Genomic DNA, 285,952 nt, shown 5'->3' with positions numbered 1-285,952 from the left:
TAATCCAGTCCCTGACTGGAGTAACACTACCAGTGACGTGCATGCCAGTGAGAAGATTCACCTAATTCATTAAGTGCCGCTTGCATCTTAATGAATTGAGCTCTTCTTTCTCCTGCACGCCCGTCATTAAAACTGGCTTATGAAATGCCAGTTTTAATGAATCGGACCCTTTTTGTGTTTTTTTTGCTTTTTTTTTTTTAAATCACACAAACCTGCTCATCCCTGGTGTATGGTGTGATTGGTTGCGCTCCACATCATGGATCACCAGCTCTAGATTCAGATTTTTAGGTTTTGATTGTGCTCTCAAAGTTTCTGACTCTCTCACTTTGCGTCGTTGCAGCACTGATTTTCCTACAGAAGGGCTAGTCTTGTTGCTAGATAACTGAACACTTTCTCCTCCTCTGCTCATGCGCCCTGTCTTCACCATGCCTTTGCTGGCCTGAGCCAAGGCTGAGCACTCTGGATCTGCTCTGTCATCTGGTGGCTAAGGGTATGTACACACCTCTTTTTGAGATGGATTCCACCTGAAAAAGTTCTTTAAAGGGGTTATCCAGGGCTATGTTTATTTTTTACTGTGGGCCTAAGAACTAACAGGCAGGAAGTTGGTAACTACTCGAATGTTCTGCCCAGCGCAGATTTCCGCAGGTCACTGACTGCTCCTAGCGCCAAATCTGCAGCTTCCGGTGACGTCAGGTCCACAGAGCATCATCTTCTCTTCTGCTCTACTCTGTTGAGGTGTGACTGCCGATGTCATGCTGACGGCTGCATCCCCTCTGAACAACTGTGGAAGCCGGCTGTCAATCAGCATGACGTCGGCAGTCACGCCCCATCGACAGAGCAGCCCGGAAGAGGAGAGCTAATCTGTTGACTAGCAGCTGAATCGCCAATAGGAGCGTTCAGTGACCACTCTGATCCAGCTCCTAATAGAACAGGCAGGTAGTTGCTAACTACTTAGCAATTATCTGACTGTTCATTTTTTTTTTTTTTTTTTTTTACTATGGGCCAAAAGACGTAATCCTGGGTAACCCCTTTAAACCCTTTACCCCTGAAAGTTGTTTGCACGTCAATGACCAGGCCAATTTTTGCAATTCTGACCAGTGACACTTTATGAGGTGGTAACTCTAAAACGCTTCAATGGATCCCACTGATTCTGAGATTTTTTTTTCGTGATCTATTGTACATCATGATAGTGGTAAAATTTATTCGATATGACTTGCGTTTTTTTGTGAAAAAATCAGAAATTTGCCGAAAATTTTGAAAATTGCGCAATTTTCAAACTTTGAATTTTTATGCCCTTAAATCAGAGAGATATGTCACACAAAACAGTTAATAAATAACATTTCTCACACTTGTCTACTTTTTTTTTTTTTGTTAGGAAGTTATAGTTAAAAGTTGACCAGGGATTTCTCATTTTTCCAACAAAATTTACAAAACCATTTTTTTTAGGGACCCCATCACATTTGAATTGACTTTGAGGGGTCTATATGACAGAAAATACCCAAAAGTAACACCATTCTAAAAACTGCACCCCTCAAGTTGATCAAAACCACATTCAATAAGTTTATTAACCCTTCATATACTTTACAGAAATTTTTGGAATGTGGAAGAAAAAAATGAACATTTAACTTTTTTTCACAAAAATGTTACTTTAGACCCAAAAATGGACCTCAAAATTTGTAGTTCAATTTCTCCTGAGCACGTGGATACCCCATATGTTGGGGAAAACCACTGTTTGGATGCACGGCAGGGCTCGAAAGGGAAGGAGCGCCTCAGGGATATTATCTAGATGTGTGGTGAGCACCTTGAACCCCTAGGTGCTTCACAGAAGTTCATAACATTGAGCCGTAAAAATAAAATTTTCACATTTTTTCCCGCAAAAAATGTTTTTCATAAGGGTAACAGGAGAAATTGCACCTTACCATTTGTTGTGCAATTTTTCCTGAGTAAGCCGATACCCCATATATGGGGGAAAATCAGTGTTTGGGTGCACAGCAGGGCTCGGAAGGGAAGGAGCGCCATTTGACTTTTTGAATGTAAAATTTACTTGAATAATTATCGGATGCCATGTCTTTGGAGAACCCCTGATGTGCCTAAACAGTGGAAACCCCCCACAAGTGACCCCATTTTGGAAACTAGACCCCTTAAGGAACTTATCTAGATGTATGGTGAGCACTTTGAACCTCCAAGTGTTTCACAAAAGTATATAACGTAGAGAAGTGAAAATGAAAAAATCACTTTTTTTTCCACAAAAATTATAGCCCCAATTTTTTTTATTTTCACAAGGGTAACAGGAAAAATTGGACCTCCAAAAGTTGTTGTGCAATTTCTCCTGAGTACGCTGAAGGGAAGGAGTGACTTTTTGGAATGCAGACTTTGATGGAATGGTCTACAGGCGTCATGTCGCTTTTGCAGAGCCCCTAATGTGCCTAAACAGTGGAAATGCCCAACAAGTGCCCCCTTTTTGGAAACTAGACTCCCCAATGAATTTAGATGTGTGGTGAGCACCTTGAGCCCAGGTGCTTCACGGAAAATTATAACGTGGACTTGTGAAAATAAAAAAAGAAATCACTTTTTTTCCACAAAAATGTTATATTAGCCAAAAAAAAGATTATTTTCACAAGGGTAACAGGAGAAAGTGGACCCCAAAATTTGTTGTGCAATTTCTCCTAAGCACACAGATACCCCATATGTGGTTGAAAACTACTTTTGAGGCACAGTGCAAAGCTCAGAAGGGAAGAAGCGCCATATTGGAGTTCATATTTTGCTAGGCTGGTTTGACGGTGCCATGTCACATTGGTAGAGCCCCTAAGGTGCCAGAACCGCAGAACCCCTCCTCCCCCCATAAGAGACCCCATTTTTCAAGCTACACCTCTCAATGAATTCATCTAGGGGCATGTTGATACCACATGTGCGTCAGAGAATTTTACACCATTGGGCGGTGAAGAAAGAATAATTACATTTTTACCACCAAAGTTTTGTTTTAGCCCTGGATTTTACATTTTCACATTCGGAAATGGGTAAAAATGGCACCAAAATTTGTTACACAATTTTTGCTGAATGTAGAAATACCCCATATGTGGCTGAACAGTACTGCTTAGCCACACGGTGAGACTCGGTGCTTTCTGCCTCCTGGAGCACAGATTTTCCTAGAAGAGTATGCAGACTCCATATACATAGCTCCTACGTAATTCGGATGAACCCCAGAGGGATCCATTCACTGTAATAAGGCAGCAGAGTTGGGCCTCTTTCATACGTTAGTGTGTCCAGTACGTGTGGTGACAGTTTCAACACGTACCGGAGACACAGACAAACGTAGACCCATTCAAGTGAATGGGTCTGTGCACATGTCAGTGTGTTTCCACGGATCATGTGTCCATGGGCAAAACACATTAACATGTCCGTTCATTCGCGCTGCACAAGCCGCAAAATGTCCCACATGGATGACATCCATGTGTCATCAGTGTGAAACGTACCGGTGCCTGGGAATCAGTGTACAGTTAGCGCTGTTGCCAAGCGCTGGGTGCTGTATGCTGCCCTCATCATTGTACCCTGCTTGCTCTGCGTGTAAGAGTAGTATTCTCCCGCTGTGTCCTGGTGTAAAAAATAATAAAAAAACCTTATACTCACCTGTCCGAAGATGTCCCCCCGCTATAATCCTCTGACCGCTGACGCCGAGGAGCTGGGGAGAATGAGCCACTCCAGCGAGCGGGGTCCTGCACTGAGCAGAGCTCACTGAGTGACATGACACTGCTCCTGAGCTCAGGGCAGTTCTGGGGCTCCAGCGAGCGAGCCCCAGAGCTGTACTGAGCTCAGTGAGTGAAAGCACACCACTCGCTGCGTGGTCAGATGGGTTACAGCGGAGGACATCTTTGGACAGGTAAGTAGAAGGATTTTTTTATTTTTATACCAGGACACAGCGGGACCAGAATACGACGCTCAACATTGTCCTCTGATCGCAGAGTCGGCAGGGGACAATGATGAGGGAAGCGATCAGCACCCGGCACTTGGGAACAGCGCTAACTGTACTGCTGATTCCCAGGCGCCAGTACGTGTGCTCCTGATGCGGCACACTGCTACCACACAGGTGCACATGGACACACATCTCTGTTACTGGTTTTTGCGGTACTGGAAATATCAGGACGTGGGAAGCCGGCCTTACTCTGGACTCCGTCTGGCCTCTGTTTAGTGGTGTCCTTTTTTTCAGAGGTTCACAAAACTGTGACTGATTGCACTTTTATGCAAGCCTAATAAAAAGGTGGACACCATGGGATAACAGGTCAGAGATTTACATGGAATCCCCGATGTAAGCGCTCAGCGCAGAGCGCAGGATAAGTGTGAGCCGAGCCTTACTGCAATCTTTGGGAGGCAGAATGAACAAATCAGCAGCAAGTGCAGAATTGAATTTATTTATTTTTTATGCAAATTTCCTCTTCAGAGAAAAAGAGGACTTGAACTCTATAGCACCACATATTGGAAGCAAGAAACCTACAAGTCACAATCGACCCTTTAACGAGTCATGCAATATGACTTAAGTTAGAATAATTGCCAAATCAAATCCTATTTTGCACCATTCGTTAAAGGGTCGATTGTGACTTGTAGGATTGCTGCTACCAATAGGTGGCGCTATAAAGTTCAATTCCTCTTTTTCTCTGAAGAGACAATTTGCATATTCAATTTCCCAGAGGAGCATTGTACGGCGAATAAGCCTCCTTAACTTGGCATGCCAGAGCCGGTGTGTCACTCTCCACATGGCGAAACGTCATCTCTTTATTTTTTACGCCGTTCCCCGTGTGGTATAAGTGATGAGATTACTTTATTCTTCGGGTTGGTGCGATTACAGAGATACCAGATTCATATCGGGTTTTTATGATTGACAGCTGTCACACACTAAAAAACGCTTATTTTTGCAAAGACTAGTTTTTGCATCGCCATATTTTGAGAGCTATTTTTCCATATTTTTGCTGACAGTCATGTGATGGCTTGTTTTTTGCAGGACAAGTTGACGTTTTTATTGGTACCATTTTAAGGCAAATTAAATTTTTTGATCGCTTTTTATTACGATTTTTGGGAGGCAGAAAAAACAAAAAACAACAATTCAGGAATCGTTTTTAGTTTTTTTTTATGCCATTCCGCGTGTGGTAAAATTGATAAGACAGCTTTACTCTTCAGGTCAGTAAGTTTACAGCGGTACCACATTTATGTAGTTGTTTTATGTTTTGGCTCTTACACAATAAAAATTATTTTATAGAACAAATTATTTTTTTGCATCGCTTTATTCTGAGAGCTATAACTTTATTATTTTTCGGCTGATGGAGCTGTTTGGCGGCTTGTTTTTTGTGGGACAAGATGCCGTTTTCAGCGGTACCATTTTTATTTACATTTGTCTTTTTGATGGCGTTTTATTCCACTTTTTGTTCAGCGGTATGATAAAGCACCGTATTTTGCTCCGTTTTTTATTTATTTTTTTTTTTACAGTGTTCGCTAAGGGGGTTAACTTGTGGGACAGTTCTTTAGGTCAGGTCGTTCGGGATGCGGTGATACCAAATATGTGTACTTTTATTGTTTATTTTTAATTTATTTTTCATAATATGTATTTATGGGTAAAAAATATATATATTTATTATTTTTTTTCATTTTTAAATAAATAGTTTTACAACTTTTTTTTTTCTTCTTAGTCCCACTATGGGACTTTCACTTTTTGCAGAATGATTGCAGTTATAAGGTATAGCAGTGCAGGATCACTGCTATACATTATAACCTGTCAGCCCTGCAGACACAAGTTAGTTTGACCATGCATTGCGCATGATTAAACTAACTTGGATATTAAACTTAATATGGATGGTCACTATCACTAATGTTCTACCTTTCCAGGTGCCAAGCCAGGGCTCATCTGGACTGGGTACTTGAAAGGAAACCTGTCATTTTCTCTGACATCCCATAGCGGCCTGGACATGCTGGGAGTTTTAGTTTGCTCCTTTTTAAACAGGGAGGTGGGGTGTAGCTTGGGGAGGGGGCAGCCGGGTGGGCTCCGCTAAGATTTTCTTGCCCTAGGACCACAACGATATATATCCCATTAACCCCTCACAATCATACATCGCTGTGGCCGTGCACATTAACCCTTTCTCTGCTACATACCACCATTTTTATTAATCCCTTCTCTTAGACCAGCAGGAATGTGGCCATTAACCCTGTCACTACCCATTTAAGGTATGTCAACACGTAAAATCCAGCAGCAATTCTGCAGCAGAAAACGTGCAGCAAAATCCGCACCATTTGACTCAGATTTATTGGGGGGTTTTGGTGCAGAAATCACCCCCTCATTAGAAGAGATTAACTTTCCACTTATATCTGCAGCATAAAAATGACATGTAGAGAATTTGGGGTCCACTCCTGAATTTTATTCTGCTGCGGATTTCAAACAGAAACTCCACACAGATAAAAAAATGAATAAAAAATTTGGTATCACTGCATCTGTAAAAGTCCACTCTAGTAAAAAAAACATTATCTAGCCATAAAAAAAAAAAATTTACAAAATGCCAAAATTGCTTTTTGGAGTGGGTAAATTTTTCTGCAAGAAAAAGTGTCTGCAATACAGTTCTAGAACTGAATATGATGCTTCAAAATCTGTCTTCAATTTGCAGTTTTTTCCACGTGTCTGGACTCAGAACCAGGGAACTGTGCCTGATAGCTAAGGAGAATAATGTTGATTTAGTCAGTCTTCCTGAAATGTTCGAGGTTCGCTGTGCTCACTCTGTCTGCAACAAATTTTCCTACATCCTCCTTCCTCGGCATCACAGAAACCTGGCTCACCCCCTCTGACACAGCTTCTCCAGCTGCACTTTCCTATGGTGGCTTCCATCTTTCCCACAAACCCCGCTCCAGCAGCAAGCATGGCAGAGGAGGTGGTATCCTCCTGTCAGATAACTGCTCCTTCTCCCCAATTCCACTGCTGCCCTCTGTTACTTTCCTCTCTTTTGAGGCACACTGTGTGCGCATCTACTCCCCCTCCAACTGGCTGTCATTTACCGCCCCTCAGGGCCAGCCACCACTTTCTTCGACCACTTCACCATCTGGCTGCTTCACTTCCTTTCCGCTGACATCCCCACTATCATCATGGGCGACTTCAACATCCCCATTCACACTTTCCACTCATCTGTCTCTAAGCTTCTATCCCTCACTTCCTCCTTCAGCCTTGCTCAATGGTCTTCTGCAGCCAATCACAAAGATGGCCACACACTGGACCTCATCTTCACCCACCTCTGTTCCCTATCTAACCTCTCCAACTCACCTCTCCCGCCATCTGACCACAGCCTACTCACATTCTCTTCCCTCTCCTTCCCAGGTCCCCAAGTGCACAATCCCCACTCCACAAACTTGCATACCCTTGCAGAAATCTCAAACACCTCAACCTACACTCACTCTCTGAATTCCTTTTCCCTCTTACAGACATAAGACATAAGCATCTTACAGATGTTGCTGCCGCTTTATATAACACCACAACAGCTGCAGCCCTCAATTCGGTCGCCCCCCTCATACATACCAAAGCTTTTACAGCCAACAGACAACCCTGGCACACCAGCCTGACTAAAGAACTGAGACGGACCTCAAGGGTTGCTGATCGGAGATGGAAAAAGTCCCACTCCAACGAGCATTTCAGCGCATTTGTGGCGCTCCTGAGGGTTCGACCGCCACAGGGATGCTGCACTTCTCTAGTGTTCCTCCTCTGAGGTAAGACCAGTGTGATAGTCGTGACCCAGCCTTTGCATCCAACACCACACTTCTCCACCAGAGGGAGCTAATATGCACTAGGTGCTGCCCTCCTGGTTACAGGGAGACTGGGGAACCAAGAGTTAGGGGAACCAGTTAGTGGGTGAGGGTGGAGGACTTCAAATTACTGTGTGTTACTGTGGTCTCCCACCCTGAGTGTGGATCCTGTGTGGACCTGCAGGGGAGGGAGGCGCGGCCCTCGTACCCCGGCCTTGGGACGAGAGGCAGGTTGTAGATGAAGAATGTCTCAACCCGGCCAATGACCAGGATCAAGAAGGCCCGGAGCTAAAGAGTGTGGCTCCACAGCAAATGGATCCCAGGCAGGATGCAGACGGAGCGGTGTACGCCACCTGTCCTCGCCAACCTGATATATTCAGAGGGACTCCGGCTGCAAGAGGGTTACCGGCCCCCGACACCCGACCTTGCTACTTTACGTCCTGGATGTAAGGCCCAGAGTATCGGACGGAGCGGAGCTGCCCCCGTGCCCTTGTTCTGAGTGGAGTTCAGAGGGAGACCCGGCCTATTTGCACACATACGGACAGGAAAGGAATCGGTCTGTAGTTCAGGAACACTCTGGTGTAAGGTCCCGACTGAATGCTAGACTTACTCAGAGGTTGTCGGACCCCCGTCCCGGGTGACCGCAGGACTCCGCAGGGAGTCGCCTTCCTTTGCCAGCTAAGTGAGTAAAGCCTTGGAAGTTCACCCCTATGGCCTCCGGACTGTTATTTCTGCGCCACACCGCGAGACCCGGAGCCCGAACTCCTCGACTACTACCCCTCCATCCTGTCCCTCTGCCCTGAGGCCTCGCTCCGCCTGTGGGGAGTAGTAAGAACTTTGGCCGCAGTACCACCAGGCCTCAGCGGACTGCAGCGGCGCTGGTGACCCTTCACCAGGCACCACAGGTGGCGAAGTCGTTAATCAGCCACTCAACCCGGACAAGCCCATACCATCTCTTTCTAATGTGATGGCCCAGAGCATGGGTCGGACCGGGCCACGGCTGCATCCCATCTCTCCATCACAGGGCCCGACACCGAGTCCCCCAACACCCAGGGTGAATAAACTAAAAGGGCTTATACCGGACGTACTGAGGCGTCACAACTTGGCGTAGTCGGCAGGATCTCGTGCCCGCAGCAACGGAGAAGAGTGCCCATTGCTACCGGGTACTGCGCGCCTTTCTAAACAGACTGTCGTTTTTACACTTAAAATGGCGCCCGCCCAAGAAGAACAGGCGCCATGGTACTGTGAAAAGACTGTCTTTAAACACCTCCCATCGTGGGCTGGGCTCCCGTATGGCGCCAAAAATGTGGACTGCCCCTTCCATCAGAGACTGTCCGCGGGGTAATGCCCGTCAAACCGGATGGGCTGAACGAAGGCGGGCCTGTTAGCATTCAGCCCTGGAGCCGCCCCAAAAGGAGATGGAGACGAAGAGGTGCAGCCATATTCTTGAGTTCCAGCATCATCATGACCAGCAGCGACTATGGATGCCGGTGGAGACAGAACCAGATCCCGTCCCCACCTGGAAGCCCCTGCGGTCCCCAGCTACGGATCGGGCAACCTGGCCCGGGAGCTCATGGAGGCGGCTATGCGGAAGCGAGAGGAGCGGCGGAGGAGTGAGGCGTTTACCGAGGGAGCTGCTGCCCCAGAAGGAGAGTCCCTGGAGGGCGCCTGCGGCCTAGCATCGGGTGAGTCGGAATCCCTTACCCCGGCCGCGGAACAGGCCGAGCCCCTCCTGAACCTGTGGTCCGAGTGCCAGTTCCCAGGTGCGGTATCCTGGGAGGAAGCCTTCTCCGCGGAGCTCCAAAAAGCTGCCGTCGCCGGAGACCTCCGAGGTCTCTTACCTTCCGGCCCAGTAGAACCCGGATCTGCATGGGGGTCCACGGGCCCCAACCCGGACTGGTCCGCATACTCGGGCCTGCTGCAGCAACCCATAATGCCGCTTCCGGCCCCCACCGTTATCTGCCCGGCGGCAGAAGAGTGGGCCTGGGAAAACCAGGGGGGGGGACCCAATGGGCTTCCCCGGGGAGACCCGAGCTGAAGCTCAGAGGAGGAGCGAGTATTGCTCCCAGCAAATCCAGCAGCTGAGTCGGGAGCAGCAGGAAAGGGAGCTTCGCTGTGAGCAGCTTCAAGTGCTGGCCAAAGCTGCCAAGTCCAGGGCCCGCCTGCGGGAGGCATCCAACCCAGGCCCCCGTGAAGAAGGGCAGGTGGTCCGCTTCCACCGGGAGGCAGGATGGGGCTTCATAAGGAGTCCCGGGCTGGAGCGGGACGTCTTCTTTAATCGGCGTGACGTCGAGCCCCAGCTCAAGAAGGGACACCCTGGCCGGAGTCTCGCCGTGGACGACATTGTGACTTACACCCGCCACAATGGAGAGCGAGGGTGGTACGCCCTGGATATCCATAAAGTGTCCAGGAGCGAGGCCCCCGCGCACTGTGGAGGGCCGGCTAACCTCTGACGGGAGGAATGAGCCCCTTCCCCAGTGGGAACACATGGACTGAGCAGCCCCCGGCTGCTGTTATAGTTAAGTTATACTGGTTGCATTACTGCATTATGTTTATTTTGACTTTCTAGAGACACGTGTCCCTGCGGACTGGCAGCAGACAGACTCTTTACATTGTATATAGTTTGTGTAGCACCCTGAGGATTCGGCTGCTACAGGGGTATTGCACCTCAACCCAGAGGTGTGATATTCCACTCCCGGGTAAGGAAGGAGTGTGGAACTGAGCTCAGATAGACTGCATGCACTACATACATCCCATTCCAGAGGAGCAGGCCGACGGTACTCCCACTTAGAAATGTGCAGGTACAACCGAGCCTGTTCCTGGCTGGAGTGGGAGGGGGGTGGTACATCCCATGTAGTGTAGGGGCAGATAGGGGGAGCAGTCTGGGTAGTGATAGGAGCTCATTGGGTGCTGGTCACCTGAGCTCACACATAGAGGGATATATAAGGAGGGCACCAGCTTAGATCAGGGTCAGACGCTGAGAACAAGTCAGTTGGAGAGAGAAAAGGAAACAGCAGCCCTGGAGAGAGAGAGAGGAGAAAGAAAGAGAAAGACCCAGAGGGGGAAGACTGAAGGGACCCAAGAACCCAAATTAGAGCACCGGGTGAGGAGTCAGCACAAGGGTACCGGAACCCAAGCTGGTGGGGGCAAAAACATCCCTAGCCAGAGACCGGAGGCTGTGGGCAGCATCTGCCACGGCCACCCACTACATCCACCCTGAAGGCATACCACATGGAGGGTCAGGGAACCTAAGGCCAAGGGTTGCCCAACAGAAGGCCCGAGGGAGCTGGACCTAGGTGGATCACTGGTGGGGACGGCTGAAGAAAGGACAGAGGGAGAGCTCAGGGCCACGCTCCGGACTTGTTTGGGGGTTGGCCGGATCCAGGACCTGGTGGACGCAGCACGGCTCGGGTGGTCACTAACAGCTGGAGTGACCGAAACATCCGCAGTAAGTAAACTCCCTTAACTGCACAACCCGAGTCTGTCTTCATTGCCGGCTGCACCGCACCACCACAACCCCCATCCTCTGCGCCTGTCCCCTCTGAGGCTATACCCCTCCCGTTGGGGGTTATCCCACCAAGCTGCACATCCACCATCAGCCTCAGCGGACCCTGCTGCAGCGGCGGCCACAGTGACCGCATTACAACGGGTGGCGTAGTCGACACAAAAGAACTCTTATAACATCAGTAAGGACTGCCACATAACACTTAGCTTGACGCCCTGGGCACGGGACCGGGTCACAGCCGCTCGGAGACTACAACCCCCCATCTGATCCGGTGCCGGGTATTCCCCTCAAAAAGGAATATGTCCCAGGGGGCGCGTCAACTTTGGCGTAGTCGGCAGGATTACGTGCCCGCAACACCCGGGTACTGCGTGCCTGAAGAAAAGTGCAAGTTTACCTCAGAAAGAAGTCTCCCGCCGGTTCCGGAGGGTCCACGCCATCGGACTCCATCACCAGTCGTTTCCCGCCGATTGTCCGCCATTTCCAGCTTGTTCCCGCCATCTGCAGAGTTTCCCGCCACTGGGCGACGCTTCCCGCCAAAACCGCAGATTTCCCGCCTTGGAAGAGCAGCGGACGCCATTATGGGCGTGCCAAAGGAGGGCAAGAGGCCACATCCCATCGTGGGCCGGGACAGAAAATGGCGCCAAAAGTGGAAACCGCCCCCACCAACAGAGACTGTGATGCTGGAGGTGTCTGTCAGCGTGAAAGAACTCCCCCTGGAGCTGACAGTCACCGAGTTGCCCCGGGACCGCCCTCGAAGTGGGAGGAGACGAAAGAGAAGAGAAAAGATGGGTGTCGCTTGGAGCAGTCTAGAACGAGCGCACCCGGAGGCAGGAAGCCTGGAAAGGAGCAGCAGAAAAGCTCACCCGGAGATGGAAAGAGAGCAGAACAGCACCGGCCCGCTGGCCAGGAGTCTGCTAGAGACCGAGGAAGGAGGGCAGAGCAGCACCGGCCCGCTGGCCAGGAGCCTGCCGGAAGCAGAGCAGAGCAGCACCGACCCGATGGTCAGGAGCCTGCTAGAGTCCACAACCCCGCTAGGTCTAGCGGAGATCCTAGCGCAGCTCCCCCGAGACCGGGAGTGTGCACAAACAGCCCTGGAGGGCCTCGCACGGAGGATGGCCCGGGTACAGCGGGAGATACTGGCGGAGTGGAGCCGGGAGATGGCTCAGCACGCAGAGACCAGTCAGCGGAGCACGCTACCCTGGAAGAGGAAGCAGACCGCCTCTGAGGATGGCGCGGGAGGACTGAAGGCCGGAGACGGCGCCGAGAAGGGAGCCGAACGAGTGGAGGCAGGTAAAGGGGACGTCTATACCCCAGACCGGGAAACCGCGTACCTGCCCCAGCTCCCCGTCGCAGAGCCCGAAGTCTATCCTGCCGTGCCCGTCGCTGCAACGTCACCGCCGCAGACTAGGCCTCAAACGGGAGCCGCGACCCCTGTGACGTCACACGCCTCGACCCCGAGCGTGACCAAGCAGGAAGTACCACCAGCCTGGTCGCAAGGCCTAGTACCCCCGGGCGCCGCAATACCAACAGCGCCCCCTACCTCCGCGGAGCCTCCGGCCTGGCCGCAAGGCCAGGTAGCCCAGGGCGCCGCCGTCCTAACGGTGCCCTTCACCTTCCAGGTGCCCCAGGCCTGGCCGCAAGGCCTGGGCAACCCGGGCGCCACCACCACCGCGCCCGCGCCCGTAAAACCAAGGGTGCCACACCTGGGGGAGGACTTGTTCAGCCAGCTCACATGGCCGGACGGGTCTGAAGTAACAACCAGCTGTAAGCAAAGAGCAGGAGGAAGACGCCGTTGAGTGCGGCAGAGCAGGAGTTGTAAATAGTTACCCAATCGGGGTATAAAGGAACTGAAACTGGAACTGTTGCTGCTGCTAAAATAGTCCCCGTTGGGACCAGTGAACTGTTTTACCGTTAACCCCTTCATCCTACAGGCTGAGGACTGTGAGCAGCCATTCCCTTTCCTCTAACTGGCCGAGGACTGAGAGCGGCCAACTTCCAACTTCCCTGTATATAGTTGCGCGTCCTAAAGCGCCCCCTACCGGTTTTATAAGAAAACCAGTTTTTCTAAGAGACTGTCGCACTTTTCCCGGACACACGTTGCACAGTGTCCGGAGGAGGAACCAGAGACAAGAGAAGTCTACGAGAATGTTTATATAAAAAGTTTTATAAATATATAATGTTTATATGTTTTATATGTTTATATGAAAATTTTGTATGTTTTGGTGTTTTATGTCTTACAGCCCGAGGACGTGCTGTGATTTACCAGGGGGGAATGTAGCACCCTGAGGATTCGGCTGCTACAGGGGTATTGCACCTCAACCCAGAGGTGTGATATTCCACTCCCGGGTAAGGAAGGAGTGTGGAACTGAGCTCAGATAGACTGCATGCACTACATACATCCCATTCCAGAGGAGCAGGCCGACGGTACTCCCACTTAGAAATGTGCAGGTACAACCGAGCCTGTTCCTGGCTGGAGTGGGAGGGGGGTGGTACATCCCATGTAGTGTAGGGGCAGATAGGGGGAGCAGTCTGGGTAGTGATAGGAGCTCATTGGGTGCTGGTCACCTGAGCTCACACATAGAGGGATATATAAGGAGGGCACCAGCTTAGATCAGGGTCAGACGCTGAGAACAAGTCAGTTGGAGAGAGAAAAGGAAACAGCAGCCCTGGAGAGAGAGAGAGGAGAAAGAAAGAGAAAGACCCAGAGGGGGAAGACTGAAGGGACCCAAGAACCCAAATTAGAGCACCGGGTGAGGAGTCAGCACAAGGGTACCGGAACCCAAGCTGGTGGGGGCAAAAACATCCCTAGCCAGAGACCGGAGGCTGTGGGCAGCATCTGCCACGGCCACCCACTACATCCACCCTGAAGGCATACCACATGGAGGGTCAGGGAACCTAAGGCCAAGGGTTGCCCAACAGAAGGCCCGAGGGAGCTGGACCTAGGTGGATCACTGGTGGGGACGGCTGAAGAAAGGACAGAGGGAGAGCTCAGGGCCACGCTCCGGACTTGTTTGGGGGTTGGCCGGATCCAGGACCTGGTGGACGCAGCACGGCTCGGGTGGTCACTAACAGCTGGAGTGACCGAAACATCCGCAGTAAGTAAACTCCCTTAACTGCACAACCCGAGTCTGTCTTCATTGCCGGCTGCACCGCACCACCACAACCCCCATCCTCTGCGCCTGTCCCCTCTGAGGCTATACCCCTCCCGTTGGGGGTTATCCCACCAAGCTGCACATCCACCATCAGCCTCAGCGGACCCTGCTGCAGCGGCGGCCACAGTGACCGCATTACAACGGGTGGCGTAGTCGACACAAAAGAACTCTTATAACATCAGTAAGGACTGCCACATAACACTTAGCTTGACGCCCTGGGCACGGGACCGGGTCACAGCCGCTCGGAGACTACAACCCCCCATCTGATCCGGTGCCGGGTATTCCCCTCAAAAAGGAATATGTCCCAGGGGGCGCGTCATTTGCATCTCTTAAGGTGCTCCATATTGGTTTTATGTGAAACCGTGCCTTTCTTCTACCTCAAGTCCCCAGAAGAAAAACCTGTCAGGGTGGCTCTATGGGAGGTCCATCTCGGGATCTTCCTGCCTTGAAGCCACCCCAGGGCCCACGTGGAGGGTTCAGGACAGGTTCCTTGCACTTCTGAAATGACTCTGCGTCCTTGCACTTTTATCTGTCTGTTTGCACTAATGTCTCTGGAAAAATGCTAGCACTTTTGTAATTTTATACTTTTGTACTTTTATACTGTATACCCTGTTATGCAACATTTAAGAAATGGTGCCTCCCATAAAGGGATGATAGTTTTCTTGTTATCATAAAAAGAAATTTCCTGGGTGTTACTTCTTTTGCAGCCCGCGGACGTGCTGTGTTTTACCAGGGGGGATTGTGGCGCTCCTGAGGGTTCGACCGCCACAGGGATGCTGCACTTCTCTAATGGAGTGTAGTGTTCCTCCTCTGAGGTAAGACCAGTGTGCTAGTCGTGACCCAGCCTTTGCATCCAACACCACACTTCTCCATCAGAGGGAGCTAATATGCACTAGGTGCTGCCCTCCTGGTTACAGGGAGACTGGGGAACCAAGAGTTAGGGGAACCAGTTAGTGGGTGAGGGTGGAGGACTTACAAGTTAGTTACACTTTAGATTTCATATTTAATTCAAAGCCATCTTTGATCTTGGTCTTTTGTGCTGTCAAATTACTGTGTGTTACTGTGGTCTCCCACCCTGAGCGTGGATCCAGTGTGGACCTGCAGGGGAGGGAGGCGCGGCCCTCGTACCCCGGCCTTGGGACGAGAGGCAGGTTGTAGATGAAGAATGTCTCAACCCGGCCAATGACCAGGATCAAGAAGGCCCTGAGCTAAAGAGTGTGGCTCCACAGCAAATGGATCCCAGGCAGGATGCAGACGGAGCGGTGTACGCCACCTGTCCTCGCCAACCTGATATATTCAGAGGGACTCCAGCTGCAAGAGGGGTACCGGCCCCCAACACCCGACCTTGCTACTTTACGTCCTGGACGCAAGGCCCAGAGGATCCCACCGGGTATCGGACGGAGCGGAGCTGCCCCCGTGCCCTTGTTCTGAGAGGAGTTCAGAGGGAGACCCGTCCTATTTGCACACATACGGACAGGAAAGGAATCTGTCTGTAGTTCAGGAACACTCTGGTGTAAGGTCCCGACTGAATGCTGGACTTACTCGGAGGTTGTCGGACCCCCGTCCCTGGTGACCGCAGGACTCCGCGGGGAGCAGGGAGTCGCCTTCCTTTGCCAGCTAAGTGAGTAAAGCCTTGGAAGTTCACCCCTATGGCCTCCGGACTGTTATTTCTGCGCCACACCGTGAGACGCGGAGCCCGTACTCCTCGACTACTACCCCCTCCATCCTGTCCCTCTGCCCTGAGGCCTCGCTCCGCCTGTGGGGAGTAGTAAGAACTTTGGCCGCAGTACCACCAGGCCTCAGCGGACTGCAGCGGCGCTGGTGACCCTTCACCAGGCACCACAGGTGGCGTAGTCGTTAATCAGCCACTCAACCTGGACAAGCCCATACCATCTCTTTCTAATGTGATGGCCCTGAGCATGGGTCGGGTCCGGGCCACGGCTGCACCCCATCTCTCCATCACAGGACCCGACACCGAGTCCCCCAACACCCAGGGTAAAACACGGGCTTTACGAGTAGAGGCGTCACAAACTCAAACTGTCCCTCACTACTTTCAAGTCCACACTCAATGCAGCAAAACAAACCTACTTCTCAAACTTATAGCCTCCCTGTCACACAACCCTAAACAGCTATCCAACACTTTCAATTCTCTCCTCCGTCCTCCAGCGCCTCCTCCCTCTCCTCTCATCTCAGCCGAGGACTCTGCCTCATTCTTAAGCAGAAGATTGACACCATCAGACAAAGCTTTTACCTAAAGTCTCCACAGCCCCTTCTCATATCTACTCAATTCTCCTCCTCCAAAACCAGCTTTTCCGCCATTACGGAAGATCAACTTTCCTTCTTACTCTCCAAGTTACACCTCACCACCTATCCCGTCCCACTTCATCCCTAACCTTACTACAGTCTTCATCCCAACCCTAACCCATCTCTTCAACCTGTCACTAACAACTGGCGTCTTCCACTCATGCTTCAAACATGCCTCAATCACACCCATCCTCAAAAAACCCTCCCTTGACCCATCCTCTCTGACTAACTATCGCACCATATCACTTCTCCCCTATGCCTCAAAACTACTCGAACAACACGTCCATTTTGAACTATCCTCCCACCTCTCCTTCTGCTCCCTCTTTGACCGCTTACAATCTGACTTCCAACCGCACCATTCTACTGGATCTGCCCTGACTAAAGTCACCAATGACCTACTAACCGCCAAATCCAAGAGACACTATTCTGTCCTTCTCCTCCTCGACCTGTCATCTGCCTTCGACACAGTGGACCATTCCCTCTCACTATGGATTCTCTCATCTCTTGGCAACAAAAACTTGGCCCTATCTTGGATCTCCTCATACTTAACAGACAGGACCTTCAGTGTTTCTCACTCACACACCACCTCCTCATCTCGCCCCTTATCTGTCGGTGTCCCCCAAGGTTCAGTCCTAGGACCTCTGCTCTTCTCAATCTACACCCTCGGCCTGGGACAGCTCATAGAGTCCCACGGCTTTCAATGTTATCTCTATGCTGACGACACACAGATTTACCTCTCTGGACCTGATATCACCTCCTTTCTAACTAGAATCCCACAATGTCTGTCCGCTATCTCATCCTTCTCTGCTAGATTTCTAAAACTTAACTTGGGTAAAACTGAATTCATCATCTTTCCCTCATCTCACTCAGCCCCCCCATCTGACCTATCCATCAAAATCAATGACTGTCCACTTTCCCCAGTCCCACAAGCTCACTGCCTCGGGGTAACCCTGGACTCTAACCTCTCCTTCAAACCACATATCCAAGCCCTTTCCACTTCCTGCCGATTCCAACTCAAAAATATCTCCTGGATGTGCACGTTCCTCAACCACGAATCTGCAAAAACACTAGTGCACACCCTCATCATCTCCCGCCTCGACTACTGCAACCTCACGCACTGTGGCCTCCTTTCTAACACTCTCGCACCCCTCCAATCTATCCTAAACTCTGCTGCCCGACTAATCCATCTGTCCCCCCACTATTCCCCCACCTCTCCTCTCTGTCAAACGCTTCACTGGCTCCCCATTGCCCAGAGACTCCAGTTCAAAACCCTAACCTTGGCATACAAAGCCATCCACAACCTGTCTCCTCCATACATCTGTTACCCAGTCTTGCGGTACATACCTACACGCAACCTATGATTCTCACAAGGTCTCCTTCTCTACTCCCCTCTTATCTCCTCTTCCCACAATCGCATTCAAGATTTCTTCCATGCATGCCCCCTACTCTTGAACTCTCTACCCCAAAGCATCAGAGACTCGCCTACAGTGGAAACCTTCAAAAGGAACCTGAAGACCCACCTCTTTCAACAAGCCTACACCCTGCAGTAACCATCGCTCCACCATACCGCTGCACGACCAGCTCTACCCTCACCTACTGTATCCCCACCCATCCCTTGTAGACTGTGAGCCCTTGTAGACTGTGAGCCCTTGCGGGCAGGCTCCTCTATCCTCCTGTACCAGCTTGCCGTTGCGTTTTTGTTCAAGATTTTTGTAATCGTTTCTGCTATATATACCCCATTTTTCACATGTAAAGTGCCATGGAATAAATAGTGCTATAATAATAAATAATAATAAGTACTGAATACGTATTCACTGGTGGAGGCTGTGCTACGGTCTTGGCAGACTTTTGTTTTGTATTTCACAAAAAACCGTGCCGATAGCTCTTGCTATGGTCACCTGAAATTTCTCTGCGCGGATGATAACTTGAGATTCTTAGCATTTCTGGTCCATGTATTATCAGTCTTCAGCAGGTATCTGAAAGCACTTCAGTCAAATTCTACCAATATTGTTGACATGGCTAGATTGACTGAATCTATGAAGTTAAAATTATCATCTTTGCTTGAAGATCCCATCTTGGGAGGTTGAACATCGACACTCGCAGAAAGCATTACTGTACTCCCATGTGGTTTGAGACAGCTGAAGGGCGTTGATTTGACTTCCGGATCTGGTTGCTGCTCCAGATCATCACAGCCAAAAAGAGGTAAGGGACACAATGTCTATGTTACTGATAAGTAAACACCATATTTGTGGAGGTGAAGGAGGCCTCATAATTTTCTTAAGCAACCGTTTCAATCTAGATGAAAAGATGATTGAGATTGTAAAGCCATTTTACGATCTGTCAAAGGATGCAGATATAAAGGCTGTATTTAATACCATTGCCAGTGATTTAGATCTATCCGAAATAGACCTTGAATATCAATATCTTAAAGGTTTGCAAAATATAGACATTCTCCTTGGCAACACACTTGTAGAAAAAGAGAAATATTGTGCCTTTTTAACGAACTACAAAAATCTAGCAACTCTTTTTGGTTGTATACTTGTGGCTAAGCCTCAATGCTGATGTGGAGCGGCTTGTGAGCTCAGATACCTCTTTGAAGAGCACAAAATGTGCCAGATTGAGTATGGGAACGGAGAACCTTTATTTCTTTGTTCACTATAATATGCCACCTCTGGATGAATGGAATCCTTGGGAAGCGGTACTGTTCTGGCTCCGGAACGACGTGCCCCCGATCGTCCGAAGCTGTTACAACAAGGGTACTTCACTGGCATATTCAGCCATGCTGAGAAACGTCAAGGAGAAAGCCCACAGAAGTATAACACCATAAAAACATAGAAAAAGACATTCTAAGATACTGTTGGCTGCTACGAGTTTAATTTTGCATAATTATGCTACAATTGTTTACATTACTTGTACTTGTTTTCTGTAATTGTAGCTGTAACTTATTTAATGCACGTTTCCATGAATACAAGGCTATTGCTTTCAACTTGGTATCTGTAGTTGTCTTTTAATACTGCACAAAATTTGTTTTCCTTTCGCCCAAGTTGTGTATTACTGCACACTAAAAAATACTCTGCCAGAGAGGACGCTTCAGGAAAAACACCGCTGGTGTTTCCCTGAAGTATCTTTTGTTTCAAAATTTCAGTGGATACACCGGTATCTAAAATACGTCGTGTACATATACCCTAAGGGAGTAGACAGTCAAAAATGAAGCCAGGCCTAATGGCCTTTTTTAATGGTTAAGGGTCCAGCCATGCCTTTCCTGGTGGCTGAGGTTTATTCTGTCCTAAATCTTGTTCTCCTGCATTTATACCTTTGATTGATCCTGATCCCAGCCTCCACCTTGTTCCTAGCCTTGCTCCTGCGTTTTTCCTTCAAATTGTATAGTACCCGTTGCTCTACACCTTTGACCCTTCCTGACCACATTCTTACAACGTTCCGCTGATGACACCACCCCTGGCTCATTTCTTGACTACCGCTCGTATTGCATTAGCGCTTGTGCCAACAATTCATGACCTTTCTGAGAACTGCGATCTTCTTTCTACAACGTTCAGGCTTTTTTTTTTTTAATGAGGGTGTATGGGCAAAGGGCAAAATACATGAAAACATGTTTGAGAATTGGGAATTTGAGTGCCCGTCTAATGCTCTCAGTTTCAGAAATGAAGCCAAGCTCCAATTGGCTGCTGTGGGCATCGAGGTTATTCTTACTAAGAGCCAGCTTTGATAAATGAGGTTCAGGCAGTTTGCTTCTTCTCAAGATGTTTGTGAAAATCTCTGGGGAAAAGATTGTGGCTCCATCTCTTGCTGTTTCCATTATGTCCTGGAAACATCTATGTACTTAAAAAAAGTCTCCCTTCTTTTCATTGTTGTTTCATACCATTGTTGTGGTATTCATTGCTGTTTTTTTTGCACCTAATTCTTCAAAATGGCACGTATGGTTCATAAATTTTGGGCAAAGTTAAAAATAATCTTTATTGTTGCCTTTAACAAATTTATCTTGATCATAGAATCATGGAATGTTATAGTTGGAGGGGACCTCCAGGGTCATCGTGTCCAACCCCCCGCTCAAAGCAGGATTCACTAAACCATCTCAGACAGATGTCTGTCCAGCTTCTTTTTGTCTCTTGTGAATTTTCAGTGCAAAAATTGCAAAAAAAATTCTGGCATACAGAAAATCAATTCAAGTAGGGACTGAAGTACATTTTTGCAAAAATTTTGCAACTTTTCAAAAAGTCACAAATCGGGTGAAAAACAGCTGGAAACTCCAAATTTCGTCCATAATGGCAAAATAAAGAGAAAAAAAAACGACAAACACTTTAAAAAAGACACAAACTAAAAGAAGATTTAGGCACAAATGAAAAAGAGGCATAAAACACCAAAAACTTGACAAAAAGTGCAAATGTAACAATGGATCAAGGCCACAGAGTATCTTCAGCCTTAGGTCTCATTTACACCTTAGTATCTAGTAAGTATTATTCATCAGTGTTTGTAGGTCAAAACCAGGTGTAGAACTTACAGAGAAAAACTATAATTGAAAGATTGACGCCTGTTCTGTGTTTTGGAGACATTCCTGGTTTTGGCATATAAATACAGATGCAAAAATACTAACGTGTGAGTGAGGCCTAAATCTGACAAATAGTGTCTGAATTTTATTCACTTTGGACCTGTGATTACTGTTGCATCCAAAAATTGTAAAAATAGTAACATTCATACCAATGACTATTACTAGTAATTAAATGGTGGAAAAAAAATCCTGAAGAAAATAGAGAAAGTGAAAATACAGAAATTGCTAACACTGTATTATCCATAAATGGCCACAAGGGGGCAGCAGTGCAGAGGAGAACACTGGTCCTGATGACTTATAAATCCAGTATATAAGTGCTGAGTGGTGCTAATATAGTTGACAAATCCATATATTTCTTATTAATATAGTTGACTGATACATCTTTTTCTTATTTTTTTTTTTTATGCCAAACTTATTTAAAATATATACAGTAGCTAGCAGAATTATACCAACTTGTAATAACTCCAGTCTGCCAGGCTTACTTTAGATATCGCTCATGTAATGTAAGAAGTGAAATCTTTGGCATTGTACTATATATATATATATTTCTCTGCGGTATCTGTGTATCATGAATTGTGGTATGTGTTAAAGGGGCCCACAGAGACTCTTTCGCCCCGGGGCCCACAAAAACCTGGAGCCGGCCCTGTACAGTAGGGTCATTATACTGTGCATGTGGAGGAATTCACTGTGGAGGTATCATACTGTGCTTGGGGACAGTTTTGTTTGCTCATACTTTATTATCTGTATTATTCAAAATTTTTATACTTTGCTATTATATATTTAAATTGGGCTATATGCTTTTTACTGCTTTTACATAACATTATATTATTCCACTATAATTCCAAAAGTTAATTGTTTTATTTGGAAAAATCTCATCAATTGTATACATTTTTTTTTAACAAATATCAAGGTTGGCCAGTGACTTGGTCCAAGCTTTTAACTTTGGCCCTCTGTGTGTTTCAGTTTGACATCCCTGACTTAACGGGTTATTCTCATCATGATAAATGGTTACAATTGAAAAGAGATTGTAAAAACAAACAACTTTGCAATTTTACTTTTGATTAAAAATCCTCTGCAATTGGTGGCTGGTATCTTAGGCTTGGAGTGCAGTGCTTACAAGCTCTTTGCTATAGACTCTATAGCGCGCTAATGTACGAGTTGTTTTTCTAAACTAAAACCTCAGTATTCAGGTTAAATTACCATGTTGGCACTTTGTGATAAATAAATGGGTTTTGGCTTGCAGTTTGGGCACTCGGTCTCCAAAAGGTTCGCCATCACTGTCCTAGGTGCTTGTTGCTGACTGATGTAGCTGACCCAGCGATCTTTCTGGGCCCCCAGGTCCAGCAGTGAGAAGCGATAGTTGCCCTCCTTGTTGTCCTCCTCCATCTGCTTCCTGATCAAAGCCTTTTTGGCTTTGCCCTTCTTGGTGCCCAGCACCTGCACTGCGGGTTTAGACGCCTCCAGTAAAGCCACAGCTGCCGCCGCAGTCCTGGTGTGCCAATCTGGGGTTGCGCCATGTCATCAAGGGAGCAACGTGAGATGTTGCAGGAGTGTACAGGTGAAGGGACTGGGACTAGTGATAAGCGAGTATGTTTCATTCATTGTCGCTGCGCCTGCAAGTGTCACGGCTGTTTGACAGCTGTGACACATGCGGAGATAGCCTGGCAAACAGCCGTGACACTTGCAGGCGCAGCGACAATGAATGATACCACGAGCACGTCAAAATACTCGGCGAGCCGGAAAGGGTTAATGATGCATAGTTGCTCATCACTAGATGGGATGGGTGCTCCCGTCATTGGTGTGGGCGTGGTGACAAATTGTGATAGAGTAGGAGGACATGGGGTATGGATTTGTAGGATTAGCAGACCAGCTCTTGTAGCCTTTAGGCATTTCCTCACGGGCCAAATATAATTACATTGCTGGCCAAATTTGGCCCGCGGGTTTGAGTTTGACGTGTATGCCAGAAGGGATTGATAAAATACTGGTTGTTTTCTATTTATACATGAGTGCTAGCATTATCAGTGACTTTCGTAGTAAAACGTGTTGCCTAAACCCATTATGTAATCAGCATATGTATTACCCTGTGACCAGGTAGTAATGGTGGAGTTTGATCACTGAGCTTCATGAAGTCGTCTGCTGAATAAAAGTTCTATTCATGAAACCTGTTGCACATTATAGCAGAATAACAGCACTCAGACATTGTGGGAGAATGAATTGTTTTACTTGGAACATACAGCAACCATTATCTGCAGCATCACAACATGGAAAATTATAGTTAAGAATGAACAAAAGCAACCCTGAGAGGTCACACAGTGCAGTATTGACAAATGCTATCAGCTCACTCAGCGCTACCGGCTGTCCCTCCAGCATAGCTGCAGCTGCTGCTATAACTCCAACAAGGCAGACACTTCTATGTCTTATCTTCACTTTCAGGTTCGAATTTACAGTCTGTGCATGATGGAAATACAAAGTCTGGAGGCTTTACAGTTCCTTGACCATCAAACCAATGTTTGTTGTAAGACCATTCTGTGTTCTTTTATCAACCACCATGGAAAGTGTGAGCCGGTTTAGTTTTCTTCCTTTTTGTACCACTAATAGTCTATATTTTCTTTAGCAAGAACTGATATGAGTTAATTTACCGGCAGGAAATCGATATTCTGTGTTGTGGTCGTGGCAGGTGGGTTTTATTTGGCTGATGTGCTTAGACCATCATTTCTACACGACACATCTTAAAAATTCCCCCCTCTCCTGCAATGACTTTTTCACACATTTAGGCTACATTCCCATGATGAGCTTCTGAGCTTCTGATGAGTTTTTGATGTTTCAGATTTTCTGCATCTATTTAGTAAATTAGGTTACTTGCATTTTTTCATTGTGTTTTTGAGCTAGTTTTTTTTACATGTGTTTTTATCGCTGCAGTTTTTTGTCTCTTTGGTATGTTCTGTTTAAACACAACTATTTTTTTTTTGATAATTCCTGGTATTTGGCTTTGACAAACTTTATTGTTACAGTCATGTGCAAATTACATGCTTTTTTTGTGCGTTTCAACCATGGAAACACCCGCATGTGCATTCTTTACCTGCGGATTTTCCACATTTAATGTAAGTCTATGGGAAACATCTGTACATAAAACTCAGTGTACCCGCAAGAGAAATTGATAAGTTGTGGACTTGAAACGCGCACCGCAGGTCAGTTTACACTGAGTAAAAAAGAAGCACGATGGGCAGGAGATTTCTAGAAATCCCATCCACTTTGCTGGAACTGTGAGATTCTGCATTTTTGACGCAGCGAAAATACACTCATCGTGGATACACAGCCTTATGTAACCTACAACAAGGATTTTTCTGACTTTTGCAACATTTTTTAAATGACAGTCTATTGTAGACCTGTATCAATTCCAATGTCACAGAGTAGACATTGAGGGATAGACTTGGGTGAGGACTGGAAATGGGCTCATTCACTCTGGGGAAAAATGATGGCACGGATACCAGGCAAATAGCCTTATAATGCAGATCAAATAAATGATGGCAGGATTGAAATCAAATTAAGAACGGCCCAATCAGTCTATAAAAGTAACACTGCACGTTTTTCATCTTGATAGTGGTCGGAGTTCCATTGTCAGATACAAAGCTCTAAGGTTCTTGCATAGCAAATAGATCTAAATTGTCACCGTCCTTTAAAAAAACAGGCTCAAATGATGGCCAATGCTATGACTAACAAAATTGCAAAGTACCAAAGATGTTGTTCTGAGGTCGAAAAAATCACTTCGAAGCACCGACCACTAGGTGTCTCCCATCTGAGTAACTTTCTGTCTGCTGCTTGTTGTAAGGTGTAATCCCTCTTTATCAACGGGAGCACCAAAACGGATTATAGCATGTGGGAGGGAAGACATTTGTCTCCCTTCTTCTGCTCTGCTGTCTGTCAAACAGGGAGGTGGATATTCAGGGCAGACAAGCCACTGGAACAATGGAAAAATGGAAGACCTAAAGTATCCTAGGAACTGAGGAAAATGTAATTCTAGCTCCTATAGAGGTGGTAAAATGCATGAGATCCGGGACATAATAGACTGGTATGTGCGCCAAAAACAGGTTTAACTCAATGTGGGTATGATGTAAGAGCAACAAGACCATGCATTCACTTTGATTTTAGGCAAAATGAAAAATACGTTTTAAATTATAACATTCTGGAGGACCACAGACACCACTAGGGGAAGCTTACTGAATATTTTATTATTGTATATCTATAGAAATGTATAAAGGGTAATCTTACACAATTTATCATTGCAGTCATCCCTTCACATAATATGAGTAGTATGGATAATACTTTTTATATGTAAGTGGATATCCTAAACTGAATATACAATTAGGTCCATATATATTTGGACAGAGACAACATTTTTCTAATTTTGGTTCTAGACATTACCATAATGAATTTTAAACAAAACAATTCAGATGCAGTTGAAGTTCAGACTTTCAGCTTTCATTTGAGGGTATCCACTTTAAAATTGGATGAAGGGTTTAGGAGTTTCAGCTCCTTAACATGTGCCCCCCTGTTTTTAAAAGGGACCAAAAGTAATTAGACAGATTAAATAATTTTAAATAAAATGTTAATTTCTAGTACTTGGTAGAAAACCCTTTGTTGGCAATGACTGCCTGAAGTCTTGAACTCATGGACATCACCAGACGCTGTTTCTCCTTTTTGATGCTCTGCCAGGCCTTCACTGCGGTGGTTTTCAGTTGCTGTTTGTTTGTGGGCCTTTCTGTCTGAAGTTTAGTCTTTAACAAGTGAAATGCATGCTCAATTGGGTTGAGATCAGGTGACTGACTTGGCCATTCAAGAATATTCCACTTCTTTGCTTTAATAAACTCCTGGGTTGCTTTGGCTTTATGTTTTGGGTCATTGTCCATCTGTAGTATGAAACGACGACCAATCAGTTTGGCTGCATTTGGTTAGATCTGAGCACACAGTATGGCTCTGAATACATCAGAATTCATTCGGCTGCTTCTGTCCTGTGTCTCATCATCAATAAACACTAGTGACCCAGTGCCACTGGCAGCCATGCATGCCCAAGCCATCACACTGCCTCCGCCGTGTTTTACAGATGATGTGGTATGCTTTGGATCATGAGTTGAACCACGCCTTCGCCATACTTTTCTCTTTCTATCATTCTGGTAGAGGTTGATCTTGGTTTCATCTGTCCAAATAATGTTCTTCCAGAACTGTGCTGGCTTTTTTAGATGTTTTTTTTAGCAAAGTCCAGTCTAGTCTTTTTATTCTTGATGCTTATGAGTGGCTTGCACCATGCAGTGAATCCTCTGTATTTACTTTCATGCAGTCTTCTCTTTATGGTAGATTTGGATATTGATACGCCTAACTCCTGGAGAGTGGTGGTCACTTGGTTGGCTGTTGTGAAGGGATTTCTCTTCACCATGAAGATTATTCTGCGATCATCCACCACTGTTGTCTTCCGTGGGCGCCCAGGTCTTTTTGCATTGATGAGTTCACCAGTGCTTTCTGTCTTTCTCAGGATGTATCAAACTGTAGATTTTGCCACTCCTAATATTGTAGCAATTTCTCGGATGTTTTTTTTCTGTTTTTGCAGCTTAAGGATGGCTTGTTTCACCTGCATGGAGAGCTCCTTTGACCGCATGTTTACTTCACAGCAAAACCTTCCAAATGCAAGCACCACACCTCAAATCAACTCCTGGCCTTTTATCTGCTTAATTGAGAATGACATAACGAAGGGATTGCCCACACCTGTCCATGAAATAGCCTTGGAGTCAATTGTCCAATTACTTTTGGTCCCTTTAAAAACAGGGTGGCACATGTTAAGGAGCTGAAACTCCTAAACCCTTCATCCAATTTTAATGTGGACACCCTCAAATGAAAGCTGAAAGTCTGAACTTCAACTGCATCTGACATGTTTTGTTTAAAATTCATTGTGGTAATGTCTAGAACCAAAATTAGAAAAATGTTGTCTCTGTCCAAATATATATGGACCTAACTGTACACTACTCAAAAAAATAAAGGGAACACTTAAGCAACAGAATATAACTCCAAGTAGATCAAACTTCTGTGAAATCAAACTGTCCACTTAGGAAGCAACACTGATTGACAATCAATTTCACATGCTGTTCTGCAAGTGGAATAGACAATAGATGGAAATTGTTGCCAATTATTAAGACACACTCAATAAAGGAGTGTTTCTGCAGGTGGGGACCACAGACCACATCTCAGTACCAATGCTTTCTGGCTGATGTTTTGGTCACTTTTGAATGTTGGTTGTGCTTTCACACTCGTGGTAGCATGAGACGGACTCTACAACCCACAGAAGTTGCTCAGGTAATGCAGCTCATCCAGAATGGCACATCAATGCGAGCTGTGGCAAGAAGGTTTGCTGTGTCTGTCAGCGTAGTGTCCAGAGGCTGGAGGCTCTACCAGGAGACAGGCCAGTACACCAGGAGACGTGGAGGGGGCCGTAGGAAGGCAACAACCCAGCAGCAGGACCGCTACCTCCGCCTTTGTGCAAGGAGGAACAGGAGGAGCACTGCCAGAGCCCTGCAAAATGACCTCCAGCAGGCCACAAATGTGCATGTGTCTGCACAAACGGTTAGAAACCAACTCCATGAGGGCCCGACGTCCACAGATGGGGGTTGTGCTCACAGCCCAACACCGTGCAGGATGCTTTGCATTTGCCACAGAACACCAGGATTGGCGAAGTCGCAACTGGCGCCCTTTGCTCTTCACAGATGAAAGCAGGTTCACACTGAGGACATGTGACAGATGTGGAAAGCGATCTGCTGCCTGCAACATCTTTCAGCATGACCGGTTTGGCAGTGGGTCAGTAATGGTGTGGGGTGGCATTTTTTTGGAGGGCCGCACAGCCTTCCATGTGCTCGCCAGAGGTAGCCTGACTGCCATTAGGTACATAGATGAGATCCTCAGACCCCTTGTGAGACCATATGCTGGTGCGGTTGGCCCTGGGTTCCTCCTAATGCAGGACAATGCCAGACCTCATGTGGCTGGAGTGTGTCAGCAGTTCCTGCAAGATGAAGGCATTGAAGTTATGGACTGGCCCGCCCGTTCCCCAGACCTGAATCCGATTGAGCACATCTGGGACATCATGTCTCGCTCCATCCACCAACATCACGTTGCACCACAGACTGTCCAGGAGTTGGCGGATGCTTTAGTCCAGGTCTGGGAGGAGATCCCACAGGAGATCATCCACAACCTCATCAGGAGCATGTCCAGGTGTTGTAGGGAGGTCATACAGACATGTGGAGGCCACATACAATACTGAGCCTCATTTTGACTTGTTTTAAGGACATTACATCAAAGTTGGATCGGCCTGTAGTGCGTTTTTCCACTTTAATTTTGGGGATGACTCCAAATCCAGGCCTCCATTGGTTAATAAATTTGATTTCCATTGATGATTTTTGTGTAATTTTGTTGTCAGCACATTCAACTTTGTACAGAACAAAGTATTCAATGAGAACATTTCATTCATTCAGATCTAGGATGTGTTATTTGAGTGTTCCCTTTATTTTTTTGAGCAGTGTATATAAACCTACAAAATTAGTGAATAACCGCAAAGGAAAATATCTATGATACAAAAAGCCTTAAATGAAACCAACACAATAATCAAGACTCCAGGATTCTGATATACGTTTCGCCTTTGGCTTAATTGTTTTTGCATCATTTAACTATTTGTTATTCTTAATCCACTTGGTAGATATATATATATATATATATATATATATATATATATATATATATATATATATATATATATATATATATATAGTGATGGCCGAAAGTGTTGGCACCCTTGAAAGTGTTCCAGAAAATTAAGTATTTCTCCCAGAAAATTATTGCAATTACACTTGTTTTTTTATGCATGTTTATTTCCTTTGTGTGTATTGAAAAAACCCAAGAAAAAAACAGAGAAAAAATGGCAAATTGGACATCATTTCATACAAAACCCCCAATATGGCCCGGACAAAATTGTTGGCACCCTCAACTTAATATTTGGTTGCACACTCTTTGAAATAAATAACTACAATCAATCGCTTCCTATAACCATTAACAAGCTTCTTACACCCTTCAACTGGAATTTTGGACCACTCTGCAAACTGCTCCAGATCTCTCATATTTGAAGGACTCCTTCTCTGAAGAGATTTTAAAGATTAAAGATTTTAAAATCTCTGCACAGCTGTTCAATGGGATTTAGATCCGGACTCAATGCTGGCCACTCCAGCTCTTTGTTTCCATCCATTTCTGGGTGCTTCTTGGAGTATGTTTGGGCTCATTATCCTGCTGAAAGACCCATGACCTAGGATGCAAATCCTGCTTTCTGATACTGGCCATGATGTCTTGCACACATTTAAGGCACCCAGTGCCAGAGGCAGCAAAACAACCCCAAAACATCTTTGAATCTCCACCATATTTGACTGTAGGTACTATGCTCTTTTCTTTGTAGGCCTCATTCTGTTTTCGGTAAACAAAACAAAGATGTGCTTACCAAAAAGCTCTATCTTGGTCTCATCTGTCCATAAGACGCTTTCCCAGAAGGATGTTGGCTTACTCACGAACATTTTTGAAAGCTGCAGTTTAGCTTTTTTATGTCTCTGTGTCAGCAGTGAGGTCCTCCTAGGTCTCCTGCCATAGCATTTCATTTCATGTCGACGGATAGTTCATGCTGACACTGAGCCTGCAAGACAGCTTGAATTTCTTTGGAACTTGATTGAGGCTACTTATCCACCATCCGTGGATTAGCTACCGTGCCATGGGTTATAAACTTCTTGATTATGTTGCGCACCGTGGACAAAGGAATATCAAGATCTCTGGAGATGAGATTGTTGATATTTTTCAACAATTTTGGTTCTCAAGTCCTCAGACAGTTTTCTTCTCCTCTTTCTGTTCTTCATGCTTAGTGTGGCATACACAGATGTGGTGCCCCTGAGGGTTCAGTCGCCACAGAGGTACTGCACCTCACCCAGAGGTGTGGTGTCTCCTTCTCTCAAGTAAGGAGGGAATGCTGCCCGGAACCCCAAACACCTGCATCCAACACTACACTGCTCCAGGCCAGCTGGAAGCGCAAGATGCAATGTGTTTTCCTGCTGAGACCTGACCCTGGCTGGAGTGGGGGGAACCCAGAGGTAGGGGGAACCAGTAGTGGGTGTGGGTGATGGAAGTAGTTTAAGGGAGCTCTATGGAGTGAGGTATATAAAGGGAAGCCATTTTAGGGTGGCAGTTCAGTTCAGAAGAACAGTTCAGGAAGACAGTCTGGGAGCAGAGTCTCTTTAGGAGCTCTGCTCCACAAGTGGGGCCCAGGTGGGGAGCAGAGGAGTAGGCTCCGTTCTAAGAAGGGATTCTAGGGGGTACGGCGAGTGCAGGAAGGCACCCGTACGCCCCGCATCTGTCAGAAGACAGAGGCATCATAGGCCTCAAGAAGGGGACCGGCCCCTGGTCCAGCCATGTTACTCCAGGTCTCCGCTGGGAAAACCGGAGGCTTCTGGCTTATATGGTCAGTTGCCGAAACCTCATTCTAATCCCCGTGAGGGTCAAGCAGGTCCGGGAACTCCGACGCACAGGAGGGACTTCAAAGCACCCGAGCGGGATTGAGAGTGGGAAGCGCAGGGCAGGAGGGAGAAAGACCCAGCATGAAGACGGTCTAGCTAGGAACACAAGAAAGTGGGGTTCTGTCAGGTGCTCCTAATCTACCTGAGGAAGTGCTGAACCCCTGCCTGGTGAACGCAGCGCGACGTGGGAGTCCAACAACTGTACAGTGCACCAGTGGAACTAACATAAGAACTGTGAGTAAAAACTCGGATGACTGCACCGCACTGCCTCCGTCCATTACTTTATCTGCACCATCTCTTCCTTCCCTGCACTACAACGCCCAGCGCAACTCTCTCACTTTCTACACTCCCCTGGAGCTAGCTCTACCTGTGGAGAGCCACACCATCCCGGCTGCCTTAACACCAGCTCCAGAGGACTGCTCCGCAGCGGCGGCTCCCTCTAGCCGCATTCCACAGGTGGCGTCACAAACACTATTCCAAAACCCCATATAAATAATAATCCCGCTTTTTATTGACCGCCCTGGATAACGGGCCGGGCCAGCCACCGTGACATCTCCCACACCAGCAGTCAGAGGCCCAGCTGCCGAGTACCCCACGGCCCAGGGGGCGCGTCGCAGAAACACAATGTAAACCTTCTCCCCTTTTTATCTGGTTTCAGGTGCGATTTTCATATTGCTCACACCTGTTATTTGCCACAGGAGAGTTTGAACGAGCATCACATGCTTGAAACAAAATAGTTTACCCACAATTTCAGAAAGGTGCCAACAATTTTGTTCCTCCCATTTTTGTGTGAAATTATGTCCAATTTGCCTTTTTTCCTTATCTTTCTGTGATCTTCCAATACACACAAAGGAATTAAACGTGTATAACAAAACATGTAATTGCAATAATTTTCTTGGAGAAATACTTCATTTCTGGAACAATTTCGAGGGTGCCAACACTTTCGGCCACAACTTTATATATATCTATATTTATATGTAGATATATATATATATGCACATATATACCGGATTTTTCAGACCATAAGACACACTTTTTTTCCCCAAAATTTGGAAGGAAAATGGGGGGTGCGTCTTATGGTCCAAACGTTACTTTACCGATGGTGGTGGATCGGGGATCGCAGGGTCCTACGGCGGCGGCAGAGGTGAGATGCAGCTGGAGCCGGGGCCTGTACCTGTGCTGGTGTCGGGTGGTGAAGCAGAGGAGCCGGGGCCTGTGCCGGGCTGTGAGTGGCGTCCGGTAGTGGGGCAGAGGAGCCGGGGCCTCTGCCGGGCTGTGAGCGGTGCGGCAGAGCAGCGTGTGCGGCTTCCGGTGGCCACGGCCATCTTCCCGAGGCTGTGATCCACAGGAAAATGACCCCTGGAGCCGGCGCATGCGCCGACCCGAAGCTCCGGCAGCCATTTTCCTGTAGATCACAGCCTCAGGAAGATGGCTGCGGCCACCGGAAGCCGCACCGCCAGACACCGCTCACAGCCCGGCAGAGGCCCTGGCTCCTCTGCCTCACCGCCGGATGCCACTCACAGGTCCAGGCCCCAGGCAAGTCCACAGGCCCCAGGCCAGCTCACAGGCCCCAGGCAAGTCCACAGGCCCCAGGCCAGTCCTCGGGCCCCAGGCCAGTCCACAGGCCCCAACCAGACACCGGCATCTCATCTCTTCTCTTGAGGCAGGGAACGGAGGGACCTGCAACCCTGCTCCACCATCACCGCAACTCACAGCTCCTGGAGCACCGGCTTCATGTATCCAGGGTCCGCAGCATTCCTCCACTTCCGCCGGGCCGGTTTCCTGAAGGACCCTGCCTCCTGCTCCACCCCCCCCCCCCCAGGTAAGATACCTAATCAGACTATAAGACGGACCCCATCTTATAAAACATTTTTTTTTTCCTATTTTCCACCCCAAAATTTGGAGTGCAACCTATGGTCCGGTGCATCTTATAGTCCGAAAAATATGGTATATATATATATACAGTACAGACCAAAAGTTTGGACACACCTTCTCATTTATAGATTTTTCTGTATTTTCATGACTATGAAAATTGTACATTCACACTGAAGGCATCAAAACTATGAATTAACACATGTGGAATTATATACTTAACAAAAAAGTGTGAAACAACTGAAAATATGTCTTATATTCTAGGTTCTTTAAAGTAGCCACCTTTTGCTTTGATGACTGCTTTGCACACTCTTGATATTCTCTTGATGAGCTTCAAGTCGATCGCAGCATTGCGGGGGCAATGGGAGGAGATTTCTATACTCACCTCTCCTGCCTGTGTCCAGCGATGTCTGAGGCGGCTTCCAGATGTTGTCATGACGACCCGATGTCGTCATGACAACATACGGGGCACCAGGAGGCAGGACGCTACTTTGGTCATGCGCAGTGCATGACCAAAGTCATGTCTCCCCTGTGTGCAGCGCTGACAGGCTGCATGACATAGGGAGCTGCTGTTCTCTATGTCATGCAGCCGATCAGGCTGCAAAAAGTGAAAGTCCCATAGTGGGACAATGTGTAAGAGCAAAAAAAAAGTAAAAAAGTGAAAAATTTGTAAAAATATAAAAAAAAAATGAAAAAAATAATCCCCAAAAAATAAAAATATATTGAACCCATAATATTTATTTATTATGAAAAAAAAAATAAACCAATAAAAGTACACATATTTGGTATCGCCGCATCCAGAACGACCTGACCTATTAAACTGTCCCACTAGTTAACCCCTTTAGTGAACACGGTAAAAAATAAAAAACAAAGCAAAAAACAATGCTTTATCATCATACCGCCAAACAAAAACTGGAACAACACACGATCAAAAACACGAATGTAAAAAAAATGATACCGCTGAAAACATCATCTTGTCCCGCAAAAAACAAGCCGCCACACAGCTCCATCATCTGAAAAATATAAAAGTTACAGGTCTCAGAATAAAGCGATACAAAAAAATTATTTTTTCTAGAAAATTGTTTTTATTGTCTAAAAGCGCCAAAACATAAAAAAAAGATATAAATGCGGTACTGCTGTAAGGGTATGTGCACACGATGCAGAAATGCTCAGGATTTTTTCCTGAGCATTTCTGCATCTCCCTGGCAGGAAAAAACGCATGCGGATTGTACATGCGGTTTCCTGCCAGGGCCATGCGGAAATGAAGCGGTCTTCACTTTCATTTCCGCATGCGGGTTGACAAGCGCTTCCCAAGCGATTTTAGCATCACTTGGAAAGTGCTTGTCAACTTCACACTATATAAATCCATGCAACCGGCATAGATTTATATAGTGTGTGAATGTCAAAAAATAAAAAATAAATCTATACTTTACCCTCTGATGGCCCCCGGTGTCCTGCTTCATCGGTTCCGGCTGCCGGCAGTGAAGACTGAAGGACCTGCCGACGTCAGCGTCACGTGACCCGTCACATGACTCTGACGTCAGCGAAGGTCCTACTTCATTCAACCGCGAAGTGCCGGGAACCAAGCAGGAGCGCTGCGCGGGCCGTCAGGAGGTGAGAATATATATATTTTTTATTTTATTCTTTTTTTTTTATGGTACCTGGGTCTGGATGAGAGTCCTCTCATCCACACCCGGGTACCATCCGCACATTAGACCGCATGAAAAGCGCATCAACATATACAGTGATGCGGATTCCATGCGGTCTAATGCAAGTTAATGGCGCCAAAAAAGCAGCGTTTCCGCAAAATTAATTGACATGCTGCGGATTTTTGAGCGCAGCGTTTACGCTGCGGAAAAATCCGCATCATGGGCACAGCACATGCGGATTTCAATTGGGGAACATTGCTGCCCTTCTACCATGCGTTTTTTTTACGCAACTGCAAAAACGCTGCGGAAACGCATGAAAAACGCATCGTGTGAACTCAGCCTAAACGTACTGACCCGAAGAATAACGCTGCATTATCAATTTTTTTTTGAATTGCTAGTTTTTGTTTATTCTGACTCCCAAAAATTGCAATAGAAAGCGATAAAAAAATGTCACATGCCCGAAAATGGTACCAATAAAAACGTCAACTTGTCCCACAAAAAACAAGCCATCACATGACTCTGTCGGCCAAAATATGGAAAAATTATAGGTCTCAAAATATGGCAATGCAAAAACTAGTCTTTGCAATAAAAGCGTCTTTTAGTATGTGACAGCTGTCAATCATAAAAACCCGATATGAATCTGGTATTGCTGTAATCGCACCGACCCGAAGAATAAAGTCATCTAATCACTTATACCACACGAGGAACGGTGTAAAAAAATAAACTCTAGGGTTAGGGTTGTGCTAGGGTTAGGGTTGTATTAGGGTTGGGGTTAGGGTGGGGCTAGGGTTGGAGTTAGGGTTTGGCTAGGGTTAGGGTTGGGCTAGGGTTAGGATTAGGCTAGGGTTGGGGTTAGGGTTGGGATTTTTTCAAAAGCAAAGAAAAAAAAATGATTACAATATGGCGACCAGTGTTGAGTGCAATTGCTCGCTACTTGAGTTTGCATCGGGTGTTCGAGTAACATGTTCGAGTCTCTGCTTCATATGCTTTGCGGTCAAAAAAAACATTGCTGGGATCTCCTGCCATGCACGAGCGATCCCTGCATGTTTTTTTTTAGCGTCTAACAACCATGAAACATGTGGGGCAGGGACTCGAACATGTCACTCGAGCACCCGTGATACATGATGCATACCCGATATACTTATCCAATATGATGACCTAATGTTATCAAATTCTGTGTCATACCTCTGGATTCAAAATGTACACTATACCCCTTGATAAAATCCTTGAGGTGTCTAGTTTCCAAAATGGAGTCAATTGTGTGGGGTTTCCACTATTTAGGCACATCAGGGGCTCCCAAAATGTGACATGGCGTCCGCTCTTGATTCCAGCCAATTTTGCGATCAAAAAGTCACAAAGTGTTCCTTCCTGAACCCTGACATGCTCCCAAACAGTGTATTTTCCCCACATATGGGGTATTGGCGTACTCAGGAGAAATTGCACAACAGTTTTTAGGTTCCATTTTCTCCTCTTACCCTTGTGAAACTAAAAAATTTGGGGCTAAAAGATCCTTTTTGTGGAAAAAGTTAGATTTTTTTTATTTTCACGGCTTCATGTTCTAAACTTCTGTGAAGCACCTGGGGGTTAAGGTTGCTCACCACACATCTAGATAAGTTCCCTCAGGGGTCTAGTTTCCAAAATGGTGTCAGTTATGGGGGTTTTCCACTGTTTAGGTACATCCGCTAATTATTCAAGCAAATTTTACATTCAAAAAGTCAAATTGCACTCCTTCCCTTTCGATCCCTGCCATATGCCCACGCAGTGGTTTTCCCCCCACATATGGGGTATCGGCTTACTCAGGAGAGATTGCACAACAAGTTGCATGGTGCAATTTCTCCTGTTACCCTTATGAAAATGCAAAACTGGGGGCTGAAAAACATTTTTGTGGGAAAAATGTGAAAATTTCATTTTCACGGCTCCATGTTATAAACTTCTGTGAAGCACCTGGGAGTTCAAGGTGCTCACCATACATCTAGATAAGTTCCCTGAGGGGTCTAGTTTCCAAAATGGTGTCACTTGTGGGGAGTTTCCACTGTTTAGGCACATCAGGGGATCTCCAAACGCAACATGGCGTCTGCTAATTATTCAAGCAAATTTTACATTCAAAAAGTCAAATGGCGCTCCTTCCCTTCTGAGCCCTGTCGTGCGCCCAAACAGTGTTTTTTCCCAAAAGAGCCAAAAATGAAGACATCTATAGTAAGAAATCTAATTTTTCTGTCAATTCAAAGAAATTACAGTCACGCCTGCACATTTTGGCTCTATAGTCTGTCTGTATAGAGTATGTGCAGAATATGTAGCCAGTAGCCCTCTATAGAGGGGGTCACATTTGTATTTTATACAGAGATCTATGTGATGCCATATAGCATTTTCCCAGTAAAGCAGCGTTTTCAATGTTTCTAGGATGAAATACAATGCATTATGTAGGCCTTGTAAAGAAGAACGCTGAATGTAATAACTGCACAATACCATTCTGTATAATGTACCTAAATTCACATGCTACATTTTATTTATATCGTTATTAAACAATTCACAGTGATTGTCCAAAAATATCCTGGTCATTAAAGCCTGTCAGTGACACCTCCTTGTTATTATGTTGTAGGGCATGGCTGCCAGGTGTATAACTAGCAGGTGTGGTCATTGCCTTTATTATCTATACTGTATGTACAGTACTTTGCTCATTATGCTTTATCACAGTTCTACTCCTAGATCGAGATGTGATTTAAATATTAAAATGTTATATAATACTAGCAGCCCGAGTTCCAAAACAAATAAGTTTTGGAAGCTAGAAAGGTGTGCTCTACATAATAAAAACTAACTAAAATTACCCATGTTTATTCACTTTCAGACTTTTTACACGATAAACAACAAAGTTGTCATAATTATGCCCAGGGCAGATTGCGTGGAAATCTCTCTGTATGCCTTATCACCTTCAGCTGATCCTGTTAAAATCTCTACCTCAAGAACATTTCTATTCAATGATGTTACAACTAGAAAATTCTTGGAGAACAGGAGAAGTCCCAGAAGACTGGAGAAGAGCAAATGTTGTTCCTATCTTCAAAAAGGGGAAGAAGGTGGACCCAGGGAACTATAGGCCGGTGAGTCTGACTTCTATACCAGGAAAGATCTTTGAACAAATTATTAAACAACATGTATGTAAGTACATGGATAAGAATGAAGTGATTAACCAGAGTCAGCATGGGTTTGTAACTAACAAGTCATGTCAGACTAACTTAATTTCCTTCTATGACAGAATCACTGACTGGGTGGATCAGGGAAATGCTGTAGATATAGTATATCTTGACTTCAGCAAAGCATTTGACAAAGTATCTCACACCATCCTTATTGAAAAAATGACCAAGTATGCAATGGACCAGGCAACTGTTAGGTGGATTCATAACTGGCTTAGTGATCGGACTCAAAGGGTGGTTGTAAATGGCTTCACATCCAGCTGGATGAATGTCTCAAGTGGGGTACCACAGGGCTCCGTCCTGGGACCTGTATTGTTCAACATCTTTATCAATGATTTAGATGAAGGAATTGAGGGTAAGCTGATTAAATTTGCTGATGACACAAAGCTAGGAGGGATAGCTAATACTAGAGAAGAGAGAGAGAGGATTCTAAAAGACCTAAATAAACTGGAGCAGTGGGCAGCAACCAACAGAATGGTTTTTAACAGGGAAAAATGCAAAGTACTACATCTGGGCAATAAAAATGAAAAAAGCATATACAGAATGGGAGGAATAGAGCTAAGCAACAGTACATGTGAAAAAGACTTAGGTATACTAATAGATCATAGACTGAACATGAGTCAACAGTGTGATGCAGCAGCAAAAAAGGCAAATACAATTCTGGGATGTATTAACAGAAGCATACAGTCTAGATCACGTGAAGTCATTATCGGTCTTTACTCCTCTTTGGTCAGACCTCATCTGGAATACTGTGTACAGTTTTGGGCACCACATTTTAAAAAAGACATAGACAAACTGGAGCAAGTTCAGAGAAGAGCGACCAGAATGGTGACTGGTCTGCAAACCATGTCCTATGAGGAACGGTTGCAGGATTTGGGAAAGTTTAGCTTGCAAAAAAGAAGACTGAGAGGAGACTTAATAGCTGTCTACAAATATGTCAAGGGCTGTCACATTGTAGAAGGATCATCTTTATTCTCATTTGCACAAGGAAAGACTAGAAGCAATGGGATGAAACGAAATGGGAGGAGACACAGATTAGATATTAGAAAAAACTTTTTGACAGTTAGGGTGATTAATGAGTGGAACAGGCTGCCACGAGAGGTGGTGAGTTCCCCTTCAATGGACGTCTTCAAACAGAGGCTGGACAGACATCTGTCTGAGATGATCTAGTGAATCCTGCTTTGAGCAGGGGGTTGGACCAGATGACCCAGGAGGTCCCTTCCAACTCTACCATTCTATGATTCTATGATTTCTATGATTCTAGTCGTGTACCATTGCAGAGTCCTCGTTTTGTATTCAAATTTCTCAACAACATAATAATGCTGCCCACCTTAAGTCTAAGGCAATGACTTGCATTGCCTGATGGGGTTAAGCTTTTAAAAATTCAATAGGAAAATGTTCCCTTTCATCATCGTCATCTGCAACAGAGTCATCGCTGCAACGTCAGCTGATGTTTTTCTCGGACTCACCTCAACATTAAGCTCTTTATGTAGTAAGATAAGGTAGAAGCAGAGGCATAACTAGGGGCTCAACACAAAACACATCTAACCATGTTTATAAATATTAAGGTGCACCATAATCATCAGGGACGGGCTGGACTTAGGGACAGGGAGGCAAATGCCCCCCGGGCCGGTTGCTCAGCAGCTCTTTAGGGCCGCCCGGCCATCTGCTGCTTCAGCAGGTGCTGGGCGGCACTGTACCTTTAAATGTTCTAACTGACCGCCTCTGAGGTGCCTACGCAGCACGCTATGTGTGGCCATGTCCTGTCGCAGAGCAGCTGCTTGAAGGGGATTCCCTGGCTGTCTTCTCTGCAATCCAGGACCTATATGGAGCAGGACTGCTGGCTCCACCTTCCTCGTTCTTTGGCAAGCTCAAGTCAGGAACCTATGAGCTCTTGTCTGCGCCGCTGATGTTTATAAATGTGGATACTACATATACACCATATGTGACACATATTGTAACGCCCGCAGGTGGCGCACGCGGTTCGTGGACCCACTGTGCCACAGGGCGGGGCCTGCCCAGGAAGGGGTGTAGCTAAGCAGCTACCTGGTGTTCACTGGAGCTCCTGATGGTGGAGACAGGCGGGGCTGCAGGTAGCCGCCAGGTACCACTCCTAAGCAGTCCCCGGTACTGCTGACCACAGGGATCAGGTTCGCTGACATGGACTAGGGCTACATTCAGACTGGGCTGATTCAGAGACTGGTTTTAGCAGTCCAGATACAAGGGTTACCCGGATAGGCACATGTTCTGACAAACAGATCTCTGATATTGATTCAGTGATTGGTCGCACACGGACAAGGGACGAGGTTCAGGCATGGCCGCACTAGGACCAGAAACTTTGGGTTGAGGACTGTCCACACCAGGACCTTCAGATTCAGGACTGGTCGCACAATGACCAGGAGTTTGAGTTCAGGACTGGCCACAAAAGGACCAGGAGTTCGGGTTCAGGACACTAGCCACGCAAGGACCAAGGGACCCAACAACTTAATAGTAGGAGAAACTACACAATAATGAATACTGTTGCTTTGGCAACTCCCTGTATGGGTTGGAACCTTAAATACAAGATGCCTCTTGCAGATGTAATCAGATACTAAATGCCTCCCAGCTATTGGCTGATGGCATTTTACTGTGTGTGCACGCTGCCCCTTTAAGAACGGGGGAGCGCACGTGTGCACATTAGGTGCGCTGCCAGAAAGTGCGGCGTGCACAAGCAGGAGGCATGTCAGCAGATGGAGAAGTGACTGCGTGGCTGTATGTCGGCGTTCCTGCATCGAGGAAGGAGGAGAGCCATGCAGTGACGCTGGTATTAATATTACAGTACCCCCCTTTACACACCCTCTTCTTCAAGCCTGCAAGGACTTTTTTCAGAGAAGATGGAACCAGATTCCTTTTCTTGAACTCCCATGACCTGTCATCAGGACCACGTTCTCTCCTGTACAATAGAAGAAAGGATACATCTCTCACCATCTTCACAATGCTTGTCTCCATCAATCCATCCTCCGAATAGGACGAAGCGATTATGGAAACCGGAACCTTGAATTGCTGAGTTCCTCTTAGCCTGGAAAGTCTGACTATCCCCTTGGAGGAAATGTAGATGGAATGGGATTCGTCCACCTGGATGGTAGATAGTTGAGACTTGGTAGGTGCCTCTGCCTTGACATTATCATCCGACCACCTGGAAACAGAAGATACCTTCCCAAGGTCACTCTTCAGACTGGTCTCCATGAAGACACATCCTTGAGGTGGAGAGGTTCCTGAAACTAGCAGGCCTGGCGGAGAAGATGGTGACACTGGCGGCTGAGCAGGACATACAGGGACCAGACACCTTTTGTGACACGACTGTCCCCAATGAAGCACCACTTAAGGTCTCCAGACTAGAATGGGCACTTGAATTCTCAGCTCTGGATGGCTTATGGGAAAACCAGACAGCTCTTGGAAGGCAATCTTCTCTGTATGCACTGCTCCAATCTGGAGCTCAAGTTGTTCAGACATGACTTGACTGTTTGAGTAGGCTCGTCCTTCACCTGACAACGCCCTCACCAGATTCTGGAGCTGTTGGACGGGAATCTGACACAGACTCCCCACGGCTTGCAGTAAGAGCTTTCCTGCCGGACCGAAATCTCCACTTGCATAGATACAGTCAAAGTCATAGGTGGAGAGAGAATACTCTCGCCAAGGGTTGCCTCTCCTACAGAACCAGGGCTTTGGAATTCTTCAAACTTCTCAGAGCTAAGACAGATGAGATGTTCCATACCACCGCATCAATAACATGATCCCTTATCACAACAGAATTACAGCTGCTGTTCAACCAGCCTAACACGGTCAACTAGCTTGGGTTCAATGCGAGAAACTGCTTGAATAGGTTGGGAACCGAGAGGCCTCTGAAAGGACGGAGCTAGACGTGACGGTTTCCTCACACACGTCACCTCTATGGTCTGCTCCTGGAAACTGAGAAGGGAATATGTGGCACAAGATTCGAGATTTGGATGGCTCCACTTTTGGAGAGTAAGTTGCAAGTTGGATAGGCACACACACATATGTATACACATGCATAGTACACACGCATGTATACAGAGAGCACATACACACATACACATACATATGTATGTACAGTCAACACAGAGCACATACATCCTTGATCCATTGATCTTCTGAAGCCGGGTGTACGCATCCCGGCTTCAGTGAGACGCACTGCGTATGATCGGAAGTCTTCTTCACTTCCGATCATGCGCAGTGCACCGCTCTGAAGCCGGGACGCATTCACACGTCTTCAGAGGATCAACGCAGTAAGGAAAAGAAGCTGTGAGCATGCGCAAGGTATGTATAGCGCTAGCGATAACGATGGCTCTTGTAAGTAATGTTATTACTCCCACAGGGGCGTCATAACATGCTAAGTGGGCCGACTAGTCTGGGGAGACTAACTCCCCATCGACTTGTCAAAGGCCTTATTTACATATCATAAACAGACTTTACAAATACTTTTTCTAAAGATAAGTTTATGTGTGTAATATAATAAAGGGACTGTTAGGCAGGGTATTTAGCTATGTAGACACAACTGGTTGTTCTGGGAGCATGGGGGACCTGACAGTTTCCCTTTAAACATATTCAGGCATAAAAATATTATAGAGGGAGGTCCCAGATATGGTGCTAGACAGCGGGGAGCTACCAACATTCAGCAGTTCCTCTGTAGCAGGTGCTGATGAAACCATGTAAGAGATGATCTGTGCTGCTTTGTTCTGGCGTAATTACATGTGCAAGCTCCATCTTCTCCAGATATGTTCACAGGAGGGGTTCAGCCACTGGACTTGTGACAATCAGCGGATCAAGGGGTGAACCCTAAAGAGGTTATGATTATGGGATAACCTCTTTATTTGAATTTAAAGTGTAAGGAGCATCAAGTTATCACAAAAAGCCAAATTTTCTTTGTATAATTTAATGGAGATTTTTAGCAAGTGAAGAAACAAAAAATGATCTGATTCCTAATAGTTGAGGGACGCTAAAATGTTACCATTCAAAGAATTGTTAACCTCATCAGAATGTGTTCTGATTTAGTATTTTTGCTTTATATGTAGCTCTATGTAGTAGGTGGAGCAGACTTTTTATTTTTAGGTCATTTATGTGTGTTACGATACTGGTGTAGTACTGCTGGAGACCAGTGGCCTAAGGAGCAAAAGCAGGAATAGCAAGCAGCAGTAGAAGTTCTTGGATATAGCAAGGAGTTGTAGGAAACAATCCGTAGAGGAATAAAACAGTCTGGGTAAGAATGTTCAAGAGCTAGAGACTGAAACTAGGCCAACAGCTGGACACAATAATAGCAATGAGTGAGAGATCCATGCGGCTTTAAATAGGCCCAAACAGGAAACAAGATGGATTCCATAGATTCAGAATCTGCGATATTGGTAAAGGGCAATTGCAGAACACAACAGCAGCCTCCAGTGGTAAGGAGTGAAACTGCAGCACAATATTAAAGTAAACAATAGCGGCCACTATTGGTCAAACTGTAGAAGGGCAACAGAAATCCTGACAATGTGTTTCCTCATCCATTAGAAACCCTCCTTGTTGAAGCAGTTCTTCTTATCATACTAAAGCACTTTGGTAAGTGCATGTGTGGCGCCCCTGAGGGTTTGGTCGCCACAGAGGTACTGCACCTCACCCAGAGGTGTGGTGTCTCCCTTTCTCTCAGGTAAGGAGGGTGCTGCACAGAACCCCAACACCTGCATCCAACACTACACTACCCCAGGCCAGCAGGAGGGGCAAGACGCAATGTAGTTTTCTGCTGAGCCCTGACCCTGGCTGGGGTGGGGGGAACCCAAAGTTAGGAGGAACCAGTAGTGGGTGTGGGTGGAGGAAGAAGTTCATGGGAGCACTCGTACAGTAAAGGTATAAAATAGAGAAGCCATCTTAGAGCAGAGGAGAACAGAAGTCAATTAGTTGGAGAGCAGTTCGGGAGCAGAGTCTGTCTAGGAGCTCTGCTCCACTACAAGGGCCCAGGACTGAGGCCCAGGAGAGGAGCAGGGAGTAGGCTCCGATCTTCAGAAGGGATCCTAGGGGGTACGGCGAGTGCCGGTAGCACCCGTACACTCCGAACCTGCCAGGTGTCAGGAGGATCTAGGCCCCATAAGGGGACCTGGCCCAGTCGTGCCGCTTCAAGCCTCGGCTGGAAAATACCGGAGGCTTCTGTCTTCTATAGCAGGAGCCAAACTCTCGCTACAATCCAAGAGTAAGGTCGAGCCGGTCTGAGCAACTCCAACAGACAGGGGTGACCTCGCAGCACCCGACTAGGATTCACAGTGAGAAGCGCAGGGCAGAAGGGAGTAAAGACCCAGCGTGAAGTCGGTCTAGGAAGGTACATATGAAAGTGGGGTTCTGCCAGGTACACCCGGGCTGCCTGAGGAAGGACTGAACCCCTGCCCGGTGAACGCGGTGCGACGTGGGAGGATAGCACCAGTACTGTGCACCTGAGGAACTTTAACGGAACTGTGAGTAAACTTGGATGACTGCACTTAACTGCCTCCGCTCCTTCATTTCGCCAGTGCCATTTCCCTCCCTGCACTACAACGCCCAGCGCACCTCCTCCATCTTCCCCTACACTGCCCTGAGGCCTGCTCCACCTGTGGGGAGCCGCTCCATCACAAGCTGCCCTACCACCTGCCTCAGAGGACTGTTGCAGCGCTGGTGATCCTCACCAGACACCACAGGTGGCGTCACGATAAATCCCCTATACATATTCCCCCCCTTCTTTTAGTGACAGCCCTGGACCATGGACCGGGCCAGCCACCGTGATATCCCCCGGCTACCGGAGGCCCGGCTGCCTAGTACCCCACGGCCCTGGGGTCGAGTCATCTTCTGGCGTCACGAACAGGATGCGTGACCAGCCCGTACTGTCGGGTGAAGTGTGCCTAAAGAACTGTGTTATATTACTGAATGTGGCGCCCGCCCAAGAAGAACGGGCGCCAATATGTGCGTGATCAAAGACAACAATATGTTACCTCCCATCGTGGGCTGGGTCCCAGAATGGCGCCAAAAACATACCCTGCCCCTTGCAACAGTGACTGTCCGCATGGGTGTGTCTGTCAAGGCAGGAAGGCCGTCACAGGGAGTGACCGACAGCAAATCGCCATGGGACCGCCCCCAAAAGAGGAGAGGAGGAGGAGAAAAGGAATGGAGACAGGGTGTGGTCTCAACCCGTCTAGCCAGACCGCACCCGGCAGCCGAGATGGAAGGGAGCAAAAACTAAGCCTCTGCCTCCGGCCTGCAGCTGTACCAAGCCACCCCCTCCACCATGGAGGAAGATATAGAGAAGTTATCCCCGGAGGATGTGGAGTTCCTCGAGAGCGAGGTCCTCGAGCTAGGCCTGCAGGTCGAGCGAGCCCAGCAGGCAGCGGTCGCCCAGTGGAAAAGTGAGCTGCTGGAGAAACTAGCCGCCCACCGGAAAGTGAGACCAGATGCCAGCAGCCGCACACCAGCCCCGGCGGAGCTCGCAGGAAACCAGGAGGCCGTGTGGTACATAGGATCAGGTAGGAGAGAATCCCCTGCCCCGGGCTCTGCCAGCGCCAGCCTGCTCCTGAGCCTCCTGCCCCAGCCCCCGCCATATGCTGCCGCACTCTGGCCGGAACCGATAAGCAGCCCGGAACTTCCACCCCGGGCGCGGAACCCGAAAATTCCGCACCAAGGGCTTTCCCGGAACCCCCGCCTCTGAGCGCTGCACCGGAGGGTCCCCCATACGGCGCCCTTCCGGAACCTCAAATCCCGGGCGCTGAAGCCGCGGGCCTGTTACTGGGAGCCCTCCCGCCACCTCCGCCTCCGACGCTGGAATGGATTTATGGCGCGCCGGTCTTTGACTGGTTCGCCCGCTTTGAGGATCAGCAGCCGTGCCCGCTCATCCCAATGCCAGCACCCCCGGTTGCCGGCCCCGGCGGAGAAGAGTTAAGCCAGGACAGCCGGGGGGGGAGATCTGATGGGGCTCACCTATGAAACAGAGTCCGCCACCCAGCAGAGGAAGGAATTCTGCTGGCGGGAGCTCTGGCAACTAGTGAGGGAGCGACGCGCGCGGCAGGCGCGTAGTGAACGCTTGGAGGCCCGTGACAAGGCCGCCAAGGCACAAGTCCGCCAGGCGGAGACAGCCAACCCCAGCCCCCGTGAGGAAGGCCTCATAGTCAAGTTTAACCTCAAGGTTGGGTGGGGCTTCATCCGTAGTTCCGAGTTTAACAGGGACATTTTCGTCAACCGGCGGGATGTGGAGCCTGAGCTGGAGGAAGGCCATCCCGACCGGAACCTGTATCCGGGAGACCGAGTCACGTTCACCCGGCACCATGGTGAGCGTGGCTGGTATGCCCTGCAAGTGTACCATGCCACCAAGGACGCACCACTGCAGGAAGTCCCTCGTGACCCGGCTGGGTCAGTGAAAAACGAAGAATACCCCAGGAGGGGTCCCCAGTACTAGGCTTAGTACTGGAATAGCATCATCTAACTGTGTTAGCTGAGTTTATTATGCCGTTTTATAATCTGTTTCCTTAGGTACCCGTAAGGGTATAGAGACAATAGGGAAGAGGACAGTGATCTCCCTACAAACTTTCCCTTGTAAATAAGTTCAGCACTTCTTAAAGTGCACCCTATTGGTTTTATAAGTGCAATCCTTACCTCAGAACAAAAACCCGTTTGGCGTGGCGGAAGCCGAGGTCCAGTACCTGGATCATCTAGGCCCTGCAGCCACGCCCAAAAATGTTTTATATGAAAAATGCTCTTATAATGTTTTACAAATGTATTACGTTTAAAAATGATGTGCCTCCAATAAAGGGAAGAATGTTTTACAGTCTTCTATGCGAATGCATTCTAAAATTTTGCATGTCAGATATCCCTGTTTTTGCTTTGTTCCAGCCCGCGGACGTGCTGTGTTTTACCGGGGGGGAATGTGGCGCCTCTGAGGGTTCGGTCGCCAGAGAGGTACTGCACCTCACCCAGAGGTGTGGTGTCTCCCTTTCTCTTAGGTAAGGAGGGTGTGCTGCACGGAACCCCAACACCTGCATCCAACACTACACTACCCCAGGCCAGCAGGAGGGGCAAGACGCAATGTAGTTTTCTGCTGAGCCCTGACCCTGGCTGGGGTGGGGGGAACCCAAAGTTAGGGGGAACTAGTAGTGGGTGTGGGTGGAGGAAGAAGTTCATGGGAGCACTCGTACAGTAAAGGTATAAAATAGAGAAGCCATCTTAGAGCAGAGGAGAACAGAAGTCAATTAGTTGGAGAGCAGTTCGGGAGCAGAGTCTCTCTAGGAGCTCGGTTCCACTACAAGGGCCCAGAACTGAGGCCCAGGAGGGGAGCAGGGAGTAGGCTCCGATCTTCAGAAGGGATCCTAGGGGGTACGGCGATTGCCGGTAGCACCCGTACACCCCGAACCTGCCAATTGTCAGGAGGATCTAGGCTGCAAGAAGGGGACCGGCCCCTGGCCCAGTCGTGCCGCTTCAAGCCTCGGCTGGAAAATACCAGAGGCTTCTGTCTTCTATAGCAGGAGCCAAACTCTCGCTACAATCCAAGAGTAAGGTCGAGCAGGTCTGAGCAGCTCCGACGGACAGGGGGGACCTCGCAGCACCTGAATAGGATTCACAGTGAGAAGCGCCAGGCAGGAGGGAGTAAAGAACCAGCGTGAAGTCGGTCTAGGAAGGTACTTATGAAAGTGGGGTTCTGCCAGGTACACCCGAGCTGCCTGAGGAAGGACTGAACCCCTGCCCGGTGAACGCGGTGTGACGCAGGAGGATAGCACCAGTACTGTGCACCTGAGGAACTTTAACGGAACTGTGAGTAAACTCGGATGACTGCACTTAACTGCCTCCGCTCCTTCATTTCGCCAGTGCCATTTCCCTCCCTGCACTACAACGCCCAGCGCACCTCCTCCATCTTCCCCTACACTGCCCTGAGGGCTGCTCCACCTGTGGGGAACTGCTCCATCACAAGCTGCCCTACCACCTGCCTCAGAGGACTGTTGCAGCGCTGGTGATCCTCACCAGACACCACAGGTGGCGTTACAATAAATCCCCTATACATATTCCCCCCCCTTCTTTTAGAGACCGCCCTGGGCCACGGACCGGGCCAGCCAGCGTGATATCCCCCGGCTACCGGAGGCCCGGCTGCCGAGTACCCCACGGCCCTGGGGGCGCATCACATAAGCATACTTGACTTGGTCAGACATGTTTTGATCCCTTATCTGTATTTGTAGATTTTTAAGTTCCTTACATAATTTTTGTTTCCTTTGTTATTTTGGATACTTATCTGCATAGATTATGTTACAAGTTCATGAGGATGTGGGAGAAGACAGGAGAAGAGATATCAGAAGGACATTTTTACAAAAGACAATAAGATGCGACTAGGGAAATGTTACATCACTGAAAATATGCTTTTAGTAATTACCATAAATCATTTAACATGCAAGGATTTTTTTGCTTTGTTTTCTAAAACACAGAAATACACATCACATTTCCCTAATGTGCAAGATTTAAATGGATGTCTGTGTTAGGCTGTGTTCACATATACCTGTTGCATCAGGATTAGTTTTTTTTTAGCCTGATGCAACTCAAGGGATCAGAACTGAAGGCAAAAATGATGCATAGATACATACATCAGGTGCCATCAGACATTTTTAACATCTACCCCCAGCCATTGGTCCAGTAATGGATTCCACGGTTACATGAAACATGATTAGGCCATGAGACCAGCACCTGCAACAATCCTGTGGAAAAACTGATGGGTGGGAACGATCCATCAGCGGCCATCCGGCGTTTTTATTAACTGCTGGTTAGAAAGTGATGATGCTGCACCTGCCATATGTGAACCCAGCCTCAGACATTTTGCCTTTGTTAAAATGGTACTCTGCTACCACAAAAAAGATAGTATCACATAATGCCCAATGAAACCAGTGGCCTGTCTGTGTAATGTATGGACATATTGGGTATTGATATATTTTCTATATGAAATGTAAAGTATTCCATAGACACAGTACAACAAAATATTTTTTCATGGCAATCTTTTTTTTTTACTGTCACTTGCTTACGTAACTCACAGACTCCTGGCAGACCATAAAATCTGTGGGAAAATAGAGACCTATGGGCAGTCTTGAGGCTTTTTTAGCTTGGCACCTCCTTTCTGCCTGCCAGCATTCCTGTACTAGTCCCACGAGAGCCGTCATCCACAGAACATGAAATATCTAGAAAATCTGTTGTGTATTTTAGATTTTGGTTATTGTACTTACATAAGAATATACATCAAATAAAATGCACTAGAAAATAAAGTATGGGATTTTTTTTATTCTGCTTTCCATTATGGCGGCCTATATAAATGCAATCATAATATCTGTAAAGGCCACTGCTTTCTGCTCTCATGCCAAGCTTGCTATCATTAGGTGTCCACCATTAATCATATGTATACTTTGGAGTGTAGAGTGCACAAGGTCAGCACTTTCCCTGGGAATCCTATTATTGACCTCACCAGTCTAAAGATAGAGAATAATGTATCACATGCTTTGGTGTGAAATGTTTATACATTATATCATGTTGTAGGGATGTCCAATAATTAGCAAGATGGCTGACAATAAATATTCCTTAATGGAGCGCAGGCCACACACTTGAGATAGCTGTCAGACAAAGAACTTTCTCTCCCTACTTCTCTTCAGTGGGTGGAGAGGAGAAGGACGCTATCAGACAACACTGACAGCAACTTATCTTCCCAGAAAACAAATACTGTAGATTGGGCATTGAAATTCCTACTGTCCCATCATTCTATCCCCCAACATCATCTGTAAGGGTGGGCTGATCTGACCAACATTCATCTAAGGTCTGTAGGAAAGCTAGGTAGAACTGGGTTAAATGTTAGCATTGTGGGTCTTAATTAGATTCACCTGACTAGCTTTGACCAAGAACCAGGGCATGTGTTCACTTAAATAGAACCTGTCAGCAGGATTTTGCGAAGTAAAATGCAGACATGGTCATATCAAAACAAAATCTGTGGTGAAGTTTTCTTGTAATGATATATTCATGCTTTGGGGTGGGACTGTGGGCAGGGTGTTATCTTGGAACTCTGGCCCTTCATCTGCCTTCTGTTTGAATGACGGATCACAAATTAGAACAGAGATTACTAGCCAACCTGTCTTGTCCATCATCATTATCTGACCTCACAAATACTCTTCTACATAAAAATTCTACAGAATCTTGTAGGAAACCTTCTTAGAAGAGTTGAAGCTATTTTAGTTGCAGAGACCAATTCCATATTAATGGATTTAGAGTGGGATGTAATAAAATTTCCTGTCAGTTTAAAGCGCCCCTGTCAGCAGTATTGTGCTCAGTAAACTACATACACTGTCAGGTGGGCAACATTACATTGATTAAAATAATACTTTGGTTGATGAAATCTGTCCTGTGGTTCTTATGTAATCTTTCAGTTTGGAGATAATGATATGCTCGTGCTTCGGGGCGGCCTGTGGGGGTCACTCTATCTGGTGCTCTGCTTACCTATTCGCTGTGCGTTCACTGACCTGCCTCCTATTTGATATAATGCATCAAGTAGTGTGGGGCTAGGTAAAATAGGAGGCCGGTCAGTGAAGGCACAGTAAGCTGTCATAAGAGCATACAGATAATTAAGTAAGCAGAGCACCAGATAGAGCGCCCCTGACAGGCCGCCCTGGAGCACGAGCATATCATTATCTCCAAACTGAAAGTAAAGATTACACAAGAACCACAGGACGGATTTAATCAACCAATGTATCATTTTAATCAATGTAATTTCACCCACCTAACAGTGTATGTAGTTTACTGAGCACAATCCTGCTGACAGGTGCGCTTTAATGTATGAGTGACTCAATACTTTTGTCCTTATACTGTATCTTATGTGTATGGGGGCCTCCTAACTCCTACCTGACAGATGATGTTGGATAAATACAGTAAGGAGAGGATGTTATACTTATACACTCAATTCTTTTGTTTCCCATTTCCCCACTGAAAAACATACATGCTCAGCCGAACCGAGTGTGTATGTGTAAAGTCAATTGGCCAACAGCTAAATAAAGTGTATGGGCATTAACTTCAATGAGTACAGTCTCACAAATGAATGAAAAGTGTCATGTCAAGATCAAGAACATAAAACCCACATTATGGAACATCGTAAGCATATTGCTACCATTATATGCAATGTGCTCCTGATCTACCAGCAAATCATTAGGGTGAAATAATGGTGAGAATAGAGGTAATGTACTGTACAAACAGTACATTGGTTGTTGTTCCAGGAGGGGCACTCTGTGTACGCGTGTCATGTTACAGACTGTGCAGTGATGTCAGCGTTCTGTTCTTGCTACTTCTTTGCTGTATCTCCTGAAGAATACAGATCTTTTATCTTTGCCAAAGACTCCACACTGTTAATCCTACTGCACACATTCACAATCCCGACACCTGTTTGCTTTACAGTAGAAAAATAAACTATGCTGTGAGCAAAAAAAACTGCACAAGGCTTCATAATACAATGCTGTCTTCTCAGAAATCGTCATGCAGGTGCAAGGAAAGGGTTTTCATCCATAACACAAATATACTAGTGTTGAGCGAACATGCTCGACACTGCTCGGTACTCGCCCGAGCATCACGCTACTCGGGATGTTCGGCGAGCACCGAGCATTTCCGGGTTACTCGGGCGGGAGCTCGGGTCTCCGCCTTGCATGTTTGGCGCTCTTTACAGAGCCAATGAACATGCAGGGATTGCCAGCCAGTCACTGTAATGCCGCAGCCATGTTGGTTGTGGGCATTACAGTGATTGGCTGGCCGCACAGCGTCACCTCGAGTATTTAAAACCGGGCGCCGCCATCTTGGACACAGACGCACAGGATCAGACAGTGTAGGGACAGCGCTGCTGAGCTAGGGAGAGATTTATAGTGCAAAATAGTTAGTGTAGGGTCTCCAAAGGCTGCCAGATCAAACAAACAGTCCTTCTCAGGACTAATATCTATCCCAGATAGGCAGGCAGGCAGGCTGTATAGGAGAAGCAGTGGGGTTATACCAGCAAACGCTGAATTACAGTCCTGTGTGCTGCTCCTGTTGCTGAAATTTCTGGACTTAGCTCCAGGTCTCGGGAGGAAGGAAAAATCCTTTTTTTTTCATCTAAATCCTCTTTTTTTTTTCCTCCTTCACACTGTACAAATACCCGTCTTATTAACCTTTTGGTGTCCCCTCCCCCCCCCAAAAAAAAAAAACAGTGTGTCTCTGATTTTTCAGACACAAATATATCTGTTGAAAATAGTCTGGTGTAGGCCAAAGAAACAGAAGTGTGGTTTTGCAGTTCCACGGTGCAAACCTCCGTATTATCCACTTTTGGGCCATTTGTATATAAAAAAAACAGTTTGAGTGTGTCGCTCACTGTTCTGCCGCAAATATATATATTTAAAAAAGCCTGGTATACCCCAGTAAATTATAACTGTGGTTTTGCTGTTCCACGGTAAAAAATCTCTATTATCCTGCTTTTGGCATTTTTTGCCGTAAAAAAAAAAAATAATAGAGTCTCCCTGATTTTTAAGACACAAATATATCTGTTGAAAATAGTCTGTTGTAGGCCCGACAAATGCCAGTGTGGTTTTGCAGTTCCATGGGTCAAATCGCTGTAGTATCCAGTTTTGGGCCTTTTGTATGTAAAAAAAAAACAGTTTGAGTGTGTCTCTCACTGTTCAGCCGCAAATATATATATTTAAAAAAGTCTGGTATACCCCAGTAAACAATAACTGTGGTTTTGCCATTCCACGGTAAAAAATCTCCATTATTCAGGTTTTGGTATTTTTTCCGTAAAGAAAAACAGTAATAGTTTCTCCCTGATTGTTCTGATTGTTTAAAAGAGTCGAGTGTAGGCCAGAGAAATAGAACTGTGGTTTTCCTCTTCCACGGTTGTAATCTACTTTTTATTACCCTTTTTCCATTGATAGTGCGAGTGTAAGCTATTTTACTTCCTTTACAATGGGCAAGGCGCGTGGCAAGGGACGTGGAAGTGGACGTTCTGGTGATGGTGCGTGCAGAGGACGGGGCCGTGGCCAAGGTGAAAATGTGCCACAACCAACAGCCACATCTTCTCGCTCCCACTTCTTGACTGAATTACTAGGGAATCACAGAACAACACCAGTATTGCGAACTGATCAGTGTGAACAGGTTATTAATTGGATAGCTGATAATACTTCCAGTTACCTGAGCACCACCACCTCCGGTCTGTCTTCCACACGGTCAACTCTTTGTAGACATCAGTCTCGACCGCATACTCCTCCTCACCCTGATGCTCCTTACTCCCACCATGCCAAGTGTCGTCAGACAGCAACTGATCCCACACTTGGACACTCTGAAGAGCTGTTCACTGGTCCATTTCCATATTTGTGCCCCTCGCCTGCTCCGCTTGAAGTGGTGGAAGAGGAGATCCCATGTAGCGATGCACAAATATTTGAACAGCCACGGCCACAGGAAGTCGACACTGGCAATTTGTCACAGGAGGTGGACGATGACGAGACACAATTGCCACGAAGTGAGGAGGAGGATCGTGGTGCGCAAGTGGAAGAGGAGGAGGTGGTGGATGATCTAGTAACTGACCCAACGTGGCAGGAGGACATGCAGAGTGAGGCCAGCAGCACACAGGGGGAGGGAGGCAGAGTACCCCAACAGGCAGGAAGAAGCAGTGTGGTGGCCGCAGACAGAAGGCGGGCAACCGTTCCCCGTAACACCAACACGAGGGATGTTGCCAGTACAAGCGGTAGGTCTTCCAGAGTATGGAATTTTTTTAAAGACTCTGCTGATAACCCCAAAAAGGCCATTTGTTCCACCTGCCATGCCAGCATCAGCAGGGGTGACAAAACTACCAGCCTGACCACCACCAGCATGATCAGGCACATGGCAGCAAAGCACCCGACTTTGTGGGGCGAACCCCAGGGTCCACGACCAGTGTCAGCGGGTGTCACCACAGCTTCTTCCGCTGTTGTGCGTGCAATAGAACCCCCTGTTGTGTGTGCAAGGCAATCCCCTGTCCATACTGCATGTAAAGATGCCCCCTCCTCTCAGTCTTCACTTGTTATGGCAGTTTCTCAAGAAACAGCATCAACGTCCACGTCCACGTCCCACCGCAGCGTTCAATTGTCCATATCCCAGACCTTTGAACGAAACGGTAAATTCGCAGCTAATGCCCCACAGGCCACAGTCCTAAATTCGCACATTTCACGACTGCTTGCGTTGGAAATGCTGCCTTTTAGGCTGGTGGAGACGGAATCCTTCCGCAACCTTATGGCGGTAGCCGTCCCTCGGTACTCGGTCCCCAGCCGACACTATTTTGCCCGGTGTGCCATCCCCGCACTACACAAGCATGTGTCCCAAAATATCTGCCGTGCCCTCAACAACGCAGTTACTGGGAGAGTCCACCTGACAACGGACACGTGGACAAGTGCTTGTGGCCAGGGACGGTACATCTCCCTGATGGCACACTGGGTAAACATAGTGGAAGCCTAGACCCAGTCGGACCTTGGGACGGAACACATCCTCCCCACACCGAGGATTGTGGGCCCTATGTCAGTCAGAGTTGCCCCCACAGTGTACAGCTGCTGCGTATCATCCTCCTCCTCCTCCTCATGTTCAGCCTCCATCTCAGATATCACCACATCAGTTACAAGCTGGAAGCACTGCAGTACTGCCTCCGTCAAGCAGCAACAGGCTGTGCTGAAACTCATAAGCTTAGGTGAGAAACCTCACACTGCTTGTGAGTTGTGGACAGCTGTAAAAGAGCAGGCAGATCTGTGGCTGAGACCGCTGAACCTACATCCAGGCATGGTCGTGTGTGACAATGGCCATAACCTGGTAGCGGCTCTGAGGCGAGGCGAGATCACACACGTACCATGTCTGGCTCATGTGCTTAACCTCGTGGTTCAGCGGTTTCTTAAATTGTACCCCGAGTTGCCAGATCTGCTCGTGAAAGTACGCCGCCTGTCAGCTTATTTTCGGAAGTCGGCTACAGCTTCCGCCGCCCTTGCTGTGCTGCAGCAGCGTTTGCAGCTTCCGGCACACCGACTGGTGTGTGATGTCCCCACACGTTGTAACTCTACCCTCCACATGTTGCTAAGGATTTGTGAGCAGAAGAGAGCAGTTGTGGAGTACCAGCTGCAACAAGGCCGTCGATATTCAGGTCAGACTCCACACATTAGACCTCAGGAGTGGACCTGGATGTCTGACATATGTACCATCCTGACAAACTTTGAGGAGGCCACCAAGATGGTGAGTGGCGATGACGCCATCATTAGTGTCAGCATCCTACTTGTCTGTCTTTTGCAACGCTCTCTGCAGAGAATTAAAGAGGAGGCATTGCAGCCAGAGTATGATGAGATGGATCAAGAAGCCGTAGCGGGTGATTACACATGGCCCAGCCTCATCTCATCCCAACGTGCATTGGGGGACAATGAGGGAGAGGAGGAGGAGGAAGAACAGGAGCTGGTATCATGCGCTGTAGACGGTAGTACCTCTACAACTGTCATACCGTCGGCTCATCGTGGGTGGCCTGAGGACAGGGGGGAGGAGGAGGAGGAGGAGGAGAGCATGGCCAGTCGTCATCTTGGTGAGGACACAGAAATCTTGCCCGTTACCAGTCTGGCACGCATGGCTGACTTTATGTTACGCTGCCTTAACCGTGACCCTCGCGTTGTCAAAATGTTGGGTGACAGTCATTACTGGTTGGTGACACTTGTAGACCCCCGCTACAAGGAGAACTTTCACTCTCTTATTCCTGAGGTGGAGAGGTCTACAAAAATGGGGCAGTACCAGAAGGTCCTTGCTGCAGAACTCTTAAAAAAATTACCATCTGATCACGCTAGCCCCAGAGGTCACAGTTCGTTGTTGCCCAACCAAGGCGTACATGCGAGAGAGACGCAACTCCAATCCAGCAGAGGCAGGGGAACACTGTCAATGTTCTGGAACAGTTTTCTCAGACCCTCCCTTCGGACAGACCCTGAGGCGCGAGGTACTCTCACAAGGAGTGGAAAGTTTCAAAAGATGGTGAGGGAGTACCTTGCCGACCGTACCAGCGTCCTCTGTGATTCCTCTGTGCCTTTTAATTATTGGATATCCAAGCTGGACACTTGGAATGAACTCGCTCTGTACGCCTTGGAGGTCCTGGCCTGCCCTGCCGCTAGCGTGTTATCGGAGCGTGTTTTTAGTGCCGCTGGAGGAATTATAACTGATAAGCGCACTCGCCTGTCAACTGACAATGCTGACAAGCTGACCCTTATCAAAATGACAGCAGAGTAACATAAAGTCAAATCCACTGCGTTATTTCGGGAGGTGTATTCACATGCACCGCTTCACACCTACACATGGGTATATGCTTCCTCATTTCGGCTGTTTTATGCTCTTCTCCTTATCCTCAGCCTCCACCACCACTATACCACCAGGGTGACCGTGGTCCGTGTTGCTATTATTGAAAGTTCCTCCATCCTGTTTTTTGTCAGCTTTTGCTTGGAAGGCATAAGTAAAGACTGTGGGAGACCCACTCCCCAATAATGGGAATAATATTTTTAAAATGCTGTAATGTATGACTCTTCCAAGGGGCATTAAAAGCGTCTTGTTATACCACTCTGACCTCCACGTCTCTTCTGAGGGGCATTAAAAGCGTCTTGTTATACCACTGTGACCTCCACGTCTCTTCTGAGGGGCATTAAAACCATCTTGTTATACCACTCTGACCTCCACATCTCTTCTGAGGGGCATTAAAAGCGTCTTGTTATACCACTCTGACCTCCACATCTCTTCTGAGGGACATTAAAAGCGTCTTGCTATACCACTCTGACCTCCACGTCTCTTCTGAGGGGCATTAAAAGCGTCTTGTTAAGCTACTGGGACCTCCACCACTTTTCCGAGGGGCATTAAAAGTGTCTTGTTAAGCTACTGGGACCTCCATCATTCTTTCAAGGGGCATTAAAAGCGTCTTGTTATACCACTCTGACCTCCACGTCTCTTCTGAGGGGCATTAAAACCATCTTGTTATACCACTCTGACCTCCACATCTCTTCTGAGGGGCATTAAAAGCATCTTGTTATACCACTCTGACCTCCACATCTCTTCTGAGGGACATTAAAAGCGTCTTGTTATACCACTCTGACCTCCACGTCTCTTCTGAGGGGCATTAAAAGCGTCTTGTTAAGCTACTGGGACCTCCACCACTTTTCCGAGGGGCATTAAAAGTGTCTTGTTAAGCTACTGGGACCTCCATCATTCTTTCAAGGGGCATTAAAAGCGTCTTGTTATACCACTCTGACCTCCACGTCTCTTCTGAGGGGCATTAAAAGCATCTTGTTATACCACTCTGACCTCCACGTCTCTTCTGAGGGGCATTAAAAAGCGTCTTGTTAAGCTACTGGGACCTCCACCACTTTTCTGAGGGGCATTAAAAGCATCTTGTTAAGCTACTGGGACCTCCATCATTCTTTCAAGGGGCATTAAAAGCGTCTTGTTATACCACTCTGACCTCCACGTCTCTTCTGAGGGGTATTAAAAGCGTCTTGTTATACCACTCTGACCTCCACGTCTCTTCTGAGGGGCATTAAAAGCGTCTTGTTATACCACTTTGACCTCCACATCTCTTCTGAGGGGCATTAAAAGCGTCTTGTTATACCACTTGACCTCCACGTCTCTTCTGAGGGGCATTAAAAGCGTCTTGTTATACCACTCTGACCTCCACGTCTCTTCTGAGGGGCATTAAAAGCGTCTTGTTATACCACTCTGACCTCCACATCTCTTCTGAGGGGCATTAAAAGCATCTTGTTAAGCTACTGGGACCTCCACCACTTTTCCAAGGGGCATTCAAAGCGTCTTGTTAAGCTACTGGGACCTCCATCATTCTTTCAAGGGGCATTAAAAGCGTCTTGTTTTACCACTCTGACCTCCACGTCTCTTCTGAGGGGCATTAAAAGCGTCTTGTTATACCACTCTGACCTCCCCATCTCTTCTGAGGGGCATTAAAAGCATCTTGTTAAGCTACTGGGACCTCCACCACTTTTCTGAGGGGCATTAAAAGCGTCTTGTTAAGCTACTGGGACCTCCATCATTCTTTCAAGGGGCATTTAAAGCGTCTTGTTAAGCTACTGGGACCTCCATGTCTCTTCTGAGGGGCATTAAAAGCGTCTTGTTAAGCTACTGGGACCTCCACCACTTTTCCGAGGGGCATTAAAAGCGTCTTGTTAAGCTACTGGGACCTCCATCATTCTTTCAAGGGGCATTAAAAGCGTCTTGTTTTACCACTCTGACCTCCACGTCTCTTCTGAGGGGCATTAAAAGTGTCTTGTTATACCACTCTGACCTCCCCGTCTCTTCTGAGGGGCATTAAAAGCGTCTTGTTAAGCTACTGGGACGACTCTTCGAACGGGCAATGCATTTCCTCATAATTTTTGGAAGCTTTTGCTTGGAAGGCTTAAGCAAATACTATGGGAGACCCACTCCCCAATAATGAGACTTATGTTTGTAATATGCTGTACTGCATGGCTCTTGTAAGAGGCATTGCAAGTTACTCCGTCCTAATTTTTTGGAAGCTTTTGCTGGGAAGGCATAAGCAAATACTATGGGAGACCTACTCCCCAATAATGGGACTTATGTTTGTAATATGCTGTACTGCATGGCTCTTGTAAGGGGCATTGCAAGTTACTCCATCCTAATTTTTGGAAGCTTTTGCTTGGAAGGCATAGGCAAATACTATGGGAGACCCACTCCCCAATAATGGGACTTATGTTTGTAATATGCTGTACTGCATGGCTCTTGTAAGAGGCATTGCAAATTACTCCATCCTAATTTTTGGAAGCTTTTGCTTGGAAGGCATAAGCAAATACTATGGGAGACCCACTCCCCAATAATGGGACTTATGTTTGTAATATGCTGTACTGCATGGCTCTTGTAAGAGGCATTGCAAGTTACTCCGTCCTAATTTTTGGAAGCTTTTGCTTGGAAGGCATAAGCAAATACTATGGGAGAACTACTCCCCAATAATGGGACTTATGTTTGTAATATGCTGTACTGCATGGCTCTTGTAAGGGGCATTGCAAGTTGCTCCGTCCAAATTTTTGGAAGCTTTTGCTTGAAAGGCATAAGCAAATACTATGGGAGACCCACTCCCCAATAATGGGAATAATGTTTTTAAGATGCTGTACTGTATGGCTCTTGTAAGGGGCATTAAAACCGTCTTGTTAAGCTACTGGGACCTCCACGTCTCTTCAAAGGGGCATTAAAAGCGTCTTCTTAAACCACTCTGAACTCCACAGCTCTTCCAAGGGGCATTGAAACGTTGTTTTTAATTACCTCTAACCTCCACGACTCTTCCAACAGGCATTGCATTTCCTCCTAATTTTAGTCAGCTTTTTCTTTTCAATGCAAAGGTGAAAACTAAGGGAGACACATTCCCCAATAATGGGTAGAAGGCTTTTAGTACGCTGTAATCCACGTCTGTTTCAAGGGGCATTGCAGTTCCTCATAATTTTTGGAAGCCTTCCATTAACTGCTTAGGCCAACAGTGCACAGGAGACCCAGTTGCTATAAATGGAAAAAAAGGTTTAGTTAAGGCCCTCTGACCTCCATGTCATTTCCAAGGGGCATTGGTGTGCCTCAAAATTTTTGGTAGGCATTGCACTCACTGTATGCTCTATAACTGTGTAGTCGAACCGCTCCTTTTGTTACAGAAACATATCCTACAAGACATATGTGGTTGACTGGCCTGATATTGATGTGAATGGTCCCTGTTCCTCCTGCTCTTTCTCCTTTGCCACTACCTCATCCATCATTTATCACCTGAAGCTTTGTTTTAACGGGAGTCATAGAACTTGGATAGTAGCAGGAAAACATCTAGCAATCCTCGGAGGAGGTAGGATATGCGCCAAAATGCTGACCACCTCAGGCCTAGCCACTACTACATACATGCGCTTGCATTCCTTGAAAACAAAGCAGATGCTAACTTCTATCATCCTCATCATGCTCCTCACCTTGGCACTCTCAACTCCCCTGATGGAGAAGTCAGGGCCCACCGGAGGAGTCGGGTTCTCTGGTGGGCTCGTCCAATGCTGCCCTAAAGCAGGCCAGTATAAGAAAAGTGTGTGGGGATGTTCCGCAGAGAAATCGGGGCGGCTGGGGACTGTTTATCGACACCCTGCCGCGGGGCGGCTGGGGACCGAGTGTGGACACCCGGCTGCCCCCTGGCAGCTGGGGACCGAGCGTGGACACCCGGCCGCCGGGCGGCTGGGGACAGAGTATAGATAAAAGGGCCGCCGACGCAGCCATGACATGGTGGCCGGTGTCTGCCTCCACATGCCTAAAACGCCCAATTTCAAGTGCAAGCAAGCTAGCAGTATGGTATTGCAGCCTGGGGGTGGGTGGGTGGCAGGTTGCACACTTGCGCTTGCATTCCAAGAAAACAAAGCAGATGCTAACTTCTATCATCATCATGCTCCTCACCTTGGCACAAACAACTCCCCTGATGGAGAAGCCAGGGTCCACCGGAGGAGTCGGGTTCTCTGGTGGGCTTGTCCAATGCTGCCCTAAAGCAGGCCAGTCTAAGAAAAGTCTGTGTGGATGTTCCGCGGAGAAATCGGGGCGGCTGGGGACCGTTTATGGACACCCGGCCGCCCCCAGGCGGCTGGGGAGCGTGTGTGGACACCCGGCCGCTGGGCGGCTGGGGACCGAGTGTGGACACCCGGCCGCCCCCTGGGGGCTGGGGACCGTGTGTGGACACCCGGCCGCGGGGTGGCTGGGGACCGAGTGTGGACACCCAGCCGCCCCCTGGCAGCTGGGGACCGAGCGTGGACACCCGGCCGCCGGGCGGCTGGGGACTGAGTATGGATACCTCGCTGCCGAAGCAGCCATGAGGTAGTGGCCAGCTTCGGCCTCCTCAAAACTAAAAGGCCCCATTTCAAGTGCAACCTAGCAGTATGGTATTGCAGCCTGGGGGTGGGTGGGTGGTTGGCTGCATATTTGCGCTTGCATTGCAAGGAATGGGGGAGGTACAATTGAACACTGCCCTGGGACAAGGACTTGCACGGGGATAGTTGCAAGTCTGCATCTTCTGATGCGGCAAGGATCACTTCTGATGGGCACACTTTTAGGCAGTGACCTGGCAGTCAGAGATGCTTCCAGGGGTCTTCCCCATGCTGTCCCCATGTCTTTTCAGCACTGTATGCATGTGTCACACAGCACATGGCCAGATAAGGTTGTAAAATGTTAAAATGACATTTCTGGGTGAATGCATTTGTCACAGTTGAAAGCAATACAAAAGTGCAAAAACGCATAAAAAATGCTACTTGTGAACAAAGCCCAAGGTGTGGAGGAGTATTTTTGTTTTTGGTCATTTATTTTACCTTATACACAAGTCTTTACCCTGGAAAAAAATTCCTTCACATATTTCACAGGAAAAAAGTTTCACTTTCGTTTTTGAACGTTTTATTATGAGCCTGTAAAAGTGGCTTAATACCTCTGACCACGTTGTTGACAACAGTGACCTGGGGGTCGGAAATGCTTCCTGGGGCGATCCCCATGCTGTCCCCATGTCATTTAAGCACTGTCACTATCGTTTTGGGCACTTTTTATGCTTTCTACAGACTGCCGGGGGTGCCGCCGCAAAAATGCTCCCATAGACTAACATTGGGCTCGTTGCTTGGGTTGAGCACCCGAGTATCACGGCGAGCTCGGGCCGAGCTTCGAGCACCCGAGCATTTTAGTGCTCGCTCAACACTAAAATATACGTGAAAGAATCATTTATTATCTACAGTTATTGTAACTATATCGGCAAAAGAATTGTTATGTAGAAACGAGTAGAATACTTTTCTATCTTTAAAGAGAGCCTGTCAGCAGGATCTGGCAATATAAAGTAAAGTCATGGCCTAATGGCGCTGTTATACTAATTAAATTTATACCGTTGGTGAAGCAATCCAATCTGCGGATCTTGTTTAATCAGGATTGAAGTTTTCTTCAGTGCACAAGGGCGGGACTGTGGGTAGGGTCTCCTTCTGCTCCGGACCCTCTGCCTGCCTCCTGTGTTTCTATGACAAGCCACTGATTCTTCACTGACCTGCCACCTATTTGAGATATCGTGCCACCACTGTCATTGGCATAGGTGGCGCATTCGCAGAGTGATTCCACGCTCGGTCTTCTGGTCTCCAATAAAATGGCGCCAGAGCTCGTGCATGTGCATTGTAATTCCATGGCCAGTCTTTAGGCCTTCAATAAAATGGTCCAGAAGACTGGCAGTGGATTCATACTGCTCCACTATTTGTCAGATGTCAACTTATTAATGGCCATCCAAAGTCTACATTATGCTACTGCTTATGATCATTAATACAGGTATCGGTATTTTGCACCAGTGAATCCTTTATATAGTCTACACCCAACAGGGATCTTTTTCTTCAACCCATTTCTTTTTCTACTACTTCTCATTTCTTACCTTTCCATGAGCAAAAAAAATGGTGGCCATGTGGGGAATTGGAGGCACAAAGAGGTACAGAATGATCCTACAGAAGACTATGTTGTATAAAAGCCATATGTAATGGGGCTTAGAATGGGTTGTTGCAGGAGGGATGATGAGCCCTGACAGCAACAAAGTTGAGTACAAAGAGATCCTTCAAAGAGCTATAGCAACAAGAGTTCACCTGCTCTTTTAGAGAGTTATGCCCATCAAACAGAATTCACACCAGAAGTTCCATTGGGAACAGATTACTTCCAACATAAAAGATGTTGTTTTCACCAGGAATGTGTGGTCCCCCCTAGTCACGGCCACTAACTCGGTTTCTACAAGTTCTTCTGGTGACATACAAGCGCTATTACACACCACTCAAGCTTGGGAGGTATAGCTGGTGGCTCTTAACCCTCTGGTAGAGGGTATCTCACTTGGAAAGAAGTTTTCTCAATGCCTGCACTGGATCCAAGGAAGGGTTCAAAATGCAATAACATTTGCTACTGCTTTTTTTTTTTGCACAGCTCTTTTGCTCCACACAGATTAGTTGTGAGTTTTTCACCTCTGCAAATATTTCAGTTCAACTTGGCAACACCTTTTCTCTGACTGCCTCTCTTCTGACAAGCCTGAGCTTCCGGCTTCATCTGTCTGGCGCATACACACTTTTTGTGTCACACCCAGGGGATCCAACAAAAAGGGGGATTTGCGTTCAGATACAGTTGTATGCTCAATCAAAGCAGTGGTGGCAACTAGTTTCTATATATGCATCTGTGGCACCCCAGGGGTCTGGTTTCCACAGTAACAAGCAATGTTATGTCTGAGAGCAGGTGGGAGGTCTCTTGGCCAGGGATCCTGTGCATGCCACACCTCCTGCCCAGTCTTGGGAGGGGAAGAACTTCCCCTATATAAACCCGGGGCTGAAGCAGGGTTAGTCAGTCAAGGAGAGTAGAGACAAGGAACAGCAGAAGCTCAGTGGGAGCAATACTACTACAAGTCAGGGGCTGGCAGCTGCAGAGCTCGCCCTGACTGAGAAGCTTTCTTACCGGACCCGGCGTCCGAGGCTGTGGGGACTAACTCTTACCCAGCAGCAGAAGCCGACCGGCAGGGGATTTCAGGTCCTCAGGCCCAGAAACCCGAAGGCACGGTCACACGCGTGGGACCAGCACCACCATCGTGGAGCGGAAGCCATTAGAAGGCCCCGAGTCACCGGCCATACGGGTGAGCACCACACGGTACACTCAGGGACGTGGGCTACTTATATCCGCTTCTAGCAAGGTAGCCAGAAGAGTACAGCCAGTTTGGGAGGCCTACAACTCCGCCTGGCCAGGGGAGATCCCATCTGCTCAAGGACTGACCAGGCCCCGTTCGCTAGCAAGTACTCCGGGAGGGTCTATCGTTGTTACCAGTAAAGACCCTGAATTACACCGCACCGTCTCTGAGTGGTTCCTGCTACCCTCATTTTCCACGTCGGCTGCCCTGAGGCCATACCCCTCCCGTTGGGGGTTATACTATCACGCTGCACAATTCTACACCGGCCTCAGCGGTCTGCCCTGCAGCGGCAGCTCCATAGCTGCAAATCAACGGGTGGCGTAGTCGACACTCAAATAACATCTATCAAGACTGCCACACACTGAGTTTGACTCCCTGGGCACGGACCGGGTCCCCGCCACTCGGAGACTACAACCCTCGTCTGATCCGGTTCCGGGTAAGCCCCCGTGCGCGGGACAGGAGCGCGACACAGCAGGCCCAGGGGCGCGTCAACTTTTGGCGCAGTCGGCAGGATTTCGTGCCCGCAACCACCGGGTACTGCGTGCCTGAAAAAGAGACTTTTCAAACTTACCTGTGGTGAAGATTCCCGCCATCCGGCGCCATCTTCAGCCTTCTTCCCGCCATCGGTGAAGTTTCCCGCCATCCGGCGCCATCTTCTGCCTTCTTCCCGCCATCCGTGGAGTTTTCCCGCCATTGGACGCCGCGCGGGAAGAAGAGGGGCGTGGACTCCGAAAGCGCGCGAGAACTGAAGCCCCGCCTCACGTCCGGACGTTGCATAAGGTCCTGGAAGGAGCCCAGCAGACGCCGACGTCACAGGAGCGCGACGGAAGGTCCTCAACCCTGACGATCCACTGCGGAGCCGCGGCCTACGGAAGAGGATCATCGCAAGGTAGGCCACGGTCCACTAGGGGGGAGGAAGATGTCGGATACGGAGGAGAGCTTCACTGCCTCAACCCCCGCCAGCGCTACCGCTGCTGCAGTTATGCCCTTCACCATGCCCTATATCCCGGGAGCAGCTTGGCTACCCCAGTACTCAGGGGAGTCACATACCCTGCATGACTTTAGAGAAAAGCTGGATAGCCTCTTCCAGGTGTACCCCCTCACAGAAGAGCAAAAGGTGAACATCCTGGTGGCCCAACTAACCGGGGCAGCCAAAAGGGAAGTAAAATCCTGGCCACCTGGGAGGAAGACTGTCGCAGGGATACTAACCCGGCTGAAGGACACCTTTGATACCCGCACCTCAGCCGAGATTAAGCTTAGATTCTACGGGTGCAAGCAGCGAGCGCATGAGAGTATAAGGGACTATGCACTAAACCTACAAGAGGCCCTGAGGGCCATTAAGCAGACCGACCCTGATGGAGTGGGAAACGAGGACAGGCTGTTGACCGAACAGTTTATAGAGGGACTATATTGTAATACCCACCGAACCCAGTTGCGGGCAATGGCCTTACAGGATCCCCATCTGGGCTTTGCACAGTTCAAGGACAGAGCCATCCGGGTGCTCCGAGAACCGGCACCGGGTGGCGTTGTGACCCACAGGCGCCCTGCTATCACTTACCCCCAGGAGGCGGCGCCTTTGTCGGCAGGGCCTGTGGGAGCTGATGCGCAGGCTTTGGACAATGACCCGGCTCCAGACCTACACCATCAGGTCCAAGAGCTAGCTAAGAGCGTTGCTGCGCTAACCCGAACTGTGCAGTCTTTACAGGCTTCCACCCCAGGGAAGATCCAGCTGGCATCCGGACCGGAGGACATCCCGTGGCGTCGACCAAGGAGGACCCCACCGGCCAGAGGAAGACCCAGTGACCGATACAGCGAGGACGGACGACCCATCTGCCGCTGCTGCAATCAACCCGGACATATGGCAAGGTACTGTTCTTTAAACGGGCACAACCTGGGGTAGAGGGCCAACCCCCAGGAAAAAGATCACCAGGCCCATCGAACTGGCGCGACAGATATGTGGGAGGACGTCCAGTTTTGCCTGTGGTACTGGATGGCATTCCCATGAGTGCCCTACTGGACACCGGGTCACAGGTCACCACCATCCCGTACGTGCTCTTTAAGCAGTACTGGAATGACTCGGATATTACCCGCTACCCTGACGACGACTTGAGTATCATCGCCAGCAATGGCCAGCCCGTGCCGCAGATCGGATTTAAAGAAGTGACCATCAAAATCGGTAGAGTCGAACTGGCAGCACAGGGACTGATCATTGTAGATATTGACAAACATGAGAGTCACCCAAAAATAACTCTAGGAACTAATGTAATTGAAAATTGTCTTGCAGAGGTGATTTTCCTTTTACAGCAGGTTGCCAAGAACACCAGCTCCGGCGAGCAGCGGGTGCTCCAGAAAGAGATCCGGGCACTGATGCGACGGCAACAGGTGAAACTCTCCGGCGGTGAGATTGGTAGCGTAAGAATGTGTGACCCTTTTCCTATTGCCATGCCCCCAAAAAGTGAAATGATGATTTGGTGCCGGGCAGCTATTGGTCTGAGAGGTAGGGATTACCAGGCAATGGTAGAACCAGTTTACTCAGACAGTAGGCCCACCATTTTGACAGCACGGGGGGTGGTTGATGTACGCCATGGGAGGGTGCCCGTTCGCATAATAAATATCGGGGAGAGGGAAGTGTACCTGCCCCGGTATGCCACGCTAGCCAAATTATATACCATTAACCAAAATTCTATACAATCTGTGGAACCCTTGCCTCCATCTCACCCGGAGGAAGGTAACGGCTCTAAGAAAAACATGGAGGACTGGTGTCAGCAACTACATCTGGGTACTGACTCCACTCCCGCACACCAGAAACAAGGAGTCTATCGGGTGGTTCAAGAGTACGAGAGAGTGTTCAGTAAACACCCGTTAGACTTCGGGCGAGTCAAGGGGGTAGAACACCACATCCCCACGGGAGACCATCCTCCTATAAAAGAGAGGTATCGACCCGTACCCCCTGCCCACTACCAACACGCCAAGGGGATGCTTAGAGACATGAAGGAGGCTGGGGTGATCAGGGATAGCTGTAGCCCCTGGGCAGCTCCACTAGTCTTAGTCAGAAAAAAAGACAACACCATGAGGATGTGTGTAGATTACTGGAAAATCAACCGTATCACACACAAGGATGCGTACCCCTTACCAAGGATAGAGGAGTCATTGGCTGCTTTAAGATCTGCTAACTTCTTCTCTACCTTGGATCTCACTAGCGGGTACTGGCAGGTTCCTGTAGCAGAGGCGGACCGGGAGAAGACCGCATTCACCACCCCGATGGGACTTAGCGAGTTCACCTGCATGCCGTTCGGACTCTGCAACGCACCATGAACCTTCCAACGACTAATGGAGTGTTGTCTGGGCCACAGAAACTTCGAGACGGTCCTGTTGTACCTGGACGATGTCATCGTATATTCCAAGACGTATGAGGACCACCTGAAACACCTGGCGGAAGTGTTCGAGGCTCTGGCGAGTTACGGCCTAAAGGTGAAACCCTCCAAGTGTCACCTCCTGAAACCAAAGGTGCAGTACCTGGGACACGTGGTGAGCGCTGACGGAGTGGCTCCCGACCCTGATAAGATCACCGCAATTAAGGAATGGCCAAGCCCCTCCAGCGTAAAAGAAGTGCGGCAGTTCCTCGGGTTGGTAGGCTACTACCGAAGGTTTATTCCCGGTTTCACCAAAAAGGCAGCACCTATGCAGGACCTCCTGATAGGCCAGTCCCGGAAGGCCAAGAACCAGAAGCCGCCCTTCAAATGGGAGGAGCTGGAAGAAGAGTCTTTCCGCCAGCTGAAGATGGCCCTCACGGGGGACGAAATCCTGGCGTACCCGGATTATAGCCAGCCCTTTATCCTCTACACCGACGCCAGTAACATCGGGCTAGGAGCCGTACTGTCCCAGATTCAGCAAGGGAAAGAACGAGTAATCGCCTACGCCAGCCGAAAACTGCGACCCACCGAAAGGAACCCTGAGAATTACAGCTCATTTAAGCTAGAGTTCCTGGCCGTGGTATGGGCAGTCACCGAGCGCTTTAAGCATTACCTCGCTTCTTCCCGGTTCACCGTGTACACGGATAACAACCCGTTGACACACCTGGACACGGCAAGACTCGGTGCCCTGGAGCAGAGGTGGATGGCCCGTCTGTCCAACTACGAGTTCACAATCAAATACCGGGCAGGACGCTCCAATACCAACGCGGACGCCCTGTCCAGGATGCCCAACCTGCCGGACGGAGGAGAAGATCCGGAGGGACTGGAAGAAGTTGAACTCCCTGCGTTCCACCGTCATGGGACTATCCAGTATTCCCACCGGGTAAGGAGTAAGCAGGCTGCTACGTTGAACCCCTTACCCCACTACAACTGGGCGGAAACGCAAGACAGCGACCCTGCCGTCCGACTGGTGAAGGAGATGCTGACTCGGCCGGAGGCTCGCCTTGAACCAGATGCTCCGGAGGAAGCCAAACAACTATGGGCAGAGAAGAGTCGACTGTTCCTTTACAAAGGGAAGTTGTGCCGCAGAATGATTAACTCCCGGACGCATGAATTACTCTGGCAAGTAGTGGTGCCACGAAGGGACGCAGCCATGGTGATGGAGGCATACCACGACGGAGCTGGACACTTCGGGTGGAAGAAGCTGGAGTTCCTGCTGCGCGAGCGGTTCCACTGGGTAGGCATGAGGGGAACCATCGAGAAGTGGTGCAGAGACTGTGGCCCGTGCAACCTGAGAAGGAAGGACCGTGCCAGCCAGAAGACTCCCCTGCAGTCCATCGTCACCCGGCAACCGTTGGAACTGGTAGCCTTGGATCATGTAAAACTGACCCCAAGCAGAAGTGGCTACGTCTACGCGTTAACCATCGTGGATCATTACTCCCGGTTCTTGGTTGTCGTCCCCGTCAAGGACTTAACGGCTCAAACGGCAGCTAGAGCCTTCCAGCAGCACTTCTGCCGTCCACACGGGTACCCGGACCAAGTGCTGACGGACCAGGGACCTGCCTTTGAAGCGGAGGTCTTCCAGGAATTTTGCAATCTGTATGGCTGCCGGAAGATAAGGACGACACCCTACCATCCGCAAACTAATGGACTTTGTGAAAAAATGAACCAGGTGGTAATGGATCTTCTAAAAACGTTGCCCCTGGAAGAACGCAGTCTGTGGCCTGAGAAGTTGCCCGATCTGGTGGACCTATACAACCACATCCCGGTAGGTTCCACCAACTGTACCCCGGCTTACCTAATGAGGGCAAGACCTGGTAAGTTACCTGTTGACCTGGAAATGGGAGTCCTGACACCCGAGGACACTTCACCAGAAACAGACTGGGACACAGAGAGGCAGCAGCAGTACCGGAGAGTACAGGAGAGCGTGGAGCGAAGTCTCTGTCAGGCTAGGGAAAGACAAGAGAAAACTTACAACCAGTATGCTCCCGCTGTTCCCCTGGTACCCGGAGAGCAGGTCTTGAAGAGGAAGAGACGGCTCCACAAGTTGGACGACCAGTGGGAGAAGGACCCGTACACCGTACTGCCCTCAAGCCACGAAAACCCGAAGGTTTGTACCATCAGTAAAGACGGAGGGGAAACCACAGCCATTGTATCCCGGGACCACCTGAAGAAGTGTCCCGAACAACTGAGGAACCCTGAGGAGGAACAAGAAGACCATCGACCCGTAGAGGAAAGGGAAGATATGGTTAGTACTGTGCTCGGGGACTTCCCTCGGTCTTGGACTCAAGTCAATGGTGCAGTTGTGGTACCCGTACTCACCTTCCTCCAACCAGCATCCCAAGCACCTATGGAGCAACAGGTAGAGCTGGAAGAACAGCCGGTCCAGGAGGCAGAAGACCCCACACCCGCAAACCAGGAGGATCAACCCTCTGCTTGCAGTGAGCCTGCCATATCCCTAGTGAGCCAAAGAGCCGGTAGACAGCTGCCCAGTTTACCCTTGACAGATCCTATACCCTGTAGTTCAGGGCTAGGCAGTCAGCTCCGTAGGTCCACTAGGGCCACTAGAGGCCAGTTACCCGCACGCTGGAGGATTTAAAGTGTATAAATTGTTTTATTAATGTTTACCTGTGTATTGTTGCTTGTGTATAATTTTGTGTTTCTAGTTATTTTTAGGAATCCTTGGTGGATCTACCGGGAATCCTTGTACATAGTTGGAGCGTAACCCAGGACGGACTAAAGACTGTTAAGGACTCGGGGTAGGACAGACCCCTACCTGGTTATGTCTCCCTGTTTTGGTGAAATGGACACCTTTGTTTCGTCAAAGACTGCACCCGGTTACGGACATGCCGTGACCACCTTTATGTATTTCTTTATTGTATTGTTATTGTTATATCTTGTTTTGTTTTTCTAAAATATGTTTAGTCCCGGAGTACTAAATTTCACTAGGGGGGAATGTGGCACCCCAGGGGTCTGGTTTCCACAGTAACAAGCAATGTTATGTCTGAGAGCAGGTGGGAGGTCTCTTGGCCAGGGATCCTGTGCATGCCACACCTCCTGCCCAGTCTTGGGAGGGGAAGAACTTCCCCTATATAAACCCGGGGCTGAAGCAGGGTTAGTCAGTCAAGGAGAGTAGAGACAAGGAACAGCAGAAGCTCAGTGGGAGCAATACTACTACAAGTCAGGGGCTGGCAGCTGCAGAGCTCGCCCTGACTGAGAAGCTTTCTTACCGGACCCGGCGTCCGAGGCTGTGGGGACTAACTCTTACCCAGCAGCAGAAGCCGACCGGCAGGGGATTTCAGGTCCTCAGGCCCAGAAACCCGAAGGCACGGTCACACGCGTGGGACCAGCACCGCCATCGTGGAGCGGAAGCCATTAGAAGGCCCCGAGTCACCGGCCATACGGGTGAGCACCACACGGTACACTCAGGGACGTGGGCTACTTATATCCGCTTCTAGCAAGGTAGCCAGAAGAGTACAGCCAGTTTGGGAGGCCTACAACTCCGCCTGGCCAGGGGAGATCCCATCTGCTCAAGGACTGACCAGGCCCCGTTCGCTAGCAAGTACTCCGGGAGGGTCTATCGTTGTTACCAGTAAAGACCCTGAATTACACCGCACCGTCTCTGAGTGGTTCCTGCTACCCTCATTTTCCACGTCGGCTGCCCTGAGGCCATACCCCTCCCGTTGGGGGTTATACTATCACGCTGCACAATTCTACACCGGCCTCAGCGGTCTGCCCTGCAGCGGCAGCTCCATAGCTGCAAATCAACGGGTGGCGTAGTCGACACTCAAATAACATCTATCAAGACTGCCACACACTGAGTTTGACTCCCTGGGCACGGACCGGGTCCCCGCCACTCGGAGACTACAACCCTCGTCTGATCCGGTTCCGGGTAAGCCCCCGTGCGCGGGACAGGAGCGCGACACAGCAGGCCCAGGGGCGCGTCACATCCTACTTTCATCAACATCATCCTAGAGTAGCTGGATGCGTAGCAGTAGCGTCTTATAATCCGAAGTGAGTTTACAGAGGGGCGGCTGTGGTGCAACGTGGTCACAGGAGGCAGGGTTGCTGCTTCAGGAGGCCAGCGGTGGCGGCAGGAGCGGGGAGGTGCTGCGGGCCCTGGGCTCTCATAAGATGACGGGCGCCGGTGAGCGAAGTCCCCTTTCCCAATGATTTCCCTGTGGTGGGCTTTGGGAAAATGGCTGCCGGAGGTGGCGCATGCGCAGATTGAGATCTCGGAAGATCTCTTGAGATCTCGGAAGATCTCAATCTGCGCATGAGCTGCCTCCAGCGACCATTTTCCCGAAGTCCACTGCAGGAAAGCTACGAGAAAGACGACTCCGCTCACTGGCGCCAACATGTTATGAGAGCTCAGGGCCCGCTGCACCTCCCCGCTCGTGCCGCCACCGCTGGCCTCCTGAAGCAGCAACCCTGCCTCCTGTGACCCCGCTCCAACGCAGCCGTCCCCCGGTAAACTCACTTCGGATTAAAAGACGCACCTCCATTTTCCTCCCAAATTTGGAGGTAAAAAAGTGCGTCTTATAATCTGAAAAATATGGTATATAGGTGATATACACCAAGAAATGAGGGTGGAGTGTTTGTTGGGGGGGGGCCGAAGTTAATGGTGTTGGGATTTTAGTTGTATGAACAGTGGTCATGTACGACAACAATGTATTTGTTGACAAGGTATATTTTGCAGTTGTAACTGTTGGACTGGCCCACAGGAGAACAGGAGAATCCTCTGGTGGGCCCCTGTGCAACAGTGGGTCACTATCCTCTTATATGAGCAATACTTGGCACAATATACTGTATTTAAATCACTAAATACAGACAAAGGCAGCATCTTATTCATTTAACTATTGACCCAGTTCATTGTTATAAAAATTTGTGATTGAGGATAATGTCACATTTGCATGTAGCTGAAAAGTGGGACCCTGGAGTTGGTTACTGGTGGGTCCTTGGCCCTGTAGGGTTAAAACTAGAAGATTAGTTAGGCTAAGAACCCAAAATGTAATAGTAAGAGGCCTGCAGGTTATTCTATGGTTTCCCATAACATTGACTGATGAGGGCTATTACTAATAATGTGTAGGAAAGTTTGAATAAAGATCTCGATATGTTTGACCTTTTTTAACTATTAGGCAAAATAGTCTTAAAGGCGAATTTACCTATTTTACACAACAGTTAATTCTAGAATATTTCTTAAGCCTGTGCCTTACATCACCTTATATAAACTTTCATTCTTGTAAAAGTAGCTTTTAAATGACACATTTTACAGGAATAAGGTGCACACCTAGTATTACTTTGCCGTTACTGACCATCCTTTGAAAGAGCACATGTTGTTCAGAAGAGCAGGTATAATGAGCCGTGTAACAGATGTCTATAGTCACTAAAGCATACAAACCTTGGTCAAAGTGCATTATAGCAAAACATTACTCAGGTCTATTACCAGACATTACTCTCCAGGGTATTTAACTAGGTATTACTGAAGGTTCTTTCATCTGACTGATGACAAATAATTACTTTTTAAGGTAAGATTCTCCCTTATTGTCTTTTAATGTAATGTTCTAAAATTAAAAATCTTTAATCCCAAATTATCAAAATTTTAAATTACAGGTCACCCGTGAGAAAGGCTTTGCATTCCCACATTGAGCAGTGTTGGAGTCATCAAGCAAGATACAGAATAAGGAGTGGGGCAAGGTTTAAGGAAGAGAGCCTTATGTGATTAGGACCACCCACTGAGCACTTGCTGCCTAATTTCCATATCAGATAAAACTAATTTTAGTGTAACTAATTCTTGTTCCACATCCTTAAAGCTATGTTTGCAGATCTGACTCCCAACCCTACTTGGTGCTGTCATTAGTTTCATAGTAAGAAGGTGCTGACTGAAGGTATGTAAAAGTTAGTTTCCAAAACCAGCCCAACACCTCTAACCCCATGTCATAGGTATTAATATACTAAGGAAAGTAATCAAGGTTCACATTGGCACAGTTTGACTTTTTGGGTGGTAGCAACTTTCTTGCTTCCCTTGTACAAAATGTTCCACCCTCTTTCAGTCCTGATATTTTCTTTCTTATTGTCTACTGTCCTCATATAGTCTGAAGAGTGCGGGAAATGTCTTGTAACATATGCGATCCAACATACTTCCTGTAACAAGCTCCAGGAGGACAAATACAAGTGATGGAGGAGGCAGCTCATGGAAAATCACTTTAACACACTCCTAAACATTGTTTGTTACCTGCAGACAGATCCCATTGTTGTACTTAGCAGGAACAAAGCAAGTTTAAATCTTTCCAAAAACACATGGAGTTTTTAATCATTAAATATAGAATAAACATAAAAAAGAATATGTACTGTACATCTCTGCAATTATTATTTTGTATTCTTCCAATACATGTAAAATAAAAAGCAAAGCAACTATACAAATAGTCTAGGTTAAAAATCTGTTGCTTTGATTCTACAACTCCTATGCAGATCTATATGTCTGCAGACGATGAGTAAAGGCGACTTTGTTGTGTCAGAAACCTGTCAGTCTATCAAGGCTATCATGAATCTTACTTACTGAAAAGATTTTTTATTCATCTTTTGCAATGAATGAAGAAGATTCTGTTATTCCTTGGATGTACTGCTCTTTTTCTTTATATCAGAACTAATAGCATTCTTTTCCTGCCGTATTGTCACGGGTATGTCAGATTTGACAGAGAGTCATACTGGATCTAACTTTAGAAGGTCGCTGCGTTTGGCCTTGCAAAAACCTTCTTGATCCTTTCATGATCCCTCTCCCTTTAGGACCCATTGTGATCTCCACCTTCTGCTGCTAATTAACACAACCTTGCTGGATCCTTAAATACACTCAGTTTCTCCAGAGTGGTGCTGGTGATTGAGTTAATTCATCTGTTCAGGTCTGAATTCTAGCAGTTGGCTAGATTCTCCTTGGAGTTCCTTTGTGAATTGTAGTCGTAATCTCTCGGGTGTCTTTTCAAAGCTAAGTGTATCCCCTTGTCTGTTTCCCTTGTTTGTTCAGTTGCAGTGGTGCTGACTAGTGCTCACCCCTCCCTACTTAGGGCCTAGCTTTAGGATCAGCCGGGGCTAAGATATCCTGCTAGGTGATAAGTGCAGAATCTATTTAGGGATGATAGGGGTGTCAGGTTGTCATTAGATCTGCTTAGGGGTCTCCACTCTCCCTTTCCCTAGTTGCAGGGCTTTCCCCCTTTTCCCGTCATTGTACGCTGGGTTCTTCCTATACCTAGCATGACGTTATCCCCAGCCCTTTAAGAAAAAAACACAACTGACTTTTGTTTGTTTTTGTGTGTTTTTTTTTTCTTTCTTTCCGGGTTATTATGGATCCCGTTTTGGTACTGGCAGAGCAGCTTCGGAGATTATCACTGGAGGTCACTGACCTTCGTTTAGTGGTTCGACATCAACTGCAGCGGCCGCAGACTCCTAATGTTGGGGACTCTGCGGGTACGGCAGTCCGGCTTGAACCCAAGGTGCCCTTCCGGACAGGTTTTTAGGAGGTAAAGACAAGTTTTTTGTATTTAAAGAAGCTTGTAAATTATACTTTAAGCTTCGACCTTGCTTCTCTGAGATTCTCAATCCTGGCCTTTCTCGTTGCCACAGGGTTCCATTTGTCTCTAATCGGTTGAAGGAATTTTTGGGGCTTTGGCCCTCATCTATGATGATCCAGACCGAATCTCCTTGGCTGAATCCAGGCTGCATCGCCTGCAGCATGGGAATCTGTCAGTGGAGACTTATAGTTCCGAATTCCGTAGATGGCCAACTGATACCAAGTGGAATGACCCGGCTCTTAGAAGCCAATTTTGTCAGGGCCATTCAGAAAGGTTGAAGGATGACTTGACAGTTTACAAAACCCTTGGGTTCTTGGAGGCTGCCATGTCATTGGCTATACGCGTGGATAGACGCCTTCGGGAAAGGAGAGTGAGACCACCTTCTCCTGAGCCCCCTTTTGGGGGTCAACGCCCCATTGCCGGGGGGGCAGTCTGGGGGTGAACCTGTACCCATGGATTTGGGGGAACCCTTGCAGTTAGGGGGAGTTTCTGCATCGCATATTTCCTCTGAAATCCACAAGAGAAAGGAGATGTGTTTTTTTTTTTGTGGTCAAAAGAGACATTTTATTGGGGTCTGTCCCTCAGTTCCTAAGCAAAAAGGAACATCCAGAACTCAATTGACCCTTGGAAGTGTGGGGTTGGATAATCAGGGTGTGTGTTTGTCTTCAACATAGAGTTCTCGGTTTGCCCTGACGGCAGAGGTGGTGCTAGAGAGCAGGACCGAGAAACTTTCTGTGTTTTTAGACAGTGGAGCTGGAGTCAGCATGGTTGATGCTGGGTTTGTGAGAACTCATGGGCTTACTTGCTGTACGTTAACTGAGACCATCCCTATTTATGCCATCGACTCAGCGCCACTTGCACAGAGATGCCTGACTCAGATTGTACATAATATAAGACTAAGGATGGGGTCTTTACATGATGAAGTAATTCCTTGCTATGTCCTGGAGGGCCTTCCCACTCCGGTGATACTGGGTCTATCCTGGTTGGTGAAACATAATCCGGTAGTGGTTTGGCAATTCAGGGAAATTGTGGAATGGGGAGATTCCTGTCATGAGAACTGTTTAAACATTTCTGTTTCTGCGGTCTCTACAGAGACCTTACCTGCGTTTTTGTCTGGTTTTGAGGATGTATTTTCTTAGTAGGGGTGTCAGGATTTGCCTCCTCATCATGCTTATGACTGTCCTATTAACCTAATTCGCGGAGCTAAACTACCCAAGTCCAGACTATATAATCTTTCTGGCCCTGAGAGACAAGCCATGAAGGATTTCATTGCTGAGAGTCTGGAGAAGGGATATATCAGACCCTAATCTTTTCCTATGACAGCAGGGTTCTTCTTCGTTAAGAAGAAAGATGGGGATCTACGTCCCTGTTTAGATTTCCGGGAATTTAATCAAATTACCGTCTGAGATCCTTATCCTCTTCCTCTGATTCCGGATTTATTCAACCAGGTTGTGAGAGCTAAGGTGTTATCCAAGTAGGATTTAAGGGGAGCCTACAATCTGGTTAGAATCAGAGAGGGGGATGAATGGAAAACGGCGTTCAATACCCCTGAGGGGCATTTCGAGAGTCTGGTTATGGCTTATGGTTTGACCAATGTACCTGTGGTGTTCCAGCATTTCATAAACAATATTTTCCATCATTGAGTGGGCAGGTTTGTGGTGGTCTATCTGGATGATATTTTGGTTTACGCACCAGATTTTGAGACCCATCAGGTTCATGTTAAACAGGTATTACAGATTTTAAGAGATAACAAACTGTATACCAAACTAGAAAAATGTGTTTTCGCTGTCCATAAGGTGCAATTTTTGGGGTACCTGTTGTCATAATCGGGTTTTCGGATGGATCCGGAGAAGATCCGTGCTGTACTTGATTGGGACTGTTCCGAGAACCTGAAGGCATTACAGCGCTTTCTGGGCTTTACTAATTTTTACCAGAAATTTATTCAAAATTATTTGGTAATTGTGAAACCCCTCACTGACATGACAAGAAAGGGGTCAGAGTTTTCTAAATGGTCGAATGCCACCCAGCAAGCTTTCTCCTCTTTAAAGAGATGTTTTGCCACTACACCTATACCCAGTCAACCTGATGTTTCTCAATATTTCACCATAGAAGGTGGTGTGTCGGAGGTGGGGGTTGGGGCTGTGTTGTCTAAGGATCTGTCACCGGGTAAATAATGTCCTTGCGCTTTCTTTTCCAAAAATTGTCTTCAGCTGAGAGAAATTATGACGTGGGTAACAGAGATCTTTTGGCGATTAAATTGGCTTTCAAAGAATGGAGACATTGGTTGGAGGGGGCAGTCCATCCTATTACTGTTATCACGGACCATAAGAACCTGTCATACAGTTAGGTCCATATATATTTGGACAGAGACAACATTTTTCTAATTTTGGTTCTAGACATTACTACAATGAATTTTAAACAAAACAATTCAGATGCAGTTGAGGTTAAGACTTTCAGCTTTCATTTGAGGGTATCCACATTAAAATTGGATGAAGGGTTTAGGAGTTTCAGCTCCTTAACATGTGCCACCCTGTTTTTAAAGGGACCAAAAGTAATTGGACAATTGACTCCAAGGCTATTTCATGGACAGGTGTGGGCAATCCCTTCGTTATGTCATTCTCAATTAAGCAGATAAAAGGCCTGGAGTTGATTTGAGGTGTGGTGCTTGCATTTGGAAGATTTTGCTGTGAAGTAAACATGCAGTCAAAGGAGCTCTCCATGCAGGTGAAACAAGCCATCCTTAAGCTGCAAAAACAGAAAAAACCCATCCGAGAAATTGCTACAATATTAGGAGTGGCAAAATCTACAGTTTGATACATCCTGAGAAAGAATGAAAGCACTGGTGAACTCATCAATGCAAAAAGACCTGGGCGCCCACGGAAGACAACAGTGGTGGATGATCGCAGAATAATCTCCATGGTGAAGAAAAACCCCTTCACAACAGCCAACCAAGTGAACAACACTCTCCAGGAGTTAGGCGTATCAATATCCAAATCTACTATAAAGAGAAGACTGCATGAAAGTAAATACAGAGGGTTCACTGCACGGTGCAAGCCACTCATAAGCATCAAGAATAAAAAGGCTAGACTGAACTTTGCTAAAAAACATCTAAAAAAGCCAGCACAGTTCTGGAAGAACATTCTTTGGACAGATGAAACCAAGATCAACCTCTACCAGAATGATGGAAAGAGAAAAGTATGGCGAAGGCATGGTACAGCTCATGATCCAAAGCATACCACATTATCTGTAAAACACGGCGGAGGCAGTGTGATGGCTTGGGCATGCATGGCTGCCAGTGGCACTGGGTCACTAGTGTTTATTGATGATGTGACTCAGGACAGAAGCAGCCGAATGAATTCTGATGTATTCAGAGCCATACTGTGTGCTCAGATCCAGCCAAATGCAGCCAAACTGATTGGTCGTCATTTCATACTACAGATGGACAATGACCCAAAACATAAAACCAAAGCAACCCAGGAGTTTATTAAAGCAAAGAAGTGGAATATTCTTGAATGGCCAAGTCAGTCACCTGATCTCACCCCAATTGAGCATGCATTTCACTTGTTAAAGACTAAACTTCAGACAGAAAATCCCACAAACAAACAGCAACTGAAAACGACGGCGGTGAAGGCCTGGCAGAGCATCAAAAAGGAGGAAACACAGCATCTGGTGATGTCCATGAGTTCAAGACTTCAGGCAGTCATTGCCAACAAAGGGTTTTCAACCAAGTACTAGAAATGAACATTTTATTTACAATTATTTAATCTGTCCAATTAATTTTGGTCCCTTTAAAAACAGGGTGGCACATGTTAAGGAGCTGAAACTCCTAAACCCTTCATCCAATTTTAATGTGGATACCCTCAAATGAAAGCTGAAAGTCTGAACTTCAACTGCATCTGAATTGTTTTGTTTAAAATTCATTGTGGTAATGTCTAGAACCAAAATTTGAAAAATGTTGTCTCTGTCCAAATATATATGGACCTAACTGTATCTTCAGTCTGCTGAGCGTCTTAACCCTAGGCAGGCTAGATGGTCTCTGTTTTCTACTAGGTTAAATTTTGTTGTCACTTTCCGTCCAGGGGTTAAAAACATCAAAGCTGATGCGTTATGCCGGAGCTTCCTTGGTGGTAGTGACCATGAGAACCCTGCCCCTACTTTGCAGAAGGGGGTAGTTATTTCGGCCTTGTACCTTGACCTGGAGGGAGAGGTGTTGGAGGCTCAGGGGGACGCCCCTGCCTCCTGCCCTTCGGGGAGGTTATTTGTACAATCTAATCTGCACCATAAAGTAATTAGGGAACATCACAAGTCTGTGCTTGCTGGTCATCCAGGTGGTAAGGCAACTGCAGACCTCCTTTCTCGTTGTTTTTGGTGGCCACAGTTGCATCAGGATGTGGTTGAACATGTGTCTGCTTGCAGTATTTGTGCGCATTCTAAAGTATCGCATACCCGTTCGTCTGGTTCTCTTCTGCCTATTCCTAGCAGACCATGGACACACTTGTCCTTGGATTTTATTACTGACCTAACGGTATCTGCAGGCAAGACTGTGATCCTGGTGGTTGTAGATAGGTTCAGTAAGATGGTTCATTTCATCGCATTACCGGCACTTCCAAACGCGAAGACACTGGCTCAGGTATTCATTAATGAGATTGTGAAGCTTCACAGGGTTCCTTCTGATGTGCTGTCAGATCGGGGGACCCATTTTGTTTCTAAATTTTTGAAAGCATTCTGTTCTCGACCAGGGGTGCAGTTGTCTTTTTCTTCTGCCTTCCATCCTCAGTCGAATGGACAGCGAGCGCATTAATCAGAATTTCAAGACTTACCTCAGGTGTTTTGTCTCTGAGAACCAAGAGGATTGGGCATCTTACTTACCGTTGGCCGAGTTTGCTATAAATAATCATCGCCAAGAGTCCACTGGCAGGTCACCTTTCTTTGGTGTATACGGTTTTCATCCACAGTTTGGTACCTTTAGTGGGGGAAGGGTTTCGGAATTCTTATGGAGGAACATTTTGCTTGGTTGCTCTCTTTTGTGTGGGGAAGGGGGGTTCAGAGTAATTAAAAAATTTAAAATTCTGACACGTGATTCTGACAAGTGATCCTGACAAATGATCTTGACAAGTGATCCTGACAAGTGATTTTGACAAGTGACTTTTACAACTGTAATAATAATAATAAAAAAAAAAATTCACTTTTTGCTGATGGGACTTGAACCCAAAACTATACATCTAGATGCCAGTGCACTAACCATTGAGCTATAAACTCAGTTGAGAAAAGCTAAGCGTTCTATTTGGCTTTATGATTTTCAGTGCAAACCTTGTCTGAAACTGATTGGGACTTTGAGAAATACCTCCCCCAAGCCAAATTCAAATGATGTTTGATTTTGATGTGTGAGTCTGATGTGTGACTTTCTTCAAACATCAGAATCAGAATCACAATAACTTTTAGTCACCCTGAGTATTTTCATGGTTGATCTCATAAGACCAGGAAAGCTCCCAGTCAGTATCACTTGACTGGATAGCTCAATTGTAAGGCATCAGCCTCTGAAACTGCAATGGCTTGGTTCAAATCCCAATAGTAATGTGGTTTTTTTTGTAATTATGCCTATTTAGCACACAATCTACAGGGGTGTTTTACTTTTTAATATCTGACACTCTGATTGTCATCCTGATGCATTAAGAGTTTCAGACACACTGTCTATTTACATGGTAAATTACATAGCCAAAGTAAATTGGGAGGCACTAATTTACTACATATCTATTTCCAAGTGACTGTACATTTGCATAATTTCTTAAAGGGACTAATGGTAAAATTTCTTTATTGTAATTTTTTCTTTCCATCTACCCAAGAACTAGCTGCACACTCCCAATTTACTTTGGCTATGTAATTTACCATGCAAATAGACAGCATGTCTGAAACTCTTAACACTCTTAACACGTTAGGATGACAATCAGAATGTTAGATATAGATATTAAAAGTAAAACACATCTGTAGTTTGTGTGCTAAATAGGCATAATTACAAAAATATATATATATATCATTCCCAATGGGATTTGAACTGAGACACTGTAGTTTCAGAGGCTGATGCCTTACCATTAATCTATCCAGTCAAGTGATACTGTCTGGTAGCTTTTCTTGTCTTATGAGATCAACCATGAAAATACTGAGGGTAACTAAAAGTCATTGTGATTCTGTTGTTTGAAGAAAGTCACACATCAGACTCACATATCAAAATCAAACATTATTTGAATTTGGCTTGGGGGAGGTATTTCTGAAAATCCCAATCAGTTTCAGACAAGGTTTGCACTGAAAATCATATAACCAAATAGAACACTTAGCTTTTCTCATCTGAGTTTATATCTTGGTGGTTAGTGCGCTGGCTTCTAGATATAGAGTTTTGGGTTCAAGTCCCATCAGCAAACAGTGAATTTTTTTTATTATTATTACAGTTGTAAAAGTCACTTATTAAAATCACTTGTCAGAATCACTTGTCAGGGTATTTAGCCTCAAACTGACATCATTCTGATGTTTGATTTTGATATCTGATCATGTCCTAAAATGGACACTGTAACACTGTTTTTGATAGAAGCAGCTATGTTTTCTAATACTGTACAGCCCCTTTAAATGACACCATATTTGTCATAATTACTTTTAGCCATTAGAATCACATTATGTTTTTTCTATGCTTCTCCAGCAACCAAGGTGTTAATATGTGTATATTATACATTCCTTTGTATGCACTACTGGCATGCTAATCCCAGCTTTATTTACTCAACGTGCATTGTCTCTTCCAGTAGAGTTTGGAAAGGTTAATGGATGATGGTGACGCTGTTATTTGAATAAGGAGAAGCTGCAGGCACAGGTGGAGACGATTTATTCCTATTGATGTGTTGTTCTTAGATTTTTTAATAACTAACCTTAACTTTTTAAGGTTCTTAACTGTTCATGTTGGGTATGATATAATAATCCACACAACTCTCTAAAAAGTAGATGAACCACAACTGAGCTATAAAGTGTGAATCAAGTGTAAGTTTTCATAAAATGTAAACAATACATTTATTCCCACTCCAAAGAATAGTGATTTATCTGGGGTACTTCAAGGTATAGATCCTGGAGCCCAGTTTGGCTGACTTTAGTAAATTATAGTATCATCAACTCCTGCAAATACACAGAACGTGCTGTTAGGTACAAATAAATGTTCGCTCTGCCAAATCCTGTGATATTTATAAGGTAGCGTGTTTCTTCAATCAGGTATTGGAGTGATTCAATACAGTGAAGATGCTGATGAGGGTCTTAATCTTCCAGAGATAAAGATCATATCAGTAAGATTGAACATGAAATGTCTCTGCCAAGAACGGTCATTCTAATTTCTGGAAGATAGAGCATAACCAGGTAGAGAACTTGTGTCTTATGTATGATACAAAGTGCATCATACATATATTATTACACTGACCTTCCTTTATCGTTCATCAATGGATGCACAGGCGTAACATCTGTAACCCAACTCTGAATAATGGTAATTTCCAATGTGTGATTAAACAGTTTGCCTTTAAGACTATAATTGATTCTGTTAAGTTGACTGTGTGGTGAAACTTACAAAATTCATCTTCACCCACAACTACTTTGAATTTGATAACAACATATATTTACAGGAGACTGGTACAGGGAAGTAAAATGGCCCAACAATATGCAAATCTTTTCATGGCCAAGCTTGAAAGTGACTTTATGTCCTCTAGTCCCATCAGGCGTTTAGCCTATCACCGTTACACTGATGATATTCTAATCATCTGGATGGAGTCTGAGCAACAGCTGAAGATTTTTCATGAACTCTAATCGGTTTCATTCCACCATCAATTTAACAATCAATTCCTACTGTACTGAAATTAACTTTTTGGACACTATCATCAGGATACATCAGGATTCCTTAAATGGGACAGTTTTCATCCAAAACACATAAAAAACTCTATTGTCAACAGCCAACCTATCAGATGCAATCGGATATGTTCCAACCATATGGATAGATACAAACACCTTGGTGGCCTCAGAAAGACTTTTTTGAATCTGGGCTACCATCCAAGAACAATTGAAAACAAGATTGCAAGAGCCATCACATATCAAAGAATCTTCTCTTACATAACAAAACTAAAGAAGAAAGCAATCCGGTCCCTCTAGCAGTCATCTACAATCCAAATCTGGAGGTGTTAAAGAGAATATTTCACCCCCTGGGACTTATCTGACCTACTAATATGGGCATGCAGGTGATAGAAATGTAAATCTATTCATACCTGTATGCCTCATATTAAAGGTTTAGTTGCTGTGAAATTTATTTTTATTCATTTAAGGTTTCTGATGCCTTGCAGGCCAAGGGCCTGGGCGAAATCCCCGCCTCCTGTGGTAATTCCTCCCGTCTGTGTTCATTGTACTGCAGGGATATTGTGCACAGGTGCTGGGAAGTCACAGTGACTAGCCGTCACCTGCGCACAAGATCCCTGCAGTACTATGACCAAAGACGGGAGGAAGAAGTGTGCCTTCTGTAAAAAGTGAAGTGCGCAGGCGCGGGATTTGGCCGCCACAAATGGTCATCACAGGGCACTGTGGGGGGAAACATTATAATTCACACAGGAGGCGGGGATTTCTACCGGTCCCAGGGCCCACAAGGCATCAGAAACCTGAATAAATAAAAAGAAATTTCACAGCAACAAGGCCTCTAATATGAGGCATACAGGTAGGTATTGATTAACATTTCTATCACCTGTATGCCCATATTAGTACATCAGATAAGTCCCAGGGAATGACAGATTCCCTTTAAGGGAAGCTGCATGGAAACTACAACCTTTGTTACAAAAAGATGCCCTATTAAAATTTTTATTTGCAGACCCCCCACATCTGCGTTTTAAGCAGCACTCAAATCTAAGAAACTTAATTATTTCAAGCTTCCTGTCCTCTCCAATAACAGCAGGAAAATTTCCATGCGACCAGAAAAAATGTAAAACCTGTCCATTTATAATGACAACTGATAAGATAAAGATCTCCAGCTCACATCACCACTGTAAGATCCCAGGTACTTTCAATTGCACCACAACTAATGTAGTGTACTTAATTATATGTACCAAATGTTCAACTGGGGGTCTGTATGTTGGGGAGACAGAGCAAAAACTTAGAATAAGGATGAATTCTCATCTCCACACAATAAAAGAAAAAATAATAGATCTACCTGTAGCCAAACATTTTTGTATCCCTGATCACAGCATCATGGACATGAAATTGCAGGTATTGAAAAATAACTTCAGATCCCACAGAAACAGAAGATTGTGGGAGCACAAACTTATGATGAACTTTGACACATTGAGAGCAGGAATGAATGTGTTGCATGGATTTATATCTTTTTACATCACTTAAGGAAAGTGTCCCTCAGACCTTCGGGGGCAACACAAGCCCGGACCAGACCTCAGTCACAGGACAATAAAACTTTTACCCTACTTATCTATGAACTGCTCCAATATTTACTGGAATGACTGTCTCTCCTCTTCCCACATTGATAGTTCTGCTTCACTTCACTTGTCTTATTTACTGCCTTTTGCCTATGTTGTGTATAAATATGTGACTCTTCAGATGTTATTCTATGCCTGATGATGAGACCTGAGTAGTCTTGAAAGCTTGCAATTTGTTACCATCTTTTCAGTTAGCCAATTAAAAGGTATCAACCACTGAGGACTCTCACATTTTAATATTCTTCTGGCTAAAACTACACAAAAATATATTTTTCCTGTAGTTCTCTCGAACATTTACTGTCTGCTTTTTCTCACTGTTCAATGCCACTGTAAGCCATTGGACACACTATTCCTATCCTCTGCAAAACCCGATTCTTGGTAATCAGACCCTCGTTTTCAGGGCTCTTTAGTGATCAGTAAGTTAAAGGATACCTTTAAATTCTATGAAAAACCTTTCAACCCCTTCCCAACTAAGTTTTTTGTCATTTTTGAGCTTTCGTCTTTTCCTCCCCTTCTGACGTGGACAGTAACTTTGTTTTAATTTTCCAGCAACATAGACGTATGAGGGCTTTTTTTTTGCCAGAAGAGCCATAGTTGAATGACACTATGCATTTTACTATACAATGTATTGGAAAATTGGGAAAAAATTGTGGTGAAATTGCGAGAAAAAAACCCTGAAATTCTGCAATTGTACTTTTGGGTTTTGTTTTTATGCAGATCATTGTGCAGTAAAAATGACATGGCAATATGATTCTCCTGGTCAGTATGATTATGGCTCTACCAAAGTGTATTTACCAATGTGTATATATACAGTGGGGAAAATAAGCATTTGGTACACTGCCGATTTTGCAAGTTTTCCCACCTACAAAGAATGGAGAGGTCTGTAATTTTTATTGCATTTTATTTATACACATCAACTGTGAGAGAAAGAACCTCAAAGTAAAAAAACAGAAAATCACATTGTATGATTTTTAAATAATGAAATTTCATTTGATTGCATGAAATAAGTATTTGATCACCTACCAACTCACAAGAATTCTGGCTCTAACAGACCCGTTAGTTTTTCTTTAAGAAATTCTCCTACTCTTCACTTATTACCTGTATTAATTGCACCTGTTTTAACTCGTTACCTGTAAAAAAGTCACCTGTCAACACACTCAATCAATCACACTCAAACCTATCCACCATGGCCCAGACCAAAAAGCTGTCCAGGGACACCAGGGACAAAATTGTAGGCATGCACAAGGCTGGGATGGGCTACAGGACAATAGGCAATCAACTTTGTGAGAAGGAAACAACTGTTGGCACAATTATTAGAAAATGGAAGAAACACAAGGATCACCTCGTGGGATAAGGATGATTCTGAGAAAGGTTAGGAATCAGCCCAGAACTACACAGGAGGACTTAGTCAATGACCTGAAATAACACACTTAGTAACACACTTAAATTAAAAAACTGCAGGGCACGCAAGGTCCCCCTAATCCAGAGGAGGAATGGGAGAAGGTCATGTGGTCAAATGAGACCAAAATAGAACTTTTTGGCATAAACTTGCCGTGTTGGAGGAAGAAGAAGGATGAGTAGAACCCCCACAACACCATCCCAACTGTGAAGAATTGTGGGGGAAACATCGTACCTTGGGGGTGCATTTCTGCAAGGGAGACAGGACTACTGCACCATATTGAAGGGAGGATGGATGGAATCATGTATAGCGAGATTTTGGCCAACAACCTCCTTCCCTCAGTAAGAGTGACGCAACCCCTCGGCCGTGGGGTACCCGGTGCCGGGCCGGTAGATGCTGGGGGTTGTAGTCACTGTGGCGGTGACCCGGTCCGTGACCCAGGGCGGTTAATCCAAGGGGAATTTATATGTATAGGTGTTAATATCCGACTACGCCACCTGTGGAGTGCGGCTAAAGGGGGCCGCCGCTGCGGAACAGTCCTCTGAAGCTGGTGGTATTGCAGCAAGGGTATTATTACTCCGCACAGGAAGAGTTAGCTTCAGGGCAGTGTGTGGATGATTGTGGTTGTGCAGGTTGTGCTGGGCGTTGTAGTGCAGTGAGGGATGGCGCAGCAAGGAACACAGAGACAAGATAGTGCAGTCCCAGGGTCTTTACTCACAGTTGTTGCAGTCCAGATTACAGGTACCAGAGCAATCTCCACCCGTCGTGCTGTGCGTACTCAGTCCACCCCCAGATAGCGCCGGAGTACTTAGCAGGACCCCCTTCTGTGTCCTTTCTCTGGCCTTTACTCTGCACCTCACACCTAGTGACTCCAATCCGGTACCTGCGGGCCTTGGCGGGCGATGTATGTTCCGTCCCCTGGGTCCTATGTGGCTACCTTCTCAGTGAGACTGGATTGGCCTTGTGGCTACAGGACTTAAAGTACTGCAGCCTCCGGTTTCTAGCTAAGACTTGCAATCTTTCACTAGTTGAGGGACCCGGTTCCCTTCTTCTGGCCTGACCCCTCCACCTCCCGGCAGATTCGGGCATATGGGTGGCCTCCAGCACTGCCCGTACCCCTGGGATCCCTTCTTCCTGGAGCCTTCCTGCTCCCTCTCCTCTCTCCTTCTTCCAGACTTGGGCCTCACTGGCTAGGCCCGCCTCTGGAGCAGAGCTCATACAGAGCCTCTGCTCCTGTCACTTCTCCTCCTCTGACTGATCACTGATCTAAGATGGTTCCCTCTTTTATACAGCTTCCTGTTAAGTGCTCCCCTGATCTACGTCCTACACCCACACCCACTACATGGTTCCCCCTCTCTAGGTGGTTCCCCCCACTGCAGCCAGGGATCAGGGACTGTGCTCTCCCGTAGGAGCAATCTCGCCCTGCCCTCTGAAATGTGGTATAGTGAATGCAGATGTTAGGGTCCTGAGCTGTACTCCTTCCTTACCTGAGGGTGAGATACCACACCTCTGGGTGAGATGCAGTACCTCTGTGGCGACTGAACCCTCAGGGGCGCCACAAGAGCATTGAAGATGGATCATGGCTAGGTCTTCCAGCATGACAGTGACCCGAAACACACAGCCAGGGCAAGTAAGGAGTGGCTCCATAATAAGCATTTCAAGGTCCTGTAGTGGCCTAGCCAGTCTCCAGACCTGAACCCAATAGAAAATCTTTGGAGGAAGCTGAAACTCAATGTTGCCCAGCGACTGCCCCGAAACCTGAAAGATCTGGAGATCTGTATGGAGGAGTGGGCCAAAATCCCTGCTGCAGTGTGTGCAAACTTGGTCAAGAACTACAGGAAACGTCTGACCTCTGTAATTGCAAAAAAGGTTTCTGTACCAAATATTAAGTTCTGTTTTTCTGTCGTATCAAATATTTATTTCATGCAATAAAATGCAAATTAATTATTTAAAAATCATACAATGTGATTTTCTGTTTTTCATTTTTAGATTCTGTCCCTCACAGGTGAAGTGTACCTACGATAAAAATTACAGACCTCTCTATTCTTTGTAGGTGGTAAAACGTGCAAAATTGGCAGTGTATCAAATACTTATTTTCCCCACTGTATACAGCATTACAATTGTGTTGCAGTTAGAGATGAGCGGTGTTCGACTAGAACTTTTCGCCAATCTCAAATTCGAGCTGTTTTGGGCGGTGTTCGAGTCGTTCGACGAACGCGAACAATTTGCAAAAATTTCGGCTGTTCGAGGTTATGTTCGATAACTGTTCGTGCACCAAAAGCGTGTCCTGCATGTCTGGCGCTATTTAGAGCACCAATCATGCAGGGATTGTCTGCCACTCACTGTAATGCCACAGCCATGGTGGTTGTGGCATTAGAGTGGTTGCCAAAATCGATGGGAACAGTGCTCACAGTGAAACATGAAAAGCCGGCAATTCAGCAGCGGCATACACCGGTACCCGACAATTTAGAACAGAAAGAATAGAGAATCACACATAGATTAGATAGATAGAAACATGTCAGTCACATATATAAGAAGTACAGTGATAGTGTTGATTACTGTACTTGTCATTTAGTGTTAAAATAAAGGATTTATTTAAAAAAAAATTGGTGTGGGGTTCCCCGTAATTTTAGTCTCTAGCGGAGGTTAAGCAGACGGCTGGGGCAGATGTTTGAAGCCTGGGAAGGGGATAATACCCACGGAGCTTCCCAGGCTACTAATATCAGCCCCCAGCTGAATACCTAGCCTTTGCTAGCTATTAAAATGGGGGACCCCAAAAAAAATGATGTGGGGTCCCCCCTATTTTAATAGCTAGCAAAGGCTAGGCAGACAGCTGGGGGCTGATATTAATAGGCCAGGAAGAGTGCCATGAATATTGGTCCCCTTCCAGGCTAGAAACACCAGCCGTCAGCCGCCCCAGAAATGGCGCATCCATAGGATGCGCCAATTCTGGCACTTAGCCGCGCTCTTCTCACTGCCCTGTAGCGGTGGCAGTGGGGTAATAGGGCTGGGGTTGATGTCAGCTTATAATGCCAGCTGACATCAAGCCCAGGTTAGTAATGGAGAGACGTCTATAAGACACCCCCCAATTACTAACCCCATAGTCAAAGTTAAAAAAAACACAAACACCCAGAATAAAGTCCTTTAATTGAAATAAACACACAATTCTTTATTGTTCTAAATTAAACCATACTTACCATCACGCCCATTCCAGCTGAAGCCAATGTCTTCTGCAATAAAAGTAAAATAATAAAACAACATCATCCTTACCTTTCCATGGTTCCCACGACAGCTTCAGCTCTGCTACATTCACATCACAGGCTGGATCGCAGCCGAAAGCTGCCATCCAGCTTGCCATGCCGCAGACACTGAGAAGCGCAGGCATGCTTCTGCTCCTCAGTGTCTCGCTATGACGGCATCCAGATGAGCCGAGGTCATGTCCAATGAACTCAGCTCACCTCATGCACGTCACTGACAGCGTGGGAAAATTCTCCTGCGCTTGCAGTCAGCGTGAGAGAATTCTCCTGCTGAAGCGCTGAGCGCAGGAGAATTTTCCCACGCTGTCAGTGACGTGCATGAGGTGAGCTGAGTTCATTGGACATGAGCTCACCTCATGTACGTCACTGACAGCGTGGGAAAATTCTCCTGCGCTCAGCGCTTCAGCAGGAGAATTCTCTCACGCTGACTGCAAGCGAAGGAGAATTTTCCCACGCTGTCAGTGACGTGCATGAGGTGAGCTGAGTTCATTGGACATGACCTCGACTCATCTGGATGCCGTCACAGCGAGACACTGAGGAGCACAAGCATGTCTGCGCTTCTCAGGGTCTGCACCATGGCAAGCTGGATGGCAGCTTTCAGCTGCGATCCAGCCTGTCATGTGAATGTAGCAGAGCTGAAGCTGTCGTGGGAACCATGGAAAGGTAAGGATGATGTTGCTATATGGTTTTTATTTTATTGCAGAAGACATTAGCTTCAGCTGGAATGGGCGCGATGGTAAGTATGGTTTAATTTAGAACAATAAAGAATTGTGTGTTTATCTCAATTACTGTAAAGGACTTTATTCTGGGTGTTTGTGTTTTTTTTAACTTTGACTATGGGGTTAGTAATGGGGGTGTCTTATAGACGCCTCTCCATTACTAACCTGGGCTTGATGTCAGCTGGCATTATAAGCTGACATCAACCCCAGCCCTATTACCCCACTGCCACTGCTACAGGGCAGTGGGTAGAGCGAGGCTAAGTGCCAGAATTGGCGCATCCTATTAGCTGACGGCTGGTGTTTCTAGCCTGGGAGGGAGCCAATATTCATGGCACCCTTCCTGGGCTCTTCATATCAGCCCCCAGCTGTCTGCCTAGCCTTTGCTAGCTATTAAAATAGGGGGGACCACACGTCATTTTTTTGGGGGCCCCCCATTTTAATAGCTAGTAAAGGCTAGGTATTCAGCTGGGGGCTGATATTAGTAGCCTGGGAAGCTCCGTGGGTATTACCCCCTCCCCAGGCTTCAAACATCTGTCCCAGCCGTCTGCTTAACCTCCGCTAGAGACTAAAATTACGGGGAACCCCACGCCAATTTTTTTCTTAATAAAGCCTTTATTTTAACACTAAATGACAAGTACAGTAATCAACATTATCACTGTACTTCTTATATATGTGACTGACATGTTTCTATCTATCTAATCTATGTGTGATGCTCTATTCTTTCTGTTATAAATTGTCAGGTATCGGTGTATGCCGCTGCTGAATTGCCGTCGGCTTTTTTAAAGAGACGGTGCATGAAAGCACTATTATTTTTTTAAATAAATCCTTTAACACTAAATGACAAGTACAGTAAGCAACACTGTCACTGTACTTCTTATATATGTGACTGACATGTTTCTATCTATCTAATCTATGTGTGATGCTTTATTCTTTCTGTTCTAAATTGTCGGGTAAAGGTGTATGCCGCTGCTGAATTGCCGTCGGCTTTTTTAAAGAGAGTGTCTTCTGAGCAGTTTGTCAGCTTTTGGACACGTTTGAAGGTGTTTTCTATGTATTTCTATGTGTTTTTGTTTGCCTGCCATTGGTTTTAACGGTGTTCGACGGTGTTCTAAGGTTTTCGACGAACAGTTCCACGAACATCCCGGTGTTCGACGAACTGAACCGAACCCGAACACTACAGGGGTGGCTCAACACTAGTTGCAGTATATAGGCAAAATTACTTTCTCCTATGAAACCCACTCAGAGGCTGGGCTTCACAAGAGGACAAAGGACAATTGTGGTGGGGACATTCAGTAAGCTCCCAGCAGCCATGACAACCCATCGGATCCCAGCAATCATGCTATTTAAATGCTGCTGTCAGTGACTGATATAGGCATCTATACAGTTAAACTGAAGAGGTTGACATACACTCCGACCTGTAATGTTACATGAAGATGTTGGTTGTTTATCACAGCCAGCATTTGCCATGTATAATGCAGGCTCAGCTTCTGAGCCTGCCCTATACATCGGCACTCGACATATGATGTTATAGTACAATGGTCAGTGCTGAGTTAAAATAATAAAATCAAAATTAACTCATCCTATGCAGGTTCAGGGCTGCCTCTCCGCTGCTGCTCCGCTCTGTTTACTGGCTGCAGTGGTGATATCAGATCTATAGTGGACATTACCGCCGAAGCCAATCACTGAGCTCAGTAGCTCGTGCCAATACAAAATCTATAACAAGTCCTTAATTAAGATATCTACTTTATACTAGTACTGGTCTTTCTAATATGGAGCAGGGAGGTTTTTTGAGCTCAGGCTCTCGGACCCAGGTGCAACCACAACCGCTGTAACCAATAAATTCATTAGGTGACTCATGCTGAAGTGAAAATCAGGGTCCCAATGTGTTTGGATCCACTTTATCACTTTATAAATTTAACATACAGTTTGTAACTGAGGTTGTTACATTCATTAGGCCAAATTCGTCCACATCAATTCAATAATTAAATTATATGAGCACTTTTCTGTACATTATTACTGCTTTGTCCTGAAGAAAGTGCACCAAACAATAAGTATCATCAATTACCTTAATCTGTGCTTTTTTGAGCTGTGTAATGACTGTGATTGACCTTGCTAACTTGCATGATATGAAGGTGACCCATATACTAATGCAGAGATTTGAGATTACTGAGGCATTGCATTCAGTTCCAGAGCATTGGACCATGAGGGTAATCATCTTATCTTTGACTCTTCGTTGTGCTTCTTACATTTTTGAGTTTTAGCCACTATACTTAAGGGATATCAGCAAACCACCATCCATATGCGTACCAGACGCAAGTCGAAATTGAGCAGAGCCGACTTCAGCACCCAGTAAGTCTGGGCAAGTTCTTGGGCTTACTGCCTCCCCTTGTTTCTGTTTGCAACATCTGCTGTCCATACATGTATAGTGGATGTGTGCACAGCATTTATGAAGCAGGCTCAGGAGCTGAGCGCGCGGCATGCAGTGCAGATAGACAGCCATCAAGCAAGCCTGAGGCCTCATTCAGAAGTCATTCATGAGAAAAACGGACTGATTATTCTGATCCGACTGATCAGAGTTTGATAAAAGTGTGATCTGAGTGTCATCAGATCTTCCCGTATATGGAAAACAAACAAAAGAAATTTCTCAAAATTATAATTTCTGGAAGTCGGTGAAAATTGGACTGCAGTTGGATGTCAACTGAGTGCTGTCCAATTTTTTCATGGCGCCATTGACTTGCATTGCTGGTTTTGATCCGAACCTCAGATCAAAATTGGACATGTCTCCAATATTTTCCGCGGACAGCACGCTGAATGGCCCCTTAGGCTATCACAGGTATGAGTGCTATCCATGAAAAACACGGATAGCACTCGTACGCAAAAATCAAACATATGAATGAGGATTAACTGCTGTGATCGAGGCTAGCTCTGATTGTAGCAGTTTAATCCTCTAAATGTAGCTGTCATTGTGACGGAGCCATTTATGAGATTGCAAATGTGGAGGAGGTGTTCTTTCTGACGTTATACTCCCCTTACCCCAAGTCAGCACCTTGAACTCTGTCATGTTTCTCAAACCATTCCTGAACAATATTCCATGTATAGTAGGGTACAATATCCTGCTGAAATAGGGGAATGCCTCTAGGGAATACCATTGCCATTGAAAGGCTTGTCCAGGTTTGGCATGTTAGTTTGCATGCACTCTATATGACTGCAGACTTATGAATCCTCACAACGCATTGTCAAGGTTCTCCGGTGCCGGCTCCGAGACCGAGCAGTCATGTGACTGTAAGTATGCAATATGCATATTTATGGTTACATTTTGACTAGACCTGTGTGGCCTCCCTCAATTCACTAGTTTTGAGCATAACCACTTATATCTAGTCTGAATGTGGCCAGGAGTATGCATATCGCATACTTGCAGTCACATGAACACCAGTGTTGAGCGAGTATGTTCTGGTCCGAGTATGCTCGGGCCGTTCTCCGAGTAGTTACAGCTGCTCGGTGATGTGTTTGAATCGCTCCGTGTGCATGATTTGCAACTGTTTGACAGCTTTATTACATGTGAGGAATGTGTAAGAAATAGACATTCTTTACATGTAATAAAACTGTCAAACAGTCGCAAATCATGCACACGGGAGCGATTCAACCATATCACCGAGCAGCTATAAATACTCGGAGCTCGGCCCGAGCATACTCGGCGAAAGGGTTAAAAGAACATACTCGCTCAACACTAATGAACACCTGTCTCGCCACCGGCACTGGAGAGGCCTGACAGCGCACACTGTTTACTTGGACTGAACAATGTTTCGGTAGGTAGTATATGTCATCAAGTGACATCCAGATGAATGTCAAGACCCAAGATGTCTAATCAGAACATTTCCAGAACATCAACATCATTGCCTTTTTTCCCATAGTACATCTCATTGCAACCTTTTGCGAGGTAAGTGATGCGCACACCTTGTGGACCAAATCTGGACCACAGGGTGATTATATTTGGCCTTCAACACCAGAATCACCACCCCTATGTGGGCCCATTATACTGTATGAAAAGCTATGTGGGGCCATTATACTATTTGGAGGACTATGTGGGGCCATTATACTGTTTACTGGTTGGCCCACAACTTTGTCCAAGTTTTTCATTTTGGCCCTCTGTGTGTTTGAGTTTGACATCCCTGATGTACAAGAAAGTGATTCCTCACACCAAAGCACATTTAGTTGCCACATGGTTCAGTTCTGATGCCTAGATGAACATGGTAGATACTTCTGATAGGTAAAGAGATCATAACCAGAGTGACATTTTTTTTTATTGCTTTGTAGAATTTAGTTTTGTAGATTAGGGAACCTGGACTCCCCACACTCATCAGTGAGCCTTTGGCGCTCATGACTGGTTCACTGGTTATTCTTCATTGGATTATATTTGATGGAAAATAGCCAACTGCATTCCAGGAACACCCCACAAGACCAGTCTTTTTGGAGATAATGTTACTATTTCCAATTGTTCAGATGTGGCAGAATCTTACAAAAAAAAATGACATTAAAATAAAAAATATTTATTTATATTTATTAGTATATGGTGATACATTTCCTTTACGTTTTATTTCTCTTGTTACAATGAGTCTGTGTTACAAGATATCAGTATGTAGAGACAACTATTGTTATAGAAAGCTGAAAATAGTAATGCCCTTTACACTCAACCAATACGTTTCCTCTGAGAACCCATTTACCAGACGTTTTAGGAGGTAACATTTTCATTATCTATTATATCAATTATTGTTTGGTTTCTAAATAGCTTCATTTCTCCATGACAGGGTGGTCCCTGCTTCTCTATTGTATATCAGGTAATAGCAGGAAATGCCATTTTTATAATAATCATTTTACAATTCTGCAAACAGTATTGAGTTTCATAGGTTTTAAATATTAACAATCTGAAACCAGCTGAGATATTCCAGCATGTGTACGGGGGAGATGAGAGAGTCATGAGATGTCCTCACTCGTATGATAGTTGAGTGTCCCAATGATCAGACATGTACTTATGCTTGAGGTGGCCCTCTACCCTGACACTATGTGACCATACGTTTATCATGTATAATTCCGGTTCCTGATAGCCTTTGTTTTCCTCATTTATTGAGTCTGGTGTTCCGGTGTTTTTACTTCTAATATGGATGCCACAGGGGCATGGGCAGTGCAATGGTAAGTCTAAACCACACCTCCACTGCCTTCCATGTGTATTGAAAGCATTGGTCAGACTTACCACTGTGCACCCCACTGCGGCTGCCATCTTGGATGCAGGAGGACTTTAATATCAGGCTCAGGAGAGGCGGCGAGAGGCGTGCAGAGGGCACGGGGTAGGGTGACTTTAAATGTCAAATTTTATGGGTCAGGATGGAGGGTAGTTTTATGTCAAATCATAGCAATCAGCCATCCCAGAAGTCCGGAAAAAAAGATCCCTCCCTGTTATCCCTTGTTTCTTGCTGATGGTTTCTGTTAGCACCCAGTGCTTCAGAACTGCAGCAATGAACAAAGTGTACTGATTAAATGTAATAAATGTTGACATATGTACAGTACAGGCCAAAAGTTTGGACACACCTTCTCATTTAAAGATTTTTCTGTATTTTCATGACTATGAAAATTGTACATTCACACTGAAGGCATCAAAACTATGAATTAACACATGTGGAATTATATAGTTAACAAAAAAGTGAAACAACTGAAAATATGTCTTATATTCTAGGTTCTTCAAAGTAGCCACCTTTTGCTTTGATGACTGCTTTGCACACTCTTGGCATTCTCTTGATGAGCTTCAAGAGGTAGTCACCGGAAATGGTCTTCCAACAATCTTGAAGGAGTTCCCAGAGATGCTTAGCACTTGTTGGCCCTTTTGCCTTCACTCTGCGGTCCAGCTCACCCCAAACCATCTCGATTGGGTTCAGGTCTGGTGACTGTGGAGGCCAGGTCATCTGGCGTAGCACCCCATCACTCTCCTTCTTGGTCAAATAGCACTTACACAGCCTGAAGGTGTGTTTGGGGTCATTGTCCTGTTGAAAAATAAATGATGGTCCAACTAAACGCAAACCGGATGGAATAGCATGCCGCTGCAAGATTCTGTGGTAACCATGCTGGTTCAGTATGCCTTAAATTTTGAATAAATCCCCAACAATGTCACCAGCAAAACACCCCCACACCATCACACCTCCTCCTCCACGCTTCACGGTGGGAACCAGGCATGTAGATTCCATCTTTTCACCTTTTCTGCGTCGCACAAAGACACGGTGGTTGGAACCAAAGATCTCAAATTTGGACTCCTCAGACAAAAGCACAGATTTCCACTGGTCTAATGTCCATTCCTTGTGTTCTTTAACCCAAACAAGTCTCTTCTGCTTGTTGCCTGTCCTTAGCAGTGGTTTCCTAGCAGCTATTTTACCATGAAGGCTTGCTGCACAAAGTCTCCTCTTAACAGTTGTTGAAGAGATGTGTCTGCTGCTAGAACTCTGTGTGGCATTGACCTGGTCTCTAATCTGAGCTTAACCTGCGATTTCTGAGGCTGGTGACTTGGATAAACTTATCCTCAGAAGCAGAGGTGACTCTTGGTCTTCCTTTCCTGGGGCGGTCCTCATGTGAGCCAGTTTCTTTGTAGCGCTTGATGGTTTTTGCAACTGCACTTGGGGACACTTTCAAAGTTTTCCCAATTTTTCGCACTGACTGACCTTCATTTCTTAAAGTAATGATGGCCACTCGTTTTTCTTTACTTAGCTGCTTTTTTCTTGCCATAATACAAATTCTAACAGTCTATTCAGTAGGACTATCAGCTGTGTATCCACCAGACTTCTGCACAACACAACTGATGGTCCCAACCCCATTTATAAGGCAAGAAATCCCACTTATTAAACCTGACAGGGCACACCTGTGAAGTGAAAACCATTTCCGGTGACTACCTCTTGAAGCTCATCAAGAGAATGCCAAGAGTGTGCAAAGCAGTCATCAAAGCAAAAGGTGGCTACTTTGAAGAACCTAGAATATAAGACATATTTTCAGTTGTTTCACACCTTTTTGTTAAGTATATAATTCCACATGTGTTAATTCATAGTTTTGATGCCTTCAGTGTGAATGTACAATTTTCATAGTCATGAAAATACAGAAAAATCTTTAAATGAGAAGGTGTGTCCAAACTTTTGGTCTGTACTATATATACATATATATATATATATATATATATATATACATACATACATACATATATATATATATATATATATATATATATATATATATATATATATATATACAGTGGGTACAGAAAGTATTAAAGTATTCAGACCCCTTTCTTTAAATTTTTCATTCTTTGTTTCATTGCAGTCATTTGGTAAATTCTAAAAAGTTCATTTTTTTCTCATTAAAGTACACTCGGCACCCCATCTTGACTGAAAAAAATACAGAAATGTAGAAAAAAAGAAAAGCTGAAATATCACATGGTCATAAGTATTCAGACCCTTTCCTCAGACACTCATATTTAAGTCACATGCTGTCCATTTCCTTGTGAGCCTCCTTGAGATGGTTCTACTCCTTCATTGGAGTCCAGCTGTGTTTAATTAAACTGATAGGACTTGACTGGAAAGGCACACACCTGTCTATATTAGACCTCACATCTCACAGTGCATGTCAGACCAAATGAGAATCATGAGCTCAAAGGAACTGCCCAAGGAGCTCAGAGACAGAATTGTGGCGAGGCACGGATCTGTCCAAGGTTACAAAAGACCTAGACCTGGCCATCCAGCCAAACTGAGCAATCGTGGGAGAAGAGCCTTGGTGAAAGAGGTAAAGAAGAACCCCAAGATCACTGTGGCTGAGCTCCAGAGATGCAGTAGGGAGATGGGAGAAAGTTCTACAAAGTCAACTATCACTGCAGCCCTTCACCAGTCGGGCCTTTATGGCAGAGTGCCCCGACGGAAGCCTCTCCTCAGTGCAAGACATATGAAAGCCTGTATAGAGTTTGCTCAAAAACACATGAAGGACCCCCAGACTATGAGAAATAAGATTCTCCGGTCTGATGAGACGAAGATAGAACTTTTTGGTGATAACTCTAAGCGGTATGTGTGGAGAAAACCAGGCACTGCTCCTCACCTGCCCAATACAATCCCAACAGTGAAACATGGTGGTGGCAGCATCATGCTATGGGGGTGTTTTTCAGCTTCAGGGGCAGGACGACTGGTTGCAATTGAAGGAAACATGAATGCGGCCAAGTACAGAGATATCCTGGATGAAAAGCTCTTCCAGAGTGCTCTGGACCTCAGACTTGGCCGAAGGTTCACCTTCCAACAAGACAATGACCCTAAGCACACAGCTAAAATACCAAAGGAGTGGCTTCAGAACAACTCTGTGACCATTCTTGACTGGCCCAGCCAGAGCCCTGACCCAAACCCAATTGAGCATCTCTGGAGAGACCTGAAAATGGCTGTCCACCAACGTTCACCATCCAACCTGACGGAACTGGAGAGGATCTGCAAGGAAGAATGGCAGAGAATCCCCAAATCCAGGTGTGAAAAACTTGTTGCATCATTCCCAAGAAGACTCATGGCTGAACTAGCTGAAAAGGGGCCTTCTACTCAATCCTGCGCAAAGGGTCTGAATACTTATGACCATGTGATATTTCAGTTTTTCTTTTTTAATAAATTTGCAAAAATTTCTACATTTCTGTTTTTTTTCCAATCAAGATTGGGTGCAGAGTGTACTTTAATGAGAAAAAAATGAACTTTTTAGAATTTACCAAATGGCTGCAATGAAACAAAGAGTGAAAAATTTAAAGGGGTCTCAATACTTTCCGTACCCACTGTATATATATATATATATATATATATATATATATACACAGTACAGACCAAAAGTTTGGACACACCTTCTCATTTATAGATTTTTCTGTATTTTCATGACTATGAAAATTGAACATTCACACTGAAGGCATTAAACTATGAATTAACACATGTGGAATTATATACTTAACAAAAAAGTGTGAAACAACTGAAAATATGTCTTATATTCTAGGTTCTTCAAAGTAGCCACATTTTGCTTTGATGACTGCTTTGCACACTCTTGGCATTCTCTTGATGAGCTTCAAGAGGTAGTCACTGGAAATGGTCTTCCAACAATCTTGAAGGAGTTCCCAGAGATGCCTAGCACTTGTTGGCCCTTTTGCCTTCACTCTGCGGTCCAGCTCACCCCAAACCATCTCGATTGGTTTCAGGTCTGGTGACTCTGGAGGCCAGGTCATCTGGCGTAGCACCCCATTACTCTCTTTCTTGGTCAAATAGCCCTTACACAGCCTGGAGGTGGGTTTGGGGTCATTATCCTGTTGAAAAATAAATGATGGTCCAACTAAACGCAAACCGGATGGAATAGCATGCCGCTGCAAGATGCTGTGGTAGCCATGCTGGTTCAGTATGCCTTCAATTTTGAATAAATCCCCAACAGTGTCACCAGCAAAGCACCCCCACACCATCACACCTCCTCCTCCATGCTTCACGGTGGGAACCAGGCATGTAGAGTCCATCCGTTCACCTTTTCTGCGTCGCACAAAGACACGGTGGTCGGAACCAAAGATCTCAAATTTGGACTCATCAGACCAAAGCACAGATTTCCACTGGTCTAATGTCCATTCCTTGTGCTCCTTAGCCCAAACAAGTCTCTTCTGCTTGTTGCCTGTCCTTAGCAGTGGTTTCCTAGCAGCTATTTTACCATGAAGGCCTGCTGCACAAAGTCTCCTCTTAACAGTTGTTGTAGAGATGTGTCTGCTGTCAGAACTCTGTGTGGCATTGACCTGGTCTCTAATCTGAGCTGCTGTTAACCTGCGATTTCTGAGGCTGGTGACTCGGATAAACTTATCCTCAGAAGCAGAGGTGACTCTTGGTCTTCCTTTCCTGGGGTGGTCCTCATGTGAGCCAGTTTCTTTGTAGCGCTTGATGGTTTTTGCAACTGCACTTGGGGACACTTTCAAAGTTTTCCCAATTTTTCGCCCTGACTGACCTTAATTTCTTAAAGTAATAATGGCCATTTGTTTTTCTTTACTTAGCTGCTTTTTTCTTGCCATAATACAAATTCTAACAGTCTATTCAGTAGGACTATCAGCTGTGTATCCACCAGACTTCTGCACAACACACCTGATGGTCCCAACCCCATTTATAAGGCAAGAAATCCCACTTATTAATCTTGACAGGGCACACCTATGAAGTGAAAACCATTTCCGGTGACTACCTCTTGAAGCTCATCAAGAGAATGGCAAGAGTGTGTAAAGCAGCAATCAAAGCAAAAGGTGGCTACTTTGAAGAACCTAGAATATAAGACATATTTTCAGTTGTTTCACACTTTTTTTGTTAAGTATATAATTCCACATGTGTTGATTCATAGTATTAATGCCTTCAGTGTGAATGTACAATTTTCATAGTCATGAAAATACAGAAAAATCGTTAAATGAGAAGGTGTGTCCAAACTTTTGGTCTGTACTATATATATATACATATATATATATATATATACATATATATGTATATACAGTACAGACCAAAAGTTTGGACACACCTTGTTATTTAAAGATTTTTCTGTATTTTCTTGACTATGGAAATTGTACATTCACACTGAAGGCATCAAAAGTATGAATTAACACATGTGGAATTATATACTTAACAAAAAAATGTGAAACAACTGAAAATATGTCTTATATTCTAGGTTCTTCAAAGTGGCCACCTTTTGCTTTGATGACTGCTTTGCACACTCTTGGCATTCTCTTGATGAGCTTCAAGAGGTAGTCACTGGAAATGGTCTTCCAACAATCTTGAAGGAGTTCCCAGAGATGCCTAGCACTTGTTGGCCCTTTTGCCTTCACTCTGCGGTCCAGCTCACCCCAAACCATCTCGATTGGTTTCAGGTCTGGTGACTCTGGAGGCCAGGTCATCTGGCGTAGCACCCCATTACTCTCTTTCTTGGTCAAATAGCCCTTACACAGCCTGGAGGTGGGTTTGGGGTCATTATCCTGTTGAAAAATAAATGATGGTCCAACTAAACGCAAACCGGATGGAATAGCATGCCGCTGCAAGATGCTGTGGTAGCCATGCTGGTTCAGTATGCCTTCAATTTTGAATAAATCCCCAACAGTGTCACCAGCAAAGCACCCCCACACCATCACACCTCCTCCTCCATGCTTCACGGTGGGAACCAGGCATGTAGAGTCCATCCGTTCACCTTTTCTGCGTCGCACAAAGACACGGTGGTCGGAACCAAAGATCTCAAATTTGGACTCATCAGACCAAAGCACAGATTTCCACTCGTCTAATGTCCATTCCTTGTGCTCCTTAGCCCAAACAAGTCTCTCCTGCTTGTTGCCTGTCCTTAGCAGTGGTTTCCTAGCAGCTATTTTACCATGAAGGCCTGCTGCACAAAGTCTCCTCTTAACAGTTGTTGTAGAGATGTGTCTGCTGTCAGAACTCTGTGTGGCATTGACCTGGTCTCTAATCTGAGCTGCTGTCAACCTGCGATTTCTGAGGCTGGTGACTCGGATAAATTTATCCTCAGAAGCAGAGGTGACTCTTGGTCTTTCTTTCCTGGGGCGGTCCTCATGTGAGCCAATTTCTTTCTAGCGCTTGATGGTTTTTGCAACTGCACATGGGGACACTTTCAAAGTTTGCCCAATTCTTCAGACTGACTGACCTTCATTTCTTAAAGTAATAATGGCCACTCGTTTTTCTTTACTTAGCTGCTTTTTTATTGCCATAATACAAATTCTAACAGTCTATTCAGTAGGACTATCAGCTGTGTATCCACCAGACTTCTGCACAACACAACTGATGGTCCCAACCCCATTTATAAGGCAAGAAATCCCACTTATTGAACCTGACAGGGCACACCTGTGAAGTGAAAACCATTTCCGGTGACTACCTCTTGAAGCTCATCAAGAGAATGCCAAAGTGTGCATAGCAGTCATCAAAGCAAAAGGTGGCCACTTTGAAGAACCTAGAATATAAGACATATTTTCAGTTGTTTCACATTTTTTTGTTAAGTATATAATTCCACATGTGTTGATTCATAGTTTTAATGCCTTCAGTGTGAATGTACAATTTTCATAGTCATGAAAAGACAGAAAAATCGTTAAATGAGAAGGTGTGTCCAAACTTTTGGTCTGTACTATATATACATATATATGTATATATATATATGTATATATATATAGTACAGACCAAAAGTACCACAGCATCTTGCAGCGGCATGCTATTCCATCCGGGTTGCGTTTAGTTGGACCATCATTTATTTTTCAACAGGACAATGACCCCAAACACACCTCCAGGCTGTGTAAGGGCTATTTGGCCAAGAAGGAGATTGATGGAGTGCTATGCCAGATGATCTGGCCTCCACAGTCACCAGACCTGAACCCAATCGAGATGGTTTGGGGTGAGCTGGACCGCAGAGTGAAGGCAAAAGGGCCAACAAGTGCTAAGCATCTCCTGGGAACTCCTTCAAGATTGTTGGAAGACCATTTCCGGTGTCTACCTCTTGAAGCTCATCAAGAGAATGTCAAGAGTGTGCAAAGCAGTCATCAAACCAAAAGGTGGCTACTTTGAAGAACCTAGAATATAAGACATATGTTTAGTTGTTTCACACTTTTTTGTTAACTATATAATTCCACATGTGTTAATTCATAGTTTTGATGCCTTCAGTGTGAATGTACAATTTTCATAGTCATGAAAATACAGAAAAATCTTTAAATGAGAAGGTGTGTCCAAACTTTTGGTCTGTACTGTATATATATATATATATATATATATATATATATATATATATATGCACAGGTACCATACATTTACATGTGCATAGTGCCTATCAAATTTGGTAAACCTGTTCATGCCTAGTTCTTATTGGAATGTGCACACTGTAGGTTTAGACTGAAGGCAGCAAAGTCACAAGGGAACATATCTAGAAACAATGACTGAAGAACGCACCAGAATAACTGCTAAACTTTAGATTCCTCTTAGTACCCCATATTACTTTGGTAACAATTTTACATCCCCTCAGCATTCTCTCATCAGCTTCATCAAGTAGTCACCTGGAATGGCTTCTAATGAACAGGCATGCCTCATCAAGCGTCTATTTGCAGAATCACTGACCTTCAAAAAGTGTTTGCAATAATCAGGAGTGTTTTATAGAGACAATGTTGGTACACGATAATGTCTGTAAAGCGCCGTGGAAATAATGGCGCTATATAAGTGAGTAAAAAAAATGAATGAATAAATAAATCCACAGCTCCATGAACTACTGAGCCATATTTCACCACTGTTCTAAAAAAGAACATGGCAAGAACCACTCAACTAAGAGAAACGACAGTCCATCATTACTTTAAGACATGAAGGTTAGTCAATCTGGAAACTTGCTAGAACCTAAGATATAACACATATTCTGGTTTGTTTCACACGTGTTTCCATATGTGTTCCTTTGGCGTTTTGCTGCCTTCAGTCTGAATCCAAAATATGCACATTTTAGTAAGAATGAGGAAAACCATTTAATAAACAAGTGTAATCAAACTTTTGTCAAGTACTGTACACACATATAAATATATATATGCATAACATTTATGTGTTTCATAATTACATGCCTGTGTCTTTAAATCTGCTGTTCAAATGCTTTGTGTTGACTCATAAACACAGACTTGCGCTGATCTTTTGTGAGATATATTGGAACTGCTGGAACAGGTAAGGTGGAAAATACATTAGAAACAGGAGAGAAAACAGCTCAAGCATTTGGCTTTGAGGCATGTGCTATAGGAAACAGCAAGGTAAAGAATCCTAGCATATAAAAGACTATAAAGAGCAGGTAAATGACAGCTAGCTGAAGGGGTGAAAGTTCTAGCGCTTTTATGTTGTCATTGACATAAAGATACTTAAACTCCTTTTTAATATTGCAATTAACAGTGCTTCAACATAAATAATATTAATAAGGTACTCATCTCTGCTCAGTGTTAATGCCCTAAGAGATTCTGCACATTTTATATGCACAGGCAGTAACAGAATATCATATAGACATGAAACTCTAGATTAAAAAAATGCCTAAAGGGACTTTCCAAAATCATACAAATTAGCAATAGGCAGGCAATAAAATACAATAACAAAAGAACCTACTGTATAATCACCAGATTTATTCCCCATCACTACAGCACCACTGCCCCGAACTCCCACCAGGCTTTGTTTACTTGAATGCAGTGATGATGTGCCCATATACATTCTGCTTCAGCCAATCACCAGCCTCAGCAGTGTACAGCACTACACCACTGAGGCCAGTGATTGGTAGCAGTGGGGTCATGTATGTAGACTAGACAGCACGTCATTCGAGCATTGTAAACACAGATCAGTGGAGATCATCAAAGCTGTGGAGCAACAGGGAATATAATAAATGAGCATTGGCCAGGTTTTTTTTTGTAAATCCCTAAAAAAAAAAACCTTTAATGACTTAGGGGCATCATGTTACACGCACTCCGCTAGGTTCAGATAGGGGCGAGACAGGTTACATGAATTCTTTGGAATCCTGGGGGAACTGTTACTCAGGGCGACCGTCGACCATGTGCTGCAGCTTCTCTCAGGCACACAGGGGTATTGACCCTCATGCAGAGACACGTAGGTTGTTTCACTTGATGACCAGACACACTTGACAAGAGTCCTCATAAACGGTAGAACAGTAGCATTTAATAAGAAGCCGCACAGCCAGTGCAAGTTAAGTCTTATGAGCAACAGGCTCCAGTGACAAAGTACAGTTTCCTTAGCAGCACAGCACAGCAGTTCACAGTCTTCCCAGTAGTACAGGACAGCACAGTTCTAATGCAAAGGCACATTAATGAACACAGCATTATTTATAGCACAGTGAGATGGAGGAGGGGGGGAGGGTTTGCTGAGGGAGATGATCCCTGTGACACCATTTCTTCCAGTCCTTATCTTTCTGCTTGACAATACTCTGAACTGCTAGTTCAGGAACTCTACCTGACCTGTCCTTAGCTTCATTCCTGACTGGAATCCTTTTCACTTGCATGGGCACTTCTGTCAGACTCAGAACACACACACCACCTTTCTCTTCAGCTCAGCCAGACAGTAAACAACTTCCCCACAATCCCCCTGGGGCTCTGCTAAAACACTCACCTTCTCCTGTGACTGTGTTAACCCCTCTAGTTGCTGGATGCTTCTGGAGCACAACACTTCCTGTCTCATGTGCTTGTGTTACTTCTAATAGTTGCTGAATGCTTTTAAAGCAACAGCACTATTTCTGCATGTCACACTCTGCAACAGCACTACTTCTGCATGTCACAATCAGCCATACATGTATACATGTTACACAGCCTGCAATAATAACTGATGGCATTGGAGCTTGCTCTGATTGCAGCAGTTTAAAAGTGATAGCATCAGTTAAAAGGCTTCAACTTGGCAGCCATTAGAGATGGTTACCCACTGGATGCCCCGTGTCTGTCATGTTATACCTCCTAGTAAGCCCAGCATGTGAGCTAAAGTACTTTAGAGCATTGCAAACACTAGCAAGTAATACCAGGTTCAAGTCCCCTAAGGGAACTAATTAAAAAGTAAAATTAGAGTTGGGTGGATTGTTTGAAATTCAAATTCACCGTCTTCACTGAATTTTCTCAAGAGTATTAATTTGTGCCAAAAACATTTTCCATGAATCTCAATATTAAAATGCCTCAACCTGACCCGAAAATACGTGCATAAAATTTGGAGGTCTCATAGGAGTGTGTTGAACCAATTTTTAGCTCTGTAATACCAACACAGCTTTATTAATGTCCAAGTCACCTCAACAAATCTGGCTACATAGAAATGGATGGTGGTAATTTAGGAGTGGTGGTGGCAGTAGTGGAGATCTTAAAATGTAGGAACCACACTTTATGTGACACACAAGCTTCATATTCAGATTTTTGGTTTAGCAGCAAAATTAAAACTGAGGGGTTTAATAATGCCCACTGTGTGACTATACAGATACAGAACATCAATATATATCACTTGAATCTTTGGATTATTATTCACAGACTGAGACTATCACTCCTATTTTCAATCTCATTCAGCCCTAAAGTAGTATACCAACACCAGATTGCATTTTTCTAACCGTATGTAAAATGAGCTGTGTGCGCTAATCGACAATTCTGTTATACTAAAAGGGTTGAAAATTACTGGTCCTTCTACATTCCATCTCTTACATGGAGCTAATTAAATTTGCAGCCATTAAACTTACTGTTTCTCAATAATTAGCATTTTGACTGTTGATTTTCAAAGTGAATAAAATGCAGGTAACCTTCAGTATAAAATGAGCCGGTAATACTCCTTACAGATGTGTTTCTTGTGGCTTGCAGTTAGCTGTTCTATTTTCTGTATGTTAGCAGGACAGAGACAACAGATAGTAGAGTAAGGTTAGGTTCACACCACAATTTTTCCTGTTGAAATATTGTGTTATATTAAAAAAAAAAAAAAAAAATCATAGGTCAAACAAGATGGGGAACCAGGCTAAGTATCTTTTAGTAGTAGTTGTGATAGACTGGCCCTGTGCAATAAAAGCGATCCTCAGGATATTCAAAATCAAAAGAGAAAAATTGCGTTCGTGAAAAAACAGGATTCTGAAGGAAAAATATTAAAACGAAGCCCAAGAGGCACTTTACATCATGACAGATGTAAATCCGTGGATCCTGTATAGGAATCATTTGCCAGTAAAAAAAAGAATCTCAGATGTTTCAAATGGATATTCAAAAGTGATATAGCCGGGCCATTACCTCAGTGTCACACATCAGCGTTTGATCAGTATTTTGCCTCAGTATTTTTAAGCCAAAACCAGGAGTGGATTCAGAATTGGTGTTAATCTTTCAATGATGTTTTTTGGTCATTAGTTTCTATTCCTGATTTTCGCTTGTACATACTGATGCAAAAAAAAAAAAAAGATCAAAATGCAGGATGAGACTACAAAAAGGGCTTGTTTGTACTTTGTAATAATGGATATACATAGTTCTGCAAAGGAGCTGTACATACAGAAAATGCAAAGTTGACAATTTAATATGACATTTGCATTGGAGAAATAAAAGCTATGTGCACATAAAGAATAGTTCTTTCTTGAAGCTTTCATTTTGCATGTTCTAAATGTAATAAAACAATGCTATTTATTAGCATTTCTGTCCACATTGTGTCATTTTGGCTGCAATGGTCACAGCAGTCTCTTTATTTAAGACGACCTTTCACTGAACTTTTTTAAATTGAATACCTTCTCCAGTTGGCACTGCTCCACTGATCCTGAAACAGTTTGTGTTTTTCTTCTGCACCCCATTCCTTCTGGGCCCAAAAGTGTTAATGGTTAATGTTCACCTTTTAACCAATTGGGCGTGTACCATTGATCTTCTCTGTGGGTGCAGCTACATGTGCATCTCACTAAATTAGAATATCATCAAAAAGTTAATTTATTTCAGTTCTTCAATACAAAAAGTGACACTCCTATATTATATAGAGTCATTACAAACTGAGTGATCTATTCCAAGTGTTTATTTCTGTTAATGTTGATGATTATGGATTACAGCCAATGAAAACACAAAAGTCATTATCTCAGTAAATTAGAATACTTTATAACAACAGCTTGAAAAATGATTTTAAAATCCAAAATGTTGGCCTACTAAAATGTTTGTTCAGTAAATGCACTCAGTACTTGGTCGGGGATCCTTTTGTATCAATTACTCCATCAATGCGGCGTGGCATGGAGGCGATCAGCCTGTGGCACTGCTGAGGTGTTATGGAAGCCCAGGTTGCTTTGATAGCAGCCTTCAGCTCATCTGCATTGTTGGGTCTGGAGTCTCTCATCTTTCTCTTGACAATATCCCATAGATTCTCTATGGGGTTAAGGTCAGGCGAGTTTGCTGGCCAATCAAGCACAGTGATACTGTTGTTTTTAAACCAGGTATTGGTACTTTTGGCAGTGTGGACAGGGGCCAAGTCCTGCTGGAGAATGAAATTTCCATTTCCAAAAAGTTTGTCGGTAGTGGGAAGCATGAAGTGCTCTAAAATTTCCTGGTAGACGGCTGCGCTGACCTTGGTCTTGATAAAACACAATGGACCTACACCAGCAGATGACATGGCTCCCCAAACCATCACTGACTGTGGAAACTTCACACTAGACCTCAAGCAGCTTGGATTGTGGCCTCTCCACTCTTCCTCCAGACTCTGGGACCTTGTGGAGTGTGTCAATGACTGCCTTCTGGACATCTGTCAAGTCAGCAGCCTTCCTCATGATTGTGGAGCCTACTGAAACAGACTAAGGGACATTTTTAAACGCTTAAGAAGCCTTTGCAGGTGTTTTTTGTTAATTATTGTAATTTACTGAGGTAATGACTTTTGTGTTTTCATTTGCTGTAAGCCATAATCATCAACATTAACAGAACTAAACACTTGAAATAGATCACTCTGTTTGTAATGACAGCGCCATTGGAGGAGGTACTCAGTTTAAATGAAAGAAAAATCTAGTGAAAGGTCCTCTGCAAATAAACATAAGCAATAAACCTAAACCTATTAAATGAGTCACATGAATATGATATAAAACCACCAGGAAAGTAGGGGGCTTTGAAGGCCTAACATCATGTATCTCTGCAACCTCTGCTCTTAGACTCTATCCTCAGTCACACTGACTTGAAGGCACTTCTGCTGAGTGTTGCCTATACATACATTCCCTGAAACTGAAGAAGTCCTGTAGGGACATACTTTTAGAAATTCTCCATCACCATTTAACCACATGGCAGGAAACCCATACTTGCCATGGACCCTTCATTTTCCATGAAATAGGCATCCTTCAAAGACCCATCCTCTGGCCGATCGCTGTGACAAAGTTCAAAACGTCCCTAAATAATATCTTTAGTCAATCATAAGCAAATAAGATGGCTTGGTGGGATCATCTGCTGGCAATGGACTCCTACTAATTATGACTGCCCATCTTACTGTACTAGCAAAACCACCCCCGAATCACGTAAGCTCCAACACTCCAACTTATCTTAAATTTCACCCCTCTACTTCTTGCTCAATGCTCCAGGAAAAAATATTTACGTTTACCTACCCAAATTTTGGAAATAGAAGTCATGGTGCCTCTACTAAATATCCAAAGAGAAGGGATTAATATGTAATGAAAATAATGTTAATAATAGTGTTTCTTACCTCTCCAAACCCTGATGTCATGTCACCAGATTTAAAGATGTCAGGTTTATCAGTCACTTGATCCTGCAGCCAGTAGGTGGCCTTGAGGACCACTGGAGCCGTTGAGAGTTAGACAGGTAAGTCACACTTTTTTTTTTAATAATCATCCTCTCTTTTACAAACTTCTTTGAAAGACGCACTTTGTAATAAACCCCACAAATGACTTAACATATTTTTCGGACTATAAGATGTACCCCAAATTTTCAGGAGGAAAATAGGGTAAAAAAATGTAATGCTTCAAAAGAGGGTCCATCTTACAGTCCGAGTTCAGCTTACCAGTGGGAGCGGTGGTGGTTGAGTGGGGTTACAGGAGGTGCAACGCTGCGGGGTGATGATGCGAGTCCCATCCCAGGCTGGTAGAAGGGGGTGTTCAGCGGTGCTCGGCGGTGTGGAGTCTCCGCCAACATTTTGTGAAAGCCCGGAGCCCCAGCACTTACATGGTTTCAATGAAACAGTCACCGGGAAAATGACGCTTGTGCAGATTGAGATCTCGGGAGCCGAGATCTGAGGAGTCGAGATCTCGGCTCCCGAGATCTCAATCTGCTCATTTGCCACCTCCAGCGGTCATTTTCCCGGAGACTGGCGCATTCAAACCATGTAAGTGCAGGGCCTCCGGGCTTTCACAAAATGTGTGGAGGCTCCGCCGAGCACCGGTGAACACCCCCTTCTACCAGCCTGGGATGGGACTCGCAGCATCACCCCGCAGCGTCAAGCACCAGCCTGGGCTCGCAGCATAGCCCCGCAGCGTCGCACCTCCGAACACGCCCTCCTCCCAGCCCAGAGCCCACAATATCGCCCGACTCCTGCTGCTCCCCCCGGTAAGCTACATTCGGTCTATAAGCCTCACCCCCATTTTCCCCCCAAATTTGGGGGAAAAAAGTGCATCTTATAGTCCAAAAATATGGTAATATTAAATAAGCGCAATAGGTTTACTGAAAGTTTTACAAAACAAAATGCTTTCTTTACTAAATAAATCTCTCAGACGTGATGAGGCTGCTGTATTTGCTTTTAAATTTTATGTCAAAACAGTTGTATAATCCTTTACGAAAGTTTAACTTATTCTTCATCCATTTAATCTGATTGAGAGCTTGTCAGTGTCCATCTTCCCTGTCGCTACTTAAAGCTTGAGCTATTTCCTACTACAGTAGGACTCTTAAAATGGTCATCTTAAAATCAAGATTATACCGCCATTTTGGAATGAATTTTCAAAGTAAGTACAGCAGCCTCATCAGGTCTAAGATATCTATTTAATACTGTATATAGTTTGTATTGTGAAATCTAGTGACAAATTCACTTTAAATTAAGTTGTTACCAGTATCTCAGAGGGGGTTGCCCCATACCGAGCAGCTGTGATTTGAGTGGCATCACGGGTGGTGGTCAGGAAGGCAGAAAACAGCCTCTGCAGTACAAGCAGGAATCAAATGACCTGGCAAAGCACTTAATAAGAGTCCAAGCATCAAGAAAGTAGTCGGGAAGGAATGGCTAGACCTCGTTGACTTCAAATGATAACATACAGGAACTTTTTTCCACATTTAATAAGTGTCTCTAATAATCAGAAAAATACAGTACATCGCAACTTAGATCTGTTTCTGTAAATTAAATCAGTTCTGAAATTGCCAACAGAGCTCAAAATTTGTCCCTGGATGAGACCCTAGCTGTCATCGCTGACCATCTGTGTTCTGTAGTATTCTGGAGACAATATAAAGGAGGAATATTCACTTTACAGATGGTCAGTGATTCAGCTAAAGTACAGGGTTTATTAATAGTTAGAAACCAGTGATATTCTCGACTATAGACATATATGTGGTGAAAGTCAGAAAATTCACTTAAATTCACGTTAATCTGTAATTTTTCTAGGTTTCAAGTCTGGGATCAGGCACCTGAGGTCAGAGAGCGTCAAGAGCAAAAGGGATAACACATGATAAAACCGTGCCAATTATCTCTATGTATTGATATCTGTATGATATGTTGATTTGTGATTATGTATATATGTACTGTATATATATATATATATATATATATATATATATATATATATATTTATATATATGTTTGTGTGTAAAGAAATCCATATAAGATAACTGTCACATAGTTCCTTAAGGAGCGATTTATAATACAGTACTATCATGTGGTCTGATAGCTGAACTTTTCTAGAGATCTATAAATTGCTGTTCTAATTTTGTGGTGGATTGCACTGGACGTGTCTATATACATTCGGTGAAATAAGTTTTGAACACGTCACCAATTTTCTAAGTAAATATATTTCTAAAGGTGCTATTGACATGACATTCTCACCAGATGTCAGTAACAACCCATCCAATCCACACAGGCAGAGAAATCAAACCATAGATGTCCATAAATTAAGTTATATGTAATAATGAGAACTGACACAAGGAAAATGCCACACAAGAAACATGTCATGATGGGTAAAACCAGTGAGCTGTCTCAAGACCTTTGCAACCTTATTGTTGCAAAACATACTGATTGCATTGGTTACAGAAGAACTACTGAAGGTTCTAGTGAGCACTGTTGGGGCTATAATCTGTAAGTGGAAAAAACATAATTTCACCATAAACATTTTTTTTTAAGTAAGAAAATTGGTGACGTGTTCAATACTTGTTTACCCCGCTGTATATACCAGTATATTTTGCAGAACTGTAGAAAAAGACATGGACCGCACATCCAAATATTCATACTTTGATCTAACGCCTCTCGGCCAAAATGCACAAACTGAACATGAGGTTCTCAGTTTAACATTCTGATCAGACTGTATGAAGCCGTGCGCAAACTGCCATCACAGCGACAATGCACAGGCAGGGCGGGCGGCCCGGTGCCTCACAGCGCCCATGCTGGGTATGTTTGGGCTTACTGGTCTTTTGTTCTTTTTTGTTTATCAGGTGACTATAAAACGTATGTTTAAGAATGGTGCTGGCTGTGTGTGCCTAGAAAAACACTGGTATCTAAGAGGAGATGTGGGGCCCAGGGGATGGGGACTACTCGGCGCCCGGGCCTTAATGCCTGGTCTTGGGGGACGTCGCGGTGGTCGGCTCCCGGGCCCGTACCCTGGGGTCTCTCTTAAAAAAGGGGAAAATAAAATGTCAAAGTTCGTGACACCACCTGTGGTGTCTGGTGAGGATCACCAGCGCTGCGGCAGTCCACTGAGGCCGGTGTTACGGCAGCTTTGATGGTGTAGCTCCCCACAGGTGGAGCTAGGACTCAGGGAAGTGATGTTTGACGAGGTGCACGATATGGCGGTGACCCAGCCGGGTCCAAGGAAGAACAGGGGACACACACACACGGTTTGCTTCTGTACCTTTTACTGGTGAGAATGCAGGTACCGTCCGGAGCACTGTAGGGTGAGGGGTGCACTGCAGGACTCTCCCCAGTGAGCAGGTGTAGGGCCTCCTGTTTCTTCGCCGCTTAGTGTTAGTCTCTGGCCTGCCTGGAGCTAGGCCTAACTTAGTCTCTGTTTTGCACCGGCTGATCCTGTGGTAGGGCCTTCTGTTGGAGTACACACTCCCTGGTATATGGGGCCTCTGTAACTCCTGACCCTGGTATAACAGTCAGCGTTTGGTATTCCTGGGACCTGTAGTTCGCCAGAGGTTCTGGTTGTCGTCTGCTGGGTGTAAAGAATCCCTGCAGACTCGGACCCTGTGTCCGGTATATATGGTTTCTGGGGTGAGCTGGTAAAGCTCCTCTGCCCCCAATGCTACTCACTCCTCTAGCCTTCGGCCTACTGGGGCCCTCACTAGGCTATACACACTGGCAGTTAGTTGGCTGCCTGTTCTGCTGCTCTCTGAGCGTCAGCAGCGCTCCTAGCTCACTAACCTGAGCTGCTTGAGTCTGACTGAGCTCCACTGCAGACTGACCTGTTTCTCTGTGTCTCACTCTGCAGGAACTGGCTGTGGACTCCAGACTGTTCAGTCTCCACTAACTTCCTGAGGAGAACTTACTCACAGACTCTCTCCTTCTGTGTCTGAGCAGAAAACTGCTGAATCACTCCACCTTCCCTATTTATATCCCTATCCAGGCTCCCTCTGGTGGTCTGAGGTGGAAGGTGGAGGTGTGTGTATGCTGTGAGGGCCTCTTGTGGAGAAAACCTGAAATGCACCCCTCCAGGATCTGTGGCTCCATGCACAGCAGGGCGTCACAGTAACATTTCTCCTTGCGGAGAGCCACATGTTAAGCATGTCACAGTGAGGAGACTTTTAAAGCCGTAATGCTCCTTTGGGAAATATGCAAATTGTCTCTTCAGAGAGGAAGAGGAACAGAACTCTAGTGCCACCTATAAGAAGGAGCAATCCTAAAAGTCAATATCGACCCTTTAACGAGCCTTATCACATGACTTAGGATATAAGCCAGAAAAGCATTGTGACCTATGAAGAGCTGGGTTAATTTTACCTTTTTTATGTTGTTTTTTTTTTAAAGTCTACCATACTATACTTTATACTACATACTGTACTTGAAACTTTATGCTCTTGAACATTTGCACATCCTCTTTCTTACTGGTACAGTATATACTAGGTCAGCCTTTGGATGTGAACGATTTATATATGTGGGGAATATCGGACTATAAAGTGATACAAAATGCAGGTCAGCAGGGAACTTGTGATGCCAACCTTATACTAGACTTGACAAATGTCCAGACAAGCTCTTGGTACCCTAGAGCCAATGTAATTAATGTATACTGTTTACTATCATTTGCTGCTGTTAGACATTGGTGCAAACGATACCACCAATACAGGGTGGCATGTCCTAATTGTCCAATTTTCCATGATGTGGCAATAGACCTACAGTTACCCCTGTAGTTAAATATACAGTGCCTACAAGTAGTATTCAACCCCCTGCAGATTTAGCTGGTTTGATAAGATGCAAATAAGTTAGAGCCTTCAAACTGCAAACGAGAGTAGGTTTTATGAACAGAAGCATAAATCTTACAAACCAAAAAGTTATGTTGCTCAGTTGAATTTTATTAATTTTTAAACATAAAAGTGTGGGTCAATTATTATTCAACCCCTATGTTTAATATTTTGTGGAATAACCCTTGTTTGCAATTACAGCTAATAACCGTCTTTTATAAGACCTGATCAGGCCGGCACAGGTCTGTGGAGTTATCTTGGCCCACTCCTCCATGCAGATCTTCTCCAAGTTATCTAGGTTCTTTGGGTGTCTCATGTGGACTTTATTCTTGAGCTCCTTCCACAAGTTTTCAATTGGGTTAAGGTCAGGAGACTGACTAGGCCACTCCAACACCTTGACTTTTTCCCTCTTGAACAAGGCCTTGGTTTTCTTGGCTGTGTGCTTTGGGTCGTTGTCTTGTTGGAAGATGAAATTACGACCCATCTTAAGATCCTTGATGGAGGAGCGGAGGTTCTTGGCCAAAATCTCCAGGTAGGCCGTGCTATCCATCTTCCCATGGATGCGGACCAGATGGCCAGGCCCCTTGGCAGAGAAACAGCCCCACAGCATGATGCTGCCACCACCATGCTTGACTGTAGGGATGGTATTCTTGGGGTCATATGCAGTGCCATCCAGTCTCCAAACGTCACGTGTGTGGTTGGCACCAAAGATCTCGATCTTGGTCTCATCAGACCATAGAACCTTGAACCAGTCTGTCTCAGAGTCCTCCAAGTGATCATGAGCAAACTGTAGACGAGCCTTGACATGACGCTTTGAAAGTAAAGGTACCTTACGGGCTCGTCTGGAACGGAGACCATTGCGGTGGAGTACGTTACTTATGGTATTGACTGAAACCAATGTCCCCACTGCCATGAGATCTTCCCGGAGCTCCTTCCTTGTTGTCCTTGGGTTAGCCTTGACTCTTCGGACAAGCCTGGCCTCGGCAAGGGAGGACACTTTCAAAGGCTGTCCAGGCCGTGGAAGGCTAACAGTAGTTCCATAAGCCTTCCACTTACGGATGATGCTCCCAACAGTGGAGACAGGTAGGCCCAACTCCTTGGAAAGGGTTTTGTACCCCTTGCCAGCCTTGTGACCCTCCACGATCTTGTCTCTGATGGCCTTGGAATGCTCCTTTGTCTTTCCCATGTTGACCATGTCTGAGTGCTGTTCACAAGTTTGGGGAGGGTCTTAAATAGTCAGAAAAGGCTGGCAAAAGAGATCTTTAATCCACACATGTGAAGCTCATTATTCTTGGTGCCTGAACTACTTCTTAATACTTTAGGGGGACCAAACAGAATTCTTGTGGTTTGAGGGGTTGAATAATAAATGACACTCTGAATTAACTTTTAACGTTTTTTTAAAAAAAAAAAAAAAAAAATTTGCTGCAGTGCATTTCCCACTTCCAGGCTGATCTACAGTACAAATGTCACAATGCCAAGTTAATTCCGCATGTGTCAACCAGCTAAATCTGCAGGGAGTTGAATACTACTTGTAGGCACTGTACTATGAAAAGTAGTGCTTTCTGGCATCTCCGGATGATTTCTTTACCTAAGTTTGATTCAGAGCTTTCAGATGCCTTAGACTGCATCTACATTTTGCATGTACTAGCATCACTGAAGTCAATGGAGAGCCAGAGGGAATCTATCCCCACATTTATTCTGTAATATGGGAAAAGGAAAACCTTCAGGATGAATAAAAAAGTTGGCAAGCCTTCTAGGATTTTCAAAATCCTTTAGGAAAGCAAAATCCCATGAATGTTTCCTCTCCATGGGATCAGGATGCTGCCGTCCGCACACATTCAGGGAACAGTGTTACTGCTGGCTCAGTCACCCCAGTACCTCCTTTTATATGTTGTTTCTTTGGTGTAGTTACATTCAGTGATGCCAAAATAGGGTAGCCTGACAAAAAGGGGCATCTTTAGAAAAAGAGGGTGTGTGGTGAAAAAAAAAATGGCACTGCGCTTTGAATGCAACACACTTGAGTCAATCTAAAAACTAATTCTAAAACTTGGAAAGTACAGAATATGGCCAGGGGCTGTCACCTTGTTATAACCCTTTCCATACACTATATAGCATGTAAAGAAACTTCATAAAGTAATGATGATTTTAACAAGTCCCTTTTCAGTCCAAAAAGTTGCCAGTATGTTTGAAGTGCCATCTAGGTATATGAAAGCAGAAAGCGTTTATACATAGCAGGGAGCAGCAGACGCACAATTATTACACCCAACGTGTTTCAAACTGCTTAAGAGTCATTGGGAAACCTGACATCTCACAGATGATCAAACACAAGTCAACATGATGATAGAAGATTAGCGGGCTGGGAGGAGGCAGATAAATAGAACTTCTTAACACCAGGTCATTGCATAATCATCTGTTTATTTTAGAGGATGAAACCTATTCACTGACAGACGGATGAGGACGATGAACAAGGATTATTTTTAAATCACGTTCATCATCAATTTATATAAATATATGTATGTATCATAAAAAAAAAACTAAACTGACAAGCGCCTACCAAAATGAAATGAACGTACAGATGCCGGTTGCTGCAACATCATTGCTATAGCTTACAGCTAAGGTATAGGTGAACATTCAATATATGAATTGGAACTCCTTTACTACTGTATAGACCATACTTACAAAGCTAAGGATCTTAGTTCATAGGTTTATCAATGGTATGGGCCTATCTGCCAATGAGAAGGTGACCTGTGTAGATGACAACTTACACCAACAAATGTACCTCTCTTGGGTTTAATACTCCAAATTTAAAGGCTGGGTAGGATCCAATTGTATTTGTTTGTTTGAGTGCTATAGCAATGCAATCACAGCAACATGCGCCTGTACCTTTTTTTCATTTTGCTAGGTAGTGCTTGTCAGTTTAGTTTTCTTTTTCAGTGTACGTTTCGAGGTCACTACCTCCATATTGGATAAGCACTGTTCTCATTTGTCCAAGGCTGTTTTTAATTAGAGCTACTTACCCTTTAAATTATTAAGTCGAGGTCAAGGAAAAGTACGTTTTTTCTACAAGGGAAGCTTTGCCATTGGCAGATGGGCCCATACAATTTGATCAATTTGTGCTAAGTACCTCAATTGAGGTATACAAGGATAGTCTATAATTCAGTAGTGATGTTTAAAACTTTTAAATATATACGGTACTGTACATAAGTTTTAGGCAGGTGTTGAAAAAACGCTGCAAAGTAAGCATGCTTTAAAAAATAGAAGTGTTAGTTTATTTTTATCAATTAACAAATTGTAAAGTGATTAAACAAAAGGGAAATCTATGTTAATTCTCAGCACTCAGAATACTATTAATTTTGATCAAATCCCCAACTCTATTTTCTGAAATGCTGCCAAAAACATGCAAGATACCTTCACCATGCTACCCTGTTATTTGCAGACACTAATTTCTGTATATATATATACAATATACAGTCATGGCCGAAAGTGTTGGAGCCCTTGAAATTGTTCCAGAAAATGAAGTATTTCTCTCAGAAAATTATTGCAATTACACATGTTTTGTTATACACATGTGTGGCACCCCAGGGGTCTGGTTTCCACAGTAATGCAATGTTATGTCTGAGAGCAGGTGGGAGGTCTCTTGGTCAGGAATCCTATGCATGCCACACCTCCTGCCCAGTCCTGGGAGGGGAAGAACTTCCCCTATATAAACCTGGGGCTGAGGCAGGGTTAGGGAGTTCAGAGGGAGAGTTCAGCCAGGAGGGCTGACAGGGAGCTGTGGCTCCGGCTGGGCCCAGCTCCTGGGCCATGCCAGAAGTAGAGACAGAGAAGAGAAGCAGCTATGGGAAGAAACAACAGGAGCTCTGTGGGAGCAGTGTTACAAAGAGTCAGGGGCTGGCAGCTGCAGAGCTCGCCCTGACTGAGAAGATTTCTTACCGGACCCGGAGTCCGAGGCTGTGGGGACTAACTCCTACCCAGCAGCAGAATCCATCAGGCAGGGGATTTCAGGTCCCCTGGCCAAGAAACCCGAAGGCACGGTCACACGCATGGGACCAGCACCGCCGTCGTGGAGCGGAAGCTACTAGAAGGCCCCGAGTCACCGGCCATACGGGTGAGCACCACACGGTACACTCAGGGACGTGGGCTACTTATACTCGCTTCTAGCAAGGTAGCCAGAAGAGTATCGTTAGTTTGGGAGGCCTACAACTCCGCCTGGCCAGGGGAGATCCCATCTGCTCAAGGACTGACCAGGCCCCAACCGCTAGCCAGTACTCCGGGAGGGTCTATCTTTGTCACCAGTAAAGACCCTGAACTACACCGCATCGTCTCTGAGTGGTTCCTGCTACCCCCATCATCCACGTCGGCTGCCCTGAGGCCATACCCCTCCCGTTGGGGGTTATACCATCCACGCTGCACCATCCTTCCACCGGCCTCAGCGGTCTGCCCTGCAGCGGCAGCTCCATAGCTGCATTCAACGGGTGGCGTAGTCGTCCATCATCTACCGCTGATACAGCGCCACTTAGTCTGACTCCCTGGGCACGGACCGGATCACCGCCACGAGACTACAACCCTCAAGAGATCCGGCTCCGGGTAAGCTCCCGCGTGCGCAACGCAGCGCGACACAGGCCCAGGGGCGCGTCACATGCTTATTTCCTTTGTGTGTATTGGAACGACACAAAAAAAATAGAAAAAAAGGCAAATTGGACATAATTTCAAATAAAACCCCCAAAATAGGTAGACAAAATTGTTGCCACTCTCAACTTAATATTTGGTTGCACATCCTTTGGAATAAATAACTGCAATCAATCGCTTCCTATAGCCATCAAAAAGCTTCTTACACCTCTCAACTGGAATTTCGGACCACTCTTCTTTTTCAGACGGCTCCAGGTCTCTCATATTTGAAGGCTGCCTTCTCCCAACAGCAGTTTTAAGATCTCTCCACAGGTGTTCAATTGGATTTAGATCCGGACTCATTGCTGGCCACTTCAGAGCTCTCCAGTGCTTTGTTTCCATACATTTCTGGGTGCTTCTTGAAGTATGTTTGGGGTCATTGTCCTGCTCGAAGACCCATGACCTAGCATAAAAAAAACAGCTCTCTGACACTGGGCACTACATTGCAAGCTAAAATCCTTTGGTATTCTTCAGATTTCATGATGCTTTGCACACAGTTAAGGCACCAAGTGCCAGAGGCAGCAAAACAACCCCAAAACATCTTTGAACCTCCACCATATATGGCTGTAGGTATTATATTCTTTTCTTTGTAGGCTTTATTCCGGTTTTGGTAAACAGAAGTATGATGTGCTTTACCAAAAATCTCTATCTTGGTCTCATCTGTCCACAAGACGCTTTCCCAGAAGGATTTGGCTTACTCATGTACATTTTGGCAAACTGCAGTCTAGCTTTTTTTATGTCTCTGTGTCAGCAGTGGAGACTCCTACCATAGCATTTCATTTCATTAAAATGTCGATGGATAGAGAAATACTTTATTTTCTGGAACAATTTCAATGGTGTCAGCACTTTAGGCCATGGCTGTATGGACAAAAAATTGGACACATACACATTACACCTACACCTGCTCTTATGGCATCCTAATTTAAACACATAGGCAGTAGAATGGAGCTGGTCCCCCTTTTGCAGCTAATACTTCTTTGAGAAGGCTTTCTATAAGATTTTGGAGTGTGCCAGTAGGCATTTTTGCCCATTCATCCAGAAGAGCATTTTTGAGACTAAATGTTGTATGAGAGGGCCTGACTTGCAATCTCCACTAGTTCATCCCAAAGATATTGGGGGGTTAATGTTCGGGCTCTGTTTGGGCCAGTGAAACTCACCCAACCTGAACTTGCTTTGGGCACAGTAATCCTAGAATAGAAAAGTGCCATTCCCAAACTATTCCCACTACGATGGGTCTGCTGTATTCTTGTAACACTTTTAGTAGTCAAACGGGCCAACGGTATTTGTGCTGTTTTTGCTATTAGGGATAAAGCAGTATAGCGGTTATATGGGGCAGCCTTTACATGGGTCCCTATATTAAGCTGACAGATGAACTTAGATAAGATGATGTGACAAAAAAAGTCTGTTTCACACTAGTTTGAAATTTATGGCATAACAAATCAATAAGCCATAAATGTCTATGATGGGGAAGGCAATATAGGTGGTTAGCCCTGTTTACACACAAAATCAGAAGCTTTGAATATACTCCAACTCACCTCCCATATGGTGCCACTCCTAATGTCTTGGCTCTTGTACAGCCATAAGAAACCACCCATTTATATCACATATAGAGCATAAGCTTGTTCTAAACTGGGTTACCAGACACTGCTCAAATAAAGTGTGCATTATTGAAGTGTGTATTGTATATGGCACTGTGCCTAAGCATCAGTTTCCAACAGGGCATATGGAAAGCCGTAAGAAAACAAGATTAGTCAGGACATGAAGTTTGGAGGACACAGAGATAAGTAGTGCTCACATGGTGGTTACACATTGCTTTACTTGTCTATGTCCTGTGTAAATATAAACAAGCATTTTCTGATAGATATCCTCAATAACAAGAAGCATAACCTGAGCAGGTTCTTCACTATTCACATTAATCACTGGGGAGCGCACCGTTGGGACTGCCACTGTTCCTGAAAATTTTGGTTTCCAAATCTCCTATGTGAATAGAGTGATAATTCTCACATGTGACCACCACTCTATTAACTATTAATGGCTATCTCCATCAGCCACATAGATGTAGTTGGAGTATGCTACTTTATTTATTCACTGGATTTTGGGACTCACTTTCTCAGTATCAGTGGCCGTTCAAGTGGTTAGACCCTCAATGATTAGACATCTATCACTGATCCCATGGAGAGGTGATATATTTATTTAGTGGGAAAACCCTTTAAAGATTGTGTTTTTTCCTAAATCAACTTTTATCATCTGTACAAAGGATAGGAGATAAGCGTCTTATCGCTAAGGATACCATCACTGGAGCTCCCATCATCTTGAGAGCAGGGGTTCTATATCACATGTTTGAATAGAGTATTGGTCAAGCATCCATGCCGCCATCTGATTCAAAATCTATAGGATTGATGAAGGTAGACTTTGAAAGGAGTGGCAGCTCACACGTCCGTCTGGTTCATGGGACCCCTGTTATTGGGATTGGAGAGGGTCTCAGTGGTGGCATCCCCAACTATTACACATTTATCAACAATTCTGCAAAAGGTGAAAAGACTTAGTATTGGGGAACAGTCTTAAGCCATGTTTATATGTTCACTACTTGGTCACTATTTTACATCAGTATTTGTAAGCCAAAACCAGGAGTGGAACAATCAGAGGAAAAGTATAATAGAAACACGTCACCACTTCTGTATTTATCACCCACTCCTGGTTTTGGCTTACAAATACTGACCAAATACTCAATGTGTTAACGTGACCTTAAAGGTGTTTCCTCAACATCAATAATGGTTAAAATTACAAAGTGTTTGTAAAAACAAGTAACTTTGCAAATTTAATCTTATCAAAACCCTCTCCATTTTCAAGAACAGAAGGATTTTTTATTTTTTTTGCTTAATGCTTGTTTTCTAAGTTACCAACCACCACTGCAGTCTAGCAGCATGGCTGAGCATGCACAATGCTTGCAGCCTCTTTTTAACAGAACCCTGTAAACACTGATATAAAGCTGTACGTATCTCTGCAGCACCCAATCTGGCCAGCTCTAGTGACTTCATGTTTCTGCAATTCAGCTCCAGAGTGCACAGTTATTAGTCTGAACTGTCAATCTTCAGGAGAGAATCCCCCCCACCACGGCAAATAGGAAGGCAGGGGATGAGTATCGCACTGCAGAAGAATAATCCTGAGAACAACCCTTTAACCCCTTTAAAGCCCAAGACATACTAATACGTATCTGCGCCCTGGGACTTAAGAGCCTGATAAGTATTAGTACGTCTTTGTGATCGCGCCTGCACACAAGCAGTCAGCTGATTGTCACAGCTGACACCCGGTGCTATGTACAGGGAGCAGTCCCGCACTGCTCCCGGAACATGAACTCCCGCAATTCTGCGATCGAAGTCGATCGCAGCATTGCGGGGGCAAGGGGAGGTGATCGGGATACTCACCTCTCCTGCCGGCGTCCAGTATTGTGTAAAAGCGCCAAAACATACAAAAACTATATAAATGTGGTACCACTGTAAACGTACTGATCCGAAGAATAACGCTGCCTTATCAATTTTACCACACACAGAACAGCATAAAAAAATTAAAAAAAAACAATTCCTGAATTGTTGGTTTTTGCTTATTCTGCCTCCCAAAAATCGGAATAGAAAGCGATCAAAAAATGTCACGTGCCTGAAAATGGCACCAATTAAAACGTCAACTCATCCCGCAAAAAACAAGCCATCACATGACTCTGTCGGCCAAAATATGGAAAAATTATAGCTTTCAAAATATGGCAATGCAAAAACTAGATTTTACAAAAAAATGCGTCTTTTAGTGTGTGACAGCTGTCAATCATAAAAACCCGATATGATTCTGGTATCACTGTAATCGCACCGACCCGAAGAATAAAGTCGTTTAATCACTTATACCGCACGAGGAACGGCATAAAAAATAAACTCTAGGGTTAGGGTTGTGCTAGGGTTAGGGTTAGGGTTGGGCTGGGGTTAGGGTTGGGTTGGGCTAGGGTTGTGCTAGGGTTAGGGTTTGGGTCAAGGTTGGGCTTAGGGTTGGGCTAGGGTTGAGCTAGGGTTGGGGTTTGGCTAGGGTTAAGTTTAGGGTTGGGGTTAAGGTTGGGCTGGGTTAGGGTTGGGCTAGGGTTGTGCTAGGGTTGGGGTTAGGGTTGGGGTTAGGATTGGGCTAGGGTTGGGGTTGGGCTAGGGTTGGGCTAGGTTTAGGGTTTGGCTAGGGTTAGGGTTGGGATTTTTTTCAAAAGTAAAAAAATAAAAGATGACGATATGGCGACTAGTGTTGAGCGCAAGTGCTCGCTACTTGAGTTTGCATCGGGTACTCGGGTATGCACTGAGTATCGCGGGTGCTCGAGTGACATGCTCGAGTCTCCGCCCCATATGCTTCGCGGCCAAAAAAACCTCGCTGGGATTGCCTGCCATGCACGAGCAATCCCCGCATGTTTTTTTTTGGGTGTCTAATAACCGTGAAACATGCAGGCGGGGACTCTAGCATGTCACTCGAGCACCCGCGATACATGGTGCATACCTGAGTACCCGATGCAAACTCAAGTAGCGAACACTTGCGTTCAAGACTAATGACAACTTATTCAATATGATGACCTAATGTTATCAAATTCTGTGTCGTACCTCTGGGTTCAAAATGTTCACTATACCCCTTGATAAATTGCGTCCGCTCTCGATTCCAGACAATTTTGCGTTCAAAAAGTCACACAGTGCTCCTTCCCTTCTGAACTCTGCCGTGCGCCCAAACACTGTATTTTCCCCACATATGGGGTATTGGCGTACTCAGGAGAAATTGCACAAAAGTTTTTGGGGTCCATTTTCTCCTCTTACCCTTGGGAAAATAAAAAAATTGGGGCTAAAACATCATTTTTGTGGAAAAAGTTAGATTTTTTTATTTTTACGGCTCCATGTTATAAACTTCTGTGAAGCACTTGTGGGTTCAGGGTGCTCACCACACATCTAGATAAGTTCCCTGAGGAGTCTAGTTTCCAAAAAGGTGTCACTTGTGGGGGGTTTCCACTGTTTAGGCACATCAGGGGCTCTCCAAACGCAACATGGTGTCCGCTAATTATTCAAGCAAATTTTACATCAAAAAGTCCAATGGTGCTCCTTCCCATTCCGAACCCTGCCGTGCACCCAAGCATTGGTTTTCCCCAAAAATATGAGGTATCTGCTTACTCAGGAAAAATTGCACAACAAACTGAATGGTGCAATTTCTCCTGTTACCCTTATGAAAATGCAAAATTGGGGGCTGAAAAACATTTTTGTGGGAAAAATGTGAAAATTTTATTTTTACGTCTCAATGTTATAAACTTCTGAGAAGCACCTGAGGATTCAAGGTGCTCACCACACATCTAGATAAGTTCCCTGAGGGGTCTCGTTTCCAAGATGGTGTCACTTGTGGGGGTTTCCACTGTTTAGGCACATCAGGGGCTCCCCAAACGCAACATGGCGTCCGCTAATTATTCAAGCAAATTTTACATTCAAAAAGTCAAATGGCTCTCTTTCCCTTCTGAGCCCTGCCATGCGCCCAAACAGTGTTTTTTCCCCACATATGGGGTATTTTCGTGCTCCGGGGAAATTGCACAACAAATTTTGGGGTATATTTTTTCCTGTTACCCCTGCGAAAATAAAAAAAATTGGGTCTAAAGTAACATTTTTGTGAAAAAAGTTAAATGTTAATTTTTTTCTTCCACATTCCAAAAATTCCTGTGAAGCACCTGAAGGGTTAATAAAGTTCTTGAACGTGGTTTTGAGCACCTTGAGGGGTGCAGTTTTTAGAATAGTGTCACTATTAGGTATTTTATGTCATAAAGACCCCTCAAAGTGACTTGAAAGGTGATGTGGTCCCTAAAAAAATGGCTTTGCAAATTTTGTTGGAAAAATGAGAAATCGCTGGTCAACTTTTAACCTTTATAGCTCCCTAATAAAAAAAAAATTTGGTTCCAAAATTGTGCTGATGTAAAGTAGACATGTGGGAAATGTTGTTTATTAACTATTTTGTGTGACATATCTCTCTTATTTTAAGGGCATAAAAATAAAAATTTTGAAAATTGCAAAATTTTCAAAATTTTTGCCAAATTTACATTTTTTTCACAAATAAACGCAAGTGATATCGGAGAAATTTTACCACAATCATGAAGAACAATATGTCTCGAAAAAATAATCTCATAATCAGGGGGATCCGTTGAAGCGTTCCAGAGTAATTACCTCATAAAGTGACAGTGGTCAGAATTGTAAAAATTGGCCTGGTCATTAACCTGCAAACCATCTTGGGTTGTAAAGGCGTTAAGTAAGAAAATACTGTTTGGTTAAAGACGTGAGTGGGGTGTTAACAGATATGACAATTTCAGAGGAAATCTAAAAAAACAGTAGTTAAACAAACATATTACAAGGTCCTTAAATAGGGTGGACCACAGTCTCAAACATTACCGTTAGCATCATGTATTAAAATCCTGCAGGGCACGCAAGGTCCCCTACTCACCCCAGCACATGCCCAGGCCAGTTTGAAGTTTGCAATGATCATCTGGATAATCCAGAGGAGGCATGGGAGAGAAGGTCATGTGGTCAGATGAAACCAAAATATAACTTTTTTGTATCAAAGCCGAATTCTGCCCCCTGTTGTTGTTTCTAGGGAGGAGGCCACGCAGATGCTGTCGGATGAACTAATGCATTTGGGGGGTGCCTCCATTCACACTAGTTTACCTGCGGTTCACCGTGGGCATGTTTTTACTGTGGTCTTACGGATCATTACATCAATGTCTGTCCATTTGCATCAGCCGCGTCCCCTTGGTCGTGTGGAGGGAGACGACCAGAGTGTGTACATTTCCCCCATTAATAAGTCTTCGCTTTCCATTTCAGCTGACATAGTAGTGGATGGGAAAGCTGAGACTATTCCGGTTTTGGTGGATAGTGGAGCTGGAGTCAGTTTGGTGGATGCTTGCTTTGTTCAGATCCATGGTCTTATCGGTAGGGCACTAGCGAGATCCATTTCTATTTTTTCCATTGATTCCGCTCCCTTTGGCCAGAGGAATATGACCCAAGTTGTAGATAATGTGAACTTATGCATAGGGACTCTACATAATAAGTTCCAGTCGTGCTACATCTTTGAGGGTCTGCCTACGCCCATCGTCTTACACCTTCCCTGGCTGAATAAACATAATCCGGTCATAGATTAGTGGTCCAGAGAAATAGTCAGTTGGGGGAATTTTTATAAGAACAGTTGCCTGGGTGCTACTATCTCTGCAGTCTTGGTGAAACCTACCGCTTCTTCTCCGGTGGAGGTAGCTAAGGTGCTACCGGAGAATAGGGGGGAGACTCTACCCATTCCCCAGGTTAACTCTAGACCTCAGTGTCCTCACGGGAGGATTGGTCAGGGGGGCTGCTAGTTACCACTAAGTCTCCTAAGAGTAATAGTTTTTTGACTCGGGAGGATGCCTCCACTGCTGTCGGTCCAGTGGGGGCATCCTCCAAACATATGTGTGGTAATAAACGTTTAGGTCCGGACCTGTGTGTGAATGAGTATGTGTGGGTGTCCACTAAAAGCATCAGGTGGAGGTACGCATCTGGGACTCTGGGTCCTAGGGTGATCGGTCTGTATAGGGTTACAGCCGTCCTCAGCCCTACAACCTTCCAGTTGGAGTTACCCCCAGTGATGCGTTTCCTTAACGTATTCCACAGGTCGTCGCTGACGGGATTTGTTGCGCCTCCGGAGCCTATATCATTACCATCACCGTCAATCTGCGTTGGCTGTGACCTTGAGGACCAAGGGTCTATGGAGGTGAATACTGTTGTTTCGAGGTGTCCCTGCCGTACGTCATTTCTGGACAAGTCCGGTCTTGAGGGTCCTGGGGCCCCTCTTAGAAAAGGGGGTACTGTCACGAATCATTAGGAGATATGTGACAGCTCTGGTTATGCTGGAATTTAAATTGTAGTTTTTTTCCTTTGGTCCAGCAAGGGTTAATGCTTGCTGGCTGCTTTTTGAGGCCAGTCAGATGATGTTGGTTGGAACCACGCCCACCATCCTTTAAATAGCACCATGACCCATTAGCTGATCATCGGTTATAAAGTTAATTTCTATGCAGACCAGCTGGAGGTGGGGAGCCGCTGTAGGAATTCTGTACCCTGGTGCCTTTATTGGAGCTTTTGCTGCTTTGACCTTAAAGGGGTTGTCCAGTCAAAAGTGATAGGGCTGCGGTCATTCTGTGTGACGCAGACTTACGAATTCCCCCAGCTAATGCATTGTGTGCTGTGGGGATTCGCCGGTTTCAGACCCAGGACCGGAGGGTATGCATGTGTTATACATACTCCCGGCCAGTGGGTGTGGCCTCGCTCTCCATACACTTGTATTGAGCGAGGCAGAGCCTTCTAGTCGGACGCGCCCACTGGCCGTCTGTACTAGATGGGGCATGACCTCGCTCTATACAAGTGTATGAATCGAGGCAGCACCGACTGGCCAGGGGTATGTATAACTTATACATACCCTCAGTTACCGGGTCTGAATCCCCGCAGCGCACAGTGTACGCGCTGGGGAAATTCATAAGTCTGCAGTCACACAGATTGACTGCAAACGTATCACTTTTGACTGCACAACCCCTTTAAGGTTGCTTATTTGGAGCTTTGCTGCTGTTTATAAGTTAAGTTGTTTTTTCTTGCTGCCAGTCCCTTGTTTGGGGGGAAGAACCCACATAGGGTGTTAGGAAAGCTTAGGGACAGACCCAGGTTGATGTCAGGAGGTGTCCCATCCCTCGCTCCCTACCGTTACGGCCTTCCTCCCCCCCTATATCATCCCGTTGTACCCAGATATTATGCCGACCGCCGGGCCCCCCGGTGCCCAGTTCGTGACAGTACCTATGATAAAAATTACAGACCTCTCCATTCTTTGTAGGTGCAAAATCGCCACTGTATCAAATACTTATTTTCCCCACTGTATCAGGATTATCTCTATGGTACCTGTATTATATGAGTCCTATATCTACCGTATCCCATGTGAAAATATTCCACTCTACTGATCAAATGAAATACAGTACCTTGAAAAAGTATTCATACCCCATGAATGTTTTCCAATTTTTTCCCGTTATACCCACAAACTTAAATGTATTTTATTGAGATCTTATGTGATATACCAACACAAAAAATATAAATCTGAAAATTGTCAAGAACATTTGTATTCAGCCCACCTGTAAGACTACCTTTCACTGCAAATTACTGCTGCATGTCTTTTGGGGTATATCTCTACCAGCTTTGCACATCTAGAGGCTGACATTTTTTCTGCCCATTCTTTTTTGCAAACTAGCTCTAGCTCACCTCTTCCGACAAGCCTACAACCTGCAGTAACCACCGCTGCACGACCAGCTCTACCCTCACCTACTGTATCCTCACCAATCCCTTGTAGATTGTGAGCCCTCGCGGGCAGGGTCCTCGCTCCTCCTGTACCAGTCGCTGTCACATTGTGTTCAAGATTATTGTAATTTTTCTTGTATTATACCCCTTTTTCACATGTAAAGCACCATGGAATAAATGGCGCTATAATAATAAATAATAATAATAATAATAGCTATGTGAGATTGGATGGAGAGCATCTGTGAACAGCAATTTTCAAGTCTTGACACATATTCTCAATGGGATTTACGATTGGAGTCTGACTGGGCCACACACATGAATATGTCTTGATCTAAACTAGTGTTTCAGGATTTCCTTTGTATTGCACAGGTGATGAAATTATTATTAAAGCATCAGAAACTGCCATATGTTCTCTCACCTGTGCAATACTAAGGAAATCCTGAAAACATGATGTGTTAGTTGGGCCATGAGGACGGGGTTTGGGAAACACTGATCTAAACCATTGTAGCTCTGGCAGTAAGTTTAGGGTCATTGTCCTGCTGGAACATGAACCTATGCCCCAGGTACAAGTCTTTTGCAGCCTTTAACAGGTTTTCATCCAGGATTGCTCTGTGTTTAGCTCCATCCATCTTCCCATCCATGCTGATCAGCTTTCCTGTTTCTGCCGAAGAAAAGCATTCACACAACATGATGCCACCTCCGCCATGTTTAACAGTGGGGATGGTGTTTTCAGGGTGATATGCAGTGTTCGATTTCTGGCACACATAGCATTTTCCATTTAGCTTAAAAAGTTATATTTTGGTCTTATCTGACCAAAGCACCTTCTTCCACATGCTAGCTGTGTCCCCTACATGGCTTTTTGCAAACTGCAAATACAACTTCTTATGGCTTGCTTTCAAAAATGGTATTCTTCTTCCCACTCTTCCATAAAGGCCAGATTTGAGGAGTATATGACTAATGGTTGTCTTGTGGACAGATTCTCCCACCTGAGCTGTGGATCTCTGCAGCTCCTCCAGAGTGACCATGGGTCTCTTTGCAGCTTCTCTAATTAGTGCTCTCCTTGCTTGGGATGTCAGTTTAGGCGGATGGCCATGTCTCGGTAAGTTTGCAATTGTGCCAAACTCCTTCCGTTTTTGGATGATGTGATGGATTAAACAGTGCTCTGTGAGATGTTCAGAACTTGGGCTATTTTTTATAACCTAACCCTGTTTTACTCTTCTCCACAACTTTTTCCCTGACCTGTCTGGTGTGTTCCTTGGCTTTCATGATGCTGCTTGATACCTAATGTTCTCAAACAACCCTCCAAGTCCTTCACAGAGCAGCTGTAGTTATACTGAGAATAAATTATACTCAGGTGTCTCAATTTACTAATTATTTGACTTCTGGAGGCAACTGGTCACTCAGGATTTTATCTAGGGGTATCAGACTAACTTCACAAATACTTGCTACTTCGTGTTATTATGTCAAATGAAATCCCAATTAATTACATTTACGTTTGTAGGTGTAACATGAAAAAATGTGGAAACATACATGGGGTATGAATACTTTTTCAAGGCCCTATCTATCTTCAGTATGTCCTTTCTTCTTTTGGATCATTATAGTACTCCATGGTATGTTTGTTATTTCCAACATTGGTACAATCCATCTACTATATAATTGTCTTATCCCGTCTGTCTGACTGTCTGTCTATCTGTCTGTCTGTCTTTCTGTCTGTCTGTCCTGGAAATCCCGCGTCGCTCATTGGTCCGGCAGCGGCCAATCAGCGCCGCGGGATTTCTGAAAAAAGATGGCGGCCGTTAGCGGCTCATCTGCGGGACGGAGCTCAGCGGCGATGTAGCCGGGAGATGAGCGCCGCGAGGCGCTCATCTCCCGGCCGGTAGCAGCGGAAGGACCGCCGGCGTCGCTGACCTCCATGCGGAAGGGAGGACCGGGGAGTGGCGCTGCGGGTCGGGATACTTCTGCTGCGAGCGCCCGCTCATGTCCCGGGTTCTCGCAGCGGAAGTATCCGCAGAGACAGCGCCGCTAACATCCATGCGGCTAGGGTGTGAAGGGAGGACCGGGGAGCGGCGCTGACATCCAATTGGTTGCGGCCACTATTTAAATGTGCCGCACAAATCGGTGATTGGTCGCGGTCTTGGCCCGCGACCAATCACTGATCTTGCCGCAAAAGTTAAACACTACTGTGCTGATTGGTCTCGGACGCTGCCCGCGACCAATCACCGATTTGGGCGCCAAATTTAAATATCGTCTGCGACCAATCACGATCTTGGCTCCACATTTAAACACCGCTGTACTGATTGGTCGCGGACGCTATTTAAATGTGGCGCCAAAATCGGTGATTGGTCGCGCCCAGCGTCGGCGACCAATCAGCACAGCGGTGTTTAAATGTGGAGCCAAGATCGGTGATTGGTCGCGGCTGATATTTAAATTTGGCGTCCAAATCGGTAATTGGTCGCGGGCAGCCCAAGCGACCAATCAGCGATTTTTAACACAAATGTCCGGACCTTAGTAACACCATGCGGATACTGTGGGGACATCAGCGGCTAGGGTGTCAAGGGAGGACCGGGGAGCGGCGCTGCGGGGCGGGATACTTCTGCTGTGAGCAGTCGCTCATCTCCCGGCTTCTCACAGCAGAAGTAGCCACACAGGCAGCGGCGCTCCCCGGTCCTCACTAATACGATTCCGCTCCCCGGTCCTCAACAATACGATTTGCTGATTTAGCGCCAATCAGTGATCTTGGCGCTAAAGTTAAACACCGCTCTGCTGATTGGTCGCGGCCGCTGCCCGCGACCAATCACCGATTTGGGCGCCACATTTGAATAGCGGCCGCGACCAATCACCGATCTTGCCGCCACATTTAAAAACCGCTGTGCTGATTGGTCGCGGACGCCAGACGCGACCAATCAGCGAGGTTGGCGCCAAATTTAAACAACGCTCTGCTGATTGGTCGCGGACGCCAGACGCGTCCAATCAGCGAGATTGGCGCCAAATTTAAACAACGCTCTGCTGATTGGTCGAGGCCGCCGGCCGCGACCAATCAGCGATTTTGGCGCCAAATTTAAACCCCGCTCTGCTAATTGGTCGCGGATGACGGCCGCGACTAATCAGCATTATTGGCGCCAAATTTAAACACCGCTCTGCTGATTGATCGTGGTCGCTGACCGTGACCAATCAGCAGTATTGGCGCCAAATTTAAACCCCGCTCTGCTGATTGGTCGCGTTTGCCGGTCGTGAACAATCAGCAGTATTGGCGCCAAATTTAAACCCCGCTCTGCTGATTGGTCACAGTTGCCGGCCGCGACCAATCAGCAGTATTGGCGCCAAATTTAAACACCGCTCTGCTGATTGGTCGCGGCTGGCCACCGCGACCAATCAGCGATTTTGGCGCCAAATTTAAACACCGCTCTGCTGATTGGTCGCGACCGCCGGCCGCCACCAATCAGCGATTTTGGCGCCAAATTTAAACCCCGCTCTGCTGATTGGTCGCGGTTGCCGGCCGCGACTAATCAGCATTGTTGGCGCCAAATCTAAACACCGCTCTGCTGAATGGTTGAGGCCGTGACCAATCACCATTATTGGCGCAAAATTTAAACCCCGCTCTGCTGATTGGTCACGTTCGCTGGCCGCGACCAATCAGCATTATTGGCGCAAAATTTAAACCCCGCTCTGCTGATTAGTCGCGACCGCCGGCCGTGACCAATCAGCGATATAGTCGCCAAATTTCAACACCGCTTTGCTGATTGGTCGCGGTTGCCGGCCGCGACCAATCAGCGATTTTGGCGCCAAATTTAAACACCGCTCTGCTGATTGTGCCCGGTCTGCCGCATACATATTCTAGAATACCCGATGCGTTAGAATCGGGCCACCATCTAGTTTTGTTAATAATTACCTCTTTTTTCTTCTTTCTTATACTGTTTCTTTCTCCAATGTCCAAAAATTATCTAGCCTGGCCATTTCTACTTTAAATGGATTTAGTCCGGGATCAAGAAATCATTTGGATTATTAATTGTTCTGTTTGGCCTTTTAACTTTTGCTTATTTTTGCACCTTGACAAATCTACAGTTCCCTATACTGAAGCGGCTGTTATCTGTGGAAATAGCAAGATATGGTGCCTGGATTGCAGTCACATTATCAGTATTTATCTCCAGAGGGTACTCTCTAGCTATCTGCTCACATGAGCATATAAAAGAAAATCATCAGATTTTCTTCCAGAAAAATAGGACAATTTTTCATCTGGATCGCCATCTGTGTGGCATTCATTTTTATATATCAGCAAAACTGTTTCCTATGTTGATAATTACAATATATCCATAAAAATCGGATGCATCTGTATGGGGTTTGATTTTTTCCCCCGCACCTATAGACTTGAATAGACGAGTTCTATCCGAGATACGGAAGAGTTTACTGCATGCTGTGAGTTCTTTTCACAGGGATGTTCGGTCAGTGGAAAAAAATATATATATATGTGAAAAACGCACATCTGAATGAGGCCTTAGAGCAATTATTCTAATTCTGCTTTGCAAAATAAATGTAACATAAATGAAACATTCTATTTTACATTCTTGTCGAACAGCAATGACATTGGTAAAGCAATTTCTATTCCTTAGAGCACAGTCTCGTGTGGCTTCTGCTTTTTTTCTTCTACCTCCCACAATCTGCCTCCATTCCCCAGCATTTGTGCTTTATCTCCCTCCCAGCTCATGTCCCTCCTTTTTTCTGCTTTCTTGGGAGTGTTCATGTCTTCCGAGCGAGCGTCTTAGGTGACTTGCCAAGTGTTTGTGTAGTTGTAGCAGTGAGAGCCAGTGTGTGGCTGAGCACAAGACACTGCTCCCTCTCCACTGCTCTCATTGTCACATCAGCTCTGCTCTGACTGAATGTCATTACCTGGACATAAGGGATCAAGAACATTTCACACCTGTTCCTACAGAAGAGACCCATCACTGCTCTGGTATCCCGCCTGACTGCTTCTATACAGGTGCCCCAGGCTTTGTTGTGGTAGGTGCACGCTTTTAAGAAGTTTGTATAGCAACAAACAGTAGTTAATCTGGAAAGTGAAAGAGTTAAAGCATGTAGACCTAAACCCAAAAGGGAGATAAGCCTTGTGGAGTCATCTATATGTTTATAGAAAGAGAAGTCTTACAATGGGTTTGATATTTTGTGTTTAGGGCATCTTCACACAAGACGGCTTCTGTGCTAAGGAAGAGAGACACTTCAAGACCTGGTTGACAAGTTTGAAGAACATATTCCATGTGAGGGTTGAGTCTAGACTCTATATATGAACCTTGGGAAGGAAATGGAATTTTTGAACTTAATCTCCCAAAAATGCACAACAGAAACTTATTACTGAACCCATCTTTAAGGCTGGAAGCAACCGTAATATAATTTCTGTCAATTACTACTACAAAAACCTTCTACATTGGATGAACCTTTGGCATGTCATGTCCACCTTGCATGAAGATGATCAGATATCTTCTGCACCCTCCAGGAACTAACATTCCACTCCTTAGAAATATTATTTTAACCTAATCTTATTGGTTTAGCCGTGTCAAAGTCAATTTGCTGTCCAAAGAAAACAACGTTTAAATAAGTGAACGTGGAGGCTACAAGGATACGGAGGAACATTAAGGTGCTGGCATACTGAAGACAGGGAAAGAAGGGGATTGTCTCATGATTGACTTGACCACAGGGGTCTCGTTGGTTCCACATCAGATTTTACATTTATGTGACATGAGGCACAGGAGCAAGATGCATTTTTTCAGGAGTGCTTCCTACGAGATTCAAGTGGACCAGAAAACGGAGGTCATTGCCAGCAGCATTCAAGGGATCAGATGGGTATGTATGTTTTCTGTGGCCATTGAAATGTTTGCCATGAGATTTAGTGTCCCTGTGTAATCGGTTGTCATAATAAGACGCGTATTTGCTAATTGTTATCCTTCATTGTACCGCAGCTACACCTTCATTATGTTCGTCGGTCTATATTAGGAAAGTACAATTATGATTTGTTTTCCAAGAATGCAATAGATAAATCGTTCATGAACATGTTGTGGTGACGTTTGTACACGGCATTGTCCGAAACTTGAAACGTTCTTTTTTTATGCCGTGGACAACGTGCTTTAAAAAAGAATAGTTTCCAAGAACAATGTATGCTGTAATGATATCTTTCCGGTTACGCTGCATTTTCAATAATGCTAACCTAAAATATCATATGAAACAGCAACTAAAAGGAACCTCCTGGTGTCTAATCTACCTGCAACATATTAGACAGCAGGATATGAGCAAATTGTTATATAGTTTTGTGGAAAAAAATCTGAAGAACTTGCATTTTATTCATTTAAAGGGGTTGTCCAGCACTTTTATATTGATGGCCTATCATTCGGATAGGTCATCAATATCTGATCAGTTAGGGTGAAACACCCGGCACCCCTACTGATCAGCTGTTCTTGATGCCGGCAGCAGTCGAATGTGCTCAGTTGCTGAGCGGAACTACATAGCCCCATCCTCAGCATAATGGCCAGGGCCGGGGACTGTACATCTACTCCCTATTGATTAGAATAGGGGGACGGATGTGCAGTACCTAACAGTGGCCACTAGACAGTTAACGGAGCTGTGAGTCTCAGCAACTAAGCACATCTAGCTGCCATTGGCAGAGGGAGCAGCTGATCATCTTCACTCCCACTGATCAGATATTGATGACCTACCCTATGGCTGGGCCATCAATATAGAAGCTATGGACAACTCATTTTAAATCTATGCTCATTCTGGATTTAAGAGTCCAGTGGGCGGTTCTCATAAGTTATAGACAGACAGCCCTAAGTAAGCATGCACAGACACGGCTCTCAATCATTGACCACCCTGAACCTGAATATTTTCCCACAAATCCATATATGAGTCTGCACTGCCAACGTTCTCTTGACAGATCAGACTGCTGGTTCAACATGACAGATTCCATTTAACCTCAATATCCCACTGACCTCCTCTGACAAGTACATGAAGCTCATATATGATGAATTATTTATTTTCCAGGATCCTTATATTGGAGTTAGCCTGCAGGGATAAGAAGGCAAAAATGTTTTTACATTGCCCATGAGTGAGACATAGATTGAGGCTGATAAGATATTGGAGTTGGACATGGATTTTCATTTTCTGGAAATACACAGAAATGCCTTGTATCAAACCTGTACTGCTTCACATGACCCAAGTGCCCCTAGTATGGTGCTGTAGTGCAGGAGGCACCTTGTTTTCCCTAACCTATGTATGTCTCTGTACAAAGCTAGAGGCATCTGAAGGTCCAGTCTGAGCAGATATATGGATCAGAGGAGTTGTGTGCATAAGACCAAAGGCTTTGTTAAAAGGTTATTCCTAAAAATAATAAATGATCTCCTACCCATATATTAGGGGTCATTTACTGATCTCTGAGAACCTCTACAGTCCCAAGAACGGCAAATCACAATCCAGGAACCGGATTCTGTAGACCTTGAATGAAGCTGACGTGCCCATGTTCAACTTCTGCTCCATTCACTATCTATGAAACTGACAGAAATAGTCGAGTACAGAGCTTTGCTCTGCTATCAGGATCACTGAGGGTCCCAGCTGGCAGACCCCCAGCGATCGGTAAGTTTTTTCCTTTCCAATAGACAGGGGATAACTTAATATCTTGGGAATAACCCTTTAACTGATACTCAGTTTGCAATAAAGTAGAGACATAATTCATTCCATAGGTAGTAATAGCAAAGATTTACAGATTATCACTCACGAATACTAGTTATTACTCATCTAAAATTAAATTCCCAGTCTTAAAGGGACTTTTTAGGCTTTATAAAAATATACATTTTAATTGTGATAGGTCAATTAAAAAAAATCCCATATGCACCTTTTTATCAACCACCACACCACTTCTCCCCCAGGTATTTCCATTTACTGAATCTGTAACATGCTTTATCAGCTCATCACCGCTCCAGTCCACCTCTAATTGCAGAGGTCACTTACTGCCTACTGAGGCCAGTGATTAGGGGGCAGTCACCTGCCTCTCTGATATGTCACTACTATCAGCGTTGAATCTGCCCCATGATGGAAAGCAGTGGCGCCCAGTGGATCATTGAGTATAATGGGATTTGTTATCTTTCTGTCATCCTACATTTTACTGGAAAAAAATGCAACATCCTCTCCTGTTTTTCTCACATTTCAGGGCTACTTGTAACAAATGCTCCAGGTGTAGCTTTAAAAAAAGCACTGCCATTAAAGTTTTTATCCTCTTACATATTGTATAGCACTGTGTACTTACAAGAGCTTAGAAGGATACATCCAGTCTCTTTTAAATCACGTGATGTCATAGACCTAATGGAAAAGAGAATAATTATCTGGGTAGAAAGGCAAAATGAGCAACTGTAAGTACACAGTGCTGTATAATATGATGACTGCAATATATTAAGAGGATAAAAACATTAATGGGAGGAGTGCTTCTTTTAGGTGGAAGAATAATATACTGTACCCCCTTACATCCTTTATTCTGCTATGTTTCCCAAATATAGCTGAATTTTATTGATACATACATGTTAAATGATTCCTCTGATGACTCCTTACTGTTTGGTATGTGCACATATGTAAAACACATTCCTAAATATATAGTATCATACAATTGATCAAGTTTTGACCCAGTTATGTGATTTATAATGATAGATGTTATTCTATAAACTCATCACATGATTATATAGTACCCTTTACTTATAGGACAGCCAAACAACAGGTATTCCTTCCCTTAACCTAGTTTTTTTTCCGTCTCCATCTATTATCGTCTACTCTATCAATACGTCAAAAGCCTGACATAGGACATTTCTAAATAATCCATGACATATTTCCCATAGAGATACAGTAAATCGCAACTTAATAAAATGCTTCTAACCATTTTCACATCTCTGCTAGCAGTCTGGGAAATGAAACAATCTTCAGAGGCTGAAGTAGAGCTGCTCAAATACATAGGAAACAGCATTTATGGAACCTTGTGAATGATAATATGTTTTCTTAGATTTGGACACAAGTTATAGAGGTGTGACAAGTTAATCTTGGGGCTGTAGAACTAAATTTATAGTGTGCCGAAAGTCCAAATGACCACCATCAGCAGCAAAGCGAGTTCAAAATGTGGAAAGCCGAGGTTACTTTAGTCTTCCTCCCAGTCTTGCTGTCTCCAATGAGACTTTTCTTCCTTTCCCAGATCTCTCATGGATCTGCATTCAACGTTGTACTGCCCAAACATTACCAAACTATACCTTTCTTGTATAAAGAGGTGGGCATTCTTCACATCTCCTACCTTGGTCCTTATACCCAGGACAAGCTGTCAGTCCATGTCAGCCTAATATATCTAAGTTAGGAACACAACCCAATGATAGTTTTCACATGAATATTTTTACAAAATGTATGAAATGCTGGTAGCTTTGGTCCTCTGAGCAATGACAATTTACAGACAATACTTGATGTCCGGTTCAGTAGAACATCTGGGACAATGGTGATTTGGGGAGTTATCTTGTGGATGACTTTGCATGACAGATCGCAGTGTTTCACTGTTTAAGCTGTTCTGTCATGAATGAGCTTTTAATCTGTTATCCAGTAAAAATAAAAAAAAGGTTTTATTCATACGTGCGTGTCTTTGCATGAAAACATCTGTGATGGTCCTTTTTTCATCCGCTTGCACTCCTCATGTCCATGTTCACAAAGGAGTTTGCACGAGAGTTCCCCATTTTAATTTATATGATAGTGCCGAGTCAATTCCCTTCTTTGTGTCACAATTTGACAGGTCGACCAGTATGCATAGGGAGAGAACTGATTTTACATACATGGGAGAGACCATACAGCCAACTGGAATGAGGTGGGGGTTCGTGCCGGACTAGTCAGGTCTCTCCTTATAGTCCCCGGCTAGTGTTTTCAAACTATGATTCTCTGAAATGGTGCAATCTTGCAGTCAGGCTCTGTTTCACGCAGCATGTGATTCAGACAGCATGAATCTCAGGACAGGTTCCCTTTAAATCTCCAAAACTAAATATGCAGAATAACGCAGAATCATTTTAACTTTGCAGTTGTTATGTTGTGCGGATTGGTTACTCTTACTATTAGAGTTAAGCAAATAGATATGATGCCATGGCATAATGAATCTTTTTGCTGGACGCTACTTGCTACCCTTTGTGCTACCCTTTATTGACATGCACCTCATACAGTATTGATAAGAACTTTTGACACACCTGTTCATGCATTGGCTTTCCTGTTTTTTTATTAGAAAGTGCACATTGTAGATTCAGACTGAAGGCAGCAAAACCACAAAGGCACACTGATGGAAATAGGGAGTAAAGAGACACGTGTTAAACCTCAGATTTCTCAAAGTAATCCCCTTGTACTCAGATGAAAGCTTTACACCCCTTTGACATACTCTCAAGCATCTTCATCGGATAGTCACCTGGAATGGTTTTCCAACAGTCTTGAAGGCATTCCCAAAGGTGAGGAGCACTTGTTGGCTGGTTTGGCTTAACTCTGTGGTCCAACTTATCCTAAACGATCTCAATTGGGTTGAGGTCAGGTGATTATGAAGGTCATGTCATCTGGTGCGGCATGCCATCTTCTTTTTCTTGGTCATATAGCCCTTACATAGTCTGGAAGTGTGTTTTGGGTCATTGTCCTATTGCAGCACACAAGATGGTCTCACTAATTGCAAACCAGATGGGATGGTAGCAGTGCTGGTTAAGTGTGACTTGAATTTGGACTAAATCACGCACACCCCCACACCTCCCCCTTCATGCTTCACGATGTGCACCACACACGTAGAATCCAACTGCTCCCTTTTTCTGTGTCTCAGACAGACATAACGGTTGGTTCTAAAAATCTCAAATTTTGACTCCTCAAACCACAGTCCAGATTTACACTAATCTAATGTCCAGTCCTTGCATTGCTTGGATCAAATACATCTCTTCTTGTTTTCGGTCCTTAGTACTGGTTTCTTTGCAGAAATTCCATCAAAAAAGCCTTCTTCTCACAGTCTGGTCTAGACAGATGTTGGGAAGTGTATGAGATTTGATGGCTGTGCATCATTTATGAAAGCTGTTATCTGAGGTTGGTAACTCTGATAAACTTATCCTCTGCAGCAGAGGTAATTCTTGGTCATCCTTTCCTGGTGTGGTCCTAATAAGAGCCAATTTAATCATAGCAAATCTTGGTTTTCATAATTGCACTTGGGACCTTCAAGGTTTTAGCATTATGCTAGATCAACTGACCTTCATTTCTTAAAATAAAGATGGACTGTTAATTTATCTTTGCTTAGTTGAGGTTTTCTTGCCATATTCAGGCTAAGAACAGATGTAAAATAGGACTCAGCACTGTATGGAGCTGTATACCAACACTGTCTCTACAAAACGCACCTAATGGTCACAACCACTTTACAGTATGAAGATGATAATTCCATGTATGTACTCCTGACAAGGTGTATCTGTTCATTGAAAGCCATTCTAGGTGATTAGAGATGAAGCTGCTTGAGAAAATATCAAGGGTGTGTAAAGCTATCATCAGAGAAAATGGGTTAGTTTGAGGAATCTAAAGGTTTACATTCTGGATTGTTTCACACGTGCTTTTCTACTTCTTTTTTCCCTATGTGTTACCTCGCGGTTTTGCTGCCTTGAGTCTGAATCTACAATGTGCACATTTCCAATAAGGAAAAAAATTGTATGATTAAAAGTGTTCAAACTTCTAACCGGTACTGTCCATTCTCCATATACTTTGCATATTTTCTACCTTCCATTCACCTCCTATATTCTCCATATACAAAACATTAAATAGAAATGCGTAACTAAAGTATGGGAACCACATCTGATTAGCAAAAAATCTCAATTGTTACGCACGATTACATTCTTCACCATTGCTTGTGTCAACAGTATTTCTAGTAGCAGTAAAATATTGTGATTATATTTATGAAGCAGAAGCATCAGAAAAAAATAATAATGCTATAAATTCCTCCAATAGGGCAGGATGGCTACGGTGCACGGAGATGTAGGAGGACAGGGAAGAGGTGCATTGAACGTTAGCAAAGTGAAGATATTTTTGGAATTTCTCTTTTGCATTATGTCCTGTTGTAAATCTCAAGTCCTGTATTTTATCTGATAAAGTAGCAGTCAGCGCTGGTTATATTTATATTGCATATGAGGTGATATCAAAGTCACGGGCTATGCTATGTGGCAATGTCAAATATTTGGAAGAGCATATTAATTGAAGAGTGAAGAGAGTTGAGAGTGTCAGCATGGAAGGAGCTAGCAGAGTGGAAATATTTGTTCAAGGTGCTGCTGACGTTCGTAGGTAAAGGAACCGTGACATAAGGAGCCAAACCAGGTAAACATTAAGTGCACAACGCTTCTCTCCCTGTGACCACTGAGTCATGACGACGGTCTCAGATCTCTGCTGTAATGTAATCACTGGGGAAAGTTACTACAGAAAATAAAAAGGTTGGTCTAATACGTCAAGAGACTTCCATCTTGGAAGAATCTTTATATAGTTTTCACATTTTTGGTTTTCATTTTAGGGTATGCAAGTAGTCATGAGTCTCAGACCATATGGCCAATTTGGGCTACACAGAAAGTGTAGAAAAATAAAAGAGGGGCCCTAGATGAATGAATGCTCTTGAGGACTCCATATTGCATAGGTTGACAAAAGACTCAGGTCCATCAAGTTCAACCTTTCTCCACCAAATATCCATTCTTTGTCCTAAATTATCCATAATCCACAATGCCATTTTCGCTGAGGAAATCATCCAGCCCTTTTTTAAAAGCTGTTATAGTGTCTGCCATTACTACCTCTTGTGGTCGGGCATTCCACAGTCCGACTGCTCTGACTGTAAAGAACCCTTTCCTTTTTAACTGCCAGAATCGTCTTTCTATTAACCACAGAAAATATGGATATGACACAAGTTAATTCAAAGTGGTCTCTGTAATCATTATTGTGTTGTGAAGTGATAACAATACAGATTACTGGATGTATACAGAACATATATACATCCATTAATCTGTATTGTAGCCACTGCACAAATAAGCCATAAATTCAAAAAAGGTCCAATATGGTATTTGTAAATCAACAAATAAGAAATAGCTTCAAATGCAGTGCGCTTGTGATCAACTAGAGCTTTGGGGCCCATTTTTGGAAGGGTGCAGAGGTTGCAGTATCACCCAGGCTTTGGCCTCTCTGTTACATAAGAAGACATAGTATTATAAGTGGTTCTTGGTAGGTGGAGAGAGAGGTTATCAATGTGTCAAGGCCTGTGCTAACCTAAGGATCTTCTGGAATTTTGGTGGGCCAGTCAGACCTTGCCCATACAGTAATTATTACCTTGTTATGTCACTGCAGTGAAAATCTACTTAATTCCCTATTGCCCACATAATAGGTGATCATTGGGTCTTTTTCCGCTAAGACTGCCTGAGGGGGTCCAGCAATATGAAATGTGTTTTCTAAGCTTGGTAACTCCTATGATACATCTCTTTTTGTCTTCAAGATCAGAAAAAAGTTTTTTGGTACAGTATGTCAGTGACATGTCGATTTGTTGATAGGGGTCACATCTGCAAGAGGTTTGGAATCCTTCTATTTGATAATTCAATGGAGCTGGGCTACTTAATGAAGTGTTCCCATCAAAGTTTTTATCCCCTTAGTATATTGATGAAGACGGCTTAGACCGTCGAAACGCGTTGTGGTAGTGGTATTGGAGGAAGAATAAAGGTCAGTTATCATCTATTAAATTGTCCAGTATTCCTTTGGCGCTCCCTGAGACCGCTGCACCATTGTTTACATGTGAAATATCTCCATACGGAGCCAAAGCGGCAGGAGCAGCCTGGCATATTTGGATGTTTGAGGACCTGCGGTTATTCAGCCACCGGGATAAACAACTGAGGACCTGCGGTGACGTGGTATCCGGTCCGGCAGGATCGCGTGACCACTCGAGGAGCACGGAGTTGCGATGCAAACACCGACAGGACGGTATTACAAATAGAGAGAGGCGGCCCGGAGCCTCATTAATCACAGGCTTAATCTTGGTTGTGTAGACGTACACAACCATCACAGGTGAGTGCACTGGCACTTTTTAATTTATATAAATAGCCCTGTGAGTCTACACATGCGCCCTTTCCCTTTTCTTTTTGCATTATATTATATAGCACTGTGTACTTACAATTGCTCATTTTGCCCTTCTACCCAGATAATTATTCTCTTTTCCATTAGGTCTATGACATCACGTGATTAAAAACTGACTAGCTGAATCCTTCTAAGACTGCTAGACTGCAGCAGTGGCCAGTAACCTAGGCAACGAGCAGTAAACAATAGAATTAAAAACCCCTCCATCCTTGAGAGCAGGGAAGATCTATTATATACTTACCTTGTAATGTCTTCACATCCTGCTCCGTCCAGATGTGTCCAGATCCCAGAATTCCAAGCGGCGGAAGTTCGTCGACCGCCATATTGGGATACCCAAGTGATGGGTGTCTCAATATGGAAACCACTGGTGGTACCTGCCTTTTGCACGGTACCACCAGCGGAACACTGTTGCAAACACGCCGTACACACTGCACACGCCGCCGGGATCAGCCGAATGATTCACTGACAACCGCCATCCGTGTACAGGAGGAGTGCATGCGCAGTTTTAATGTGATCGCCGCTATCTGCCTGCACAAAGATGGCGGCGGTCTGATTTACTGCGCGGGGAGACAGCTCAAACGAGAGAACACATGAGGGAAGACGACAGCACAGGGGTGGAGAGAGAGATCAGACAAGGGGGAGAGTACATGGAGTACACAGGTCAAAGAAGAGATCACATGAGAGGAGAAGACAGCACAGGGGGGAGAGAGACAGAGCACAGGGGGGAGAGTGACAGCACAGGGGGGAGACAGCTCAAACAGGACATCACATGAGGGGAGAACACAGCACAGGAAGGAGAGAGACAGCAGACAAGGGGGATAGCACATGAGGTAGACAGGTCAAAGAAGAGATCACATAAGAGGAGAAGTCAGCACATGGGGGAAAGAGAGAGTGGATAGGTGGGTGAGCACATGGGGGGGGAGATTCTCAACGCTGCAAAGCCTGCCCCCATCGTGACATTACTGCCCTCCCGATGCGATAGCATCGGGCCTCCATCTAGTTTTTAATAAAAAAATAACTTACAAATCAGATTTTTTACAAGCATTTTGCAATTGTATTGATTATAATGATGAGAATCACCCTTTGTGTCATTATCATTTATCACAGCTGTATGTTATGCTAATAACACATTAAGGCAGAATAACAGTTAAGAGGAAACTGTTCACAAGAGCTTACACTCCTACGAGTGAGAGGTTATATTAACAGAAGTGGGTCAACAAGTTAACTACAGAAGAACTGTTGGAGGTAATCCAGTGGTCACATTCTTCAGTTTTGGGCAGAGTGTTTGCAGATTATTATCTCTTTCACATACTTTATAAATTGAGGATCCATTCTTGCTCAAGATTATTGTTAAGATAGTAAAGAAAATCATCTTATGTGGAATAACATGTCAAAAAACAGGATAAAAGCACAGCTCTACAACAGAGTATTTGGGAATTAGCCAAAAATATGTACAGTAAGATATTATGACAGATTTTGTGTGGTTCCTTTTGTTGTTCAGCCCATGTTCAAAATCCACTGTGAATTTGAAGACTCAGTTTTTTACTATTATTATGACATGCCAGCAAAACCCTGAGAAGGCTGCAGTGCACATCACAACCACTGAATGTCCCACTATAATAACTAGAACATAAACATCGGATATATAAAGTAACAGACCCTGTAAATGTTTTGCTCAACAGGTTCCCATGTCTTTACATGAAAGAATAGTGCAGCAATCTCTGCTATTGTGACCAGAGTGCAATGGAATCCTAATGCAATGGACCTTAAAGCAAGTCTGTCGGCCCAAGCTGACAGTATAAACTTAGCACATTGTTTTGTAGGAATATAATATTGCACCTCTAAAAAATCTCAACATTAATGTTCCCATCACTGTCTTCTTTCCACAGAAACTGAAGTTTAGTCAAGTATGCTAACTAGGTTGCTTGGTGCACCCTTGGTGTGGCCAAGAGGCTCAGTGCACCGTTTCACTCTCTGGTTTTGCTGCTCTCACTGGTTAACAATGCTGGCTTGCCTTAGCTTTCTCTGTAGACCGTGTTTGCTCTAGGTAGGCCAGCACTGTCAATCACCAGTGAGGTAGGTGAGGACATGCAAGACCAGTGGGTGGAACAGTGCACTGAGAATCTCGGCCACACTGAGAGTGCACCAAGCTCTCTAATTAGCATATTTAAAGGGAACCTGACAGTTAACACATGCTGCCTGATCCATGGGCAGCATGTATCAGAGACTGGTTGTATGATTTCAGCTATATATGTTTAACTTTGAAATGTTGCTGTGGTTCAGAGAAAAACATAGTTTAATAGCCATTGGAGACTAGTTGGACAGGAGAATCCCTAGTCGCTCTCTGTGCCCTCTCCCTTTGAGTGACAGGTCTCTCCCTATACACGCATGCAGGGTAGGGAGAAGATGCCGGGGACCTGCCTGTCGACTTTTAAAGTATGTTTTTCCCTTTATTGCTAGTATGAATGGTGCTGGTGTCAGTAAGGTAGTAGTAAATACAATTGGTCTACCAATGGATTTCTTTTCTCTAAGAGGCTAAAAGAAGTAGAAAATGAAGACATTTTAATCCATACAAATGCTTAAAACACAAACTTTCTAAATTAATGATAAAAGTTTGCAAGAGATAAACTTCCCCACAGCCTTGAAGTAATTTTGCTAGTATTAATTTGGTTTCTGATCACCATGACCATATAGGTGTTGTCTTTACCCCTTATTGCCAACAGTGCACTGTGTGTCTGCGGGGTTGGGGTCCTGATTTTCTTGGATAGGTACAGAAGAATTTGTATGCATTTTGCATTATAGATTACAGTAAGAGTCAGAGTATTAGAAAGGAGGAAAGAAGGAGATGAAGGAAGGAATTGCTAGTAGCTATGGTACATTTTTTGTGTATTACCTATGTTTATGGTGCCTTTAATCCTTTTTTTGTTTTATTATTGGCTTTAGCATATGTTTAAGGCTTCTCCTTTGACATAATTGCACGTCTAACGTGAACAAGCATTCCACAAGGAGGGACGGTAGACGGCATTATGTAAGACCTTATGCTAAATAATAATTATTTTGAAAATAGTAGAAGCTGCGGATTAAGCTGTCGTGCTATAATAATGATGAAGCCCAGAGCAGTTGATTGGCGCTTTCTAATTAACCTTTATATATAATCACTATGTACGGTATATAAAAATACACCGTGGTATGTGCTGTTCCATTGTGAGCGTCTGCACAATGAAATGTTCAAGTTATTTTTACCTCTGTAGGAAGTGTGAGTATATTTTTAGGTGTCATAAACCACAGGAACCGAGCTCACACCGTCCAACAAGCCACAGATTATAATTTATTGACATAACCTTGGCCAAGAACCAGGACTGTCCATATCTGAACCTTGGGAGAACATATGCCATCCAGACATATTATGTGCTGAGTGAGCTAAAATTCCTTCCACATTACACTTATATATTTTTCAACGCTTTTGAGGTTTCCTAACTAAAACAAAAATAGATGTGTAATAATTACTGTGGTCATTAGGATCGCCTAAAATTACCCCGCGGCTCCTGCATTTCCCATCAGAAGCAGGCACCGTCACTGGTGTGACAAATATCTCATACCCAAGCATGGGGGGATTAGGGGGCTGTAAACTACACCTTGAGCTTCAGGGCCTATACATGGGGCTTTACTATACTTTATATCACTTCTGCTAGGAGCCAGTCTAGAAAAAACAATAGATGTTGTTCCCAGGGGATATATTCCACAGCACAGTATCTACTTTGGAAATAGTTGTAAGTATTAAATTGTAAAGAAGAAGGGAATATACAGAGTTCTAACACACAGTATTAGGGTTCACCAGAAGTGGGAAACTAAGGGTTTAGCATCTGATAGAACTATTGGTTTGGGACCAGGAGACGTCTAAGGGTGCATTTGGACATCCATACAAATAGGTCTGAGATCGGACCGCAATGCACGGACTGGCTACGGGTCTCCCGACCTGAGTGTGACGGCTTCATATATTTCTATGAAGCTGTCATGGTCGGGTCGGGAGAGCCCCGGTTTGTCCGTGCATTGCGGTCCGATCTCAGACCAATTTGTACAGAAGTCTGAATGCTCCCTAAGGGAAACTCTGCGAAAACATACCTGGGATTTTCTGAACGTTCCCTATGAGCAAAAAATGTTATAAAATAAAAAGTAACTTGCTGGGCACGATCAGGTGTCATACATAATTCTTGTGATTGCCACAGCCAATTACTAGAGACACTTGCGTGTAGGGTATGATTGTCCTCAGTCGTCACATGAATTATAAACAGCACACAATTGCAGTAGGACCAGTGAAGACCACTATCGTGGCAGAGCAGGAATTGCGGGATTTAAAGGGAATCTGTCACCAGGTTTTTGCCACCTAATGTAAGAGTAGCATAATGTAGAGACCAAGACCCTGATTTCAGTGATGTGACATTTACTGGGATGCTTGCTACAGTTTTGATAAAATCACTCTTTTGTTTGCTGCAGATCTAGCAGTTCTCTGAATGCTGAGCTCTGTATAACCCCGCCCACATCACTGATTAATTCCTTTCTGTCTATGCACAGTGAAATCTGCCAATCAGTGGTGAGGGTGGGTTTAGACTACATGGCAGCAGGTTTATTAGTCCTCTAGTGATAATGTCGTGTTGATAAAACTATGATTTTATAAAAACTAAATACATTAGCCCAGTAAATGACACATCCCTGGAATCAGGCTCCCTGACCCTATATTATGCTGCTGTCAGATTAAGTAGCAAAAACCTGCTGACAAATTCTTTTTCAGACTTCTCTTTCCACTTGACAATCATGAAAGGGCCATTTAGTGGTAAGAGTTAAGCTGTTTCTTCTTACGCAGAGAATTGGGCGGCTCCTCAAATCTAAACTAACCTTATCCTGTTGACAAGTTCCCTGTAAGTTGTTCAATCATTGCCTGATCGTTCACTGCTGTTACTAATGATTTATACCCAGCCTGTACTTTGCCTGTTGATCTTAACACCCATCTAGTGATGAGTGAGTATGAATTGTTAACTCTTTCGGCGAGTACACTCGGGTGCTTGCCGAGTATTTGCGGCGTGCTCGACATCGATGTTAGTCTGGCCGCGGCTTCATGTGTCACGACTGTTAAACAACTGTAACACATGCAGGGATTGCCTAACTATCAGGAAATCCCTGCATGAGTCACAGGTGTTTTACTGCCGTGACACATGCAGCCGTGGCGACACTAACATTGATGCCGAGCACGCCGCAAATATTCGGCAAGTACGCTCGGGTGCTCGCCGAAAGAGTTAACAATTCATGCTCGCTCATCACTACACCCATCACTAGACACCACTCATTTTCTACATCAGAAGGGAGTTAGTAAGCACAAAATGACTGTTCACCTATCTCCACCATCTTCTGGCTCCTGTAAAGCCAGAGCTGCCAATCAAGGAAGAGAAGGGCAGAGAAAGATGAAAATATGTAGGTGGGAAGGTGCACTGAACTGCTGCGGCACTCCAAGGCTTCCCCGAGCACCTGTGCTTGGTTTGAACAGTCATTATGTGCTGACAGATTCCCTGTAACATGGTTCTACTGGGTTAGGACAACATAGCTGCTTTCTTCCAAAATAGTAGTACACCTGTGCGCAGGTTGTGTGTTATAATGTAGCTCAGCCCTATTCACTTCAATAAAGCTATGCTGCAATACCAGGCACAAACTCTGAACAGGTGTGGCGCTGTTTCTAGACGAAAGCAATTATATTTTCCTAAATTTGGACAACCTCTTTAGTATACTTATTACAGAAGTCCAATAGGCTCATCTCGGGCATATACGTATACTCTGAGGCTATTCTAGTTCTCTTATAGGAAGCATACAAGCTACAATTGGCCCACACAGGGCGGCATAACCTGCTGAGATGCCTATTGTTTTGTGACTGGCACACATTATGCCCCGTTCAGCTATTAGGTTGATGAACTTTTCAGTTGGAAAGCAGATGCCTTCCAATCCAATAGGCAGGATCCAGCCTTTGTAGAAGACCCCCGCCAATGCCATTAAACCTATTTTAACATATATTATTTCTAAGATCTGAGGAGCTTCTGGGCATATGGTTAATAGAGCACGTCAGAGCTTGAAATGATATATAATGGGAAAAGCTTTGCAAATATTCTCTTAGAACGAAGGGCAAGGCGGGGTGCCCTAAAGTACACTGTGTGTATCCATAGCAACAGCAAACTGTTGCCAAATCCACTCGGGACCGGAGCGGTGAGGCCTGGAGGAAGGCCAAGCTCCTGCCGGATGTGTCCTGTAATTCAGGATTTCTGCATCAGAATAGGGCAGGAAAGCCTGTGCAATGAGACAGGAGGAAAGGAGGGGTGCATGGCTATTGTATCGGGAAAGGAAACTCTCCTGGAGCAGACTGGTATATTTTTACTAAGCTAACACTAATATCCAAATATTCTGTATACAATACTACATGGGAAGGGGCAGGAAGATACTATACATTACACTAAAGTAATTTTAATAATTTAATATAATACACTAATATATATAATATAAAATAGATATGACATTTACACTTACGGCGCCACTGACCATTTTCACTGATTGATGGACAGTAGATGATTGACAGGACTGTTCTGAATCATCGCCTGCAAATCCTGTGCCTTCAGACCACATTTAGCACCTTAAAGTCAGAATGAGGGCCGCTCTGTTTTGCTTTCTAAGCACTCTTCTTTTTTGGACCACAAATCAGCATTAAAAGAGTTGCCCAAAAAAAGCAAAACAAAACTGTTTCTTTCAAAAACAGCTCCACTCCTGTCTAAAGGTTGGGTGTGGTTTTGCAGCTCAGCTTCTTCACTACTGTGGAACTATGCAGGAATACCAGATATAATGTATGGACAGATGTGCACTGTCCATAGATTATATGCAGAATAGCAGTCATGCATTTCTTAGGCAAATTTCACAAGTTTATGTGCTGTGCTCGGATCACAATGCTCGGTCCAACTGTAGTGTGAGACGGTAGCCGTGAGTGAGGTACTCGTGTTCTCCTGTCACGCCCTGGCGCACTACATGAAAGAGTGGGTCCTGGCTGGGTGTTGGTGCTGTGAGGACCTTGCGCCTGTGCAGGCCGCCTGTAGCCGATGGTGTTGGCCGGCCAGGACCATAGGTTTCAGAGTTCAATAAAGGAGACTCCCGCTCTAAGACGCAGTCTTTACTGTACAGTAACTTGATAAGGGTTATGTACAAGGGGTAGTGGGTACAAAGTCTTAAGGACTTCACAGTGTAAAGCATTTTCACACGCATAGTAGTCTACTCCAGGGCCGGTGAAGCACAGTTTCGCCCTACTTCGTCACAGCTTAGCTTGTCGCCACAGTCTTGATTAGCAAGTCTCTCTACCTGCTCAGTGGTTCCGCATCCTATTTATTCCACTACTGGCACCTTGGATCTACTGCTCGGCACCCTTATTAGTCTCACAAACTCAGTCCTGCTTAGATCCATTACCTTCGGCGCTTAGCAAGCTCAGGGTTTCTCGTGACACGTCTTCCCATCCAAGTACCCCTTTAGGGTGGAAAGACATTCTGTCTCGTCTTTGGTCAGTTCCAAGTCGCGTTACTCCCTTGTCTCTTTGTCTCCATTTCTTAGTAGTTCACCCAAACCAGAAAAAGAAACAGCCTTACCAACACCAAATCAGATTACAAATACACTTATTGGATGTAGCAGACCATTTACGTGCATTTTTTACTAGGCAGTCACCCCCTTCATGAATTGGTAGGTTTGTGAGTGGTTGTTTCCATCAGTATTTTGCACCTGTGCTGCCCCCCACCTTTTATCCTGGGGGTCTGCTGCATCCTGCTAGTGCATTTGTAATCTGATTTGGTGTTGGTAAGGCAGTTTATTTTTCTGGTATGTTTTTTGAACATATTTCCTTTGGTGAGCCGTTTTTAATTTTAGTGTAGGGACTCGCAAGTATGAGGACCGCTGACGTGGATTGCGAGCTTGCGTATTTTGGCTAAAATATCTACCAATACCTCATGTAATGTATTTATCTTATACACTATTTTTCATTTTTTTTGCACATTTTTCCATTTTTTTGCAGGATGCAGCCAGGCCCTTTATAGTTTGTTGGGTGAACTGGGGCATCTGTCTTTGTGGGTGCACTTATTCAGCCTCTTGTTGGTTGTTGGACCCCCACCAATCCGATATCGATGACCTATCAGAAGAATATGTCATCAATGTCGTTTGCCTAGAGAAGACCCTTAGTGAAGACGGTAGTGGCAACCAATTTTCTGATTTACCTTCTTCCATGTGTGGTATGTGACTCAGCACATCAGGCACGATTTAGCAATGTCAACACACCTGCCGTATCCAACCTCAGATCCACATGCTTAATGGCGGAAAAGGGAGCCATTCTCTATGTCCTCCACCAGATTCTTCAGTTCTCCAGTTGGCCAGTCCAACTTTGTGTGGATATGTTCCTTTGGGACATGGTGTTTGCTGAGGTTCAGAAACATGAGTTAAGTACTGGAGCACCACTATTCTAGTAAAAATAAATTTATGTTACTCAAACAATTGATTGAGGGGGGTACACTTTGGTCCTTAAGGCTACAATCACATATTCATGTGAGTGTTCCCATCAGAGAGAAAAGAACCAATTTGTTTTCTCAGGCATCATCCTAGTTGCTTCTGTTTTTTTCATCTTCTGTTTTTATTCACTGAAGCAGATAGACTGTCTGAACATGTTTTATGCTTTGACTCTTAGTAACGTATCAGTTAAAGAAGCACTCCTCCTCCTCCCATCAAAGTTTTTATCCTCTTAATATATTGCAATCATTTTATTATACAGCACGATGTACTTACAATTGCTCATTTTACCCTTCTACCCAGTTTATCCTTCTCTTCTGACTAAAAACAGAAGGCTGAATCCTTCTACGCTCTATGTAGAAACAGGGGGTCTCTTTTCCCTCCACGAATCACCACTGCAAAAATCCCTGGAAGGAGGGGGGAGCGGAGCAGCTGTGTCAAGAGTTGAAGAAGGGGTAGAGCTAGGGCAGGGATTTTGCAGTGATGCAGAATGATAGTTTTACTGATGACTCATGCGGAAAAAGAGAATCCCTGTTTCTACATAGAGCTAAAAAGGATTCAGATAGTCTGTGTTTAATCACATGATGTCATAGACCTATTGGAAAAGAGAAAAATTAATTAGGTAGAAGGGCAAAATGAGCAATTGTATGTACACAGTGCTATATAATATGATGACTACAATATATTAAGAGGATGAAAATTTAGATGGGAGGAGGAGGAGTGCTTCCCTTAAAAATGTATGAAACTCGGATGGAACTCTTTAAGTTCAAAGTATGTCTTTCGTGTGTCATCCATTTTACATGGACCCCCCCATAGGTTTACGACTGAGTCTGATCCACAAAACTGATGAGAGTAGGACAAACTCTAAGTCTCAAGGACAGGAGTCACACAGATCAAATGGATGTGTGAATATAGCCTAACTCAAATATTTTACCCATCTGGTTTGAGGTGTGTCATACTTAATTATGTACAAGTTAATTATGATGTAATGAGTAGTAATTACCATTTATGTGGTATAACCTAGAGGAAACGTTTATAACTTGTCCTTCTACATTGAATTAATGATCTGTAAATTCTTTTTAAATTATGTCAGTTTAACTGCATTCGAGAGTAACTGTTGTATTGTATTAGGGGACATAAGAGGTTTGTTAAAGTCATCAGCTGTTACAAAGTCGCAATAAGAGTAAATCAAAGCCCGAGTAAGAATTTAAGAACCTTTTCAGGTAATCTGTAAGCACAAAATTACTATTGAAATGAAGCAGAGGCACTTGGTATACCCTTGGCATGGCCTAGCAGTTCAGTGCACCTTCCCACATACTTTTTCACATCTATCAATGCCTTTCTTTGGGTCCTATAAAGCCAGAGCTGTCAATCAAAGGTAAGGGAGGTATAGATAGATGGAAAACAATTAGGTGGGAAGATGTACTGAGCAGCTATGTTAATGGTGAAGCGAGTGCCTGTGCTTGGTTTGAACAATCATTTAAAGTATTACATAAAATAGTACATCTACAAAAGGAAGAAAGTGTCTCTCTCTGGTAAGTCAATGTCCAAGTTTTCATAGAGCCTATATGTGGCTTTAAAGAGTCAGTTTATGCCTTCTGGAGGAGAGCAGTTTTTCAAATTTTTGCATTGCACAAAAGCAGGGATGTCAAACTCAAACACACAGAGGGCCAAAATGAAAAACTTGGATAAAGTTACAGGCCAACCAGTATACAGTATAATGGGCCCCGCATAGTCCTCCATACAGAATAATGGGCCACACATATTCCTCCATACAGAATAATGGGCCCCATATAATCCTGCATACAGAATAATGGGCCCCACATAGTCCTCCATACAGAATAATGGACCCCACATAGTCCTCCATACAGAATAATGGGCCCCACATTGTCCTCCATACAGAATAATGGGCACGACATAGTCTTCTATACAGAATAATGGCCCCACATAGTCCTCCATACTGAATAATGGGCCCCACATAGGGGTGGTGGTTCTGGTGTCGCGGGCTAAATAAAACTACCCTGCTGGCCAGATTTGGTCCACGAGCCAGAGTTTGACATGTACAGTATTCACTAAAAACTCCATGCCAGCTGGATCTCCACAGACAGAGTTTCTACCATCTAGTATATATAAAAGCAAGATGAGATCTCTTCTTGCAGTCATCCATTAGAGATCTCAATGTTTACATTTAAAAAATAAAAAATTGTGTTGGCCATGTGAGGCTGCCAGGAGTGTGACATGCAGAAGTAGTGCTGTTGCTTCAGAAGCATCCAGCAACTAGAGGGGTTAACACAGTCACAGGAGACAGGGAGTGTTTTAGCAGAGCCCCAGGGGGATTGTGGGGAACTTGCTATTGTAGTCTGGCTGAAGCCAAAGAGAAAGGTGGTGTGTTATCTGGATTTGTCAGAAGGCAACTGAACAGGATTCAGATCAGGAGAGAAACTAAACACAGGTCAGATAAACTCCCTGAACTAACAGTGCAGAGTATTATCGGACAGAAAGATAAGGACTGGAAGGAATTGTGTCATAGGGATCATCTCCCTCATCAAACCCTCCCCCCTCCATCTCCATGCAGGATAAAGAATGCTGTGTACTAGTGAGTCCTTGTGAAGGAAAAGTCTGCTTTTTATGCATAGAAGTGTGCTGCCAAGAGATCTAATCTATGCTGAATTATGCTACTAAAGAGACCGACATTACTGTGCCTGCTTTATTAGACTGTAATGTAATGAAGATTGTTGCTGTAATATCCCTGAATAGCACTGGCCGTACTTCAGATTAAATTCCACTGTTAAACTGCTGAAAAAGACTCTTGTCAGATGTGTCTGGTCAGCTACTGAATCTATCGTGTGCCTGAGAGAAACTGAAGCCTATGGTCGCCCTGAGTAATGGTTCCAACGAATTCATGAAACCTGTCTCGCCCTATCTGAACCTAGCGGCGTGCGTGTAACAGGAGCTGAGTTTCTTTACAAGACACAGCTCTGATACCTGTACTTTATCTGTAATAAGCGAGCACCAGTATGCCCATCAAGACATATGCATATCAAATGGAGATAAACCAAGTGGGCTATAGTCCGTTTACTAGAACCGACCAGTAGCCCTAAACGACCACCAATCAATCATTTGTTTGGTGATCAGCTGTCATTTAGATGTGCAATGAACGATCTGTAATAGTGAGTATAACATGTCATCGTTCTAAGTAATGCGAGTCCTGTTTACACAGAACAATGTGCTGCAGAGAACGATGACTTTTTGTGCAGCACAAAAGGTCATTTCACCAAGCGTTTTTCTGATTCAACAGGGATTGCCAGCTTGTTTAGACTGCACGGATATCATGAAACGAACGTTCTTAGGAACTCTCATTTAATAGAATTTTGTAGCTTAATTGGACCTTCACTAGTGAATGACAACAAGCAGAGATTCAGGAAAAATGGGATTGAATCAACAAGTAAACTGTCAACTAGAGCATCATTTTAAGAAATAAAATACAAAAATACATTTCGAGATTTGTTAAATGCTTTCAGAATAGATTAATTTTCCATAAATTAGACCAAATAATTTTGGAACCATACTTTAATCACATTAGGTATTAGTAGTCTTTTCCATTTGTTTAATTCTACATCTTTCAAGAGGCCTGTGACCCACTGTTCAGCAGAAGAAAATGTTTGAACTTCAAACATAAAGTAAGATATTTTTGGTGGCTGTGATTGACACACTGTGGCCCCCTTGTCTTTTTTTGCAATAAAACTGAAATGTTTTTTCAGAGATCTTGAAAAATTGAGGCTAATAGATATGGCTACAACATGTGAACGTAGGCTTAAATGAGTTAACCAAGAATGTGATAAAAATGGGCACCGTCACATGTTTCAAGCTGCAACCCATCATAGTCACCTGTCATGACAGGTTGTAGCCTGAGGAAACACTGCTCTATGTTCATTTGTAAACCCATATTGCCAACTCAGTCTGACAGGTATAGAGCAGGTCACGGAAACTGAATGAGAATGCAGCAGGACTGAAGTTGGAGATGAAAAAAAACCCTTGTGCTCAGTCAGTCGAGAAGTTTTTTTTCTCCTGCTCTAGTACCGCTTAGTGACTGAGTGAGTAGATCAGTTATAAGTTAATTCACGAAAAGGAAAGAAGGAAAACTTAACAGCTCACCAAGGCAGGGTTTCCAAAACATTCTGGGTGCGGTGCACTGATGAACATCAGGCCGGTTATGCTGCAATTAGGAAGGCAATAGAGGAACGTTAGTCAGGGAGACCTCGGGTTTACACATTAAAAATCTAGTACGGGTGTAAAGTGCATAGATTCACTATCTCCCTGAAATTAATCATTTTTTTATATTTTAATTGGTTTTCACTTTTTCCAAATTAGTGTGAAGTTTTATCCACTACTATTGCAGTTGCTAGATTACCATTCATCAATTGCTTTCCATGTTTGTTCATGATATTTCTCCTTTGACAGTAGACACATATGTCTTGAGCAGTGTTTCTTTAAGCAGATTTCTGACGCATGACTAGGACAGTTTGCAGTTTGAAATATGTGACAGTGGCCATTTTTTTACATTCTCAAAGAACCCCTTTAAACTTCCTTTAATGATACTGAAACTGCTGCTAAGTACTTACTGTAGTAGTTGAGTGTGGCTAGAATAACAGGTTCATAAAAGATTTCACTGACCATGTGAAGAAATAATAGTTAGAAATAATAATATTAGTAATAGATAATTCAGTGCAGCTTAAAATAAATAATGTAGCTATACTTATCTACAAATAGGTAAGTATCACTGATGTTCTTTCTACTTACAGATAAGAATAATGTTATATTAGATACGCTAGCATAAATAAATAAAATAAACTTCACTAAATATATGAAAACTGTTTTCTAATATCTCGCTTCTATGTTGGGGTACAGTCACTTGACATGACTGCCCATGTCTGCACTACTGCCAGACTCTGATGGCAATAGGTTCCCTTCTGGTTACATAATTTATCACTGTATTTGTTGCTGTCAATGAATAAAAGAGCAACAAGAGCAATACTGGACGTATTATAAATCTGTAGGGGACCTATAATAAGTATCAGGCTTCATCTGAATAAGGTATTAGTGTAATTTTTAGAATATTTTGCTATATACTTCCTTTGTAGAATGATTTATATGGTGCAAAGTCAATATAAAAGACATTTCAGGAATGGTAGGAGTGCTAATATAACATTAATATAAACACTTCACATTTAGGTATGCCAGTTGAGTAAAATATTGCTCTATACCTTTGATAATTTTCTTATAATTGTTGCATATTTCTAATTCTTGGAACACAGTTTATTTCAAACTCCTGGCAACCCCTTGCAGCAAAAAATTCTGGTACCACTGACCAGCAGGGAGGAATATTTTCAATGGGAAATTGTAAGGACTCTCCAAGTTACTCAGAGCACTGTTAGCAAAGCTGGACAGTATAAATCTATACGCTGCTATAAATCATACAAACAAATTGAATATCTGACATGTATTCTCTATTGTTTGCAGTATATAGCACTAATATATATCCCACCCACAGTCCTGTACATAGAATTTATTGGAAAGAATGATTATCAGATTGCATGCCATATTTACCAAGCCTCACTTATTTTCTTGCAACAGTTTTATAAAATAATGGCATATTGGTTTATATTCACATGTGATAGGATAAGAAACCATCCTCAATTTTCCAATCAAAAAAGTAGTGGTGAGTTATGGCCGTCACACAGGTAAACCGGCGTCTTGGAGGTGTACCCATATTAATAAAAATGCCCCATTGTCTGTAAATTGTAATTGCACACAATGGGAATATTTTATTAGATAAAATGGCCTATCATGTTTTTGGGGCTCGGGAATATTACAAAGTATAGGCCTTTGATGCTGAAAGCAACATTTTTTTTAATATACTGCATTTTTACTTTTGATTTAATAGAATGCATTTACACTATTGTCAATGAGCAATCATTGCTTGAAATGATTTCTAAGCTTGCTTAAAAATCTTTATTCTCGGCAGCACATCAACATGTGCTGCTGAAGATAATGACAGCCTATGTGACCAGACTGATCTATAACTGACTGTTCTGGGAACATTGCTTTTATGTATCCGATTTGTGGTCATTTAACAGTGACAAATGGACAGTATTAATCTACTGAAATATTTTTTCCACAGGTTTTTTTTTTATTTGTTCAACCAGAAATTGTGTTATTTGAGTTATAGCAACAGTACACTGCTGTGAAACAAGTCAAGTGTTTTAATGGGCTAATTGGCTCATTAGATTACATGGGGTGGGCATCAAAAGAGGTGGCCCACCATTACATATACATATCAGTCATGGCTGAGAGTGTTGGCACCCTTCAAATTGTTCCAGAAAATGAAGTATTTCTCCGAGAAAATTATTTAAATTACACATGTTTTGTTACACACATGTTTATTTCCTTTGTGTGCATAGGAACAACACAAAAAAAAAACAGAAAAAAAGGCAAATTGAACATAATTTCACTCAAAACTCCAAAAATGGGCCAGACAAAATTGTTGGCACCTTTCCAAAATTGTGGGTAAACAACTTTGTTTCAAGCATGTGATGCTCGTTCAGACTCACCTGTTGCAAATAACAGGTGTGCAATATGAAAATCACACCTGAAACCAGATAAAAAGGAGAGAAGCCCCACACAAAGCATGGAGAACAGAAAGAGAAGAGAACTGTCTGAGGACTTGAGAACCAAAACTGTTGAAAAATATCAACAATCTCAAGGATGCAAGTCCATTTCCAGAAATCCTGATGTTCCTTTGTCCACGGTGTGCAACCTAATCAAGAAGTTTTCAACCCCATGACACTGTAGCTAATCTCCATGGACGTGTATGGCAGAGACAAATTGATGAAAGGTTACAACATAGGATAGTGCTGATGATGGATAAGAGCCCCAATCAAGTTCCAAAGTTTTGGCATCCTTGAAATTGTACCAGAAGTATTTCTCACAGAAAATTATTGCAATTACGCATGTTTTGTTATACACAAGAAAGTTCTCAAGCTGTATTCCAGATGAAATAGTAAGTTTTATTCCAACATATTAAAAGAGTAAGACTTCTTCAAGTATATCCAAAATATATTTTCCTACGCATTTCAGACTGTAACTCAGTCCTTATCCAAGAGTCTGAAATGCGTAGGACAGGAAAATATTTATTTGGGTATACTTGAAGATGTCTTTCTCTTAATATGTTGAAATAAAGCTTACTATTTCATCTGGAATATGGCTGGAGAACTTTCTTCTTTCCTCGTTCTGCCATACCGGGCAGGAATGGCTTTCTCAATGCTATGGATCTCACAGTAACCTTCACAGGGGTGAGCTAGTTTTTTCCTATATCACTGTTTCAGCTCATTTTGATGTCCTGAACAGTGGGACCCCGATCTAGTTAGAGAAGCCTTACATTTACATTGCTTGAGAATAAAATCGAAGTTCCATGCCCCAATCGAATACCCGCTCCTTGTCCTCAGCTGAACCTTAGCTCCACCATTACATCACAGCTAGTAAAACCACACCAGACTGACCAAACAGAATGCACATTGGCATAGTTTATTGCATGCCAGCTGAAAAGCAGCAACATGTCCAAAGATGTGTATCATTCAGAATGTCACAGATCAGATTGTCCTATGACGCCATTGTACCCTTTTAGAATAATATTGACAATTAAATCAGTAATAATTAACCACAAGTCAGTATACAGTTCCCTGCTGGTTGGTTTTAACTGTTGTGTAATTTTTTGTACTTAATCACATAGTTCTCTTTATACAGATATTTAACCTTTTTTTCATCATTCAATCTCTAATTATGTATCTTAGATAAAAATGAATAAGGTAGGCTAGATAACAGAATCCTGGGAGCTGCAGTAATTTTTTTATGGGCGCAGGGTTAGCAACAGCAATTTGGATTGACCGTGACATTTTTATATTTTATGTATTTTTTATTTATTTATGTTATATTTTACTCATTTATTTTACACATCGTGCTCCTCAAAAGTTCATAAAAGACCTTCGAGGGGCATTTACTTATTGAAATATTTTTATATTCATCGTCTTTCTCTGGTAACTGGGACTCGTATATTAGCCACAGTTACATGGTAAATCCAACCTGCTGACTACATAGCAGAGCTTCTCCTGCTGGCTCGGACTGGCCCACAGAAGAAAAGAAGAATCCCCCAGTGGACCCCTATGCAGGAATAAGCCCCTTATCCCTCAACATGAGCAGTAGTTGGCGCAATACTTTTGATCTATTATGTACACACAAAAGCAGCATCTCATCATTCATTAAAAAAAATACTAAGTTTATTATATAGAAGCATTGGTACACTTGTGAAAGAGGGTAATGTAATATATGCATGTAGCTGAACAGTGGGACCACACTAAAGTTACTGGTGGGCCCAGTCCAACACTACCTATGACCCAGCAGCTCCTACACTCTCCCTATATAATCACATGACCACTGTGTATGGAGGTGGAAGCACCATCAGCACTTTCTCTTACTGCACACACAGTGTGTATACATTGATATAGAAGGCACGATGGTAATAAACCGCCTTTGTCTTCTTTATGGGAACTCCGGGTGTCTCAGATGGATGAATCCCTGCTTCTTCAGTTACAGAAACGTATGTAGCTGCGCTCCTATGCAGTAGCATTCTAGAACGTCACTGCAGAGTAGGAGCGAAACTACCTGGACGTTTAGGGTATGTTCCCACGATCCAGAGCTGCTGGGCCCCAACGCTGCAGAGCAGCCATGCGGCTTCCGCCCTCATTTATGCAAATAAGTGGCCGCGATTTTTTTCTCACATGCGGACTTTCCTCATTAATGTTAATCTATGGGGAAAGTCCACATGCGGACCGGCAAGAGAAATTGACACGCCGCATACCAGTTTGTGCGGGTGATCCACAGGTGCACTGAGACACATAGTGGACATGGGATTTCTAGAAATCCATCCACTATGCTGTAACATCTGGATGCTGCGGGTTTGACGCTGCATAAACACGTAGCTTCAAACCCGTAAAGTCCAAGGGCAGTCTGTAAGCGGTTAATCTATGTTTTCTATGCAATGCCAGAGTATCTGAGAGATAAATATACCTGTGGCTCCAAGTTCCTTTTAAAATAATCTTACTCTATTTTCTCTGTTTGCTCAAACCTATTGGTGCCAATGACAACCCTGTCTGAGATCACAAAATAAAAACAACCGAGGCAGTTAAAATGTGCAAAAATGGCACAGTAGCATCTATACGGAAACACTCACGCTATTGTAACCACCACATAGAATAACTCAAAAAATGATGCCAGCCACATAGCCAGTTGCTAAATTATACACTTCATAATGTCAAGTGTTTTATCACCACTAGCATTACAGTATCTAACAGTCATCTGAAAACATCTTGAGAGCAATCATATTTCAATTGCATTAAAAAAGTTTACCAGACTTCTTTTTCCAGTTTGGAAAAGTAATATTTATTTACTATTGCTTCTATAGGTCCAACATATTCTGCATCACTGTGCAAAGTTTATCATGACTCGCATCAATATCTGTCTGCAATATGGCAGTTTAATTTCCATCTTGGGCTGTGATGAGTTTTTGATGCTGTGTGTTTTTGCTGCACAAAAAAACCCCGCAGCGTCTTACAGTTCCAGCAAAGTGAATGGAATTTCTAGAAATCTCATACTCACTGTGTTTTTTTAATGCCATGTAACTGATCTGCAGTGCGTGTTAAATCTGCAACATGTCAGTTCTATTGCAGGTACAATGAGTTTTATGTGCTGATAAAATTGCATCAGATGCAGAAAATCTGCAGGTAAAAACCGCGTATGGCATTTTTAGTGAAATTTCCGCTGCAGAAATGCGCTTACACTGAATATAATCTGCACATGACTGTACAAATAAAGTTGTCAAAGCCAAACACCAGGGAATATAAAAAACAAAGCAGCTTTATTTAAAATATGACAATCCAAAAAGAGACAAAAACCACAGCGTCAAAAACACGATAAAAACGCACGTAACCTAATTTACTTAATAGGTGCAGAAATGGTGCAGAAAATCTGCAACATCAGGCTGAGTGCACACTATGCGTTTTTCAAGCGTTTTTGCCGCGGAATTTCCGCAGCGAAAACGCTTAAAAAACGCTTGGTAATACGTGCCCCATGGTCCCCAATGATAATCCGCATGTGCTGTACACATGCTGCGAAAATTTCCGCTGCGGATCATCAATGCGGAAAATCCGCAGCATGTCCATTAATTTTGCGGACACGCAGCGTAATTGTCACCATTGACTTGCATTGAAACGCTTGATATCCGCATGACTACATTTGCATGTGGCACCCTGCTGTTCACAGATACCACAGGACCCAAAAGGGTGCATGGATGGACTTCTCCACAAGAGGCCCTCACTACAAACAGACACCTCCACCCTTCCACCTCAGACCACCAGAGGGAGCCCTGTTGGGGATATATATATATGGAGGATGGAGTTAGGCAGTTCAGTTAGTTGTTTAGTCAGAGAATGTGCTGCCACTGAGAGCAGTGAAGACGCAGCACGTCTGCTGCTGTATTGAGGGCCCCGAGTGTGGCCGGAGGCAAGGAGGAGAGGAGAGAGGAGTTGAGGGGGCAGAGGAGCATCATAGGCTCACTCCAAGACACAAACCGGACACCGGGTCCACGCCTACAGGGTCCTTTATACCCAGTAGGGATCACCGGCATACCAGGAGGACTACAAGTCCCTGATCGGCCTGAAGCTAAACCCTTGACAGGACTAGGAACCATGAAGGCCCCGGCGTCCAGGGATAGTGGTTGCCAGAAAAATGTCCTACTACCAAGCGACAGGTGAAGGAACAGCACAACACAGAAGCTAGGCCCAGTTGCAGGCTGGCCAGGAGCTTAGAGAGAGGGAGACACGGACCAGGAGGCCCTATACCCGCTCACTGGGGAGAAGTCCTGAAGTGCACCCTTCCTACCGAGTACCCCGGACCGTACCTGACATCTGCACCAGTAAAGGTACTGAAGTGAATCCCTGTCTCTGTCAGTTACTCCTGCTGCGCCATCTCTCCTGCACTGCAAGCCCCAGCATCACCACCATTTGCACCTACACTGCCCTGGGGGCCCGCTCCACCTGTGGGGAGCAGAAACATCCCAGCTGCCATCCCATCACCCCCCGGAGGTCTGCAGCAGCGCCGGTAACCATTACCGGAAAACACAGGTGGCGTCACGAGACAAACTGTACACTAAAAACCCCTTTTTAAAGAGAGACCCAGAGTACGGGCCCGGGAGCCGACTGCTGTGACCTCCTAAACAAGGTAAAAGGCCCGGGTGCCGAGTCCCCTATAGTCCCCCTGGGTGACACATGCACATGCAGATATGAAGCGATTCAATGTGCGGATGGTACCCGGGTCTGGAGAAGAGAAAACTCTCATCCAGACCCGGGTACCATAGTACCAGTAAAAAAAAGAATTTAAAATAAAAAATAAAGATTATACTTACCTTCCGATGGCCCCCGGCCTCCTCAGCGATGCGTGCGGTGTGTTGGGCGGCTCGCAGTGGTGTGAGGACCTGACATGACGTCATTTAGTCATGTAACAGGTCATGCGACCGCTGACGTCGGCGGTCGCATGACCTGTCACATGACTGAATGACGTCATGGCAGGTCCTTTTACACAGCCGCGAGACACCAGGGCAGGGAGACCGGACGCATCGGAGAAGGAGACCGGGGGCCATCGGAAGGTAAGTATAATCTTTATTTTTTATTTTTTTACCATTCTTATTCTTTTTTTTTAACTATTACTTGGTCACACTATATAAATCCATGCCAGTTGGATTTATATAGTGTGACCAAGTTATCAAGCACTTTTCCAAGTGATGCTAAAATCGGTTGGAAAAGCGCTTGATAACCCGCATGCAGAAATGCATGCAAAAACGCTTCACAAACGCTTCTACCTGGCAGGAAAAACGCATGTAAAATCCGCATGCGTTTTTCCTGCCAGGGAGAAGCGTAAAAAATATGCAGCATTTCTGCATCGTGGGCACATAGCTTCAAAAGCTCTTCAAAAACCCATTGTAGGAATGTAGCCTTATTAGGCCACATCACGTTCAGTATTTGGTAAGTATTTCACCTTATTCAGTATTTCTAAGCCAAAACCAAGAGTGGAGCAATTGGACGTAAAGTATAATAGATACACGTCATCATTTCTGCATTTTTCACCCACTCCTGATTTTGGCTTACAAATACTGATGTAAACTGCTGACCAAATACTGAACATGTGAACATGGCCTTAGTGTGAGAAAATGGAGAACCTGGAGAAAACGTATGGAAACATTTACATGTAATACTCATTCACATGTTGGCCTTGAATTTGAATTTAAAACTGCAGAGCAAACCAGAGTTACAATGCTAGTTTAAGGTCGTACAAGTTCTATCTATGAATTTTCACGGATATAACTCATATCCATTATATTCTATAAGCATGTTCACATCTCATATTGTTCTTTTGAGTTGTCTGCAAAAAAACTAAACTAGCATAGCATCAAACTAGCAAATAATAATAATATTTATATACTGACAAAATATTCATCAGCAGTCAAGAAGAGGCCGTACTGGGCCCCTGGCCTGAGGGGAGGCCAACATGAGGGCGGGAATAAGGGATGTGGTAAGGTTATGATGTACGAGGGGTTAATGGATGCTGGAGGATGGCTGTGGGTCAAGCAAGGGGAGGAGGGAGCTGAAGGGGGTGGTGACCCCTTTAAATAGTGAGGTCATGTGCTTGCTGACCACCATTAGAGACGGCCAACTAGCCAGAACAGATCTCCCACCCATCCTCCCTTTTTTCGTTTACATTTATTAACAAGGAAGATCCTAATAGAGGAATTTTAATGTCTGTTTGCCTTGTTTGTGATTAATCCCAGGGAGCTACGGTTAGGCTACTCGTCATGGCAGCGTGGCATGGGGGGGAGGTCCTCAATAATGGCGGTACAGTGGGGGGGCTCCCCCTAATGGAGTTGAGTTGAGTGGAAAGGGGCCTAAATATCCCAACGGAGGGATTGCACGGGTCGGCGGCCTGTGGTTGGGCACAATGGCCAGGTTATTCTACAGTGGGTACGGAGAGTATTCAGACCGCTTTCAATTTTTCACTCTTTGTTTCATTGCAGCCATTTGGTAAATTCTAAAAAGTTCATTTTTTTTCTCATTAAAGTAAACTCTGTACCCCATCTTGACTGAAAAAAAAAACAGAAATGTAGAAATTATTGCAAACTTATTAAAAAAGAAAAACTGAAATATCACATGGTCATAAGTATTCAGACCCTTTGCTCAGTATTGAGTAGAAGCACCCTTTTGAGCTAGTACAGCCATGAGTCTTCTTGGAAATGATGAATCAAGTTTTTCACACCTGGATTTGGGGATTCTCTACCATTCTTCCTTGCAGATCCTCTCCAGTTCCGTCAGGTTGGATGGTGAACTTTGGTGGACAGCCATTTTCAGGTCTCACCAGAGATGCTCAATTGGGTTTAGGTCAGGGCTCTGGCTGGGCCAGTTAAGAATGGTCATAGAGTTGTTCTGAAGCCACTCCTTTGTTATTTTAGCTGTGTGCTTAGGGTCATTGTCTTGTTGGAAGGTGAACCTTCGGCCAAGTCTGAGGTCCAGAGCACTCTGGAAAATGTTTTCATCCAGGATATCTCTGTACTTGGCCGCATTCATGTTTCCTTCAATTGCAACCAGTCGTCCTGTCCCTGCAGCTGAAAAACACCCCCATAGCATGATGCTGCCACCACCATGTTTCACTGTTGGGATTGTATTGGGCAGGTGATGAGCAGTGCCTGGTTTTCTCCACACATACCGCTTAGAATTATGACCAAAAAGTTCTATCTTCGTCTCATCAGACCGGAGAATCTTATTTCTCATAGTCTGGGAGTCCTTCATGTGTTTTTGAGCAAACTCTATGCGGGCTTTCATATGTCTTGCAGTGAGGAGAGGTTTCCTTAAGGCCACTCTGCCATAAAAGCATGACTGGTGGAGGGCTGCAGTGATAGTTGACTTTGTGGAACTTTTTCCTATCTCCCTACTGCATCTCTGGAGCTCAGCCACAGTGATCTTGGAGTTCTTTACCTCTTTCACCAAGGCTCTTCTCCCACGATTGCTCAGTTTGGCTTTACAACCAGGTCTAGGAAGACTTCTGGTGGTCCCAAACTTATTCCATTTAAGGATTATGGAGGCCACTGTGCTCTTAGGAACCTTGAGTAGTGCAGAAATTCCTTTGTAACCTTGGCCAGATCTGTGCATTGCCACAGTTCTGTCTCTGAGCTCCTTGGGAGTTACTTTGAGCTCATGATTCTCATTTGGTCTGACATGCACTGTGAGCTGTGAGGTCTGATATAGACAGGTGTGTGCCTTTCCAGTCAAGTCCTATCAGTTTAATTAAACACAGCTGGATTCCTATGAAGGAGTAGAACCATCTCAGAGGAGGATCACAAGGAAATGGACAGCATGTGACTTAAATATGAGGGTATGAGCAAAGGGTCTGAATACTTATGACCATGTGATATTTCAGTTTTTCTTTTTTAATACATTTTCAAAAATTTCTACATTTCTGTTTTTTTTTCCAGTCAAGATGGGGTGCAGAGTGTACTTTAATGAGAAAAAATGAACTTTTTAGAATTTACCAAATGGCTGCAATGAAACAAAGAGTGAAAAATTTAAAGGGGTCTGAATACTTTCCGCACCCACTGTATGTGTCTGTGAGCCGGTGCTTTGCGGCTCAAGGCAAATTATGACCAGGGATGGGACAATAAATGGGAATACTTGGAATGGTTTTTGTCCATCTAGTTTTTGGGGCTTCGAGTACCACTCCCTCTTTGGTTTATTTGTTTATTGTTTATTAAGTGTTAATAAACGGCTGCTGTGGCCATTTAAAATCCAATATGTGTTTTGCATTTTTGCTATAGTTATGTGATAAGGGGGAGGTGATGATTAGGTATTGTCAAGGGGTTAATTTTGGGCAGTTGAATGACTCGCAATTACCCTTGTCAAGCCTATGGGTCATTTATAAGAATTGGACTGCACTTTCATGCCATCCTAGTTGCATCCATGTGCTGTCCGATTTTCATGTTTAATAGGAGAAGCTTGAGAAATCTTGTCATATGGAAAATAAAAACTGATGAAACTCTGAAGGTAAAAACTCACACAGTGACCAATCACTGGAAAAAATCTGATCCAAAGGAATGAAGAATTTCAATCCATTTTTTTTTACATATGAGAAAAGTCACTGATGTGGGACGTGTTCTGTAACTACAACAAAACTTAAAAATGATGAGTACGGGAGGCAGCTAAACCTTTTGCTGTCAAGTACCACATATTTATGATTGCATTTCTACATAAAAGTTCCAAAAAAAGTCCGAAATATAATTTGATTCCTTATGGAATGTCAGTTTAGATGCTTTTTTTATGTTCAGTATGTGGTCAGATATTTTTCCAGCTGCAGAACTTTAGATCTGCTAGACAATAGTCAGCAATGTGCTTAGGTCAAGGCTTACCGTCGCCTCAAAGCACAGCTGTCTAGCTGTGATGGCCGGTGTTGCATTGCAATCTCATACCAGCGCTATGGGGTGCCCAATGTTGTTGTCCTATGTAGTTCTGCACAGCTTTTGTATAACTAAGTATTGGCCTCATTTATCTAATCTGTCTAAAAAAAAAATTGTCTTTTTTTGACCATAGTAACTAATCAGAACTCAGCTTTCATTTAGTAAACAGCTCCAGTAAAACGAAAGCTGCTCTGTGATTGGTTGCTTCAAGCAACAAACAGGTTTCTTTTGATAAATCTGCCTCATTATCTGAAAAAAAATCACATGGCCAGCCAGACATTTAACCTTCAGGAAAAATGTAGCATTATGTACTTCCTATGACAAATCCAACATGTATTTTATTGAAGAACCTGCAGCAGAAATTTAAGGATTTCTTGGATTCACGTCATGGATATATAGCTTGAATCTTCATGTGGTTTTGTCCCATTCTTATTCAATGCAAAATTCAGAGAAATAATGCTCATTATTTTCACAAATGTTTATTTTCTGTGCCCAAAGCAAAAATTAGCCTGGATTTTTTTTCTGGAGCATGTAAATGGGGTTACAAAAGCTTGATTCACATGAATGTGGAATTTTTGTAGATTTAATGAGGATTTAGACGCAATTTCATGGTCCAAATCCACGATGAGCCAACTTACTTTTAGTAGTATTATATACAGTACAGACCAAAAGTTTGGACACACCTTCTCATTTAAAGATTTCTATGTATTTTCATGACTATGAAAATTGTACATTCACACTGAAGGCATCAAAACTATGAATTAACACATGTGCAATTATATACTTAACAAAAAAGTGTGAAACAACTGAAATATGTCTTATATTCTAGGTTCTTCAAAGTAGCCACCTTTTGCTTTGATGACTGCTTTGCACACTCTTGGCATTCTCTTGATGAGCTTCAAGAGGAAGTTACTGGAAATGGTCTTCCAACAATCTTGAAGGAGTTCCCAGAGATGCTTAGCACTTGTTGGCCCTTTTGCCTTCACTCTACGGTCCAGCTCACCCCAAACCATCTCGATTGGGTTCAGGTCTGGTGACTGTGGAGGCCAGGTCATCTGGCGTAGCACCCCATCACTCTCTTTCTTGGTCAAATAGCCCTTACACAGCCTGGAGGTGTGTTTGGGGTCATTGTCCTCTTGAAAAATAAATGATGGTCCAACTAAACGCAAACCGGATGGAATAGCATGCCGCTGCAAGATGCTGTGGTAGCCATGCTGGTTCAGTATGCCTTCAATTTTGAATAAATCCCCAACAGTGTCACCAGCAAAGCACCCCCACACCATCACACCTCCTCCTCCATGCTTCACGGTGGGAACCAGGCATGTAGAGTCCATCCGTTCACCTTTTCTGCGTCGCACAAAGACATGGTGGTTGGAACCAAAGATCTCAAATTTTGACTCATCAGACCAAAGCACAGATTTCCACTGGTCTAATGTCCATTCCTTGTGTTCTTAGCCCAAACAAGTCTCTTCTGCTTGTTGCCTGTCCTTAGCAGTGGTTTCCTAGCAGCTATTTTACCATGAAGGCCTGCTGCACAAAGTCTCCTCTCAACAGTTGTTGTAGAGATGTGTCTGCTGCTAGAACTCTGTGTGGCATTGACCTGGTCTCTAATCTGAGCTGCTGTTAACCTGCGATTTCTGAGGCTGGTGACTCAGATAAACTCATCCTCAGAAGCAGAGGTGACTCTTGGTCTTCCTTTCCTGGGGCGGTCCTCATGTGAGCCAGTTTCTTTGTAGCTCTTGATGGTTTTTGCAACTGCACTTGGGGACACTTTCAAAGTTTTCCCAATTTTTCGCACTGACTGACCTTCATTTCTTAAAGTAATGATGGCCACTCGTTTTTCTTTACTTAGCTGCTTTTTTTCTTGCCATAATACAAATTCTAACAGTCTATTCAGTAGGACTGTCAGCTGTGTATCCACCAGACTTCTGTACAACACAACTGATGGTCCCAACCCCATTTATAAGGCAAGAAATCCCACTTATTAAACCTGACAGGGCACACCTGTGAAGTGAAAACCATTTCTGGTGACTACCTCTTGAAGCTCATCAAGAGAATGCCAAGAGTGTGCAAAGCAATCATCAAAGCAAAAGGTGGCTACTTTGAAGAACCTAGAATATAAGACATATTTTCAGTTGTTTCACACTTTTTTGTTAAGTATATAATTACACATGTGTTAATTCATAGTTTTGATGCCTTCAGTGTGAATGTACAATTTTCATACTCATGAACATACAGAAAAATCTTTAAATGAGAAGGTGTGTCCAAACTTTTGGTCTGTACTGTACAATCATGAAAAAAGCTAAGCTTTGAATTCTATGTTATCCTGACATACTAAAATAAAAACCGCCTGGTCTTTAGAAGGTCTTAAAATTCGGTAAATACAACCTCAGATGAACTACAACACATGACAGATTACATCATGTCATTATTTAAGAAAAGACTAGGCCAAAATGCAGAAGCAGCGTGTGACAAATTAAGCACATATTAATCAAGGGTAAGTAGCTGAAAGATGCTGCTAATTAAATGCCCTTGATCAATTTATTGTACATCAGCAATTGTAACCAACTCTATAAAAGCAGAAGTTTTGCCAGTTTGTTGGTCTGGAGCATTTAGTTGTGCGTTAACACATTGACTAGGAGAAAAGACATCAGCGGTGATCTTGGAGACTCAATAGCTGCTGCTCATCAATAAGAAAAGGATTATAGGGCAATTTCCATCAATTTGTAATAAATCAATGACCGTGAGAAAGAAAATAGTCAAGACAGTTGTTGTGGAAACGAAACCCCTTTCTGGGCCAACTTTTGGGGGAGACAGAAGGGATCTCTCAGTCTGCCGACGCTGGTCAAATTATGGAATGATGCATGGGAGACAAGAAATACACAGGAGCCTGGATTAGTATAAGACTTGTCTATCTTGCTGACAGACGTGGAGGTTTTTATTAAGGTATATTAAATAGCTAAAAAGAGAGGAAGTATCACATCATTACCAAAAGAAGACTAAACAAAAGAAGAAAAAAAAAAGTGAGTAAATAATTTCTGCTTACGTGGCTGTACTAAACCTTGAAGCAGTTTACTACAAAATAATGCTGTCTCACTACTTTTTTGAGTAAGACTTATGAAATCTAAGGAAAGGTTATACCTAATGTGACTAAATGAGAATATACGATAGCCTTGCCATAACACAGTTAACAATCTTCTGAGGAGTGGACATGCTAGCAAATTCACCTGAAGGTCGAACCGTGCAATGCTTAGAGAAAATGCAAAAAACCCAAGAGCTACAGCTAAGAATCTAAAGGCCTTAGCGTGTTAAAAGTTCAAGTTCATGACAGTACAATTAGAAAAATAATGGATAAGTATAGCTTGTTTAGAAAGGTTACCAGATGAAAACCTATTCTTTCTAAAAAGAATAAAGAAGCATGGCTGAAGTTTGCAAAGTTGAATCTCTATAAATCACAAGACTTCTCTAACAATGTCCTTTAGACAAACAAGACTAAAGTGGCATTGTTTGGCCATAATGCCCTGCAAAAACAAAACACAGCATATGAGCACAAATACTTCATGCTATCAACCACAGTGGTGGAGGGGTGATGATTTGGGCTTACTTTACATCCACAGGACTTGGGCACTTTGCATTGACCATGATCTCCTCTTTATACCAAAGTATTCCAAAGTTAAATTAAAGGCCATCTATCCAAAAGCTAAAGCTTGGTCAAAACTGGGTCAAACAACAGGACAATGATCCCAAGCAAATCTACATTCGAGTGGCTTTAAAAGAAAAGTATCAAGATGTTGCTATAACCCATAGTCCAGACTTGAAATTCTGTGGTGGAATCTTAAAAGAGAGTTGTGCATAAACAAATGCCCTGAAACCTCAAGGAACTTAAGAAACATTGTACAGAAAAGGGGGCAAAAATGTCTCCAGAACGATGTAAGAGACTAATAAATTTATACAGAAAATCATTACTTCAAGATATTGCTGCTAAAGGATGTTCTAGAAGAAGTTATTGATTCGTGGGGTGGATTTAATTTTTCATACAATGCTTCTGCATTTTGGCCTATTTTTTGTTAAATGTCTAATGGCACAGTATAATTTGTCAGGTGTTATTGTTCATCTGAGGTTGCATTTACCTAAATGTGAGATTTTCTAAGGACCATATGTTTTTGTATTATATCCTGAAAGCAGCTATGATTATTAACTCTGAACAACTCCTATAAGGATCAAAGGTATAAGGAAAGTGCAGCTGTTCTGGATCATTTTTCAGCTTCAGTTTGAGGACAGATTCCAACAGGAAAAATAACTAATAGGATAAGGTAAAAAATGCTTTAAAAAAAATAAAACAAAATGCAATGTTCCTGGTCTAATAGCGCACCTATAGACTTGTATAGGTCATAGACAAAGAGTGTGACATGCTTTATCACATCTAAAACTTTTGTACGTCCTTTTATCGGTTGCAAAAGACCCCAGGTGCTACCTTGACTTAGCCACCAACAAAACTTAAAAATGTCAAAAATATCTGACTAGCAGAATATTGACCCGAGGAGAAGGCGCAGCGGTATGTTACATATATATATATATATATACATTTATATTTAGAAGCCTGGTGAAGGTGACATAACCCTGTGGCAATTACATCAGGGGCAGGGTGTGTTCTCAAATACCTGAGTGCATGTTTGTATTGCTCTTTCCTGATTATTCTGCTGTATGCCTGATTACAGCAAGTAATCGCATACTAAACCCAAACATCTGGTACAACAGGTACATTACATAGCTATTACCTACTGTGGTATTGCACTATGACAAGGGCACGCCAATGGCAGACTTTTTATTGATTTACAGATACCATTAAAGAACATTTAAGGATAAATTCACCTTATATAAAGGTGTTTTCCAGACTTGTAAAAAAATCATTTAACTGGGTATTGTCATCTTGAGCTGCTTGCTAGGTGCTTTTTGTAACTCCCATAGACATTCATGGAGAGTGTGGCCTACAAACACAATCAACTCTCCATTTCACTTTCAGTCTTTCGTTGGCAAAAAATTTAAAAGTGGTGGTCCCCAGACCCATGTACTAAGAAAGTATACGGCACTCCTGGTGGGTTGATGTGGTTCCCAAGTGGGGTTCCAACCCATAGAGCAAATGAGGAACTTGGCACTCAAAATTGCAGGGAGTCTCCAGACTCATGTTATACCCAATAGATGAGGGTTCCATAAGTCTGACCCAGATCTCTCAGACAATTTAAGGCAGTCCTCAAGGCCCATCAACAGATCATGTTTTCAGGATTTCATTACTATTACACAGGTGATGGAATTATTGCCTGTGCAGGTGATGCAATTATCACCTGTGCAATACCAAGGAAATCCTGAAAACATGACCTGTTGGTGGTCCTTGAGGACTGGAGTTGGGGAACCCTGATTTCAGGGATAGCCTGTGAATATGCAATAAACAGGGTTGTCTCATAAGCAATATATATCACCTATCCACAGGAGAGGTGCAAACATTTAGAACTAATATGGATCTTACTGCTTGGAACTGTAATGATCACATGGATGGGAGTAGAGAGCATTTATGACCACTGCTTCATTCACTGTCTGGAGGAGTGATGGTCATGCATGCTTCCTTTCCATAGGGAATATGAAGGCTCCTCATTCTCTCCATCACTCAGGTTCTCAGCAGTTGGACCAAAATCAATCATACATTTATCATCCTGTGGATAGGTGATAAATGTTTCTTAAAGGACAACCCCTTTAAGAGATCCAATTAACTGTATATTTGTACTGTAATCACATTTCAGATTTTTAACTGCTGTCATACCAATGGGTCACTGGTCCCTGATAATCTTTGTTTATCCCATTGCAGTGAAAAGCATTATCCCCAAATATATAACGATGGTTACCAATCCCTGGCCAAATAGTCACAAAGTGTGCTTCCTATATAGTCACAGCTGGAGTGGTTCCAAAGGCGCAGAGGGGCAATGTAGCACCCCGAGGACTCGGCTGCTACAGGGGTATTGCACCTCAGACCAGAGGTGTGGTATTCCACTCCCGGGTAAGGATGGAGTGTGGAACTGGGCTCAGTTAGCTGCATGCACCACACTCACCCCATTTCCGGGGGACAGATCAACGGTACTCCCACCAGATAGATGTGCAGGTACGACAGTGTCTGTCCCTGGCTGGAGTGGGGGGGGGGAGGAACATCCCAGTGGTGTAGGAGCAGACAGGGGAGGGACTCTGGGCATAGGTAGGAGCCCATTGGGTGCTGGTCACCTGGGCTCGGGTGTCAGAAGGGAGTATATAAGGTGGGCACCATCTTAGGACAGGGTCTGTCTGTTCAGAGAGGAGCTCAGCCAGAGAGGGCTGACAGGGAGCTGTGGCTCAGTCTGGGCCCAGCTCCAGAGCTAGGCCTGGAGAGGAGGCCTGAAGCAGAGAGAGAGAGAAGTAAGAGGAAGAAGGAACAGAAACACCAGGAAAGGCCCAGAGACGCAGGAAAAGAGGGAACCCTAAGATCCCACGGAATAACGGGTGAAGGGTTGGCAGAACAGGGTGCCGGATCCCAAACTGGTGGAGGCCAATTATCCTTAGCCAGGAACCGGAGGTCGTGGACAAGTTTTGGCGCGACCCCTCGCCATATCTACCAGGAAGGCATACCATATAGGGTCAGGGAAACCGGGAAAGGTTTCACCACTAGAAGGCCCGAGGGAGCTGGACAAAGGTGGATCCCTGGTGGGGACGGCCAGTAGGAAGGAAGAGAGGGGAGCTCAGGACCACGCTCTGGAACTGCCTGGGAGTTGGCCGAGTCCCGCACCTGGTGGACGCAGCACGGCTCGGGTGGTCCTAGCTGTACACAAGGGACCTGATAAAGAACTGTGAGTAAAGCTGTGAAAACTGCAATTACACGTCTCTGAGCTTCCTTGTCACACCACCACTACCACTATCATCTTTTCCTGCTTCATCGGCTGCCCTGAGGCTATACCCCTCCCGTTGGGGGTTATACCATCCACGCTGCACATCCGTACCACCGGCCTCAGCGGACTGCCCTGCAGCGGCGGCTTCATAGCCGCATTCAACGGGTGGCGTAGTCGGACACTAATACCATCATAGCAATAACTGCCACTTAGTTTGACACCCTGGGCACGGACCGGGCCACCGCCACGAGGACTACTACCCCTATCGGATCCGGCTCCGGGTATTCCCCGCGTGCGCAATGCTACACAACATGGCCCAGGGGGTGCGTCAGCAACTTATCATCTGATCATTTTAAAGGGTTGTCAAGGACTACATAATTTTTTTTTTTACTATGGGCCTAAGAACGAACCACTACCTGCCTGTTCTACCTGACACTGGATCAGAGTGGTCACGGACTACTCATTCCACCAATTCTGCTGCTTCACATCAGCCGAGCAGCTTCTCCTCTTCTGAGCTGGGGTGTGACCGCCGACAACATGCTGATTGACAGCCAGCTTCCCACAGTTAGGAAGCAGGAGCCGAATGTCAATCAGTATGAGATCGGCAATCATTCCCCGTCAGTCAACAGAGCAGAATGGAAGAGAAGCAGCTGCTTTGTCGATATGACGTCAGCAGAAGCCACGGAATCACCGTCAGGATCGGTCTGTGACCATTCTGAGCTGGCAGAGAATGGCGGAGGGTAGAACGGCTAGGTAGTTAGCAATTACCTGCCTGTTAGTTCTTAGGCTTATAGTAAAAAATAAAATAGTCCTGGATAGACCCCTTTAAGGTTAAGTGCACAAATAGCATTTTTGGTGCGTTTTTGCGACGGTTTTTCATTGCCGAAATGCATCAAAAACACTTGCTAATCGGTCTGCCAGCTATTGCAATGGCAATCCTGATGTGCTGCACATGATGCGGAAATTTCCACTCTGGATTGCCATTGCGTTTTAAAACGCAGCATGTCCATTGTATGCAGCGTTCCCGCAGTGTTTCCCGCCCATTGACTTTAATTGAACCGCAGCAAATCTGCAGGTATAAATATTATACGTACGGATTTGCTGCTGTTCAATTAAAGTCAATGGGCCGCGGAAACGCTACGGGAATGCTGTGAGTGGTACCCTGGTCGGCTGGGGAGGACTTCTACTCCCCTCATCCAACCACCGCTCTCGCTGATAACAGCGAGAGCGGCGCGGCCGAGAGGAGCAGTAGTCTTCTCTGCAGAGCCGAGACTATCCACGGTGGTAAAAAAAAGAAAAAAGTAAAAAATAAAAAAAACACTATACTCACCCGTCTGGCGGCCCCCGGTGTCCTCCTGGTCCTCATGATGTCATCCTCCCGGCGCTTCACTGCCGGGAGTGTGCTCGCTCCCAGCAGTGTACGTCGCTGCGCTGCCAGGACTTGTGGTGCTGTCATGTGAGCTCACTTTATGGCACCGGTGCTGCGTGGGAACATTCTGAAGAATGTTCCCACCAGTACTGATGCTGAGGTCACCCGGGCTGATCAGCTGATCTTCAGCTAATGAAGACCAGTGACCTCACTCCTGCAGCAGCATGTACACTGACAGGAGTGATTTTACACTCCTGTCAGTATACATTGCTGTCTTCTACAGCAGTGACATCAGCGATTGCTGATGTCACTGCAGTAGAAATGACACGCATCGCCAAGGGACAATCGTGACGGCGGTAATCGTGGACTATGTCGTGACGGCGGACAGGTGAGGGATATGGTTGTTTTTTACTTTACTTTTTTTTTACAGAAGATCGAGGGATTTGGGGACTGAGCGTACAATAAACATTTTTTTTAAAACCATGTGTTTTTTATTTCATTAAAATACTTTATTCTGGCCGTGTATTTATTGAAAAAGCGGTGAAAACTTTACTACGCGCTTAGTAATGGGGTCGTCTTATAGTCGCCCTCCATTACTAACCTGGGCTTCACCTCAGCGGCCAATACAAGGTTGACGTGAACCCCAACCCCATTACCCCACTCGCCACTGCTGCAGGGCAGTGGGAAGAGCGGAGGCTAAGCGCCAGATTTGGAGCATCTTATGGATGCGCCATTTCTGGGACTGCTGAGGGGTGATATTATTAGCCATGGAGAGGGCCAGAATCTATTATCTATTAATATCAGCCCGCAGCTGTCTGTTTAGCCTTTTCCGGTTAGATTTTATAGGGGGGCCCTACGTCAATTTTTTTCTGGGTCCCCCTGTAATCTAGACAGTAAAGGCTAAGCAAACAGCTGTGAGCTGATATTACTAGCCAGGGAACATGTTTGGCTAATGGCCCCTTCCCCAGCTACTAATATCAGCCCCCCACGCCATTTTTTTTTTAAATTTTAGGCTCTGTGCCCACAATCCGGACGTAGAAGCACTTTGTGTTCCATTGTGTTCACTGAACCATGCAGGTTTACCACATTCAATACATTCTAGTGGTCAAATTTCTTTTGCGGAGACTAGCGACTCCGCAAGAGAATTTGACATGCTGCGGTCCTGAAAGACGTGCGGCATGTCAGTGTCCACGGGTGATCCACAGCCTCTGATGCACACATAGTAGACATGGGATTTCTAGAAATACCATCCACTATGCTACAACATCTGGATGCTGAGGATTTGATGCTGTATAAACATGCAGCATGAAGCCTGCAGTGGCTCCTGACTGTGGCCATGTACCCAAACTCACCCGCAGCATGTCAATTTATGTAGCGGACACGCTAGTCTCTGCTGCAGATTTTGACTGATTGAAGTCTCATTATATGCATTGGATTCATATTTACCGACAACAAAAGTGCGGCATTAGAACACAGTGTTTTGTAGGAGGCAAAAATACGCTGCTTCCAAAGCACTGCTGAGTGCTGATCAGGGGGACGTAGTGGCTAGCGAACCAGCTGTGAGCTGTTAATAATAGCCAGGGACCATGTTTGCCTAATGACACCTTCCTAGGCTAAAAATAACAGCTCACAGATGCCCCAGAAATTACATGAATGGGAATTCTAATGAAGATTGGGTAAATGGGATTACCAAACCATCACCAAACCTAATTAAAGTAAAGTAAAGAGTTAAATAAACACACAGACACAGAGTAAACACTTTATTTGAAATACTACAGACACATTCTTTAATCATTTAAATTAACCAATATACTCACCCCAGTTTTGACGGTAATCCAAGGGTTAAAGCAATGTCCCACCAAATAACTTTGTTTGGCTCCAAAAAGCACTCATTGATGTACAAAACCGCTTAAAAACGCATCAAAAATGCTTAAAAAAAACGCATAAAATAACACGGCAATAATGAGCGTTTTTTCCACAGCGTTTTTCCTGCCAATGAGATACAGAAACGCTGCAGAAATTTCTGCTTCAAATCCTGAATGTGCGCACATACCCTAAGACATATTTTCCGAGCCAATAGATAACAAGTTTTAGGCCATGACAAACGATCTATTATTTGGTAATAATAGGGCCCACAAATAAGTAAATATACATTGAAACCTGATCATTATGGGTGAGTTGTCCAAGATCCTATGAAAGTGTTCACAGTATTTCAGTAGATAATGTAATAGATATACCATTGACCTCAAATGACCACTAATATGATAATTCAAACAGATGAAAAAAAATGGAAAGCGGATATTCATGACATAAGTAATACTTTTATCAAATGATATGTACAAGTAGATTAACCTGCTCTAATCCAGAATAAGTTTAAATGAATTTTCCAGCCTCAAATAAATTGTTTGAAAAATGAAATATACATTTATCTAATATACTGTCATTAAGCATTTCATCCTTTTCCTTCTGCCCTCTTTTCTATGCCAGAAGTTTTATAGTCCTTTGCTATCTTGACGTGGGAGAAATTGCTCCCCTTTCCTTCCTTGTCGAGAGGTCATCAGATCAGGTAACCAATCAAATTTGAATGATGAGACAGAAGCCAATGCATCCTGGGAGCTGGGATCACATAATAATCCCTTTGATCACCTGATCTGATGGCAATAAAAAAGGAGGGAGAGTAGTTTCCTTTGTGTCAAGAAGACAATGGAGTATAGAACTTATGGCGCACAGAGAAGATGGCTGTAGGGATGAAAGCAGCTGACATTTTTAATTAAAGGGAACCTGACAGGTCCCCCATGCCCCCCAACCCACCAGCATTTGTATATTTCTTGCTAAATACCCTGCCTAACCATCTCTTTATAGTGTTTGACAGCTAAACACATTTTTTTTTTAAGTCCTTTTACACTCCGTTTTTCATATGCAAATTAACCTTTTGACTACTGGGTATCAGACTACAGGGGGCTGAATACAAATGCAAGTCACAATTTTCAAATTTCTATTTTTTAAATAATTAGAAAACCATGTATCATTTCCTTTACACTTGACAAATACTTGCTACTTTGTGTTGGTAGATCATATAAAATCCCAATAAAATACATTTAAGTTCATGGGTATAGGGTGAAAAAAAAATAATCACAGGGTATGAATACTTTTTCAAGGCACTGTGTATAAAACATGTATATTTTGTTGTGCCAGGTGCTTCCTTTTAATGACGTCAGCTAATGCTGGTGAGAAATACATGGGTGAAAGCTAGAGCGGTACATATTTGTGGTAGACAGGCGGTATCTTCTAAAGCAGCATTCTTTTAAAAGTAAATTGGACTATAATAGCTTTACGATATCTTCCATGATAAAGCAGGTTACATGTTTGTCCTGCAAATAGTCAGTCACTCAGGTAGAAGTCAATCTTCACCTGACAGCTGGTAAAAGGGGAAAGGTCCATCAGTGACCTTGTAAAGGAAATGCAAAAAACCCCCACAAAGATAGTCTCTGCAATGATGCAGAAGGTTATATTTATTCCCTTAGAATATTTCTTGCAACTTGCCTTTTAAAAGGAATGTGTCATCAGAAAACAGTTTTTTGAGATACATGTATTTAAAAAAAAAAATTGGAACTTGTTTTTTTCATTTCACAATTCTGTATGAAAAAAATAGTAGTCTTGCAATTTTCCCACTTGCAACAAGGGCTATGTTAGACTCAAACTTCCTTTTCTTTCAGGAGTTTTCTGCAGGCTCCTTATCACCAGAGTCAGTATTACAATGACAGCTGATCCACCAATCACAATGGGTGCTTCCCCACCTTACATAATGACCTTTGCACATGGTCATTAGATGCGTTAATACAAAAATTAGGATCTGAGTCAGAATACTGCTGCTAATTTACATGTGAATTTCCAAAAACAACAGGAAATATGAGTCTAAAAAAGATCCAGTGGCGAGTGTGAAAATTACTTTATTTTTAATACAAACTGTGACAAGGAAAAAAATTGCAAAAAAAAAAATTTTAACACAAAAATCTGATTTAAAAAATAGGTTGTTTTTTGATGACACATTCCCTTTAAAAAAAACTCTATGCATGTCAATTGGGGTTCTTTCTGCTGCTTTCACAATTATTTCTGAAAGCCCTATTAAAATATATGACCAGTCACAGAAATTCTTCCACCCAAAATTAGCCACGTGTGAATGCACCTGTGACGGTACAACTTAAAATCTTAATTAGCTAGACGATTAGATTTGTTAATACAAGAGAAATAACTTATTGTATTTTATTAGAGATTTCTGGCTGTGTTTTACTAATGTTCTGCTTGCTCATCAGTTTATGTACACTTAAGCCCCCGTCTCACATAGCCATATCGCTAGCCAGATCGCTGCTGTGTCACGGTTTTGGTGACGCAACAGCGACCTCACCAGCGATGTCGCTATGTGCGACACTTTGCAACGATCAGCCCCCTGCTGTGAGGTCGCTGATCGCTGCAAAGTGTCCTGGACCATTTTTTGGTCGTTGCTCTCCCGCTGGTCAGCACACATCGCTGTGTGTGACCAGCGGGAGCAGCGATCAGGCTGGTAACTATGGTAAACATCGGGTTACTAGGGGCACACGCGCTCCTAGTAACCCGTTGTTTATCATGGTTACGAGCCTGCTAAAGTGAGCGGTAACCTCCCGCTCACCGTAGCAGAGTGGTAACCATGATAAACAACGGGTTACTAGGAGCGCGTGTGCCCCTAGTAACCCGATGTTTACCATAGTTACCAGCCTGCTCCTGCTTCAGCAGGCTCGTAACCAGGAGCAGGACATCGTGGTAAGATTCTTTCCACGATGTCGCTGCTCCCCTGATCGTTGGTGAGCCTGCCTGTTTGACAGCTCACCAGCGACCACATAGCGACGCAGCAACGATCCCTGACAGGTCGTATCGTTGTCGGGATCGTTGCAGCGTCGCTAAGTGTGACGGGGCCTTAATTTAACTTGTAAAGTGTCCAGCATTCCACTAATCTCATTGGTATCTCAGGAGCCTCTAACCATTGTTCAAAAATCATCTAGGCCCATTGTGTAAGTGTTGAAAGAAGATCAGGAGGAGCCTTTACCACAGGGAGTCCTACATGTAGACCCAGGTGATGCGGTCGACCTGAGAAACATACCTCCACTAATGCACATTTAGCTTTGGGGGGAGGGTGAGAGCAGTTCTGCCATTCAGGGGGCTGAGCCCAGAGAAGCAGAAGGGACCCTCCTTTATTCTTGCTTTGTACTACTAGCTTCGTAAGCTTGCAGCTACCTTTTCTCTGTGGGGGCCCACCAGAAGCGGGGGGCCACTGGTTGAGGCAGTCGGCCCTGGAAGTCTCCAAAGTCGCAGCTGTTCTATCCCAGGCGGGCGGAGAAGTAAGGGTGAGACTGTGTAATGTTGTAAGATCTTGGATATTTGCTGGGACTATTCTATGTGTTTATTGTCCGCTTTGCGGTTCAATAAAGTATTGCCACGCTGTGTTGTCTGAGTAGCGTTATACCCCGGGTCTTCACAGCACCCATATATTTAGTGTTGTCTATTCTTATATAATGAGACCTTTTTGTGTTTTTTTAAGAGTCCAAGTAAAATAGCAATAATGAAAATGAAGAAAACCCACCAATGGATGAGCCATTGATATCCACACTAGCAGTCTTGGATATACCACTTATGTTAAAAAATTACTATTATCACACATAAATTATAAAGAAGTCTTTATCATAGAATAGACTTCAGAATCAATAGCAGAAAGTATTCATAAAACTCCAAAATTTCCAAATTTCATTCTGTTGGTGGTAGTTTTATGTCATACTATAAGATTCCAGCTAAGGCCACGTTCATACGTTCAGTATTTGGTCAGTATTTTACATCAGTATTTGTAAGTCAAAACCAGGAGTGGGTGAACAATGAAGAAGTGGGGACGTGTTTCTATTATACTTTTTTGATTGTTCCACTCCTGATTTTGGCTTACAAATACTGATGGAAAATACTGACCAAATACTGAACGTGTGCACGTGCCATAAAGTGTTTGGTGCCTTGGCATATCCAGAGCGGGCGTTTTACTCCTGTCTCGGCTCCAGTAGAGTTCTGGTGGTGACGGCTTTAGAAGTAATAGACAACATGTCTAAAACAAATGGTCGGTTACAGCTGGGAGAGTTCTTTATAGATTGGATGATGTTTCTGGTCCTGTTTAAAAAAGGTGAAATATTTTACTGTAAACATCTTTTACATCCAAAAAGTTTATGTATGGCTTTGTAAAAACTCCTAAAATTTGTTAATGACGCACTCTCTCCCTCAGCTTTATTCTTGTTTATTTTACTAGCCTATATAGAGCCATTAATTTCACAGCACTTTACATACATTATCATCACTGTCCCCAATGGGGCTCACAATCTAGATTCCCTATTAGTATGTCTTTGGGGTGTGGGAGGAAAACGGAGAACCTGGAGGAAACCCACGCAAACACGGGGAGAACATACAAACTCCTTGTAGATGTTGTCCTTGGTGGGATTGAACCCAGGACCCCAGCGATGCAAAGCCACCATGCTACCTATGTTTTTCTTTTCAAGTCAGAATTGCATTATGAGTAACAAGCACACAGATAATGTAAAGCCAACTCCTGTGCTGTTATGGGATTTGCAGTCATACATATTACGAGTATGTTCACATGTGGCATTTCTGCAGCAAAAAACAGTGCGTTTGCAGGAATAACGCTGTGTAAAATAGGTGCGTTTTTGTGTGCATTTTTGATGCTTTTCCCCCCATTTATTAGATTAGTTGAAAAACGCTGCAAAAACACTAAAAGAATTGACATGCTGCATATTTTTTTAAAACATGTGCAACAGCTCAAAAATCGCAAGGAAAAAAAATCAAGTGTGTTTTTAAAATCTTATTCAATTTGTTGGTACTGTGAAACGTAAAATTTTTGTTGAAGAAAAAATACAGCAAAAAAAAAAAAAACGCTGCAAAAACCCAACGTGTAAACATACCGTAATAGTTCTAACAAGAGGAATAAACTGAACAAAATATTGTGTTTCCCTAACCTGAAAGTCATTCATAGCAACATGTGTGAACAAGCTCAGAGAATAGCAGAGTATATTGGATGCTCACCAGACCCAGCATGTACATTTTTGGTTTTACTGTAACTTTTTTTTTCACTTTACTTTACATGTGCATTCAGATGTTTTCTGGTAATGTAAGAAGATATATTTGTTTCACCTTTCTGCCTGTATATGTGATACAAGTTAACACTAGTTAACAATCAGTTTTGCTCTTAAGAACGTCCCAGAGGAGATGAAACTGTTACACTAGAGTCCTCTTTGCCCTTTCTAGATACAGTAGTCTTTTATTTGCCTTTTCTTTAATATAATGGAGATTATTTTCGGTTTTTTTCAGACCCCACTTCCTGATAGTGAATCTCAAGAGGAGTACAGCCAAACCGTGAAACAGGTAACACAGTACTTTTCTGCACAAAAGCTTCTTCTGTCTAAATAATTATATTTTGCTAGTGATGACTACGAGAAATGGATAGGCCTACTGTAACTCCTTATTATTCATCTACACATTCCAATGAAATAAAGCACTGATACCAACCTAGTAGTAGAAGTTCCTGGGAATGGATTCAGCTTAGCCAGTAAACCTAAGAATATCAGGCTTTAAGCATTACAGGTCTCCTCCGTTCCTCTTCATTAAAGAATTAAGCTATGGGAAGGATCACATTTAGAAACAATAAAAAAAAAAAAACTGCAATGAACAAAACAGCCTTCCTCTAACACCACTGCCTCCATGTTAAAACCAAAACTTTGACCAGTTTAAAGGCATTTGGCAACATTAAAGGGGTGGTCCGAAATACAAATTAATATCAGTAGGATCAATCCTAAGTCGTCTATATGGGTATTTAGGTCATAGGAAGCTGAATAAAATTATACCTTGATATTTTATTCAAGAGAAATCCACATTTTTTCTTATATGTAAATGACCTCTTGCAGGCTCTGGGCAGGATGTTGCCCAGAAGATAACTCTGCCCACAGAGATTATTTTAAATTGAAGGGGGAGTTACCAGTGTGAGACAAGTAACTAACACAGAACAGGAGAAATTAAATTTGTCTTCTTGCAGACACATTTTTGCTTCTGTGTGAGCTCTGATGTATTGCAATAATATTGAAACCCTGTCTGCCTCTGAGATGGAAGCTGAAGCTGAGAGGAACCTGCAGATATGTCAGATATAATCACCCACAGCTCTGCAGTGAGATCAGGAGAGCAGAGAGTGGCCATTACACATCACAGTGGTAACTCCCCCTTCATGTAAAACAAGCTCTGGAGGCAGAGTTATCTTCCAGGCAGCATCCTCCCTATAGCCTGGAAGAAGTAATTCATATAAAGTGATAAAAGATGATTTATCAAGAACAAGGCATCTGATATGAGGCATACAGGGATCGCCGTCCTCAGCAGTCTATAACCTGTATGCCCATATTAATAGTTTAGATTAGCATTGAGCGAGCGTGTATTGTTAACCCTAACAAACAGGCAATCCCTGCATGTGTCACAGCTGTCTAACAGCCGTGACACATGCAACCGTGGCAGCACTAACATAGATGCTGAGCACGCCACAAATAGTCAGCAAGCACACGAGCGTGCTCACCGAAAGGGTTAACTATACACACTCGCTACACACTAGTTGAGATAGGTCAAATGGGGTGACAGATTCCCTTTAATCCATATCTATTTAATGCCATAATCTAAACTGTCACGCAAGATGTGGGAAAGACTTAGTGCAACACAAAGGGAAGAGGGAAAGGAAGCCCAGACTCTAGGGAAAGGGGGGATTGGAGACCTCCTGGCTGATAGAATATCACTCTGTCTCCCCTAACATCCCTATATTGGCTTTTCACCAATAGCCGCACGTGTTCCCCGCCCTGTCTTTCACTGGTGTTGGCTAAGGCTAGGGAAGTGAGGAGATGAGCACAAGTTGATCCCCACTGAACACTAAAGACAACAAGGGAGGACAAACAGGGGGAAATAGCTTAGTTTTAGATGACTCCAGACAAATGCGCACAGGTCCTCAGGCACCTGAGAGGACAAAGCACTGCTCTTGCTAAAGCCTTCACAAGGAGTAATGAATATCGCTGGCACCTCCCTCTGGAACACAGCAGGTATTTATACACCCAGGCCAGGGTGTTAATTAGCCAGAGGAAGGTAGCCACTGGGTCCTAGAGACAGTCTCTAAGAAGGTGTCTCCAATGCCAAATGTAGAGATCTCCTGCAACCCACTGCAGGGCGACTGTCTGTCACTTCTGACACACCCGTGACATAAACTATTTTCTAATCCACTTGACTTAAACATTCCCTATCTTTCCCTAACTACACTATCCATCCGCTTTATTTTTTTTTTTACTTCCTTTTTGATGACGCTTCGTTTGAGAATACCAGTGCATTCTGGTTTGGGTACTTCTGCAGACTCTGCCCCATCCTAAAATGAGGTGTCATCAGTGACTTTCCTTTCTAGGGCTGGGCTAGTCCTTGCGTGGTGTGCACTGTGCGATATGCACAATGACACTGTGCTTTCGCAGGCTCAGATCAGCATTAATGAGCAAGAAAGATTGTGCTGAGCTTTCTAACAAGTCTTTTACCTCACTCAGGAGCTAGATTCACATCTATACAGATCAATATGGCTGTATAATCTCCCCCATGCTGCTGCTATTTCTCTGAAGAGCAGCGATACCGCTCTGTGTGCTGTGTTATGTAAAACACCAGAGCTGCTAGTCTCCACCTACTAGCTCAGAGTCAATTGCAAATTATGAGATAGAGCCTTCAGTGGGGGAAAACTAGAGAAAATGCAGGATACAAGCCATATAATGGTCATAAATGGTTGTACTCCTCATGTACACACAGAACAGATTATTCTGAAAAGCTTCTGGCAAGCATAGTTACCTTCTAATTAATTGGCATTCAATTTAACTTTCTCATCATTTGTCCTTTACGTTATTCTGGTATAACATTTGCTATACCGGTGTACAGAAGAACAGAAACAATTAGCAAAGAAAAGAAAAAATGGGTAAACATAACAATAAAAAAAAATAATCTTTTCATATTATGTAGTAACATATAAAAAGATATAATTGATTTTTTGTAAATTATGGCTGATTGACGAAAACATCAGGATTTGGTCGGCATACATTGATCTTAGTCCCCTATAGTTGAGATAAAGTAGCCAAAATACCAGTCACTTTAAATCAAGCTACATGCAGGAAATAATGCACAGGCTTACAGTGGGAGATCACAGTATTGTACATTATACAGCCTGAAATGATATATTCCAGAGAAAGACATTGCACTTATACCCGAATTTAATAATTTATACTTCCTTGTGGTCCCGGACTCTGAATTCATAATTGGTTACAGCCTACAGGACATGTGGCAACAACCAGGGATATGATACATTGAATACAGTCTGGATTTAGGTGCAACATCCTCAAAATTGTATTTAAATAATCTGAAATTTTAAATTGTATAAAAATAATAAAAATGACTGCATTGTTTGGTCATAGTCTGACTTTGGCATAAGGGAAATAGAGGTTGGCAAACATAGATTGTTAGCCACCGCTGTCATACAAATGAGGAAGTCTCATTGTGGAGTGATTGATTCGGTAAAGAGTAAACTGCTTTACTTTATATAATAAAACATTAGTAACAGGAGGAGAGATGCGGTGAAGGAAAATTGTAGGACTCTAAGGCAAAGTGATGCTTAGGATGGCAGAAGAACACATTAGTTTGCATCTTGGGATAATGAAAAAGAAACTTAAAGGGAATCTGTCAGTATGATCAACCCTCTTAAGCCGTCTATATGGGAATGTAGGTCATAGCAAGCTGAATACAATGATACCTTGATATCTGCGATCCGATGTCTTATTCCAGAGAAATCCACATTTTTCTTATATGTAAAAGAGCTGTTAAGATCTATGGACTAGACTGGAGAATCTGTGTCCAGGGATTATTGTAAATGAAAGTGGGCATTATCAGTGTGAGACATTTAGATCAGGAGAGCAGACTGTCAGTCTTTCATTTATAATAATCTCTGAAGGCAGATTCTCGGGGAGATGTGTCCAACCAATAGATCTTAACAGCTCATTTACATATTGTGAAAAATGTAGATTTCTCCTATGACCTACATGCCAATATAGACCACTTAGGAGGGTTGATCCTACTGACAGATTCCTTTTAAAGCCTCATCCACATTAAATATAATTAGACTGAGCCCACTGATTTCTACGAGATGGGCCGAACCATCTACTATGTACGGGAGACCTCCCAAATATTCTCTGAAAGATGAAGGACATAAGGATCTTCTAGTTGGAATTAAATTGCCTGATACTTTTTGTTCAGTAGTGAAATAAGCCGTTGACAGATTATATTGTCAGTGGCTCAATCATCCAGAACGGAGGAACGCTCACCTAGAAGTCAGGGGAGTTGGGAGAGATAGCGGTCAGCTAAAGTTCGGCCAACAGCTATATAATGCCAGCTTTAGACGTTTTCAGCAGTTTTCTCATTTTTGTAACACTATTTATTTTCTTCAGTGTTTGCTTATTAGTTCTGCTTCATTACAGCAGAGAAATTATCAAGAGTGAAGCCCGGCTACCTCTTGTCTTATTAGATGCTTGGGCTAATGTTTTGATCCACCATACTTTTCACATCATCTCTTCCCATACAGAAGGCGTCAGTGTAGAAGCAGTTGCCGCCACTACAGGCACAACTCACTATGTCGTCAAGTCATATAATACAGAACAATGTCGGACTGGGGTTCCTAGGGCCCACCAATAAATTAGGTTGTTGAATGAATGATGAGATTCTGCCATTGCCTGTACATAGTGCATTGTGCCAACTACAGCCCATATATAGTGGACAGGGGGTGCATTTTTGCTCAGAGGCACATCGGGGGATACACCTGTTCCCCTGTGGGCCAGTCCAAGCATGACACAGAACATACATTACAGGAAGAAAACCATGGTTATACATTATAATTAGTTTAAGAAATAGATTATCTGTTAACTCCTGCACATAAAATGAGGAATATAGCTCTCAGGTTCAATCAGATGCGCTCCTTTAACATTTCGTAGTTATATTCCCTTAATTCCCTGTTTATTTCTATAACAGAAGATGAAGGGTACAATTGTTCAAGGTGTTTTCGCAGGTTTTCTAATGTAAAAAACCTTAAAGTGTTGCAAAAATTTTGCAAACATTTTGCGACTTTTGGCATTTTTTTAAGCCATTCCTGACAAACTTCTTCAAAGTGGGCATGGTAAGGTCTCTTAAATTCAGCAAAGTTTACACCGCTCTGGTGGGATAAATTATACCAGAAATATGCTCCACTAACATTTCTGATGGAAGTGCATAGCAATTATAAGATGCACCTAAATCCATAAGAAGCATGCACCTAATGAAGGAGGTGCATCTCACTCCAGTGTTGACTTCATTAAGACAAGTCTACAAAACACCAGTTTTAAGTAATAGGGTCCGAAATCTTTTTCGTCTTTGTTTCCCACCATCTGCTAATTTATTTTCTTTATGACCAGTTGCTATTACTCATTAAACAAATATCCTAAATTTCTTCTCCAAAATACTTCCTTCTTCTTTGTTCATTTTACTCTGTTTATATAGCACCATCATATTCCACAGCGCTTTACAGACATTATCATCACTGTCCCCATTGGGGCTCACATTCTAGATTCCCTATCAGGATGTCTTTGGAATGTGGGAGGAAACAGGAGAACCAGGAGGAAACCCACGCAAACATGGGGAGAACATACAAACTCCTTGCAGATGTAGTCCTTGGTGGGATTTGAACCCAGGACCCCAGCGCTGCAAGGCTGCAATGCTAACCACTGAGCTTCTTTAGAAGTTTTAATCACCCTGCAGATGTGCTTGAGCTGTTTTTTTTATGAAGTATGTTGCTAATTGACTTGGTCCTAGTCCAAAGTTCCAGTTTACAGATTTATTTTTTCTATGCAGTTTGCCAGTTTATAGTATTTAAGTCTCATGGGGTATTATATGTAGTATTATCGTTAGAGCGTCTTCACCCAGGCACACATCGCCTGTATGTGTTACCATATGAGGTTCATAACCGTTCCAGTGTTTATTACAAAAAATTATGATAATCGTCATAATGTAAAAATGTGTGTATCTATATTCCTACATTCACTATTGCTATGTGCTGCAGTCAGTAGTTTTTATTGCACATGCTTCCTGTAACAGGATGAGTGTAGCACAGATCCTATGTGGCGGGGAGTTGGATAGCATGTTAAGGAAAGTATACTCGGGCTGTTCAGGCATGTTATCCCCAAAGGCAAGAAACCACACCTGTTTCAAACACAAGGCGTCTCTTACTCTGTAGAGATATCGTATACTACTATCAACCATGACAATAACTAATATTGGGTCGTTCCCCATTAAGCCTCTAAAACAGCTCTGATCCATCAACTCCACAAGACCTCTGAAGATTAGTGTTGAGCGAGCACTAAAATGCTCGGGTGCTCGAAGCTCGGGTCGAGCTCACCGTGATACTCGAGCATTTTTGCGGCCGCACCCCCGGCAGTCTGTAGAAAGCATAAAAAGTGCCCAAAACGATGATGACAATGCTCAAATGACATGGGGACAACATGGGGATCGCCCCAGGAAGCATTTCTGACCCCCAGGTCACTGCTGTCAACAACGTGGTCAGAGATATTAAGCCAATTTTATGGGCTCACAATAAAACGTTCAAAAACGAAACTGAAATGGCTTTCCTGTGAAATATGTTAAGGAACATCCTTTCCAGGGTAAAGACTTGTGTATAAAGTAAAATAAATTCCCAAAAACAAAAATACTCCTCCACACCTTGGGCTGTCTTGACAAGTAGTATTTTTCATGCGTTTTTGCACTTTTGTATTGCTTTCAACCATGACAAATGCATTCACCGGGAAATGTAATTTTAACATTTTACAACCTTATCTGGCCATGTGCTGTGTGACACATGCATACAGTGCTGAAAAGACATGGGAACAGCATGGGGAAGACCCCTGGAAGCATCTCTGACACCCAGGTCATTGCTTAAAAGTGTGCCCATCAGAAGTGATCCTTAATGCATCAGAAGATGCAGACTTGCAACTATCCCCGTGCAAGTCCTTGTCCCAGGGCAGTGTTCAATTGTACCTCCCCCATTCCTTGCAATGCAAGCGCAAGTATGCAGCCTGCCACCCACCCACCCCCAGGCTGCAACACCATACTGCTTGCTTGCACTTGAAATTAGGCATGTGGAGGCGGAATCTGGCCACCACGTCATGGCTGCGTCGGCGGCCTGGTACCCATACTTGGTCCTGAGCCGCCCCGCGGCCCGGGTGCCCACACACGGTCCCCAGCCACCTGGGGGCGGCCAGGTGTCCATAAACGGTCCCCAGCCCCCCCTATTTGTCCCGGTGCGCCTTATACACAAGCGCGCATACCAAAACATTACCTGTGCCCTCCCCAGTGCATTTAGTGGGAAGCACAGCCTAACCACAAACACGTGGACAAGTGAATGTGGCCAGGGATGGTCCATCTGACTGACGCCTTCACACTGGGTTAATATTGTGGAAGCCAGGACACAGTTGGACACTGGGATGCAACACGTCCTCCAGACATAGAGGATTGCGGGTCCTGGGTCAATCAGGCTTCAACACAAAGTTCAGAAGGTAGACAGCAGCAGTGGTCGGCCTCCTACACAACGAGTAAATTATTCATGATCATGAGGCCATCCATCTCCTTAGCTTTCTGTTCCTTGGAATGCAAGCGTATGTATGTAGTAGCGGCTAGGCTGAGGTGGTCAGCGTTTTGGCACATATCCTACCTCCTCCGAGGATTGCTGGATGTTTTCCTGCTACTATCCCAGTTCTATGACTCCCGTTAAAACAAAGCTTCAGGTGATGAATGATGGATGAGGTGCCCCTTGGAATTGACATGGAGGTCAGAGGGCCTTAACTAAACAGTTTTTTCCATTTATAGCAACTGGGTCTTCTGTATACTGTTGGCCTAAGCAGTGAATGGAAGGCTTTCCAAAAATTATGAGGAACTGCAATGCCCCTTGAAACAGACGTGGGTTACAGCGTACTAAAAACCTTCTACCCATTATTGGGGAGTGGGTCTCCCTTAGTGTTCGCCTATGCATTGAAAAGCAAAAGCTGACTAAAATTAGGAGGAAATGCAATGCCCGTTGGAAGAGTCATGGAGGTTAGAGGTAATTAAAAACAACATTTCAATGCCCCTTGGAAGAGCTGTGGAGTTCAGAGTGGTTTAACAAGACGGTTTTAATGCCCCTTGGAAGAGACGTGGAAGTCACAGTAGCTTAACAAGACGGTTTTAATGCCCCTTGGAAGAGACGTGGAGGTCACAGTAGCTTAACAAGACGGTTTTAATGCCCCTTGGAAGAGACATGGAGGTCAGAGTGGTTTAACAAGACTGTTTTAATGCCCCTTAGAAGAGACATGGAGGTCACAGTAGCTTAACAAGATGGTTTTAATGACCCTTGGAAGAGACGTGGAGGTCACAGTAGCTTAGTGGTTTAACAAGATGGTTTTAATGCTTCTTGGAAGAGATGTGGAGTTCAGAGTGGTTTAACAAGACGGTTTTAATGCCCCTTGGAAGAGAGGTGGAGGTCAGAGTGGTTTAGCAAGACGGTTTTAATGCCCCTTGGAAGAGACGTGGAGGTCACAGTAGCTTAACAAGACGGTTTTAATGCCCCTTGGAAGAGACGTGGAGTCAGAGTGGTTTAACAAGACAGTTTTAATGCCCCTTGGAAGAGACGTGGAGGTCACAGTAGCTTAACAAGACGGTTTTAATGCCCCTTGGAAGAGACATGGAGTTCAGAGTGGTTTACCAAGACGGTTTTAATGCCCCTTGGAAGAGACATGGAGTTCAGAGTGGTTTAACAAGATGGTTTTAATGCCCCTTGGAAGAGACGTGGAGGTCACAGTAGCTTAACAAGACGATTTTAATGCCCCTTGGAAGAGACGTGGAGTCAGAGTGATTTAACAAGACGGTTTTAATGCCCCTTGGAAGAGACGTGGAGGTCACAGTAGCTTAACAAGACGATTTTAATGCCCCTTGGAAGAGACGTGGAGTCAGAGTGGATTAACAAGACGGTTTTAAAGCCACTTGGAAGAGACGTGGAGGTCACAGTAGCTTAACAAGGTGGTTTTAATGCCCCTTGGAAGAGACGTGGAGGTCAGAGTGGTTTAACAAGACTGTTTTAATGAGCTTTGGAAGAGACGTGGAGGTCACAGCTTAGCAAGATGGTTTTAATGCCCCTTGGAAGAGACATGGAGGTCAGAGTGGTATAACAAGATGGTTTTAATGCCCCTTGGAAGAGACGTGGAGGTCACAGTAGCTTAACAAGACGGTTTTTAATGCCCCTTGGAAGAGACGTGGAGGTTGCTGTAGCTTAACAAGACTGTTTTAATGCCCCTTGGAAGAGACGTGGAGGTCACAGTAGCTTAGAAGACGGTTTTAATGCCCCTTACAAGAGCCATGCAGTACAGCATATTAACCCCTTAAGCCCCGCGGGTGGTTTGCACGTTAATGACCGGGCCAATTTTTACAATTCTGACCACTGTCACTTTATGAGGTAATTACTCTCGAACGCTTCAACGGATCCCCCTGATTCTGAGATTGTTTTTTCGTGACATATTGTACTTCATGACTGTGGAAAAATTTCTTCGATATCACTTGCGTTTATTTGTGAAAAAAACGGAAATTTGGCGAAAATTTTGAAAATTTTGCAATTTTCAAAATTTGAATTTTTAAGCCCTGAAATCAGAGCGATATGTCACACAAAAGAGTTAATAAATAACATTTCCCACATGTCTACTTTACATCAGCACAATTTTGGAACCAAAATTTTTTTTTGTTAGGGAGCTATAAGGGTTAAAAGTTGACCAGCGATTTCTCATTTTTCCAACAAAATTTACAAAACCATTTTTTTAGGGACCACATCACATTTGAAGTCACTTTGAGAGGTCTTTATGACAGAAAATACCCAAAAGTGACACCATTCTAAAAACTGCACCCCTCAAGGTGCTCAAAACCACATTCAAGAACTTTATTAACCCTTCAGGTGCTTCACAGGAATTTTTTGAATGTGGAAGAAAAAAATGAACATTTAACTTTTTTCACAAAAATGTTAATTTAGACCCAATTTTTTTTATTTTCACAGGGGTAACAAGAAAAAATGGACCCCAAAATTTGTTGTGCAATTTCCCCTGGGCACGCAGATACCCAATATTTGGGGAAAAAATACTGTTTGGGCGCACGGCAGGGCTCGGAAGGGAAGGAGCGCTATTTGACTTTTTGATTGTAAAATTTGCTTGAATAATTAGCGGACGCCATGTTGTGTTTGGAGAGCCCATGTGTGCCCAAACTTTGGAGCTCCCCCACAAGTGACCCCATTTTGGAAACTAGACCCCCCAAGGCACCTTTCTAGATGCATAGTGAGCACTTGGAACCCCCAGGTGCTTCACAAATTGATTCGTAACAATGAAAAAGTGAAAAAAAAAAACACTTTTTCATTTTTATGAATCAATTTGTGAAGCACCTGAGTGTTCCAAGTGCTCACAATGCATCTAGATAGGTGCCTTGGGGGGTCTAGTTTCCAAAATGGGGTAACTTGTGGGGGAGCTCCAATGTTTGGGCACACAGCGGCTCTCCAAACGCAACATGGTGTCGCTAACAATTTGAGCCGATTTTCCGTTAAATTTGTTAGAGGACACCATGTTGCATTTAGAGAGTCCCTGTGTGCCCAAACATTGGAGCTCCCCCACAAGTGACCCCATTTTGGAAACTAGACCCCCCAAGGCACCTATCTAAATGCATAGTGAGCACTTGGAACCCCCAGGTGCTTCACAAATTGATTCGTAACAATGAAAAAGTGAAAAAAAAAACACTTTTTCATTTGTATGAATCAATTTGTGAAGCACCTGAGGGTTCCAAGTGCTCAGTATGCATCTAGATAGGTGCCTTGGGTGGTCTAGTTTCCAAAATGGGGTCACTTGTGGGGGAGCTCCAATATTTGGGCACACAGCGGCTCTCTAAATGCAACATGGTGTCCGCTAACAAATTTAACGCAAAATTGGCTCAAATTGTTAGCGACACCATGTTGCGTTTGGAGAGCTGCTGTGTGCCCAAACATTGGAGCTCCCCCACAAGTGACCCCATTTTGGAAACTAGACCCCCCAAGGCACCTATCTAGATGCATAGTGAGCACTTGGAACCCCCAGGTGCTTCACAAATTGATTCGTAACAATGAAAAAGTGAAAAAAAAAACACTTTTTCATTTTTATGAATCAATTTGTGAAGCACCTGGGGGTTCCAACTGCTCACTATGCATCTAGATAGGTGCCTTGGGGGGTCTAGTTTCCAAAATGGGGTCACTTGTGGGAGAGCTCCAATGTTTGGGCACACAGGGACTCTCTAAATGCAACATGGTATCCGCTAACAAATTGAATGGAAAATCGGCTCAAATTGTTAGCGGACACCACATTGCGTTTGGAGAGCTTCTCTGTGCCCAAACTTTGGAGCTCCCCCACAAGTGACCCCATTTTGGAAACTAGACCCCCCAAGGCACCTTTCTAGATGCATAGTGAGCACTTGGAACCCCCAGGTGCTTCACAAATTGATTCGTAATAATGAAAAAGTGAAAAAAAAAACACTTTTTCATTTTTACGAATCAATTTGTGAAGCACCTAGGGGTTCCAAGTGCTCACTATGCATCTAGATAGGTGCCTTGGGGGGTCTAGTTTCCAAAATGGGGTCACTTGTGGGGGAGCTCCAATGTTTGGGCACACAGGGACTCTCTAAATGCAACATGGTATCCGCTAACAAATTGAATGGAAAATCGGCTCAAATTGTTAGCGGACGCCACATTGCGTTTGGAGAGCCCCTCTGTGCCCAAACTTTGGAGCTCCCCCACAAGTGACCCCATTTTGGAAACTAGACCCCCCAAGGCACCTTTCTAGATGCATAGTGAGCACTTGGAACCCCCAGGTGCTTCACAAATTGATTCGTAATAATGAAAAAGTGAAAAAAAAAACACTTTTTCATTTTTACGAATTAATTTGTGAAGCACCTAGGGGTTCCAAGTGCTCACTATGCATCTAGATAGGTGCCTTGGGGGGTCTAGTTTCCAAAATGGGGTCACTTGTGGAGGAGCTCCAATGTTTGGGCACACAGGGACTCTCCAAATGCAACATGATATCCGCTAACAATTTGAGCCGACAATTTGTTAGCGGATATCATGTTGCATTTGGAGAGTCCCTGTGTGCTCAAACATTGGAGCTCCCCCACAAGTGACCCCATTTTGGAAACTAGACCCCCCAAGGCACCTATCTAGATTCATAGTGAGCACTTGGAACCCCAGGTGCTTCACAAATTGATTCATAAAAATGAAAAAGTGTTTTTTTTTTCACTTTTTCATTTTTACGAATCAATTTGTGAAGCACCTGGGGGTTCCAAGTGCTCACTATGCATCTAGAAAGGTGCCTTGGGGGGTCTAGTTTCCAAAATGGGGTCACTTGTGGGGGAGCTCCAAAGTTTGGGCACAGAGGGGCTCTCCAAACGCAATGTGGTGTCCGCTAACAATTTGAGCCGATTTTCCATTCAATTTGTTAGCGGATACCATGTTGCATTTAGAGAGTCCCTGTGTGCCCAAACATTGGAGCTCCCCCACAAGTGACCTCATTTTGGAAACTAGACCCCCCAAGGCACCTATCTAGATTCATAGTGAGCACTTGGAACCCCAGGTGCTTCACAAATTGATTCATAAAAATGAAAAAGTGTTTTATTTTCACTTTTTCATTTTTACGAATCAATTTGTGAAGCACCTGGGGGTTCTAAGTGCTCACTATGCATCTAGATAGGTGCCTTGGGGGGTCTAGTTTCCAAAATGGGGTCACTTGTGGGGGAGCTCCAATGTTTGGACACACAGGGGCTCTCCAAACGCAACATGGCGTCCGCTAACAATTTGAGCCGATTTTCCATTCAATTTGTTAGCGGACACCATGTCGCGTTTGGAGAGCCCGTGATGTGCCTAAACAGTGGAGCTCCCCCACAAGTGTCCCCATTTTGGAAACTATACCCCTCAAAGATTTTATTAAGGTGTATAGTGAACATTTTGAACCCAGAGGTACGGCACATTATTTGTTTACATTAGGTCATCATATTGAATAAGTTTTCATTATTCTTGAGCGCAAGTGCTCGCTACTTGAGTTTGCATCGGGTACTCAGGTATGCACCATGTACAGCGTGTGCTCGAGTGACATGCTCGAGTCCCTGCTCCGCATGTTTCACGGTTATTAGACACCCAAAAAAAAACATGCGGGGATCGCTCGTGCATGGCAGGCAATCCCCGTAAAGTTTTTTGGCCGCGAAGCATATGGGGCAGAGACTCGAGCATGTCACTCAAATACCCACGATACTAAATGCATACCAGAGCACCCGATGCAAACTCAAGTAGCGAGCACTTGCTCTCAACACTAGTCGCCATATCGTCATCTTTTTTTCTTACTTTTGAAAAAAATCCCAACCCCAGCCCTAACCCTAGCACAACCCTAGCCCCAGCACAACCCTAGCCCCAGCACAACCCTAGCCCCAGCACAACCCTAGCCCCAGCACAACCCTAGCCCCAGCACAACCCTAGCCCCAAACCCAGCCCTAACCCTAGCCCAATCCTAACTCAAGAGTTTATTTTTGACGCCGTTCCTTGTGCGGTATAAGTGATTAGACGACTTTATTCTTCGGGTCGGTGTGATTACAGCAATGCCAGAATCATATGGGGTTTTTATGACTGACAGCTGTCACACACTAAAAGACGCATTTTTTGTAAAATCTAGTTTTTGCATCGCCATATTTTGAGAGCTATAATTTTTCCAAATTTTGGCAGACAGTCATGTGACGGCTCGTTTTTTGCGGGATGACTTGACGTTGTTATTGGTGCCATTTTCAGGCACGTGACATTTTTTGATCGCTTTCTATTCCGATTTTTGGGAGGCAGAATAAACAAAAACCAACAATTCAGGAATTGTTTTTTTTTTTTTTTTTTATTCTGTTCCGCGTGTGGTAAAATTGATGAGGCAGCTTTACTCTTCGGGTCAGTACGTTTACAGCGGTACCACATTTGTATAATTTTTCTATGTTTTGGCGCTTATACACAATAAAAGCTATTTTATAGAAAAAAATATTTTTTAGTATCGCTTTATTCTGAGAGCTATAACTTTTTTATTTTTCGGCTGATGGAGCTATATGGCGGCTTGTTTTTTGCGGGACGAGATGACGTTTTCAGCGGTATCATTTTTATTTATATGCGTCTTTTTGATCGCGTGTTATTCCACTTTTTGTTTGGCGGTATGGTGATAAAGCATTGTTTTTTGCTTGTTTTTTTTTTTTTTTTTTTTACCGTGTTCACTGAAGGGGTTAACTAGTGGGACAGTTTTATAGGTCAGGTTGTTCCGGACGCGGCGATACCAAATATGTGTACTTTTATTGTTTTTTTTTTATTTTTTTTATAATAATATTTATTGATGGGTACATTATATTTTTATTTTTGGTGTATTATTTTTTTTATTTTTTTATAATATTTTTGCACATTTTTTTTTTTTTTTTTTTTCCACTTTCACACAGTTTATACACTTTATTACTTTGTCCCACTCTGGGACTTTCACTTTTTTTTTTCTGATCGCCTGCATGGCACAGGAATGGAGCACCATCCCTATGCCATGAAGGCTGTCAGAAGTGCACAGTGTGAAGATTGCTTGGAGATGCACTGCGCATGTCCAAGCAATCTTCCTGCTCTCTGGTGACCCGGATGTTGTCATGACGACATCGGGTCGTCATGGCAACACCCGGGAAGCCTTTGCAGACTGCGCTGGAAGCCGGAAGAGGAGGTGAGTATCGGCGATCACCTCCCCTTGCCCCCGCAATGCCGCGATCGACTTCGATCGACTTCGATCGCAGCATCGCGGGGGTTAATGTGCTGGGAGCGGTGCGTGACCGCTCCCTGCACATAGTACCGGGTGTCAGCTGTGACAATCAGCTGACACCCGGCGGCGATCGCGCCCGCACAGCCTGTGTGCGCGCGCGATCGCCATGACGTACTAATACGGGTCTGGCTCTTAAGTCCCAGGGCACAGACGCGTATTAGTACGTCAGATGTTATTAAGGGGTTAAAAACATTATTCCCATTATTGGGGAGCGGGTCTCCCATAGTCTTTGCCTATGCCTTCCAAGCAAAAGCTGCCAAAAATTAGGACGGAGGAACTTGCAATGCCCCTTACAAGAGCCATGCAGTTAAGCATATTAAAAACATTATTCCAGTTATTGGGGAGTGGGTCTCCCATAGTCTTTGCCTATGCCTCCCAAGCAAAAGCTTCCAAAAATTAGGACGGAGGAACTTGCAATGCCCCTTACAAGCGCCATGCAGTACAGCACATTAAAAACATTATTCCAATTATTGGGGAGTGGGTCTCGCATAGTCTTTGCCTATGCCTTCCAAGCAAAAGCTGCCAAAAATTAAGAAGGAGGAACTTGCAATGCTGGCAACACGGACCACGGTCACCCTGGTGGTATAGTGGTGGTGGAGGCTGAGGATAAGGAGAAGAGCAAAAAACAGCCGAAATGAGGAAGTGTATACCCATGTGTGGGTGTGAAGCGGTGCTATGGGAATACACCTCCCAAAATAACACAGTGGATTTGACTTTATGTTACTCTGCTGTCATTTGGCGGTGATAAGAAGTCTGGCCCAATCCAGCCCTTGTTCATTTTGATAAGGGTCAGCTTGTCAGCATTGTCAGTTGACAGGCAAGTGCGCTTATCAGTTATAATTCCCCCAGCGGCACTAAAAACACGCTCCGATAACACGCTAGTGGCAGGGCAGGCCAGGACCTCCAAGGCGTACAGAGCGAGTTCATTCCAAGAGTCCAGCTTGGATACCCAATAATTAAAAGGCACAGAGGAATCACGGAGGACGCTGGTACGGTCGGCAAGGTACTCCCTCACCATCTTTTGAAACTTTCCACTCCTTGTGAGAGTACTCCGCGACTCAGGGCCTGTAAGCTGGGCGGGTCTCAGAAAACTGTCCCAGAACATTGACAGTATTCCCCTGCCTCTGCTGGATTGGAGTTACGTCTCTCTCGCCTGTACGCTTTAGTTGGGCAACGAACTGTGACCTCTGCCGCTAGAGTGTTCAGATGGGAATTTTTTTAACAGTTCTGCAGCAAAGGCCTTCTGGTACTGCCGCATTTTTGTAGACCTCTCCACCTCAGGAATAAGAGAGTGAAAGTTCTCCTTGTAGCGGGGGTCTAAAAGTGTCACCAACCAGTAATGACTGTCACCCAACATTTGGACAACGCGAGGGTCACGGTTAAGGCAGCGTAACATAAAGTCAGCCATGCGTGCCAGACTGGTAACGGGCAAGACTTCCGTGTCCTCACCAAGATGACGACTGACCATGCTCTCCTCCTCCTTCTCCTCCCCCCTGTCCTCAGGCCACCCACGCTGAACCGATGGTATAACAGTTGTACAGGTACTACCGTCTACAGCGCATGATACCAGCTCCTGTTCTTCCTCCTCCTCCTCCTCTCCCTCATTGACCCCCAATGCACGTTGGGATGAAATGAGGCTGGGCTGTGTGTAATCTCCCGCTACGACTTCTTGATCCATCTCATCATACTCTGGCTGCAATGCCTCCTCGTTAATTCTCTGCAGAGAGCCTTGCAAAAGACAGACAAGTGGGATGCTGACACTAATGATGGCGTCATCGCCACTCACCATCTTGGTTGACTCCCCAAAGTTTGTCAGTATGGTACATATGTCAGACATCCAGGTCCACTCCTGAGGTCTTATGTGTGGAGTCTGACCTGAATATCGACGGCCTTGTTGCAGCTGGTACTCCACAACTGCTCTCTTCTGCTCATAAATCCTTTTCAACATGTGGAGGGTAGAGTTTGAACATGTGGGGACATCACACACCAGTCAGTGCGCTGGAAGCTGCAAACGCTGCTGCAACACAGCAAGGGCGGTGAAGCTGTAGCCGACTTCCGAAAATGAGCTGACAGGTGGCGTACTTTGACGAGCAGATCTGACAACTCGGGGTACGATTTAAGAAACTGCTGAACCACGAGGTTAAGCACATGAGCCAGGCATGGTACGTGTGTGATCTCGCCTCGCCTCAGAGCCGCCACCAGGTTACGGCCATTGTCACACACGACCATGCCTGTATGTAGGTTCCGCGGTCTCAGCCACAGATCTGCCTTCTCTTTCACAGCTGTCCACAACTCACAAGCAGTGTGAGGTTTATCACCTAAGCTTATGAGTTTCAGCACAGCCTGTTGCCACTTGGCTGAGGCAGTACTGCAGTGCTTCCAGCTTGTAACTGATGTGGTGATATCTGAGATGGAGGCTGAACATGAGGAGGAGGATGATGCGCAGGAGCTGTACACTGTGGGGGCAACTCTGACTGACATAGGGCCTGCAATCCTCGGTGTGGGGAGGATGTGTTCCATCCCAAGGTCCGACTGGGTCTCGGCTTCCACTATGTTTACCCAGTGTGCTGTCAGGGAGATGTACCGTCCCTGGCCACAAGCACTTGTTCACGTGTCCGTTGTCAGGTGGACTCTCCCAGTAACTGCATTGTTGAGTGCACGGCAGATGTTTTGGGACACGTGCTTGTGTAGTGCGGGGATGGCACACCGGGCAAAATAGTGTGAGCTGGGGACCGAGTACCGAGGGACGGCCACCGCCATAAGGTTGCGGAAGGATTCCGTCTCCACCAGTCTAAAAGGCAGCATTTCCAACGCAAGCAGTCGTGAAATGTGCAAATTTAGGACTGTGGCCTGTGGGGCGTTGGCTGCGAATTTGCGCTTTCGTTCAAATGTCTGGGATATGGACAATTGAACGCTGCGGTGGGACGTGGACGTGGATGTTGATGCTGTTTCTTGAGAAGCTGCCATAACAAGTGAAGACTGAGAGGAGGGGGCATCTTTGCATGCAGTATGGACAGGGGATTGCCTTGCACGCCCAACAGGGGGTTCTCTTACACGCACAACAGCGGAAGAAGCAGTGGTGACACCCGCTGACACTGGTCATGGACCCTGGTGTTGGTCAGGCTGGTAGCTTTGTCACCCCTCCTGATGCTGGCCTGGCAGGTGGTACAAATGGCCTTTTTGGGGTTATCAGCAGAGTCTTTAAAAAAATTCCAGACTCTGGAAGACCTACCGGTTGTACTGGCAACGTCCCTCGTGTTGGTGTTATGGGGAACGGTTGCCCGCCTCCTGTCTGCGGCCACCGCACTGCTTCTTCCTGCCTGTTGTGGGGTACTCTGCCTCCCTCCCCCTGTGTGCTGCTGACCTCCCTCTGCATGTCCTCCTGCCACGTTGGGTCGGTTACTAGATTATCCACCACCTCCTCCTCTTCTACTTCCGCATCACGGTCCTCCTCCTCACTTCGTGGCAATTGTGTCTCGTCATTGTCCACCTCTTGTGACAAATTGCCAGCGTCGCCTTCCTCTGGTCGTGGCTGTTCAAATATTTGCCCATCGCTACATGGGATCTCCTCTTCCACCACTTCAAGCAGAGCAAGCGAGGGGCCCAAATATGGAAATGGACCAGTGAACAGCTCTTCAGAGTGTCCAAATGTTGGATCAGTTGCTGTCTGACGACACTCGGCATGGTGGGAGGAAGGAGCATCAGGGTGAAAAGTCGTATGCAGTCGAGGCTCACGGCTACTAACACTTGACCGTGTGGAAGACAGACCGGAGTTGGTGGTGCCCAGGTGACTGGAAGTATTATCTGCTATCCAATTAATAACCTGTTCACACTGATCAGTTCGCAATAGTGGTGCTGTTGTGTGCTTCCCTAGTAATTCGGTCAAGAACTGTGAGTGAGAAGATGTGGCTGTTGGTTGTGGCACATTTTCACCTTGGCCACAGCCCTGTCCTCTGCACGCACCATCACCAGAACGTCCACTTCCACGTCCCTTGCCACGCGCCTAGCCCATTGTAAATTTAGTAAAGTAGCTTACACTCGCACTATCAATGACAAAAGGGTAATAAAAAGGAGATTTGAACCGTGGAAGAGAAAAAACACAGTTCTAGTTCTCTGGCCTACACCAGAATCTTTTAAACAGATATATTTGTGTCTGAACAGTCAGCGAGACACTCAAAATGTTTTTTTTTTTATGCAAAAAGGTGGATTACACCCAGATTTCAACCGTGGAAGAGGAAAACCACAGTTCCAGTTATCTGGCCTACACCAGACTCTTTTAAACAGATATATTTGTGTCTGAACACTGACAGACACACTCAATTTTTTTTTTTTTTGGGGGGGGGGGGGGGGGGGGGAATACCAAAAGGTTAATAAGATGGGTATTTGTACAGTCTGACTGAGCAAAAAAAGAGGATTTAGATGAAAAAAATTTTTCCTGGCCCCTGAGACCAGGGGCTAAGTCTAGCAATTTGAAAAGCAGCACACAGGACTGTAATGCAGTGTTTGTTGGTATAACCACTGCATATCCTATACAGCCTGCCTGCCTGGTATCTGGCATGGATATTAGTCCTGAGAAGGACTGTTTGTTTGATTTTGCAGGCTTTAGAGACCCTACACTACCTATTTCGCAGTATAAATCTCTCCCTAACTCAGCAGCACTCTCCCTACACCGTCTGATCCGGAGCGACTGTGTCCAAGATGGCGGCGCCCGGTTTTAAATACTCGAGGTGACGCTGTGTGGCCAGCCAATCACTGTAATGCCCATAACCAACATGGCTGTGGCATTACAGTGACTGGCTGGCAATCCCTGCATGTTCATTGGCTCTGTAAAGAGCGCCAAACATGCAGGGCGGAGACCCGAGCTCCCGCCCGAGTAACCCGGAAATGCTCGGTGCTCGCCGAACATCCCGAGTAGTGAGATGCTCGGGCGAGTACCGAGCAGTGTCAAGCATGCTCGCTCAACACTACTGAAGATGTCTTGTGGTATCTGGAACTAAGACTTGAGAAGCAGATCCTTTAAGTCCTCTAAATTACATTTTGAAACAATTTTGAAGTGTGCCAGAGCACAATATCCTACTGAAAGAGGCCACCGCCATTAAGAAATACCGTTGCCATGAAGGAGCATACTTGGTCTGCAGCAATGTTTAGGCAGATGGTACATGTCCATAAATGCCAGAAACCAAGATTTCCCAGCAGAATATTGCCCAGGGCATCACATTCACTATCCACCAGCTTGTCTTCTTCCCATTTTGTGTTCTGCTGGCATCTATTCTCGAGGGAAGAGCAGATCACAGTTTTCCATTGCTCCATGGACTAGTGAAGGTGCTTCAGGCAGCGGACAGGGGTCAGCATGGACATTCTGACCAGTCCGCAGCTATACAAGACCATACACGGCAAACTGCGACCTCACATATAATCTGATGCCTTTACACAGCCAATAACTTTCTCAGCAATTTATGCCATAGTAGCTCTTCTGCTGGATTAGACCAGATGAACTAAGCATCGCCCCCCTGGGTGAAATCTGTCATTTCATCTGAACATAGCAATAGAGGCTACATTCTGTGCACAGTGCAGCGGAATATATTGAAGCTATGGCTATATATAGAGAGAGTATATATACACTGTATATACGTATATATATATTTTCTCACAGTCAAATCTGATTTATTTCAGCGTCACCAATTTATAGGCATCTAGACTGACACTTATTTATAGGGTAGCCATCTATAAATGGTATTAAAGAGACAGTCTTATTTCTTTTGGGGGTCAGCTATTTTTTATACTTTCTCACAGGGAGCATTGCCCTGATTGTAGATTTTTTAATACTAGAATAATTTTTACAATTTTTAATACTAGGATAATTTAAAGCTACAGTCCCATGATGTGTACTTGGTGAGTTTTTGAAGCTGCAGACTAGGTTATTTGAGTTTTTATCACATTTTTGACCATGTGATTTTTTTTCTCTTTTTGGTATATCATGTTTTAAATAAAAAGCTGCTTTGTTTTTGATACTTCCTGGTATTTGCCTTTGACAAAACTTTATTGATACAGTCATGTGTAGATCTGATTCTTTTTTAGTGTTTACTGTTTTCTGTATATTATTATGGCTCGGCCATCTTACCTAAACTGCTGTTGTGCTTTGTTCACAGCAGTGTTGAGATTTAGTTTACATCAGTCACTATTTAGGTAACTTTTGTCTGGAGATGACTTTTTGACATCTCTGGGAGATATTTCTAGGCCTTCTCTGTGATCTGTGCAGAGGTCAATATGCAGGAAGGAGGAGGAGGTGAGCTGGCACCATCACCTATAGTGAATAGTGGATGCTGCATTATCCATATATAAGCATTACCTTCATGTTACCCTGCTGGTGATGATAAAAGGACTAATCATCTGTACATACAGGACGGGTCAGTCTATCATAAAGCTCAGTAAACAGTGTGAAAAGGATTATTTTATAATATAGATAGTAACATGGAATATCAGAAACACATTACCAAATTTTATTTAAAAAATATATTAAAGAGAACGTGACAACTTATACATGCTGCCCAATCCACGGGCCACACTGATAAGACTGATAGGTCTCTCCCTGAGTGTGTTTGTAGGGAGAAACCTGTCACCCCAGGGGAGCGGGCAGGGAGAAGACGCCGGAGACCCGCCTGGACAACTAGTCTCTCGTGCAGCTCAGTCCCTCTTGGCAATTAAACCTTGTTTTTCTCTGAAATCTGCAACATTTCAGAGTTAAACATATATGGCTGAAATCATACAGTCACGTTCTGATCCATGTATCAGCTGTCAGGTTCCCTTCATGCTTTATTAAAACAATAAGTCATTTTCTGATGATTGGAAAAGGAAAAAAGCCAGCTGACCGCAGTTGCCTCGTCCCTATTCATAAATGTTGCTGCTACTGACGGTGATGATCAGAATGTACGGTAAGAGAAGAGATCCATTGTTATAAAATCTTCAACGTTATTTCTATATAATTAACACATCTCCACATGCATCATTAGTCTATAGATAGGAACATCTACACGTTTCTCGTGCACTCAGCACCCTTACTCATGATTTTCTGATGATACATTGCTTTTGAAATTAGAGACATTCCAAAAGCACCACCGTTTAAAGGCTAAAAACCTATTCATTGCAGCCCCTGATAAATGCTATTACTCCAATTACTTTTAGAAAAAACTTTTTTTAAGGCAATACAGTGGTGTGAAAAAGTGTTTGTCCCCTTCCTGATTTCTTATTCTTTTGTATGTTTGTCACACTTAAATGTTTCAGATCATAAAACAAATTTAAATATTAGACACAAGTAAACTCAAAATGCAGTTTTTAAATGAAGGTTTTTATTATTAAGAGAAAAAGAAATACAAACCTACAGGGCCCTGTGTGAAAAAGTGATTGCCCCCTCCCCCCTTAAAACATAAATTAACTGTGGTTTATCACATCTTTGGGAAGCTGAGTTCAATTTCCCTAACCACACACAGGTCTGATTACTGCGACATCTGGTCTCAATCAAGAAATCACTTAAATAAGACCTGCCTGACAAAGTGAAATAGACCAAAAGATCCTCAAAAGCAGGAAATCATGCTGCGATCCAACGAAATTCAGGAACAAATTAGAAACAAAATAATTGAGATCTATCAGTCTGGAAAAATTATTCACAAATGGTGAAAACATGGAACAGTGGTGAACCTTCCCAGGAGTGGCCGGCTAACCAAATTTACCCCAAGAGCGCAGCGACGACTCATCCAAGAGGTCACAAAAGACCCCACAACAGCATCCAAAGAACTGCAGACCTCACTTGCCTCAGTTAAGGTCAGTGTTCATGACTCCACCATAAGGAAGATACTGGGCAAAGTTCCAAGATAAAAACCACTGCTGAGCAAAAAGAACATAAAGACTCATGTCAGTTTTGCCCGAAAACATGTATATGATTGCCAAGACTTTTGGGAGAATACTCTGTGGACTGACAAGACAAAAGTTGAACTCTTTGGAAGGTGTATATCCCATTACATCTGGCATAGAAGTACAGCATTTCAGAACAGGAACATCATACCAACAGTAAAATATGGTGGTGGTAGTGTGATGGTCTAGGGCTGTCTTGATGTTTCAGGACCTGGAAGACTTGCTTGGTAAATGGAACCATGAATTCTGCTGTCTACCAAAAAATCCTGAAGGAGAATGTCCGGCCATCTATTCGTGACCTCAAGCTGAAGCGCACTTGGACAATGATCTAAAACACACCAGCAAGTCCACCTCTGAATGGCTGAAGGAAATCAAAATTAAGACTTTGGAGTGGCCTACTCAAAGTCCTGACCTTAATCCGATTGAGATGCTGTGGCATGACCTTAAAAAGGCGGCTCATGCTTGGAAACCCTCCAATGTGGCTGTATTACAACAGTTTTGCAAAAATGGGCAAAATTTCCTCCAGACCGTTGTAGAAGACTCATTTCCAGTTATCACAAATGCTTGATTGCAGTTGTTGCTGCAAAGGGTGGCCCAACGAGTTATTAGGTTTAGGGAGCCATCAATTTTACACACAGGGCCCTGTAGGTTTGGATTTCTTTTTCCCCTTAATAATAAAGACCTTCATTTAATAACTGCATTTTGAGTTTACTTGTGTTATCTTTGTCTAATATTTAAATTTGTTTTGTGATTGGAAACATTTAACTGCGATAAGCATGCAAAAGAATAAGAAATCAGGAAGGGGACAAACACTTTCTCACACCACTGTATATATCAACTATCCACAGATAAGTGATTAATGTATGATTGCTGGAGACTGATCACAAGAATGAGATTCCCCTCTTTGAATGGAGTTATAGTAAGCAAGAGCAACTAACACTCTGTTTACTGTCTATAGGAGTGGTAGACTCACAGGATTACTAATGCTTCATTCACACAGGGACTTTATCATCTATCCTGTGGTTTGTTGCTAAATGTTTTCAGAACAATCACCTTAAATAGTAACCATGGTTTTAATTTGTATTTCATAAATCATTAGTAGACATGAAAATAAGCAACTGTGTACAGTCATGGCCAAAAGTTTTGAGAATGACACCAACATTATATTTTCACATGATCTGCTGGCCTCTGATTTTTATTAGTGTTTGTCTGATGTTTATATCACATACAGAAATATAATTGCAATCATATTATGAGTACCATTAGGTTATATTGACAGTTAGAATGAGTTAATGCAGCAAGTCAATATTTGCAGTGTTGCCCCTTCTTCTTCAAGACCTCTGTAATTCTCCCTGGCATGCTCTCAATCAACTTTTGGACCAAATCCTGACTGATAGCAGTCCCTTCTTGCATAATCAATGCTCGCATTTTGCCAGAATTTGTTGGTTTTTGTTTGTCCACCCGTCTCTTGATGATTGACCACAAGTTCTCAATGGGATTAAGATCTGGGGAGTTTCCAGGTCATGGACCCAAAATCTCTATGTTTTGTTCCATGAGCCATTTTGTTATCACCTTTGCTTTATGGCAAGGTGCTCCATCATGCTGGAAAAGGCATTTTTGGGCGCCAAACTGCTCTTGGACGGTTGGGAGAAGTTGCTCTTGGAGGACATTCTGGTACCATTCTTTATTCATGGCTGTGTTTTTAGGCTAGGCTGTGAGTGAGCCAATTCCCTTGGCTGAGAAGCAACCCCACACATGAATGGTTTCAGGATGCTTTACAGTTGGCATGAGACAAGACTGGTGGTAGCGCTCACCTCTTCTTCTCCGAATAAGCTGTTTTCCAGATGTCCCAAACAATCGAAAAGGGGATTCATCAGAGAAAATGACTTTGCCCCAGTCCTCAGCAGTCCACTCCCTGTACCTTTTGCAGAATATCAGTCGGTCCCTGATGTTTTTTCTGGAGAGAAGTGGCTTCTTTGCTGCCCTCCTTGAAACCAGCCCTTGCTCAAAGAGTCTCCGCCTCACAGTGCGTGCAGAAGCACTCTCACCAGCCTGCTGCCATTCCTGAGCATGCTCGGCACTGCTTGTAGTCCGATCCCGCAGCTGAAACAGTTTTAAGATACGGTCCTGGCGCTTGCTGGTCTTTCTTGGGCGCCCTGAAGCCTTTTTGACAACAATGGAAGCTCTCTCCTTGAAGTTCTTGATGATGCGATAGATTGTTGACTGAGGTGCAATCTTTGTAGCTGCGATACTCTTCCCTGTTAGGCCATTTTTGTGCAGTGCAATGATGGCTGCACATGTTTCTTTAGAGATAACCATGGTTAACTGAAGAGAAACAATGATACCAAGAACCAGCCTCCTTTTAAAGTGTCCAGTGATGTCATTCTTACTTAATCATGACTGATTGATCGCCAGCCCTGTCCTCATCAACACCCACACCTGTGTTAATGGATCAATCACTAAAACGATGTTAGCTGCTCCTTTTAAGGCAGGACTGCAATGATGTTGAAATGTGTTTTGGGGGTTAAAGTTCATTTTCTGGGCAAATATTGACTTTGCAAGTACAGTAATTACTGTTAAGCTGATCACTCTTTGACATTCAGGAGTATATGCAAATTGCCATTACACAAAATGAAGCAGTAAACTTTGGAAAAATTACTATTTGTCTCATTCTCAATACTTTTGGCCATGACTGTATAAAGTATCTTATCAGAGAAATCTGCTTCTTTCTCCTCGAATACTGATCTTTCATTCTCAAAATTCTGAAATTTGAGGGGTGCAGTTTATAAAATGGTGTCATATTTAGGTATTTTCTATCATATATGCACCTTAAAGTCACTTCAAATGTGATGTGGTCCCTACAAAAATAGTTTTTGTAAATTTTGTTGGAATATTAAGAAATTGCTGATAAACTTTTAACTCTTCTAACTTCCTAACAATAAAAAAATATGTTTAAAAAATGATGCTAATATAAAGTAGACATGTGGGAAATGTTATTTATTAACTATTTTGTGTATATATCTATCTGGTTTAAGGGCATAAAAATGAAAAGCTTGAAATTTTCAAAATTTTCAAAATTTTCACAAAAATTCCAAGATTTTCACAAATAAATGCAAAAATTGGTCAGAAAAATTGTAAAAATTGGCCAGGTCAGGAAGGTGAAAACAGGCTGGTGGTTGAAGGGGTTAAGGCCCTGTGTGCACGCTGCATTCAGAATACTTTTTTTGTACCGCAATTTTCCAAAAATATGCAGTAGAAATCAGTCGATTTTACAGCATTTTTGAAAAAATCGCTGCTAAAAATACATAAGGAATGCATCGTGTGCACACAGCTGAATGTTGTTCATTCTAATTCAGTAATGTTCAACTATGTATATATGTAATACAAAAAGGCCTTATTATTCTATGAGCTTTAAAGTGGATCTTCTTAGTGTGCAGACATCATTCTGCAGGAGTTTGGGCTTTTCCACACATTCCTAGAGAGACTTTTGTGTACTTTGCTTAGTTTAGCTTCTTCTGCAGTTCCAAACAGCCAACTACATGTATATAAAGCGCTTCTCACCATGATTTCATTCTTCCTTGTGCTCATTTATAAATGCCATTGACTCATGAAATACAGAAATGACGCTTAACCCTTATGACTTTGACTTAGTGACTTTGTAGCTGCCAGGTAAGAATCATCGTTATTAGTATCAGTATTAGTCATTTCATTGTAAATACCTTGTGCGCTTTCAACAAAACCCTGAGTATGTATTTACTGCATAGCAATGTTATTACTCAATCCTCCAGATCATACCTTCAGTCTTTATAACGTGGCCTGTCATGTCCTGAAGATGGTATACCCTTCTGTTCCTCTAGGTGGTGTCACACAAAGTTTGGAGAGCGGCTAAAGTCCTGCATACCTATGTTCTTGCCATGTCACCAGCATTGATGCGTGATAGAAAACACCATTTTCGGAATCACAGGTATAGTCCTTATACCCCAAAATTACAGACTAAAACATTTTTCCCATACTGTTGTATCATTCTTTTGTCTCCTATTTATTTCTTATGGATTATCTAGCACCAACATATTTCATCGTGCTGTACGGACATTATCGCCATTCTCTCATGCATAGGCCTTACATACACTAACATGGGTCTGCCGTAGCAACACCTGCATCCACTAATGATTCTGGCGAAAAGTCACATGGTGCTCCTTCCCTTCCGAGCCCTGCCGTGCGCCCAAACAGTACTTTTCCCCCACATATCAACGTGCGTGTTACATTAAAGGTTGATTTATATATGTATTTCCTGAACTGGGGGAAAATTCAGCATCTCACTATTCTCAATAGTAACCATAAAGCAGCGCTTTAAGGAGCAATTTCCATCTTATGGCCTGATGGCATACATAGCTAAGATATGCTATCACAAATGTAAAACATGCAGAAAAATCTCTGTGCTATTAGTATGTTAATGGCAACTGCTTGTAAGGCAATGCCCCGCATAATAGACAACTCCTAGAAGTGCAACTTCTAGAAGTTGCTAACAATTCACAATTACAAAAGGATCAACAAATTAAAAAAAGAAGACAACTGCCAAAAAAGCAATTCCAAGCAAACACCAGAGTTGACAGTTTATAGACCAAGATCTACATACATGGTTGTCAATAGTTCTCAGTATAAAACTCATATTAAATAAATGGTATAATATATGAATACAGCATATTGTGGGTAACGTCCTAAAATGAGAGTAAATAAATAGGCGGTCCTCACCATGTGTTTTACAAGTTCAATGTGTGTCCATACGGTGAACCAGAGAGACCAAAGAAGGAGCCTACGCGTTTTGGAAATTAACTATTTCCTTCAATTTAAGTTCAAATTCATAGGCACATAATATGATATAGTTCATATTCATATGCAATATTCTTAAATGGTAATATATCCATTTTCAAATCAGTAGTAGTGAATCTGCAGTACCCAGCCCCAGCCACTATGCAGTTGATGGAGCTGTGCTGTTCCGTTCCGAAACTGATCACATGTGGCCACCACAGGCACCGAGAACAACCGATCAGTGGGGGTACCAGGTGTAACCCCTCCCCCCCTCTGATCTGGTATTGATTACATATCCTAAGGATAAGCCACTAATATTAAAGTACTAGACACCCCCTTTAAGGGGAATCAGCCGATTTTTGCTATTTAATCTGAAAGCAGCATAATGTAGGAGTTGAGACCCTGATTCCAAGGTCATGTCACTTATTAGGCTGTGTGCTGTAGTTTCAATACAATCAGTGTTTTTATCAGAAATAGATTGTCACTGCAGGACTAGGTCTCACGTGCACGACAGACCAGCTAATCAGTATAAGGCTGTGTGCCCACGATGCGTTTTTAATGCGTTTCTGCAGCGTTTTTGCAGCTTAGGAAACGCTGCGGAAACGCATTAAAAACACATGGTAGAAGGGCAGCAATGCTCCCCAATGATAATCCGCATGTGCCGTGCACATGCTGCGGAAATTTCAGCTGCGGATTATCATTGCGGAAAAAAACGCAGCACTAACAATTATTTTGCGGAAACGCAGCGTTTTTGCCGCCATTGACTTGCATTAGAACGCGCCAATTCCGCAAGACTGCATCTGTACTTGCGTAATTGGCGCGTTCTAATGTGCGGATGGTACCCGAGTGTGGAGAAGATGAGACTCTCCTCCACACCCAGGTACCATTAAAAAATCTGTAAAAAAAGAATAAAATAAAAAATAAATGTATACTTACCTTCCGGCGGCCCGCGCTGCGCTCCTCCTTTCTTCCTGGCACTTCACGGTGGATTGAAGGACCTGCGCTGACGTCAGAGTCATGTGATGGGTCACGCGATGCTGACGTCGGCAGGTCTTTCAATCCACCGCTGTCGGCAAGGGAGAACGGAGTGTAAAGCAGGACACTGGGGGCCATCGGAGGGTAAAGTATACATTTATTTATTTTTTTTTAACCACACTCTCGGGTCACACTATATAAATCCCTGCTGGTTGCATGGATTTATATAGTGTGACCTAGTTGTCAAGCACTTTCCAAGTGATGCTAATCGCTTGGGAAGCGCTTGTCAACCCTCATGCCTAAATGTCAGTGAATAACACTCCATTTCCGCATGTCCCTGGTAGGAAAACGCATGTACAATCCGCATGCGTTTTTTTCTGCCAGGGAGATGCAGAAACGCTCAGGAAAAAATCCGGAGCATTTCTGCATCGTGGGCACATAGCCTAACGCTGCCTCCACCACTGATTGGCAGCTTGCTGACAATGTACAGTGTACACAGGAAGCTGACAATTGGGTGTGGGCAGGTTATAAAGAGCATGGCTACATTTATAACAGAGAAAACAGGGATTGTAGAGAAGCTGCACCAAGCAGCCAGTAAGTGACAAATCCCTGGAATCAGGGTCTCTGTCCCTATATTATTCTGCTCTCAAATTTCATAGCAAAAACCTGCTGACAGATTCCCTTAAAGCCACGCTTTGACAAAGAACGTTAAAGTGCGTTCGAAACGCATCACTTTCTATTCACTTGCCTTGGATGTATTTTTAAAATTTATATGGAGTAAAGAAAAAATTTTTTTACCAAGACTTGGAATACATCCCCAATATTTTTACAGTAAATTGTTACAGATTCCCTCAAATATAATAAATTCAATGTAATTCATTGTTACACATTAAAACATAAAAATGTCCAAAGATTGAAGGGTGTAAATAATTATGTTGCCTGTAGTATATCCTTTCAATGGTTTTGGAAAGGGCTCCATCTAGTGGCCAAAGAATGCATAGGTCATGTTCTCGCAACAACCTAATACACTGTGTACAGAATTATTAGGCAAGTTGTATTTTAGAGGATTATTTTTATTATTGATCAACAACTATGTTCTCAATCAACCCAAAAGACTCATAAATATCCAAGCTTAATATTTTTGGAAGTTGGAGTGGTTTTTTTTAGATTTGGCTATCTTAGGAGGATATCTGTTTGTGCAGGTAGCTATTACTGTGCAGAATTATTAGGCAACTTAATAAAAACCAAATATATTCCCATCTCACTTGTTTATTTTCACCAGGTAAACCAATATCAGTGCACAAAATTTAGAAATAAACATTTCTGACATGCAAAAACAAAAACCAAAAAAATTAGTGATGAATGTAGCCACCTTTCTTTATGATGACACTCAACAGCCTTCCATCCATAGATTCTGTCAGTTGCTTGATCTGTTTTCGATCAACATTGCGTGCAGCAGCCACCACAGCCTCCCAGACACTGTTCCGAGACGTGTACTGTTTTTCCTCCCTGTAGATCTCACATTTTATGATGGACCACAGGTTCTCTATGGGGTTCAGATCAGGTGAACAAGGGGGCCATGTCATTATTTTTTCTTCTTTTAGACCTTTACTGGCCAGCCACGATGTGGAGTAGTTGGATGCATGTGATGGAGCATTGTCCTGCATGAAAATCATGTTTTTCTTGAACGATACCGACTTCTTCCTGTACCACTGCTTGAAGAAGTTGTCTTCCAGAAACTGGCAGAAGGTCTGGGAGTTGAGCTTCACTCCATCCTCAACCCGAAAAGGTCCCACAAGTTCATCTTTGATGATACCAGCCCATACCAGTACCCCACCTCCACCTTGCTGGCGTCTGAGTCGGAGTGGAGCTCTTTGCCCTTTACTGATCCAGCCTCTGGCCCATCCATCTGGCCCATCAAGAGTCACTCTCATTTCATCAGTCCATAAAACCTTTGAAAAATCAGTCTTAAGATATTTCTTGGCGCATTCTTCACGTTTTATCTTATGTTTCTTGTTCAAAGGTGGTCGTTTTTCAGCCTTCCTTACCTTGGCCATGTCCCTGAGTATCGCACACCTTGTGCTGTTTGATACTCCAGTAACGTTGCAGCTCTGAAATATGGCAAAACTGGTGGCGAATGGCATCTTGGCAGCTTCACGCTTGATTTTCCTCAATTCATGGGCAGTTAATTTGCGCCTTTTTTGGCCAACACGCTTCTTGCGACCCTGTTGGCTATTTGCCATGAAACGCTTGATTGTTCGGTGATCACGCTTCAAAAGTTTGGAAATTTCAAGATTGCTGCATCCCTCTGCAAGACCTCTCACAATTTTGGACTTTTCAGAGCCCGTCAAATCTCTCTTCTGACCCATTTTGCCAAAGGAAAGGAAGTTGCCTAATAATTAAGCACACCTTATACAGGGTGTTGATGTCATTAGTCAACACCCCTCCTCATTACAGAGTTGCACATCACCAGATTTACTTAATTGGTAGTTGGCTCTCAAGCCTATGCAGCTTGGAGTAGGACAACATGTATAAAAAGTATCATGTGATCAAAATACTCAATTGCCTAATAATTCTGCACACAGTGTAATTCGGTTGATGAAGTATTCCTTTGGAGATACGATTAAGCTATGCTTAGCAGCATGAAACATTCGTGATCTAAAAATACGTTGATATTCCAATATTACGATGAAAAAAACATTTAATAGTAAAAGTCCACTTATGGAATAAAGACAAAAATAAAACAAAGTTCATCAAAATAATGTGTTACAAATATGCACACAGAAAAAATATAAAGAAAAACATGATTTTTGTTAAGTTTTTTTATTAAGTGAAAGTCATAAAAAATAACTGAAAACTTTCACATCCCACTTAAAAAATATATAGAATAAATGCTGCATGTAAAAAATTCTTCAAGATATTAAACAATTGAAAATGCAAAAAACAAGACCTCACATTGCAACGACAGTAGTAAAAAAGTTATGGGTCCCAGAGATCAGTGAAATAAAAAAAAATACATAATATATAATGTTCTCAAATTTAAGGCTCATTCACAGGTCAGTTTCTCACATACGAGTGCTAGATGTGGTTTTCATTGTTTTACCTGTAATAGCCTATGAGCCTGTTCACATGTCAGTGATTTTTTTGCCGGTTGAGTGATCCATGCAAAATCGCGGTGACAAGTCCGATATTAATCCGAGTGTCAGATCAGACTCAGCAATGAAAGTCTTCATCCTTTTGCGGTCTGTTCTTCAGTGACTGATAGAAGAGAAGCCGGAGAAACTTTTTTTTCTTATCTGTGAAAAAAACTGATGATATGAAAATCACTGATGAAACTCATTTTTCTATTACATCAAAAAAATCTGATGTCTGAATGAGGCCCTACAATGTACTCCAACCTCTGGCTATGTTCATTTGTTCAGGTTTGTCTGTGGACTTGTGACCAGCAAAAGTTTACAGTACAGTACAAGTTAGTGGGGTTTTAAAATCCCATTCACACATAGCAGAAAAAAAATCTGCCCAAAAATAAACGCATGGTGCTTATTTCAAATCTGCAGGAACCCTGATCTTGAGTGAACTTTCATTGCAGAGTTTACGCTATTTTATGTTTTGTAATATATGTGTGACATTTTTGCAGTCAAATCTGAAATGAAATCCGCAAATATCACATGTGGATTTTGTCTGCCCATTTGTTGTGGATTTGTAATGAAATCTACAGGGGAAATTTTCTTCAGCATGTGAACATACCAAGTATAACATCTGCGTGGAGTTTGTACACCACATGCAGAATTATTAGGCAAATTAGTATTTTGATCACATGATACTTTTTATACATGTTGTCCTACTCCAAGTTGCATAGGCTTGAGAGCCAACTACCAATTAAGTAAATCTGGTGATGTGCATCTCTGTAATGAGGAGGGGTGTTGACTAATGACATTAACACCCTATATAAGGTGTGCTTAATTATTAGGAAACTTCCTTTTCTTTGGCAAAATGGGTCAGAAGAGAGATTTGACGGGCTCTGAAAAGTCCAAAATTGTGAGATGTCTTGCAGAGGGATGCACCAGTCTTGAAATTTCCAAACTTTTGAAGCGTGATCACCAAGCAATCAAGCATTTCATGGCAAATAGCCAACAGGGTCGCAAGAAGCGTGTTGGCCAAAAAAGGCGCAAAATAACTGCCCATAAATTGAGGAAAATCAAGCGTGAAGCTGCCAAGATGCCATTCGCCACCAGTTTTGCCATATTTCAGAGCTGCAAACTTACTGGAGTATCAAAAAGCACAAGGTGTGCGATACTCAGGGACATGGCCAAGGTAAGGAAGGCTGAAAAACGACCACCTTTGAACAAGAAACATAAGATAAAACGTCAAGAATGGGCCAAGAAAAATCTTAAGACTGATTTTTCAAAAGTTTCATGGACTGATGAAATGAGAGTGACTCTTGATGGGCCAGATGGATGGGCCAGAGGCTGGATCAGTAAAGGGCAGAAAGCTCCACTCCGACTCAAACGCCAGCAAAGTGGAGGTGGGGTACTGGTATGGGCTGGTATCATCAAAGATGAACTTGTGGGACCTTTTCAGGTTGAGGATGGAGTGAAGCTCAACTCCCAGACCTACTGCCAGTTTCTGGAAGACAACTTCTCCAAGCTGTGGTACAGGAAGAAGTCGGTATAGTTCAAGAAAAACATGATTTTCATGCCGGACAATGCTCCATCACATGCATCCAACTACTCCACAGTGTGGCTGGCCAGTAAAGGTCTAAAAGAAGAAAAAATAATGACATGGCCCCCTTGTTCACCTGATCTGAACCCCATAGAGAACCTGTGGTCCATCATAAAATGTGAGATCTACAGGGAGGGAAAACAGTACACCTCTCGGAACAGTGTCTGGGAGGCTGTGGTGGCTGCTGCACGCAATGTTGATCAAAAACAGATCAAGCAACTGACAGAATCTATGGATGGAAGGCTGCTGAGTCTCATCATAAAGAAAGGTGGCTATATTCATTACTCATTTTTTTGGTTTTTGTTTTTGCATGTCAGAAATGTTTATTTCTAAATTTTGTGCACTGATATTGGTTTACCTGGTGAAAATAAACAAGTGAGATGGGATTATATTTGGTTTTTATTAAGTTGCCTAATAATTCTGCACAGTAATAGTTACCTGCACAGCCAAATCAAAAAAAACCCCACTCCAACTTCCAAAAATATTAAGCTTGGATATTTATGAGTCTTTTGGGTTGATTGAGAACATAGTTGTTGATCAATAATAAAAATAATCCTCTAAAATACAACTTGCCTAATAATTCTGCACACAGTGTATGTGTTCCCCGTATTTTCTTGGGTTTCCCTTGGGTTCTCTAGTTTCCTCCTACTGTAGACGGTGAGCCCCAATGGGGACAGCGATGATGTCTATAAAGTGCTGTGGAATATGATGGCGCTATATAAGCAAAGCATAATAAATAAATAATTATGGCCTTCATTTTCACTTTTCATTCATTACTCTATGGATGTAGTGCTAGACACAGACAGAAGGGGGTTCCTGTGTAAGAATAGTACATGGGACCTTTGCAGTCCAATAGTTTATCATCATGCACTTGTTTATGTGTCTGTGACACAAACTGCTCACTGCTTTGTAGGTGAAAGCGGCCCCCTTACTTTTTGCGTCCATGTGTGGCTACACGTGTTGCACCAACCCTATATGGATAGGTTATTTAGGATTGGATGGTCAGCAGATTTACCTTACTATCTTCTATAAGTATAATGTCTAATGTTAGGATGGAAATTTGTAAAATTGGTAAAGGATGATCTGGTAAAATGACCATCTTGTAAATAATACCAGTACAGGGGCAGATACACCACATGTGCAGCCCCTGGTCTAAAGATCTAAATAATATTCTTCTTCTTTACAGGCATATTGTACTGCTACATAGAGATCTCTCACTATATACCAGTACCTCTCTATATACCTGTATACTGGGGGTAAAATTATTTTTTTTCCTTAAAAAATTATCAAAAAAATGAAAACTATTTTACTACTCCCATTTTTTAAATACACTTTCAAAAATAAATGTCACAAACCAGTAAATAACATGGACATTTTTGGTATCCCTGTAATTGTAACAACCCATATAATCCAGTGAACAAATTATTTATGGTAATTAGTAAATGTCAAAAAAACAATGGAGTCATTTTTTTTTATTTTACTCCATTAAAGGGATTGTCTACTACTAGGACAACCCCTTCTTGAACTAAATGTTTGGCCCCGATAAAATAAAAAAAACCTATACTCACCTCCCGTGCTGGGGCCGTTCCAGCGGTGTCGACACTCGCGGTCCCAGGGCGCAATGACAAGTGATGTCCAGTACTCAATCTGGCATTACTGTCCCACTGTCACAGTATATATTATACTATATACAGCAAATGTGTGCGATATGTGTAAATGGGTGTATAATGTTAATATTTTATACATGTGTGCCTAACGCATGAATGTAAATGTGTGTGTGTGTATATACTGGTGGGGCTGGATGGATCGAGCCCAAGACACAAGTTCCCCGCAGGCAGGGGCGTACATAGAAATCATGGGGCCCCATAGCAGAAGGTCTAATTGGGCCCCCCCAAAATAAATAAATAAATAAATATTTGTCTGTGTCACAGAAGAGCATATCTCACAACACAACTTTCCAGCCTTTACATAGCAATTTTCCTCCTGCTGAAGTCCTAGATTTCTCTTTCATTGCCCCCATAAAGTATGATGTCAATAAAAGTGCCCCCCAAGCACAGTATGATACCCCCATGGTGCATTCCTCCACATTAGCCTCCACATGCACAATATAATGACCCTATTGTACCCCACTTCAACTCCCAAGGCAAAGTATGGTGACCCCAACACAGTATGATCCCCCAACTGTAACTCCCACACAGCCCTCCGTACAATATAATGGGCCTTCATACAGTATAATGGCCCGCAGTAGCCCTCCGAACAGTATAATGGCCCCACACAGCCATCCAAACAGTATAATGGCCCCCACATAGCCCTCAAAATATTATAATGGCCCGCATAGCCTTCCATATAGTATCATGCGCCCCACATAATCCTCCATATAGTATAATGCGCCCCCCATAATCCTCCATATAGTATAATGAACTTCCCATGGTCCTCCATAGAATATAATGCACTTCCCATAGTCCTCCATACAGTATATTACACACCCCATAGGGTAAAATTCAGCCCCCATATAGTATAATGCACCCCACAGTCCTGCAGTATTATGGGCACCACGTACTCACTGATTTTAAAATACTGTATAGTTTAAATAAACTGACCCGAGTATAAGCCGAGGCCCCTAATTTTACCACAAAAAACTTGGAAAACTTATTGACTCGAGTATAAGCCTAGGGCGGGAAATGCAGCAGCTACTGATAAATTTCCCCATCCTAGTACGCATTGCTCCCTAATCCCCAATCCTGGTATGTATAGCATCCCTCATCCTCCAATCCTGGTACGTATGGCACCCTTCATCCTCCAATCCTGGTATGTATGGCGCTCTTCATCCCCCAATCCTGGTACATATGGCCCCCTCATTCCCAATCCTGGTATGCATGGCCCCCTCACCCCCCAATCCTGGTACGTATGGCACCCCTCATCCCCCAATGCTGGTACATATGGCACCCTCATCCCCCAATCCTGGTACGTATGGCACCCCTCATCCCCCAATCCTGGTACGTATGGCACCCTCATCCCCCAATCCTGGTACGTATGGCACCACTCATCCCCCAATCCTGGTATGTATGGCACCTCTCATCCCCCAATCCTGGTACGCATGACCCCCTCATCCCCCAATCCTGGTATACATGGACCCTCATCCCCCAATCCTGGTATGCATGGTACCCCTCATCCCCAATCCTGGTATGCATGGCCTCCTCATCCCCCAATCCTGGTATGTATGGCCTCCTCATCCCCCAATCCTGGTATGTGTGGCCCCCTCAATCCTCAATCCTGGTATGCGTGGCCCCCCTCATCCTCTAATCCTGTTATGTGTGGCAACCCTCATCCCCCAATCCTGGTATGCATGGCCTCATCACTGCACACAAAAAAAATAAACACTTATACTCACCTGCCTTCCTCACCTCTACTCCAGTGCTGCGTCCTGTCTGCTAGCAGCTCATGTCAGCATCTGAGCAGCGTGCGCTCTCAGATGCTGATGTGAGCTGCCGGCATATTCACTCCTCTCCACGCCAGGACCAAGGGTGTGGAGAAAAGTGAATATGCATTCTCTTTAATAGCGCGCACTGTCATCAGGAGCTGCGGCTCAGTGCTCCTCCGTGCCTGCTACTAAAGAGAATGAATATTCATTCTTCTCGACGCCCATGGGTGCGGAGAAGAGGGAATATTCATTTCCCTTTAGCAGCAGGCACATGTGGTAGCTGCAGCAGCGGCTGCTGCGTGTGCCCGCTCCTTCGCCGCCGCAACTCCCCTCCCGGTAAATACAATGCTCACCTATCCTCCTCGTTCCCCCGCTGCTTCGGGCCCCCTGGCTCACGGGCCCCCGACTCACAGGCCCCATAGCAGTAGCGTGGCCTGCCCCGCAAGGGCTCTTCACTGTCAGTGTCCGCCCCTGTATCAGACCATGGATATGATGCTTTGATGATATTTGCTTGTTCTTCATCAGGTTTCTGGTAATTGTACAATGTTAATGTGTAGCTTCCTTTGTTTTCCAGCTCAGATGGCACTTGTGTTTGCTTAAAAATTAGCTTGTCATTTCTTACCCACAGGCAGTGCTGTTCAGGAAAAGAACTTGTGGACTGGTTAATTGGCATTAGCCCAGGTCCACAGTCACGCAGCCAAGCTGTAGGAATATGGCAGGTATTAGTGGATGAGGGATCTCTGGTACATGGTAAGTAATGTCTTCATAAAGATGTCTGTCTATCTACAAAAATATTGGTGCAGCACTAGCAAAATCTAAAAGGAATAGCGGGTGCAAAGCCCCCCAGGCAAGACCGAACCTCAACTTATGTCCAAAAAAAGGCAGCACTCAAAAGTCTAAAGATGAGTGGTTTATTGACCCATAGTGATAATGGCGACGTTTCGTTCCAAGCTTGAGAAATTCACACATTTTTCAAAATCAGGGCAAAAATTCACCAAAAATATCCGTTGTACATAAAAATGGCTAAAAGGGGTGACTGAAGTTAATTTGTGCGAAATTTTGCAACTGTTTAAGGAGTCACAATTGAATCAGCTAAAAACATCCAGGAGCCCGTAACATTGCCCACAATAGCAAACATAAGAAATGAAAAGGCAAATCAATGTAAAATAGAAGTTAAAGGAAGAATTAGGGCCAAATGATAAACACGTGAAAAACACCAAAAACTAAACAAAAAACAGCCACACATGTAATAATAAATTGGGTCCATAGAGTCTATTTCATGGGGTAGATTAAACTTGCACTTTTGGCATTTTGTGGATCCACGTTTAAAAGTAAGAGTTCATGAGAAGAATATTATTCAGTCTCTGCCCACCCAACTTGACTGACATTTGCAGCTTATACTGAGCTGTGTGAGATCTCAGCAGCAGGAGGGACACTGAGGAGCTATCAATCATGCTAGGTAGTGGAAAGGATTATACAGCCATTCAGACATTATCAAAGTAAGTACATCAGCCTCGTCTGGGCTGAGATCCATTTAATATTTTCTGTTTTTATAGTGAAATCTGGTGACATATCTTCTTTAATTCTTCCTTAGATCATGAAAAGTACAGTATAGGAGGCTTTAATGGATTTTTATATAGTCCATTTAATTGTATTTGTTTCATCAAATCCTCTGGTGTCTTGGTCTTTTTGAGATTAGTGGTTGCTCCAGCAATAATACATCACTTATCAATTAATCCATCATATTGTTGCAGTGAGACAAGAACCAAATTTCCAAGACAAGGATTCCCAGTTTTACAGATTCTATAAAGATGACCTACCTGTAGAGACAGCTACCAGTGACCGAGACACTGAGGATGAGCTACAGGAATCTCTGGTGTTTCTTGCACAGCTCGGACCTGCAGCTTTACTTACAATGATTCTTCGCAAACCGTAAGTTCAATGTACAGATGACAAAGGATTACTTGAGATTGGAAAAAAAGTCTGGCTGCTAATGCAACTCAATCCAAAATGGGGCTCAACTGCAATGATTTTCCATGGTACGCTTTTTTTTTAAACCGCTGTAACTATTAAATTGCATTGCATAATATAGGTCGACCTAAAATATTATATACAGTGCCATGTGAAAGTATTTGGCCCCCTTGAACTTTTCTACCTTTTGCCACATTTCTGGCTTCAAACATAAAGATATAAAATTCTATTTTTGGGGGGAAGAATCAACAAGTGGAACACAATCGTGAAGTGGAACAAAATTTATTGGATATTTTAAACTTTTTAAAAAAATTAAAAACTGAAAAGTGGGGCGTGCAATATTATTCGGCCCCCTTGAGTTAATACTTTGTAGCGCCACCTTTTGCTGCGATTACAGCTGCAAGTCGCTTGGGGTATGTCTCTATCAGTTTTGCACATCGAGAGGCTGAAATCCTTGCCCATTCTTCCTTGCAAAACAGCTCGAGCTCAGTGAGGTTGGATGGAGAGCGTTTGTGAACAGCAGTTTTCAGCTCTTTCCACAGATTCTCGATTGGATTGAGGTCTGGACTTTGACTTGGCCATTCTAACACCTGGATACGTTTATTTTTGAACCATTCCATTGTAGATTTTGCCTTATGTTTGGGATCATTGTCTTGTTGGAAGATAAATCTCCATCCCAGTCTCAGGTCTTTTGCAGACTCCAACAGGTTTTCTTCCAGAATGGTCTGTATTTGGCTCCGTCCATCTTCCCATCAATTTTACCCATCTTCCCTGTCCCTGCTGAAGAAAAGCAGGCCCAAACCATGATGCTGCCACCACCATGTTTGACAGTGGGGATGGTGTTTTGAGGGTGATGAGCTGTGTTGCTTTTACGCCAAACATATCGTTTTGCATTGTGGCCAAAAAGTTTGATTTTGGTTTCATCTGACCAGAGCACCTTATTCCACATGTTTGATGTGTCTCCCAGGTGGCTTGTGGCAAACTTCAAACGAGACTTTTTGTAGCGCCGGCGTCCCTGCCCTCTGCTAGGCAGGGACGCTGTTCCCCTCACCTCCCTGCTCCGTGCCCGGCGTCCTCCTCCCGCTCTGCTGGCAGCGCACGCTCCTTCCCGGCCACTGTGCTTAGGGCGCGCGCGCGCGCTCTCCCTCCCTCTTAAAGGGGCCGCGCGCGCCGTCCTAAGGAGTCCCCGGCCAATGGCCGGAGGACTTCACCATATATAAGGCACCTCCTCCAAAATGGAGGTGCCCGAGCAATGTTGTTGCACTGTTCACTACTCTGCTTCAGCCCTCAGGTCCCGTTGCCAGTTACCTGCCAGATACCTGCCAGATTCCTGCCAGCTTGCTGTCTTATTCCTGCCTGATATTCCGCTACCTGCCTGCTAGCCTGAGGTCCGACGGTCTGCCTTACAACTCCTGTCAGTCTGTCTAAGGACCAGCTTGCCCGCTCACCTGGGAGCGCACTTCAGCTACCTGCCTGCTTGCCTGAGGTCCGACGGTCTGCCTTCCAACTCCTGTCAGTCTGTCTATGGACCAACTTGCCCGCTCACCTGGGAGCGCACATCTGCTACCTGTCTGCTAGCCTACCTGGAGGCTCCGCCGTCACGTGCTGTGACCACCTGCCTGTCCAGTGACTCCTGTCCGCTCACCTGGGAGCGCTCATCTGCTGCCTGTCCGTTAGCCTACCTGGAGGCTCTGCCGTCACGTGCTGTGACCACCCGCTTATCCAGAGACTCTCGCCCGCTCATCTGGGAGCGCTCATCTGCCGCCTGTCTGTTGGTCTTCCTGGAGGCTCCGCCGTCACATGCTGTGACCACCCGTTTATCCAGAGACTCTCGCCTGCTCACCTGGGAGCTCAAGTCTACCATCAGCCGCCACAGGTCGTACCAACCCTTTACCCAGAGACTGCCCCGGTCACTTGCCGTGACCATCTGCCCGTTCTTCCAGAGACTGTCCCGGTCACTTGCCGTGACCATCTGCCCGTTCACCCAGAGACTGTCCCGGTCACTTGCCGTGACCATCTGCCCGTTCACCCAGAGACTGCCCCAGTCACTTGTCGTGATCTCCTGCCCGTTCTTCCAGAGACTGTCCCGGTCACCTGCTGTGACTGCCTGCCTGGTCGCCACCCGCTCCCTTACAAGGACCGCCCCCTTGTATAGTAGCTCAGAGGTTCCGCCTCCCAGACCTGTTACAGTTTGCTCGGGCCATGGAACCCGGTGGCACCCAAGCTCCCTCGCTCTCGGACCTCTGTCATGAACTGTCCCGTCAGAGGTCCCAACAGGAGTCCATCCTGGGTCACCTGCGGAATGTCAATTCTCGCCTGGACACTCTGACTGCTCCACCAGCAACCACCGCCAGTGCCATGACTTGCAACCCGGCAGCTCCGCTGCCCACCAATACCATGGTATCCTACCCCGGACCCCGGCTTTCTGCACCTCCTCGCTTCGGAGGCGACTCCGCCCAGGCTCGGGGCTTCATTAATCAGTGCACCCTGCACTTTGAACTATTATCCCACCAGTTTAACTCCGACCGGGCCAAAATTGCCTTCATCATGTCCCATCTCACCGGGGAGGCCCTGGCCTGGCTAAATCCTCTATGGCAGAGAGGAGACCCCCTGATGTCCGACTTGCCTGCCTTCCTCACGGCTTTCCGGAAAGTCTTCGACGAACCCGGACGGAAGACCTCATCCGCATCATCTCTGCTTCGCCTCCGTCAGGGAAGTCTCACCGTGGGCCAATATGCCATACGGTTCCGTACCCTTGCCTCGGAGCTGGCCTGGGATAACGACACTCTGGTATCCGTCTTCTGGGAGGGTCTGTCCGGCCGTATTAAAGATGAACTTGCCGGTCGGGACGTTCCTACCACTCTCGATGACCTAATATCTCTTGCCACCCGGATTGACCTACGGTTCCAGGAGCGTGCCAAAGAGGTCACCCGTGAGAGGAGGTTTCCACGTCTAGCTCCTACTTTTCAGAAACCCGTCACTCCCTCCGTCTCTCCCCAGGTACACTCTCCTGAGCCTATGCAGGTCGACCAGACCAAGATGGTCAAAACCCGTCAGGACTTACGCCGTGCCGAGGGGAGCTGCTTCTACTGTGGCAGTAAGGAGCACCGGATCCGTGCCTGCCCAGAGAGGTCGGGAAACGCCTGTGTCTAGGTTCGCTCAGAGAGGTCGACCTAGACAAGAATAAATCCTCTCCATCTCTGCTGCTGTCAGTTTCAATCGTCTGCGGGGAGAACCGTTATTTCGAACTAGCCCAACTGGCCTCTGGAGCAGCCGGGAATCTTATTTCACAGTCCCTGGTAGAGAAATACCGCATCCCCACCAAACCTCTGGCTGTACCCTTGTCTGTTGCTGCCGTGGATGGGGGCCTCTTACCATGCCCCATCCAACTCATCACCGAATCCATTACTCTGCAGGTGGGAATGCTGCATTCTGAGAGTATCTCCTTTCATGTTCTGCCTGGACTCTCTCATGCCCTCTTGCTAGGTCTACCTTGGCTCCAGAGACATGCACCCGTGCTTGACTGGCAGACCGGAGAAGTCCTTCGCTGGGGACAGGACTGCCATAAGACCTGTCTGGTTCCCGTCCATCCCGTCCGTCCTTCTCCTACCCCAGCTAATCTACCTGGACTTCCGATTCCTTATTGGTCTTATGCTGATGTCTTTAATAAAAAGGAAGCAGAGACACTACCCCCTCATAGACCATACGACTGCCCTATCGACTTGTTACCCGGTACTACTCCTCCCCGTGGGCGTATTTATCCATTATCCGCTGCTGAGACCCGGTCGATGTCCGAATATATTGAGGAGAATCTGGCCAGGGGATTCATCCGGAAATCCACCTCCCCGGCGGGAGCAGGCTTCTTCTTCGTAAAAAAGAAGGACGGCTCTCTCCGTCCCTGTATAGACTATAGAGGCCTTAACCAGATCACGGTGAAGAATAAGTACCCCCTTCCGCTCATTCCGGAGTTATTTGATCGTCTGAGAGGGGCTAGAATCTTCACCAAACTGGACCTCCGTGGGGCGTACAACCTGGTTCGTATCCGTCAGGGGGATGAATGGAAGACGGCATTCAACACCCGGGACGGCCACTATGAATATCTGGTAATGCCCTTTGGTCTCTGTAACGCTCCTGCTGTCTTTCAAGAGTTGGTCAATGACATCTTCCGGACCTTCTCTACTCCTGCGTAGTGGTGTACCTGGACGACATCTTGGTCTTCTCTCCGGATCTCCAGACTCACCGGAGGGACGTTCGTCAGGTCCTGCTCAGGCTCAGGCAGAATCACCTCTTCGCTAAATACGAGAAGTGCCTCTTTGAGCAGACCTCGCTTCCGTTTTTGGGCTACATTATTTCTCAGACCGGCCTACGAATGGATCCAGAGGAACTGTCTGCCATCGAGAAATGGCCTCGACCGGAGGGGTTGAAGGCCATTCAGCGGTTCCTGGGCTTCGCCAACTACTACCGCCTCTTCATACCACACTTCTCTTCCCGGACTGCCCCAATTTCCGCGCTCACCCGTAAGGGTACTAATCCCAAAGAGTGGCCGCCCGAAGCAGAGGAGGCCTTTCTTTCCTTAAAACAGGCCTTCTCTTCCGCCCCGGTGCTGCATCGCCCGGACGGCAACAAGCAGTTCTTCCTGGAAGTTGACGCCTCCTCCTCTGGAGCCGGAGCGGTACTTACTCAAAAATCATCTTCCGGGAGGATGGTAACTTGCGGCTTCTTCTCTAAACTCTTCTCCTCCTCAGAGCGCAATTATTCCATAGGAGACCGAGAGTTATTGGCCATCAAACTGGCATTGGAGGAGTGGCGTTACCTGCTCGAGGGGGCTCTTCACCCGGTAATAATTTACACTGACCACAAGAACTTGGCTTACCTCCAGCATGCCCAGAGACTTAACCCGCGCCAAGCCCGGTGGTCCTTGTTTTTTGCTCGCTTTGATTTTGTTCTTCATTTTCGCCCGGCTGACAAAAACGTCAAGGCGGACGCCCTGTCTCGATCCTTTCTGGTGTCTGATCTCGAGGAAGATCCGAAACACATCATCGATCCCGCCAGAGTAATGCAGGTGGCTCCCGTGAGTCTAAATCGTCTCCCTCCCGGAAAGACGTTCGTATCAGTACCTGATCGGGAGAAGATCCTTCACTGGGGTCACTCGTCTAAACTGGCTGGCCATGCCGGTCAGAAAAAGACCCTCCAGCTTATTACCCGGCACTACTGGTGGCCTACCCTGCACAAGGACGTAATAGACTTTGTTTCTGCCTGTGTGTCCTGCGCCCGCAACAAGGTTCCGAGACATCTGCCAGCCGGTCACCTCCTTCCGCTCCCAGTACCTGCTGCCCCGTGGCAGCATATAGCAATGGACTTTATAACTGACCTCCCAGTCTCTGCCGGTTGTACGGTCATTTGGGTGGTCGCTGACCGCTTCTCCAAGATGGCTCATTTCGTTCCCCTGCCAGGCCTCCCGTCTGCACCCGAGCTAGCTAAAGACTTTATTCATCACATCTTTCGTCTTCATGGCTTGCCCCTCCACATCGTGTCGGATCGTGGGGTACAGTTCACCTCACGCTTCTGGAGAGCCACTTGTAAACTGCTAGATGTCACCCTGGACTTCTCTTCCGCTTACCACCCACAGTCCAATGGTCAAGTGGAGCGGATCAATCAGAACCTGACCAGTTACCTCCGGCACTTCGTTAATGCCCATCATTCAGACTGGGTGGATCTCCTACCATGGGCCGAGTTCTCTTATAACAATCACGAGAGCGAATCCTCCTCCAAATCCCCGTTTTTTGTAGTCTTCGGTCAGCATCCTCGGATTCCTTTTCCTGTCTCCACCTCTGTGGACAACCCGGCTGCGGAATCTCTCGTTAGCAAATTTTCCTCCATTTGGGAGAGTACCCGATCCGCACTCCTTCAGTCGTCCGAACGGATGAAAAGACACGCTGACAAAAAACGCCTGGATCCTCCACAATTTCGTCCCGGAGATAAAGTCTGGCTCTCATCTAAATATGTCCGACTCAAGATACCTTCTTACAAGTTAGGGCCTTGGTTCATCGGCCCCCTGGAGGTCATCAGTCAGATCAACCCGGTGGCCTATAAATTGAAACTCCCGGCCAACTTACGGATCCCTAACTCCTTCCATGTATCTCTCCTCAAACCTGTGGTACTTAACTCTTTTTCCAAGTCTACAGGTACGCCTCCTGCTCCGGTTTCTGCTGAGGACGAGTTTGAGGTAGAGAACATTCTTGCCACCAAAAGGGTAAGAGGAAAGACCTTTTTTCTAGTAGATTGGAAGGGGTTTGGTCCTGAGGAGAGAACGTGGGAGCCCCGGGAGAACATCCATGCCCCTCTTATCCTTGCTAAATTTTTGTCTGGCCTAAAAAAGGGGGGGCCTAAGGGGGGGGGTACTGTAGCGCCGGCAGGGACGCTGTTCCCCTCACCTCCCTGCTCCGTGCCCGGCGTCCTCCTCCCGCTCTGCTGGCAGCGCGCGCTCCTTCCCGGCCACTGTGCTTAGGGCACGCGCGCGCGCTCTCCCTCCCTCTTAAAGGGGCCGCGCGCGCCGTCCTAAGGAGTCCCCGGCCAATGGCCGGAGGACTTCACCATATATAAGGCACCTCCTCCAAAATGGAGGTGCCCGAGCAATGTTGTTGCACTGTTCACTACTCTGCTTCAGCCCTCAGGTCCCGTTGCCAGTTACCTGCCAGATACCTGCCAGATTCCTGCCAGCTTGCTGTCTTATTCCTGCCTGATATTCCGCTACCTGCCTGCTAGCCTGAGGTCCGACGGTCTGCCTTACAACTCCTGTCAGTCTGTCTAAGGACCAGCTTGCCCGCTCACCTGGGAGCGCACTTCAGCTACCTGCCTGCTTGCCTGAGGTCCGACGGTCTGCCTTCCAACTCCTGTCAGTCTGTCTATGGACCAACTTGCCCGCTCACCTGGGAGCGCACATCTGCTACCTGTCTGCTAGCCTACCTGGAGGCTCCGCCGTCACGTGCTGTGACCACCTGCCTGTCCAGTGACTCCTGTTCGCTCACCTGGGAGCGCTCATCTGCTGCCTGTCCGTTAGCCTACCTGGAGGCTCTGCCGTCACGTGCTGTGACCACCCGCTTATCCAGAGACTCTCGCCCGCTCATCTGGGAGCGCTCATCTGCCGCCTGTCTGTTGGTCTTCCTGGAGGCTCCGCCGTCACATGCTGTGACCACCCGTTTATCCAGAGACTCTCGCCTGCTCACCTGGGAGCTCAAGTCTACCATCAGCCGCCACAGGTCGTACCAACCCTTTACCCAGAGACTGCCCCGGTCACTTGCCGTGACCATCTGCCCGTTCTTCCAGAGACTGTCCCGGTCACTTGCCGTGACCATCTGCCCGTTCACCCAGAGACTGTCCCGGTCACTTGCCGTGACCATCTGCCCGTTCACCCAGAGACCGCCCCAGTCACTTGTCGTGATCTCCTGCCCGTTCTTCCAGAGACTGTCCCGGTCACCTGCTGTGACTGCCTGCCTGGTCGCCACCCGCTCCCTTACAAGGACCGCCCCCTTGTATAGTAGCTCAGAGGTTCCGCCTCCCAGACCTGTTACACTTTTTATGGATATCTTTGAGAAATGGCTTTCTTCTTGCCACTCTTCCATAAAGGCCAGATTTGTGCAGTGTACGACTGATTGTTGTCCTATGGACAGACTCTTCCACCTCAGCTGTAGATCTCTGCAGTTCATCCAGAGTGATCACGGGCCTTTTGGCTGCATCTCTGATCAGTCTTCTTGTTCGAGATGAAAGTTTAGAGGGACGGCCGGGTCTTGGTAGATTTGCAGTGGTCTGATACTCCCTCCATTTCAATATGATCGCTTGCACAGTGCTCCTTGCGATGTTTAAAACTTTGGAAATCTTTTTGTATCCAAATCCGGCTTTAAACTTTGCCACAACAGTATCTCGGACCTGCCTGGTGTGTTCCTTGGTCTTCATGATGCTCTCTGCACTTGAAACAGAACCATGAGACAATCACAGAGCAGGTGCATTTATATGGAGACTTGATTACACACAGGTGGATTCTATTTATCATTACCAGTCATTTAGGACAACATTGGATCATTCAGAGATCCTCATTGAACTTCTGGAGTGAGTTTGCTGCACTGAAAGTAAAGGGGCCAAATAATATTGCACGCCCCACTTTTCAGTTTTTAATTTTTTTAAAAAGTTTAAAATATCCAATAAATTTCGTTCCACTTCACAATTGTGTCCCACTTGTTGCTGATTCTTCCCCAAAAAATTAGAATTTTAGATCTTTATGTTTGAAGCCATAAATGTGGCAAAAGGTAGAAAAGTTCAAGGGGGCCAAATACTTTCACAATGCACTGTTCATGGAATAGAGAGATCTCAGGGGTTGGGCAACTGGATTAAGTAATGTTTATTCGACACACTGTCTAAATAAATGCTCCCTTTATTAGAGAATACCAGATCTATCAATGTGATTATTTCTTTGTGTTCTGGTATCATTTAGTAAGAGTTTGAAAGTTAACTCAAGGAGAGTCAACTTCATGGTGTGATGTAAGAGCTGTGCTGTGTGCTCTGAACCTGATAACACCTCCCGCTGCTTGCTCCTCTCTCTGTCTCAAGCTCTTAATTGAAAAACTGCAGCCGCCTCCCCCTCCTCTCCCCCCTATCTATGTACTATTTTACAATGTACATTTATTACAATCAATGTTTAAATGGGTCCTAAAAAATCCTGAAAAATCCTAATGAATTCATAATTGGGGACTGTCATCGCTCCGGGAATATTTGATGGCAAGAATAGTGCTGAAGACTAAACTATCAATGTGATAAAAATATGGAAATCTCAATAGAAACCTTTCTACCTAATATACTGTATAATTACTGGATAATTTTTTTTACTGATTCTAGTCCTGGTCAGCGCACTGAAGAAGAATTGGAGGTCATATTCGAAGAGTTACTCCATATAAAGGCAGTTTCACATCTTTCTAACTCAGTAAGTATTCACTATTGCTTAACAGAATTTACTGAATTGAAATAACAATAATTATTAAAAGTGTTGGCCCAGCCATCAATAACACTGCACACAGCATTAGAAACTAGCACATGTGTAGGGTTATTATTCAATGGAAGTTTGGCTTTGGTCCAATGTCCTTCATCACTGGCCATGAACCGGAATGAAACCGCCATACTGTGATGTGCCGGTACTTTTGAAATAATGACTTTGGCTCCACTCTCGTTATAACATTATCATATATTGTTGACATGATAAAATTAATGTTTCCTACCCATTTGTAAAACATTATTAGAAATTCTTCAACCACTATAATAGCTAAAGGAATCATCCAGTAGTGCAAGGAGTCAACTGGCTTGTAGCACAAAACCAAGAAGACTAATCGTAATGATGCCCATTTCCTGTCTGTTATTAATACTGGAAAGTCCAAGCGGGCTGACCGAATTTTGGCAGATAACACCGTATGTTTTATAATGACTGTGCAGTTTTCTGTTTTGGTTTCTCTTTGACCCATAAAATTGGTAATTCAGTTCCTTGAACTTCCCTATGATTGCAATGTCCATGACCAGACGTCTTTGCAAAACTTAATCTAGACGAATATAGCTGAACTAAGATCTTTTAAAAAATCCTGCCATGTTCTGTTTTTCTTTCAGGTGAAGAGGGAGTTGGCATCAGTGTTGGTGTTCGAATCTCACGCAAAAGCTGGAACAGTGTGTAAGTCTTAATCCATTATCTGAAGTGGGATCATGTTCATTTTAAAGGTTTTATCTCAAACTTTCAAAAATTGATGGGAGTCTATCTTTCGCCACCTTACAAGGGGCTGTAATGCTCTGTGTCTCCATTGTTTGCCAGGCAAAGCTCTGTACCTTTAGTAGTGGCTGAACCTAGTATTACAGCTCTGTGCTATTGTCACGACACTGTTGTTTGACATCTCGAGGCTAGGTGCTCCTTCTCTATCCCTAAAGCTAGGGGTACCCTAGCTATCCCTGCTCCCTGGATAACTTCTAATGGTGAAGACGCTGGGGCCACGTGCTTTGCTGAGCTCCTAAAACAGCCCTTATCTGTCTCATCCCCCACCCAATGAAGTGGGGGACTAGTAGTATATAAGAATACACAAACCAGACTAACAGGGGAAGCCGTAAAGGGATAAATAAAAATGCCAATCATACAAATATGCACTCACAAACAACAGACTGGAACACCGTAAAGTAAAGGGAAGGAAAAACAAATAGGAGATGAAAAGCAACAGTCTTTAGAACACTCCAAACGCCTCCTCAAACAACTAACATCTCCTACTCCAGAACCAGGCAGTATGAAACTAACACTGGCAATCCTTGATCGCCAGAGATGAATATATATAGCATAGGGGAGTAACCAACAATGAACAGCTGAAACCATCAAAGCAGGAAAGCTCCAGAAGCTCTCAACTGAACAGATTAATCTCTGCACTGCTAGCCGAAACCTGCATTGTTTAATATGATGGTAAAGTGCTTTTAAACAGTGCAGGAGTACGTGAAATCAGACACTGTGATTATCTGACATCCCTCTGTCACGGCAAACTCGTGACAGCTATGCACTTGGACCAGAGCTGTATTTAGTTGTAGTACCAGGGGATGCTGAGAGTCTGATCCCCACAGATCATATATCGATCAATTATCCAAAAAATAGGTCATCAAATAATAATTCATTGATGAAATTTTTGCCACAATTCTTCAGTTGTATACCCTTAATGTGACTAAAAGGTTTTCTGATGTAAAACAATTTTTGTAACATATCTTAATTTATCTTGTGATTTACCTTTAATCTACAGTTTGATTTTACTTTTTACGCTTCTTAAAATATTTGTTGCTACCTTAAATCCACCAACAATCAGTTTATCTTCTGCTAACTTATTCTATTTTTTTCTAATTATGGTTTGCATTAATTCCCAAGACTTCTCTGCTTATTTAAACTGAATACATCATTATCTGATTACTGTCATTAACATAAGAATATTTGCATTGGATGATATTGTGTAAATTATCAGGTCTATCGTGGATATTAAAAAGGATTGTCCACTACTTCAAAAATCGGCCCATGGCAGTTCTAAAATAAAAAAAACAATAAAAAAAACCCACACCTACCAGATCCCAGACACTCCTCTATACTGATGCCAGTGTCTCAGCAATAATTTTACGGCCCGCATACACATTTGATGGCCTTCGAACAATCGATCAACCGACAGCCATCTCTGCCAACTCTCCCATACTCAAGGGCGTTAGTTCGGCTAAGCGCACCTATGTTCCCTATGAGGAAACTGTTGGCTGACATGTTGGCCGGTGGCAGATCTCCGGGAGTACAAGATGATTGGCAGTCCAAAATCGGACATGCCCGATCGACATCTCTCCTGACAATCAGTTGGCCGGCTTTCCCATGCACATTAGACTGTTGGCTGAACCTGTTGATATTGGCGGGTTGATCTAACATTAGTTTAAACTGTATAGGAGTCTTAACTACTTAGAATTGTCCTTAGTGCCTATAATTTTCTACACTCTTCTTTTGACGTTAGAAATGTAAGATCAGTTTTTTCACTGTCTGTCTTGCCTTGCAGTATTTAGCCAAGGTGATAAAGGCACTTCTTGGTACATTATATGGAAGGGTTCTGTGAATGTGGTTACCCATGGCAAGGTCAGTGTCACTGTTTTACATATCTGGAAAATAATGATGCATGTCTTATGACCCATTCAGAGGAGGCAGTAATCGGCAAACAATAGTTTGTAGGAACCCTCATTTCCAATTACCGACCCATCCAAACAGGATGGCAATCGCCCGATAAATGAGGAAAATGCTTGTTTGATTTTTATCTGCAGCACATCACCCCATATAAACACGATGTGCTGCTGATATTTATTTCATTTACTCACTTATATAGCGCCATTAATTCCGCAGCACTTTACAGACATCATCATAACTGTTCCCATTGGGGCTCAAATCTAGATTCCCTATCAGTATGTCTTTGGAGTGTGGGAGGAAACTGGAGAGCCTTGAGGAAACCCACGCAAACACAGGGAGAATATACAAGCTCCTTACAGATGTTGTCCTTGGTGGGATTTGAACCCAGGACCCCAGCAATGCAAGACTGCAGTGCTAACCACTGAGCCACTGTGCTGCCCAATAACATGATACTGTATGAGGACAGAACGATGGTATTAGCGATCGTTTTGTCTCCATCACTGTTTCATCAGTTTTTCTTTCTGGTCTTATGCTAATGCTTGCGCTCACAGTAATATTTTATGGCAGGGTTTGGTCACCACACTTCATGAAGGAGATGACTTTGGACAACTTGCTCTTGTCAATGATGCCCCAAGAGCTGCAACCATAGTACTGAGAGAGGACAACTGCCACTTCCTACGTGTTGACAAACATGACTTCAACCGGATTCTTAGGGTCAGTAAATTTAAATTGATAATAGTTGTTATGTCCTTTATTCTTATGTTCTCTTAAGTACAATCTGAGCATGACCATAAGTTTATGGTCTTGTCTGTAGGACGTAGAAGCCAACACGGTGCGTCTAAAGGAACATGGTAAAGTGGTATTAGTCCTGGAGAAAAGTTCTCAGCTATCTGGGAATAACTTACCTACCTCAGTGCCTGGAAATCACAAGTGAGTATCTATCTGATTTATCCCACTTAATGAGAGTTATTGGGGTTCTTTATTATTTCAGCTAATGTTAATGTTATCGTCCATGTTTTAAGATACACAGTTATGTCTGGAACAGCCGATAAGATTCTGGAGCATTTGCTGGAGACAATGAGGTTGAATTCATCTCTTAATAACCCAGAAGGTAACTTCATATCTGTTTTTCAAATGATATGAAATCAGTGATTATGTAGACAACCAACTAGCAACATGTGATATAGAAGGGTACTACAAGTAGTCACTATGGGCAATGGACAGAAGTTGTGGTACTCTCTATCCTCATGTATAAGAGACCCATATAGATCTATTTAGTACAATATTGATGACATCCTGCAGGATTGAAGTTTTGTAGTAGTTGAAGCAATGCTTCATGGAGGTCTTAATTTATAATCCACTTACTTTACATGTCATATTTTATTTCTCCAGATTCATTTGCTGGTGAATTCCTTCTGACACACAGCGTATTCATGCCAACAAATCAACTGTGCCAAGCATTGCTCCATCAGTATCCTTGTATCACTAGGTTATCACTTTTCCTTGTGTAAATTGAATGGGACGCTCAAATACATGTGCTTCTCACTAAATTAGAATATCATCAAAAAGTTAAAGGGGTTGTCCTGTACTTTTAAAAATATTCCAATGTGTTTTAATGATAAATAGAAGCTTCTTTCTAATTACCTCCTGGTGCTGTTTCTGCCTGTGAGCGGAACTATCAGTGGTCGCTCACAGGCATCCTATATACAGTCGTGCTCATCGTTCTTGGCATCCATGAAGTTTAAGTACATAATGTGGAATATCTCCTGCAAAAAATGTATTGAATAAAGTGAAACAGTTTTTTTGTGTAGAGCACTCGTGTTAAATACAACACAGAAAATGATAAACAATAATTTAAAACTAAAAACAATGGGAAGGAAAAATAGAGAAACCTAAAGCTTGCTGTGACACTGGTATTGACACCCTTTACATTAATTTAGTATGGAAACACATTTTGACTCGTCTGTGGTAAATCACAAAATAGATGGTGATTAATTGTCGGTGTCCATGTGACATGAATTAGTCAATGAATGATGACTTCAGTGTTTTAAAAAGCCACATGATAGGCGCTGTTCCTTTGTCACAATGGCGAAGACGAAGGAGCTGTCTGAGGACATCAGAACTGCTATTATTGGCAAGCACCTGACTTCCAAAGGGTATAAGGCCATCTCCAAAGACCTTGGTATCCCAGTTTCAACAGTGCTCAATGTTATTAAGAAGTTTGCCAAGCATGGAACCATCAAGAACCTCACTCGACCTGGGGGAAAGAGGAAAATTGACAAAAGAGGTCTTCGAAGGTTGGTGCAAATGGTAGAAAAAACATCAAGTCAAACATTCAAAGACCTGAAGGCCAACCTGGAGCAGTCTGGGGTCATAGTTTCAACAAGTGCCAATACACCTCACACTAAACCAAGCAGAGCTTTATGGGCGAAGGCCAAGGAAGAAACCATTTCTGAAGAAAAGACATAAAAAGGAATGACTGATCTTTGCCAAACAGTACCTTGACAAACCACACTCCTTCTGGGAAAATGTTCTGTGGACAGATGAAACAAAAATAGAGCTTTTGCAAAGCAACACTTTGTTTACAGATGGCGCAATGAAGTTTATAAGGAAAAAACACCGTACCAACAGTTAAGCATGGTGGAAGATCCATAATGCTGTGGGGTTGCTTTGCTACATCTTTTACTGGAGGCCTTGAACAAACTGCAAAGTAAGAGTGGGAGAAAATTCCAGCTGAGAAGTGCAAGAAGCTTATAGATGGCTACAAGAAACATTTGGAGGATGTCATCAATGCCAAAGGGTGTGCAACCAAGTATTAATTAGGGGTGCCTTTATTGCTGCACACGTTATTTATTCTGTTTCTTCTTTGAAATTACAACATGGAAGTTGAAAACAATGTTTTATTGTTGTATTACTTTGGACAATTAATTAAAAATCCTGAGGATATAACTTTGGTACATTTCCATTTATTTCTGAAGATATTGTACAGTCTATGAAAAAAATGAAAGGGTGCCAATAATAGTGAGCAGCACTGTATGTATAGTTAACTGGAACCCAACAATATGATCCTGCTGCATTTATTAAAAATGACCCAGAGTTCAAAAATTGGACTATGGTTTCAGAGAACATTTACTTTCTTCCTATGGACCCTTAACAGCACCTCAGATTTAATGTGGAGCCATCTGAAGTGAATGAGCCTGAGAAGGTCATATACTCCCTCCACAAGAGGCAGAATATAGTGAGACTTGTCAATCTCTGGGTAGAGCTTTATGGTCGGCTACTGGAGGCAGAACCAAGCGCAAAAAGTTTTCTAGAGGTAAAAACCTGTGTTAAAGAATGAGTATAATAAGTTGTGGGTGAGGGTGGGTTCACAATACATTTAGTCTTCCTGGTTCTCCATCTGAACCCCCAAAACAGGATTCAGATGTTCGTCTGACAGAGCCAATGTGTACAATGAGGCAAAGAGATTCCAAAGTTTGCATCTTTTGGCTCCATTTAGCCTTCATTCCTGCGATGTCCAAATTTTTAGCTGGCCACAATAGTATATTCCAGCTAAACAGAATGTGAACAAGGCCTAAGACTGCTCACATAGCAATACAGGGGCCAATGTAAGCCGCATGTCTTATGATATCTTTATATCTCATCTTTAAGTGAATATATTTAGATTCAATTGCACTGAAAGGTTAAACCATTTATTCTGCTTTGTATTTCTTAGAAGGTCTCAGAATATGTCAGCAGGGATCCTCGTTTGCTTCCTTGTGTGAAGGAAAATTTTCAGGATCGAAGAAAGACTAGAACGTAAGTAGGTTTTAAGCCTAACATTAATTATTATAAAAAGACCATACCATATAAAAGCATGTAGCCTGCTATGTAAATGCGGTGAGCCACGGAGGAGGCGCCAGATGTTGCAGAGGGGCCAGCTGGGAGATGTAGTCTCGGTAGCTGAAGTGGGTCGATGGACCCATAAACACTTCCCTCGTGTTCACAATGATTGTCAATAGCGGGAAGTGGCACTTATAGAGATGGTATAGGACCCCCAGGATGTGTTCCTGTAGAGGTGGTGTCTAGGTGTAGGTGTTCGTGCGCCCATGATGTTCCTGCAATTACAAGCAGCCAGACATGTGAACTTGTAAACGTAACGCTTTATTGAAGGGTAAATCAGGATACCGTCTCTCTCTTAAAGGCAAAGTGGGGGTAGGTCACAGTATGGGTTACACTGCATATTGTGCTTATGAAAGAAGGTGTCTTCTCCTTATGAAACAAGCAAGTTTCGGACCTCTCAGGGCAGAAGGAGCACAGTTTTTGTCACTTGCTATAGTCGGCCATGACTGTATATTTTATACACTGCTCAAAAAAATAAAGGGAACACTTAAACAACAGAATATAACTCCAAGTAAATCAAACTTCTGTGAAATCAAACTGTCCACTTAGCAAGCAACACTGATTGACAATCAATTTCACATGCTGTTGTGCAAATGGAATAGACAATAGATGGAAATTATTGGCAATTATCAAGACACACTCCATAAAGGAGTGGTTCTGCAGGTGGGGACCACAGACCACATCTCAGTACCAATGCTTTCTGGCTGATGTTTTGGTCACTTTTGAATGTTGGTTGTGCTTTCACACTCGTGGTAGCATGAGACGGACTCTACAACCCACAGAAGTTGCTCAGGTAGTGCAGCTCATCCAGGATGGCACATCAATGCGAGCTGTGGCAAGAAGGTTTGCTGTGTCTGTCAGCGTAGTGTCCAGAGGGTGGAGGCGCTACCAGGAGACAGGCCAGTACACCAGTAGATGTGGAGGAGGCCGTAGGAGGGCAACAACCCAGCAGCAGGACCGCTATCTCCGCCTTTGTGCAAGGAAGAACAGGAGGAGCACTGCCAGAGCCCTGCAAAATGACCTACAGCAGGCCACAAATGTGCATGTGTCTATACAAACGGTTAGAAACCAACTCCATGAGGGTGGCATGAGGGCCCGACGTCCACAGATGGGGGTTGTGCTCACAGCCCAACACTGTGCAGGACGCTTGGCATTTCCCACAGAACACCAGGATTGGCAAAGTCGCCACTGGTGCCCTGTGCTCTTCACAGATGAAAGCAGGTTCACACTGAGCACATGTGACAGATGTGACAGAGTCTGGAAATGCCGTGGAGAGCGATCTGCTGCCTGCAACATCCTTCAGCATGACCGGTTTGGCAATGGGTCAGTAATGCTGTGGGGTGGCATTTCTTTGGCGGGCCGCACAGCCCTCCATGTGCTCGCCAGAGGTGGCCTGACTGCCATTAGGTAACGAGATGAGATCCTCAGACCCCTTGTGAGACCATATGCTGGTGCTGTTGGCCCTGAGTTCCTCCTAATGTAGGACAATGCCAGACCTCATGTGGCTGGAGTGTGTCAGCAGTTCTTGCAAGATGAAGGCATTGAAGCTATGGACAGGCCCGCCCGTGACCCAGACCTGAATCCAATTGAGCACATCTGGGACATCATGTCTCGCTCCATCCACCAACAGACGTTGCACCACAGACTGTCCAAGAGTTGGCGGATGCTTTAGTCCGGCTCTGGGAGGAGATCCAACCGGAGACCATCCACAACCTCATCAGGAGCATGCCCAGGCGTTGTAGGGACGTCATACAGGCACGTGGAGGCCACACACAATACTGAGCCTCATTTTGGCTTGTTTAAAGGACATTACATCAAAGTTAGATCAGCCTGGAGTGTGTTTTCCCACTTTAATTTTGGGGGTGACTCCAAATCGAAGCCTCCATTGGTTAATAAATTTGATTTCCATTGATGATTTTTGTGTGATTTTGTTGTCAGGACATTCAACTTTGTACAGAACAAAGTATTCAATGAGAATATTTCATTCATTCAGATCTAGGATGTGTTATTTGAGTGTTCCCTTTATTTTTTTGAGCAGTGTATTTATTATATGTATATATATATACACACACGCGCACACACACATACAGTACAGACCAAAAGTTTGGACACACCTTCTCATTTAAAGATTTTTCTGTATTTTCATGACTATGAAAATTGTACATTCACACTGAAGGCATCAAAACTATGAATTAACACATGTGGAATTATATACTTAACAAAAAAGTGTGAAACAACTGAAAATATGTCTTATATTCTAGGTTCTTCAAAGTAGCCACCTTTTGCTTTGATGACTGCTTTGCACACTCTTGGCATTCTCTTGATGAGCTTCAAAAGGTAGTCACCGGAAATGGTCTTCCAACAATCTTGAAGGAGTTCCCAGAGATGCTTAGCACTTGTTGGCCCTTTTGCCTTCACTCTGCGGTCCAGCTCACCCCAAACCATCTCGATTGGGTTCAGGTCTGGTGACTGTGGAGGCCAGGTCATCTGGCATAGCACCCCATCACTCTCCTGCTTGGTCAAATAGCCCTTACACAGCCTGGAGGTGTGTTTGTGGTCATTGTCCTGTTGAAAAATAAATGATGGTCCAACTAAACGCAAACCGGATGGAATAGCATGCCGCTGCAAGATGCTGTGGTAGCCATGCTGGTTCAGTATGCCTTCAATTTTGAATAAATCCCCAACAGTGTCACCAGAAAAGCACCACCACACCATCACACCTCCTCCTCCATGCTTCACCGTCGGAACCAGGCATGTAGAGTCCATCCGTTCACCTTTTCTGCGTCGCACAAAGACACGGAGGATGGAACCAAAGATCTCAAATTTGGGCTCATTAGACCGAAGCACAGATATCCACTGGTCTAATGTCCATTCCTTGTGTTCTTTAGTCCAAACAAGTCTCTTCTGCTTGTTGCCTGTCCTTAGCAGTGGTTTCCTAGCAGCTATTTTACCATGAAGGCCTGCTGCACAAAGTCTCCTCTTAACAGTTGTTGTAGAGATGTGTCTGCTGCTAGAACTCTGTGTGGCATTGACCTGGTCTCTAATCTGAGCTGCTGTTAACCTGCGATTTCTGAGGCTGGTGACTCGGTTAAACTTATCCTCAGAAGCAGAGGTGACTCTTGGTCTTCCTTTCCTGGGGCGGTCCTCATATGAGCCAGTTTCTTTGTAGCGCTTGATGGTTTTTGCAACTGCACTTAGGGACACTTTCAAAGTTTGCCCAATTTTTCGGACTGACTGACCTTCATTTCTTAAAGTAATGATGGCCACTCATTTTTCTTTACATAGAATTTGTATTATGGCAAGAAAAAAGCAGCTAACAGTCTATTCAGTAGGACTATCAGCTGTGTATCCACCTGACTTCTGCACAATACAACTGATGGTCCCAACCCCATTTATAAGGCAAGAAATCCCACTTATTAAACTTGACAGGGCACACCTGTGAAGTGAAAACCATTTCGGGTGACTACCTCTTGAAGCTCATCAAGAGAATGCCAAGAGTGTGCAAAGCAGTCATCAAAGCAAAAGGTGGCTACTTTGAAGAACCTAGAATATAAGACATATTTTCAGTTGTTTCACACTTTTTTGTTAGGTATATAATTCCACATGTGTTAATTCATAGTTTTGATGCCTTCAGTGTGAATGTACAATTTTCATAGTCATGAAAATACAGAAAAATCTGTACTGTATATATGTGTATTATATATATATACACTACCGTTCAAAAGTTTGGGGTCATTTAGAAATCTCATTATTTTTGAAAGAAAAGCACATTTTTTTTCAATGAAGCTTCGATTAAATGAATCAGAAATACACTCTATACATTGTTAATGTGGTAAATGACTATTCTAGATGCAAACGTCTTGTTTTTTTGCAATATCTACATAGGTGTATAGAGGCCCTTTTCCAACAACCACCACTCCAGTGTTTTAATGGTACATTGTGTTTGCTAACTGTGTAAGAAGGCTAATTGATGTTTAGAAAGCCCTAGAAAACCCTTGCACAAGTATGTTAGCCCAGCTGAAAACGGTTTGGCTGATTTGAGAAGCTATAAAATAGACCTTCCTTTGAGCTAGTTGAGAATCTGGAGCATTATATTTGTTTGTTCTATGAAACTCTCAAAATGGCCAGAAAAAGAGACCTTTCATGTGAAACTCGACAGTCTATTCTTGTTCTTAGAAATGAAGGCTATTCCATGCGAGAGATTGCCAAGAAACTGAAGATTTCCTACAACGGTGTGTACTACTTCCTTCAGAGGAGAGCACAAACAGGCTCTAACCAGAGTAGAAAGAGAAGTGGGAGGACAGGCTGCATAACTGAGCAGCAAGACAAGTACATTAGTCTCTAGTTTGAAAAATTGACGCCTCACAGCTCCTCAACTGGCAGCTTCATTAAATAGTTCACGTAAAACGTCAGTGTCAACGTCTACAATGAAGAGGTGACTCTGGTATGCTGGCCTTCAGGGCAAAGAAAGTGGCAAAGAAAAAGCCATATCTGAGACTGGCTAATAAAAGGAAAAGATTAATATAAGCAAAATAGCAGACATTGGACAGAGGAAGATTGGAAAAAAGTTTTATGGACAGATGAATCAAAGTTTGAGGTGTTTGGATCACACAGAAGAACATTTGTGAAACGCAGAACAACTGAAAAGATGCTGGAAGAGTGCCTGATGCCATCTGTCAAGCATGGTGGAGGTAATGTGATGGCCTGGGGTTGCTTTGGTGCTGGTAAAGTGGGAGATTTGTACAAGGTAAATGGGATTTTGAATAAGGAAGGCTATCACTCCATTTTGCAACGCCATGCCATACCCTGTGGACAGCACTTGATTGGAGCCAATTTCATCCTACAACAGGACAATGACCCAAAAGCACACCTCCAAATTATGCATGAACTATTTAGGGAAGAAGCAGGCATCTGGTATTCTATCTGTAATGGAGTGGCCAGCGCAGTTACCAGATCTCAACTCCATTCAGCTGTTGTGGGGGCAGCTTGGCCGTATGATAAAAAAAAGTACCCATCAAGCCAATCCAACTTGTGGGAGGGGCTTCAGGTCTGCAATGATGTAACTGTTGCAAAGGGAGCATTGTTTGATGAAAGCAAAGTTTGAAGGAGAAAATTATTCTTTCTAATAAAAATCATTATTTCTAACCTTTTCAATGTCTGGACTATATTTTCTAATCATTTTGCAACTCATTTGATAAATAAAATTTTAATGGAAAACACAAAATTGTCTGGATGACCCCTAACTTTTGAACGGTAGTGTGTGTATATATACAGTTATATGAAAAAGTTTGGGCACCCCTATTAATCTTAAGCTTAATGTTTTCTTAAAATTTGTGTTTTTGCAACAGCTATTTCAGTTTGATATATGTAATAACTGTTGGACACAGTAATGTTTCTGCCTTGAAATGAGGATTATTGTACTAACAGAAAATGTGCAATCTGCATTCAAACAAAATTTGACAGGTGCATAAGTATGGGCACCTCACCAGAAAAGTGACATTAATATTTAGTAGATCCTCCTTTTGCAAAAATAACAGCCCCTAGTCGCTTCCTGTAGCTTTTAATGAGTTCCTGGATCCTGGATGAAGGTATTTTTGACCATTCCTCATTACAAAACAATTCCAGTTCAGTTAAGTTTAAGTTATATCAAACTGAAATAGCTGTTGCAAAAACACCATGAGATCCTCAGACCCCTTGTGAGACCATATGCTGGTGCTGTTGGCCCTGAGTTCCTCCTAATGTAGAACAATGCCAGACCTCATGTGGCTGGAGTGTGTCAGCAGTTCTTGCAAGATGAAGGCATTGAAGCTATGGACAGGCCCGCCCGTGACCCAGACCTGAATCCAATTGAGCACATCTGGGACATCATGTCTCGCTCCATCCACCAACAGACGTTGCACCACAGACTGTCCAGGAGTTGGCGGATGCTTTAGTCCGGCTCTGGGAGGAGATCCCACCGGAGACCATACGCAACCTCATCAGGAGCATGCCCAGGCGTTGTAGGGAGGTCATACAGGCACGTGGAGGCCACACACAATACTGAGCCTCATTTTGGCTTGTTTAAAGGACATTACATCAAAGTTAGATCAGCCTGTAGTGTGTTTTCCCACTTTAATTTTGGGGGTGACTCCAAATCAAAGCCTCCATTGGTTAATAAATTTGACTTCCATTGATGATTTTTGTGTGATTTTGTTGTCAGGACAATCAACTTTGTACAGAACAAAGTATTCAATCAGAATATTTCATTCATTCAGATCAAGGATGTGTTATTTGAGTGTTCCCTTTATTTTTTTGAGCAGTGTATATATTATATGTATATATGTACACACACACGCACACACACACATACAGTACAGACCAAAAGTTTGGACACACCTTCTCATTTAAAGATTTTTCTGTATTTTCATGACTATGAAAATTGTATATTCACACTGAAGGCATCAAAACTATGAATTAACACATGTGGAATTATATACTTAACAAAAAAGTGTGAAACAACTGAAAATATGTCTTATATTCTAGGTTCTTCAAAGTAGCCACCTTTTGCTTTGATGACTGCTTTGCACACTCTTGGCATTCTCTTGATGAGCTTCAAGAGGTATCCGAGTTTATCCGAGTCACCAGCCTCAGAAATCACAGCTTAACAGCAGCTCAGATTAGAGACCAGGTCAATGCCACACAGAGTTCTAACAGCAGACACATCTCTTCAACAACTGTTAAGAGGAGACTTTGTGCAGTAGGCCTTCATGGTAAAATAGCTGCTAGAAAACCACTGCTAAGGACAGGCAACAAGCAGAAGAGACTTGTTTGGGCTAAAGAACACAAGGAATGGACATTAGACCAGTGGAAATCTGTGCTTTGGTCTGATGAGTTCAAATTTGAGATCTCTGGTTCCAACCACCGTGTCTTTGTGCGACGCAGAAAAGGTGAACGGATGGACTCTACCTGCCTGGTTCCCACCGTGAAGCATGGAGGAGGAGGTATGATGGTGTGGGGCTGCTTTGCTGGTGACACTGTTGGGGATTTATTCAAAATTGAAGGCATACTGAACCAGCATGGCTACCACAGCATCTTGCAGCGGCATGCTATTCCATCCGGTTTGCGTTTAGTTGGATCATCATTTATTTTTCAACAGGACAATGACCCCAAACACACCTCCAGGCTGTGTAAGGGCTATTTGACCAAGAAGGAGAGTGATGGGGTGCTTCGCCAGATGACCTGGCCTCCACAGTCACCAGATCTGAACCCAATCGAGATGGTTTGGTGTGAGCTGGACCGCAGAGTGAAGGCAAAAGGGCCAACAAGTGCTAAGCATCTCTGGGAACTCCTTCAAGATTGTTGGAAGACCATTTCCGGTGACTACCTCTTGAAGCTCATAAAGAGAATGCCAAGAGTGTGCAAAGCAGTCATCAAAGCAAAAGGTGGCTACTTTGAAGACCCTAGAATATAAGACATATTTTCAGTTGTTTCACACTTTTTTGTTAAGTATATAATTCCACATGTGTTATTTCATAGTTTTGATGCCTTCAGTGTGAATGTACAATTTTCATGGTCATGAAAATACAAAAAAATCTTTAAATGAGAAGGTGTGTCCAAACTTTTGGTCTGTACTGTATATATATATATATATATATATATATATATATATACATACAAAACAGAGGGCAAGTGGGTGAGCTGTTGGTTCCTAAGATGCCAGAGGAGGTACCAACCTCCTTCTTCACCTTTTTACCCCCCCTATAACCCTGCCCCCTTTCCCCCTCTCCAGTCAAATACCTTGCATGTCCACAAGTCCACAACTACTGCCATGCATTTGACCCCCTTATAATTTCTTAACACTTTCACTCCCCCCTCTCTCTATTGTCATGTGGCCCGAACACCTCATTTGGTCTCCTTGGCCTTTCTCAACTGACCAAAAGCATATACGATCATGGATAAGTTGTGAATCAATTAAGAAACAATAGGCAGATGAAGCAAGTGGGATTCAACCACTTGTAAGATGGAAAAAATGAGCGTTATGTGCACAAAACCTGGCTCAAAGATAAACAGGCAGGAGGAGAGGGGAGGAAATGACCCAATGGGTATAGCCACACAATTGTGGCTTTCTCAGGGATATATGTAATTTATTTGTAGCAGTGTTGGTGGTTATAAAATATAACAGCTATAGAGTAGGTGTACCCGAGAGGAATGTGTGGTGAGAGCAAAGTGAGAGCAAAGTTTACTGATATATTTTGCTCAGATGTTGCCACAAGTTATATTAAATGAGCTGCAGCAGTACAACTTCACCATTTTAAGTAAACTAATGACATCTCGTGAAAGGGGTATTCCAGCTCTGCTTACTTCTGCATCCATCAGGACGTGATTGAGGTCATTGATGTCACACCCATTGATTTCTGCTGGGCTGTGTGGGTTATTGAAGAACCTGCATAATAACAGATGATAGCTCACAAGAACTAGCAGGTAGCAGTACAGATGATGTCTCCTGCCGATGTGGAAAGTGAGCAGGGCTGGAATACCCATTTAATGGGTGGTGCTGATACAACTAATCAAACTGGGACTGAGTAAAATGGTAATGGACCTTCATTTTAATTAAAAATATTTTCTCTCATTACAGAATGGAGACTAGTAGTGGAAACATCTCTCCTCAGATAAAGGTATTTCTAAACTATATGTTTAGTATTGTTGTAGGATTATTCTATAAACTTTGGGTTTCCATAATACTTTATTGGATAGTACATAGATATGTGCAATAAATTACATCTACTGTATAAAAGCATGAAAACCTAGGTATGTACTAGTCAAACACATAATCTCTATGTTACTAGATTTCCAACTATGGCAGCCTTCTGTCCATTCATGATGAAGATCAGCTTGGTAACTCATACACTATCCAGGCCCACGATAAAGGTATAATATACAGATTCAACTTATCAATATATAAATGCACCAGATGTATGGAAAATAAAAACATTACTGTTAATAGTTCATCATGAAATCAGTCAGGTTGGACCAGTGCAGTTCAACTTCGCTCAAACTTGTAGGACAGATCTGGAATTTGTTTCTGATGAAAACTTACAATAGTACTGGAAAAACCTTAATAAGGGAAGCTGTCATCAGGAAATTATACCCCCAACTAAGGCATGATTGTAAAGGTCCATTATTGCTTACTAAATGCATACCTTTCTTATAGTATTTAGTTTGAAAATTGTAGAGCAATCCGTCTATGAAGCTTTAATCACAAGTGCAGTGGGCGGACAGTGCACCTCCAGTTCTCATGGCTGTCTCCTTATTTCCCTGCCCGCCAGTGGTCTTCAGTCTTTGAAAGGTCACGCTTCTCACATCACATACTTTAGTTAGGGGTCTAATTTTCTGATGACAGCTTCCCTTTAAGTAATGAAAACCTGTTATGTGCCGCTCTTAGATTGAGATCTTAGATATATGGTTTCATCTTCCAGTGCCTTACGACATATATCTACCAGACCATTCCTTCATCACCCCCACGTTTACAGTAAATGCAACTGTTCAAGAAGTGATATCCTCGCTCGCTACAAAGAACGGCTACCACAACGACCTAGTTTTAGTAAAAGTAAACTCTTGTGGAGGTAAGCGGAAACCTCATATTGAATTTTTACTCTCATGTTACGTGTGTCCTGTTTTATGGCAATGTTGTTCCACTGATTGGATTTCTTTTTTTAGAGTCGTGTTTTAAGAAAAATTATTAATTACATTTATTGACTCATTTTTGTCTCTCTGGCAGAAAAAGTATGTCTGAAACATGAGGACACTGGTGTCTTCACTTCTCTAGGAATAAATGAGAAACTTTTTATCTGCAGTTCTCCAGACATGAGCTCTCTGGTGAGTATGTCCTACATATTATGACCCTTTAGCTGTGGATACATTTTCAGTTTAGGAGACATTGAACTGCAGGATAACACTGTATTAGCACTAGGTGGGCTGTCTGGTCATGAATCACCACCATATCGCAAGCAATAATAGGTAGTCCACCACACTGCTCAGAATTAGAGATGAGCGAACCCGAACTTAAAGGTTGGGGTTCGTACCGGACAGTTGGTGTTTGTTTCAGAGAGAAGGGAGGGGGCGCACTGCTAATATAAAATTAATACTGTAGGGTGCAACATCATGTGGAGAGAGGGAACCATATAAGAGACAAAGACAAGCACCGTATAAAGATATGCGCACCTGGTATAACAGTAAGTAATACAAAAAGTTTATTGAGCATAAAAGGACAAAGGAGTTAAAAACACTTAAAGAAACCAACAAATGGTATAATACATCCCTGGGTAATGAAATATAAATATATCAATGTAAGCAGCAACCTACATGTGGGACCAAGACACTCAGAAAAAATGTATATAGATATGAATGATCTCTTAGCACCATAGGCAATATGAATGCAGGATGATATGATAATGATCATAAACAATGATGGCCATCACAAAACAATTATGCAAACATGAAAAAGCCAGGCACCTGGTAACAATGTGACATGGTTGTCCCAGATATGGTCAAGATGGTCATGAGATCACAGTCGTGGGTCAAGTAGAAGTACATGTCACATGTAAAGTATCAGGTATTCCCGGATCCCCCAGAGAGAACTACTGACCTATAAATCATGAATTCTCAGCATATACCTGACACACCCCATGGGCCGTGGGGTACTCGGTAGCCGGGCCGGTCGATGCTGGGGGATGTCACGGTGGCAGTGACCCGGTCCGTGACCCAGGGCGGTCAATAAAAGGGGAATAAAGTAATAGGGGAATGAAGTTTTTAAAGTTAATGTTCGTGACGCTACCTGTGGCATGAGGCTATATGGAGCCACCACTGCGGTGCAGATCCTCTGGAGCTGATGGTGACGCAGCAGAGTTGGTTCAGCTCTCCACAGGCAGAGCTAAGCTCCAGGGCAGTAAGTGGTGGTTAATGAGGTAGATGTTGCTGTGCAGTGTAGTGCAGGTGATGGCGCAGATAATAATTCTAGGACACAGTGGAGTGCAGTCTTCAGGTTTACTCACAGTTGTCAGACTTCAGGTTCCCAGTGCCAGGGTAACCTCCCACGCCGTCCTTTGTTTACCAAGGCAGGGGTTCAGCAATCTCCCAGGTGTTTCAGGAGTACATAACAGGACCCCGTTCTATGTGCCTTCCTCGGTCGTCTTCCTGCGCTGACTCTCACCCTCCTGTCCTGCGCCTCGCAACCAGTATCCCAAGCCGGTAACCTCAGATTTTGGCGGGCAACGTGCAGTCTCCTGAATCCTATACGGCTACCTTTTTAGCGATTTAGTTGCGGTTGTGAGCAGCTGCACCCTTGAAGTACAGCAGCCTCCGGTTTCTAGCTGAGCCTTGTAGTTCTCCACTAGTTAGGGGCCGGTCCCCTTTCCGCCGTGCCCCTGGGATCCCCTCACTTCTGGAGCCTTCCTCTGCTCCCGTCCTCTTCCAGCCTGTCCTCCTGGGCCCCTCAATCTAGGCCCTCTCCTCTGAGCAGAGCTCCTACAGAGCTCCTGCTCTTACTCCTTCTCCTCTGACTGGTTTCTCTCTCCCAAGATGGTTCCCCTTTTTATACTCCTACTGAAGTTCTCCCCTGTCCTGCTTCCTCCACCCACACCCACTACGTGGTTCCCCCTCACTCGGTTCCCCCGAGTTCCAACCAGGGACAGGGCTCAGCATAAGCCAGTGCATCTTGCCCTGCCTGCTGGTCTGGAATGGTGTAGTGTTGGATGCAGGTGGGTGGGTCCCGGGCAGTACTCCCTCCTTACCTGAGAGTGGGGTACCACACCTCTGGGTTGAGATGCAGTACCTCAGTGGTGACTGAACCCGCAGGGGCGCCACATACCAAATCAAGGAAAAATCCTGAATCTAAAAATGTTACCAAGCAAAAGATTCATGAATGGATAAAGCTTTTAGGCTTTTCTCCCAGAGGTTGTACTGGAAAATACCAGAGAAGAGATATAGGGATACAACCTGCTGTGGTATATAGGGGGACCACGAAGAGGAAGCTGCAAAGGTATAGAGATGGAGAGAAGCCCCATGTGTATCGCCGTCAGTTATCGGCTTCGTCACGTGTTGAAAGCCGAACACAAACTTCTCCTGGAAGTCAGTTGCAATGTTCGGAGTTCCGGGGGAAGTCCATGGCAGAGAGAGAGGGAGAAGGAGAGGGAGAGAATTAACTTTTTTCCAGATCCAAAGTTCTTGTCTCCATTGTTTTCAATAGGGTTCTGTTTCAAGTTCGGGTACAGTTCTGGTACCCGAACCAAACTTTGTACTAAAGTTCAGGTTAGGTACCAGAACCCGAACTTCCACTGGTCCGCTCATCCCTACTCACAATCCTTGTTTTAAACTTTGTATTCTATGCAAAAAATAACATATTTTGTCTTTCTCATTCTCCAAGACTCCTTTACCAGAGCAGATGGGACCGAGTAGCAGTAGCTATGATATTCTGGATCTCATCAGCTCCAAGGAACTTGCACTCCACATGACAGAAAATGACTGGAATCTCTTTAAGAGCGTTCACCAGGTACTGTATACATCTGTTCTGTGCATTTAGTTTTCAGACATATACAGAAATTCTGCTTACCAAATGGTTGTCGAATCAAATACAATTTTTTTTTTAGAATGGCTAAATCTGTTATGCCTAAAATGTGAATAATTTAGGGTAAGGCCAGATGGAATGGTTGTGACACGATTGTGACATGGTAATGACCCAGCAAAAAAAAAATGCCTGCAGTTGACTGCATAATGTTTATATGTAGACAAACCTGTTTTGACATTGGCATTTTTTTAATGCATGACATACATTTATTATGCTATTTAAAGGGAATCTGTCATCTAATTTTACCTATCTAATCTGAGAGCAGCATAATATAGGGGCAGAGACCCTGATTCTAATGATGTGTCACTTACTGTGTTGCTTAGTGAAGTTTTTTTTAAAAAAAAAAAAACATTATTTTATCAGCAGGAGATTATCACTAAGGTACTAGTGAGCCTGTTGCCATGTATTACAGTCACGCCCCCACTACTGATTGACAGCTTTCTGTGTACACTCTGCAGAGGCAGAAAGCTGTCAATCAGTGATGGGGGCGGAGTTATACAGAGTTTAGCATTTAGAGAAATGATTGGTCTGAAGCAGATAAAATAGTGATTTTATTAAAAATAAAACATGCAGCCCAGTAAGCGATACATTGCTGGAATCAGGGTCACTTTTTTCTACATCATACTGCTCTCAGATAGGGTATCAAATACCTGGTGACAGATTCCCATTAATCAATGTGAATCATGAATAGTAATGACCCTGATAAAATGCAGTAAAAAATGCAGTTACTACCCAGGCTTTTTGATCACATCATGACTTTGTTAATTGTGTTGGCATAGTCTATTGCTTTCATGTGCCCCCATCAACCAAAAACTCAACTCTCAACTTTTTGTAGGTCATGAGCTAAACATGGGAGATGTTTAAATATACGGTATAACCTAGTAATGTGACATTCATCTTAGTGCTATCTGTCGCGGATAAAGTTTTGTACCAATTTCCTATAATGCTATGGCATCCCTTGTGCTCAATAGTTTTTACATTTGGCGATAGCTAGGTGGAACAGAGAAGAACCCAGGAGATACATGTGGCTCCCAATTTACAGTTTGAGGTGCACAGGATGTCTTCTATGACCGTGACAAATCCCTGGCACAGAAAAGTCAGACTTTTCTTAGAATGTGATTTTTTTCCCAGATGGGTGTACCACAATAAGTGTAGAAAAGACTCCTTAGACGCTGAGGTTCATGAGATCATTGCACACTCTCAGGAGAATGCCCTTGACTTTACTGCAGACAGTAAGGACTCCCTATGGGTAAATTATTTCAGTCTTATGTACCCCCTTCTCAAGAATTGTAATTCAGAGCAGCCTCTTTAGGTTTATGGTTATTATCTCTCCAAGAGTCACATAGATATGGAGCCTGATGTGTAGAGATCTAATTATGATGCCTAACCTATTTACTTAGGTGGAATTGCTTTATCACACATTCGGGAAACAGCGGTTCCGTAACAGCACAACTGCTAATCTGGAGAGGTTTATAAGGCGATTCAATGAGGTGCAGTTCTGGGTGGCAACGGAAGTCTGTCTGTGCCAAGATGATGAGAGGAGGACGCTGCTGGTGCGCAAATTCATCAAGCTGGCAGCACAGTAAGTTGCCAGTACTATAATTGTGCTTGTACTCTTCTTCTGTCTTTTACCATCTGAGCCAATTTTTATTGTCAGGAGGTCTAATATACCACTTCTGTTGTAGAAGCTCATGTACATAGCAAAGACCCTGTAAGGCAGCACATAGCATATCTACAAGTCTGTAATATGGACTAGTAGGAAGTCTGTTACCTGTGTGCATAATACCTCATTACTATGTACAGTATTACAATACACAAATACCAGTAAATAAAGTAATTAGACACGCTAGAATTTTTTCCCCAAAAACTCAAAGCACATGGAACTATAGCCTATTGTCACAGGTCTACTCTGTTGTTTGTGAGTGCATATTTGTGTGATTAGTGTATTCATTTATCCCTGTACGTCTTCCCTTGTTAGTCTGGTTTGTGTATTCTTATACACTACAACTCCCCACTTCCCTGGGTAGGGAAGGGGACAGATAAGAGCTGATTTAGGAGCTCAACAAGACACGTGGCCTTGGCATCTTCACCATCAGAAGTAATCTGGGAGAGCAGGGATAGAATAGGGCGCCCCCTAGCTTTAGGGATAGGGAAGGAGCCCCTAGCCCCGGGATATCTTGCAACAGTGTCGTGATACCCATATACAATACGCATTTGTAAATAGGATACAGATTGGAAATGTTACCTTTCTTATTAACACTCATGATCAGTAATGAGAATGATTCATCTTTTCATATGAGGGTCTAGTTTGGATTACAATTTTCTGAATTTTAATCATATTACCTTGTTTGTCTGCAGGCTCAAGGAGCAGAAAAATCTGAATTCTTTCTTTGCTGTTATGTTTGGCCTCAGTAACACAGCAGTGAGCCGTATGTCCAGGACATGGCAGGTAAGACATTGACCAGGCAATGTTACTTTAATGTTCATTTATCATTGTATATTTATACATTGATCATGGAGACGAGCCAGCATGATGAATACAAATTTTAAGGCTATGTTCACATACAGTATTTTTGCAGCTTTTTTTATGCAAATTAAAAGCTGCATTTTACAGTACCAGTAAAAGCTACGTGATTTCAGAAATCTCATGCACACGCTTGGTTTTATTTTCCTGGCTGAATTTCAGAACTGCAGCAATTTTTATATCTGCAGCATGTCATTTTTTTCAACAGGTTTTGCTGAATCTTTGCAGCATTTTTTGCTTCATTATTTATTATGATTACTTGTAGAGCGCCATAATAGTTTACAGCGCTTTAGAAATATTGTCATCACTGTCCCCATTGGGGCTCACAATCTAAATTCTCTATCAGTATGTCTTTGGAATGTGAGGAAAAAACAGGACCCCAGCGCTGCAAATCAACAGTGCTAACCACTGAGCCACCGTATTGCCCATGTTTTTGGTGAACGCAGCTAAAAAACACCATGAAAAAGCAAGAAAACCTGCATTTGGAAATCAGCATTTTTACTGCCAAGAGGGAAGGTTTTTGCTGCAGAAAAAAATGCAGAAAAAACACTGCTTGTGAACATAACCTAAGTTTGTTTTGGAAAAGGTTTTTGCTAGTTCCTATCAGAAAGAATCTTTAATGATGAAGCAGTTACCTGGCATGACATTTTATATATGTGAGGTCTCAATTATTTCCATATATTGCACAAAAAGGTAAATTAATTTTATTTTTCCTTCTTTTAGAGGTTGCCCAACAAAACCAGAAAACTATATTCCATCTTTGAAAGACTCATGGTAAGTATCACATCATCAATCTCCTAATTTGTTTTCTTTATATCTAGTTATATTGTTAGAATAATTAAGATTTTACTTTTGCCACAGCAGTGTTCACATTTAATCACATATTCAACAGTTTATTATTTATACATATAATATGACTTATCTCCTCTGCTTGTGTGAACTAAAGAGGATCTGTTAGATCTAAGACCTGATGACAGTTCTGCATGTCAGAATGACTGTATAATCCTTTATGAAAGTTGAACTTAACCTGGTCACTTGGCCTGCTGCTGCTGCTGAGATCTCACACTGTTCAGTACAAGCTGCAGCTGTCAGTCAGTCTATGTGGGTGGATACTGAATACACTTGGATTCATTAAATATTTCATTCCATAGCTGGACTCATAAAATGCTCATCTTAAAATATACAGCCATTACGTAAGTACATTAGTCTCATCAAGTTCAAGAACTTATTAATAATATATTTAGTTTGTAAGGTGAAATTTGGTGACAGAACAGCTTTAAAGCCTGCATGTCACGTAAGGTGTGGGAAAGACTTAGTGCAACACAAAGGGAAGAGGGAAAAGGAGCCCAACCTCTAGGGTAAAGGGGGGAAGTGGAGACCTCGTAGGTTGATCTAGCGTTACCGTGTCTCCCCTAACATCCCTGTATTGGCTCTTCAGCAATTGCGGCACGCGTACCTCGCCCTGTCTTTCCCTGGAGTATGGCTATGGCTAGGGAAGAGAGGAGATGAGCACTAGTCGTTCTCCACTAAACACTATAGACAGCAGGGATGGACTAACAGGGGGAAATTACTTAGCTTTAGATGAACTCCAGGCAAATGTGCACACTGCCTCAAGCTCCAGAGAGGACGGAGTACTGCTCTTGCTAAAGCTTTCACAAGTAGTAATGAATATCGCCGGCACCTCCTTCTGAAACACAGCAGGTACTTATACACCCAGGCAGGGTGTTAATTAGCCAGAGGGAGGTAGCCGCTGGGTCCTAGAAACAGCCTCTAAGATGTCTGTAATGCCAAACGTAGAGATCTCCTGCAACCAACTGCAGGAAGACTGTCTGTCACTTCTGACACACCCGTGACACTGCATTATAGTGGAAGGGTCCTTAATATTTCAACTGAACTCCTAAAACACAGTACATACAGCATATTATAAAAGCTTAAACTCCTGTTTCACACCCCATTGTTTTGTCATTTTGAACAGTTAGACTTTTTTACACTGTAAACAAAAAAAGCTGATGGGAATGTATTCACTATAAAGCAAGTATGTCTGTTTTTTTTTACAAATATGTTGCATCTATTTTATTATGCATCCATTTGGGGGGGTGCCAGCAGATTAGGTGACTTGTTTGGCAGAAAAAAAAGTATGCTAATGTATAAAAATCTGTTTGCATCCATCTTTCATGTTATAAAGAAACAGATCCATTTTCTTAAAAGGAACAAAAAGCGTAACATACTGCATTTTTTATGTTCTGCAGAGAATGGATGAAAATGACTATGTGCACAAATGTATGTCGATTACACATTTGACATACATTTTCTCAATATATTCTATCCATTTAAATATTTATAGTAAAAATGGATACATCAGTACACCATAAAAACATGGTATGAAGCAGGCCTTATAGATACAATATAAATTATGTGCTATACAGTGGCAGTGCAAAGACATTTAATCTGTAAACAATGCTGGAGAGTTCAGCTCTGTAGCCTGCAGAATGGTGAATGCAGCTGTGAACTCTGATGGAGGCTGTACCTCTGGAGCAGTCCAAGATAAATTAATGTACAGTTAGGTCCATATATATTTGGACAGAGACAACATTTTTCTAATTTTGGTTCTAGACATTACCATAATGAATTTTAAACAAAACAATTCAGATGCAGTTGAAGTTCAGACTTTCAGCTTTCATTTGAGGGTATCCACATTAAAACTGGAGGAAGGGTTTAGGAGTTTTAGCTCCTTAACATGTGCCACCCTGTTTTTAAAGGGACCAAAAGTAATTGGACAATTGACTCCAAGGCTATTTCATGGACAGGTGTGGGCAATCCCTTCGTTATGTCATTCTCAATTAAGCAGATAAAAGGCCTGGAGTTGATTTGAGGTGTGTTGTCTCTGTCCAAATATATATGGACCTAACTGTATATTAGATCTCATAGGTTAATTCTATATAAAAACAAATGCATTAATAATCTTGTAAAACTACGTTTCAATTAATACTGTGTATTTCTTGTTGCAGGACCCATCTTGGAATCATAGAGCCTACAGACTGGCAGTAGCCAAACTCAGCCCTCCTCTTATTCCTTTTCTTCCTCTTATTTTGAAAGGTATTATGAGAAGAGTTGTTGTTATTATTATTATTATTATTATTATTTATTTATTGTTATAGCACCATTTATTCCATGGCGCTTTACATGTGAAAAGGGGTATTCATAGCAAAAACAAGTACAATAATCTTGAACACAATGTGACAGCGACTGGTACAGGAGGAGCGAGGACCCTGCCCCCGAGGGCTCACAATCTACAATGGATGGGTGAGGATACATTAGGTGAGGGTAGAGCTGGTCATGCAGCGGTGGTTACTGCAGGTTGTAGGCTTGTCGGAAGAGGTGGGTCTTCAGGCTCCTTTTGAAGGTTTCCATGGTAGGCGAGAGTCTGTTGTGTTGGGGTAGAGAGTTCCAGAGTAGGGGGGAAGCACGGGAGAAATCTTGTATGCGATTGTGGGAGGAGGAGATAAGAGGGGAGTAGAGAAGGAGATCTTGTGAGGAGGCTGCGTGCGGGTATGTAACGGGAGACTAGGTCAGAGATATATGGAGGAGACAGGTTGTGAATGGCTTTGTATGCCATGGTTAGGGTTTTGAACTGGAGTCTCTGAGCAATGGGGAGCCAGTGAAGAGATTAACAGAGAGGAGAGGCCGGGGAATAGCGGGGGGACAGGTGGATTAGTCGGGCAGCAGAGTTTAGGATAGATTGGAGGGGTGCAAGAGTGGTAGAAGGGAGGCCACAGAGCAGGAGGTTGCAGTAGTCGAGGCGGGAGATGATGAGGGCGTGCACTAGTGTATTTGCAGATTCATGGTTGAGGAATGTGCGGATCCGGGAGATATTTTGAGTTGGAGTTGGCAGGAAGTGGAAAGGGCTTGGATATGTGGTTTGAAGGAGAGTTCAGAGTCCAGGGTTACTCCAAGGCAGCGAGCTTGGGGGACTGGGAGAGTGGACAGCCATCGACATTGATAGATAGGTCAGTTGGGGAGGGTGAATGGGATGGCGGAAAGATGATGAATTCTGTTTTGTCCATGTTAGATTTCTAAAACTTAGCAGAGAAGAAGGATGAAATGGCAGACAGACATTGTGGGATTTTGGTTAGTAGGGAGGAGATATCAGGTCCAGAGAGGTAGATCTGTGTGTCATCAGCATAGAGGTGATAATGAAAGCCATGAGACTCTATGAGCTGCCCCAGGCCTAAGGTGTAGCTGGAGAAGAGCAGAGGTCCTAGGACTGAACCTTGGGGGACACCGACAGATAGTGGGCGAGATGAGGAGGTGGTGCGTGAATGGAAGACACTGAATGTCCTGTCTGTTAGGTATGAGGAGATCCAGGATAGGGCCAAGTCTGTGATGCCGAGAGATGAGAGAGTTTGTAGTAAGAGGGAATGGTCCACTGTGTCGAAGGCGGATGACAGGTCTAGGAGGAGGAGGACAGAGTAGTGTCGCTTGGATTTGGCGGTTAGTAGGTCGTTGGTGACTTTAGGGCAGTTTCAGTAGAATGGTGCTGTCGGAAACCAGATTAAATTAAAGTAGCTTATAACTAAATAATACATACTTAAAAATTGAATTATAATATATATATATATATATATATATATATATATATATATATATATATATATATATATGTAGAAAAGTAAAAATATTACAGTTAAAGGGGTTGTCCACTATTAGGACAGCCCCTTGTTCAACTAATTGTTTGGCCCCGATAAAATAAAAAAAGCTATACTCACCTCTCGTGCCGGCACCGTTCCCACGGTGTTAGCACTAGCGGTCCCAAGGCTCCCGGGCTGTTGTTGTGACACCGGCACTCAATCAGTGCCGGCGTCACTGTCCTCGCCTACGTACGGACTGAACACAGTCCCGGGACCCCGAGTGCAGACACCGCTGGAATGGCACCAGCACTGGAGGTGATTATAGGTTTTTTTATTTTATCGGGGCCAAACAATTAGTTCAAAAAGGGGTTGTTCTAGTAGTGGACAACCCCTTTAAAGCGGTTTTCAACCCCTATTTTTTAAACTATGCACCAAGCTATTAAACAAAATTCACACTCACCTAACTGATCCTTCTCTGCTCCTCTTAAAATGCTGCCCAGGTCCCTGTTCGGTGTCTGTACTTCCTCTTCCAGTGGACGGACATGTGACTGTTTGCAGCAAATCACTGACTGCAATAATGACCAGGTCATTACTTCGGCCAGTGATTGGCTGCAGTGGTCACCTGTTCTGACGGCCAGAGCAGGATGTACAGCGTCAGTCTCTGAACATCCTGGAGACCACAGTACAGGGAGTGATAAATTCCCAGTACTATTTTGCAGAATAATATGGGAACAGCAAGAGAATTGGGATCAGGCAATATTTGTGATCCATATTGCCTGCAAACCTAAATAAAGCGTGACCTTCATATGGCGGTATGCTGCATGCTGGTGGTTAGCTGTTCTCTTTCCTTCATGCTATGTCATATACTAGATGGTATTGCCCCATAAAAGCTCTGCTTCAGTTTCTAATACAACAAGCAGCACGCAGAAAAATACTGACTGCAATGTGGGCTCTGTCCCTGCTTTCCCCTAACATTTTTGTTATGGCTGTACTGCCACAAAAGTTTAGGGGTATGTTCACATGTTGCATTTTTTGAAGCGTTTTCTACTTGCATTTTTCACCCTTTTCTTTGAATGGGTGAAAGCGCTGCAAAAACACTGAAAGAATTAACTTGCTGTGTCTTGGCAAGAACACAGCAAGATTAAAAATACAGATGGGAAAAAAATAGCGTGTATGTGAGATTTCAGAAATATAGTTGCTTAATCTGGTATTATAAAATGCTGTGTATTTTACGCATCAAATATGCTGCGTAAAAAAAGAACACAGCAAAAATGTGTATAAACACACCCTTACACTACCCTGGAATACATTAAGGTTATTGTTGATTATTTTACAGACCTTACGTTTATCCATGAGGGCAATAGAAGCACTTTGGACAACCTAGTAAACTTTGAAAAGATGGTAAGTGAATAATCAAGTCTAAAAAATACATATATATATAGCACATATAAAAAATATTTAAAGGGAACATATGATCAGAAAATGACCTACTGTTTAAATTGGGTGTTTGTTACATGTACAGTATGGTTTTTAGCAATGTTTTAATTTTATTTTTCACATATTCCAATATTCGGATTGCACTCGGCCATTCAAATCAATGAGTGAATGGAAAACATCGGACTGCACTCAGATGACATCTGAGTGCAGTCCAATTTCCAGGAACTGATAGAATTGAGAAGATAGAGATTTTTTTTCTCCATTTTCTCTTCATCTGATCAAATTCTGATCAGGGTTTGATCAGAGTGTCAGTAGCTTATTCGGCTCGATTCTCTTGAATGAGATAATCTACGGTCATGTGCACGAGCTCTAAAGTTGATAATGATGGTGTTATTTTTGTGATAGGAGTAAAGAATTGAAGGAAATACATATAGGTCTTGTTAAAAAAAAGAAAAAAAAATCTGCAGTCAACAACTACATGTCGTAGCGTCTTATTTGTAGGTTACATAACTTGTATTTTTATCTGTTGATTTTATTTTCACAGCGGATGATCGCAAAGACTATCCAGATGTTTCACACTTATCGCAGCCAGAGCTACAGTACGTGCATTTATTCATATACTATTAACTATCTACATACAGTAATCTTTTCCTGTAGAACATATTAGTAGATTATACGTACAAGGGACGATTATGTGATGGGGACATACGGCAAATATTAAAACAGCTTAAAGCAGAGACTATTGGTGATCGTGGCATTAAAGGATCTGCTGGTGATCACTGGTGTTTTTAGAAAGGACATTTTTCATGCAACAGTCTATGCAGTGAAAATGGGATATTATATGACCCAAATACAGATGAATAGGTAACTATCGAATACCTGGTCCTATAGGGTCCCCCCCAGAGCCTTAGGGTATGTGCACACATTATTTGTAGCAGAAATTTCTGCACTAAAAACACTTCTCTTGACAGGAAAAATGTGCATAAAATACATGCACTTTTGACACGTTTTTGCATGCATTTTTTCCATTCATTTGAATGGGTTAAAAATGTTGCAAAAACACTGAAAGAATTGACATGCTGCAGATCTGACACTGCTTCAAATTTGCAAGGAAAAAATAAGCAGCGTGTGCATGAGACTTCAGGAATCTCATTCATTTTGCTGGTACTGCAACAGTTTTGGTGCAGAAATTTCGGAAGCTGAATAAAGAGATATCTTCGATCTGATGTCTTATTCCCGAGAAATCCACATTTTTTTTAGATGTAAATGAGCTGTTCCAGACTATGGGGTGGACACTGATCTACTTGAGAATCTTCCACCAGAGATTATTATTAGTGATGAGCGAGTATGTTCGGTTAACTGCTTGACGGCTTTAATACATGTGAGGAATGCTTAAGAAACAAGCATTCCTCACATGTATTAAAGCTGTCAAATAGTCGCATATCATGCACACGGGAGTGATTCAAACATATCACCGAGTACGCTGAAGATACTCGGTACTCGCCCGAGCATACACGCCGAAAGGGTTTAACGAACATACTCGCTCATCACTAATTATTATAAATTAAAGTGGTGTTACCAGTGAGAGACATGTAATTAGTACAGAATTTGCTGCAGCTCTCACAGCTCTGCTGTATTGCAACAATATTGCAAAACTGGCAGCTTGGAAGCTGAAGCACTGAGAGGAACCTGCAGATGTGTGAGGTATAATCACACACAACTCTGTTGTATTACAACCCTGCCTGCCTGTGAGATGGAAGCTGAAGCTGAGAGGAACCTGCAGATGTGTGAGGTATAATCACACACAGCTCTGCTGTATTACAACCCTGCCTGCCTGTGAGATGGAAGCTGAAGCTGAGAGGAACCTGCAGATGTGTGAAGTATAATCACACACAGCTCTGCTGTATTACAACCCTGCCTGCCTGTGAGATGGAAGCTGAAGCTGAGAGGAACCTGCAGATGTGTGAAGTATAATCACACACAGCTCTGCTGTATTACAACCCTGCCTGCCTGTGAGATGGAAGCTGAAGCTGAGAGGAACCTGCAGATGTGTGAGGTATAATCACACACAGCTCTGCTGTATTACAACCCTGCCTGCCTGTGAGATGGAAGCTGAAGCTGAGAGGAACCTGCAGATGTGTGAGGTATAATCACACACAGCTCTGCTGTATTACAACCCTGCCTGCCTGTGAGATGGAAGCTGAAGCTGAGAGGAACCTGCAGATGTGTGAGGTATAATCACACACAGCTCTGCTGTATTACAACCCTGTCTGCCTGTGAGATGGAAGCTGAAGCTGAGAGGAACCTGCAGATGTGTGAGGTATAATCACACACAGCTCTGCTGTATTACAACCCTGTCTGCCTGTGAGATGGAAGCTGAAGCTGAGAGGAACCTGCAGATGTGTGAAGTATAATCACACACAGCTCTGCTGTATTACAACCCTGCCTGCCTGTGAGATGGAAGCTGAAGCTGAGAGGAACCTGCAGATGTGTGAGGTATAATCACACACAGCTCTGCTGTATTGCAGCCCTGCCTGCCTGTGAGATGGAAGCTGAAGCTGAGAGGAACCTGCAGATGTGTGAGGTATAATCACACACAGCTCTGCTGTATTACAACCCTGCCTGCCTGTGAGATGGAAGCTGAAGCTGAGAGGAACCTGCAGATGTGTCAGGTATAATCACACACAGCTCTGCAGTGAGATCAGGAGAGGAGAGAGCGGCCATGACACATCACACTGGTATCTCCCCCGTCATTTAAAATAATCTCTGGAGGCAGAGTTATCTTCCAGGCAGTGTCCTCCCCAGAACCTTGAACAGCTCATTTACATATAAGAAAAACGTGGATTTCTTTGGAATAAGACATCGGATTGTAGATATCAAGGTATCAATTTATCCAGCTTCCTATGATCTACATGCCCATATAGACGGCTTAGAAAGGATCATCCTACTGACAGACTCCTTTTAAAAATATAATAGAAACCAATTTTGCCCCCATGGTGGTGGAAACTATTTTTTTTTATGCATTTGGGCACAATGGCTATAATGAAAGAGGACTGCAAGTGTCTTGGTAAAATGCGTTAAATAATTTATAGTACTGTCTATGTACACTTTTATATGACTGACACTTCACTGAACACATACAATTTAAATCCGGCAACAATTTGGTAGAGGCAAAAACAGATTAAAAATGTAGGAATAATAAAGTATAACATGGTTTCTCTGTGAACAGATTGTCATGTAAGTGTTTATTATTTGCAGTTCCTCTTTCTCCTCTCCGGTCACGACCACTACATATTCTTGAGGACGCCACTCATGTTCGGGTATCCACATGTAAGTTTCCTACTTTTGATTTTCATTGTACGTTGTAGAATAAATAGAAAACATAGACATGTTCTGTGTATTTTGTCTGTACATTCATGGGACTAGCTGATCTTATTATAGGAAAGATCACTGTATGTAATTTCTGGACTGTGTGTAGAAGTACAGAACAGCCACAAATAGTTAAATGGCATTGCTAGCCTCATGAACACACTGGACTTAAACTATATGTTCAGTGGCACAATATTTGTTGCACTTTTTTAATTAATAGGAGGGCAGACTTGTCCTGATATATAAATGACAGCTCCTCAGTGTCCACCCACCACTGCTGAGATCTAACACAGCTCTGTATAAGCTGCAGCTGTCAGTCAATCTGGGTGGACAGAATACACTATTTTTATTATTAGGATCATTCAAACATTCTGACATATATTTTTGCAGTAAGTACATCAGCCCCACCAGTTAATGTCACATCTGGTGACATTTTCACCTCACCTTCTGCTGATTTTGTCCCAGCCAACACAGGGAAGCTGATAATTGATCTATAGTAAACAAACTGAAGAGAAAATCACTTTGTTTTGTGTAAAGACATGGTAAGGCATCATTTATACAGTACAGACCAAAAGTTTGGACACACCTTCTCATTTAAAGATTTTTCTGTATTTTCATGACTATGAAAATTGTACATTCACACTGAAGGCATCAAAACTATGAATTAACACATGTGGAATTATACACTTAACAAAAAAGTATGAAACAAATGAAAATATGTCTTATATTCTAGGTTCTTCAAAGTAGCCTCCTTTTGCTTTGATGACTGCTTTGCACACTCTTGGCATTCTCTTGATGAGCTTCAAGGGGTAGTCAATGGAAATGGTTTTCACTTCACAGGTTTGCCCTGTCAGGTGTAATAAGTGGGATTTCTTTCCTTATAAATGGGGTTGGGACCATCAGTTGTGTTGTGCAGAAGTCTGGTGGATACACAGCTGATAGTCCTACTGAATAGACTGTTAGAATTTGTATTATGGCAAGAAAAAAGTAGCTAAGTAAAGAAAAACGAGTGGCCATCATTACTTTAAGAAAAGGTCAGTCAGTCCAAAAAATTGGGAAAACTTTGAAAGTGTCCCCAAGTGCAGTTGCAAAAACCATCAAGCGCTACAAGGAAACTGGCTCACATGAGGACCGCCCCAGGAAAGGAAGACCAAGAGTCACCTCTGCTTCTGAGGATAAGTTTATCCGAGTTTACAGCCTCAGAAATCGCAGGTTAACAGCAGCTCAGATTAGAGACCAGGTCAATGCCACACAGAGTTCTAGGAGCAGACACATCTCTTCAACAACTGTTAAGAGGAGACTTTGTGCAGCCGGCCTTCATGGTAAAATAGCTGCTAGGAAACCACTGCTAAGCACAAGCAACATGCAGAAGAGACTTGTTTGGGCTAAAGAACACCAGGAATGGACATTAGACCAGTGGAAAATCCGTGCTTTGGTCTGATGAGTCCAAATTTGAGATCTTTGGTTCCAACCACCGTGTCTTTGTGCGATGCAGAAAAGGTGAACGGATGGACTCTACATGCCTGGTTCCCACCGTGAAGCATGGAGGAGGAGGTGTGATGCTTTGCTGGTGACACTGTTGGGGATTTATTCAAAATTGAAGGCATACTGAACCAGCATGGCTACCACGGCATCTTGCAGCGGCATGCTATTCCATCCGGTTTGCGTTTAGTTGGACCATCATTTATTTTTCAACAGGACAATGACCCCAAACACACCTCCAGGCTGTGTAAGTGCTATTTGACCAAGAAGGAGAGTGATGGGGTGCTACGCCAGATGACCTGGCCTCCACAGTAACCAGACCTGAACCCAATCGAGATGGTTTGGGGGAGCTGGACCGCAGAGTGAAGGCAAAAGGGCCAACAAGTGCTAAGCATCTCTGCGAACTCTTTCAAGATTGAAGACCATTTCCGGTGACTACCTCTTGAAGCTCATAAAGAGAATGCAAAGAGTGTGCAAAGCAGTCATCAAAGCAAAAGGTGGCTACTTTGAAGAACCTAGAATATAAGACGTATTTTGAGTTGTTTCACACTTTTTTGTTAAGTATATAATTCCACATGTGTTAATTCATAGTTTTGATGCCTTCAGTGTGAATGTACAATTTTCATAGTCAGAAATATCTTTAAATGAGAAGGTGTGTCCAAACTTTTGGTCTGTACTGTATATGGCCCTAATATAGCTGAAAATTAGGCCCAACCGCAGGTCTAATGAACTTACAGCTTCAGCGATCCAGCATTATGACTTCTGATTGAGGCTTATATCACATGATCCATCTCAGCCACTCAAACTCAAAACCCTTTTAAACTTGAGTCAAAAACTGCATCACATGACTTATGACTTTTCGGGGCTGGCACACAGTCTGAGAGTGATCATGCGAAAAGAAGTGTTTTTTTTTTCTTTTTCCACTTTGGGACAAGAAGCAATTACACCTCCTAGTGTTGATTTAATGGAGATGTCTATTTTGGACCATCAAAATATACAATAAGCCAAAGGTGTCAAACTCATGACCTACGGCCAAATACGGCCCGCCATGTCATTCAAAGCTGCCAGAGAGGTCAGGACACACTTCAACACTGCTCCGGTTAGCTCTCCGTATGGAGAAATTGGAGAGCCTGTCGGAGCAGTGTTGAAATGTGCGCCGGAGCTCAAAATATAAGATGGCAGCTGCCCCCTGTGCTGGCGCCATCCCCTCTACTATCAGCTGTGTTCTATGTCGACACAGCCAGTGCTTAGAAGAGGAAGTGGAGCCGGCACAGCGGCACAGGGAGCCGATGCGATCTTGGAATCTGAGCAGATGCAGTGAGCGGTAAAAAGAGGGGACGGTGCCAGCACAAGGAGCAGGTGCCATCTTTGTTAGAGTGAACAGTGCACGCCGTGAACATAGTCAGCCAGCACAAATGGTGAACGCAGTGATTGCAGTCAGCCTTTATAAACCGTGAATTCATTGATTGCAGTCAGCCTGCACAAACAGTGAATCCATTGATTGCAGTCAGCCTTTAGGCTACGTGCCCACGATGCAGAAATGCTCCTGATTTTTTCCTGAGCGTTTCTGCATCTCCCTGGCAGAAAAAATGCATGCGGATTGTACATGCGGATTGTACATGCGCTTTTCTTGCCAGGGACATGCGGATGTGAAGCGTTCTTCACATGCATTTCCGCATGCGGGTTGAAAAGCGCTTGTCAAGCGATTTTAGCATCACTTGGAAAGTGCTTGACAACTTGGTCACACTATATAAATCCATGCAAACGGCATGGATTTATATAGTGTGACCGTAAAGAATGGTAAAAAATAAAAAAATAAATCTATACTTACCTTCTGATGGCCCCCGAAATCTTTATTCGATCCGTCCTGGCTTGCCGGCAGCTCGCGGTACACTGAAGGACCTGCCGTCACATGACTAAATGACGTCAGCGCAGGTCCTTCAGTCCACTGTGATCTGCCGGCAATCGAAGACGAGCACACCGGGGGCCATCAGAAGGAAAATATAATATTTTTAGTTTTTATTTTATTCTTTTTTTTTACAGGTTCTATGGTACCCGGGTCTGGAGGCGAGTCTCCTCTCCTCCAGACCCAGGTACCATCCGCACATTGAAACGCATGGAATGCGCATGTACAGATCCAGTGATGCGTAATCCATGCGTTCCAATGCAAGTCAATGGCGGCGAAAACACAGCGCTTCCGCTAAATAATTGGTAGTGCTGCGTTTTTTTCCGCAATGATAATCTGCTTCGGAAATTTCCACAGCATGTGCACAGAACATGCGGATTATCATTGGGGAACATGGCAGGCCTTCTACCAAGCATTTTTTAAGCGTTTCTGCTGCGTTTTTGCCGCTGTGGAAACGCTTAAAAAACCCATCGTGGGCACACAGCCTACACAAACAGTGAATGCAGTGATCGCAGTCAACCTGCACAAACAGTGAACGCAGTTATCGCAGTCAGCCTGCACAAACAGTGAACGCAGTGAATACAGTCAGCCGGCACAAAAAGTGAACGCAAAGGACACAGTCAGCCAGCACTTTTCTCTGGTCCCATTTTTGAATCAGAGCAGACGCAGCCAGTACTTAGCATAGGGAGCAATCCATCTTGCACTCTGAGATATGGCACAGCTCTCTTAGCCCTACTACATAGGAACAGCTCTCCTAGCCTTACTACTCAGGGATAGCTCTCTTAGGATTATTACCCAGGAACAGCACTCATAGCCCTACTAGCCAAGGAGAGCTCTCTTAGTCCTACTACCCAGGGACAGCTCTCTTAGCCCTACTACCCAGAAATATCTCTCTTAGCCCTACTACCCAGGAACAGCACTCGTAGCCCTACTACCCAGGCACAGCACTCGTAGCTCTATTACCCAGGGACAGCTGTCTTAGCCCTACTACCCAGGGACAGCTGTCTTAGCCCTACAACCCAGGGACATCTCTCTTAGCCCTACTACCCCCTGTACCGACAATCCGCTGCCTCGGGGTAACTCTTGACCCTGTCCTTCAAACCCCACACCCAAGCTCTTGTCACCTCCTGTAGCCTCCAGCTCAAAAATATTTCCAGAATCCGTCCTTTCCTCAACCCTCAATCTACTAAACTGCTTGTGCATGCCCTCATCATCTCCCGCCTCGACTACTGCAACATCCTCCTCTGTGGCCTACCTGCTAGCACTCTCGCACCCCTCCAGTCCATCCTTAACTCAGCTGTGTGACTGATCCATCTCTCGCCTCGCTACTCCTCTGCTACCCCCCTTTCCAAATCCCTTCACTGGCTCCCAATTGCCCAGCGTATCCAGTTCAAACTACTAACACTGACCTACAAAGCCATCCATAACCTTTCTCCTCCTTACATCTCTGAACTATTCTCCCGATATATTCTCTCACATAATCTCCAGTCCTCCCAAGACCTCCTTCTCTCCTCCACACTTATTCGTTCCTCACGCAATCGCCTCCAAGATTTCTCCCGAATATTCCCCGTCCTATTGAATTCTGTGCCTCAACACGTCCGATTATCCACCACACTTGGATCCTTCAGACGGAACCTGAAAACCGATCTCTTCAAACAAGCTTACAGCCTGCCATGACCTTGCCTGCTGCCACCTCAACAACACCGGAGCTACTGCAACCCCTCAACCTACTGTCTCCTTCCCCATTCCTGTAGAATGTAAGCCCGCAAGGGCAGGGTCCTCTTCCCTACTTACCAGTCTGTCATTGTTAGTTTGTTTACTATAAGTGATATCTGTATTTGGTATGTAACCCCTTCTTATGTACAGCACCATGGAATCAATGGCGCTATATAAATAAATAAATAATAATAATAATAATACCCAGGAACAGCTCTCATAGCCCTACTATCCATGGACAGCTCTCTTAGCCCTACTACCCTGGGAGAGCGCTATTAGGCCTACTACTCAGACAGTGCTGTTAGTCCTACTGCCCAGAAACATCTCTCTCAGCCCTACTAGGAACAGCTCTCTTAGCTCTTTTACCCAGGGACAGCGCTCTTAGCCCTACTACTCAAGGACAGCTGACTTGAAGCCCTACTATCCAGGGACAGCTGTCTTATAGCCCTACTACCCACAGATAGCTCTCTTATAGCCCCTGGCCAGTCTGTGCACTGCAGTCCGTGCCAGAACCATGTTTCACCGATGTCTGCATGAGCCCTTACAACTACAAGTGGCTCTTTGAAGTCAACCATAATGCTGATGTGGCCCTTGGTGAAACAGAGTTTAACACCCCTGCAATAAGCTTATCACAAAATGTTCTCTTCCTGGGAGTCTGTGCTACAAAGAGCGACTATGGGAGTAAATATTCAATTTCTCTGCCGTCCTTCCTTAGGCTATGTGCCCACGATGCAGAAATGCTCCGGATTTTTCCTGAGCGTTTCTGCATCTCCCTGGCAGAAAAAACGCATGCGGATTGTACATGTGGATTGTACATGCGTTTTCCTGCCAGGGACATGCGGATTTGAAGCGTTTTCACATGCATTTCCGCATGTGGGTTGACAAGCGCTTTCCAAGCGATTTTAGCATCACTTGGAAAGTGCTTGTCAACTTGGTCACACTATATAAATCCATGCAAACGGCATGGATTTATATAGTGTGACCTTAAAGAATGGTTAAAAATAAAAAATAAATCTATACTTACCTTCTGATGGCCCCCGCAGTCTTGCTTCGCTCCGTCCTGGCTGCCGGCAGATCGCGGTACACTGCACTGAAGGACCTGCCGTCACATGACTAAATGACATCAGCGCCGGTCCTTCAGTCCACCGCAATCTGCCGGCATGGGAGGACGAGCGCAGCGGGGGCCATCAGAAGGTAAATATAACAATAATTTTTTGTTTTATTCTTTTTTTCACAGGTTCTATGGTACCCGGGTCCGGAGGAGAGTCTCCTGTCCTCCAGACCCGGTCACCATCCGCACATTGAAACATGTGGAATTCGCATCTACATATGCAGTGATGCGTAATCCATGCGTTTCAATGCAAGTCAATGGCGGCGAAAATGCAGCACTTTCGCAAAATAATTGGTAGTGCTGCGTTTTTTTCCGCAATGATAATCCGCAGCGGAAATTTCCGCAGCATGTGCACAGCACATGCGGATTATCATTGGGGAATATGGCAGGCCTTCTACCATGCGTTTTTTAAGCGTTTCTGCAGCGTTTTTGCCGCTAAGGAAACGCTTAAAAAACGCATCGTGGGCACACAGCCTTAGAGAACTTTATCCATCACATTGGATACAATTGCGAAAATTTAATAGGAGTCGCACGCCTGCTAAGCTGGTGTTAGATTTCTGGCGTGCATTATAGTATATTTCTCATAAGGGTGCTGGCCATCCCATTTTCTAAGTCTCATCAACTTTTTATAAAATGCCAGAAAACTGGCATAGAGAGAATGATAAACGTCCTCTAAAAACTTTGGCCAAAGAACGTTGGTTTAGTGGTTAGCACCGTTACTTTGCAGCGCTGGGTTTGTTCCTGGGTTCAAATTCCTCCATGGACATCATCTGCAAGGAATTTGTATTTTCTTCTGGGGTTTCTGTGGCTTTCCTTACACACTCCAAATACACTGCTGAAAAAAATAAAGGGAACACTCAAATAACAAATCCTAGATCTGAATGAATGAAATATTTTCATTGAATACTTTGTTCTGTACAAAGTTGAATGTGCTGACAACAAAATCACACAAAAATCATCAAAGGAAATCAAATTTATTAACCAATGGAGGCCTGGATTTGGAGTCACCCCCAAAATTAAAGTGTTAAAACACACTACAGGCTGATCCAACTTTGATGTAATGTCCTTAAAACAAGTCAAAATGAGGCTCAGTATTGTGTGTGGCCTCCACGTGCCTGTATGACCTCCCTTCAACGCCTGGGCATGTTCCTGATGAGGTTGCAGATGGTCTCCTATGGGATCTCCTCCCAGATCTGGACTAAAGCATCTGCCAACTCCTAGACAGTCTGTGGTGCAACGTGATGTTGGTGGATGGAGCAAGACATGATATCCCAGATGTGCTCAGTCGGATTCAGGTCTGGGGAACGGGGGGGCCAGTCCATAGCTTCAATGCCTTCATCTTGCAGGAACTGCTGACACACTCCAGCCACATGAAGTCTGGCATTGTCCTGCATTAGGAGGAACCCAGGGCCAACCGCACCAGCATGTGGTTTCACAAAGGGTCTGAGGATCTCATCTCGGTGCCTAATGGCAGTCAGGCTACCTCTGGCGAGCACATGGAGGGCTGTACGGCCCTCCAAAGAAATGCCACCCCACACCATTACTGACCCACTGCCAAACCGGTCATGCTGAAGGATGTTGCAGGCAGCAGATCGCTCTCCACGGCGTCCACAGACTGTCACGTCTGTCACATGTGCTCAGTGTGAACCTGCTTTAATCTGTGAAGAGCACAGGTCGCCAGTGGCGACTTTGCCAATCCTGGTGTTCTGTGGCAAATGCCAAGCGTCCTGCACGGTGTTGGGCTGTGAGCACAACCCCCATCTGTGGATGTCGGGCCCTCATACCACCATCATGGTGTTGGTTTCTAACCGTTTGTGCAGACACATGCACATTTGTGGCCTGCTGGAGGTCATTTTGCAGGGCTCTGGCAGTTCTCCTCCTGTTCCTCCTTGCACAAAGGCAGAGGTAGCGGTCCTGCTGCTGGGTTGTTGCCCTCCTACCGCCCCCTCCACATCTCCACTAGCCTGTCTCCTGGTAGCGCCTCCAGCCTCTGGACACTACGCTGACAGACACAGCAAACCTTCTTGCCACAGCTCGCATTGATGTGCCATCCTGGGTGAGTTGCACTACCTGAGCAACTTCTGTGGGTTGTAGAGTCCGTCTCATGCTACCACGAGTGTGAAAGCACAACCAACATTCAAAAGTGACCAAAAAATCAGCCAGAAAGCATTGGTACTGAGATGTGGTCTGTCGTCCCCACCTGCATAACCACTCCTTTACTGAGGATGTCTTGATAATTGCCAATAATTTCCATCTATTGTCTATTCCATTTACACAACAGCATGTAAAATTGATTGTCAGTCAGTGTTGCTTCCTAAGAGGACAGTTTGATTTCACAGAAGTTTGATTTACTTGCAGTTATATTTTGTTGTTTAAGTGTTCCCTTTATTTTTTTTGAGCAGTGTACATACTGATAGGGAGTTTAGATTGTGAGTCCCATTAGGGATAATGATGATGCGATCTATAAAGTGCTGTAGATTAATGGTGCCATATAAGTGAGTAAAATAAATAAGTAAAAGAGGTACCAATAATAATGACCACATCTGTGTATTGTATACTCACTCTGAGGCCACATTCAAATGTTCAGTATTTGGTCAGTATTTTACATCATTATTTGTAAGCCCAAACCAGGAGTGGGTGATAAATACAGAAGTGGTGACGTGGTTCTATTATATTTTTTTTCCTGTGATTGTTCCACTCCTGGTTTTGGCTTACAAATACGGAGGTAAAACACTGACCAAATACTGAACGTGTGAACGTAGCCTTAAAGGGAACCTGTCATGTAAAAAAAATTATTAACCTGGTGATATAAGGTTAATCTGCAAATTAATAGCGTTCTGCTGCTGCACGGTGCCCTCACTGAGAGACCCGCTGTCGGTAGGAAATTAACTTTTTCTTGTCATAGGGGTGGGCAGACACTGCTTCAGTCACCGCTTAGTACATAGTGAGAGGAGTCTGTGATCACACCCCGGTACTGACTGATGCATGATTGCTGAGCCAGCTATCAGACAGTGCCAAAGCATGGCTACAGCTGCTGCTCACTATGTATTGAGCGATGACTGAAGTCGTGCCTCTATGACAAAGTCAGAGGCTGCGGGGAGGCATAAGCTTCATTTCCTCCCAGCACTAGTGGTCTCAGAGCGCTATTAACCTGCAGATTAGCCAACTATCTGCAGGTTAATAGCGTTTTTTTTACATGACAGGTTCCCAAATCATACAATAATTTAATTCAATAAAAAAAAAACATATGCAGTCATGGATGAAAGTATTGGCACCCTTGAAATTGTTCCAGAGAATGAAGTATTTGTCCCAGAAGATTATTGCAGTTACATATGTTTTATCATAAACCTGTTTATTTCCTTTGTGTGTATTTGAACAACACAAGAAAAAACAAATTAAAAAAAAGCAAAATTGGACATTGGACATAATTTCACACAAACCCCCAAAAATGGTCCAGGCAAAATTGTTGGCAACATCAACTTAATATTTGGTTGCACACCCTTTGTAATAAATAACTGCAATCAATCGCTTCCTATAACCATCAACAAGCTTCTTACCCCTCTCAACTGGAATTTCGGACCACTGTTCTTTTGCAAACTGCTCCAGGTCTCTCATAGTTAAAGGCGCCTTCTCCCAACAGAAAATTTAAAATCTCTCCACAGGTCTTCCATGGGATTTAGATCCAGAATCATTGCTGGTCACTTCAGAACTCTACAGCACTTTGTTTCCATCCATTTCTGGTTGCTTCTTGAAGTATGTTTGGGGTCATTGTCCTGCTGGAAGACCCATAACCTAGGATGCAAACCCAGCTTTCTGACACTGGGCACTATTATTGTGACCCAAAATCCTTTGGTAATCTTCAGATTTCACGATTCCTTGCACACAAAGGCACCCAGTGCCAGAGGCATCAAAATAACCCCAAAACATCTTTGAATCTCCACTATAATTGACTGTAGGTACGGTGTTCTTTTCTTTGAAGTCCTCATTCCCTTTTCGGTAAACAGTAGAATGATGGGCTTTACCAAAAAGCTCTATCTTGGTCTCATCTGTCCACAAGACGCTTTCCCAGAAGGATTTTGGCTTACTCACTTACATTTTGGCAAACTGCAGTCTAGCTTTTTTATATCTCTGTATCAGCAGTGGGGTCCTCCTGGCTCTCCTGTCATAGCATTTCACTTCATTCAAATGTCGACGAATAGTTTGAGCTGACACTGATGCACCTTGAGTTGGCAGGACAGCTTGAATTTCTTTGGAACTCGATTGGGACTGTTTCTCCACTATCTGGACTATCCTGCATTGCAACTCTTCATCAATTTTTCTCTGTCGTCCATGTCCAGGGAGATTAGCTACAGCATAATTTTGGTTCTCAATTTCTCCAACAATTCTCTTCTCCTCTTTCTGTTCTCCATGCTTAGTTTGGCACACAGAGACACACAATGCAAAGATTGAGTCAACTCCTCCACTTTTTACCTGATTTCAGGTGTGATTTTCTTATTTGCCCACACCTGTTACTTGCCACAGGTGAGTTGGAACGAACATCACATGCTTGAAACAAAGTTGTTTATCCAAAATTTTGGAAAGGTGCCAACAATTTTGTCTGGCCCATTTTTGGGGTTTTGTGTGAAAATATGTCCAATTTGTCTTTTTTTCCCCCTCTTTTTTTTGTGTTGTTCAAATACACACAAAGGAAATAAACATGTATATAACAAAACACGTGTAGTTGCAATAATTGTCTGGGAGTAATACTTTATTTTCTGGAAAAATTTCAAGGGTGCCATGAATGTATGTATATAATATATATGGTAAACCAATATGCTTATATTCTTTTTTTCAGGTTCAGAGTATTCAATTAATTTCAGAAGTCCAGCTGCCACATGGGCTTACGTCCAGAATCTGAAGGTGATTGACAATCAAAAGAAATTAATGGAGTTGTCACGGAGTTTAGAGCCATCCTGAGATGTCAGTACAATAATCCTGGAAGTAATGAGGATGTGGAAGAGCTGCTATAGATTGGACAGGAATTTAATCCCTGTATCAGGGACAGAGGCTGCCCATGGACCACAGCCAGTCCAATATTTGGACTCTTCATATGTAGAATGTGTACTCTAACTCAAACTACCATCCACTCCAATGATACTGTATCAAATGTTTCTCTGATATTTCCAAAACAAGGCAAGATAGAATCTTATGTTGCTTCATAATATCAAGGATCGGGATAACGTGTACAGATGAACACATTTTAAAAATAATTATTGACTCCTACTAAGGAATTAATTAACTTCTTACAATTGTACGTGTGGTCAATTTTGTTTTGGCCAAACTGTATTTTGTTGTATTTTTTTTTTCAGAATATTTTATCTTGTTAACTTAATATTGGAATAGTTTTCTGAGCTTTGTTCTGCTTCACACATGAATGTATATAAAGGAGAATTGTCTGTGCTGATCTTAATGACTATGTAGTAGTATAGCATTTGCAATTCATTTTGTTACATATTTTAGTTAGAGAGATGACAAATACAGTACTTTTTCTGATATTGTAATTAGAGAATGCTGGTTTATTGCAAAATGAAAAAGAAATTTCAATCATAAAATGCAAGAGTTCAAATGACAAAGTTGTCTTTAACCATCACTTTTCAAACAGTCTTATTCAATAGAATATCAAAATCTCAGTTCCACAACCACTAAGTATTGCATTTGCACCTATTTAAACGGTTGTATGAAATTAGATTGTTATCGTGAATAGAAATGATCAAATCTTTTGAAATTCAAATTTGCCATGTACAACACAATTGAAAAAAAAAAATCATGAATCAAAAATACTGCAAAGCCTCCAATTGTCCTGATAAGACATGTGCAACACTCTGAGGTCTGCTAGGACTATATTCAACCTCTTTAACACATACACAGCCTTAGTAATGTGAAAGTGACCTCACTATTGAAAAGGATGGTAACCCAGAAGTAACTAACAGTCCATTTAATAACTTATTTACTGACAGACTTTATGTTTTTTTTAAATTAAAAACTGTTAAAAATGATCCCTTAGTTATTTGTGAGTGGCAAACAGTTTTATACAGAACTCAGACACAAACTGAGAGGGTCGCTATCAGAGGTAACATCATCCTGCTATGACTAAGACGAGTGACGTGACATATATTCCAAAACGTCCTCTTCTTCCTCACAACTAAAATGCTTGCTGAAGGCAAGAAGCTCAATTGTGATCTGTGTTTGGTAATATCACTGTCCTGACAGCTGATGCTAGCAGTGGTGGTGCTTATGCTAGCGGCTTCCACATTCTTAGCAATGATATGTGTTTTTTTTTTACATTACCTTGTCCGATGCCACTTTTACCAAACATTTTTTTTCAAAACTAAATTTTAACTTTTAACAACCTATTCAAAACCACTTCAAACCTTGTCAAAAAAGATGTAACAAAAAATAGTAAGTGCATGTGCAGAAAGCAAAATATGACAGTAAGCATGTATGGTCACATTGGACTAATAAAACAGGTGTGGAAAAGCAGACATGCACAGTTAAATATATCTACTTTTTTGTCTAAAAATAAATAAATAAATAAATGAAATCAACTACCTTCCCAAAAATGATGAAATAAGAAATGCTTCGTAGGTGTGTGTGTGTACACAAACACACATATGCAGTATATTATATATATACACACACAGAGCTCTGACAAAAATTAAGAGACCACTGCAAAGTTTTTATTTTCTCTGATTTTTCTCTTTGTAGGTATATTTGAGTAAAATGTACATTGTTGTTTTAGTCTATAAACTACTGACAAGTACATGTCTCCGAAATTCAAAGCTAAAAATTTTGTATTTATTTGCAGCAAATGAGAAATCGTCAAAATAATAAAAAAGAAACAGTGCTTTCAGACTTCAAATAATGCAAAGAAAACAAGTTCTTATTCATTTAGAAACAACAATACTCATGTTTTAACTCAGGAAGAGTTCAGAAATCAATATTTGGTGGAATAACCTTGATTTTTAATCACAGCTTTTATGCGTCTTGGCACGCTTTCCACCAGTCTTTCACACTGCTTTTCGGTGACCCTATGCCACTCCAGGCACAAAATTTTAAGCAGTTCTTCTTTGTTTGATGGCTTGTGACTATCCATCTTCCTCTTGATTACATTCCACAGGTTTTCAATGGGGTTCTGGTCTGGAGAATGGACTGGCCATGACAGCGTCTTGATGTGGTGCTCCTTCATCCACACATTGATTGACCTAGCTGTGTGGCATGGGGCATTGTCCTGCTGGAAAAACCAGTCCTCAGAGTTGGGGAACATTGCCTGAGCAGAAGGAAGCAAGTGTTTTTCAAGGATAACCTTGTATGCGTCTTGATTCATACGTCCTTCGCAAATATTAACCTGTCCAATTCCAGCCTTGCTGAAGCATCCCAAGATCATCACTGATCCTCCACCAAATTTCATAGTGGGTGCAAGACACTGGCTTGTATGCCTCTCCAGGTATCCGTCTAACCATTAGAGCTGAAAATTAGACTCAACAGAGAAGATTACCTTACTCCAGTCCTCTATGGTCTAATCCTTATGGTCTTTGGCAAACTTCAGCCTGTTTCTCCTTTACTTCTCATTGATGAAAGGCTTTTTTCTAGCTTTACATGACTTGAGGCCTGCCTCTAGGAGCCTGTTACGAACTGTTATTGCCGTGCACTTCACCCCAGCTGCCCTTTGCCATTCTCTTTGTAGGTCACTTGATGTCATCCTGCGGTTGCTGAGTGACATTCGAATAAGATGACGGTCATCCCGGTCAGTGGAGAGCCGCTTTCGCCCTCTGCCGGTCTGTAGCTTTGTTGTCCCCAATGTCTGCTGCTTGACCTTGTTGTAATGGACTGCCGTCTTTGAAATTTTAAGGATCGAGGCAACATGACGCTCACTGTATCCCTCTGCTAGTAAAGCCCGAATTGAGCCTCTCTTTTCCTCACTCAGGACTTTTCTTTTCAACTCCTTTGGCATGGTTAAAAGTTATTTTTTCATTCAAATTACTTTTGGGCTATTCCTAGCACTTGTTTTGCCATCCAGCTTGTCCTACTGCAAGTGGATTGTGAAGACCACAGCAGTGTTTTTTATACTTTCACTCATTATATAAGATTTGGTTCAGGTGTTGAGCGAGCACTAAAATGCTCGGGTGCTCGAAGCTCGGGCCGAGCTCACCGTGATACTCAGGTGCTCGACCCGAGCAACAAGCCCATTGTTAATCTATGGGAGACCCGAGCATTTTTGCGGCGGCACCCCCGGCAGTCTGTAGAAAGTCTAAAAAGTGCCCAAAACTATAGTGACAGTGCTCAAATGACATGGGTACAGCATGGGGATCGCCCCAGGAAGCATTTCTGACCCCCAGGTCACTGCTGTCAACAACATGGTCAGAGGTATTAAGCCACTTTTAAGGGCTCACAATAAAACGTTCAAAAACGAAACTGAAACGGTTTTCCTGTGAAATATGTTAAGGAACTTCCTTTCCAGGGTAAAGACTTGTGTATAAGGTAAAATAAATAACCAAAAACAAAAATACTCCTCCACACCTTGGGCTATGTTCACAAGTAGCATTTTTTATGCGTTTTTTGGACTTTTGTATTGTTTTCAACCGTGACAAATGCATTCATCGGGAAATGTCATTTTAACATTTTACAACCTTATCTGGCCGTGTGCTGTGTGACACATGCATACAGTGCTGAAAAGACATGGAAACAGCATGGGGAAGACCCCTGGAAGCATCTCTGACTCCCAGGTCACTGCCTAAAAGTGTGGCCATCAGAAGTGATCCTTGCCGCATCAGAAGATGCAGACTTGCAACTATCCCCGTGCAAGTCCTTGTCCCAGGGCAGTGTTCAATTGTACCTCCCCCATTCCTTGCAATGCAAGCGCAAGTATGCAGCCTGCCACCCACCCACCCCCAGGCTGCAATACCATACTGCTTGCTTGCTTGCACTTGAAATTGGGCCTTTTAGGCATGTAGAGGCGGAATCTGGCCACCACGTCATGGCTGCGTCGGCGGCCTGGTATCCATACTCAGTCCCCAGCCGCCCGGCGGCCGGGTGACCACGCTTGGCACCCAGCCGCCAGGGGGGCGGCTGGGTGTCCATAAACGGTCCCCAGCCGCCCCTATTTGAAGGACAGCCTAACCACAAACACGTGGACAAGTGAATGTGGCCAGGGATGGTCCATCTGACTGACGCCTTCACACTGGGTTAATATTGTGGAAGCCGGGACACAGTTGGACACTGGGATGCAACACGTCCTCCAGACATAGAGGATTGCGGGTCCTGGGTCAATCAGGCTTCAACACAAAGTTCAGAAAGTAGACAGCAGCAGTGGTCGGCCTCATACACAACGAGTAAATTATTCATGATCATGAGGCCATCCATCTCCTTAGCTTTCTGTTCCTTGGAATGCAAGCGCATGTCTGTAGTAGCGGCTAGGCCTGAGGTGGTCAGCGTTTTGGCGCATATCCTACCTCCTCCGAGGATTGCTGGATGTTTTCCTGCTACTATCCCAGTTCTATGACTCCCGTTAAAACAAAGCTTCAGGTGATGAATGATGGATGAGGTGGTGACAAAGGAGAAAGAGCAGGAGGAACAGGGACCATTCACATCAATATAAGGCCAGTCAACCACACGTCTTGTAGGATATGTTTCTGTACCAAAAGGAGCGGTTCCGCTACACAGTTATAGGCATACAGTGAGTGCAATGCATACCAAAAATTTCAAGGCACTCCAATGCCCCTTGGAAGTGACATGGAGGTCAGAGGGCCTTAACTAAACCGTTTTTTCCATTTATAGCAACTGGGTCTCTTGTACACTGTTGGCCTAAGCAGTGAATGGAAGGCTTTCCAAAAATTATGAGGAACTGCAATGCCCCTTGAAACAGACGTGGATTACAGCATACTAAAAACCTTCTACCCATTATTGGGGAAGTGGGTCTCCCTTAGTGTTCGCCTATGCATTGAAAAGCAAAAGCTGACTAAAATTAGGAGGAAATGAAATGCCCATTATAAGAGTCGTGGAGGTTAGAGGTAATTAAAAACAACATTTCAATGCCCCTTGGAAGAGCTGTGGAGTTCAGAGTGGTTTAACAAGACGGCTTTAATGTCCCTTGGAAGAGCTGTGGAGTTCAGAGTGGTTTAACAAGACGGTTTTAATGCCCCTTGGAAGAGTGGTGGAGGTCACAGTAGCTTAACAAGATGGTTTTAATGCCCCTTGGAAGAGTGGTGGAGGTCGCAATGGAATAAAAAGACAATATCAATGCCCCTTGGAAGAGTGGTGGAGGTCACAGTAGCTTAACAAGACGGTTTTAATGCCCCTTGGAAGTAACGTGGAGGTCACAGTAGCTTATCAAGACAATATCAATGCCCCTTGGAAGAGTGGTGGAGATCACAGTAGCTTAATAAGACCGTTTTAATGCCCCTTGGAAGAGTTGTGGAGGTCATAGTAGCTTAACAAGATGGTTTTAATGCCCATTGGAGAGACGAAGAGACATGGAGGTCACAGTAGCTTAAAAAGACTGTTTTAATGCCCCTTGGAAGAGACGTGGAGTTCAGAGTGGTTTAACAAGACGGTTTTAAGGTCCCTTGGAAGAGACGTGGAGGTTACAGTAGCTTAACAAGACTGTTTTAATGCCCCTTGGAAGAGTGGTGGAGGTCGCAGTGGAATAGAAAGACAATATCAATGCCCCTTGGAAGAGTGGTGGAGGTCACAGTAGCTTAACAAGACGATTTTAATGCCCCTTGGAAGAGAAGTGGAGTTCAGAGTAGCTTAACAAGACGGTTTTCATGCCCCTTACAAGAGCCATGCAGTACAGCATATTAAAAACATTATTCCCATTATTGGGGAGTGGGTCTCCCATAGTCTTTGCCTATTCCTTCCAAGCAAAAGCTGCCCAAAATTAGGACAGAGGAACTTGCAATGCTGCCAAACAAGAGCCATGCAGTACAGCATATTCAAAACATTATTCCCATTATCGGGGACTGGGTCTCCCATAGTCTTTACCTATGCCTTTGAAGCAAAACCTGCCAAAAATTAGGACGGAAGAACTTGCAATGCTGGCAACACGGACCACGGTCACCCTGGTGGTATAGTGGTGGTGGAGGCTGAGGATAAGGAGAAGAACATAAAACAGCCGAAATGAGGAAGCGTATACCCATGTGTGGGTGTGAAGCGGTGCATGTGAATACACCTCCCGAAATAACACAGTGGATTTGACTTTATGTTACTCTGCTGTCATTTGGTGGTGATGAGAAGTCTGGCCCAATCCAGCCCTTGTTCATTTTGATAAGGGTCAGCTTGTCAACATTGTCAGTTGAAAGGCGAGTGCGCTTATCAGTTATAATTCCCCCAGCGGCACTAAAAACACGCTCCGATAACACGCTAGCGGCAGGGAAGGCCAGGACCCCCAAGGCATACAGAGCGAGTTCATTCCAAGTGTCCAGCTTGGATACCCAATAATTAAAAGACACAGAGGAAGCACGGAGGATGCTGGTATGGTCGGCAAGGTACTCCCTCACCATCTTTTGAAACTTTCCACTCCTTGTGAGAGTACCCCGCGCCTCAGGGCCTGTAAGCTGGGCGGGTCTCAGAAAACTGTCCCAGAACGTTGACAGTGTTTCCCTGCCTCTGCTGGATTGGAGTTGCGTCTCTCTCGCCTGTATGCCTTGGTTGGGCAACTGTGACCTCTGCTGCTAGAGTGTTCAGATGGGAATTTTTTTTAACAGTTCTGCCTGACTGACCATGCTCTCCTCCTCCTCCTCCTCCTCCCTGTCCTCAGGCCACCCACGCTGAACTGACGGTATGACAGTTGTACAGGTACTACCGTCTACAGCGCATGATACCAGCTCCTGTTCTTCCTCCTCCTTCTCTCCCTCATTGTCCCCCAATGCACGTTGGGATGAGATGAGCCTGGGCTGTGTGTAATCGCCCGCTACGGCTTCTTGATCCATCTCATCATACTCTGGCTGCAATGCCTCCTCTTTAATTCTCTGCAGAGAGTGTTGCAAAAGACAGACAAGTGGGATGCTGACGCTAATGATGGCGTCATCGCCACTCACCATCTTGGTGGACTCCTCGAAGTTTGTCAGGATGGTACATATGTCAGACATCAAGGTCCACTCCTGAGGTCTTATGTGTGGAGTCTGACTTGAATATCGACAGCCTTGTTGCAGCTGGTACTCCACAACTGCTCTCTTCTGCTCACAAATCCTTTGCAACATGTGGAGGGTAGAGTTCCAATGTGTGGGGACATCACACACCAGTCGGTGTGACGGAAGCTGCAAACGCTGCTGCAACACAGCAAGGGAGCGGAAGCTGTAAGCCGACTTCCAAAAATAAGCTGACAGGCGGCGTACTTTGACAAGCAGATCTGGCAACTCGGGGTACGATTTAAGAAACCGCTGAACCACGACATTAAGCACATGAGCCAGGCATGGTACGTGTGTGATCTCGCCTCAGAGCCGCCACCAGGTTACGGCCATTGTCACACACGACCATGCCTGGATGTAGGTTCAGCGGTCTCAGCCACAGATTTGCCTGCTCTTTCACAGCTGTCTACAACTCACAAGCAGCGTGAGGTTTATCACCTAAGCTTATGCATTTCAGCACAGCCTGTTGCCGCTTGGCTGAGGCAGTACTGCAGTGCTTCCAGCTTGTAACTGATGTGGTGATATCTGAGATGGAGGCTGAACATGAGGAGGAGGAGGATGATGCGCAGGAGCTGTACATTGTGGGGGCAACTCTGACTGACATAGGGCCCGCAATCCTTGGTGTGGGAAGGTTGTGTTCCGTCCCAAGGTCCGACTGGATCCCGGCTTCTACTATGCTTACCCAGTGTGTCGTCAGGGAGATGTACCGTCCCTGGCCACAAGCACTTGTCCATGTGTCCGTTGTCAGGTGGACTCTCCCAGTAACTGCGTTGTTGAGGGCATGGCAGAATGTTTTGGGACACGTGCTTGTGTAGTGCGGGGATGGCACACTGGGCAAAATAGTGTCAGCTGGGGACCGAGTACCGGAGGGACAGCCACCGCCATAAGGTTGTGGAAGGATTCCGTCTCCACCAGCCTAAAAAGCAGCATTTCCAACGCAAGCAGTCGTGAAATGTGCGAATTTAGGACTGTTGCCTGTGGGGCGTTGGCTGCGAATATGCTCTTTCGTTCAAAGGTCTGGGATATGGAAAATTGAACGCTGCGGTGGGACGTGGACGTTGATGCTGTTCACACTGTTCAGTTCGCAATACTGGTGTTGTTCTGTGCTTCCCTAGTAATTCGGTCAAGAACTGGGAGCGAGAATTTTGTGGCTGTTGGTTGTGGCACATTTTCACCTTGGCCACGGCCCCGTCCTCTACACGCACCATCACCAGAACGTCCAGTTCCACGTCCCTTGCCACGCGCCTTGCCCATTGTAAATGAAGTAAAATAGCTTACACTCGCATTATGAATGGAAAAAGGGTAATAAAAAGGAGATTAGAACAGTGGAAGAGGTAAACCACAGTTCTATTTCTCTGGCCTACACCAGAATCTTTTAAACAGATATATGTGTGTCTGAACAGTCAGCGAGACACTATTACTGCTTTTTTTTTTACGGAAAAAAGACCAAAAGCAGGATATCTGGGATGGATATTAGTCCTGAGAAGGACTGTTTGTTTGATTTGGCAGGCTTTAGAGACCCTACACTACCTATTTCGCACTATATATCTCTCTCTAACTCAGCAGCACTGACCCTACACTGTCTGATCCCAGGTGACTGTGTCCAAGATGGCGGCACCCGGTTTTGAATACTCGAGGTGACGCTGTGCGGCCAGCCAATCACTGTAATGCCCACAACCAACATGGCTGCAGCATTACAGTGACTGGCTGGCAATCCCTGCACGTTCATTGGCTCTGTAAAGAGCGCCAAACATGCATGGCGGAGACCCGAGCTCCCGCCCGAGTAACCCGGAAATGCTCAGTGCTCGCCTAACATCCCAAGCAGTGTCGAGCATTCTCGCTCAACACTAGTGATCACCTAATCAGAAGCACATTAAGTAGAATGTAGTGTTCTTTGGCTGGAATTCAACTGACGCTGGAATGAAATGGTTGTCAGACAGGTAGAGATGGTGATTTTTAGAAAACTGTGCAGTGGTCTCTTAATTTTTGACACATACACACGCTATTGGACCCGTTCTACGCCCGGGTGGCGAGCATTTTTATTGGTATATGGTCTCAGATCCTGTTATGTGCTGCTCCCATCCTGGTATTTGTGCTACCCAATCCTGTTCCTCCATCCAATCCTGGTATGCATGGCACTCCTCATCCCCAATCCTGGTATGCATGGTACCCCTCATCCCTATCTTGGTATGTATGTATTACAACAGTAATCCGCAGCAATTGTATAAAAGTACATGATATACATAATCATTGAATACATAGTGTTACAAAACATCATAGTGCAGAATCAGTGTAAAGTGGCATAGTGCAAAAAATATAATAATCACAGGTTTATAGGCATAGAATCCATGAAAATATATAATTGATCATATACAGCAGCTGTGTAAACATAATAGAAAACATGAGTCACCTCAAATTACATTTACATATAGCGCCAAAATCTCATCATCCCTAGTGCTTTAACCACGCATGTCAGAAAAGGATATGCGGATTACCACATCTGCGCACTAGCGAACGGAAACACCGATGCCATCTTGGATAAGGGCATATCACCCAAAACACATGTGTCACATGACGTCAGGATGGCCGTCACTAAGCCCATGCGCAGAGCGGACAGGACGCAGCGCCGAAGCAGAGAGGAGGAAGATGAGAAGAAGTGTTTATTTTTTTCCATGTGTGCAGTGAGGGGGGGCATGCATACCAGGATTGAGTCTGAGGGGGCCATGGAATACCAGGAATGGGGATGAGGGCAGTCTGTTGAATGCCTCTCATTTCCAGCGCCCCTCTGACAACTCCAGCCAGGGAAGAATGAAATGGTAAATGGGGGTAGATTGGGGTGTGGCCAGGGACATGGACAAGATTTGCCAAGGTGCATGATCTGTCCCGCTTTCTCTTCTTCAAAACTTGGGAGGTATTCTTTGTGTAGCCACTTTGTGATCAAGAAGATGATTACATTTTCTTCAAGTCTACACAAATCACCCATATACTTGTATGTTCTTGGTAATTTAGCATTTCAAAGACTGAAGAGATAGAGTAAAAGGCTTCTTTCATCCTGGTGGAGTATCAGATTGGAATAGAACCATATTTGTTGCCGTTATTTAAAGGGAATCTGTTACCACCTGGGAGGTATGATATATCTGATGTGGGCATACAGGTTATAGAAAAGTAAACCTATACATACCTGTATGGCCCATAGTAGAGGTCTGCTTGCAGAGAAATGTGTTTTTATAAAACCAGTTTTCACATGCTTGGCGTCTGGAGGACGTCAAGAAATCCCCGCCTATCAGCTTATTTAGCATATTCCTCCCCTCCCCTGCATGTCACAGGGTCCTGAGATGTGCACTCGTCTCACTCACTTCCTGCGCATGCGCACATCGCTGCTATAATCAGGAACGCTTTTTTTTTCCCTCCCGGACCAGGTTTTCTCTGCAGTGTTCTAGTGCGCAGATGCTGGGGAGTCACTGTGACTTCCGGGCACCTGCGCACATAGGCGGATTATAATGAGGGCAGTCTGGGCTACCGCCCGGGGCCTCGGGCCTCCAGGGGGCCCGTGGCGTCTATGGCCAGATTGCCCTCATTATATGTGCGGCGCCGCGGCACATACCTGCAGACAGTGGCAGGGGGTCCCCGGACCACTCCCCCAACAGCAGCGCACGGACGCTGCTTCTTCTCAGGCCGGGCCAGTACTGCAGCTGTTAACTTCCCTGTGCTGGCCCGGCCGCGTCACTGCTAGGAGACATGGCCCTGTGCGCGGCCGTGTCTCCTAGCTGTGACGTCACGCAGTGCACACCGACCTGCAGTGCTGCACTTGAAAGGAGCAGGAGGACACGAGCTGAGCGATGGCGAGTGTCTGTGTCTGAGAGTGTGAGTATCGCTAAGCGCGCGGCCTCCCGCCCTCCATACACGGCTACGTGTGCTCAATATTGAGTAATACAATTAATGTAAGGCTATGTGCCCACGATGCAGAAATGCTCTGGTTTTTTTTTTCAGACCATCATGAGCTGCTGGCAAGCCAGGACGCATCGGATAAAGACACCGCAGGCCATCAGAAGCTAAGTATGATATTTATTTTATTCTTTTTTTCACAGGTTCTATGGTACCCGGGTCCGGAGGAGAGCCTCCTCTTCTCCAAATCCGGGTACCATCCACACATTGAAACGCATGGAATCCGCATGTACAGATGCAATGATGCGGATTCCATGCGTTCCAATGCAAGTCAATGGCGGCAAAACCGAAGCGCTTCCGCAAAATAATTGGTAGTGCTGTGGATTTTTTCGCAATGATAATCCGCAGCGGAAATTTCCACAGCATGTGCACAGCACATGCGGATTATCATTGGGGAACATGGCAGACCTTCTACCATGCGTTTAAGCGTTTCTGCAGCGGAATTGCTTAAAAAACGCATAGTGGGCACACAGCCTAAAAAAATTATAATTAATAGTGTGTGTGTGTGTGTGTGTGTGTGTGTGTGTGTGTGTGTGTGTGTGTGTGTGTGTGTGTGTGTGTGTGTGTGTGTGTGTGTGTGTGTGTGTGTGTGTGTGTGTGTGTCCCTTCTAAACTGCCCAGGGCCCTTGCTACTCTTAATCCACCCCTGCCTGCGCACTAGAACACTGCACAGACAAACCCACTGGGCTTCTTAGACTGGAAGGAGGAAGACCATGAGAGGCATGTCTATGTAATGGAGTAATGCGCTATTGTAATTCAAATGTCAGCTACACCAAATCAATCTCACAGATTCCAACAACTCTATCTCCCTCTCACTCCCTCTATCAATTGAATCTCTGTATTTGCTGACTACTACACTCATCTTCAGTGCTATATGCTGCCATTTTTTTTCTCCTTGGACAGAGCAAAAAGAATCGTTCATCTGAACACCAATACTGAATAATACGGGTCAGAGTGCAGTCTGATCAAAAATCGGATTGCACATGTCTGATTGACATACTCTTCTCATGAGCCCTTGGGCTAAGCTCACACAAGTGTATAAAACAATAGTTCATTTTTCATCCAGAAAAAAAAACAAACAAACAAAAAAGAACACCCCTGATGATTTTATATGTGTGCATATTGTATCTGATATTTCTTTTGCACCCCCAAAGACTCAATTAGGCGAGTCTCATCCAAAACCCAGAAATTTTTGGGTTTCCCATGGACTGAATGTTCGAGTAGCAAAAACAGTCAGCTGAACAGTAGTATTAAACAACATTGGTCAGAGTGCGCTCCCTGGAAAAAACAAAAACAACAACAGGACTCAGACCAGAATAAGGCTATGTGCACATGGTGCGTTTTTGATGTGGTAAATCCACCAAGAATTGGCCCCAAAAACACTCTGCAAACCTTATCCCAGCTTTTTCTCAGATTTGTGCACAGGATATTTCCTTACAGAATTTCATGTGCGACAAAAAAAAAGCAGCATGTCCATTTTTTTTTTTGCATTTTGCCAATACAATGGCAAAAACACTGCAGAAAATTCTGCAAGCAAATACTGATCGTGCACACATACCCTTACAGTCATGTAAACCACAATATGTGACAACTTAATTCAGCAAAAATTAAACTACAAAAGATGTTAGGAATAAAAATTTATTATCATAAATAACAAAAAAAACAAACAGAGCATACCATGACAAGTATTTGTAAAAGAAGTGACATTTCGTTATAGCAAAGCGTCATACAAGTGTACCTTAGGCGTACCTCCACCGGGCCAGCATAGCCATGTTCCATTTATACGACTGTTTTGCTTTGATTTATATGCAATCATTGCGTTAGACAAACACAAAAAAAGACCAGAAACACTTAAATAAAATGTTAGTTGTTAAAATGTAAAATTAAATAAGATAAAATATAAATTCTCAATAGAAATAGGACAATGAAAAACTTAAGGGCCTCTGTCAGCAAAGAATGACTATTCAAACCAAGTACAGATGCTCAATGCACCGTGGTGGGGTCAACCATTTAAGTACAATTTTCCCTATATCTCCACCTCCCCTCTTTGATTGACAGCTCTGGTTTGATAGAGAGGGAAAACAAGCAGGTGGGAAGGTGCACTGGAATGTTTGGCCTCGCCATGATGCGCCGAGCACCTGAACTTTGTTTGAACAGTCTTTTAAAGAGGATTGGTACAAGAAGTTTGTGTTCTTCTAACACATCATGTTCATCAATCTATAATTGATGAACATGATAAATAACCCAATAATGGCCGCTCTTCCCTTTTCTCCCACAAGCTTCTACCAGAATATCCTGGATTAAGCTTCCTGGCTGCCTCTTGATGTGTTATGTACAGTTTGTTACACTCTTCCTGGGCCTCCTCTACCTCTTGCATTTCTTCTCCAACATAACTTGATTTGAGGAGTTCATGGGAATTGCCGATAGGAACTTGGTTTTCAGTTTCATGTCCTGATAATACTTTGGGCATCATGATGAGGCCACCAGATTCAGGTCTCGATAGTACCTCTGCGGTATCTACTCCAGAGTCTAAACTTGCCACATTGTTTAGTTCCTTCTTTTCAAGTTGAACTCCATCTGATACTGGTCTGTTTCCGAAAGATACAAACCAAGCCTTTGGCTGTAGGAATTCAGGATTTCTTAACCGAGTCGGGGCCTTATTGATAGCCCCTTCTTCAGGAGTTGGTGATTTGTTAACAAAACTGCTTTCTTTTAGACTTATGTGATCACTTTGAATGGACAGACCAGCAGTGTCCCAGGTAAACTGCTGCTCACTGGAATTCTCACAAAGTAGGGTACTTCTCCTGTTAAGATTTGTTGGGATACTTACTGCTTGAAATGCGCCAGCAGCCACAGAGGAAACATGCACTGGAGACTCCAAAGGAACCATCAATATATCTGAATTAATACCACTTTTCAGAGAAGAGCTTCGTCTTTTACCCTTCAGACTGAACATTGAACTCTTCTCAAACACACTACCCAGAATGGAAGCTCCAGAAGACAACATATATTTGAGAGCTGAATACTGGCCTAAGGTATCCCTTTTCTTCCTCACAGATTTACCTCCCAGACTTGAAGTTTGGGTACTTTCTTCATCATTACTTATGCATAAAATGTAACTGTCAAGGGATAAGGGAGATGTTGGTTGTTTGCTTCTATCCACTGTAATTGGCAATGACATTTTCCTAGGATCATTGATGTCACCGTAAATAGAAAGCTTTGGGTCCATAAAATTCGAGGCAACACTGGTCATAGAAGTTGATTGATCTCTCGCAGCTGTTCGTAGTCTCTTGGCAGATTTTCTGTTTGGTAAATGAAAGCCATTTCTCCTGTAATAAAGTAACAGGCTATATATAAGTAACAAAAAATATTAGATAAAATATAATTATTGTTAGACATAGTGATCATTATAGAAGGAAGTGGACCTTCATGCATCACATGAATAATTCAGGTTTTTTGGGAGCCTGAATTAAAAGGAGTGTTAATTTTTTTTTTTTTTAGAAAAAGTGCTGCTCTTGTCTGTAAGTTTTGCCTTAATTCTCATCCCCATTCACCTAAATGGGACAAAAGTGAAATACCAGAAATAACCCATAGATGACTGGCAAATGTGTCTGGAAACAAAGCAGGCAGACACTTTTTCCAATCCTGGACAACCCCTTTAAGTTGAAGTTTAGTGACATCAAGCAGCAGTCCCACTCAACCCTATGAGCTCTTGCAGCTTAATTGCAGACAGAACAGTGTAGTGGAGAGGAACTAGAAAAATGTTGGCTGCTATATAGGATTTATTTTAAACTAGGAAATCTGGATTGAAAACAATATTTGTTGGCCAC

At 44.2% G+C, this 285,952-nt stretch overlaps 1 protein-coding gene across 2 annotated transcripts; it reads left to right on the top strand.

Moving 5' to 3' along the window:
• The first annotated feature begins 131,957 nt into the window (after positions 1-131,957).
• On the top strand, positions 131,958-271,710 carry RAPGEF3 (Rap guanine nucleotide exchange factor 3). 2 transcript variants are annotated; one of them, XM_073663173.1, is made up of 28 exons: positions 131,958-132,229; positions 132,400-133,066; positions 181,209-181,262; positions 207,613-207,719; positions 218,311-218,432; positions 219,437-219,614; positions 228,543-228,627; positions 229,299-229,359; positions 231,236-231,312; positions 231,925-232,071; positions 232,172-232,287; positions 232,380-232,468; positions 232,750-232,828; positions 234,523-234,673; positions 235,073-235,155; positions 243,854-243,893; positions 244,065-244,146; positions 244,695-244,841; positions 244,997-245,094; positions 247,640-247,765; positions 249,241-249,422; positions 250,199-250,289; positions 251,088-251,138; positions 253,373-253,460; positions 256,329-256,393; positions 256,974-257,028; positions 259,688-259,759; positions 270,848-271,710. In XM_073663173.1, the coding sequence occupies exons 2-28, from the start codon at positions 132,902-132,904 to the stop codon at positions 270,967-270,969; spliced, it is 2,733 nt and encodes a 910-aa protein (XP_073519274.1). In that variant the 5' UTR covers positions 131,958-132,229; positions 132,400-132,901; the 3' UTR covers positions 270,970-271,710. The 2 variants fall into 2 exon arrangements, with proteins under 2 accessions (XP_073519274.1, XP_073519275.1); XM_073663174.1 differs by having other exon boundaries at positions 131,958-133,066.
• Positions 271,711-285,952: the final 14,242 nt, after the last annotated feature.

This window comes from Phyllobates terribilis, unplaced genomic scaffold, assembly GCF_046119375.1.
Source record: "Phyllobates terribilis strain yellow unplaced genomic scaffold, ASM4611937v1 Scaffold_2__4_contigs__length_985480577, whole genome shotgun sequence".
NCBI lineage: Eukaryota > Metazoa > Chordata > Amphibia > Anura > Dendrobatidae > Phyllobates > Phyllobates terribilis.
This window is presented reverse-complemented; position numbering and strand designations above follow the sequence as displayed.

Bases quoted from the DNA above. Each gene is read 5' to 3' on its own strand.
- RAPGEF3 (XM_073663173.1), top strand. From the start codon at position 132,902: ATGATTGACTTGACCACAGGGGTCTCGTTGGTTCCACATCAGATTTTA. The intron at 244,842-244,996 runs GTAAGCGGAAAC...TCTCTCTGGCAG, and splicing joins AAAAGTAAACTCTTGTGGAG to AAAAAGTATGTCTGAAACAT. The intron at 256,394-256,973 runs GTAAGTGAATAA...TTATTTTCACAG, and splicing joins TAGTAAACTTTGAAAAGATG to CGGATGATCGCAAAGACTAT.